General features: G+C 41.0%; 3 protein-coding genes, 1 long non-coding RNA gene and 1 pseudogene across 6 annotated transcripts in view; 2 read left to right on the top strand and 3 right to left on the bottom strand.

Annotated features, from left to right (window-relative positions):
* ZNF366 (zinc finger protein 366) overlaps positions 1-55,007 on the top strand; it is a 67,266-nt gene extending 12,259 nt beyond the window's left edge. The window contains exons 2-5 of the mRNA XM_002815636.5: positions 33,384-34,729; positions 38,293-38,484; positions 47,522-47,696; positions 50,654-55,007. Of these exons, the coding sequence (XP_002815682.4) occupies positions 33,398-34,729; positions 38,293-38,484; positions 47,522-47,696; positions 50,654-51,189 (2,235 nt within the window). The 5' untranslated portion in view covers positions 33,384-33,397 and the 3' untranslated portion in view covers positions 51,190-55,007. The remainder of the gene's footprint in view (positions 1-33,383; positions 34,730-38,292; positions 38,485-47,521; positions 47,697-50,653) is intronic.
* LOC129059283 (uncharacterized) overlaps positions 1-92,346 on the bottom strand; it is a 93,613-nt gene extending 1,267 nt beyond the window's left edge. The window contains exons 1-6 of one of the 2 annotated variants that reach the window (XR_010140160.1): positions 91,611-91,691; positions 88,140-88,354; positions 46,575-46,649; positions 11,683-11,898; positions 10,502-10,615; positions 1-199 (exon numbers count right to left, since the gene is read on the bottom strand). The exon at positions 1-199 is cut by the window's left edge and continues 1,267 nt beyond it. This is a non-coding gene — a long non-coding RNA (uncharacterized LOC129059283). Of the gene's footprint in view, positions 200-10,501; positions 10,616-11,682; positions 11,899-46,574; positions 46,650-60,420; positions 61,678-88,139; positions 88,355-91,610 lie in introns of those variants that run through there. The other variant, XR_008525076.2, reaches the window with a different exon arrangement.
* A 20,357-nt stretch (positions 92,347-112,703) lies between these two features.
* Positions 112,704-127,757, bottom strand: LOC100462203 (large ribosomal subunit protein uL1-like; annotated as a pseudogene).
* Positions 127,758-139,341: 11,584 nt separating this feature from the next.
* On the bottom strand, positions 139,342-177,989 carry PTCD2 (pentatricopeptide repeat domain 2; the record flags this gene model as incomplete). Its single annotated transcript, NM_001133394.1, is given in 10 exon segments — positions 139,342-140,433; positions 145,922-146,035; positions 155,640-155,714; positions 159,919-160,032; positions 162,782-162,873; positions 163,278-163,356; positions 166,993-167,110; positions 171,619-171,748; positions 176,099-176,191; positions 177,847-177,989. Coding segments are annotated over 10 exon segments (1,152 nt in total). The 3' UTR covers positions 139,342-140,208.
* Positions 177,990-178,127: 138 nt separating this feature from the next.
* Positions 178,128-278,792, top strand: MRPS27 (mitochondrial ribosomal protein S27). Of its 2 annotated transcripts, NM_001134110.1 has the most exon segments (11): positions 178,128-178,207; positions 184,230-184,307; positions 200,420-200,490; positions 202,565-202,623; positions 260,120-260,234; positions 264,090-264,168; positions 265,743-265,858; positions 269,940-270,042; positions 272,131-272,273; positions 274,479-274,646; positions 277,172-278,792. In NM_001134110.1, coding segments are annotated over 11 exon segments (1,245 nt in total). In that variant the 5' UTR covers positions 178,128-178,134; the 3' UTR covers positions 277,412-278,792.
* Positions 278,793-288,358: the final 9,566 nt, after the last annotated feature.

Genomic DNA, 288,358 nt, shown 5'->3' with positions numbered 1-288,358 from the left:
GGCATGTAAGTTAACAAGTTGTATATTCTTTACCACTGTGAACTGGGAGCCCTGGCAGTGATGAAATGGCTTATTTTTTCATGCAACAACCCAAAGGGAGAGGCTGGAGTAAATTCTGCTCCCCACAAGCCAACATCAATGAGGGAAACTTCTTCAAGAAACTTCTTCCAAGATTCCATCCCCTGGAGTCAATTTCATCCTGAAAATGTGAAGGCAAGCTGTAAAACTACAAGATTGTGACATGCGGGGGGTTGAGCCAGTTAAGTTACAGTGAGTTTCAGTTTACATGATAAATGTGCCTTAAATTACATTTGGATTAAAATATTATTAAATATTAATATGGGGACAATTGCATAACCTCCTTGCCACAGCAGTCATTCGACAAATTGAGTTTTTTTGGTCTTCAATGAGTTTTGATTTGGCTTCAAATCAAAAGAAACCAAACCAAACACCTCTAATTACCATGATATGTGCACGCCCCTGTTTCCCAACTTCAGTCTCAGTGCAGAAGCAAGGGTTTTATCTAAATCCAGACAATTATCTGTGAATCCCTGTAACTTCAAGTGTCTCAGTCATGGATAGTAGCCCTCCTGACACCAAAAAAAAAAAAAGAAAAGAAAAAAAAAATCTCTGACAGCTTTTAAAGGAGCTGAATTTCCCCTGTGTGTATAAGGTGATAGCAGACTCCTTTTCATGATCAGATCACATTTTAGAACTGGATTCTAGAAGGCACAGTTCAGTTTAGTGGTTGCTCTGCTTAATAATTCTTTCATGTCTGTCTGCTCTTCTTAACTACATCAAAACTGTATTTGTCAGGAACTGTATTTTAAATGATGTTTGTACTTTCTAGGACAGGAGGCCCTCCAAATTCTTGCTGGTCTCACATTAATTCTCTCAGATCCTTTGAAGAAATAACAGCTTTTATTATCCCTGCTTTAGAGATGAGGAAACTACAGCTCAGACAGAGTAAAGGATTTGGCTGAAGTCATATAGCTCCACGGATCTTCAGGGTAATGTAGAGTTATTGCAAAGAGTCTGTATGTAGATGTCAAGTGCTTAATGTTTTTGGACTGACTAAATAATGGTTTAGAAGTATATGGACCTCTGTTTATGTTATAGTATATGTTATGTTATGGTTATGTTACAGTAATTAACTCATTCATTGATTAAATATAAATTTTAAGGCAGGGTGTAGTGGCTCACTCCTGTAATCCCAGCACTTTGGGAGGCAGAGGTGGGCAGATCACAAGGTCAGAAGTTCGAGACTGGCCTGGCCAATATGGTGAAACCCCACCTCTACTAAAAATACAAAAAAAAAAAAAAGCTGGGTGTGGTGGCTCACACCTGTAAGCCCAGCTACTTGGGAGGCTGAGACAGAGGAATTGCTTGAACCCAGGAGGTGGAGGTTGCAATGAGCCGAGATCATGCCACTGAACTCCAGCATGGGCAACAAAGCAAGACTCTGCCTCAAGAAAAAAAGAAAAAAAATTTTAATGTTACTGAATTCAAAATAGCTTTTGTTTTGTATTTTTCTAACTTATTAGTAATGTGCAAAATGTGTTTATTTTTTAAACTTACAAGAGGTCCTTGATCTGAGAAGTCTGGAATCCGCTGGAGTAGACCAAAGCTAGGGCTCACTAACAAGTTGCAGAAGGTGTGTTTTGAAGAATCTAGGTCTTCTGATAGCAAAGAACATTTCTATTCTTCAATTGCTACCTATAATAGGTTTGCATACTTGATCAAAGTCTAGAAAATGCTTGGAAGTATTGATCATCGTTGTTTAATTTCTTCCTTCATCTAACAACTATCTCCCAAAAAACTTCTAATTCTTTCCTTTATTATCTGTGTGACCTTGGAAAATTTGCTTAACTTATTTGTGTCCAAGTTTCCTCATTGACAAGATAAGGAGAATAGCAGTACCTACCTCAGAGGGTGCTGTGATGGTCGCATGAGTTAATGCCTATGATGTCTTTAGCACATTCTTGTCACATAGGAAATACTCAGCAAATGTTACTGTTGCTGAATACTTGAGACTGTTTTTGACACATAGTTGGGGCTCAATAGACATTTTTGGAATGCATTAGTGAGTAAATGAAAATGTGAAGTAGGAATAAGGGCAGTTCTGTATATGTAATTTTCTAATTACATTTCCTTGGTCACAGGCAGGCAATTAGGACAGTTGCTTTTGTGCAGAGGCTACATTTGGGGAATATTCATTTTGGTGAGCTCAAGCTAGAGAGCTGATGATGTTTCTATATTTTCTGGCCCAGCAGACTTTACAGGTTTATCAGCTTTATCTGCTAGATGTATCACAACATGCATTTAAGGGATCGGGTGGGAAGAATTTGGGCTTGGAACTGTTGTGAAGTAAAGGCTTTATTCCTCATTAAAAACCATAAGAGGAAACAAGGCCGTTAGACCCTCTAAATGGGAGAAGAGAAGCGATGCTTTCTTGCCACAAACCAGAATGCTGAGGACCACAGCTGTAAGAAGGTCAAAGGAAGTTAGAATGACCTTTCATAGCAGGCTCAATGTTTAGCTAGCTTAAAATTTTACTTTCAGATCATCCCAGGGATAGCTATTTAGTTTACTACATAAACAACCTTCTAGCCTTATAGCAACAGTTGTTTTTGCTTTTGTTTTGTTTTTGTGAGGTTTTGAAGATGGGAGAAAAGAACCTATTGCTTGACTTTAAAAGATGAGCTGTCCTGAGTTTCAGCACTGGCTGACATGGTTGGTTTTTGTTGTCGTTGTTGTTGTTTGTTTGTTTGTTGTTTAACAGAGGTATTTGGCAAATGGGCCAATGAAGAAAAACATAGTTTCTCAGACTCCACTGCTTTTTCCAAGACTAGGCAGTAATCAGATGACAGGTCATAGTGATGATAGCAGCTAGTGCTCCTTGGCATTTCATGTTGGGGAGGCCCTGTGCTGATGCTACAGACACTAAAGTAAGACCCATTTTCTGCCTTACAGAACTTTCTAGACATAGTTACAATAAGGGACATTAATATGCTTCCCTGTCACCTATATTCACTGGCCCCATGTCTACCCACTGGGATCAAATGAAACAAATCAAGTTCTTTCAAGTGTCAGCTCTTTGAAGTATTTAAACATAAGCTATCAAGAACCCAGGTCTCCAACACACTTCCTTATTAACATACTAGGGAACTCCAGCCATCTAAGTAAGGTATGGTTTTATGTCTCCTCACCAGTAGGTCACGTTGCTTTGCACATTCTCTAATTTGTTCCTGTCCCTAATGTTTGACCTAGAACACTCCTCCACCACCACCATCCCAGTGGTTTTGGCCAGTACAGAGTAGAGCTGGGCTCTCCAGGGCCAATATTCAATATTCAGAGTCATAGCAACTGCTGGAATTCTTCCTCAAAAAGCCCAGGTGAAGGGACCTGGAGTAAATAAATAAGAAACTTGAAATAAAATGATTGATTTTCTTTATCATATTTTTAGATCCCCAGCCCTAATCTTGTCTCAGGTCTTCTTCCTTTCTCTGTAGAACCATGAGAATATCTTCTTACAACTATTGTTAGGAAAACCAAATACTAGTATAATTGCCATTTATTAAGTGTCTTTTTCTGGTATCAGGTGCTTTAATTTATTATTTTATGAAATCTTATAATAACCAGGCAAGTTGGGTTATTGGTGTTTTTTATCCCCATTTTCCATAGGAGGAAATTGTAGCTTAGAGATTAAGTACCTTGCCACAGTTCTAGAATTCAAACCCGGGGCTGCCTGACTCCCAAGCTTCTGCTCCTTCTCACAAATCACTCAGTGTATCTGTGATATATTAATAATATACTTGGACATACTTAGTACTTTGGCTGGCCATGCTAGGTGCTCAATAATTGTTAGTTTCCCTTTTTCTCATCATCCTTCTTCTTCTCCCAAATAATCACATGCAACCTAAAAATGAGGAAGAGGGCTTAGAGTGGACAAAACTGTGTGCCAGGTTCCCAAGTCAGATAACATGAATTCTGCAATGACATGTCTTGGCCACGTACACCCCTTTCGTGGGGCTGTGGGCCAGCTCTACATCTATTAACATGTACTAGGCCAACTTGCTTACTATCAAGGAATGTCTGGGAGTTCTTTCTAACCAATCCCTACCCCATATAGTTTCTCCTTATTTCTTCAAATAATTATATGCACTCCCCAAACCACTCCGTTAAATCCAGTGACTTTTGAGAGCTCCACAGCAGCTCAGAGCTGACCCTGTCTTCTTCGGACTCAGAGTCCACAGGTCAGGGAAAGATGTAGACAGCACATGCCATCAGGGAGAAGAGGGTCTCAGGGCAGGCTTCTCTTTGGCTCCTCCTACCATTGCTGGGGTTCTTTGCACTCCTCTGAGAGCTATGTACTATGTTACTTACAGCAACTATCATGCTCAAGTTCAGTAGTTCTCAACTGGGGTCAGTCTAATGCCTACAGAGGCATTTGGAAATAGGGAGGGTCTTTCTGGTTATCACAATTACTAAGGGGCACTTTTGGCATCTGGTGGCTGGGGGTGGGCAGGGATGTTAAAATTCTGCAATGCACAGAACAGTCTGGCATGACAAAAAATGGACCCCAAATAGCAATGCCATTGCCCCCATTGAGAAGGCCAGGGCCACCACTGTCTTCTTGCCATTGTCCCTCCATGCCCAGCACAGTGCCCATGCCTCCACGAAAGCTAAGTACAAATCTCATGAATGAATGCTCTCCTTGGTACCTTGCCATCTTTCAGCATGTCTACTCTTCCAGGGGAGCTGTCCTGCTTGCCTCTCATTTCTGGAACTGACTTCAAAAGTGGAGGCTTTATTCAGCTCTGTCTCATCTGTTTTCCATTCCTTTTTCCTTCCCTTATTCTCAAAATTTTCAAAATTTACCTTCTAAATTGATCAGTTATGATTTACCCTTTGAGTAAAAACTCAAAGACGTGGTTTTATAGAGTAATTTTAGGTAGGAGCTTTTATCTCCACAGTAGATGTAAACACTCCAAAAAGGTATTATGTTGATGGCCTAATTGACTAGGTTATTAAATGATTAAGTGATTTGGCCAAAGCAGCAACATTGGCCCTGTTGACTTCCCTCCTCTGACCCTTGAAGCTACTCTTGAAGCCTGGAACTTGTGGAGGAAGGGAAGGGAGTCTTAAGGAGTCAGCAAGGAAGAAGCTCAAGCTGAAGCTCTAACCTCTTCATCATTCCTGCTGAAATGTCAGAAAAGCTGGTACTAAGCAGTTCAAGGACTGCAGCTCTCTCCAGACAGATGACCTGCTAGAAGAGTTAGAAAGGTGTCCCCATGAGATGCCTGTATCCTGATTCCAGTTAAGTGATAGCAGCATGATGCTGCTGCATTGTGGAGCTTTATCTGTGGTTGGAAATTTTCAGAGGTCATGGGTTTTACTTTCTGGCTGATTCCCTTGAGAAGACCCTTAGCTCTTTTTTTCTTGTAAATTTCAGAGAGAAGGTTCTCTTCCCATGGTGGGAACTCCCAACCCTGCTCCATTCAGGGGCTCTCCCATTTTCTTAAAGGGTATTAGGGAATACTTTTAAAGGTCTTAAAACAAAGTTCATTCTCATTCTTCTCAAACTGAAAACAACTTTCTGAAGGGTAGCAAAGCTCAGGGCTGGTAAGCGTGGGCTGGGAAAAATCATGGAGTGGAGAAATTTGGTAAGAGGGGAAAGAACAAACATTTACTTAGCACTTGCCATGTGCCATGCACATTACCTATTAGGTACATTATTTAATCTTCCTCCAGTTCCATGAAGAAATATATTAGTCAGGATGGACGAGGTTATGCTCCAATAACAAACAACCCCTAAATCTCCCGGCTTTAAAAAAAAAAGAAAGAAAACAAGAATATATGTCTTACTTGTATTACATATCCACTATATAAATCCAGGTCATCTTACCTTTAGGCCCTAGACTGACAGAGTAACTGTTATCTGAAATGTTTCAGGTTGCTGTGGCAGAGAAACAGAAAATAATATGAAATTGTGGACTATTTCTTTTTTTTTCTTAATTTCTTTTTTGAGATGGGGTCTTGTTGTGTTGCTTAGGCTGGTCTTGAGCTCCTGCGCTCAAGTGATCCACCCACCTTGGCCTCCCAAAGGGCTGGGATTACAGGCATGAGCCACCACATCTGGCCAGAATTGTGGGCTATTTCTTAAAGATTCAAGGAAATGACACATGTCATTTGTGCTCATGTGCTCACATTTTATTATCCAAAGCAAGTCATGTGCCATGCCCGCCTATAAAGGGATAGGAAAATGCAATACAACCATGTGCCCAAAAGAAGTGCTAGAAATATTTCATGAATAAAGTATTATTGTCTCCGTTTTATAGCTGAGGAACTGAGGCTTAGGGAAGTTAGGAAGTGATGGAGCTGGCTTTCAAGGCCAGGTTTTGTGATGTCAGCTTCTGAGCTCTTTGCTCTCCTATAGTGGGTGCATTTCACAAGCATGTTCCATACACAGTACCCAACCTCTTCTCCAAATGCGGTTGCAGGGCTAAAGTGTTCTTGGGGCTTAAGGGGGTATGCACATGCCCCAGATGTGGACAGGTTAAAGCAAAATCTAAATCACTGTGGCTCAGCTATTATTTCATTTTACCCACTTCAGTTCTCCTTCAAGGGATTCAACACATTCGATTTGAAATCATATGAAAAGAAGTGGTATCTTTGAACACATGCTAGATTTTTCTTTTAATCCTAGTCTCTAGTGTCATAGATTTCCTTGCTTATTACTTTTATTTGTTAAATAATAAGAGAAGAGTTGCTCTGCTCTTACTTTGGTAAGGCTGCTGCCTGGTGGATGTTCATAATCCAGGGAAAAGAATGTTCCCAAATTCCCTCTATTTCTTTCACCCAAAACAGTCTCCAGGAAAAAAAAAAAAAAAAATCTTTGTTCAAAGGAGCAATAAAATAACAATATTGAAAGACTGATTCCACCAGCCCTTAGAAAATCAATTCCAGCATTTCTTCCTCCTGGAACCCAGAGGAAGCACCCTGTTATGTAAGTTCTTTTTTTTCTTTTTTTTTCTTTCAGATGGGGTCTCACTCCGTTGTTACCCAGGCTGGAGTGCAATGGCGCAATCTTGGCTCACTTCAACCTCTGCCTCCTGGGTTCAGGCGATTCTCTCCCCTCAGCCTCCCCAGTAGCTGGGACTATAGGCGTGCATGACCACGCCTGGCTAATTTTTTTGTATTTTTAGTAGAGAAGGGATTTCACCATGTTGGCCAGGCTGGTCTCGAACTCCTGACCTCAAGTGATCCAGCCACCTCAGCTTCCCCAAGCACTGGGATTACAGCTGTGAGCCACCACACCCAGTACCCTGTTATGTCAGTTCTTCTCAGACTTTCCTATTTCTAATGGGGGAGAAAAATATGAAGAAGAAATCCTAAGCAGTCTGCCACAGGTAGAATTTCAGACTTTAACCTGTCCTGGTATTTTGCATTTTGCAAAATACCCATATTTGTCCATTACTACATAGGCCAAAAGATACACTAACTTATTCTGTGGTTTCCACCACACCTAGGAACTTGAGCTTACGCCTTCGCCATCTTTTAACAGCAATATGCTTATCATCTGAAAGTGGGTCCCTGAGGGAGAGGGACAAGGGTTGCTGTCAGGCTACGGGCATGGTAGTTGCCCCTTGGCAGCTAGAGTATCCCAGAGGACAAAGAGGATGAAGGAAAAGAGGAGGAGGGAGAGAGAGGGGGAGAAGAAGGACTGTGAAATGATATCAGAAGACTAGGAAGAACCCCAAATATGGCCTAAAAAAGCACATGGAAACGACTTGGAATCAAATTACTGAAAACATAGTTGTTAGGGAACTACATTTTTTATTCATTATATTTTTCTGATTCATTAAAAAAGACAAAGTACTTTGTTCAGAGCAAAGCAGGTTTTAGCCTGAGGCAAATTGTTTAACCTTGCTGGGGTCCAATCCATAAAGCTCGAGCTCAAGCACTGCTCAGCCTAATGAGGTGTAAAGTTTGCAAAACTCTTTGAAGACAGAGAGCTCAATTTGAGTATTATGCATTATTGAATAAAATGCCAGTTTAGGAAGGAAACTCTCCGGTAGCATTATATATGCCTTAACTGGTAGCCAACCAGAAGAGCTGGTTGTTGAAGCTTCATGACAGAAAGAACCTAACTATTGATCACTTAAAATGGAAAATAAGAATCCGGGCGTAATGGCTCATGCCTGTAATCCCAGCACTTTGGGAGGCCAAGGCAGGTGGATCACGAGGTCAGGAGTTCAAGACCAGTCTGGCCAACATGGTGAAACCCCATCACTACCAAAATACAAAAAGTAGCCAGGCGTGGTGACAGGCGCCTGTAATCCCAGCTACTCAGGAGGCTGAGGCAGGAAAATCACTTGAACCCGGGATGCAGAGGTTGCAGTGAGCCCAGATCAGAGGCCATTGCACTCCAGCCTGGGTGACAGAGCGACTCCATCTAAAAAAAAAAAAAAAAAAAAAGGAAAATAAAAGAACAAAGAAATAAGCCAGGCAGTAGCAAATGGCATGCACCATTACAGCATTGGCTTGATTCAGAGACAGATTCCTGAGCTAAAGAAGGCCTCATTTACTGGAATGGAAAAATATAAGGCCAGGAAATTGCTCAGAGGTCTCCTGTCTTTTCCTGTACACATGGGATGCACTATGTGTTGGCTACTGTTTTGGATCAGAATCTCAGTTTTAGAAATAGCCCAAGTCTGTCCTTGGGAAGGGAGAGAATGTTGTGGTATGTTTGTGTGTGGTGGTGTAGGACAGAGGAGGTACAGAGGATGTTGGGAGGAGCCAGTTAGACCCTCCCTGAATCCAGACTGTTCCCTTGGGCCTCACAGTCATCAGAACTGAGCTGTAAGATTGGGCAGCCAATCTGAGTGCAAGGAGCCTCCAAGTCTCCTGAACTAGCACCAAGGTAGAGCTGAGTTGGTCTCACTGACAGCACAGGCCAGTTCTGCATGTTCAAGCCCCATGGCTGGTCTCAAGTCTGCCTATTTTTCAGGTGCATAGGCTAAGCTTTAGTCTCACAGTCAACAGATATTTACCAGGCAACAACCTCCCACGAAACATTATTTTAGGCAGTAGGAATATATAAGGAAACAAAAGACAAACATTCCTGTGTACACAGAGTTGCATTCTAGTGGAGGAAAATGAACAACGAATAAAGTAAGGTACACAGTGTGTTAGAAGATATGGAGAAAAATTAAGTCAGGAAGGAGAGAGAATACGGAGTGCTTGGCAGCCAGAGTTCGGGTGGCCTCACTTCAGACACGGTATTGAGCAAAAACTTGAAGGAAGCAAAAAAGACATGTGGGTATCTGGGGGAAGAGCTGTCCAGGCAGAAAGAACAGCAAGTGAAAGGCCCTGGGGTGAGAGAATGCCTGGTGTGTGCCAGGAACAACCAGCGGCTGGAGAGCAGGAGTGGAAGAAGCAAGTGAGCGGGTGGTAGGGCATAAGGTCATAGGAGTAACAGGGAGAAACTTCATGTAGAGACTTGTAGGCCACGGCGTGGACTGTGGCTTTTACTCTGAAATAGATGGAAAATCACTAGAGAGTTTTGAGCAGGGGAATGACAAGATCTGATTTACATTTTAATAGAACCTGCCTGACTATTGTGTTGAGCAGACAGGAGCCCAAGGGAGAAGACAGGAGAAGAGTCAGGAGGCTGTTACAATGATCCTGGAACGAACCTCTGGCGGCCTGACCAGGATAGAGGCAGTGGAAGTGGTGAGAAGTGCTTGGATTCTGGACAGACATTGAAAATGGAGCCCATAGGATTTGCTAATTCATATACCAGTTTACTCAGGTGGCCTGTCCAAGAACACATTAGTGAACTGGGAAGAGGTAATAAAGAAGGAAGAGACACAGCGAGAGCAGGCGGGATTCCAGTTGTTCTTCCTTTGTTCCTTTCTTTAACTGAGGGTCTGTTATGGGGCAGGCACAATAGTGACTGTGAACTAACAGGATCCCTGACCTCATGGAGCAAACAGTATGGAGAGAGTCAGACATTAAGTGAATAATCACACAAATCTATGTAAAATGACCACTCTAACATATGCTGAGTGTCGATGTTGAAAAATATTTTTTCCACATTTAATCAAGAGAATACAATAATTACTAAATATTTTTTAATTTTTTTTACTAAATTTTTGAAATCTAGTGTGCATTTTACATGTACAGCATACCTCTATCCAGGTTAACTGAATTTGATGTCCTCAAAAGCCACATGTGGCTAATGAGTACTGAATTATACAGCACAGCTCTAAACCGTCAAGCCACACACATTTTAAAGTCATGAACAAAGCACTGGAAATATAGGTCCTTCTATGGTAATTTAAAAAGTAGGTAAGACCTTAAACAGAGCCTCCTGCATTTTAAAATTGAATACTTTGTCATTAATTAGCCATGTGCATTTGGGGACATCAGCTTACTATCCTGTGCCTCAGTCTACAATAAGGACGTGTGATGGGGCTGGGTAATGGGTACTTACCCTTTCAGTCTTAGTGATCATTGACTCTGGATAAGGAAGTCCAAATAGTTTTTCCTTCTCTTGTCGTCGCTCCTGAAGAGATCTTTCCTTTCAACCTTAACTCTTCTGTGATATCTGAAAGGTGGAATTTGACTAGTTCAATAGTGAACTGACAAAACTCCAAAATGGCCTTCATTCCAAAGCAAAAAAGTTGAATTTTTCTAAAGAAATTTGAATACTGACTATTTAAATGATTAATGAAACTATTGAGTTTTAGGTATAATATACTATTGCGGCTAAGTTTTAAGAAAAAGTCCCCATGTTTAAGAGATACATTCTGAAATATTTATAGATGAAATAATATGATGTCATGGATCTGCTTCAAAAGCATCCCAATCAGAAGGTGGGGAAGTGAGTGAGGTATAGATGAAATGAGATTGGTCATGAATTGAAACTAAGTATAAGGACAGATATTATTCTGTCTACTTTCATAGTTTGAACTTTTCCATAATAAAAAGTTTTTTTTTAATTAGATCTTCAGACTTTCTTAGATTTTAAACTTGCCCCTTAAATGCTGTGTATCCCTCATGGTACAGATGAAAAAACCTGCTTGAGGGCTGGGAGCACATGATTCTTACTTAATACTCCAGTGGGATGAAGCCCCGGGCCCATCACTCCCATCACAGTTTAAATATCTCTGGCAGTTTTAGTGGTAACACAACTTTGTTCTCTCATCCTTCCCCTTGGTACAGTTTAGGATCAATATTTAGAAGTGAAAGGCTGTCTCCCCTGTGATTCAAGGAGAGCCCCAAACTCTGCCAGAGCCACACAGGTGTCCAGGGAGCATGGCGATATATCACTGGTTTGTACAAAATACACTGAAAATCTAGAAAGGTGCAGATGCTTGGCTCACAGGCACAAAGAATGTTGCTTCTTCTCATATTGTGGAAGCCACATGCCACAGAGACAGGTAGGGGCTATCTGAGGAAGGATCTCAGAGGGAATGTGACCTCAAAGGCCAGGAAGCCAGCATCTGGGACCCACCACAGGGGTGGGTATAGGTCTCTTGTTACCCTGGGTTGCCTGGGCATTATCTAAATGTCTGGCATAATGCTCTAAGTTCAGTGTGAGCTTTCTTGTCTCCACCTGTTCACTTTACCCTCTCAAACATCATGATAGAGGATGAAGAAGCTGGACCTCACCTCTGAGTCACTATCCAAGACATTGTGAGGGGCTGAATGGTAAATGGAGAGCACAGGACAACCTTGCAGGATTGACACCTTCAGGTACCTTTGCCTGACCAGCATGGATCTTCTAGCTTTGACACCACTGGATGCCTGACTTCTCACCATGAATTACAGCAGGCACTCATTTTTACTTCCAAAGGAAGACTACTGCTAATTTCTTTAAAACAGCATCTACAAAGAAAGAGAACAGGACTCAGTCTGGGAATGTTTTCCTTTTGCATTTTCATCAGCCAAAAAAGTATTGAGTTTAGGGTACTAACATACGGTGCAAATGTTAATTTTAAGGGAAATTTGGCACACTCAGCATGCTAAGCTTGTGCTACTTTCTACACATGTGATACTTGGCTTCAGTGGTGGCAATACAGTGCCAGATTTTCTTAAATGTCAGGCATTTTAAGATATGGTTTCTCAGAATTTAAAATCACACACACACACACACACACACACACACACACACACACACAAAATAGAAATGCGACTGTGATGTTTCTAAATAAAATAAATTTCACTCCCATCGGGAAACAAGGCAACAGCTCTCCGGAGCCTGTGGTGGACCATGGGTTGACTCTCAAACACCTGCACAGTGCTGTTTTAAGCTCTAAGCAATATATTGTAATCCCATAATACATTAACATGATGATAATCTGCAACATAGAATATTCAATCTTTAGGGCGCATAGATGGTTTCCCTTGAAGGTGTCCCCTGTCTGTTGAAAGAACTCACTTATGCTACCTAAATCAGAGAAGCAGGTGAGAATTATCCAGAGGAGTCCCAGAAAATGTCAGCATTTGGTAGTCCTTATTGTCAGAATAGTCTGATACTGAAATACATTGAGCCTGGAACCCTACACTTCTTCTTACTAAACTTCCCCTTGACTACTTTGGTTTATCAAGTTCATCCTAAGCACAGATCTGACTCTCTCAACTTCATTGGCTCATTACATGATCTTGAGGGATCTTTTCTAGGTTTTCACCCACATCACAGGTAAAACATTCATTTCAAGACTGTTTTGTCTCTACTTATGAGTCCGAGTCCAGATTTCTAGTTATTTTCATACTCCTGGAAGAGCAAGAAACCTAATGGTGTACTTCCCAATGGACTGATGAAACAGTGCAGGGGAGGAGGAAATTGAGAATGATACAAACTTTACACGGACCAGGATAGAGTCAAAGTCATCCAGCGGGAAGGAATATATGAACTGAGATTCCTGACACTTGGACTCTAGAACTTTAAAACTCTCATATCTTGCCCATGCCTCTATCAGATGAATGAAACCTGAACTAGAGGATATCAGAAACCCTTTTCCTTGAGCTAAACATTCTATAAGTAATTCTCTTCACCTCAGGGATTTTGGGGGAACTAAATGTACTAATGGGTATGAACATTTTTGAAAGAATTGAGAGTTATCTCAGTGTAAGTTAGCACGACGTCATGAAATAATTATCTCAATAAACCTAGAATTGTTTCTTATTCTTATTATAATGTTGGGTCAAATGTAGGAGCTTACTTAATGTCAGGTGGAAAATAAAAGGAGTCATAGAAGACAAAAAGATACATTTATAGAAATGAGTAATATAAGTATAAATTAGGTTGACCTTTTGGGAAAACAATTTAGCAATATGTATTAAGACCTGAAAATTAATATACTTTCACTTTGTAATTCTATTTCTAGAGAATCTAATCTAAGGAAATGATAGAGATGTAACAAGGATTTATGAACAAAGTTGTCTACCGCAGTGCTATTTGTCTAGTGCATAGAGATATATAATAAGTAGTGCTGTAAAAGAAAATATATTCATGCATAGTAAAAGACTTGAAAGAAACAGACCAAAATATTAACACAGTAACGCTTGGTGGTAGTATTATTGATTATTTTAATTTTCTCTTAGATATTTCAGCCTTCTATTTACAATGGTAATAAATTATACTATTTAAAGGTCATTAAAAATAAATTACATAGAATTGTTCACCTTAATCTAATTCGGGTACTAACACATTTTGTCTTTTAATATATCTGATCAGTAGCCAGCTTATCTCAACAGCTTTCAGGACTTTCTTCTGTTCTTTGCTAACCATGAGGCTGCACGGGCTTTTTATTACGGCTATTATTTGCCAATAGCCCTCTAACACCCAGAGAGCTGAGTCACCTGTCCGTTTTAGGGTGTCCACACATGGTGTTCCTTCCGTCCTTCAATATTCCTTGCACTCTTTCTCCACATGAAGTTCACAAGCTGTGAATTGGCCCAGGGCTCACTTCTTCGGCAATACGATATACAGGGGCTCTTTAAGTGTGGCTCGCTTAATCCTCCCTACGAAGCAGTCTTCACTCACGTTGAATTTTCCATTAATTTCTACACAACAGCTATTTACTCTGAGAACTCAAAGGTTTTAGAAACTATAGGCGATTCTGCAAACTCTAGATTGAATTTGCTTGTATTTTGTTGTTATTAAAAAGACTCAAATGAATTATCTCTTTCCAGGTGAGACCCTCAGTAGAAAGATGTTTTGTTATTTATTCACTCCATTATTTATTTATGCGTTCAAATTAGTTCTGTCTTCTTCAATCAGTATAACTGAAGATGAAAACTTGAAAGGTTCATTTCCCAAATGCCCATTAAATGTTATCTAATGTACTCCTTTTATAAGGAAGTTAGAGAAGGTTAGTGATAAAACAGAATCAACCTGTTACTCCACCAAGACAGGGGGATTGTGGGGAGGCATGGAGTACAGGAAGGGAGGGATATTGATTGAAATCCACCAGAACCAAGTCATTCCAAACCACTACAAGTCGAAAAGCTCCAAGGAACAGAAAATAAGTTATGGGAAAGCACTTAAAAGAACTCTTTCTTTTGCCAAACCTTCCAAGAAAATATTCTTTATGCAGAATCTTCTTCTAGATTCAGTCTGTGGCATCCAGTCTCTCAGAAGAGGCCCTTCAGTGCTTAATTGGCTTTCCCTCAGTACCTCAGCAATTTGTCACACAATTCTTATTCAATTTAGATCCAGCTATTTCTGCATACTTTCACGTTGATTTGGAAAATGTCCTTCACACTTTGGTTTTAGTCTCTACTCATGAAGTGTCATTTGCTTTAGGATGATTTAGTTTCATGAATGGATTTTTCTCATGCATGATTCTGCCGTAGATGAGCCTTGGACCGTGTATACCACATTCCAGCCATTGCTGCAAAACAAGACTTTGTGAGCCTGCTTGCATCTCCTCCTTAAATATATCTGTTTTTTCACCTTTTGTTCAAGTTCTCAGGTTGAAGTCTTGGTTATATTAGTATGTGTTGTTTTCACAAGTTTTAAACCTGAAATTCAGTCCAATCCCTGTCTCCAGTCTTATACCCTCCAGTCATCTAAGCTGTCTCAGGCAGGTGTGTGTTTATATAGAGATTACACATGCTTGTGCACACACACTCATGCAACTTAAATATGCCAGATATGATCCTGTATATTTTGTCTAAACATCTCTATTACTGGTGATTCTATGATAATTAGGAATCTGGTGTTACTTGAAACTAGCCCCCAAAAAAGTTTAAAAAAATTTGTCATTAGTATTGTTCTTCTACACTGCATTTTGGTGGTTGTTGACCAATTTTCCACTTTAAGTTGTCACTTTTGTGATTGATTTATAGAAGCTTTTAGACATTGGGTAACATTAATTATTTGTCATATGTTGAAAAAAAATTTTTTGGTTTGTCATTTCCTTTTAAATGTTATGTGATTTTTGACATACAGGATTTTTTTTATTTTTCTTTTTTTAATTTTTAATTTTTTAATTTTTTTAATAAATAGAAACAGTGTCTCCCTATGTTGCCCAGGCTGGTCTCAAACTTCTAGGCTCAAGCCATCCTCCTGCCTCGGACTCCCAAAGTGCTGGGATTACAGGTGTAAACCACCACACCAAGCCAGGATTTGTTTTCTTGTACAATCAGGCTATTCAACCTTCCTAGTTTCTGACTTTTAGCCAGAGGTTTAAAAAATCATAGGAGTAAGGCAGACTCACTAAAGCCATCTCTACCAATGAGTTGGAGCTTTGGACTTGGAATGAAGCTGGTACAATGTTTCCTGTTATAATGGTATTGTTGAAACAAATGGGCAAGGGCTAGGTCTGGGATAAAGGGCTGGATTTACACTCATCCTCAAGAGGAAGAGCCCATTTGAAACTAGAACAGAAGTAGGAGGAAAATCTCTTGGAGGAAAGCAGGGAGGGAGGCAGGGATGGTGATGAAACAAGTGTTTATAAGAGTCATTTATGTGAGTAGAAATTGAATGACTATTCTGTAACCTTTTCCAAGTTCCTGGGCTTTGGACTGATTTCAGGGGGTTTTTAGAGGCCAATGTCTTCCCAGACTTGAGCCGTCTGATGATTCAGTAGACAAAGTCCCCCTGGGGTGGGCAAACCCTTTCAATGGCCAGTTCCCTGGCAGGTACCACCACTTTACATTTGCAGAATATTTCCCCCCTTTGCAAAAATCTTTCACCTACTCTATCTTGCTTGATTATTACAGCAATCATGTAAAAAGAGTAGGATTACCAGGGTTTCCTTTTCTTTTCAAGGGGTAAAAATAAATAGAATCTCAAATTTAACTGACATTCCAAACTCAGTGATTGAGTTAAGCAAGGTGAGGTGTGCCATTCACTCTAAAGCAGCAGTGTGGACTAATGAAAGGTGTACAGGCAAAGAAATTGGGCACATTTGGGGTGGAATGCCAGCTCAGCCACTTACTCACTCCCTCACCTCAGGCAAGCCAGTTCCCTTCTATGCTTTGATTTCTCATCCATAAAATGGAATAATGGCACTGTGTTGCAGGATTGATGCAGGGATTAAATGATACAATACTCCCTTTCCTTCCATTATTCTATCTTTGTGGTTGTGTGTGTTTTTGTGTGCCAGCTTGAAACCTGCGTAGAAGGGGTGGTATATCAAGACACTGAAGAAATGGGTGAGTGTGAAAGGCCCCCACGCAGGGCCTGGCACAGAGCAGACATTGCATAAATCTAACTCCTCTTTCACTGCCCAGCTCACAAACTCCTGGGAGCCATGACACCCTTGGAGGCTTTCCCCTGAAGGTTTCTTATGTAGTCTTACAATCCTACTCACTGAAATGTCTTTTCCCACCAAAACATTGAGAGTGTTGCTTTAATTCAGAAATAGGATTCATTTAAAAAAAAAAACCCTCAATTATTTATCCAGAAGGCCATTATGTAAGTGGGCTCAACAACTGTTTGCAATAGTTCTTATGTCATGACTAAGAGCAGAAATTGGCAAACTATAGACCTCAGGTCAAATCCAGCCCACCACTTTTTTTTGTAAATAAAGTTTTATTAAAACACAGCCACTTCCATTTATTTATGTGGTGACTCTGGCTGCTTTCATTGCCACTGGCGGGATTGAGCAGTTGCAACAGAGACTGTGTGCCTCAGAAAGCTGAAAATATTTACTGTCTGATCCCTTACTTCCAGGTTATGTGACCTTAGATAAGTCATTTATATTCATTGTGCCTCAAATTCCTTACCTATGAAATAGGGATAATTGTACTAATTAAACCATAGAATCCATACAAAAGACTTGCATGTGGTGAGTCCTCAGTTAATAATAGCTATCATTATTATCACCAGAATTGTTGATTTGCAGCAAAGCTCTTTGTGTAAAACACTAACCCAGAAACAGAAACCTATTTGGTCACCCTCAGTTTTAAAGGTCCCTCCTGCAGATATCAATAGCAGCTAGAATAGTCATCCTTCCTTGTCACAATCATGTTTTCTTAAGATCAGCCATTTCGATGCCATTAGCTCAACTTCCAGGACATTAAAAGCATACCCTGCCATTCCTCCACACTTAATGTAGACACTTGGATCAGTGCCACTGGATATTTTCCAATATTCTGTGCACCCTCTCTGGGAAAGAAGGAATTGAATGAGGCATTTTGTTGAAATTAAATGTCAAGAGTACCAGCTGCTTCTTTCTAAAAATATGAGCTAGATATTCCAAAAGGTGTGAACCATCAATCAAAGTACAAGGGAAGATTTTGCATTTAGTTGTTTGTTGTTAGAAATTTTTTTTAATGTTGTAAAGAAAACCCACCTTTTGACAAATGGCATTGAAAGCCATTAAGGGAGTTGAAAAACCAGCAGTTCCACTTTGTCTCCTCTATATGGTGGGAAATGCTTTCTCAATGTAAAGAAATCGTATCCTGAAGTCCAACCAGCATATGGAGGTGATTTCCAAGACAGAAGTGAAAAAAAAAAATCCCACAGCCCAACCTTTCAGAAGTATCATAGTCATGCAGAGAGAAAGCATCCTGCCCTCTTCCTCATTGTTAAGCTTTGTGGGTTAGAAGAGCCATCTCTATGGGGGTAGCCATATCTCCAACCCAGCTTCTCACCAAGTGGCTGGGCAGGGTCTTGATGTGGGATGGAGAGAAGTCTTCTGCTCAGGACTCACATGCATACAAATGGTGCACCTGTGAGCACTCCCCACTACCGCCAGGGGAGAGCATAACCTGTTCAGGACCTTTCCTTTGTGATTACCTGGACCCCAGATGGCCATTGCCATGGCTGTGCCTCATCAACTCAATCTTGACATACAGAAAAATTTTCTCCACACCTCCAACACCCCATCATTAGTATCCTGGGTGGGTGGTGGAAAGGGAGGGATGACTGCAAGTCATAGGGCTTTTTCCAGCAGAATGTCTCTTCTGCCATGCTCACCCACTCACCATGCCCATTCACACTTCCCTTATTGTAGAGACTTCCATTTACATTGAACAGAGATTCACTGAGTACTCCCTACAGTGCTTTTCAGCCTAGGATGGCCATGAGAATCACCTACAATACAGAGCTCTTAAAAAACATCGATGCTTGACTCCCACCCAAGAGATCCTGAGGTGATTTTGGTCTAGGAAAGAGCCTAGGTTTGCATTTTTTAAGGGAGGGGGGCATTGTATGTTTAAAACTTCTCAAGTGATTCTCGTTTGCTGACCTACCATGTGCCAGCCATTCTTCGAGAGGCATACAACAGTGAACACAGGCTAGGTACCTGGTCTCAAGAAACTTAGGATCTAGTGGGGCAAGTCAGATGATAAACATATGAATGGCCAAGATATTTTTTTATGGTGCTACCAGGAAAATAAAACTTGAGGCTGTGAAAGAGAGAGCCAGGGATGCAGAGATTTGTAACTTTAGAGTGGTCAGGGCATCATTGTTATGGGGTCATACTTTGCTTCTTTACACGTGGTGAGCTCAGTGCTACAACAGGGCTGCAGTCAGACAGATCCTGCTCCTTGTGCATAACGGCATGGTGTCACCGTGTTCCCCGAGGCCGGATTTTACAGGCTGATGGACAATGAGAGCCTCTGATTGGGCAGATCAGCCCAAATCAACCACTGTTGCTGGAAGCCACCTTAGAGAGCATGCCTTACCCTCAGTGATTTGGTTCCAGAATGCTCCAGTCCTTTTTGTCTTTTACCTACTATTAAATCAATAGCAGAACTCCTTTGACTACCTCACTCCAACATGATATCCTGTTATCAGTATCATCTATTGAATACAGTTTTCTGACTTGTATGTTGATAGTACTAAAAGCAGATCAAAACTCACTTATTCTGTACAGGCCCTCTGCAAGATAATGGTCTCATTGAATGAATTGCTAAGGTAGGCATTACCAGCTGAGTTTCATAAATGTGGAAACCAAGCCTCTGAAAGTTTAAGAGAATTTAGTGTGGCTTACCTCTGTAGTCCTTTTAGGTTCCTTCCAGCTTAGACAATCTATGGTCCTATGATCTTTAGTGAGTTTCCTCCAATGAGGTAGCAAGCCTCTAAGAGAAGGCATTTCATCTTACACATCTTTGCAGAAGACCCCCTTCTCTCCCACCCACCATGGGCCTTGCTTGTGTTGGGCAGTAAATACATCAGAGACCAGTCTGTGAAGGCAGCTTTCTGCTCACTCTTGGGTCCCTGAGCCCTACAGGAAGGTCTTCAGGCTGCAGGCTTCAGGATTGCTGCTCATAAGCTCTTGTATGTCAGAGCAAAGATGGTAACTCTGGCCTTTCTTCTCAAGAATCCAGGGTGGAGTTCTCAGTAAGCAACATTGAGCCTCCTCAAAGAAGCTCCCAAAGTGCCTCGCAGACTTTTATAAAGGCTTCTGTGGGTGTTTGTCCCAAGATCTGTACCCTGGACAGAAAAATTCAAGAGAAACAATTCTTTTATGCTACCCCTCCTTTCTTTCTAATTAAACTTTTAAAAATTGAGATTAAAATGCCAAATAAAGAGTCATTGTAATTCCTAAATTAGGAATTATTATTCAATAAGGTAGACTTAGAATTCCAAATAGTAAGTGGATTCTGTGGTTAAAGATGTGGAGGATTCCATACAGAGAAGGAAATGCCAGTAAGCTTACTAAGGGAAATATACCTTTGAAGGGAACCCCCTATTTTGTTAATGTAATGCACACACAAAGAATTAGCAACTTGGATTACTTTACATGGCTTGTATGTGTGTCTGTGTGTGTGTGTGTGTGTGTGTGTGTGTGTGCGCGCACATGGGTGTACATTTGAGACAAAGAAAAAGAAAGCAAGGTTATGAATGTGATGAAATCTTATTTAAAAAATTAACATAGAAAACTGAAAAATTACAATAACCTTCCTTTCTGAATTTGGACTTTCCCTCCCTTACTCTGATGTCCTTTTTTATTTTCACAGTTTAAGTCCCAAAAGAGAGATACAAACCTGTCCAAGATATAAGTCCTGTGATTATTTCAATTTAGTTGAAGAATACTTAAACCCTCACAGATTTAATCAACAGTGGCACTTTCCCCCCTCTCCTGTCCTTTCTCCTTTGTGTGTAGTGGAGAACCACAGCCCTCCAAGGAGACTTTCAGGATGGCTTAGCTGCCCCAGCTCAGTGCAGGAGCCTGAGAGCTCTGAGCCTTTTAATTGTCCTTTGTGGTGCTTCTGAGACAGTGTCAGAAACTCCTGATCTCATCTTCTTGAGGCCAAAGACATAGATTTAAGGGTTTAAAGGTTCGTCTCCAGTACCAACAAATGCTCTTTAAACAATACGCAAATTCAACATAGTGCTCACAGCAATAAATAAGCCATAATGATAATGTTTGCTGCTGCAAATTTCTCCACATGGCAAATTAATTCATTGTGATTCTGAACTGGCAACCAATGGCAATATTAATTTGCCAGATGGAAATACAACCTAAATTCACATGTGCTCTTCAAGCCACAGAAAAACCTCTTTTCAAAGGCAGGTATAGCAATGCATAGTAAGAGGATCACAACCAAGCAAGGGCTATCTACTGAGTATCTTCATGGTGATCAGTACAGTTCAAGGTGCAATGACAGAAGAGAGTATAAATCCTAGGCTGCAGGGAGCTTAAGCACTGGTTAAGCACTAAACCTAAACACAAAATAATCAGAGTGCAATATAGGGGGAAAAACATACGTTTAACCCAGGGATCAGTGGGTTTAATGTCATAGGATTTGAAACAAGAGACAGATAACTGAGTAGGGAGCAAAGGTTTCTGCGAAGAAGCTGAACTTAAGTCCAGCCTGGAAGAATGGAATGGGTCAATGAAAAGAACATTCCTGGATGGCCAATCAGTCTAAACAAAGGCAACGAGGAAGGAATTATTATGCCCCTTGTAGATAATTGTGAAAGTCTGATCTGACTGCACTTGACAGGATTTTAGAGAGAAGGGGAACAGAGTTGGACTTGATTATGGAGAACTTTGACAGTCAGATAGAGGAATTGACATTTGATTTGCTCTATATATCAGACAAGGATTGTGTTTAGCAGCAAGCCATAGAACTATGAATACATTTGCTTTACCAAGTAAAGGATTCATTTTCTCAAATAACAAGAAGACCAGCACCAAGTGGGTACAGGAGCTCCACACTGACAATCTCCCTCTAGCTCTTGACCATACATGGTAGGAAGCATTGTTGCTTCATGGTTCCAATATGGCTGCTCCTCCTCCAGCCTCATATCTACATTCCAGGCAGTTTTATCTACTATTTATCTTAAAAGAACAGAACAAAATCCTCTTGAGACTGGCAAATTACAGCAATTTGAAAATCCATCACTTACAAATGTTAAGTACCAGTCATTGTATAAGATAGTGACGATGCAGAAAGGTTTAGGAAATGGTCCCTGGCTTCAAGGAGATCCCAGTGTTGTGGGAGGTTAGATTATGTAATACCCCATGAGGAAGCTCCCTTGAGGGTGTGGGCACAGCCTGTGGGAGCTGAGAGGAAGGGAGACTGATTCTGTCTGAGGGCTGGGGCATGCTTTGCACTTTGATATTGTGTGGTTCTACAGTGGTACAAATAGGATTGGACTTTTCATTTACCCTGATAGCAGCTTTTAAGCAACTCAAGTACATTAGGGCCCTGGGGAAGGACTTTACATTGCCAAAATCTAAAGGGCTCACCCTTGACACGCCAGAGTGCCCTCTCAGCACTGGGGAAGAAGCCAGGGAGAAACTCGGAGGGCTGGAATGGAGAAACTGGATTAAGCATATTTGCAGTGTGTAATTCTGTAATTACTGTGAATCTTTCTTACTGATTCTTCTTTATTTCAAGGTTAACTGCAGTTCACTTTTGGACTTATACTTACTGGCTTTCTTAATGCAGTTAATTGAAGGTCAGCCTAATTTTGCAAGTCCCCAAATTCTTCCTCTGTTCTACAGAATCCACTGGTAGGGAGGCCTGTGGCACTGGTTGGGAAAGGGGAAACTTTTTCTCCCATCTTTCACATCCAAAGATAGTCCTTCATCCTTTTCATGTTGTTGTAACTGACATTTTAATGATTAAATAAAAAAGCAAGAAAAAAGAAAATTTTGAAAGAAAATAGTTTCTGATGTTAGTCAAGGAAATGTAGTTCTGCTTTTTGTTCTCTCATGTTCAGTAAATCAACCAACCAGTTCAATATTCTTCTAGTAGCTCCTAAAACGTTTTGCACGACATCTGGTTGTCAGATTCTTCCACTAGATGATGAGTTCCTTGAACCTAGTTTTTGGTTTATGAGACACTGTCCTCCTGGCACCCAGCATAGTGCAGACACAGAAGAGACACTTGAAACAGTTTTCTGAGTGAATACCTGCAGGGCAGTTCCTCACAGTCTGAGTTTTTACTGTGGTTTGTATTTATTTTCCTGATGATACAAGCCTAGGTCATAAAGCTGTATGCCCAAAGTAAAAGCTAGGGTGAAGCCTGACAGGAGCATCCAAAGACCTTAGGCAGAGGCTGAGGCTGGAGGATCACTTGAAGACCAGCCTGGGCAACAAAGTGAGACCCCATCTCTTAAAAAAAAATTTTTTTTTAAGACCTTGGGCAGAAAAATCAAGGAGTCTATTAAAATGCCTCAAGGGAATTTTTCAGAGCTCAAAAGGAAGGGAATCCCAAGTCTAATTTTGTCTGAGTGTTTGCTGTTTGAAAGCCAATATGAATTTTTACATTTTTAATGCAAGTGTTTGAATAGCTAAGTCATCTACAGTGTATAGAAGTATAAGTTACAAAAGTATACCATTAAAAGTTTCCTTTCCACCCAGGCACTGAACAGCTGCAGAGGCACCCACCTATAGACTATGATGAGAACGGCCCCTCCATAAATTGGTAACTCAGCTGCTTCACTCCCAAGCCTTCCTCCTCCAGCCATACAGTCCTTTTCCCCAGAGACAGCAGATAATACCAGATTCTTCTATTTCCTTCTAGAGGTAGGCTATCTGCACATGTACACAAGGAGATAAGTGCATGTATTTTATAAGCATGTATATTTTATAAGAATGATTTTAGCGAGCAGAATCAATAGAAAAAAATCAATATGAAGCAGATGAATGAGAAGACTTGGAACAATAAAAATGTAAAGTGGGGAGAAAACGTATCCAGATGCAGAGTGATCATTCATCAGAAGGCAGAAATATAGCAAGAAATCTATCTACATAAAATAAAAAGAAACAGTGAACAGTGGGGTCACAGACCCATCTGCCCATGAGGATGGCCTTTTCCACAAAGCGAATGAGCATTTGCATGGAGAGTCGTGGGGAATCTGCAGCTATTGCGTCAGTGAGGGAAATCATGGTGGCCTGCTCCCCCAGGACACACTGTGTTTGCAGGAATGTGGGCGTGTTTTATTCTGTGGTTGCATACTCACTCAGAGACTCATTGGCATTTGCCCACTGTCACCTTGGGTATTTTCAGAACCTTCCCACATTCCTTTATGTTATTTCAGTGAAACAGGACATTCTATCTTTCATATCAAATGAACATGCCACTCATTGGCCAAGGAGCCTGAGCCAGGATGAAGCAGGGGCCATCCATTCTTAGGAGCACTACCCCAGTCCCTGCTATGCCATGGCTAAAGCATCTTCCTCATGGGAGATGTTCTTGGCAGTTAATCTACGTGAGGTTGGCTTGGGATAAACTGGGACAGTACAAGTCAACCAGTTAGTCCTGTCTTCTGGAAATGGAAACATTTTGCTTGGGATCAGGGAGCAAGAGAAACCTAGGACATGATTATTTGTCAAGTAAATTTCCAAGTAATGATTGGATTTGAACCATATATGAGGCACCAGGCAAGTTTCTGACTTTCTAACCAAATTATGTTAGAAATATAGGACATCCACCCACACAGAAAGGTGACTGGCAGCACAGGACGCTGCCAATGAGTGGAACATCCAACAATTGTGATAGGCTTCAGAGAAGCGAGGGGTTTGCTTCTGGCTCTTGTGGAAAGGAAGGTTTCACCTAGAAGTCTCCATAAAGACTCCACTAGGGAAGGTTCTCTCCTCCTCCTGCTCTGCAGAATCTTGCAGCAATATGGCGGATACAGCCAATGAAATGTCAAAGAAAGAAGGCAGTTGGCTGCTCAGGTAGGCTGCATGGGAGAGCAGCATCTGGTGGGGCCATGGCAACTTAGGATTTGGCCTGCAAGTGTGGAGATTATTATAATAAACAACTTCCATGTTGTCAGAGAACTCAGTTCATCAAGCTTAGGGGAAATGATGCCCAAGAGTGACCTATCAATACCAATCTTTTGATTTACAAGAGGTAGAAGTATATTTTCTAATGGCCAGAATGATCTTGTCCACTGATAGCAGACTACTTTATTATTATTATTATTTATTTTTTAAGTCGGGGTCTTGCTGTGTTTCCCAGGTTAGAATGGAGTGGCATGATCATGGCTCCCTGCAGCCTTGAAATCCCGGGCTCAAGCAATCTTCCCACCTCAGCCTCCTGAGTGGCTGGGAAGGCAGGCCCATACCACCATACCTGGCTAAGTTTTTTGTTGTTGTTATTGTTGTTGTTGTTTGCAGAGACAGTGATCTCAAACTCCTGGCTTCAAGCAATCCTCTGGCCTCAGCCTCCCTAGTTGCTGGGATTACAGGTGTGAGCCACTGTGCCAGGCTCCAGATGATTTTGCATTTCAAGGAATGTTAGGGCAATTATAGAAGATTGTTTACTGAACATGCAATCAAGGCAAAAGACTACCTTGAAGGATAACTTAATGCATCATCCCTGCCCCCACAATATTCTTGCTGAATAGACTATACACACACAAAAATGCTGGTATCTATGATATTTAAAGTCTCCCCTTTGGAAAGAGCAGGAATTAAGATCATCAAATTCTCATAACCCCATTCCCCTCTGTATATATCATATGAATATCATTGGACACATTCCACAAATATGAATTGATTATTGGGTGGGGTCTGGTCACCTTGACTATTGCTCGATGTTTTCTAAATATTCTCATATACACTTTTAATAACGATGGGCAGAATAGCATTTTTTGTATATTTCTTTTATATTTTTTAACTTATTTTTAATTTAAATTCAGTAAAATTAATTCCTTCGGTTCTTTAAATTTTGACAAATTACAGAGTTGTGTAATTACCACCACAAGCAAAATACAAAATATTTCTGTCAACCTCTCCCCAGCTAATATTTCCTTGCATTATACTTTTAAAATAGGCCCCTTCCACAGATGGCTAACCTCATCAATTATGCATTGATTCTCAGCACTTTTGCTTGCAGATCATCATATTTTCTGGTACTATCTACCAGACTGAATTCTGGAGCCCACCAGACTGAATATGCTGTCATTGCCAGAGGTAGACAAAATGAAGGTTTCTAACACGCATATGTATTTTTTGTGTAGCTAAGAGTAAGTTTATCAAATTTATTTGATCTATGAACATGAACAAACAACATATATTCTAAAGACATTCCCTCCAAAGAAAGTTGGAGAAAAATTCTAACATTCTAGTTAGAGCACCATCTATAAGAGATATACTAGCTCTGAGGGTTGGGGAAGAGAACTGCTAAGTCATATCTCCAATTCATTTCCTTCCTTTAAATGGGTCACGAGGACAGAGATAACCCCAACACACTAGCAGCTGTTCCAAGCTCAAATAATTATATTCACTCCTGCTTTCCAGAAACTAGGCCTAGGTATTCAGCACTTAAAAGAAAAACTTCTCTTTCCTAAATGAAACCCACATCCATTTTAACCTATGCAACTTAGTAGCTGAATCTGTTGTTGATCATTTTTTTCCTAAGGGCTTCTTATCAATATATACATTTAAGATACACAAATGGTAAATATGCATGTTCATTATGGACAATTTAAACAATACACAACTAAACTTGACTTTATATTATGTCTTGGTTGTATTTAGGAACTTTCAAAAATTGATTTTTTGAGTTCAATTGGTTATTTCACATGTGAACAAGTCTCATCACCAAATCATATTTTCTGGCCACCTAGAGGACTGGGCCCACATCATGGGCTGACAGATTATTTTTATAACAAAATGGGAGGAATTGGGGTTTATAAATTAAATGGGGGCCAGAAGGGCATCTGGAAGGGTCCTGGGGCCTGGCCCAGTATCGGGTTACCTCTTTTTGGTTCTACCACTGACCCAGAGAGTGACGAGGCAGAACATTCACTTTTTTGACCACATATTGCTCCATTTGCCAGCTATCTTTTGAGACCGTTCTATTCCTGCCAATCGCAGGAATGCCAGACTGAATCATTACTTGCCAAATATCTACAAATGAAGAACTCAGCAGTACAAGTTCATATATATTAAGACAATTATGTTGAAACGTTAGAACATTTCATTTTAAGACTTAAAAATCTCTCTTCAGAGGAGCCTCATTAGGAGATCCTTTGTATGAACAGAGAAGATAACCGCCAGTTCATGTCTATCCTCCTCTGCCTTCCTGTGGTCCTCCCCACCCACTACCCTTTGCTTCTCTTCACACTGCTGTTTATTCTCAGCATTTTCCCTGACTCTCACCTTTTCCCTGCTTCCACCTCTGTTGAGAACAGAGCTCTGGGGTACATCACATAAGTAAACTGCCACTCTCATATTACAAGGGAAGTCAGGGCCTCCAAGAGTAAAATGTAACATTTTCCAATGAAAATGAGAAAGCTTCAAGGAATAAAGAGTTCATTTTCTCTCTTTCATGGAAGAGTGAATATTCTTTTGTGAATTTCAGGACCAACAGAAGTCAGTGTGGTGGAGGAGAGATAGAGAGATTTGCCCCTGGCATGCTGGCTCACTGTGACTCTTTCAAGAATATTTACTGGAATGACCTTTGATTTGAATGCGAACCACAAAATACCAGTAATTTCGTCTGGGGAATATTTATATTTTGGGGCAGTAGGTGAATTCCCAATTAAAGACCATTATTAGCAGCATATTTCCCCCAAAACTAAATGTGGTTTTATCTTGGTCAGGCCTTGGATTTGTCTCATTGGTCCTTATGGGTCAAAGAGGAGGTTTTGGTTTTGGTTTTAAAATTCATTCATTCCCGATTTCCCTATTTCTATAACCAACTCTTATGGATAATAGCAGTTAAGGAAGCTATCTGAGTCCCAGATTCCTTTAACATAGATGAACCCAATATTTTCCTTTTCAAACTATTTGTTTTTTGATTTATAGCCTATTGGGTTTGGGTGATGCATTGTAGAAAGCCAGGGACCTTAGAACAATATCTGACCGTAACAATGAAAATGTGTGATTATTCTAAAGTCTTCTCCCTCTTATTAGTACAAAGAATGGGCTGCAACTAATTTCCCAAACATTTTTTTAGGTGGAAGAGTGCAGAGTGACCACCCATTCTTGGTTAACGTTTCCCTTTCTCAGTCCAGGAGTCTTTCTTTCTACCCATGAGTGCCCTTCGGCCTTTTCAGGAATCTGTTTTCTGGCTGGGTTGCAGAACTTGGTGGCACTTTGATAATGGCTCTCCAGCATTAGTGTAGCCAGGATTTAGGGCTTACCCTGAATCTGAGAGTTAGTTCAGAGAATAGTGCCCCTGGATGAGGAGGGTAAGCAACAACTCACACAAATCGTGTGTATCAAGTTCTTTTCATAATAACTACCTAATAACTTATAGATGTGCTGATGATTTCATTAGGGAAGTACCGAAAGTCATCCACTGTCTAAATAATGCAAGATAAAATTATACCTTTTAAAACTTCATGGGGAGACTTTAAAAACAAGAACCACCCATTTCTTCTCTCACCCCAAAGCAGTTGATTGGGCATCCACTTTGAGCCAGGCACCATCCCGGGAATTGAAACTGCAGCAGTGAATAAAACAGATCCAGTCCCTGTCTTCACAGTTTAGCAAGAATTGTAAGAGCTGGTTTGCTAATGCTGACCCAGCACTATTCTAGTGTCTGAGACTTTGGGTTTGACAAACAGGTCCTCCTGTCCCTAGGAAGGTGACCTCTGATGTTAGATTCGGGGCAATGTTTCAGTTTCTCACACACTGGCTGAAATAGCTCACGAGATCAGCATTTGCTTCAACTCCCCATTCATCAAAGCAGACTGTTATTAATATAAGCTTGAAAACATCTCCGTAACAGCAAAAACAGCCATAGAGAAGGGATAGGGAGGTATTCTTTAACTACATGGTTTGTCGCCACATGGTATGAATAAACTCACCCTAGCCTTATCCATAGCCTTTTTGAGCGTGGTTCACCTTCACTGCTGTGACAAGACCAACTCAGGATAAATGGGTAAAGTCTTGGTTAACTTGCAAGGCAGAGGCCCAGATGCCATCAGTCATGATCAAGAGCTTCAGCTTAGAAAACAGACATGATGTCAGGCAGCATCAAACCACTGAGAACAACCCAGTCCCCCTCTCCTGTCCACTCTTTCTCACTCCTTAAGGGCAGCATACTGTCTAGTGTTTAACATACTTTCTCATACACATTCTAAATTTCCAACAACCCTATGGGGATATCCTAACTCCCATTTCATGAATGAGAAAATCAAACCTCAAAAGTAACTTACTCAGTCTCCCACAGCCACTAGCACAAAGCCAACATTCAAACCTAGACCTTCAGGCTCCAAACCAACGCTCTTTCCATTATCCCATACGCAGTGGCTTTTACATTTTCAGTTCTTCTTTCTTTTTGCATGTTGTTTCAACTCTTCCTGGCAGGGAACTGTCTTACAGCCTGCTGGTTTTCTCCAGGGCCTCTGGAGGCAGCCATGGATCAATGACTCAGAGGAGGGCTTGCCCCACCTCCTCATGTTTTGGGTCTCCTAACCAGATTGCCATCCCCAAGCCTCTCCTGCCTCCTGCATAAGAATCCTGTCAGTTTTATGGGTGCCTGTGGATCTACTTTAAGAAATAGAGGGGAGCATGTGGGTGGTACACATTGAGGTTTTCTATGAATCTATTAATATTTTTGCTAAGGACACCCAGAATTTTAACTTGACTGATTTCAAGATAAATTACCTCCTCAGGGAGACATCCTTCCCCTGCTTTTCCCTTCAACACTCCCCTTCCCCAGGATGGTTTGTTTGCTAGATTTTGTTGTTGTTGTTGTTTCACCATCTCGGGCTTCTCCTTATCACCTGGTGCTGGTGCTCAAAGGCAGGGATATTAATAGCTACAAGCAGCCACAGCTGATCTCTCTTTCAAGCAGGCCAAGGGGAAATCAGATCTAGTTCTCCTTGACCTCTGTAGGGACCGGTGATGATCCTTAAGGTCTTTATGCAGAAAAACATCTGTATTCAGAAAGGGACTGCTGTTTTAAATGTCTGTAAAAATTTCCCTGGATAGATCCTACTTTTTTCTTTTCTTTTTTTTTTTTTTTTTGACAGAGTCTTGCTCTGTCACCCAGACTAGAGTGCAGTGGTGCAATCTCGGCTCACTGCAAACTCCGACTCCTGGGTTCAAGCAATCGTCCTGCCTCAGCCTCCCAAGTAGCTGGGATTACAGGCACCCACCACTACACCTGGATAATTTTTGAATTTTTAATAAAGACAGGTTTCACCATCTTGGCCAGGCTGGTCTCAAACTCCTGACCTCGTGATCCACCTTCCTCAGCCTCCCAAAGTGCTGGGGTTACAGGCATGAGCCATTGCGCCCGGCCGAGATCCTACTTTTTAAAAAACTTTCTGGGTTTCTGATTTTATTCTGGTGTGCACAGACTACTATTTTAAGGGTGGGAGAATCATTATATATACACACAGAAACTGGGGGAAATTAATATTATGACATTAAAATACGTAAAAAATTAAAATGTATGCACCTAAAGTCTCTGCATTTGGGGACATAATTGTGCCATTTATGTTTAAAGAAATAGCCACATCATCTCTGTTCAACATTTTTTTTTTTTTGCTTTACTAGGACAATGGTGACAAAAATTCAAATGCTGAAAATAAATATGCTTTTGAGATTAACTATATTAGGAGTATATTACAACTCCTAATGTATTAAAAGGAAGCAATTAGTTGGTTATGACATAACTAAATACAAAAATATTAAACAAAGGCAATAATAATGTGCATAGACTGAAATAACTTCCATTTCAAAATTAGTGATAACATTCCATTCCAAGTCAGTAGCTTTCCAGTATAAGCTACAGCACGTTGTATAAAGATACAACATGGCATTAGCCATGTACTTAAGAAGAAGTAACTTCTTAATAATAAAATACACAGGAAACTCAGTACGTTTTGGCCCAGGTTCTGACATGTTTCTTTTTCACTAATTCTTAACCCAAGCTCTCTAGCATGTATCAGGAATTACTGCCTCTTTTAATCAGAGGAAAATTTTAAAAAGAGAACCAATTTGCTTCTCGATGGGCTCTGCAGTGGTTTGCCATAGGTACTTGTAGTCTGGAAGAGACTTTTCCAATCTGAGCAGCCTTTCTACTAAAAGAAATTTATCTCTCAAGGGGTTATAAAACCAACTGTGTTCCAAATGAAATAATAGGGAAAGGATCTGCCATTTTCCCCTCCAATTCAGCAGGACACGTTTAGTCTTGTTGAAAGTCAATTATTTTTATAGATGCAACAAATTCTTGGGCCAGGGCCACACCCTCTATAACTCTATGTGAATCTAGAGATCAGGACCTGCTGGATTGCAAGCTAAGAGATGATTTAGTAAACAAGAAAAACCATCAAATAACCTCTGTTTCCCCATCCTCCTGCTGGTCCTTTCTGATAGCAGCAGCACGACTCTCATTTCACCCACCCACACCCCTCCGGGTCTCATAAAGCTAGACATTTCATTCTCCCACTGCCCTTGTTACTTCCTACAATTGCCTGGCCCTTGAGGCAGCAGTAGAAGAAGATCTAGCATTGCAATAAGAATTTTAGGAGGAAGCAAAGCTAAGACACAGGCTGGGCCTCCCATTTGCTGAACATACAAGAGCTTGCTCGTAATTACTAAGCCCCAAACCCACAGTAAGAAAGACAAGCCAGGGCTATCTTTCCACTCACATAAACACAAAGCAAATATTAAGCATTATTTTTTAGTTATCTGTCCAGCTTTAAATAATGCCCAGATAGTTATATAATAAGGCACATATTTTTTCCTCATTGGATTGTCTGTATATAGACTAGGTAACCAAACAAAAAAAGGCTCATTTTTGTTTTAATTGTACTGCAGCTCTCAAGCCTCCCAAAAAGACACACATGCTATTTAAGAATTTAAGAACAGCTGGATCATTGTAAAAGCTGTATCTGACTCGCCAAGGATCATAGAAAATCACTGAAAACTATTGGCCCTCTCAGCCCTGGGACCCTCACCCCATATTGCCTTGTTTGTAGACAATTCCAAGGGCTAGAGCCCTGAGTTAGTCTAAGACTCTATGTCAGCCCTGTCTCCAGTGGCCCTACATCAGACCTTACACCTGGCCAAGGCAGCTGGCTCCATGGGAGCATCTGATGAGCAAAAGGGATTGATCCCACTCAGACTCAGAGGACTTAGGTAGAACTGACCCTCACTGGAAACACGGAGTTAGCACTTGGTTCATTCTGTCAGTATCCATATGAAGAAGACAGAAAACTGGCAAGGATGGGCGCAGTGGCTCACTCCTGTAATCCCGCAACTGTGGGAGGCCAAGGCGGGTGGATCACTTGAGATGGGGAGTTCAAGACCAGCCTGGCCAACATGGTGAAACCCCATCTGTAATAAAAATACAAAAATTAACAGGGCGTGGTGGCACACACCTGTAATCTCAGCTACTCGGGAGGCTGAGGCACAAGGGTCACTTGAACCCAGGAGGCAGAGGTTGCAGTAAGCTGAGATTGTGCCACTGCACTGCACTTCAGCCTGGGCAACAGAGCCAGACTCCATCTCCAAAAAAAGAAAGAAAGAAAGAGAAAAAACTGGCAAGGAGATATGTGAATAACACTGCCCCTGGTTCAGACTCTAGTCCCACCACCAGCTCTTTCAGACATGCCTATGTCTCAGGACATAGTAACTGGCTGTGTCAGCAGGGGACATGTCAGGCACCACAGGAGTCACCAAGCCTGCCCTTTACTTTGACACCTGTCTGAGAGGAGAGACCCATGTGCGGCTTTATTTCACATAATAAAGGAATATTTCATTCCAGCTTGCTTCAGGTTTAAGACTGGAATGTGTACATTGCCAGGATGACTTTATAACATTAAGCTACTCAATATGCTTTTTAAAATCATGTTTATGTCATTCACTCCCTATGCCTTAGTAGCACACCTTACTCAGAGTGGATACTCAGAAACGATTAGATCTCAGTTAAGCATTAACATCCCTTCTCCTTTGAGGCTTTGAATACCCTCATTTTCCAGCAGCAAAGGCCCAAGCAAGGGAGTAGCCCTGAAAATTGGTTTCCTTACACACAAAAAAAGACCCTAAAAGTCACTTTCCAATCACCATTAGTAGATGTAATTACAACTCAGATTGAAAAGCTGCAGCAGAATGGGTCTAGTGCTCACTCCTTCAGTGAGTACCTGTGTAACTTGAGAATGTCATTTCATTTATCTGGACTTTGGTACCCTGATCTTAAATGGGGACAATGGCCAGATGAGTTCTCAGGTTTCTTCCCAAACCAGTCCACTTCCCTTCCTACCATCACCCCTTGTGGTTTTGTGGCTGGATTTACACTGGAGCCCAATTTGATTCAGCCCTAGGGTCACCCCAAGAGGCCAGTGTTATCCATATTGATAACTGGCTTTGCAAGGAGAAAGAAAAGTGATATTTTGAACAGCCCTAGGATAAATGAGGGTCCATATTAAGCAAGTATTACTCTTCATAAATTAGTACTGATAAATAGCCAGAATCCTTAAGGAAAAAGAGGATTTAAAACAAAACCAAACCAAAACACAAGTTTCTTTCTCTTTAAAGGAAAATTGCCAAGGATGCAGAAGGAAATGAAGATGATCAAAGATGAGGATGTGCATTTCAACTTGGCTGTGAAGAAGACCCCCTCCTTTCCCCACTGCCTGCAGCCAGTGGCTTCTCGGGGAAAGGCGCCCCAAAGACACCCCTTCCCAGAAGCTCTCCGAGGGCCATTTTCCCAGTTTCGGTATGAACCTCCTCCAGGAGACCTAGATGGGTTCCCCGGGGTCTTCGAAGGAGCGGGATCTAGGAAACGGAAGAGCATGCCCACAAAGATGCCCTATAACCACCCTGCAGAAGAAGCCACCCTCGCCCTCCACTCAGAGGAGAACAAAAACCACGGCCTTCCCAACCTCCCTTTGCTGTTCCCGCAGCCCCCGCGCCCCAAGTATGACTCTCAGATGATCGACCTGTGCAACGTGGGCTTCCAATTCTACCGCAGCCTGGAACACTTTGGGGGCAAGCCCGTCAAGCAGGAACCCATTAAGCCCAGCGCCGTGTGGCCCCAGCCAACGCCCACTCCATTCCTGCCCACGCCCTACCCCTACTACCCCAAAGTCCACCCGGGCCTCATGTTCCCCTTCTTCGTGCCCTCGTCCTCGCCCTTCCCCTTCAGCCGGCACACCTTCCTGCCCAAGCAGCCCCCGGAACCTCTGCTGCCCCGGAAAGCCGAGCCCCAGGAGAGTGAGGAGACCAAGCAGAAGGTGGAGAGGGTGGACGTGAACGTGCAGATCGATGACAGCTACTACGTGGACGTGGGCGGTGCGCAGAAGCGCTGGCAGTGCCCCACCTGCGAGAAGTCCTACACCTCCAAGTACAACCTGGTCACCCACATCCTGGGCCACAGTGGGATCAAGCCGCACGCGTGCACGCACTGTGGGAAGCTCTTCAAGCAGCTCAGCCACCTGCATACCCACATGCTGACCCACCAGGGCACGCGGCCCCACAAGTGCCAGGTGTGCCACAAGGCCTTCACCCAGACCAGCCACCTGAAGCGCCACATGATGCAGCACAGCGAGGTGAAGCCGCACAACTGCCGCGTGTGCAGCCGCGGCTTTGCCTACCCCAGCGAGCTCAAGGCCCACGAAGCCAAGCACGCCAGTGGGCGCGAGAACATCTGTGTGGAGTGCGGCCTCGACTTCCCCACCTTGGCCCAGCTAAAGAGACACCTCACCACGCACCGGGGCCCCATCCAGTACAACTGCTCCGAGTGCGACAAGACCTTCCAGTACCCGAGCCAGCTGCAGAACCACATGATGAAGCACAAGGACATCCGGCCCTACATCTGCTCAGAGTGCGGCATGGAGTTTGTGCAGCCGCACCACCTCAAGCAGCACTCCCTCACCCACAAGGTACTGCGGGACCCCTGGTGGGGCGGGCGGGGCCTTGGGAAGAGGAGCGGGACCCTGAGCAGAGCACTGGGCAGCAGGACGCCTGTGCCGCTCTGCACCTTACCCCGAGGAGCTGGGCAACCCCGGACAAGCGGTCCCTTGGCCGAGCCCTGAGGTCCTTCCTCACGTTTAAATAAGAGAGAACGATTCTCGACCAAGCCCTTTGCCCCAGCAGCCTTCTAGATTCTGAGGTAGGCCTAGAAATAAATAATGTAGACATTTGCAGAGGAGATGAGGAAGGATGCTCCCTAGCCTCCAAGAATCTTGCAGATTCAGTTTCTAGAAACTTCATCCAAGGCACTAGCATGAGTGTGTCATCAGACCCTAGATCCGCTCTGTGCCTGGGATGTGCCAGGGAGCACCTTCTGGATAATTCTCTTGGTCTTGTACTGTTGAAGCAGTGGAAAACTTTTTGGATTGTTTTCTCCCTCAACTGTGAGACCTGCTTCATATGCAAGCTCTCCAAGGGAAGCAGAGCTTGGCTGAGGCCGGCAGGGCATATGCCTCCCTGCGTTGGACCCGTGCCTAGCTGGGTGAAGTGCCCTGTGGTTTATATTGTAGGAGGCATGAGAAAGCATCCTTCTCTGTTTGGTTTTGTTTGATCTTCTCTGCGCTCAGGTCTTCAAGGAGAAATACAGGCCCAAGAGTCTAAGTTCAGCCCAGTTTGCAACCATAGCCCTGGAGTCATTCAGGCTGAACTAAAACAAGGCCCTAGTGGTGTCCCTGAAATCTTACCCCAGCTAAACTATGGAACCTGCTTTGAGCCTCCGAGAGGGAGTTTTGCCCCCACTGACTCCTACTCTCACACCCTTAACCTCAAGTGGTTTTCTTGGCAGGAAAGACTTCTAACAAGCCAGAGTTTCTAAAGCATTCTTTAATTCTGAAAGGTCAGGAGAGGACTTTGCCCAGCCAAGATAATGTTTCTGCTGTGCTATGATACATTTCACTTCTTAGGTTAGGACAAAGCACAGGGTATTTTCTGCCTCTGCAGCAGAGATAAAATGTGTGTCTGCCTTGTGGGCTCTGCACAAAACAGCTCCTGCCCTACAAAAGGCATCTGTAGATACGATCCAGAGGGGAGTCACCTGCCAAGTGCAGGAACCATCAACAAAGGACCCATACTGGGATTCAGCCATAAAGGGGACCATTCGCTAACTTCAGGGGCTCCTTTATATGTGGGAAAGGAATCAAAAGTGCATTTTAGAGCATATGAAGATCCTGTAAGATGGTAGAAAATGAAGTCAAAATGGGACAAACAGCCTGGTGTCTGAAATAAGTTTCATTTGAATTAGAAAACAAAATACATTTTAATGAGAGGTGTCAGCAAACAGTGAGAGGTAGTATTTGTTGAACACTTGCTATATGACAGGTGTTTCACTCTTCATTTAATCCTCATATACTTCTCAACAACTCTAAGAGCTACTTCCGATCTGCAGTTGAAGACGCTGAGGCATGGGAGGTCACTCAGGAATCTCTGACACAGGCACCTGTGCCTTGGCCAATCTACAGTGAACACTTCCTCTTTTCCACCTGCTTCCCTGTTTGCACCCCTGACCACCTGACAGGCTCTGACTCTGTGATTCCACTGATCCTGTCAGAGAGACAACAGCTTCCTTTGTTGCCTTAAAGTTGTGTCCAGGCTCCTGCTCATTTGCATTCTAGGCCAGCCGACAGGTGAATCTTACTTTGGACACAGAATTCTCTTTAAAGAATTCTGAAAACAGTGATAAGCAGAAACATCTCCTTGGTTTTGGGACAAATGGATCACAGCCAAGCCCAGAGAAAATCTTGAGAGAAGAAAGATGCTGGCTGGGCGCGGTGGCTCACTCCTGTAATCCCAGCACTTTGGGAGGCCGAGATGGGCGGATCACGAGGTCAGGAGATCGAGACCATCCTGGCTAACACGGTGAAACCCTGTCTCTACTAAAAATACAAAAAATTAGCCGGGCGTGGTGGCGGGCACCTGTAGTTCCAGCTACTCTGAAGGCTGAGGCTGGAGAATGGCATGATCCCAGGAGGCGGAGCTTGGAGTGAGCCGAGACCACGCCACTGCACTCCAGCCTGGACAACAGAGTGAGACTCCGTCTCGAAAAAAAAAAAAAAAAAAGAAAGATGCTAAAATAAAATTTAAAATCCATTAAGAAAATGTTTTTCATTAATTTTATAATCTTAAACTCAGTGTTTGAATATGCACTACATTTTAAAGATTCATCTCCATAGGCAGAATCAAAATTTAATTTCTAAAGGAGGTTGATTTCTAGGTCTCCTTATTAGTATAAATGCATACTCATGTACCATCATCTGGACTAGACAGTGCTTGAGTTAGAAAGAACCCCAGGGTTCTCATGACCCACCGCTTCATCTTGTGATGAGAAGCCTTCACTAAAAAAGGCCACACGACTCATCTAAGGTTTTATAGCCAGTAAACAGCTGGGCAGAGACCTGAATCCACCATTTAGTACCATGGGCCCACCAGAACTGCAGAGTGGTTCTTTCTTACCATGCCTCAAAGTAAAGAAATGGAAACAGAGACAGAGAGAGTCAGGGATGAGCTTGGAATCCCTCCTTCCCTCCTTCAGCCACTACGAATACCAAGCAATATGGATTTCATCAGGTACAGTTGTTAACTAAGTAACTTGTTCTAATCCTATGATAACCTTCAGTTTAGTGCCCTGGTTCTCTAAATTTTTGTTCCCAAAAGTCATTCAGGGTCAAGACCTCTTGCAAAGGCCTTTATGGGGAAGCAACGGATAGTCAGGATTAGTGAATGCCCAGCTCAAGCTGTGAGTCCCTGGAAATGCTCTCAATTAAGGGCCTTGGTTCAAACACACCTTCATGCCCAGCAAGGAAACAAGAAAGCCTCCTGTCCTGTTCCTTAATTCAGAAAGCTATCTCTTGCCAAATTTCTTTATAAGAAGGAGCTGGCTTAGGGGAGGCTCCATAACCATGTCATTGTGGAGGTCGGTGTGGCCTGTGGGAACCCAGGGGACCAACTTGAGAGGGTGATTATCAAGTTATAATTTAAGTTGTAATTTACTGCAGTGTGGATATAAGTTGTTCTGGGATTTTCAAGTCCATTAATGAGAACCCAAGAGAACATTGGTTTCCATAAGGGAAATGATAATATCATTTTGGAAGATTTTTTTTTCATTATCATGAAAGCTGGATTATGGAATCGTATTGCATATCAGCCCATAGTGCTCTTACTAAAAGCGTGTTAATCCTCAAGAACTATCACTGGAGACTTAACCCCAGCAGCAGCTGGAACAACAAAAGCAAGAGCTTTCTTTTCCTCTAATAGTCTGGCTAGTTTATGGTTTTCAGAAGGAAAAAAAAGATTATATAATCAACACTTTTCAGGAAAATAGTAATTTAACAAGGCTGAAGTTACACCATTTGAAACTCAACATCTATCACCAAGCTCTTTGTGGATTTATGTGGCAGAGAGGAAAATGAGGCCTATGATCCTGATGAAAGCATGTTACCTGTCAATCACCACTTTTCTGAATCTTGCCTCCCTGCAGGGTGTGAAAGAGCACAAGTGTGGGATTTGTGGGCGGGAGTTCACCCTGCTGGCCAACATGAAGCGACACGTGCTGATCCACACCAACATCCGCGCCTACCAGTGTCACCTCTGCTACAAGAGCTTTGTGCAGAAGCAGACCCTCAAGGCACATATGATCGTCCACTCTGACGTGAAGCCTTTCAAATGCAAGGTGGGCAGTGGGACTACAGAGGAACCAGAGGGTTGTGCAAATGCCTGATGGGAAAGGGTCCCCAGGGAGCCTTCTACTCTGTTTCATCAGCGGGGCTCTTGGGGCTCAGAGTAGGTCCATGGCCAACCCCAGGTCCCATCTGCCACTCTATCCCTATGCACACCCCACTTACATCATGCCAGGCTAGAGGTCCCTAAGGAGCCTGCCCTGTTTGTCTCACTGTGGCATCCATGCCCGGGGGAGAGCCAGGCACTAGGGAAAGGTCTGAGGGTGGAAGGCCCTTTTGGAGAGGGAGGCTGTTGAAGGATGCATGTAATGTGGAGAGCCTTTGTTCTACAGAGGAGAAAGCAAGTTTAGCCTTCTTCTCCTTACAAGGAAATAAGCAAGACATAGAAAAGAGTCAGAGAAGCTTCTAGCACAGCTTCCCCCCAACCCACCGCCACCTCCTCACCTCTCCTTGCCTCTTGACACTTGGGCTGAGCCATATGTATAGTTTGAGGGCAGGCCTCCCAGAGACAATGAGAGGGATTCCAAAGCTAGCCCCTCAGAGGCCCTCAGAAATGCTTGCTGGGGCTGTGGAATAACTGTGAGCACAGTCACTTCAAGTGCCTTTCACCTATTGCTAAGTGCCATGTAGCACAGGGATGGAGCATCTTTGTTAAAATATCTGTTGGACTAATTTGGTTGGGTTTGTATTTCATCAGCCGAGAAAATGTGTGAGCTGGAGATTTGTAAAGCCCAAGGCGCTGACGGGCATTACTCAGAAATGCTCCAGCTCCCCGAGGCTGTCCCCACCCCACAAGAGTGTTTCCTCTCTCTACTTCTAAAATGAGGAGAGAGCATTGGCCATGACTGGGTTTAATCCGAGTGATGTACTGGCCAAATGTCATCCGGTCATGAAGAAGGCTGAGGGGGAAGAAGAGGGAAATTACCACATTCAGATATCGTTACAGCCCTTCTGTTTGAAATGGAGGTTTTCTCTCTCTGCTACTGGGTGCCTAATAGGGTTCAAATGATACTCTGCTGATCTATATTCCTGAAGTGGGGTTCCCTGCTTCCAGGGGCTGTTTCTGCTTTAATACCTCTGCAGTGTGGCCCCACTTGAAGGAATCCCCTGTGAAGCTGACTTCTTTCCTGTGTTGGCAACTCTTGGAAGGGGTGAGGGGTCAGACACCAGAGCTTCCCTAGACCTGTGTGGGCATTGTCCAGAGGTGGGAGAGGGAGGCTTCTCCCTCCAGCCCTTTTCCTGCCACCCACTTCTGTTTCCCCTCCTTTTCTTCATATTCCCAGTGGTTTGAAAGTCAATTTACATCCGTCTAAAGTGAGAGTCAGCTTCATGCAGCACAGGCCACATATTTTTCAGGACTCAATGCAAAATGGAAATGTAAGGCTCCTTGTTCAAACATTACCAGGAGTTCAAGATGATGGAAGCAGAGCAGTAAGCCAAACTCAGGAGCTTTCTGACTATGGGACCCTGTGTCGTATGCCATGAAGTGAGGCCTTGGCTGCATGTGGCGATGGACTCCACGGCCTCCTCTTCTCTCTCTCTTTAGGGACTTTCATTTCCTTCCCACTTCACTGAGCCCCCAGAGCACTTCACATTTCACAGAGCTGTTTCTTCTTGCAAAGGGTTTACTGTCTCCTACAATGGAGATACAAGCAGATCTCTTTGCCATTCTTCATTCCTTGTGTTGAGTTTACTCTTGGGCTTCAAGCATTAACTGAATTTTTAATCTTATCAACTAATAGTGGTGGAGTCAAGTTGCTAAAGTATGAAGGGAGGCATTAACATAGTTTATAATCCCCTGAAAATTCACATCTGTCGAGTTCAGCCATCTCCTACCTCCACCTCATCAATTCTGGTCCAGTAGCAGTGGTAAAACCAGGCAGAAAATGTTCCTGAAATATAGGGTTAGGTCAGGGGGCAAAGCCAGTGTAGGCTGTGTGTGGTTTGAGGGTGCAAAGGCATTTCTGCTTCTCTACCCTCAGGGGCTTGGAGGACTTCTTGGACCGGGTAGTATCCGAGGATCTAGAGGGTTCTCTCTAGTATTAGTGCACAAGAGACTGCAAGGTGCTATGTAACCTGGGCCCTTGATGCAATGAGCAATCCCAGCTTGATGTTCAGTGCCTCCCTTCACGAACGATGGCTCCTTCCTGCTCCACTCCAATGATGGTGCATGTACATGGTCCAAAAGGTGTCGGACGCTCAGCTTTACAGTTCAGAAACTGTTTTACCCATTTCTTGAGGTTAGATTAGGCTCTATGTCTGGTCCACACCATCACAACCCATAAGAGAGTGGTTTATAAAGTAGAATGCCAGCTTTGAAACAATGCACAGCTCATATTTTACAATGGGAGAGATGGGCCTGGCACAGGAATTGGACGGTCATTTGCAAAGGTTGCTTCTTCCTGGTGGTAAGTCCTCTCAGGAGACCTCACTAGAGGTCAGGAGGCTCCCTAGAGAGTGTCATCTATCATCAGACAAAAAGAATTGGATGTGAAAGGGTGTTCTTGTCAAACAATGGAGAAGGTGGGCCTTCTCCATTCTTAGCCATTTGTGAAACAAGAATGAGTGTCAGCCACCCTGACTCATAGCCCTCTGTCTCTGAGACAGTACTCAAAGCATACAGTTAGGGTCTTCCTCTCCCTGTCCCCATCTCCCATCAGTGTCACCCTGCTGGGTGTGTACCATTGCCCTTCTTCATTTCAACAGATTTGCAGAGCGTGTCTGGGTTTACAGATTATGTCACAAGGCTCTTTGCATTTGTAAACTAGCTCCAGGTCACACTGTGGGGTGAGCCATCTCAAGATGCTGTCCTGTGGTTCTTGCTTCCCAACGATGCTGTGCTAGATTCTTGGAAATTCGGCCTTGGGTGAAGGTTGTTGGGGATTTGGGAGTTGAGAGAGGGATGGAGGGCCATTTGCCCATTGCAGTGCAATTCACAGCCATCTGAGAGACATGGCTGGCTCGCTGCTCCGTGGTGTTGGAGTACAAGCCCAAGCAACTGAACTTGTGTTTTGTTGCCGTAACAGGGAAGAGCCATCCACTTCATGTCTTGTGATTGACATGGCTGGGCAGAAGAGGCAGTCTTTGCTGTCTCTCCCTTACCCAAAAACTCACAGCAAGGAAGAGGCTTTTAGTAACAGATTCTAATTTTTGGGGATTCTCACCATTAAAATTCCTTCTTAAAATACATCCTTCCTCCTGTCTCAATATGAACTGATCTTCTCCAGCCCTGTGCTCAGTGGAAACAGCTGTCCCTAGCAAGCAGAAATGTTCACTCACTGTGGGATTAGGCATTAACAATAGGATGGAAAATTAGAGGAGAGGAAAGGTTTCCATTCCATGTTTCTTTTCTTTTTTTCCTTATAAAAAAGTTACTGCCCTTCTGGGCTCTTTTGCTATTGGATGGACTTCTGGACTCGTGCTTCTTGGAGCCAGCTGGAGTTTTTCCAGAGACCTGTGCCTGTAGACTTAAGCCACTTTTCAGAAATATGCTTCCCAGATTCTGGGTAAGCACACAGGGGTTGATTTGGAGCCTATCCTTGTAGTGGCCAAACTCCATAACAGCAAAGAACCAGCTGCCGTCTTCGGGAAACCTGTCCAGGAAAAGCAGCCATCCAGAATTTCCGGGACAAATTCTCTTTTGAGATGGGTGAAGCCGGGAGCTGCCTAAGTTATGAATCACCAGGTCATCTGAAACCTTGTCTGTAGCAGAAGGCTGAAGGCCAGAGGGCAGAGCTGTCAGAATAGGGATGAGGTCTCCCTGCAGAGGGGTTCCACCACTGTTGTCAAACTGGCTTCATTTTCCCCTCACTTTCTTTGATGCTCCAAGAAGGAAGAAACCAGATGGGGGGCTTTGAGGGGCCCAGTGCTTGGGGTCAGAGTTTTCAGGCTGGCGTGGAGGGGGTTAAGGCAGTGACCAGATAGCAGCCTTTTGGCAGCAAAGCCCTCCTCAGCAGAAGGAAGGATATAGCCCTATGAACTGCCTGCTTAACAATGCCTCACATGTCCCCAGGGGCCTGCCTGCAAATAGATTTCATCTTGCTTTCTCTTGTACTTTTCAAAGCTTCCTGTTTTCTCACGGTCCTTTTGGACAGTTTACAGTCTCTCTCTCCCTCCCTCCCTCTCTCTCCCTTTGAGGAAAGGAACACCCTTCTTATTAAAAGAGAGAGAGGGAGAAGAATGTGCGGGAAGGGCAGTTTCACGGAGGCCATTCTCCTCAGCTGCAGGCCGCAGCTCTCTGACCTCTTCTCTCTGAATAGGAAAACACAGGCTTCCTGGTGCATCTCATTTCTAAAGCTCACACCAGGCTGGCTGGGGTGAGGTGGTGTGCTGCTTCTGGCCCCAGCCCAGTGGCTGCCCACTGCTATCACCCTGTCTCTGGCCACAGCCGACTTCTCCATGGCTGTCAGCATGGCCACTGGGGTTCATGGCAAGTGCCCGAGGTGCCTCCAGGCCCTGGACCAGGGAGGAGAAGGGTGCCAGGAGGCCGCGATGAGGAGGCCCGGAGCACACAGGCATCCGTCAGCTGTTCAAAGGGCAGACTAAGGATGGGGGAGCCAAATAACTCGGCCCTCTCCCAGCCCTGAACCTTGGATGAAGCCTCTTTTTCCATCCTCATTTCCTAGACCTGGGGCAGGCACAACCGCTTGCATTTCTACTACACTTCAAGTACCCTGGTGGGTATTTACTCAGTAGATTCCTCATTTGGTTCTTCCTTTAATATTCCCCTCATCTTCAAAGAGCTTTCCATTTCTGGAATGTAAAAGAATCTACTATATACACAATAATAACAGTAAAAAGAGCTAATATTTATTGAGCTCTTACTATTTGCCAAGTCCTTCTTGTGAATTATGTCACTTGATCCTCATAACAACCTTCATAGGAAACAATGATTATTATCAACATTATACAGAAGAGAAAATGGAGCAAGTTCTCTGTCCTTCTGTGTCTGCACCTCCTCTCTCTACTCTGACATCTCAAAGCCTAGTAACCCATGCAACTCATGTTTAAAGGGCACTTTAAAATATTTGTTTCCATTTTTTATTAAATTTTGAAGTCCACCTCCATCTTAAAAAGCAGGTGGATGGAGAAGCTCAGATTTCATGTCGAGACACACTGACGGAGCTCCTTGGAGTGACTGAGGGGTCAAGCGGGGGCACGCTGGTGGAGATGCGCACCTTTGCAATGAGATCAGAGTCCTCACCACTCCAGCGGCTTCCTGAACAAACATCCACTCCTATTTTCATCTCCACAGACCTTGGCAGAGATGATTCAGCAGGTCCTGCTTGGGCACACTCTTAGCTTCACATCACATGATTTAAGGAGGCCTTGACTTCAATGGCTGCTTTTCTCTGGAGAAGAACCTAGAGATTTGGTGATCCCTCCCATCCATTCCTCCTCCCTCTCGTCTAACTCCCCTCCCCTACTGTGACAATTCTGCTTGGGGCTCACATCTCAAGCTCCAGCCAAAAGCACCGTGATTTACTGGCCCCATCCTCTTTCTCTGGCCTGTCTTTACTAACAGTGTCTGAGAGGTTTCTCTCTTGAGTTTCACAGACATAAAATATCTCCATACACTTGGGTGTTTTCAGATGAGGACAATCTTCTGAGAAAGATGAGAAGTCCAAGTTCTGGATAAGAGCCTAAAGCCTTGGTGGAAAGTCAGGGGCTGAGAGGAAGAAGCTAAGTACCTACCACCCAGGTGTGAATGGAGCCCTAGTATCTCAGGTCCTGCGTTAATTGGCTCTACCCTTCTGCCACTGAGGAGTTTAGTTTGAAAACTAATAGGTTTTGTGGGAAAAGGATGAGAGCTGGTGATGGCTGCTTTTTAGAATTTTGCATGAAGTAATGATATTTCCCTGACTTGTTTATTTCCCCAACCAAGGACTTAGGCATTCAGAAGTGTACTATATGTGTAGTCTTGTGCTTGATACTGAGTTGGCTACAAAAAAAAGGAAGTCAGCTCATTGGAGACTACCTGGGATGCTGTTTACAGCCCAGACACCATTTTACTAGGCGCACACCTCTGTGCATGGAGTTGGGGAAGGGAGATAGATGGGACCTTGGGGCAGGTGAATTGCAAGGTCTACAGTACCCCAATGTCCCAGAAGGTGTGGCAGCAACAAGAATTTGATCATTGTCACAATAGTAGTTACCTTACTTGTGGTGTAAGGTTGACTAAAGTGTCTGAAAATATCTTATGAAGAGTCTTTATCTTTGTGTACAACAAAGTGCACTCTACACATTTTTCACAGTTAGGCTAAAATTCCATCCCCTTTACAAAACCTTCTCAGACCAGTTCAGTTTCTAAGGCTTCAGCAACCACAGATAATAAATGAAAGAAGTTCTCTCATCATGCGAGCCAAGTGCAGAAGGTGCTTGTCACTTCTTTTCAATGACCTCTTTCTGGCCTATAAGACCACGAGACCCCGTTCATGCCTGGACTAGTGCAGTAGCCTAATTGATCTTCTGGCCTTCAGCTTCTCTCCCCCTACATGCCTTGTCCTTAACCACTCATGGCTTTTCCTTTGATCAATTCTTCCGTGGCTATGTTTCCCACCCCTTTCCTCACTCAGCAGATGCTTACTGAGGAACTATGATGTGTCATGCCAATACTAGGCAGATAATAAATAAAAAAGCAGGCAAAGCTTTAATGCATGTTGCAGTCTCCTGAGTGAGAACATATCTGAACCAAATACTGGTTATACTCAGCAATTGTAACAGCAGCTTCACTCCAAATAACCAGGAACCATCCCACAATCCAAATAAGGAAAGCTTTTTCTAAAAATGACCCATGACTGGAAATCCCTAATGTAGAATATCTAGGTTCAAAGCTTCTTTTTGGCCTGGCATGGTGGCTTACCCCTGTAATCCCAGCACTTTGGGAGGCTGAGGCAGATGGATCACTTGAGGTCAGGAGTTTGGGACCGGCCTGGCCAACATGGCCAGAGATCCCCATCTCTACTAAAAACACAAAAATTAGCCAGGCACCTGTAGTCCCAGCTACTTGGCAGGCTGAGGCATGAGAATCACTTGAACCTGGGAGGTGGAGGCTGCAGTGAGCCAAGACGGCACCACTGCACTCCAGCCTGCAACAAAGCGAGACTCCGTCTCAAAAAAAAAAAAGCTTTTAGCCATGATGGTGGAGAAGTGGGCAAATTAAGCTAATAAATATAACTCTAATAGAACTTTTATACATGTGCATGCTGAGCCACAGATTGATACATCTTAATAAATTATCTCAATTGAGAATAAAAGAGTCATCTATCTTACATATTGCTTCTCTTGAGAAAGTTGGAATTAGACCAATTCTGTCATCCTTTTCCCCTCTTAAGTCACCATTTTCAAATGAATGTGGTGTGCAGGTGCTCTGTCTGGATGCTGAGCTTGGAACCCCATCAACTAGGCCAAATTCATTCATGCTAGTAAGAGAGAGCAAAAGTGGGGAAAGTACTTACAATTCTCAAACATGAATCATTCAAGAATACAGAACCAGCCATTCATTATCCATACATGGACCCAGCATTCTTCTAGGCTAAACTCCCCAAATCATCATTTGAGCAGTCTATCTACTCTTTCAAGATGAGCTCAACACTCATCTCCCATAGCCAACTAATGAAATTATTGCCTTCATTAATAAAAATTTAATCCAGAATCCCCAACATTGGCCCTAAAAACATATCTCAGTGAGAAAGGAAAACTGGTCTACGGCCATACCACCCTGAACGCGCCCAATCTCGTCTGATCTCGGAAGCTAAGCAGGGTCGGGCCTGGTTAGTACTTGGATGGGAGAAAGGAAAACTGGTGTAAGCCTCAGAGGATGCCTCACCCTGAGTGTCTCTGTGGCCTGTCTCACTACATGGTGCAGCCTCAGCTCCACTGGCCTCTGAGGTTGGGGAGGTAAGGAGAATTCTCCTCCCTTAACATTCTTGTCCAGTCACAGACACAAAATCACTGTTTGCATTCCTCCTACCACAGCCAAGGAAGGGCTGAAATTTTCCTGTTCCAGTAAGGCTTGGGGACAACAAAAGCACCCCCAAAGCAGTCTGTTTCTGGGTTACACTTTCTGCGTATACAAAATCACCTGTGAGAAGAAAGTTCTGCTCTTCTTCCAAAAGCAGTTGGAGAACCAGTTGTCCTTCATGTATTTGCACTTCGACTGAAATAGAGAGAATGATGAGAAAGAAAGAAAGAAAGAAAGAGTAAAACATGTTTACTTCTTGTACACCTGAGATACTACTCTCACTACTTCAAATTTCTACCCAGAGAAAAGACACACTCCTTCCTTAGATGATTTTTCTTTTTTTTAACTTTGAAATCCATGCCAGTAATTAGAAAATAAAGCAATTTAAAAAGCATTGTCTGATACATTGTATATAATAATACAGTGTATTATTTTATTCTCTTCTGCCTGATACAGAAGAGTTGTGTTGGGAGACACACAGTATGGTCTGGTGGTTGACCATGTGTTCTCTGGCATCTGATGGCCTGAGTTCATTAACCCAGCTTCAGCACCCACTACTTGTATGCCTTGACCAAGTGACATAAGTCCTCAGATTGTGCATCTGTAAAATGGGGGTGGTAATAGCAACCATCTCATATGATTGGTGTGAGAATTAAATAAGATATTCCATGGTAGACTTAGAACAATGCCTTCCATATTGCAAATGCTGCATAAATATTAAACACATAATCACATTCTTATTATTAAAGGAGGAACACTTGTAGCCACTGCTTTTTAGATCAGCTCTTCTCCTTTTCCAAAGCTTTTATTCAAAAGAAGCTTTACAAGCTTAGATATTTTTACTTTGAATTTAAAGATCTCTGAACTCCAGGAACAAATCTCATGAATCTACCCCTACTTGCTCCACCTCTGAGGCTCCTTCCTGATTTCCTTATGGACATTTTTCCTTGCAAGCAGATTAAAATGTCAATGTCCAAACAAAGTAGAAGTGGTATCTGTGCTCCAGGGGCCTGGATGGGGCTTCACTCGGGCAGAGTAACCTGTACTCTCATCCCCATCTTCAACAGCTTTGTGGGAAGGAATTCAACCGGATGCACAACCTGATGGGCCACATGCACCTGCACTCAGACAGCAAACCCTTCAAGTGCCTCTATTGCCCAAGCAAATTCACCCTGAAGGGGAACCTGACACGCCACATGAAAGTCAAGCATGGAGTCATGGAGCGGGGCCTTCATTCCCAAGGTAATCACTCTTCTGGGAAGCCCTACAAGTCAGTCTAGTGGACAACAAATGGGAGCTGAATTCGTTTTATTGGGCATTACCTTGAGGGTTATTCTTGTCAAGACCACAGCAGAGTAGCAGGAGTAGCCTTATGATGTTACTAGAAAAAATCTGATGCTAATTTCTGAAATAGTAAGTACAAGTGAATTAGAGTAAATTGGACTATCATCATGATGCCAGTTGGTACCATTATTTGTTCCTTTGTTCCAGACACTACATCAGGTGCCTTGTCGCTAATATTCATGGCAACTCCAGGCTGGAAGAACTTCTATTATTTCTATTTTACAGCGGGGGGAATGAAGGCTTCAAGAGATCAGTTTGCCCAAAGTTGCTCTGCTGAAAACTGGCAGAGTCAAGATTTGAACCTAGACCTTTCTGACTGTGCAGCCTTTATTGTATCCTCTTCATGGCTTTGCTGTGAATGGGCACTAAATTTTTCTTTCCTTTTTAGAAAACAGATGTGTAAGCCTTACTGTTAGCAGAAGTATGTTGGTAGCAGGCTAGGTCTTTCCTACTTGTTCACGACCAGACACACCCAAGGACAATTTTCCTGCTTGGTAGGTAGGGATGATTGGCCCATATGCAGAGCAGGGGTTTATACCTCCTCCACTGAGTCCTCACTGAACTAATGAAAAGTTCTCACTGCCTTTACCTTCTCAGTCTCAGAGCCCTAGGCGGTGAAGAGTTTATGTTCCAGATCTACTCAATTTAGCAGGGTTGCTCCTTAATCGTCTAATCAACCAGTCCTTCAATAAACAGGCAATAAATGCACTTGTGTCCAAAGCAGTGAACTACACGCAGCGGCAGATACTAGGGGAAGCAGACCATCTGCCCTCTAGGATGCCTGTGTTTACAAAATCATATTAACAGCTTTTCGGTCACTAGTATGATCAAAGCACAGGGTGAGACACCTTACGGACATCATTGCTTGGCCCTACAATGCTGTGAAAGAGACTGTGTTATTCTCATTTTATATAAGAGGAGGCCAAGGGCTAGAGGTGTTAGATAAACTGCTCAAGGTCAAACAGCAAGTCTGAAGACAGAACTGGGATTCCAACTCAATTTCTGAATCAAGCCAGTGCTCACTACCCTAGGCAGAAACATGGGGTGATTTGTTTGTGTGCTGTTTCACTCACCTCCTTACAAAAGAGATGGTCGAGTGGGCGAGCATATTCATAAATAGATAGACATATGCACACACAGTGTGAAACAAAATGATGGTAGCTTTCAGGTTTTTCACAGTACCCACTGAGTTTCTAGTGACTCCTGGATAACAGGGAGCTGTGGTCACAAAAAAAAGGGCTGGAGTTTGTGCAAAAGCCCTGAAAAAAATTGTAGTTAAAACAAAAACAATTTTATGTTTCCTGCAAACGTTTTTCCCCTGAATTATTCACTGAATCTCTAGTTGCCTAAGCCACTTCCCCAAGCTAGACCTGGATTTTTCCAGAAGCGGTGAGGTTTGCTCTGTCATCAGGACAGGAGACATACAAGTCAGTGGGGAGACCACACTCCAACTGAAAGCATGACCTGGTCACCATGATTTACCCCACACTGCCGCTCAAATCCTAAAAGACACCTAACAGCTCTGTTGTTCTGGAAAAATAACTATCAGAGGGTTGCTTTGAAAAATTTTAAGAGACTTTCAACAATCTTAGTGTTTTCATCTACAAAGGGTATTAGCTTTTATTTTTCACTCTAGCTTTTGAAATGGCTCAAAAATCATTAAAAAGATCTTTCCTGTCCCCTGACAAGATTAAAGATACAGACAGCCTCATTGCCTGACAGCATCAAAAAAGTGAACAAAATTGGACATCATCGCCCCTACCCTTCTTTTTTGCACCCCCCTTCCCAGAAGCCTGGTCTGGCTGCACCCCGGGACCCCTCCCTTCCTGTTGCTCCTCCTCAGTGTCCAGCCCGTCCCTGGAGGCCTGACTATTGGATCATCAAAGGTCAAAGCCTTAAAGATAGGATCAAATGAAATTGCCATGCTGAAAAGCCCATCCCTACAGCCCTGCAAACTGAAGCCAAAAGTGAGGACTCCTTGAATCACTGTGCCCAACAGCAGGGACACTGGAGGTCAGACACAGGGGCTGTGTGAGCTCCTCAGAGGACCTCTTCATGCCATCTCTACCCTGTCTATGAGTAGGCTGTTGGCAAAGGGGCCACAGTCGTGGGGTGGTGTCTGCTGCCCCAAATAGGATCTCTTTGTTTTGTTCAAGATGAAAATGGCTTTATTATTGATTTACTTTTTTTAACGATAAAACGTATGCTCATGGTAAAAAATAAAACAACAATACATTACAAGTGAAAAGAGAATGTTAGTTAATTTTAAGATTTTGACATCCCTCCTTCCAGACATTTTTTAATAGAGATGGCTAGCTAGATAAAATCAGGTCTGCACTATAAATAAATACACACACACATACTTACATATATAGTTTGCTTTTACTTAAAATACATTGCAAATATCTTTATGTGCTCGTTAGTAGGTCTCTACATCCCCTATGCATAATTCGCTATATGGATATATCATTATTTATTTAACAAAACCCCTATTATTAAATGCAAAATTTTTTCACTGTTATACTGTAATAAAAAAAAAAGGTGATATGCATCCACACAGTGTTTCGTGCACCTGCCTGCCTATTTTTTCAGTTTAAATTCTCAGTAGCATAATTGCTAAGTCAAAGCTTATTTTTAAAGCTTTTGGTGCATGTTGCCAAATTCACCTTAAAGGGATTAAACCAATTCGGACGCTGTCTGTGACAAGCCTCCCATGACCACATCCTTACTGGGAATGATCTATTTTTAAAATACGCATCAGAATACATTAAACGGCCCCGGGCTGCTCCCCTTCCTCAAGGTCCCATTTCCACAGCATTTCCTCAGGTGCATGAATTCTTACTCTGCTCTCCTAGGTCTGGGAAGGGGGAGAATCACCCTGGCACAGACAGCCGGTGTCCTGAGGAGTCTGGAGCAGGAGGAGCCCTTTGACCTCTCTCAGAAGCGCCGGGCCAAGGTGCCCGTGTTCCACTCAGACGGGGAGAGTGCCCAGGGCAGCCACTGCCACGAGGAGGAAGAGGAGGATAACTGCTACGAGGTGGAGCCCTACAGCCCTGGCCTGGCCCCCCAGAGCCAGCAGCTCTGCACACCCGAAGATCTGTCCACCAAGCCGGAGCATGCCCCCAAGGTGCTGGAGGAAGCCTGTAAGGAGGAGAAGGAGGATGCATCCAAGGGAGAATGGGAGAAGAGGAGCAGGGGCGACCTTGGGGCAGAGGGTGGCCAGGAGAGAGACTGTGCCGGCAGAGATGAGTGTCTCAGTCTCAGGGCTTTTCAGAGTACCCGGCGGGGCCCCTCTTTTTCTGATTACTTATACTTCAAGCACAGAGATGAGAGTTTGAAAGAATTACTGGAGAGGAAAATGGAAAAACAGGCAGTGCTTTTAGGTATCTAAGTGGACAGTTTTAAAATTGCATTTGGAAAATGAGAACAAGGCAGTTCAAATATAGCTTTCTGCATGAACTGTCATTTTCTGGAGACTGGCAAATAGTACCAATCTCTACAAATGGCTTAGACTAAATGAGCAGGGATGTAGGTAATGGAAAGCCTTCTCAGGTCATTCACGGGGCCCTTGATACCCTTCACACATGTGCAGGGTCTTCGTCAGTGGCGTTTTATGCATTGCCAGTATAATAAACTGTGAGTATTCTTCCAGATATCTAATTGTAAGCTGATACTGAGGTGCTTTTAGAAATTCTACTTTCCTTTGATTCATATGCAATACATGGTAAATTTCTAATTGCAAAAATATGGTGCTTGAGGTGTCACTTTCTTAATAACTATTTAGGTGAATTTGTGAAGGTTATAATATTTTCCAGATAGATGAAAATATTAGTTGTCATATATATAAAAATAGCCTTTATTCTATAACCAAAAATGTCAGAAATGGCACAGGAGGATGAGCTATTGAAGAGAATGCTCTCGAGTAGTTGCTGCAGATATAAGGTAAAATTTCAGGAGAAGAATAATTTTGACTAAGGGAAATTGGTGACCTAGAATACTTAGATTCTCTCATTCTGTGTCAGCTGTCTTCTTCAGGTTGAGCATTTGGAGCATTATTTTTCAGATGACATGATGATGTTCGGGGCCCTGGCTCCTCAGACAAACCCTCACTTCTCGAGCACAGCTCCCTCCTGGAGACCATTGCTGTCTTGCTCTGAGGCCTCATGCCCCATAAGACAGATGCAGGGGCCGGGCATAGAGGCTCACGCCTGTAATCCCAGCACTTTGGGAGGCCGAGGCAGGCAGATCACTTGAGGTCAGGAGTTTGAGACCAACCTGGCCAACGTGGCGAAACCCCTTCTCTACTAAAAATACAAAAATTAGCCAGGCATGATAGCGGGAGCCTGTAGTTCCAGCTACCTGGGAGGCTAAGGCAGGAGAATCGTTGAACCCAGGAGGTGGAGGTTGCAGTGAACTGAGATCACGCCACCGCACTACAGCCTGGGTGACAGAGTGAGACTCTGCCTCAAAAAAAAAAAAAAGGACAGATGCAGGAAGAGTTGTCACCAGGGGGCTTTCTCCTCAGAGCTAGAGCTTGGGGGGTGACCTCAGAGAATTCTCCCAGAAATCTAAGCTCTGACTTATTTGGGGTACTAGAATAGTTGACAGCTAATCATTAGTAAAGAAGACTCTGGACTGTGTTCTCAGTGCTGACTGTACATTGGAAGCATCTGGGGTGATCTTTAAAAAAAACCACCAAACCAAGGCCTCACCCATTAAGATTCTGATTTAATTGATCTGGAGTGGAGCCCCAGGACTGGAATTTTCCAAATTGCTCCAGGCGATTCTTATGTGCAGCCAAGATTGAGAAGATTGAGGGACTAAAATAGAACTCACCATTTCTGTGGTTCCAGAACACTTCCCAGAGACTTCATAAGTATTTCTGTTCCTAGCCTCAGACTCTTTAAGGTTGAGAATAGGAGACCTCACAATCATACTGCTGACTTAGGCCTTCTTACCTGTCTGTAAGAGCCTTATGAGTGGACACACACACTCTATATATAGATACACACTTTTTACATTATACTAGAAGATGATGCCTGTGATGTTTATGGTCACTTACTATGTTGAAAAATGCGTGGCTGGCCTATGGTGACTCATTATTCCTTCCCAGATGCTTGAACCATGATGCAGTGAGTGGAAATGACTCTATTGGGTGGGATGGGCCCAGCAGGTCGGACTTACTTAGGCGCTGGCACTGAGAAAAGCAATACTGATCGGGTGTCATGTACATGTGACGGCCCAAAGCAATAACCCTCTGGTACTGTGTCTGTTTATGTAAAAACTTCTTGTTTGGTAGTTTTGACTCTTATTTGTAGAGCTAGGTACTTGTTATTATTGTGCTTCATCCTATCCCAGATTTCCCAGTACATTCCTTTAGAAGACATGTCCATCTCCAACTGCTGGGGGCTGGCCTTTTCTGTAGGCCAAGGTGCTGCCCCATTAGCCCCACCTGGTTGTCATCACTCACCCATGTGTTGTGTCCATCTCTGACCCATTTCCCCTGCCACCTTGCCTAAAGCTTCTCCTGTCAGCCTCCCCACCACCATGAAGTGCTAAGAGTACTATGTCCTGAGGTAAGGGCACCTGCAATGGAGATGGTGAAGAGAAGACTGTGGGTTTCTGTGGTTACAAGCACAACTCTGGGTCAAAAACCCATTCCAAGTCCTCAGAGGGGCAAGTCCCTTCCATCCACTATTAATATAGCTCATCAGTGCCTCTGATGAAATTGCCCAGGAGGCTGGCAGAGTGGCCTGGGAGACTTCCAGCTCTTAGGGTCTGGTTACACATTTATTCACACTGCAGCCATGTGTTGAGGACCTACTATGTGCTGTGTTTGACCACACGTCCTGTAGAATGCTGTTTGGTTCTGAGTATGCCTGGCTGGAATGGAAACCAGGAAATTCTAGAGTAACAGGCTCTAGTCCTATCCAACCAAAACAAACCTCATGGGAATGTTTGAGGGACCAGTTAATGTTGAGACAGAGAGAGTATGGTCTAGAATGGTGGTTTTCAGATTGTGTTTTGAGAAGCCAGAGGCCATCTTTAGGCCTCTGATGAGTGGTAAGGGGAGGAGAACCTCTCAACTCCCACACCCACCTCACTCCAAGCAGCTCAAGTTCCATCTGATTTATACGTTAGCATTCTAAGTAAAATTTTATTTGGAGGCAGTAAAAAGGTCTAGGAGAAATAAAAACAATTTGTTATGGAGTGTATTCCAGGGCCTGTTTTTAGTTGTTGACTCTGGGCATAAGACACTTAATTAGATCTAACCTGATGGTTAATACAGCATTAACCTGAGCACCAAGGCTAAAGCATTGGTTTTGTATGCTGTTGAGTGACCAGCATCCTGGTTTGCCTGGGATGATCCTGGTTTAGACCTGTTGTCCCAGGATAATTATTCAAGTGTCACCTTAATTCTCAAAAGTATTCCAGTTTGGGTGAGAAATTACATGGACACTTTATGCATGAGCACAGAGTTAAGGGAAGGGTTGGCCAACCTTGCCTGATGAGCTGATGAACCAGAAGGCAAGCCTTGTAGAAGAGTCCATGTGGGCCATCTCAGAGAACTAAGGGATGAAGCCTTCCAAGATTACCAACATTCCGAAACCAGAATATCATATTTTGAGACTCTGAAAATAGGTCACTACCAAATGCTTTCCAGCCTTTTGACCACTGTCACTTTGAACCAATCAATGGACCAGCCAAGTGGCATATTTTTCTTTTATTCTTTCCTATGATTACTCCTCATGTTACCTTTCAATTCCTCTTTCTGTCTCTCTTTTTAAAAATTTGACTCCCCACTGGCCATGAGACTAAGGCTGACCTTTCATAAACCCACAAGAGTAACTGGTATATTTGTATATGAGTAGTTGCATGAGAAAGCTCAATGTGCATACTGTATTTATTAAGCCCTGAAGGCATTTAATAAAATATTAACATGGCGTTTTGAATTATGATCTTTGTCTGCTTTGCTGGAACAAAATATAACAGAGCTAACATTTGAAATCCTTCGCATATTTGGACAACATTACACCAAATGTTGATTTTGTACAGAACTCTGGCTTGCTATTTAAAAACTAAAACTCTAAGTATATAGCAGCCCGAGTTGTGAATATTGCTTTCTGCTTCACTGAAAAAGCAGTTTACCTGAAAAGAGCATGTAACCTATATTTTGTTAATTTAAGCAAATAAAGACATGTTGAAAAAGCTGAGTTAATTATTTGCAGATACCTGAAATTTTGCAAGGAAGCTGCCATTGTCAACATCTCACTCCTGCCATTATACCCTCAGCCAGGGTGGTTCCCAGTGCTTGGCTCCTCAGCCCCAGGGATACAAGTGTGTTGGATTCTCCCTCCCTCAGGGCTTCAGAAAGAGAAGAATGAATTCCAATCCATCTGCAGGAAGGTGACATCTTCCTCATCCTGTTGCCCTTTCCTATTCAGAAAAAAATTATTCTGGAAGGATGTCACAGGCAAGTGGGAGGTGAAGGCAGGATTGTCTCATTCTGCCTCACATTCTTTGTAAAATAAAGTTCAACAAACAGGCAGTAGACGCTATAAGCAAAGGCTCAAATTCTGCTGCTAGGTGGCCTGTGTTCAAAGCCCAGCTCTCCCACTTCAATCTTTGGGACCTGAGACCAGTTCATGAACCACTTTGCGCCTCATTTCCTTATCTGTGAGATGGAACTAGGAACTCTACCTTTTTTACTGGGTTGTTGAAATGACTTAAAACATGCAAGACACTTGGAATGTGCTGGGCTCACAGTGATGCTGTGTTAAGAATTAGGCACTGCAAGGCCAGGCACAGTGGCTCACGCCTGTAATCCCAGCACTCTGGGAGGCCTATGTAGGTGGATCACAAGGTCGAGAGATCGAGACCATCCTGGCCAACATGGTGAAACCTTGTCTCTACTAAAAATACAAAAATTAGCTGGGCGTAGTGGTGCGTGCCTGCAGTCCCAACTACTCGGGAGGCTGAGGCAGGAGAATCGCTTGAACCTGGGAGGCAGAGGTTGCAGTGAGCTGAGATCGCGTCACTGCACTCCAGCCTAGCTACAGAGCGAGACTCTGTTAAAAAAAAAAAAAAAAAAAAAAAAGAATTAGGCACTGCAGTTGTCAACAATGTGGCCAGAAGACTGAGCACTCAGCTTCTTGTCCTCAGCAGAAACCTCACAAAGTTGTGTCAGCATGGGGGACTGTCCATTCTTGGGGAGCTTCCCTTTAAAACAGCAAAACTGCAGCACATATTGAACACTGTGATATGCCAAGCACTGTGCCAGGTGGTTTACATAGTCGCATATGTATGTACATGCCCCAAATTACCTAGTTAGCAAGTTTCTCCTTTGTCTGTAGCAGGCAAAGCATACAGCCTATAGCATGTTGGGTTCTCTGGAAGCAGATGCTGAGACAAATTTGGATGGAAGCTACTTATTAAGGATGAACACCAGTAAAAAGAGGGAAGAGGAAAGAAAGATTGAGCAGAGGAAGAAAGCAACCTGCAGTGCAGCCCTGACAAAGCCTCAGCCAGCATGGTGGGCAGCTCTGGGGCAAATGTTGCCCATCAGAGTTGTGCCAATTTGAACAGAAATGTCCATTCCTCTACACCCCTGCCTGGCTCAGTCACCAGATGTGGGCTTCCCCAGGAAAGGTGTGACTCTCTGCAACTGGGGCAGACCCCGAAGGAGCTGGCAGCTGGAGGCTGTCTGCCAACTGCACTCTCATAGCTCGGGTGCAAGTGCTTCCTTGAAGAGAGACTAGGTGACTCATCTCTGCCTCACCCCAGTCCACTTATTCATGCATATTCATGAAGCATCTCCTGCAGGTTCCAGTGGGCTTCTCTTCCTGATTGAAAACTTAGAAGAGAAGGTGAGCACAAATTTCAGCCCCCACAGCTGCAATGAGTCTAGGGACCAAAACTGATACTCATTTTCTCTTTCTCCATTACCCAGTCTAGACTCCCCTCACCATCAGATATCACCTCTGGCAGTCTTGGTGGCTTTCATCCAGGTTCTCATCTGCAAAAAGTCTGAGCCCTTGTCACCATGCTACTATGGACTGAATATTTGTGTCCCTCCAAAATTCATGTCTTGAAACCATAATCCCCAATGTGATGGTGTTTGGAGGTAGGGTCTTTGGGAGGCAATTAGGTTTGGATTAAGTTATGTATGGGGCCCCCATGATGTGATTAGTGCCCTTAGATGAAGAGGAGGAGACTAGGCCTTCTCTCTCTCTCCCATGTGAGGGTGTAGCAAGGCAACTGTCTGCAAACCAGGAACAGCGCCCTCGCCAGACATTGAATCTGCCTGCACCTTGATGTGCACTTCCCAGCCTCCAGAATTGTGAGAAATAGATGTTTGTTGTTTTAGCCACCCAGTCTATGGTGTTTCGTTACAGCAGCTCATATGCTATATGACATATGCCCTTTGCAAAATAAGGTTGCTGTGCCTGTTCATTTAACATCACAAGTGGGCCAGGAAGTATCAAAATGAGCCTAAGTAGGTCATTGGGTTCCATACTATACTTTCTGACCCACTCTGTAACAACAGCCCTACTTCCTCCTGATGATCAGCTCAATTACCTCTGCCAAGATGGTGACTCCTCTCCTTGTCTTCTGCACCCTGGAGGCAAGGAACAAAAGTGTCCAGGTGGCAGCTGTGGCTTATAATTTAATGATACTCTTGCTATGTTCCAAGGTGAAAGTGTACCATCTTTGAGAATGGGAGTTTCTAACCTTGCAGAGCCCAGAGTTACGTGATAAGAAGTACAACTCCACCATCCCCCACAACCCGCCAATCACCCCAGAGTGTTATTGGGAGTGATGGCAAGGGGGGCCACTCCAACTTCCACTCCTGGTCCCTGGACCTATGCGGTCTTTCTATTAAGACATAACAGCATATAAAATCTTTGATTCAATTATATACCAGAGGGTGGCACCCCATCCTTCCAGAGTATTGCTTCCAAGAAGCACTGTAGGGAGCTAGCCACTTCTGGGTGGTGCATATTTGATATGATCAGTAGATCCTGTGGCCAGGGCTCATTTCTAACCTCAGTTACTATAAGCTGAAGGCCATGGCTTGATGCAATGTTATATGGGATTCTATGCCAACATAGCAAGCATTCCATAACCCCATCCCTTGCATAGTGGTGCTGGCTAAGTTCCCATGAGCAGAAAAGCAAGCATATACCCAGAGTATGTGTCTATGCCGGTAATGAGGAACCACTGGCCCCTCAGGATGAAAGGAGCTCATTAGAATCAACATCTTACCAAGTGACTGATTGGTTTTCTTGAGCAATGGTGTCATACTGGAAGCCCATCACCAGTCCTCACGGTTGGCATGTTGGATATCCAGCAGTGGTAGTAGCTAGATCAGCCTTTGTAAATGCAGTTCTTGCTGTTGGACCCGTGTGTAATGTCTGCCAATGTGGCTACTTTGTTCACGTGTTCTTTGCTCCAGCACTGGGGTGGGTGAAGTCAACTGGTGAGGTCATTTTTGTCTGCCAGGTTATTTAATGTCTACTCCGTGGTAGATACTATCTAATGATGTGTATTAACATGTGATATAAAGATTTTCATACTCTGTGTTCACTATCATATGTCTATCCACATGCTCTACCCTAGACAGAGAATAATAGTGAATCCCTACTTTAAGTAAAATGGTGAAGAATTGCCTTTCTGAGGAAGTGAAATTTAATTTGAGAACTGAAGTATAGAAGGAACAGGCCAGGGAAAGAGAGAAGAGCATTCCAGATAGAGCAGACAGCAGACACAAAGGTCCTGTGAGATTATATATATATATAAATATAAATATATATATATTTCATATATATATAATATATATATATTTCATATATATATTTCATATATATATTTCATATATATATTTCATATATATATCATATATATTTCATATATATATCATATATATATTTCATATATATATCATATATATATTTCATATATATATCATATATATTTCATATATATATATCATATATATATTTCATATATATTTCATATATATATTTCATATATGTATTTCATATATGTATTTCATATATGTATTTCATATATATATTCATATATATTTCATATATATATTCATATATATATATATATATAAAGTATGGCCAGTTTAACAATTCATTATATTAAGCATTCTGGCAAATAATTTTGTTTCTTCTTGTAGGAAACTGGTATCAACCTTGTGTCAAATGAGGGGATAGATAAGGTATTCATCATCTTCCACCTGCACAGACTGTTGTTGTGTCATTTATCATTGCTGAAGGACAGCTTCCCTTCCAACCTGTGGCAAGTCTAGCGAAGAAAACAGTTTCACTTGGAATGGCAGGTTATCCAAGTCAGGACAATATTTAAAATCCTCAGCAGTGGTTTTGCAAGAGTGTATACATACAAGATTGAGTCAATTCCCTCTCTTCACCCCTTAAGGCGGTGTGGTAGAGCACAGCAGGAGAGGGTGTGTGCCACAAGGTGAGGCTAACATGGAAAGCCATTGAGCAAGGAGGTGAAATAATGAGATTCAGTTTTTGAAAGCTCATTCTGACTATAGTGGATAGGGTTGGAGGAAAGCCAGGATGATGCTAGAAGACCATCAAAAGGCAGTTTCCATAATCTCTGAGAGATAATACTGGCCTGGATTAAGGAGGTAGCAAATAATTTAGAAATGAATGGTTCAAAATCTGATGTGGAGGTCCAATGGACTTGTTATACTGAAGGTAAATTGTAATAAGATGCATATTTTTCTAAGTTCAAAATAAAATGCCACTTGATATAAAGTCCATCTCCTCACATAATGACTGAAGGGATCAATTAGATTTTTATGCTGTCGTAAAAACCGTGCTCTTCACTTAGTTGGCAGGAGGGAAGATTTACTAAGTAATGTATGTAAAACTAAGTCCATCTGGTTTCTCTCAGTTTTGCCTATGTTACAACTGGTGAAGAAGTAAATAGTCAAGACTGAGGAAGGCAATGAGGTTTCTCAGACACAGATTCTGGGAAGAAATGACAGAATAACAATGCCAAATGAACACTGAGTTAGAAGATCAGAAAACTAATGGAAAGGCTAGAATTTCAAGACCATCATGTGAGGCTGCAGAGTCCTTTTCACCTGCATAGAACTTGAGGACATCTTTGATACAGCCAATAAAATAATACACCCATGAACATGAACTTGCACAAAGAGTTAACCATCTCTATTGTTTTTATTCACTAAATGGAGTCCAAATACATTTCCATTTTTAAAATACAGTTCTCAAAGGATGACAGTCCAGTTATCTGGAAAATTTTATCTCATGATCATCTTATTTAGCAACGGTGTAGAATAAATGAGATATCGTCACCTTTTAAGTCCCAAAATTAATTGGCCCATGGCACCACTGATAGCACCTTAAGAAGAAACAAAAACACAAAAACATGTGGAAGGAATTTGTTCCTGCCCTTAAGGAACACACTGTTCTTAGCTGGCCTGCTGAGGCTGGCAGGAACATGGCTAATGATTTCTGAAATCTCCTTTCTCCAAATCTGCAAAGCCTTAAAGCTAAAAATCTCTGTCCTGTGAAAACCCAGGTGTGAACACAGCCTGGTTCCCTGAAGCACTGTGGCATTTCTTTTTCTTTCTTTTTTTTTTTTCTTTTTCTTTTTTCTTTTTTTTTTTTTGAACATTAGAGCTGAGCCAAGAGTAACTTCCATTCCCGTTAAAAACTCACTCTGCAAGTGGAGGAAGACATGCTCATTTGATAGCTGGGGAGTGACCCTTATGGGGTCCCTGGGGACCCAGTATCAGTGGCGCTCACTGTTTCCTCTTCCCTGGATGCAACAATATATTAAGGGAGAAAACAAAAAAGAGGAGGTTGGCTCTTTTCATGATTTTCCTTTTTAATTTTTGTTGAAAATGGAACAGTGTTCTCTTGATCCTTCAAACAAATGGAGGGGAAGTGGAAGCCCAAAAGTTTCTCTTACGTTCCCCAGAGAGGGTGGCTGTGTTTGTAGTGTGATGTGGGAAAGTCCTTGTGTATCTACTGCATTGTCATGGTGTACCAATGTGATTTGCAGTAGGAAGTATGGGATGAATAGAATTTTTATGTAAGAGAGAAAGTGATGGAGCCGCATTCTTTGAATCAAAGATCTCCATTTGCCCTTCATCTCTAAGACATGCTTCCCCTGATGCCACCCCTTATCTTTATTAGCTGATGAGAAAAAACATAAGAGCTCTCTCTGAGCCTGACCCAAACAATGAGTCCAAGCAGAAGTCCTTGCTACTCAGAATGCACTTGGGCAACGAAAGTGAGAGAGTGAGGGTACTTGGCAGGACACACCAGAGATCACACAGGCAACGTGAAGGGGAGGCGGAGGGCTATTAAAACTTCTGGCATCATACCTGAAGAATCATTTTAAACGGACGTTTGAAATACACCATGTGACTCTTTTCACAGAATGGATCTTAATAAACAAATGGTCCTTGTAAGGAAAATGGATAGATGTATTAAGAGACATCAAAAAGATTACAAGGATAGTGCTTTCAGCTTAGAAATTCATCATTAAGCATGCTGGCAAATGGTTTTGTTTCTTCTTCTAGAATGTAGCAATAATGAAATTGGTTTCTCCTTATGTCAAAGCTTTTGGAAATAAAGCTTTGGATGAGGCAAGATCTATTCATCATTCTGGACTTGCAGAAACAATTGCTGTGTCATTTATCATTGCTGAAGGACAGCTTCCCTTCCAAACTGCGGCAAGTCTAGCGAAGAAAACAGCTTCACTTGGAGTGGCAAGTTATTCAAGTCAGAATAATATTTCAAATCTTCAGCAGTGGTTTTACAAGACTGTGTACATACAGCATGGAGTCAATTGCCTCTTCTCCCTCCTTAAAAACCAATTGAAAATAAAAGAAATATGAAATCCCAAGTAACGGCAAAGTCCTTACAGAAAAAAAAAAAAAAGCAAAAATCAAAGCAAAGTTATGCAGAGCCTCAGAAACAGATAATTACAATGTCAGCCTCCCCAGGGACATTCAATAAACATTTGTCAGGTATATTGATGCATCTCTCTGAAGCACACTGTTAACAGGGTCTAATCCCCTTAGAAGTCACTCTAAGCCCCTCTCTGAAGACACAGGTGATTTTGTGGATTTCAAATGGCTCTATTTCCAAAAGCTCCATATGCCTCCATGCTATTAATCTCCTTACCTTCCTGCAGGGATACTTTACTTTTGATCTCAGGTTTATCTACTCAAATGCTTTGCCTTATTCAGACTGTTAGCTCTCAGAGCGAAGGGCCTGGCTACTACTACACCGTCTTCAGCAAGGTTTTAAATATACTTGCAATTGGATACAGCCACTATCTCTTCTTCTCCTTAGAATTCCATCAGACCAAGGTTGATACATGAATTTATCAGGAGAAGCCTTCAAGAGGACTTCTACAAAATGCTGCTGTTTTAAAAGATGCATTTTCCACTATGGTTAATTAAAACTCTATAAGGAAGAGAGGAGCTTCCAGAATGATAAGGTAATGATGCCAGTGAAACTTCTCCCCCAGGGAGACATCTATTAAACAGGTAAAAGACAATCATTCAAAAATCTCTGGTGATTGGCCAAAGGGCTTACAACAATTTAAGGAATATTTATTCAACAAATCTACAAAAACTCAGTAGTAACAGTGAGAGGCCATGGCAATCAAGCTAGGATCTTCACCCTTCCCCCTCCCCAGCTCCAGGTGGCTTGTCCAGTGGGCTTGGCAGCCAGGTGGCAACCCCACCTCCCCAGCCTATACAGACGGAAGATCTCTCCTGGGTGGGCATCCAGGCCACAGTTTCCCCCACCCTCAGCTGCTGCTCAGTGGGGAGCAGCTGAGTGGAGAAGCTGGTGAGGAGTGCAGCCCCCCTTTCCCCGCAATTCTGTGTTGTGGTGGAGCCGTTCTAGTGGGTTCGGCAGCCAACTGGCATTCCCATCTCCCCGTTTCCTGGTGTAGGAAAGCTATTCTAGGCCAACTGAGCAGCCAGTGAACACCAACAGGTTCCATTTCCCCTGGCTGTGCGCTGTGGCAGACCTACACTGAGGGAGGTAGCAGAGCATGGTGGTGATGGTTGTACAACATTGTGAATATAATTAATCTATTCTTAGGTTTTACAATATCATCTTTATTGTTGTAGAAATACAGGCCAGGTGCGGTGGCTCTGGCCTGTAATCCTAGCACTTTGGGAGGCCAAGGCGGGCAGATTGCCTGAGCTCAGGAGTTCGGGACCAGCCTGGGCAACACAGTGAAACCCTGTCTCTACTAAAAATACAAAAAAAAAAAAAAAAATTAGCCAGGCGTGAGTGTGTTCTCCTGTAGTCCCAGCTACTCGGGAGGCTGAGGCAGGAGAATTGCTTGAACCTGGGAAGTTGCAATGAGCCAAGATCGCGCCGCTGCACTCCAGCCTGGGTGACAGAGCGAGATGCTGTCTCCAAAAAAAAAAGAGAAAGAAATATATACATAACATAAAATTTATCATTTTAAGTGTATAATTCAGTGGCAGTAAGTATATTCTCAGTGTTGTGCAATCATCCCCACTATTACCAGAAAATTTCCATTATCCCAAACAGAAACTCTGCACCCATTAAACAATGATTCCCACTATCTCTTTTCCCCAGCCCGTGGTAATCTCTATTCTACTTTCTGACTCTGAATTTGACTACTCAGGTACCCTATATAAGTGGAATTACACAATATTTGTCCTTTATCTTAGGCTTATTTTACTAGCATAATGTTTTCAAAGTTGATGCATGTTATAGCACATGTCAGAATTTCCTTCATTTTTAAGGCTGAATAATATTTCATTATATATATTTATACTACATTTTGTTTACCCATCTATCCATCAATGAATGCTTGGGTTGTTTCTACATTTTGTCTGTTGTGAATAATGCTCCTATGAACATTGGGGTACAAATATTTATTTGAGTCTCAGTTTTCAGTTCTTTCCATTTTGATTTTGAGTATATACTGTCTTGATTCATTTTCTGCTGCTATGAAAGAATACCACAGACTGAGTAATTTATAAACAGTAGAAGTTTGCTTGGCTCATGGTTCTGGAGACTGGGAAGTCCAAGATTGAGGGACTAGCATCTGGTGAGGGCTTTGTTGCTGCATCATACCATGGCAGAAGGCATCACATGAGTGAGAGAGAGAAAGGGGCCAAACTCATCCTTTTATCAGGAACCCACTCCCAAGATAATGGCATTAATCCATTTATGAGGGCAGAGTCTTCAGGACCTGACCACCTCCTAAAGGTTGCACCTCTGAACAATGTGGCAGTGGGGATTAAGTTTCCAACACATGAACTTTGAGGGACACATTCAAACCATAGCTTATAGCTAGAAGTGAGATTGCTGGGTCATATGGTAATATTCTATGTTTAATTATTTGTGGTACTGCCAAACTGTTTTGCACAGAAATTGCACCATTTTAAATTCCTGCCAGCAATGCACGAGGGTTCCATTATCCCCACATCCTCATTCAACACTTGTTATTTTCCATGTTTTAATAATAGCCATCCCAATGGGTGTGAAGTGTATCTCACTGTGGTCATAATTTTTTCATTAAAGCACTTGAATTCCTTTATATATTCAGCTGTTAATGCTGGGATCCATATTTACTTTCATAATCTCCCTTCTTTTCTCATGAATATAAAAATAGAAAATGAAAGATGAACTGTACCTGCTCCCCGTAAATAGAAACTGGATGCCCAGTGAATTATATGGGGTTTATTCCTATAGCTGTGCTGTTGTTCTGTACCTCTTATCCTTCAGACAACAAGGACCCTATCTGGGTTTTGAATAGAAGCTTTGTCTTAGTCCATTTTGTGCTGCTATAAAGGAATATCTGAGGCTAGGTAATTTATAAAGAAAAGAGGTTTATTTGGCTCATGGTTCTGCCGGTTGTTCAAGAAGCATGGTGCCAGCATCTGCTTCTAGTGAAGGTCACAAGCTGCTTCCACTCATGGTGGAAGGTGAAGGGGAGCCAGCATGTGCAGACACCCCATGGCAAGAGAGAAGGCAAGAGAGAAAGGAGGTGCAGACTCTTTTCAATAACCAGCTCTCTCAGGAACTAACAGAGGGAGAATTCACACCCCTCTGCCCAGGGTGGGTGGGCACTAGTCTATTCATGAGGGAGCCCCACCTCTGCCATGGCCCAAACACCTACCATTAGGCCCTACCTCCAACAGTGGGAATCAATTTCAACATGAGAATTCAAGGGGATGAACATCCAAAGTATATCAAGTCTTTACTCCAGTTAAGGCATTTTCTTCTGTTTTACCATTCCATTTTCTGTTTCCACCCTGGATCCTATTTTCTCTTTATCCTGCATTGCAAGTTGACCTAATAGCTAACTGTGCCCTTGGTTGACCTCTATAAAACTTGCATCACAAATATTGTGGGTTAATCTTTCCTAGGACTTGTCTGTGTATAGCAGACAAGCACTGCATCTTCCCTTTGGGTGGGTGGAGGTGGTGATGTGCATGCACAGGGAAGTAGCGGAACATGTATCCAGCCAGGATTCAAGTTACTGGGTCTACCCCTTTGTCGAAGTCTGCACATTTTAAACTGTAAAAACTTCAGAAATCAAGCAAGCAAAAACCCCAAAAAAACCTTTATGGGGTTTTTGTTTGTTTAGAGAGAAAGAACCAATGTGGCTAAGTATTCACATGAGGCATTTAGCGATAAAAGCCTATACTTAGCCACTGAAGATAAGCTATAGTCATCATATGCAAAGCCTTGATACTTTGTCTCAAAGTTAAAAATTTGTCTGTAGTATTTGCCAACCAAGACTTTCTCCTTTGAAATCAAAACAAGAGGACCCACAGCTTCATTTACTCATTCAATGAATGTTCATTGAGCACCTGCTACATGACAGGCACTGTGTTGGCGAGGCTCTGGAGACCCCAGAATAAGCATTACAGACGCATTCACTGTCCTAAATGAACTTAACAGTTTTGTGAGGCCATTATCATTCCATCAATCTGACTACCCTAATAAACAACAATACATAAGCTATGTAGAAAGCTCCCAAATTATAAGCAGAATGATTAAATTCCTTTCGAGGCAATGATCTAGAATTCTACTTATATAAATGAACTAGGTATAATATTAACAACTATTACAATTATTACTTAAATGTGTACAATAGGTTGAGGTTGTCAATCTAGACACCTCTCCCCTACCCCAAATTTTAAATGTCTTCCCTGGCAGTAGAAATTCCTTTTCCGATGCTTTCCAAGGTAACAGTGGAGAAGGACTTGAGTGCTAAGTATTGTAAGAACCATGAAACATGGTTCCTGACCACAAGCAGTTTATTTCTATTCATCTAAGCAATAAAGTATAACATTTCTCTTAGCATAAGGTACATAGTTTAAGAAGGAATTTTAAAAGTCAAGTCTTACATTTATATTCAACTTTAAAATGTCCAAATCCCTCACACCTTTAGCTTTGATCCTTAGGGAGCTCATAAAAACCCATTGGCTTGCACGGTCATTTGTCTGAAGACACAGAATGATTTATTTGAGACCTCGTCCCCTGGCCCTTCACCCCCCGGCAAGCTTATGGAGAGTCAACACTAGAACACATGTTTCTCAATAGCAGCCCTAGATCTTTCCATCCTACCATGTTCAAACTTGCATTCCAGAAAGAATCACATTTCCCCTTAAATTTCTCCTGGCCACCATGGGCCCAGGAAGCAGCAGAGTTGAAGGGTTCTAGTGAAAGAACCTGGCTTTCACGTCAAGACAGACTGTTTGTGAATCCTGGCTCTGCCACTTGTTAGCTGTGGAACCAGGTTTACATACCCTTTACTTACTCTTTTTGAGCTAGTTCCCTCCCCTACAATAATTCAGGGTGGTGGTGACGAGCACAGGCTGTGGACTAGGGAATACCTGGGCTCTAGTCCTGGTTCTGTCTTACACTAGCTGTGAAGCCCTGGGGAAATTATTCCTTCCATCTAAGCTTCAGTTTCTTCATCTGAAAAATTGGGAGTCATATAGTACGAACCTCATAGAATTGTGAGATGTAAATGGGATAATGCTTGTAGATACCTAAAGAAAAATAAGCACCCAATACATGTTAGCTCTTATTACACCTACTCCAGTGACTACACAGGTATGTGCCTAGAGTAAGGCCTGACACACAGCTGACCTACAAACCATCACATCAGTTTCCCTCCTCTGTGTCCCTAGGCTGACCAAACACAAATGTGAGATCATTAATATTACTTCGGATGTGATGGCATAATGTTAGGGAGAATTCTTTTACATCTGCCTTCTCATTTTACTCTATTCCCCAGGATTCCCGATACAGCAGATCACTCTTCCTAGTGACAGACACACACGCCTCTCCCCACCACGTAACCCAATCAGCTGCAGGGAGACAGATTCTTGGCCTGGGCAGACTAGCATTTGCATTCTTTTCCTGTGAACTCCATCAGAGGGCATCTGGAGGGAAAGTACCTCTCCAGCTGTGACAGACAGTCAAGAAGAATGACAGAACCAGGTGCACTTACTGATATTCCCAACACCAGCCCCAAATAAGAGCACATTCATGCCGACTTATGAGAAAGTCTTGGATTTATGTTACTTCCAGCACATTTAGCAGGGATAACTTCTAACTTTTAAAGGAAGAACAAATCTAATAAGCAGGGCTCAAAGGCTTTTAAGGTTTTTATTACACAAGGCAAACACTTGGATTTTACTCCAGGCCTGTAGTGTGGCATAGAGAGTGGTGTTTTTAAAACTGCAGGTCATGACCTATTAGTAGGTTGTGAAATTAAGTGGGTTGAGACCAGCATTTTTACAAAATGAAATAGACTAGAATAGAAACTATCAGAAAATATTATGCATAATAAGGCTAAGTGCTTTTGGTGATGCTTTTCAAAAAGATACACACAGATGGGTGGACGGTTGGATGGATTGTATTGTCAATGTGTTTCGTACTGTTAGCCATGGTCAAAATAGACTAGAAGTCACTGAAACACTAGATGTACATAAAAACATATGTGCATTTTATCAAAACAAAGAAAACCACTCTGGATTAAAGAAGTACATGAAGATAGTGGAAAACTCACATCAATTCAGCCAATGCCCTCTATTCATAATGGTATAATTTTACTTCATCACAAAAAAAATTGTGTGTCTATGCGTGAGAGAAAAATGAAAAGATAGAGGGAGTCCACCCAAGAGTGTATTTCTATCCTCAGTGACCTCAGGGCAATTTCTCCCCTGGCAATAGGAGCTGTGTCATTGAGGGAGAAAAACCAACTGATTGAATTTAGCTCTTCTGAGTCCCAACTGGTGGGGAGAGTTGATTTCCAGCTTCTGAAGGGTGAAGACCAAGTCTTTCACTTCTTTTTGGCTCTCACACTATGTTTTATCACATTAGGTGTTTGAGAACTTTTTATTGACCTAAGAGTCTATGCAGGACACAGTAATGGACTTGTTGAAATAGTCCTGTTTTAATGTTTTTAATAACTCACCCATAAAGTTTTCAGCTATTTTCTCTGAGTTTACATAAAGTGCTCCTTATCTGATGAGTACAGTAGGGTCTCCAGGCAGCTTACAGTAAGTAGAGGTTCCAGTACCTGAGTGAGAACTAGGAGTAGGTAGATGATGAATAAAGGATCAGGCAACTCCTGTAGATACTGAGTGAGAAGCCTGCACAGCAACAATTCCAATTATAGGGATTTGTTCTGTGTTTTTATATGTATGTGTACAAAAAGGTGATGGTACACGTAGGTACCTTGAAGCATGCTTTGAAATACTAAAATAATCTAAATGTCCATCTGTAGGGGATTGTCTAAATAAATTGTTGTACCTACCACCATGCAGTGGAATACTATATAGCTGTGAAAAAGAATAAGGAAGCCCTTTATGTACTGATATGGGACAGTTTCTAATAGGGTTAAAAATAAAATGGCTATAGTTTAAAAAAGTAATAACTGTGATTCTTTCTCTTCTGTTCCACAGGTCCAGAGGCAAAAGGAATCACCCCAAAACTTAGTTGCTTAAGGAATCACCCCAAAACTTAGTTGCTGAAAACAACAATATGCATTAAAATCTCATGGGTCAGGAATTGGACAGTGGCTTATCTGGGTTGATCCAGCATGTGGTCTCTCATGAGGTTATGGTCGAGATGTCAGCTGGGTCTGTTTCCCCAACCCCAGGCAGAAACTGGTGGGAAGTGCCCTTAGTTAAGCTGAGAGTGCTTATCATGCCTGAGGGATAGATAGGTAGTGAGAACATCAGTGAAGCTGCAACTAAGCCATATTAGAAAAAGAGCATGTCTTCAGTTCTAACAGCCTGTAGAGGAGGAAATTCTATTACCCAGATCAATCTCCACTCTGGCCATGGCTTCAGCCTGCTTTCTTTCATTATGTCTACCTTGGGCGTGGAGAATATGTGCTCATCATTATTTCCCCATTATCCTTTGTGGACTTAGACAGTGATGAACTCCTCTCTCTTTTCTCTAATAAGGTGAAATTATCTCATTCCTATTATATCTCTTTCCCTCACCATTCTTTTCATTATTTTTTCTATTTGCACGGGTAAAAATGGAAATATAGCCTGGAAATCTGAGTTGTACTCCCTTCAAATAATTTTTTTATATTGTATTATTGGGGTCGGGGTGTGTGTCCTGTCCTCCTCACAAACACCTTTTTCACAGTTCTCTGCATCTTTTTCAGCACAACTTAATCATCAGGGGAGTAAACTAATCTGATTGTGAGGAGGTGGGTTGAGGATTCTTGCCTCTCTATAGCCATTAGACCACATCTCCTTCAACCTTGAAGCTACCCCAAAATAAATACAAAATCTAACTCAATCTGCTTTAATTAAGCCCCCAGTCCCTTCTCCCAACAACATTGTCATCCCTGAGACCGTCCAAATAGATGCTTAGGAGTGGCTGCTGGTCTTGGTATACTGCATGATAAGCCATACCTTTGACTTCCCAGCTTCTACTCATTAAGGGGAACAGCTCCTGATGATAAGATTCTAGAGCTCTTCATTTTTACTTTGCTTCAGGTTAAGAGAATAGAAGATGTTTCTTTTTGGGGGAATGGTTGTTCTTATTGAGTCTGCCCAGTGCTTTTAACACAGGTGTCATACCACAGAGAGTCACTTATATAAAAGAGAAAGCTCTCATCTCCCAGCCCCAATTAATGGTAAAATGGTCTTTCTTTAGTCCTGGCTTTTCTACTGTCTTCTTGGGCTGTTATTGAATTCCTGGAACATGGATCTGGCCTCCCTCATTTTGACTCTTAGATATACTCTCTTAAATGTTTCACCTTCAGCTTTCTTTATGTCTAAGTACCCCAGAAAGTGACCTTACCTAGTAAATGCCAGAGCCTGGGATCCACTCTATGGCTGCTTGCTTGGCCATTGTCAGATTTTATGACTTCATTAAAGGCAGTTGAAAGGAAAGGAAAACTGGGTCATGAGCAAGTTTCACATTTCCAGATTAGCTGTCTCGAAAACTAAAAGGGCATCCTGATGACAGATTCCAGAACAATCTCCTCATGGGAATCACCACTTATCTTAGCAGCTGTGGTTTCTCAAAAGTGACCAAAGTCCAAATCTTTCTGGGGTTGATGACACCTGTGTATGACATTTAGGACTTCTTTTGTTCCCTGCCTCAGTCTCAAATACAGTGCCTAAAGGTCAGAAGGCTTTACAAAATAATCTTCCAGTTCAACTGTAATTCTAATTTGCTGGGCAGGAGAGAGCTCCAGGATGGCATGAGAAAACTCACTAACAGGAAAATTTATCAAAGAATCTTGCTTTTCCTATTACCATGTTACTCCCTTAATCTCATTCTTCCAACCCCTATTATCACCTCTTAGGATTTTGTCTTTGAATCAATGATTTTAAGAATTACTTTTACTCTTCCAATATCTATGTGCCCACTAATTTTCCAGGTGGAAGATGTGTTTTGTGGAGCTTATCCATAGTGAGAATAAGGAGATGACTGTAGTTTTCCTGACCCAGTCAATTCAGAACTGTGTCACCTGTTTGAAGATATCTGAAAAGGAGAGCCCAGCCTAAGCCTACTACCACTCATCTATGTGCTCACATGGGAACAAATGACAAAGTCAGGAGAAATTTACATATGTCTCTATTCTAGATAGGAAATTTAAGAACTAGGCGCCACAATAATATTTTTATCCTTCTTGTTGAAGATTCTGTCTTTAAAAGAAGGCAGTTGTGAGATGTGAGTGGTAGCTACATGGCTGGCATACCATGGCTTGGGATAAGTTCCTGGCAAAGATTGAGAGCTACTTACGAAGGCTTGAAGGAATTCATTTAAAAAGAAAAAGAAATGGAAATCCTGAAATGATGAGGAAGAAAAAAAGTCTAAGAAAAACTACAAAAATATGAAAGGAAGATGAAACAGAATATTGAGTGCTAGATGGTCAGCATCTATATGGGAGAGGTTATTAATGTTATTGAGGGGGCAATTAACAATTTTCAAGAAGAAATAGTGGCAAAGCTTCAGGAATAATATTTGTGATTCCCAATGGCTATACAATAAGCCCCAAATGTGATTGATTGCTAAAGTAATTTAGCAGGTTAATATGAGGCAAATGCTTTTGTTGATACTCCTTTCTAAAAGATTTGGGGCTACAAGGTAATAGAATTTTAGTAGTATTGTTAAAACTGGCACAGATATTACCAATATTCCTGGGACTTCCACTACTTGGATACCTGTGGGAAGTCTCATCCTGCTGAAGGCAGAATATCTCATAAATTTCTAATATTGTTTACTAATAACATCTTTTTTCAGAAGCAGATGGATCAATAAAGGAAATACAGCCAACTCTTAACTCTGAGTTAAAAGGTAGAACCCATTAGTAAAGTGGAAATGAGGTGAACCTTGGGAGACAGTAGCTACAGTGGACATCAGTTGTTCTTCAGCATTCCATCATGTATTCACCCTACTACAGGTAATTGCACCCCAATTTCCTCTGGGAGCATTACCACCTCCCCATTGCCTGTAGCCTTATTGGACATGTAAATCAGAGTTCCCTAGCCTCCCCTAGCCAAGGGATAGGCATCTGACCTAGGCTGGGCCAATCAGACTCACTGCTTCTCTTGAGATTTTTAATCCAAAGTATATGAAGAGTCTTCAAATTGTTCATGGAAGTGCATATTATGAAAAAACTGAGTGAATTTCAATTTTGTGTACCAAAATAATCTTGTACTAACTTGTTATAACGTATCTGAATAGGGTCTAGTTTGAGGCATGTGAAGAAGGATAAGACTTCAGTTTGAAAAGAGGCCATATCAGAGCAACATGAAATCTGCTAAAAATGAAGAAAGAACAAATATCAAATTTATGATGGAGCTTGGGTGGAAGAATGGTGAAATCATTGATGCTTTACAAAAAGTTTATGGACACAATGATGCTTTCTAAAATATTTGAGGCCACAAAATACACAAAAAGTTTATGGTCTCAAATAAATCAGCAGTTTACAAATGGATAACTCATTTTAAGAAGGGATGGGACAGTGTTGAAGATGAAGCCAGCAGTGGCAGACCATCCACATCAATTTGCAAAAAAAAAAAAATCATCTTGCTCTTGCCATAATTGATGAGGGCCAACAATTAAGTGCCCTAATTGAAGAGGGCTGATAATTAACAGCTGAAATAATGGCCAACACCACAAACATCTCAATTGGTTCAGCTTATACATGTGACTGAAGAATTAAAATTGAACAAACTTTCCATTCAATGAGTGCCAAAACTGTTGTGCTCAGATCAGCTGAAACAAGAGCAGAGCTTTCAATGGATATTTTAAACAAGTGAGATCAAGATCCTGAAGCATTTCTTTGAAGAACTGTAACAGAAAATGAAACATGGCTTTACCAGTACAATCCTGAAGACAAAGCCCAATCAGAACAATGGCTACCAAGAGTGGCCCAGTCAAGAGCAAAGGCCATGGCAACAGTGTTTTGGGATGCTCAACTCACTTAGCTGTTGACTTTCTGGAGAGCCAAATAACAACAGCGTCTGTTTATTATGAGAGTGTTCGAGAAAGCCAAAGCTTTAGCAGAAACACACACACACAAACACACGCCTGGGAAAGCTTCACTGGAGAGTCCTTCTTTACCACAACAATGCTCCTGCTCATTCATCTCAACAAACATGGGCAATTTTGTAAAAGTTTTGATGGAAAATCTTTAAGCATCCACTTTACAGTCCTGATTTGGCTCTTTCTGACTTCTCTTTGATTCCTAATCTTAAAAAAAAAATTTTAAAGGGCACCCATTTTTATTCTGTTAAATATATAAATTAGGCTTCATTGACATGGTTACATTTCCAGGGCCCTCAGTTCTTTAGGGATGGACTAAATGGCTGGTATCATGGCTTACAAAAGTGTCTTGACCTTGATGGAGCTTATGTTGAGACATAAAGTTTATATTTTGTAATTTTTATCTTTTAATTTTGTTTTTCCATGAACTTTTGAAATCCTCTTTTATTAGCACCAGGACAGATTAATTCTTGCTGAATAAACTCCTGGAGCCACCCTGGGTCTGACTGTTGTATAGCCTGATTCTGACCATGAACTTTAAGCTTCTTGATAATCCCTCCAACAAATTCCACTTTGTTTACCGTAGCCATAGTCTGTTTCTGCTGCTACTAACCTAAGAACCTTATTGAATGATATCCATACACTCTCCATTGGGTCCAGAAGAAAACAGAAAGCAGAATGAGGCATCTGAGATTTCAAATATTTAAGAGACAGATAGGTATTTTAATACAGCTAGAGCCTTTATATAAAAGGAGAAGTGGCCTAAGAGTCTACAAAAAAAACTGAAGATATTATATTTAAAAAATGATCTTGGGGTAAAGGAAAACAGACAGGAAAGTAAGGAAGCAAATGAGTAGCTAAGGCCACTTCAGTGGAATCAGATTGTAAAAGATCACACACACACAAGATCAAAGAATAGTACCTGACTAGGAGAAAAAAGAAAGATTGGTGGAGAGGAGTCAAAATTATAGCCAGAAGGCTGAAGCCAAGAAAAAAAATTAATCAAAGCTTATGAAAAATCTAGAGGCATCAAAATGGCTTTTGTTGGATACAACCAGAGTGAAAATGGCCAGAACTGTGTAATGAGGCTCAAGTTCTAAAGCTAATGGAAGATGGTGAGTAGAACTTCTTTACAGCTTCTATTTTGCTTCTATCTTCTCTATGAAAATGAGAAGGCTTCAAAACCTGAAGGTGTAGAACAAACGTGGTTGCACTGAAGTCCAAGACACGGGCCAAGATAGTAAGAGAACAAGGAGCCTTTGTGAAAGACTTTGATTCTTCAGACTTGGATACATTCTAGCTCAAGACGTAAGAACTAATAAAAATAATTGTAGAATCGCTGCCATTAATTTTTGGAAAATCAAAAAGAATAGAAAAAGTGCCTGAAAATTGGAGATGGACAAATGACTATTCCTGAAAGCCAGTAAGGTAATACAATTTTTAAAAATTATATATAATAGAGACAGGGTCTTACTATGTTGCCCAGGCTGGTCTTGAACTCCTGGGCAGAAGTGATCCTCCTGCCTCAGCCTCCCAAAGTGCTGGAATTACAGACATGAGCCACCACGCCTGGCCAGTAGTACAATATTGAAGTTTGGAATCTACAAATAGTCAATTTAATATGAAGCCCGGTTATTTGGGAATTACAAGAGTTAGATTACCATATCTGTAGGCTGCATATTATCGTAACTTAAACAGATAAAGCCCCTCACACTATCCATCTAAATAACATAGAAAACTGGACTAAGAGTGCAAGTACATGAATTTCTTTTCTTTTTTTTTTTTTTTTTTTTTTTTTTGAGACGTAGTCTTGCTTTGTCGCCGAGGCTGGAGTGCAGTGGCGCGATCTCGGCTGGGCTGACTGCAGGCTCCACCTCCCAGGTTCACGCCATTCTCCTGCCTCAGCCTCCCGAGTAGCTAGGACTACAGGCACCCGCCACTACGCCTGGCAAATATTTTGTATTTTTTAGTAGAGACGGGGTTTCACTGTGTTAGCCCGGATGGTCTCGATATCCTGACCTCGTGATCTGCCCGCCTCGGCTTCCCAGAGTGCTGGGATTACAGGCGTGAGCCACCGCGCCCGGCCCATGAATTTCTAACTGATTGAAAACTGCTACACGAGAAGGGCTGAATTGTGAATCAGTAGTCTTCCGGAGGGAAAAATATTGGGCTATGAGGCGGGATTCTCTTTTTGTTTATACCATACAATATTTTATCAACAACATGCACAAAAACACAGAAGCCACTTTGTGGCTGACTCAGAGCTAGAAGAAACAGTAAATACTCTAGATGTAAGACTGAATCTAAAAATTACTGCTGTGGGTCATTTATGTGTGGAAATTTGTTTATGGATAATTTAGAAAGATATTTATTAAAATTCTAGAAAGATATACACCGAAGTATTCACAATGATTAAACTATGGGTGGGTGGCATAATAAAATTTTAATGTTATTTTTTGTTTATCTGCACTTCATAATATTTTTGTAAAGAGCAAATATTCCTTTCATTAAAAAACAATAAAAAAGATTTATTTCATAAAGAAAAACATTACGTTGGCTGATGCAATATAAAAACAAACCAGATGAAAGCAGGATAACTATAAAGTCCTGCTTCAAGGTGGGAAAAAAAAGTACTCACGTAAGCATAAGATGGAGGCAAGAAGGGTCTGAAAACAGTTTATTTGAAAAATATTTGGAAATCTTGGACAAAAAGTGAATACATACCAAAAGGATAAACTAATGCAATCACAGGCAGTATTAATAGAATATCAAATTCCGGAAGAAGGAAAATGATGAACCCAATGAATTGTCAGATTCCATGTGGAGCACTATGCCAGTTCTGAGCCTCCATGGCCTAGAGAAAGGTCAGAGGAAGGGCTTCTGGATAGTCACAGGTTTGAAGTCACTGTTCATTAAGACTTCTCTGGCCTAGGACAATTAACCTAGATCACAGGTTCTTAGAAGCCTTTTAAAAAAAAAATTATTTAAGACTTTAATTAACAGGTCCTTGCAGTTTGTTGACTTTTTTGAAAAAATCAAGTCATAAACTTTTATTACAAATTAAAAATGAAGTTCTTAAAAATCTCAAATTGACCAGATATGAAACAATTTAAAAACCTTTAAAAGTATATTGAAAAAAGGGGGAGGGGGCCTAAAAAATGTTTGTTATTACCAAAAAGAGACGTCTTTAGGTAAAAATAATTTTTTAAAAACTGGAGGCGAGCGGATTGCTTGAACTCAGGAGTTCGAGACCAGCCTGGGCAACACTGCGAGACTCCCCCGTCCCGGTATAAAAATTAACCTGTATAACCAGTATATAAAAATTAACCTGGCATGGGCCGGGCACGGTGGCTCATACCTGTAATCCCAGCACTTTGGGAGGCCGAGGCGGGCAGATCACAATGTCAGGAGATCAAGACCATCCTGGCTAACACGGTGAAACCCCGTCTCTACTAAAAATACAAAAAATTAGCCGGGTGTGGTGGGTGGGCGCCTGTAGTCCCAGCTACAGGGGAGGCTAAGGCAGAAGAATGGCGTGAACCCGGGAGACGCAGCTTGCAGTGGGCGGAGATCTCGCCACTGCACTCCAGCCTGGGCGAAAAAGCGAGACTCCGTCTCAATAAAAGCAAAACAAAACAAAACGAAAACAAAAAATTAACCTGGCATGATGTGCGCGTCTGTTGGCCCAGTTACTCGAGAGGCTGAGGCGGGAGGATCTCTTGAGCCCAGGAGGAGGTTGCAGGGAGCGAGACTGCACCACTGCACTCCAGCCTGGGTGACATCATGAGTCCCTATCTCAAAAGCAAAACAAAATACCATGCTGCATAGACAACGCAGATAGTTCTAGTTGTCTGGTCAACGGACAAAAAACAAGCACGTAAGATCTTCAGCTCCAATCTTTTGTTCATTTCTTGTTGCTGGAATTTCGCATTCCTTTCTTCTTGTTGGATGATAACCAGGATGGTGGTAGAGATGGTAAGCCCGCATTTACTCAGCCTTGGGAGCCGGATTCTCAGCTGATGGATTGCTTTTGTCTCTTTACCATCTTGTGGTTTAGTGTTTTCTGGGTGTCTGTGTCGGTAGTTGACGTTGAGGCGGCTGCTCACCTTGGGTCTTAGCCCCTTGATTTTCTTTATCGTCTTGGTCGGTGTCCACTGCTGGCTGTCTCTGGCGAGGAGAATCGGGGTGTGAGTCCCGGCTGCACATCCTGCCTCTCTGGTCTACCCGGTCCTCCTGCGCCTGACTGCGGGCACCCCTATCCCTACTCCTGCAGGAGGGCTGGAGTGGTGGTCCGCGCCCGCGGGTCTCCGCAGGTGGTAAGTGGCGCCCTGCGCCTGCAGCGGGCGCGTGGTTGGGTCTGGCCCTTGGGCGCGCTCCCATCCCTTGTTTTTCACCCACGCCCACTATTCTGTTGATCCTGCTGCTAAGTGCGCGAGGCGCCTGCAGCGCGGATGGCGTCTCGAAGGGTTGCGGTCGCTGCATGTACTGCCTCGGACTGGACCGCCACCAGGGCCCGTGGCATTTGCCGCCTCCGCACCCTTTGCTCCTTCAACACCAAACTCCACAGCTCTCCATGACCACGCTGCGAAGGTGCTTCCTGAGCTGCTGCTGCTTTATGGAAGTCTGCTGTACAAAATACATCCTTGGTGTCATTCCCGCTGATGAAACCCCATCCTTCGTGTCCTCGCGAGCAGGCGCAGCCGATGTGAGGCCCCCTGGCCACCGATCCCTGCGCGCTGCCCCTGGTGCTGGGCTTGGTGTCGCGGTGGCGGCTCGGCCTGGGCCTCTTTGCTCATGGGTGCGTGGATGGCGAGTGGCACCCGCTGCGCACTTGCGACTCCTCCCAGGGCTGGGCGTGAGATTAACCGGGCCGGGACGGCGGTGGGGCTGCTCAGGGTCTCTGGAGTCTATTCCCCGCACCCATACCATCTAACTCAGAAGTTTTAAGGTACATGTGACATCTGTCATGGCTACAACTCAGTTTGTGGAGGGATAGGACACAGTATAATCCACACGCCAGATTAACCCCCGACGAAGTGGCTATGATGGAGGAAGTTTCTAGCACCTGGAAGGCCAGGAAGGCAGATGGAGAACAGACACATCTTGCAGATGACAGTAGGTAAAGCCCCAGGAAAGCAGGTGGTATGGGGCGTCTTAGAGCAGAGAGTGGGGACCCAGCAATGTTCTGGTAGACTTAGAGGGAAAAGGGAGCCAGTCCCTGAGGAGTCAGGGTACCAGACAGGCAACAAAGGAAGCCACTCAAAAATGGGAATCAAGAGCTGGATTCAGTGAGCACACAGTAGTGGTTCTGAAAATGTCCTTCTCAGACTGGCGGCAGCAGCACCTAGGAACTAGTCAGAAATGCAAATCCTCACTCCTCCTCCCGCAAGACGTCTGAATCACAAACATCTAGCAGTCTATATTTGAGCAGGCCCTCTGAGATTCTAAGGAATGCTCACGTTTGAGAACCACTGGCTTAGAGATTAAGCTCATAGACTCTAGAGCCATCCCAGTTGTGCCAGTAACTAGCTATGTGATCTCAGTTTCCTCACCTGTAAAATGGGGATAAAAATGGTACCTACCTCAGGGTAGTTGCAAGGAGTAAGTGGTACACACACACACACACACACACACACACACACACACACACACAAAGTACTTAGAACAGTGACTCCAGCACATGTAATTGTCAGCTAATGTTGCTCTTATCGTTAGTCATCAGAACTAGGGTATTCAGGTGAAGTAGAACCACCCATAACACTGCTTGATGTGGAAGCAAAGAGGTTTGCATTCAAGGTCCTTTCATCTTGGTCCCTCACTGGCCTGTACTGAGAGGTAAGGGGCTCCAGCTGTAAAAACTGGGGAACTCAGGGATCCAGGAAGTGGAATGTAACAACTGGCTTTAAATGTTTCAACACTGGGCTTCCCTTACTCCACATTATTCCTGAAAAGCAAAACTAATTCCAAAAGTGGCCATTAGGATGTTTTTAATTCAAGATCAGAAGAATATTAAAAACTGTTCTGTCCAGCCATGGAATGAGCTGTCTCCTGAAGTCAGCTCTTTCTTACCATACACACATAGTCTGAGACAAAGTACTCATTTGCAAAGCATGTCAGACACAGATCTCTAAGTGGGGAGGGAAGTTCGAGTCTCAATGATTCCTTCCACATTTTAGAATCTGGGAGTCTAGACCTTAGTGTTTAGACATGCAATAGGCCCCAAGCCTTTCACCTTTATAAATGCCCTCTCCAATCTGCACAAATGCTTCCCTCCCCACTGCCACCCCGTGATTTTCTTTTGGCTCACATCTATGTCAGCTTTGGAATCCAGATGTGACCTGATTTTGAGTCTGGAATGAATTCATATTTAACAAGATGAGTTACTGTAATATTAATTGTTGCATTTTTGTTTTTGTTCCTTCTTAGTCTAGACTTTTCTAAAGGAACAAAGATGATTATACTCCCTTCTCCCACAAATAAAAGTTAGGCAATTAGGGTTTTACTCTTATCTTTGAGAGGGAATTAACAGTGGTTTCATATGCTTCAGTGATGCTATACACACACACACACACACACACACACAGAAACACCAGGGAGACAACCCCAAAGAGGCCTTATTTTTAAACGCCTGGGGATTGCTTCTGCATAGAGAAACTCTTATATTTTGAAGGTAAAAGAAGGGACTGTTATGGTGTTGTTGATTTCCAAGATACTAGGAAAGAGATAGGGTTTGTGAGTTCCTCATGGGGCAAGGTCCAACTTTTACAACCTGTGTGCTGCCTACAGAGGTCAGATGTCAAACAACTCTGCTGCCCTTCAGGGCAGAGCTAGGTCCCTCTGTCCAGACTCTAGGAAAGGCGGAGCTCTGTGAAACCTGTCTAGAGTGGTCTTACCAATGAACAGGGGGCCAGCTCTCCACCCCAGCAGCATGCAGCAAAAGGAGCTATGATGTTGAGGGTGACCAGTGTGATCTGATAGGCAGATTCCTTTCCTGTTCTCTCCAAATAGACACACACACACACAGATGTGTGTATGCACACATAATTGGAGACACATTGATAAGGAGCCACTGTCCAAGTGCAATCCAAAAGAAAGGGTGAACATGAAAAATGACAAATATTAGACTGATACTGACTCCCCCTAATTGGGGTCTTCGGGTCACAATTTGTTTTAGAAAAATAAAGACATCTGTCACTCCTTAAAGCTGACATGATCTGATGCAACTGATACATGTTATAAATCAATAGCTCTTTATTGAGTGCCTGTGAAGTGACCAGCAACAGAAGCTCCCAGGCTTTTACATACTTTTTAAATGGAAATGAACACCTTTGGGACAGGTATTATCTCCATTTTGCAGATCTCACAGTCAAATTAGCAGAACCAGGACATGAAGATTTTCTACTAAACCATGCTACTTTGCTCAGTGCCAGATGATTTAAAAAAAAAAAAAAGGCCTTTGTGATGTCAGACAAAAAGTCAAGAATCTACCATAACTGATACAGAGGGGGAAATCTTATTTCCAGGAGAATTAGAACAAGTTTTATACTTGTTCCTGTTTTTATTAAAACAAGATTAATTATGTGCAGGTATAGATAATGGGTTAAAAGTTACACGGTTGGCAAATAAATTGAAATTCAGTTTCCTTTAACAAAAATGCAACGTCAATAAAATTTCCTACAAAAACAAACAAGCAAGCATCATCCTCTCAAGACAAGGTTATACAACAGTATGCAATGGTAGCATCTCACTGGAAAGCTTCTCACAAACAAACAAGCCCAGACTGGATTTCATGACGACAAGATACAGAATAAGCATATATTTGACAATTTAAAACAAAACTTTCCTCAAATTGTTTTGTTTCCTTAGTCTTCAAAATATCTGATTTGAATGTATTCTTTTACCTTCATTTGTATAAAAGATTTATTCTTAAAGCCTTGTGCCAACAAATCAATGTTTCTCCCTTCCTGAATGATTCTGCTATTTAAAACCTAGGGACCTTTGGCTTCACTTTGATTTCTGAATTTGAAAGCTTGGAGACTTTAAATTTTCCATTCTACAGCAGCCATGGAAAACATATCACATTGCTGTTTATGCTTTTGTAATATGTTAAACGTCTTTTTAAAAATATGCTAAACATCTCATCTCTTTTAAAAAAATGTTAAACATCTTTTTAAAATGTGCATAGATTCACAGTTCTACTTCTAAATTCATCCTAAGAAAATCACTGGACAGGTACACAAAAATATAGGTACAAAGGAATGTTTTTAATAGGTAAAAGAAGAAACAATTTAAATATTTAATAATTGACTAAGCAAATCCAGGTATATTCAAATACATGAGATATTATGCAGCTATTTAATAAAGATGACATAAATGCATGTTGACATAAGAGATATTGAAATTATACTGTTCCGTTTAAAAAGGAGATGACTAAACAGCTTGCACAGCATGGAAAAAAGTCCGAAAGGTTGCCTACCAAGATGTTGACAGAGTTCATGTGTCTTCACGGTACGATTAAAGGTTTCTTCAATAAATTTCTTCTTCCTGTTTTCTTATCTGTATATTTTCTAATGTGGCTACAAGAAACCTATCTCCCTTGTGTCATAAAGAAAGAAATGAACACTACATAGGAGAAAAAAATAACACTTACTTCTCATCATGAAGAAAACACTCCTTTGACCCCATGTCTTCCAGCTTCTGCCCGTTTTCTGCTCCCATTTATAGCAAATCTTTTCCCACTGTTTCTGTTTCCTTCCTCCCCTTTCTCTCAAGCCATCTCCCTACACTCCACCAGAGGTACTCTGTTAATGTCACCATTCACCTCCACGTTGCCCCATCTTCTGGCCTCAGCTTACTTGTTCCTCAGCATTGGACAGAGCTAATCACAATTTCCTTCTTGAAACATTTCCTCACCTGGCTTTGGGACACTTCTCCCTTCTCTTTCCCCCTTCTTCATTAACAACTCCTTCTCAGTCTCTTCTGCTGACCCTTTCTCATCTTCCTGACCTCTTGTTGGAGTGCCTAGAGCTCAGTCCTTGGGCCTCCTCTCTCTGCACTCCCAATACCATCTGCATAGACTCCACCAATACCCACATTAGTGTCTCCTCTGCATTCCAGACCTTGATAACCAACTCTCTTTCCTACATTACCATTTGGATGTTTAAAAGATGTCTTTCTCCAACCTACCGATCGTCTACCCTTTCATATCTATTAGCAAATCTTGAAATCTCTACCTTCAAAATCGATCATAAATATGACAATGTCTCAACTACCTTTACCACTGCTACCTGAGTCCAAGCTAGCGCCATCCTCCTCCGGGTAGAGCTCTGCAAAAGTCTCCCATGCTCCTCATTTCCTCGCTACCATATTCTTCTTGCTGCTCCTTGGACAGGACATCACGCATTCTGGACTCAGGCCTTTGTGCTTGCTATTTCCTCTCCCTAGCATTTCCTTTCCTCAGCTATGCCATTGCTCATTCTCTTAACTGTCTTTTGGACTCTGGTCAAATGCATTTATCAGAGTGGTCTTTCCTGCCCAACCTATTTAAAATATTACAGTCCATCCCAGCTTCACCTCCATTGTCTTGCCTTAGTTTACCCACAGTACTTACTGCTTTCTAACATACCATACATTTATTTGCTATTGTCAGTCTCTCTCAACTAGATTATAAGTCTCATGTGTGCAGGGAATTTTTTTATTGTTCACTGCTGCACTGCCAGCTCCTAGAACAAAACCTGAGACAGGATAAGAACTCAACAAATATTTGTGGAATGAATGACTTGCCAGTCTAAGACTTTTCTTAGACTTAGAGGGAACTCTTCTCACATTCTCATAATTCTTAACATCTTGGGGTGGTGAGATGAGATTAGTAGTGATGTACCAGTGGGGCAGAGCGAGGAATAGGAGCTGTAGCCCCTTCTTCTGGAAGTCTCAGTCAACTACAGGATACTAATATGACAAGAAGAGCAAGGAACAGCAGAAACTAGCTGGGAAATAGCCCAGTACCTCCAGTCTATGTTTGGGGGTGGGGTCTCTTAGCATAGGTGTTGATCACTGAGGTTTCCCATTGAACAGTTTGGCCTTCAAATGAGCGAAAAGAAAAAACACTCTTAAACAGCAAGCTCCAGACCACGCCAGGAAGATCAGTTCAATTTCATGAAAACTCTAGACAAGAACAGCCAGAGGTGTCTGCATTACAAATGACCCTTTCTCCTCACTCCTGCTTAGGGGAAGCCACACTTCTGCAATCACAGTGTCTTGGCCCTAGTTCCCTTTACCCAGCTTTGTTTTCCTAGGTGCCCTCTGAAATACCTGGTTTAGATCTAATATCAGAAAAGATTCTTCTCTCACCTTCCTTCATGACTTCTGTTATCTGACATCCTTCACAACTTGCATGTCATCTGACATGACAGCAAGCATTATGGTGGATTATGTCTGTCTCTTTTGGAAAACAAATGTCTGACAATCACTTTAAAAGGCTCAACAAAGTTGTGGAATGCGTCCTACCCCTTATAGTGACCATGAGCCCTTTCTGTCATCACCTTCTTAATGTAGGAAAGTAAAATACAAATCAGGAGTCCCAATAAATTAAGTTCCCTGGATGGGAACTTAAAGGTAGTCTGTGCCTTTGATTTGCCTGAGCCTCTGATATCTCGCCTAGAGCGGGCCTGAGGGTGAGCAGCCAGCAAGCTGCTGTCTCTGCCTGAACTGTCTGCAAATGGTTATAAGCAAACTTCTTCTACGGCTTGCCTTTCTGCAGGCTCCTGGAGGCTTTTATTTACTTAAGGAGACTTGTCTTCTGGTCTGAATACTGGATGTGTTAATGGATTGATTTCTTTGACATCTATTTAGACACAGACCTAGGGGGGTTCCCTTGTCCTGGGAGAGCAAACTGTAGCACCTATGGAATATTTCAGATCTTAGGACAAGTCTCTGTTTCTGAGACTATTACCAAGGGGCAGTAATTTCATTATGCTATTCTGGGAGAAAATTATTCCTATCTTATTTTTGCATTTATATAACACTGGTTGTGTTGATGTGGTTAATTTCAAAGATACTGTTCATTCTCATGTTATTCATTCTCTCATCACTAAATACTAACAATGCACACACATTGAACACCTACTATGAGTCTTGAACAGGGCTAACCTTGAGGGTACAAGCTAAGAAGAAAGGATCTTCCAAGGGCTTGTGCTCCAGCAAGCTGAATCACTAAGTCAGGGACCTGAAGGCAGAGTCTGTGGGATTCCTTGCTGGATTTTTGAGTTGCATCATGATGTATATTTTAACAGTGATGTAAGTTCAAGAGTTCAGGAGAGCAAATATTAAGTCCCAGTGAAATTTCAACATTCAGAAATAAAATGAGCCACTTGTGAATGGCAACTCTCACTTTGCATGTAACAGGGCAATTAATACATAATTCCATTCCAAGTCTGGAATATTTATTGAGCACCCACAGAGGTGCTCAATGTGTATGAGGCACATGGCAGGGCTGCAGTATTTCTCAGACTTTCCCAAGGAAGTGCTCTGAAGGGCACAAGGAAATGAACTGCAGACCCACAAATTTGGGAGTTAGGGGTCTCAGTGGCCAGTGTCTGCTGCAAGCTTGACATTTCTCTGAGTTTCTGTGTTTTGTTTTAAATATTCATATGAATTTTCTTCTTTCTGTTCAATAATACATCAGAGTCTGTTTTAATATAAAATATTGTTTTCTCCCAAAACCTTCAATAAAATGGGTGTTCCAAATAGGTGCTTATACTGTGGCTTTGAATAGCGCTGACACAAAACAGTGACTACAAACACTCCAATTTGACCAGCACAGCTCTAGGGGCTACCATGTGGAACTTGGTAAAGCACCCACCCTCAGGCGTGCTCCAGCCAGGCTCAAGCTTCAGATGTCACCCTTCTTGACCTTCCCTAACTCCTAGGTCTACAGTAGTCTCCCTTTCCCCCAAACACCATGTTTTTGTTTTCACAGCATTTATCACCATCTGAAATTATCATCTTCTTTATTTTTAAGATTTTAAACAACCAGAAAGTTTAGTAACAGGAGACAGGTTAAAACTGTAATATACCCATATTATAGAATGCTATCAAACGATTTAATATTTAAAATGTTTTATTATTTTCTCAATACATTGTTAAGACTAAAAGTGAAGCTGCCAAATAGCATGTATAGAATACTATAACTTCATAAAAGAAATATATATACACATATATGTTAACAGTGGTTGCCTCTGAGTGGTAATATCAGAGAGGACTTTAATGTTTTTCTGGTTGCTTCTCTAGTTTCCAGATTTCCCACAGCAGTATCTATTGCCTTTGAAATTAGGGGAAAATATTATTTATTACAGTGGCATGGGGACACTGGTATGGAGCTGGGAGATGGGAGGAAAGGAGAAGGTGGGTCCCCACGTCTGAAAGTCACTGCTGAGGATCCAGCTCGTGGCCACAGGTCTTGTCATGGTTCTAGATCCCATCTGATGCTCCCGACTCCTGATGCTCACAGGAATGGCAGCGGCTTCACTCCTAAACTCTGGATTGCCTCGCCTTCCCTGTTGGCTCTGCAGCGAATTCTAGCACCTGTGTAATCTTTCTTTTTTTCTTTTTTTTTTTTTTTTGGCATTAATCCCCACACTGTTACAAAAATTTAAAGGGAGTTTTCTGTTTTCCTGGTTGGACTTGAATTGATATTCTATCTGACTCATCACTCATTTCCGGTAATCTATCATAGAGAAATAGAGAGGGTAACATCAAAGAGTTATGTAAAACATTTCGGCATTGTCATTTGGAAAAAATAGAAATAAACATAAATGTTCAACAGGAAGTGTTGTGAGTTAAATTGTGTCCCACCAAAAAGATATGTTCAGTTCCCAACTCCCATACCTGTGAATGTAACCTTATTTGGAAATAGTGTCTTTGCAGATATAATCAAGCTTAGATGAGGTCATACTGGATTAGAGTGGCCCTTAATCCAATGACTGGTCCTTATAAGAAGAGAGAAATAGGGACACAGACACACAAGGAGAACAATACATGACAATGGAGGCAGAGATTGAAGTGATGTAGCTGCAAGACAAAGAATGCTCGGGCTGCTGGCAAACACCAGAAACTAAAAGGGACAAGAAAAGATTCTCCTTAGAGCCCTCAGAGGGAGCATGTGCCTACTAACACCTGGATTTCAGACTTCTAGCCTCTGAAACTGTGAGAGAATACATTTCTGTCCTTTCAAGCCACCTAGTTTATGTTAACTTGTTTAGACAACACTGGGAAACTAATATAGTAAGCTAATAATAAATGTTTTAGAAGAACTGGAATTTATCCTAACATTGCTGTTAAATATATATGCACATATACACCCACTTATATAAATAAAATCTAAATAATAACACAAAACTTAATGAGAGAGCTTGTTTACAATGTTGCAATGCAGTTTTCTGGGCCTCACTGTAGGTATTCTGATGCAATAAGCTTGATTTAGCAGCCAGTAATGTGTTCTGGAAATCTCAGCCATTATCACGTGATAGGCTTCTCAGCCACCCTGGCTGGAGTCAGTCACAGACCTTAATCTTGTTTCCTGAGATATGATTTAAATGATTTAAGAAGGAGAGAGAGAGAAAACCCACTTTTCTTGGTTTCTACTGTCAAATAGTCTCAGACTTCAATGGAGCCTTAATTTCCAGTGAAATGACCTGTCAGTCTTACTTAGAAGAAATTTGTTTACTTCAATCAGCATTGGGAAGATGTCATTGAAGCCTGAAGAGACATTTTCCAGCTTTCTCACTGTCTTAGATAACATTCTCCTAGTCCCAAATTACAAAAACCAACCCTAGCTAACTTAAACATAAGTAAATAAGTAGCTAAGTAAGCAAATAAATAAGAAAATCAAAGGAGAATCTGAACAGTCAGCCTGGGAGAGGACTGGGCCCAGGACAGATCCAATCATCAGCATCAGCATCAGTTGCAGGCCATTAACCTCCCTCGACCGCATGGACTCCTGAAACCACTCAGTTCAAATCTCCAGATTCCTCAGAGACAATCTAATTGGTTCCACTTAGGTCAGGGGTCCCCTGAACCAATCAGTTATGGTTAAGAAAGAATAGGTTCAAGTGATTCAGATGCAGCAGTTGGGGTCCATTTATGTGAGTGAGGGCCAGTTCTCAGAAAACGGGAAATAAGAGAGCAGCAACATCTCCAAGAGGCCTCTAACTCTCCCAACTCCCTTCCCTAACTCCTAACTCTTAGTCTATGCTCTGAGAACAGATCTTAAACTTTCTCCTAGAATAAGCCATTCCTGTCTTCCCTTCCCAGTTCTCCACATTCCATTCCAACTCAAGGCATTTCCAAAATGCCTCCCAGGTCCCCTTTCCCTACAGGATTTGTTCATCTTGCTTATTTATGCACTTTGGTGAAATTCCCTCTCTAGAGGGAACTCCTTTAAGATCAATTTAGATGATATTGCTCTTTGGATAAATGACACAAGAAAGTCAGAGCCAGTAGTTCTGGTTTGGGTTATTTTTTCTAGTGGCAGTGATGGGTCGTGTTGAGTCACCCATACTAGTTTCCCTATTGACTGCTATTGCACAATGAAGAGCAACCTGGGTGACTGGGGGAGATAGTCTACGGCTAACCACAAAACATGGCTTTTCCCAGTGGAAAGGATGGCTGGCCACTGTAGGAGAAGGGAAGTTAATTCAGGCACAACAGCATGTCACCTTAAATTGAATGAGTTATCAATTTTGAAAACAACTTATGTCTATGTCAACATCAAGTCAACTCTCCTGTCCCCATTCTCTCCTTCAAGGATGAGCTGACTACATTGTTAAAAAAAAAAATCAAAGTTTCCTTGGGTACCTTTCTACTTTATTCTGTCTTCACAATACTATCTTAGCTATCATATCATCGAACATCATTAATTATAATGACACAGTTATCTCTTAAGAGTCATGAAAAGGTGCCATGAAACTCAGACATGACCTCTGAACTGAGCTAAGAAAAACACATATTGGAAGTGCTTAGGTCACACTAACTGTGTGTCATTGGGGCCAGTTACATAACCTCTCCACAACTGTTTTCTCACCAGTGAGATGTCATAATAATAATCCCTCCCTCAGGGGATTGTTGGGAAAATTAAATAAGTGTCAAAAAATTAGAGCAGCTCCTGTTTTGAGTCAAGTGCTTAATAAATGTTAACTGTTATAACCATTTCCTATCCCTCGGGTAATGTCTGATACACCTTCTCTCTATGAAACATCCTGCATTGTAAATATCAACTTACTTGTCTTTCTTCACTGCTAGACCAGGGCAGTAGGTGGGAGCTTCTTCATCTGGTATCTCTAGCACCCAGGTAGCCACAGTGATGCTGGCTGCATGTATGGACAGTGTCACAAGAGCTGAGTGTGGGTCATCAGGACTGGGATGTAATCAAGAGAACTGTCACCGCCCCTGACAAGGCTTTTTAGCCTATGTGAAGGCATTCATTGAAGGATTTTCCTGAAAATCATAAAGAGGGAGTGGAGATGATAGTTAGGAGTTTTGTGTGAATTTGGGAAAGCTGTTTCACCATTTTTAGCCTCAGTTTCTTCATCTGTAACATGTAGGTAAGAAGACTTGCCTTACATCATTGTGTGAGAATTGAATGCAATAACAGGAGTACCGTGCCTGGCCCATAATCAGCATAAATAATAACTATACACGTAAGAGTCTTCTTACCAAAAGATATAATGATAAACGCTGTTAACACCACCAACTATGCCTCTGGCTTTAACTCTACTTTTACCAAGGACGTTCTAGAGAGTAATTTTGTTTCTTCTACAGACTTATCTAGAGGAGAGAGGGGACTTATCAGCCAAAGGGAGTCCACTTGACTCTTGTGTCTTGTTTAAACTCGGCAGGCATTTATAAATTTTCTTTGAGAGCCTCACTGAGTTGGAACAGCTCTCGGTGACAAAAAGGGGTGTTTCTGGACCTGCAAAGTCAAGACCTGATACTGGTGCAGAGCACCCCATCTTATTGGCCACTCAGTCAAAGTGTATTTACCAGAGGTACCAGCTCATCTCCTGCTTCTCTTTAACAGCAAAAACCACTATTAGATGACGGAATCAGATAGAATGAAGCTTAGAAAGTCAGCATTACTTCACAGAGGAGCAATTCATATGGGAATACTCTCATTCTTGGAATACACTTTTGGAAGGCACACTGATAATTCTGGCCCATATTTTTGTGTGAAATATCTTATTTTTAATAGTTTGAAAGATACATTATTAGCTTTTTTAAAGTGAGATGCAGAAGACTGTATAGTTGCTGAAACTCACCTAAAAATGTTTAAATGTGTAGACCATGTCTAGAAAGATTTATGATAAACTGATGGTCTTGGTAGCCTTTGGGGAGGGAGCTGGGTGATTAAGGGTTAGGGATAAGAGGAAGACTTCCTATGTGTGCCTTTTTGAACCTTTGAAAATTTTGAACAACGTGAACATAATTGCTTGTCAAAAACTACAATTTTTAAATGTTAAAAAATTAAATGAAAGAATCCATTTCTGACACATTTAGTAATTTACTAGTCTCTTGCCTATGCCTATATGCCTGTGGTTAATTACATTTACATTCATGACCTAATTAGTTCAAAAACTGCAGTTTCGTCATTTCATTCTGAAGGATATTTATTTATTTATTTTAGGGATGGGGTCTCATTATGCTGCCCAGGCTGGTCTCAATCTCCTGGGCTCAAACAATGGATATTTATTTTTAAATACTCTTTCAAGCTTTTTGTCTTTGGTTATTGAAGCCCACATTCACATTTTTTTAAATCTCGATAAACTTTTGAGGAGAGAATTCTCGAATTTGAAAGACTGCAAGATAGTTCCCATGATGGCTAGATAGTATTTTCTGGGTAGGTGGTAGGGGAGGAGAGTTAATGTGTCCAGAGCCGGTTCCTTCTGGTGGGTTAGTGGCCTCGCTGACTTCAAGAATGGAGCTGCACACCTGCGGGTGAGTGTTACAGCTCTTAAAGATGGCACAGACCTAACAAGTGCACAGCAGCAAGATTTATTGTGAAGAGTGAAAGAACAAAGCATCCACAGCACGGGAGAGGACCCTAGTGGGTAGCTGCTGCTGGCTGGGGTGGCCAGCTTTTATTCCCTTATTTGTCCCTTCCCATGTCCTGTTTCTTCCTATCAGAATGCCCTTTTCTCAATCCTCCCTGCAATTGCTTGCTTTTAGAATCCTGCTGATTGGCCCATTTTACAGAGTGCTGATTGGTCCACTTTACAGAGTGCTGATTGGTCCATTTTACAGAGCACTGATTGGTCCATTTTACAAACCTTTTGCTGGCTACAGAGCACTGATTGGTGTGTTTTTACAAAGTGCTGATTGGTGCATTTTACAAACCTCTTGCTAGCTACAGAGTGCTGACTGGTGCATTTTACAATCCCCTTGTAAGACAGAAAAGTTCTCCAAGTCCCTACTTAACCCAGGAAGTCCAGCTGGCTTCACCTCTCAGTAAGGCAAAAATATAAAGAAAAGGGGAACTTTTTTAGTGAATATTTTCCTGTTTCCCTTCACTATGAGATCATTCTGATATTTGATTAAACTTTTCTTGTTGAGCTTGCCCTAAATCTTCAGTCACTGAAATTAATGAATGACTAGTTCCAATGTTTAGCAGATTCTTCATGGTATAGAGGACTCTTTACTGGGACTATGCCATTCCTTGGCATGGAGCTTGTGGGCCCCATCCTTCCTGGGGCCTCACAGTAAGACTGGACTGAGAACAACAGAGCAAGAGTGGGAGCGATGGTGGATGCTGTGAGGTTGCCATCCTCTGCCTTCAATCACCTTCCTCCTTCTCATGGTGCCTCCTGCCTCATGCTGCCCTGAGCCTCCGCCCTTTCCAGACCCCTCCACAACACACTCACACTCACACTCTTCCTCACGTCTATAGCAGCAGATGTCAGATGGGAGTGTGCATTGAGTCACCTGGAGGGCTTGTTAAAACCCAGATTTATGGGCCCCACTTCCAGATTTTCTGATCTAGAAGGTCTGGAGTGGGGTCCAAGAATTTGCATTTCTAACAAGTTCCCAGGGAATGCTAAAGCTTCTGACCTGGGAATCGCACTTCGAGAACTTTTTACTCATCTTTCTCTTTCCTCTTCTAAAAGTGTGGGTTTTACATTTGGTTACTTAGAAAGGATCTAATCAATGAATTAATTCTAGTATAACGGAAAGAGCTTGAAGTTGGAGGCAAGTAAAGCCAGATTCACAGATAGACCCCATCATTTGTTAGCCATGTGATGCTGAGCAAGAATCTTAACTTCTCGCAGCCTCAATTTCCTCATCTGTGAAATGGGAATACTAACACCTACCTCATATAATGAAATAATCTGTGAAATGGGTCTAGACCACATTAGATATTCAATGAACATCAGCTTCTTTAACCCCAATCCCTTTCTTGATATACAATGGGCTGGTTACCACTCAAGGTATTAACCCATGCAGGAATTCCCAGGATGCTATGAGCAATTACTTATATACATGCAACTCTTTACATTTACAAAATAAATTAATATACTTTATCTTCTGAAGGAAATTTGAGAATATACATTTTTAACAAACATCCAAGATAATTTTCATATGTGCCAAAGTTTGAAACCAACAAATATCTCATTTAATCCTCACAGCAACCCAAAAGATGGCATTATTAATCAGATTTTACAGATGAGAAACTAAGACTCAAAGAAGTTAAGTGACTCACCACAACAACAGAGCTAGATCCCAGACCTCTGGCTTGTGAATTCAGCTCTTCAGTATGAAGATAAAAATCTTTAATGGTGGTATTTTAGGCATCAGAGACAGGAAAATGGGAGATATTTTTGCCTAGATGACCACAGTTGGCGCCACCTGATGTCCGACGGGTGAGTTGCATGGGAATCTGGGAGGCTGATTCGTTAGTTCTAATATGATAGGGTCTGATTCTGTGGCTCCTGTACAGTTAACTTACAAAAGGATGCACCTGATCCAGGTGTCTTGCGGCCTTTCAACTCTGAGTGGCTGACCAAGTGCCAGTTGGCTTTCTGGAATGGAATATTTAGTGACCCTGCTGACGGGCAAGCTTCCACCTTTTCCATTCCTTCTTTTATAGCTCAAGCCTTAATAAGGGAAGGATGCAGTTTTTCCTAAATGTGGCTCTGGAAAAATCTTAACCCAGGAAAGAACAAATATTGGCTGGGAGCTTTACAAGTGGGGATGGCCACCAGCCAACAAACTACCCGTTAGGTTATTTATACTGCAAAAGGAAATGATGTACTTGCAAGCTACTTCTTTTCAGCTCATGCCTAATCCAAAATATTGTTCCAGAAATCAAAACCTGGGGTTGAAATTAACAAAAATATTTAGTGGACATCACATGGCTTCCTATTATAAATTCACAATTCCATTTAGTTACCTATGACAGATGCTCACGGTTTAAGTGGCGATTTTTAATCAAGACTGACTTGATTCTCTATCTATCTGACCTTCCCATCCTAGAACCTTATTTGCTTCTTGGAAACTCCCTGTGAGCACATGTGTAAGGAATGCCCCTCAGGCTTCCATGGAGAATTTTTTTTGTACTTATTTATTTTAAGTAAAAGATATTTGAGAGGAACATAACTTTGGACAAGGGCACTGAAACTAGCCAAGGGAGAAATTAATCCACAACTTGGTACAAAGAGTTCAACAACTGGAAATGGGATTCTTATACTTAAGGACACTCAGACCAACGTGGGTGTGGTAGCAAAATCATGTAAGCCAAAAATTTCCCCATGAGCTCTGGGAGGGAAATTCCACTTTCTCATCAAAGAAATGAAGCTTACCCCCTCTACTTCCAGCTGGAGACAAAGCATGATTTTCCTTGATGTTGGTATCCCAAGAATTCATCATAAGCCCCACTGGGAAAATGATGCCTGAACTCAAAAGTCAGATCTGGTGCTGCTGGCAAAGAGCTTGAATAGGTTTGCCTATACTAGACTGCAAAATACTTCAGGGCTCAAAACCACCTCTTCACCCTCCTTTTGCAGGTGAGCATGAGCCTGGATTGAAGTGGATGGTAATGAACTCTTGAAGGAAGCAGTAACTGTGAAATAGATCATTTTCGCATTGTGGACATGGTGAATTTGTGGTGTTCACAGACCATGGTGAAATCAAATAAGAAACATTAGAATCAATTTCTCAACTCTAGCTGAGGATGCAAAGCAAGAGTTTATAAGCCTGGTGAGAGAATGAACACATTTTCTTTACATTATAAATTTCTCCAGTTGAGGGTGAAAGTTTTTAGGAGGAATACCAAGTAGTTCAGTCATTTGACATCTAAAGCAAAGCTTGTCTCCTGCATATGAACAAAACCACTCATCATGAGCTATTTCCTTAAAGGTGGGCTACTTCTTAGCCAGCTGAGATACATCAGCTACTGAAATTCTCAATCAAGGAATCCAAGACAAGAAATGACTCAGGGTCCTTCTTTATTGGTATCAGTCCAATTTTACTTAATGCTAGACCTGTACTAATTTGCACCATAGAATTCTTTTTAAAAAATAATTTTTATTTTTGAGACAGGGTTTTGCTGAGTTGCCAAGGCTGAGATGTGGTGACATGATCTTTGCTCACGGTAACCTCCACCTACCAGGCTCAAATGATTCTCCCACATCAGCCTCCTGAGTAGCTGGGACTACAGGTGTATGCCACCATGCCTGGCTAGTTTTTTGTATTTTTTGTGGAGATGGGGCCTTGCCATGTTGCCCAGGCTGGTCTTGAACTCTTGGACTCAAGCAATTTGCCTGCCTTGGCCTCCCAAAGTGCTGGGATTACAGGCATGAGCCACCATGCCTGGTCTGCACTATAGAATTCTGAAATTAAACTCTAGAATTAAGCAAATCTGATGCATACCATGATGATGAAGACAAATACAGAAGACTAGGTATTGTGACAATACAATTTCTGTGTAATTCAGAAATGTGAGTGATAGATTTATTTATTCACTCATTCATTTATTCAATAAATATCCAATGAGCTTCTGGTCAGGGGGTCACTATACAACTGTAGGGCATACCATTTATAGATATCTCCATGCTGGGGAAACAAGGGATACTTCCTGTAATAGCCCAACAGGTTTTCCTTGCCTGCTGCCCAGATAAAGCCAATTTGTCAAGACAGGGGAATTGCAATAGAGAAAGAGTTTAATTCACACAGAGCTAGCTGACTGGGAGACAGGAGTTTTATTACTCAAATCAGTATCTCCAAAAATTCGGAGGCTAGCGTTTTACAAGGATAATTTGGTGGGTAGGGGAATTGGTGCTGCTGATTGTTTGGGGATGCAATCATAAGAGTGTGGAAAACAGTCCTTGCACACTGAGTCCACTTCTGGATGGGGGCCATAGGACCAGTTGAGTCAAGAGTTGTGGGTCTGGGTGGGGACATTTGCAGAAATGCAAAGCCTGAAAAGACATCTCAAAAGGCCAGTCTTAGATTCTATAATAGTGATGTTATCTGCAGGAATAATTGGGGGAAGTTGCAAACCTTGTGACCTCCAGAATAATGGCCGGTAATCATTTATGCCTACATTTTAGCAGATTTCAGGCTCTTCTCATCTTCCTAACCTGGTAGTCTTCCATTAGTTTTGCAAATGCAGTTTAGTTTGGGGAAGGGCAGTTATTATTTAAACTATAAACTAAATTTCTCCTAAAGTTAGTTTGGGCCAAGCCCAGGAATGACCAAGGGCAGTTTGGAGGTTAAAGGCAAGATGGAGATTGGTTAGATCAGATCTCTTTCACTGTCATACTTTTCTCACTGCTATAATTTTTGCAAGGTGGTTTCATCCCTGCCTTCAAGGGCCTCATGGTGCAGTGTGGGAAGGGACAAGCAGTCAGGCCATGCAATACAGAGTGGAAGGACTCAAGATGGCATGGTTAATAACTGTGATCCTGGGATCTCACAGGTGGGACACTTATCTCAGCCTTAGGGGATCAACAGAAGCTACCTGGGAGAGGCTGTACCTGAGAAGACTCTGAGAGAACAGACAGGACCTAGTCAGGCTAAGAAGAGGGAGAACAGTCCAGGGTGAGGATGCAGCCTATGTAAATTCAAGGAAAAGAGGGAGACAAGGTGGGATAGCTAGAGGAAGCCATTTTAGACCAGCTCAGTAGACAGAGGAAAGGAGATTTGCCAAGAAAGAAGAGGAGAGAAGGGGAAGGGAGGGGTAGGAAGGAAACGGGAGGGAAAGGAAGGAGAGAGAGCAAGGGGTCAGAGAAGAGGATTTAGCCAGAGCCCAAGGCTGCCCTGGTTCTCACCCTCCGCACAGCCTAGTGATCAGATTCCCCTGAGTTTTCAGCCTGTGAGTCCTTTTCCTGCATTAACATGAGACCACACTGTTCCTTACAATCAAAAGAATCGTAATCCTAACAGTGGCTCTTGATATTCAACAGACTGAAATGTAAGTAGGCCTTTTCATCTTTTAGCATGTAGTAAATAAGCATGTGGTTTTGAACAGAGTAATTCCAACTTTGCCATTTTGATAGTCTGAGTACAAACCACTCCTGAGGATTGGAGGTGCAAACAGCTTGTTTTAACACATTATTTCCCATCGCTTTACATTAAGCGATGTAAATCCCCTTTGCTACTTTTCCTTACATCTGCCCACTTGAAAAAAATGCTTGCTCTGAATTCCTCCCTTCTAAGTCTTTGCTGCTTAACAGTTGAGCACCCAACCAGTATTTTCTCTAGTCATCTCATAGTTGTTATCCCATAGATAACTAGAGAAAATACTAGTTGTGGATTTTTCAACAGATTTTAACCAGATTTCAACTTAACAATGCAACATATTCTAGTGGGAAAAGTGCCACAAAAGAAGTTTTAAAATGACAAAGCAAGCCTTATATTTTCCCAAATATCATTTCCTTTATCTTCATAATTCCTATACTTTAAAAATCAAAATATGAAAACCTAGTTCAGTGAATAATAACTGCCTAACAACAATAACAAAAATAGCTTAACCCCATTTTGAAGAATTCATTCTTTTCTCTCCATTTTAGCACTTCCTCGTCAATCATCATCTATTAATTTTTTTCACACCACATTCAGAAACCGATAACACAGTTAGTGAACGTAAACATCTGTAGTCTACCTCTTTTACAGTTTTGTTCCTCATTTTTCTTCCCACTTCCCCTTAAGGAGGATTTTTCTGTCTTTCCTAAATGGGCTCAAACTCCTAATTCGTCCTTTAAAAGCTTTTGCAGGATCTTATTTTCTCATGTACAATGCCTTTAGGGCTTTAATCCCAACACAAAGATCTTCAAAAATGCAGTGGCTATTTCTGAAAGAAAAAAAGAAATTCTAAGAAGTCTGGTTGCAATTGTTAGACTGTTCTGCAAACAGTTACAACCATAAAGTAAAACAGAATAAATTTCACAGATGGTACTACTTCGTAAACATCAATGGTTCTCATTTTCTTAGCCAGACCCTCTAAATATCATCATCTTCTTCAATTATTAAAAAAAAAGACAATGTACCATTGGGGTCATTCATGTCCCTTTTCTCACATCATGCCTTCTATTGTCTGCTTAATCTTTTCTTATTACCAGTGGGTTTCAGTCCATCCCACCATTCCTTTGCCTTTACACTAAACAGGTCATGACTGAGGGCTTAACATTCAGCACCCAGCAATCAAGGCCACCTCTCTTCATTCCCACTGTCAGCCATGGGTGACACTTGTCACCCTCTGGCTGAAGCCCTCCCTTCACATTCCCGTGGTGTGTGAACCACATTCTGTCTCTACTTCTCCCTGGAAGTTTCAATTCTTAAAACTTGGTAATACTGAATCTTTTCTTAGTTTCCCCCCAAGTTGAATTCCTCTCTTTGGGTACATTTTTCTCTCAGAATTTAAAAAAAAAAAAAGAAAACAGAAAAAACTTTTCTCGTTCTTTTTGCTACCCATTCTATAAGCATATTTCTAGCTTTGAATCCATTTTATGTAGGTATGATTCCCTTCTGCCAATTTAAAATGGGCAAGACTAAAGCTAATTGTTTTTCTCCAACCTTCTTTTTGTATCTGTGAGAGGAAGAAAAAAAAAGAAGTCGGGACCCCAGTTCACTATGCCAAAGGCAAAAAATTAAGCTGAAAGCTGAGTCATACAAGAAACTGCCTTTCCTTCTCTTCCTAAGCAGATAGCTATAGATAAAAGGTTCCATATCTCCACAGGTAGCTACTCTGCCTTCATCCTATCTTATGTAAGGTGCCAATTTTCTGAGCACCAGAGGAATACGTAGTTGACCGTTCCCCTACCTGCTCCTTTTCTCTTGCAACATGTGGATTAGCATACCCTCCCTCTTTCCCCTCCAGCCTGCTTTTCCACTTTAAATCTCGAAGCCCTCAAATTCATCTTTGGAGAAAGGCACAGACCACCGACAGTTTCTGTGATTCTGGGTTTTTTTTTTTCTTCTGGGCATGTCCTTAACCTTGGCAAAATAAACTTCTAAACTGATTGAGATCTGTCTCAGATACTTTTTGGTTTACATATCTTAAAAACATCTGAAGAAAATTTGTCCTGTTTATTCAATTGAGAATTAGGTGGTTTTAGATAAGAATTGACAGGGGAAAGGCATGCTTTTGCACTTCATTTTGTATCTATTTTTCTATTACTTGAAGTTTTTATAACAATAACATTATTTTTACAATGAAAAATCTTTCTTTTTCTGCATTTTTTTACTTGAAATAGGGTATTACCCTGTCGCCCAGGCTGAAGAGCAGTAGCATGATCATGGCTCACTGGCAGCCTCAACTTCTCTGGGCTCAGGTGGTCCTCCCACCTCAGCTTCCAGGGTACCTGGGACTAGAGGCACATGCCACCACACCCAACTGATTTTTTTTTCTTTTTTGTAGCGACGAGGGTCTCACCATGTTGTCCAGGCTGGTCATGAACTCCTGAACTCAGCAGATCCACCCATCTTGGCCTGCCAAAGTGCTAGGATTACAGGTGTGAGCCACCGTGCCCAGTCCTTTCTTTTCCTTAAAAACACCTTTAAGTTATTCAGAAGGAAAAAAAAATTCTATCTAATGCTTTTTAAAACTCCTCTAAGATTATGGTTATTAAGCTTTTTATCACTAAATAATTACTCGTTGAAAAGAAGAGGAGAACAGAGCTAGTGGGAAACTAAAGCTGGGGAAATTTCAGAGAATTGTACCAAGCTGGTGTCCCTTGACTTGTTTTCAAGCTGTGAATGTATAACCACATTCTGTGAGCATCATGCTTTGAAGGCTGAGTATGGAGAAAGTTTATGTTATTTTGAAATAAAAAATATTTAAATAACTTTGATGCCCCTTTAGGAGCTTCTGATTCAAAACAAAAATCTGACTCAATTTTTTTTCTCTATACAATTTGATATATTCAGGGTTTTTTCAAAATCAGCACATGTTGCTGTAGTAATTAAACACACAAATATACACACGCAAATAAATACATGGAGAAGTGGAGAAAAGAGAAAGTCTCAAAGGATATACTGTAAAGTGTCAGCTTTGGCTAATGGAATTATAAGTAGTTTTTACTATGTAAAAACACTGTATAACTTGCTATTGTGTGGGCTTTTTGCAGTTAGTATGGATTACAGAGATATACAATAAAACTCTTACTATCTCACACACAAAAAGACCTGCAGGCAAAGAGCCCTGCATCCATAACACAAGGGGATTTCTGACAGGGGTGTCATTGCCTAGAATCAGGGTTCATTTATCTATTTTCTCCTTCCTTCTTTCCCTTAAGTTTGGCCTTGAGGAGGCACAAATGTTATTTACAGAAATACACTTTCATACAAAAACACACCACACACACACATCCCAAACAAAACTCCCATTCTTATTCTCCTGAGGTTGATAAATGTGATCAGGGTTCTTTTCGAATGCCTAACACTAAGGTGTGGTGGTGTTCATCAGGGTCCCACAGGAAGCCAGAGAGCAAAAGCCCTGATTGATGCAATCCATACAGGACAAGCCTCCCAGGGCCAAGAGCAGCGCAGTCTTGGAGAGGAAGAACAGAAAAATACCCAGCACGAGTGTGAATGTTGAAGTTACTTTAGTAGTTTTTATACAACATCGTATTCAACTATCGAAGCATATATTTTAGAACTCAGTCACAGCCGTTTTATATGCCACAAATAAGTCGGCTTGGTGGGTCTAAGCTGGGGCTAACCACCAGATTTGCAAGCCCAGAGAATGAGGGGAAAACTTCCAATCCCTGAAAATATTCTTTTCCATGACAATCTACTTAATTGTAATATTTGTGGTTAACATGATTTCTCCAAGCCCAGGTGTACAGGTCCAGATCTATTTGCAAATATCCAGGGCTTTCCAAATTTAATTGTTATGTCTAACATTGCGATCTGAAAGCTACCCACCCCCAGTAGCACATTCCAAATTATCGGCTTTTTCTGGATTCCTATTTAAACGAGATTCTATCTGCAGAATTAAAACTTGTCCTCAGCATTTTTCACATGTGAGTTTTTTGTTTGTTTGTTTGTTTGTTTTTGAGACAGAGGTTTTCTCTTTATTGCCCAGGCTGGAACCTCCACCTCCCAGGTTCAAGCGATTCTCCTGTCTCAGTCTCCTGAGTAGCTGGGATTACAGGCCCACCACCACACTCAGATAAGTTTTGTATTTTTAGTAGAGATGGGGTTTCACCATGTTGGCCAGGCTGATCTCAAACTCCTGACCTCAGGTGGTCCACCTACCTTGGCCTCCCAAAGTGCTGGGATTACAGGCATGAGCCACCATGCCCAGCCCACATGTGAATTTTTAAATACTGGTATGTGTCTTAAGGCAGGAATTCTTTATTTTATTTTCTTACTTCATTCAAAATACTTTCCCTCTTAAAGAAATTTTTTGGGCAACTCTGTCTTATCAACCACCTTAAAATTTCTTCTGGAAAAACTCTTTCTGGCACGTAAAGTCTTACTTCTATGAAGAGTTCTTCCTTGCGGTGGAATCATAAACAAGAAATAGTCTCAGAGGTTATCTCAACCAACGTCTTCAATTGGCTGATAAGAAAAATTCTTCATGCTTTTTTCTTTTTTTAATGATAGTGCTTAGATTTCAACAAAACTCTTCTGCTCTCATTTGTTCTCTGGTATCATTTATCTTTCAATTATTGTTTAAGATCTCCCACACCATTAATAACTTAAGATAAAAACAGAAATCTACGGAGTTTCTTTCTCTCAGAGAGCTTTTCCTGTATTCCACTCCATGTATTAGATGACTGATGAGCCTGGGATTCTTCCTCTTAATGTCTGGTTAGGTTTTCAGAGGAAATGTTGACTTTTGCCACGAATGGTGGCAATCTCTAATCTTCTGGGACCTCATGCTAGCACACTCTTGCGCCACCTAGAGGTGCTTTGGCCCAGAACTTTTCTGGATCTTTGTGGTAGAGACCTCTGGGTTCCTACAGTGCAGTGGGCACATTCACAAGCAACTCCCCCAACCTCACCCCCACCTGATTCTGCTATAAAGAGGAATTATTGTTTGCATGTTAAAGGGGAAGAAACAATGACTGTGAGATCAAGTGTCCTGACAGAATTTCGCTAGTTGGGGCTATAGCTGGGATATAAGCCTGGGTTTTCTGACTCCAATTTATCTACATCGCTATTTTCTTTACCTATTACTAGGCTTTTTTCTCCTCTCTTTTACACTCTACCAACCAGCCCCATCCTGTGCCACCAGAAAAGAGATGAGTGAATAACAGAGAAGAAAGCACTGTCAGTCCCTCCTTGGCCCATCTGGAGTTAAGAACCCCCCTCCTTAAACAGTTAAGGCCTCTGTTTTTTCACTTATTGTCCCCAGAAAGAATCAATAATGTCATGTTGTTTGTTTTTTGAGACGGGTCCAACTGTTCTTCGAGACAGGGTCCAACTATGTTGCCCAGGGTGGTCTTGAACTCCTGAGCTCAAGCAATAACAACGTTAAGTTTTAACCACTTCTTCCCTTCCTGCTCGTCTGGATTGCTAATAACTGTTAATATTAATTTAATGTTAGGTTTAATGCAACATTTATCTCAGAATAACTTTCTTGCTGTGTTTTAGGGTTTTTTTCTCCCCTTTATTCAAATCAAGGTCATTTTTCTCCAATCTCAAAGCAATGTTAGAGACTGTGCCTATCTGAAACTCCCTTATCACTATTTTTCTTCAGTAGAATACTTTTGAGCTGCTTTAGGGATATAGCAAAACAGAAAGAGGAGAATATATGTTCCCATGCACCCATTTATGGTAGAATCATTATTTAAAAAAAAAAGTCAGTCACAACGAAAGCATAATCCATAAAATATGAATATTGATAAATTGGACTTCATCACAATCAAAAACTTTTGCACTTCAAAAGACCCCACTAAGTCAACAAAAAGACAAGTCACAGGCTAGAAGAAAGTACTTGCAAATCATGTATCTAACAAAGGACCTGAATTTAGAACATATAAAGAACTCTTATAACTCAATATACAAGAAAACAAACAACGCAATTTAAAAATGGACTAAACAAATATTTCACCAAGAAGATATAGGATTGTTTAACAAGCATATGAAAAGATGTTGGATGTCATTGCTCACTAGAGAAATGCAAAGTAAAACCACAATGAGTTACTACTCGATACACTAGGGTGGCTAAAATAGAAAAGATGGACAATAAAGAGTGTTGGAGAGAATATGAAGCAATTGGAAAATTGCTGATGGGGATGGAAAATGGTACAGCTACTTTGGAAAATAGTTTGGTAGTTTCTGAAAAAAATAAACATAAACTCACCATACAAACCAGTAATTCCACTCTGAAGTGTCTATCCAAGAGAAATAAAATCAAATATCTATACAAAGACTTGTAGGCAAATGTTCATTGCATGATTATTCATAAAAGCCAAACTTTATACTAACTGAAAGGAGCCAGATGTACACATGAATACATATTGTATCTCATTTATATGAAATCTATAGAGACAGATATTAGATTAGTGGTTGCCTGGGGCTGAGGGTGGAGTAAAGATTCACTGCAAATGGGCATGAGGCAATTCTTTGAGGCAATGAAAAAGTTGTAAAACTGGGTGGTGGTGATGGTTGCACAATTCTGCAAAAATAATCCAATTGAAAACTTGAAACAGACAAAATTTATGGTGTGGAAATTAATCTCAGTTAGACAATTTCCTTACTTCAACATTGCTAAGTGCTTATCTTTAGCTTTATTGATTGGCGTTTGAACCTATGAGCCCACCTTAATTTGCTAGCCATTTACTCATTTCTGGGCAAACTAGCATCAGAGGAGAGGGTCAAAACACAGTACATTATCACCTGGTGCTGTTTACTCTTGCATGAAAACTGAGCAACTTATATTCCATACAGACTTTTAAAAGTGTATGTTGATTTCCTTTAGCGGTGTACCAAATTTTGACAATGTTAGTCAATGTCTTCAAACTCTAATATCAAATAAACAAATACATTTGAAATGCTAACTCTTAAACTTTACCAGACTGGTCTTCTTGCCACTAAGAGGGCATTAACCTACTCTGGTTTCATGTTGATAGAAGGTCAAGAATGTTTGCCATCTGCCCTAACTCCATTCAAACATCATGTGGCCTGCCTTAGAGCTGTACTATTTTAGTAACGAGAATTATCCACCTGGGAAAGAGGCCAGAGTAGCTGAAGAAACCAAACCAGAAGTGGCTAACAGACAGAATCTCCTTGTTTGGCTTTAAGTACTTGTAATGAAATTCAACTTTCTTGTCAGACTATTTACACAAATGCCAGTTCCACACAGGTTGTAACTGGACTCTGTGCTGCACAGCTTAGGCAGTTTACTCATCACCTACCAAATATGCTCTGCCATGTTAAGGTAAGAAGTTATATAACCCTTTTCTTGGCAAACATTTTAAGCAACAACAAAATAGCCATGAGCAACAGAGGAAATTAGGCTGTGATTCATTAAACAACTCCAACTTAAATGTTATGGTTTGCATGGGCTCAAGTCCTCACAAATATGAATTCCCCCTAAGTCTTGAGAGGTCATTTGTGCATTTGGAAATGGAAAGAAATCTGACAATAGGTGTCTCCAAAAGTGCACCCAGTCAGCTGGCTTTTCCATTTTCCTTTGTTTTCATGATGGGCCAACCTGATTCCAGTTGGCATGCTCTGCCAGGTATAGTCATTTCTAAGGGGCCTGGAGTCACTCTATCTCCTTTAGGATATCTGAGTGTCTCTAGTATAAAACAAGATGTATTGATTTGGAAGGCTAATTTATAATCAGTATGCTGAACAAGAACAATTCTTAGGATGTAATCATCAAGCAATTTTATTTTCTGCCCCCATTGACTCTAAATTAACTCTTCAGATTAGTTCTTCTCCAGCTCCTGGAAGAAGTCTCAAACAATCTCATGCTACTTCTGGTCACTCTCTGGGAATAAAATATAACAAGTTATGATCTCAATTCAGTAAGCAAAATTATTTGGCTTTATATAATCATTGAAACTCTAAACTCGGTTTAAGGCTAAAACACTTTCTCCCTCCCATTTGCAAGTTACCAGCAGACAGAGGAAGCGACTTAGCTTCTCACAGTCTGCTTTTGCTATCTTTATAAAATACCATAGCCTGGGGGGCTTAAACAACAGAAATATATTTCTCACAATTCTAGAGGCTGGGAAGTCCAAGATCAAGATGCTGGCCAATTTGGATCCCGGTAAGGGCCCTCTTCCTGGCTTACAGACGGCCACCTTCTTTCTGTGTCCTCATATGGTAGAGAGAACAAGCAAGCTCTCTGCTGTCTTTTCTTATAAGTACACTAATCCTATTAGATAAGGGCTTATGATATAATTTAACCTTAATTATTTCCATAAAAGCCTTATCTTTTAGAGATAACTCATTAGGAGTTGAGGCTTCAACATATAAATTCGGGGGGACACAATTAAGTCCATAACACTCATTTTCATCACCTTTCATCTCTTCCTTCATTCTGTCTTGTACCCATAGTATCTGACCTTTGAAGTATGGGGAAAGAGGAGATTAAAGAAGGCAGGACCATTGATACTGTCTGGAGCTGGTGTGAGCCTTCAGCATCCTCCCCAGGCCTGGCAGGCAATAAACCCAATTCCTTTTCTTAGGGGAAATGTTTGGAAATGCTGTACTCTCCTCCTGTTCCATGCCACACCTCTTTCCTCACCCCTAAGAATTTCATGGCTGACCTCCAGCCTCTTCCTGGTGAAGCCCCTTCTCCTCTTCAGACAACCCACATGGACAGACATGAATCAATTCCACATCAGCTCTCTTTGGAATGTGGGCCGTCAAGTCCATCAGAAACCTTCATGCTTCCTTTTACTTTCTTCCTCTTGAATCTGAAGCTCTAGAAGAACAGGCCAATCATGAGGCAGTGCCAAATTGCTTTGCTTCTGTAGTCAGAGTGTCTCTCATTTTCACATTCCCCAGGCAGGAGTCAGAATACATCCCACCCTAACGCCCAAACTGCAGAGGACACACTTCTAGCTTTCTGAGTAGTGTCCCTGAAGCTCTTCTTTTTTGACCTGAGGGAAGGAGAGGCTCATTCCACTAAAATCATCCCCCCAGTTCTCTCTTCTGTAACAGATGTGACGAATTGGTCCTCAGCACCAATTCCAACCTATTTTCTTGGGTGCTTTCCTTTATTGCAAAATTGAAAACAATATTTTCAGATTATTTTGAATTTGGGATTCTAAATGCAAATTACGTTCTGCCAATTGAAGGTACTTGACGCCAGGCATGGTGGCTCATGCCTGTAATCCCAGCACTTTGGGAGGCCGAGCGGGTGCATCACCTGAGGTCAGGAGTTAGAGATCAGCCTGGCCAACGTGATGAAACTTCGTTCCTACTAAAAATACAAAAAATTAGCTGGCCATGGTGGCGGGCGCCTATAATCCTAGCTACTCAGTAGGCTGAGGCAGGAGAATTGCTTGAACCCGGGAGGCGGGGATTGCAGTGAGCCAAGATAGCACCACTGCACTCCAGCCTGGGCAACAAGAGTGAAACTCCGTCTCGAGGAAAAAAAAAAGGTGGGGGGGTACTTGAACAAGATTTGAAAGGCAGACAGGGTTGGAGTTGGGGAAGGGGGCAGTCTTCCCACTGCATGCAACCCAGGGGAGAAAAGAGTATTTTTCCGCATCTATGATCCAGGGTCCAGCTTTTGTTCTACCCTCAAGTAGCAGCCCCGCTTCCTTCTAACTTCTCCCCACCTCAAACATCTCAGTTACCTAAACAAAATGGATTTCCACTCCCAAATCCTAGTAAGCCACAGATTTCAGGACCTTGAGAGAAAAAATACAGTTAAATGGAGGTCTTGAGTTTTCTTTTCCTTTACTGTGTTCAAACCAAATTACACTGTTTTGTATAATTAATTCATTACCTAGAGAACAGGCCTAAATTATGCCTCATAGACTATAGCTTTTGTAGACTGATTTTACCAAGTTATTTATTTCAAATCTGTTATAGTTGCTGCCAAGGAATTTTGATGTCATATGAAGTATACTATGGAGAGGTTTTATACTTATGTCAATAAGTGAAGCCATTTCTCTCTGACCCTTTTTATTAATGGAGTTTCTATGAACTTGTTCCGTTTATAGCTGGCTATGGTGATGCATAAGCTATTAAAGCAGCAAGTCACACTAGCACGCTCACACACACACATGCACACACATCATCTTCATTCACTACATCTTCCCAAGGTAACCTGGGAGGGCTACCTACATCTTCCCAATATACCTTTAATAATAGACACCTCCCACACAGACCCAATATTGCAGCCAATTTTAAGACAGTTGTGCATAGACAGACCTGTTGCCCACATGGCAGCCTCTGCCAATCACGAAGAACAGGAGTTTGCTTGGCAGGAGAATCAGTCACCATCTCCGAGTTCCTGTGCTTATGGCTGGTATGAGTGTTCTCTTCTGCTCAGATGTGAGGATTCAATGAAAAGTACCCGTCAAATCTATGCATTTATGTGGAAATGAGACATTGTTCTCTAATGTCAGTGTGTGTTTTGAGGACGACATTGCCTGTAAGACACTCAATTCTCATTATTTTAAGAAAGCAGTGATTTAACTAGGAGATATTTTTATGTATGCATCTTTAGATTTACACCACCTTTCTTCCTAAGGCCCACGACCACCAGCCTTATAGAAGCCACTGTCGTCTCTCACTGGACTACCGCTTTGTTTCCTAACTGGTCTCCCTGCTTCCATGTGGGCCCCATTACAATGTTCTCCACATCAAATATAGAACAGTCACTTAAAAATGCAAATCAGTTCCAGTCCCGACCTGGTTTATGAACCCCTCAGTGGCTTTCCACTGCACTTTAAATAAAATAGAACTTGGCGCTGGGTATTGTCCTCCCTGTACCCCAGCCAGCCCGGCTGAGCCACGCTTCTGAGACTGCGCCAAGTTCATCCTGTGCAGCCTCTGCCTTGCTCTCCTCTGCCTGAGGTATCACCCCTCCAGGTCCTCCCTAAACTGACTCCTTCTCTTTCTTCAATTCAGTCTCCTCAGCGGGGCCTCCCCTGACCAACTACCAAAGCTAACTTCTGCTTATTCTCCTTGCAGCTTCCTATTCACTTTTCTTTTAACACATATTATCTATCTATAATTATGTGTTCATTGTCTACCTCCCCTACTTGACTGAAAATTACATATGGGTGTGGACCATTACCACTTGTATCCCAAATACCTTGTTCGAGCATCCACTGACACCCCAAGAGGTCTGGGATCCCAGGTTCCCAACTCCTACCATACCATTGGTGTGTTATCACCTGCAAAATTTGCTTTAACATTCTTGTTAACACCATCAACATAATTTTACTGAACAATTTGCCAATACCCTAAAATTTGTTAACTTTTCCAATAAAAATCTAATAAGAAAAGCTTTTAAGTCAACAACAAGGAAGCCAGGATGTAGAAAACAGCCAGCTTTGACAAAACAATGTGGCTTAGGTGAGCGTTTCATCAGTTTGAAGGTACTATAGCCGATTTTTGTGCTAAGCTGAAGATCAGAGTGCAGTTCCACAGGACAGGATGCGAAAGCATGACTCTGCTGTCTCAACTCAGATGTTTTTACAATGACCTCATCATTTTATTTGAAACAATGAGAATTCCAGGATCATTGGAACATCCGTACTCAAAAATCATAAAGAAAATATGTTAACCTTTTCTTCAACTCTTCGTGTCAATGTCTCCTTCCATTCATATACATAACCAGTATGATTTATTGTAACACATAAATAAACTATTAAAATAACCAATTTAAATTCTCTTAGTTTTTAACAATAAAATTATTTATACATTAGTGAAGATTTAGTCAAAGTCACAGCTAAGAATTATTGTTATTTTATGGAGACATATTTGAAATATAGAAAATTAGGCATGAAGCTATTAAAAGACATATTTTACAATGGCTACATAGTTACATAGCTTTGGGGGAAAAAACCAGCTATGTTTATCACCAATAAAAAAATAGAAAGCTAATTAAGACAAAAGCCTATTGTGAATCTCATTTAACTAACCAGTTGAATTGACACATTTATTGAGCTTCTACTATGACCTTAGGAAGTGTAACACATGGTTCCAGCCACAAGAAGCTTACGTTGAGGGGGGAAAGGGAGCACAGGGGCTATTATATTGTACATTTATTACATTAGTAAGTGTCTTCTTACATTTATGAGGTGCTTACCAGTTCCAAGTTCTCTGCTAAGACTTTATGCATGCACTATTTCATTTTATTCTCACAACAACCATCATGTACTTTAACTACATAGCAATTTAACTTTTAAGACAACTAAGCCTCAGAGAAATTCACTGGCTGTCTACTGACATACAGCTAGTGAGTGGCTGAGTTAGAATTCCACCCAGATCTGCCTGATTCAAAGGTTCAGAGCTCTTTCTACCATCAAAAATGTGCTGTGGTCAGGCTTTCCCCAGGAAGGAATGCAAAAATAAGACCAGATAATAAAATGAAAACGTGAACTTCATGAGGGCTAGACCATGTTCATTTTGTTTCTCATTTTATTTCCCAAACCCAGGACAGTACCTGCACTGATTAGTATTTTTTGAATGAATGGCATCTGACAATTAAGTTTTGAAAGCAACAGATTTTAACTCAGAGCTGAGAGGCACTGGGGGGAGCTTAAAAAGACAACTCCCAGGTATATAAAATCTGGGAGAGCTGACTGAACATATTGTCATATTAGAATAAAGATTTAAAGCAGTCTTCAGAGAGGCTGGTTAGCCTTGAAAACAGAAAAGGAGAGTGAAACTATAGAGGTGAAAGCTGATCTTTGTACATCCATTTTATTTTTCCCAAATTTACCAAGGAGAGAAGCTACTCCATCTTCCTGGGGGCTGAAAGAGAAGAATTGAGTGAAAGGGGAAGAAGAAGAAAGGCCAGGCCATTATAGCAACTGAACTTCACCCACGAAGAGAGAAGCAGCAGGCAGGAAAGAAGCACCCCCACGTAAACTAGGCAATAAAGCCCCATGAGTGTGACAGGACAATCTGAGAGTTGGGACACCCAAGAGATCAACCAAGGAGAACTCAAGGCAATGGGCTGGAATGTTATAGGACTTTAGTTGGAGAGATGCATGAACAGAATAGCACAGACTAGAACATAGAAAAATGAAGTCGTGTGTGTGTGTGTGTGTGACAGAGAGAGAGAGAGATCTGTTAGGATGACCTAAGCATTGACACTGTGGAGCCAATTTCCCTTGGTTTGTACCTCTAATAAATTGTCTCACCCTACCCCCACCACTGCCCACCCCCTCACCAGTAATTGTATATTTTTCATCATACATGAAAAGAATCAGCATTCTGGTTTGTATATATCGGTCTCTGTAGCCTTGGTTAACATACATAATCCCCAAAAGGAGAGACCCTTCATCTGTATATAGGACAAATAAAGTCCTATGTCTGGATGGCTGACACAATACCTTGAACCCTTGTGAATTCCTACAGGATAAATGCCACTTGGAATGGCCTCCTGACAGCCAACCAGTGCTCTCCTGTGCTACAGTGTACCCCCCCGTACTACAGTGGGGCCAATGTTTCCTTCTGAACTGACATTATCAAAGAGTACATAAGTGCAAGAAAATACATTTCAGTCCTAAGAGGAGATCATCAACTGCACAAATACAACACAGAGGTTATGGTACAGTGTATGATGGGGAGTGGGGAGGGAGGAAAGAGAGGAGAAGAACTGATATGCATTCGGCTTCTAGCTTGTTTTTAAGAAGTCTTACACAGACAATAACCAGAGAACTAGAGGCTTGGCGAGGGTAAGTCAATTGACCAGAAGTCACTCAACTAGTAACTCTCAGGGATTTCAAACCCAACTAGTAACTCTCAGGGATTTTTAAACTCTTAGGTATTCAAATGCAGGCCTGTCTAGTTCAAGGGTAATAATAACAATGAGTACATAATTAGTATAAAAATAAATAGAAAAGACCCTTGTAGTGAGACTTATAAATTAGAATGCACAGTTATCTAAGAGACACTGCTCTCTCTCAAGTTCTTTTTAAAATATTCAATAGAAGACCAGGTGCAGTGGCTCACACCTGTAATCCCAGCACTTTGGGAGGCTGAGGCAGGTGGATCATCTGAGGTCAGGAGTTCAAAACCAAACTGACCAATATGGTGAAACCCTGTCTCTACTAAAAATACAAAAATTAGCCAAGCAAGGTGGCACGTGCCTGTAATCCCAGCTCCCTGGGAGGCTGAGGTAAGAGAATCACTTGAACCTGGGAGGCGGAAGTTGCAGTGAGCCAAGATTGCGCCACTGCAATCCAGCCTGGGCCACAGAGTGAGACTCCATCTCAAAAAAATAAACAAACAAAAAATAGAAGAATACTCAATAGAAGTATGCTGTTTGGACTTCATTTTTGTGAAGGCAAAGAAAAATAAGTGAAATGAGAAACTATAAAAACAAGCTGTGGCGTCTAATTCCTCCCCCTGCCCCTGTTCCATCCACAGAGTGTGTTTGCACAACCAGTATATAGGAATGTTTGGAGAAGTGATGGAAACTTCATAGGAATTTATATGAATTGGTTTTTCCCTTGTGGATTTTATAAGCAGATTAAATTCCACATTCAAATTGCTGCACTGCAACTTATTAAATATTCACTTTTCAAAATAAGTTGATGCATTATTTACAGCAGAGCAGATTCAATATTTAAACTGTTTTCTCAAAGAGTTCCTGACTAGAGCATGTAACCAGCACCTTCCTCCTGGACCAGACAATGAGATGAAATGAGTCTTATTTGGTGCAAATCCTAAGAACAAAGGCCTAACCTGAACTAGAAAGCCAGCTTTAGTTAATGCCAAACTCCAGGCTGCATCCACTTCTGGACCTCTGACTTGCCTTCTTCTTGGCCTCACACAGCATCTTGTCCCTCATCAGCATTTCTCACACTAAAGGCATCTGGCTACTTGGGGTGGAATCATCTGCGATGAGTTTTCAAAATGCATTGGCATTAAAAACAATTGTTTTTAAACCTCAGGATTGAGAATCACTGCTCTAACCAAGGTAGTGCCTAATAAGAAAGCCTTCTTAAGCCTTATCCTAGACTCAGAGTTCAGACTTTGTCTTGTGAGCTCTGGGAGACACCAAAAGGGTTAAAGCAGAGAAAGGACATGTTCACATTTTGCACTTTAAGAGTAGTGTAGCTGCAATGTGGAGAATAGAACATTCGGGAAAAGGAGCCCAGGTGAGGCAGTGGTCTAGGCGAGAGAGGACGTGGACCCAAGGTAGAGCAGTGGACATGGAAGGATTTGAGGGGCACTTAGGAAAGATAATCGATGGAGCCCAGAGCCTCATTGCATGGAGGGTGGGGAGGTCAGCAGGTGACAGAGAGGAAGAAAATAAAGAAGAACTTGCTGTGTTTAGGGTGGAATGTGCTAACATGAATGCTACTTGTCACTGCAAGACTCAGATTATAACCTCAATGTTCTGATACCTAAGGTTTTACAAATATACTCTGTTTTCCTAAAATCAATTAAGTGGTTGAGTTTTGATTTATTTTATAGTTAACAAAAGGACATTCTTTGAAGTTCTTTTTGGTATGGGGTGCTAAATAATATAGAGTAAATTAAAACAATGTATCTAGGATCCTAGTGAGGTTATTTCTCTTTAGCTTCTCTGAGAAGCTGGGCAATGAACCAAAGCCTGGGCTTTCATTCTGCAGTACTGAAAATATTCAAGTCTCCTAACCTCAAATTTGGAAGTTAGCTCTGTCTTTTTAAATCACTGGCAAGTCATCTCCTCCTTTTCCTCTCTATCTCACTCCCTCTATCCTAGATTTTTCAGGCTTTATTTGGAGATTGTGAGTCCACAGATGGGTGGTGTCTAGCTGGAACTGGAGAAATTTACAGAGGACAGAATGTAGCCATAGTTGTAGGACAAGAGGCAAAAATCTGATCTTCTGATCTCTTTATTTTTCAGTTGTAGTCTGTATAGTTGCAGTGTTCTTTTTTCCTAATCATAAAATAATTACAATGTATTATTATTAGGAATTCAAACAATTCAGGAAAGTATGATACAGAAAGTGAAAATACCCTGACACCTCAACCTCAGGAACATCCACGTTAACAGTTTGGTGTATACACTTCCAGATTCTTGCAGTAACATAGGATTAAGGTGAGGAATTAGGCAGGCACCGAGTAGGAGGTCAGGGGTCCAGGCAGATGGAGAGCACGTGTTCTTAAGAGAATGCATGACACATCAGGGAAGCTGGAGGTTCCCTATGGCGCTGGTATCTGAAGTGTGAGGTGGGCGTGGCAAGATGCAAAGAATGGAGGTTGGCAAGGACCCTTTAGAATGTGTGTGCACACGTGTACACCTTTTAAGAATATCAGATCATACTATGCATTGTCTTCTAAAACTTGTTTTTCTACACGGAAATCTTCCCACATCAGTGCATTTAGGTATAATTCATCCTTTAAAAAAGGGATATATAATACTCTTTTATTTGGATGGACAAAGTTTGTTTAACCAACCCACTACCAATGTGAGTAGCTTCTAGTTTTTGCTATTAAGAGCAAATCAACATTATTAAGTAAATACCCACAGAAGAATATCTCAAGGCTGAACTTCCAGGATTCATATTGCTAGGTCAATGGCTATGCCTATTTAAAATTTTATATTACCTACTGTATATAGGATTGGCTAATAACTTACACCCTTACCAGCACTGGATGCCATTTATTTATTTGTTGTCACTCTTATGGGCAAAAAACAAAAGGTCATTTTAAATGTTATTTTAATGACCATTACAGTCGAACACCTTTTCATATCTTTCTTGCCTACAGGTATTTATTCTGTGAATTACTAGTTCATGCCTTTTGTATCTGATTATTTTATTTTATTTATTTATTTAATTCATTTTGGGACAGAGCCTCGCTCTGTCACCCAGGCTAGAGTGCAGTGGCACAATCTTGGCTCACTGCAACCTCCGCCTCCCGGGTTCAAGTGATTCTCCAGCTCAGCCTCCCAAGTAGCTGGGATTACGGGCACAGGCCACCACACCTGGCTAATTTTTGTATTTTTGTAGAGATGGGGTTTCACCATGTTGGCCAGGCTGGTCTCGAACTCCTGACCTCAAGTGATCTGCCCGCCTCTGCTTCCCAAAGTGCTGGGATTACAGGCGTGGGCCACCGCGCCCAGCCTGTATCTGATTATTTTAGATCAGCCATGCAGAGAGGTGGTTGATCTAAAGTAATCAGATATAATAGGCTACTGTAGAGTTGATTAGTTTTAGTTTTTGTTTTTTGGTGACGCTAGGACTTACCAGGCCATGCCTTAGTCCAGGTGCTGGGGCTTGCCCATGGTGCTCTTGATGTATAAAGCCTGGGCATTCTGCCAATTCACCTTGGGCAGTGACACCAGGAAGCTAACATCTAGAAGGATGTTGTACACAAGCTCATCGTCTGTCATCTTCACATGGCAATGGTCATGGCCAGACACAGCACCTCCATCTGGAACTTGATTGTGGACTTCACCTCATCAACTCTGGCCACGATGTTTTCATTGTGCATAAACAGGGAAGGGAATTTGCTGGCTTTATTCAGGCTGGGGCTGAGGATGTGTTTGATCAGAGTCATCATACTTTATGGCCAACTTTTTGATGAGCTTCTTATTCTGGTTGAGTTTCTTCAGCACCCCAAAACTCACATGGTGATAGCCGCAGCCTTAGCTTCATCAAAGTGTTGTTTGTCCCCAGCATACACACAGAGAGCTTGGGGCGGGGAGTGGACTCAAGTCTGCAGGGGAAGCACTTGTCCTTCTGAGTTCATCGTTCTTCAAGGTGATCTTCGGCTATACCCAAAAGTGTCCAGTGCTTGCCCTGGTTCCTCTGTGGGATGCCTAGTACAGAGTATCTCGAGAGGCTTTGATGCTCTTGGTGTCTCATGCCACAGAAACAAGAAACGAGCATTACTATAGAGTCTTGCACCTTCATTTAACTAACTGGTGAAACAATGAAAGTCACTGACCTTCAGTATCTTGGAGTCATGTGTGCCTTTAGGTTTTTACTGAAATTGCAGGACATTAAACTTCTTTTATAACTAGCTGTGTTTGTTCTTGGCTTTTTCTATTAGCCTCTACCACTGTGTCTATGGACCCCAAAACTTCTGATTTCTACCAATAAATTTAATATTTTTGAGAAGGACATTAAAATGCTTCTCAAGATCACTTTGGGAATCACACCTTCACTTTCCATTTATGGATTTATAGTTTTCTGGGAAGAGGACACATCTTTTCCTTTGAATACGGCCTGGTCTGTCTTCCTATTTAGATTCACAGTTCTCCATCAGCAACCAGCCTTGATCTTGTGCCGTTAGGAATCCAAATTAGTCCACATGTCTGTTCCAACTAGTGCTGGAGTGAAACTCACACCAGATTTTCCCCCAACATTCTTTATACTTAGTCTGTAACTGGACAAGTTGAAATAAATAAGTTCTCCTAGAAATTGTGGCACAGACTTCTTTCTACACAGTCAAGGGTGGGGAAAAAACACAGCAAAGAATTTTAAATACAGATGTCAAGAGCCATTGGAATCACAGATTGAGGAATGTTTAGGTCTTACAATCACAGAATTTGGAGTGAAAATGCCCTTTTGATCAGACACAAATCAACTTCCTCATTTTGTGGGTGAGACCAAGACAAGTCAGACAGCTGCTCGGCTTGCCCAGCCAGCAAGTGACAGGGCCGAAATGCAGCTTTCCTAACTCCTGGGCCACAGTCTTTCTTCTTCTAGGCTGCCCCCTTTCCTAATCTAGTTGAAAGAAGACATTTACTTAGAAGATTCATATCCCAGAAGTCTCTTTGCTGGTCACCTATCACAAAGGAGGAACTGAGTCTCAAGGAGATGAAGTGACTCACTGAGGGTCACAGGGCTAGCAGGCGCACGCCCATCCCAGGGCACAGGTTGCACTGCTTCTCATTGCCAAGGAGGGCTCTACCAAGTAACTCTAGCTACATTTTCTGCTAGGGATGGTCAGAGTCCTCGGAGCAGGTGGAAACATTCCTAAAGTCTCACACTCTAGTGGCTGCTCTCAGAAATCCTAAGAGGCCCCCTTCTTTCAATACTCTGAGAAAACAGTCTGTCCTTTAAGACAGTCTAACCCTGCACCTTGTATCTTATTGAAAATAAATCCTCATGATTCTCCTGGGTTTGCGACTTGTGTAATAGTGCATGTGTTCAGAGTAGTTGTATTTTATTTTCTTGCAGTAAAATGTGTCACTGTTTTCCTCCTAAGTTGGGTTCTTTTGTTTTTAAGGAATACTGCTGTAGGTGAGCTTGAGACCAGGGGGTTTTACTGTAGGAACTGAGACAGTATTAGGGACTGAGGTCACCTGAGAAACTGGTCAGCTCTGGGGACCCAGTGCTGTCTCCATCGCTTTCTCACGGCTTCTTCTTCCTCATACTTCTGCTCAGATCTCCTCTCTATCACCTGGCTTATCCTGCTTATTAGAGGTTTCTGAACCTCCCTAACTGTGAGTTACTCATAGGTTTTGCTTGCTATGTCCCTGACTTTCCCTCAGGGCACCTCTAAGGATACAGGAAAAAAACAAACTCTGTTTCTCCCACTATGCTCTCACAACATACAATGCTTCTGCGACCAAATGTGTGGGTGTATTGTCTCAACACCAAGCAAGCAATAAGTTCTGCAGCAGACACCAGCTGGGCGTCCTCTAAATCAATTCAGTTCTGACACTGTCTACCTGGAGATGGCGTCAGGTACCACAGGTCGAGGGCTCAGTCCCACAACACTGTCCCCCACTTCCAATGACAATCACAAGCTCCAGGTTGTTTTACCTGTGCTCTGACCAGTCAGCTATAAATCAGGGATCCCATGGCCCCCTCCTTAGGTTTGATTAATTTGCTAGAGTGGCTCACAGAACTCAGGGAAACACTTAGGTTTACTGGTTTATCATGAAAGGTGTTACAAAAGATATAGATAAAAGCCAGATGAAAGAGAGGCATAGGGCGAAGTATGTGGGAAGAGGCAAGGAGTTTCCATGCCCTCCCCAGGCGAGCCACCCTCCAGGAACCTCCCCCTGTTCAGCTGTCTGGAAGTTCCATGAACCCAGTACTTTTGGGTTTTAGGAAAACTTCATTTAGGCATGATTGACTAAATCACTGGCCATTGATGATCAACTTAACCTTCAGCCTCCCACACGGTTAGAGAATGGGGCTGAACGTTCCAACCCTATAATGCCCCCTTGGTCTTTTATGGGATCACCCCCCATCCTGAAGCAATCTAGGGCTGCCAGCCACCAGTCATCTCATTTGCATACAAAAGATACTCTTATCACTTTGGAGATTTCAAGGATTTTAGGAGCTGTATGACAGAAAATGAGACAAAGACCAAATATATACTTTATAATATCACAGCATCCTTGCAGTTTCTGTTCTTGTTGCTGTGGGCTCATTCCTTCTGTGCTTCCTAGTTTTAGGAAAGACAGAGAACATGATTGGCTCAGCTCATCTTTTTTGCACTAGGACATAGCTCATAGTTACTGTCCAGCCTATGGGAATGGCTGCCCTTTGGTCAGGTGACTACCCTTGCACCAATCAGATATGGGCAAGGAGGGGTTTCATCACATGGCAAATTATCTGGCAAATTAAGCATCTGTTGGTGGGGCAATTTTTTTAGAAGGGGAGAGGAATTGTAAGCATGCCTAATGCTTCTGCTTTTTTTTTTTTTCTATTAAGCTTCAAGTGCCATGGAACTGAATCTGCTAATTGGCGTCTTTTGTAAATTTCTTGGGAATTACAAAAAAAAAAGTGTTATTCAAGAACTCCTTCAACTGTCTAACAGTGAGTCATGGCAATGCTATAATTTCCCTTCCGTGAACTGCTTGGCTATTTTCCAAGTACTCCTATTGGGTTCCACTCCCCTGAGGCTGAAATTTCAGTGTGCCATTGGCAAAGAATGAACCCACATGCCTCGGCCTCTGAGCTTTGTCCTGAGAAGGTCTTATGATCTCTATATTCCTGACCTGGCCCATTCCTTTAATGAATAGAGGTGAATCTGCAACACTGAACATAAACCTCATGCTCACATGCAAACCCTATGCTATGGCCCATATGATAGAAATTAGTTGATTTAGGAGCTTGGGAGGATGCATGGGAGCTGGGTAGACAGGCAGGAAAAAAGAGTCAACCTTTAGTGAGCACCTACTATGAACCTGATGTGTATAGAGAATCTGGTGTATAGATGAGGAACCTGAGGTTCAGAGAAGGTGAGACACCTGCCCAGCAACACACAGCAAGCAGGTAATAGAGCTAGAATTTAACCCAGATCTCTCTAATTCCAAATCACACTCTTTGCATCATATGTTGAAGTTGGTGGTTGAGAAGGGGTTAGAGGGAGATATTCCAGATGAAGAAAATGGAGACCATTACAGGTAAATATGTGAAGGTGGGTAAACAGAAAGTGGTGTGGGCACTGGAGTGACAGATTTCTGTTGGAATAGAGGGAGATTAAATGTCAGAGGCAGCCAGATTCTTGCACAATATAAAGGCCAGGCCAGGGCGTAACTGACATTTTTGGAGGCCTTGGGGAGTCACTGAAGGCAAGGCAAGGCATGACGTCTCCAAGGCAGCTGTTCGGATTAGAAGGATTAGCCTGGAGACAGGTGTCAGATGGATTGGAATAGGAAGAGACTCGAGGTGATTTAGGCACGCATAACTGTGGAGGGCCCCTGTAATCTCAGGGAATGTTTCACAGCTGGCTTCATTTTCTTAAGCAAGGACCCTTTTTAGTCCCTCTCCCTCCTCATCTCTGTAATAGTCATGAGCTTAAAATTGCCTGTCCTCCACAGAAACTAAGTTTGCCATACAGCATCACGTTTGATGAAGAGAAATGCTGTCAATTTTTTTGTAATAATTTCTATCTGAAGCCTCCGAATGCTGTATTTTTGATTTTTAAAAACAGAACTACTCCAAAGGGTAGCGAGTACTGGGAAGCCGAGGCTGTGGTCTAAATTTCCCCTGAAAGTCTTAACCACGGGTGAGATCTTGTATGTGTATCAATCATACCATTTCCATCCTCATTCTCTGTTCCTGTCACTCCAAGTGTGAGAAGAGATAGATGATTAAGATAAAGTCCAGTTCCTAGGACTTTACCTTCTATTTCTTTTTCTTTTCCCAAGTAAAATCACCATGAAATTATAAGACGTTGTAGGCAATTTGGCTAAGGTACTTGTGGATTTGCTTTGGGAAGAGTAAAAATCAGCAAATGCTTTCTTCCCCGCATTTTGCAGCTGTTGAGGGTATTTACATAATTTGGGCATGGCTAACATAAAGAGTATTGGTGCTGAAACATACCTTTCCTTTACCAGAAATTAAGTATCAAGTTTGGCTGTGAATTAGTTTGTCAGTTTTATTGGTGAGAAAACTGAAGTGGAGTTTAACCCCTGGACTCTGCAGGGCTCAGTAATCATGTAGGTGGAAATCCAGTGGATAAAAATGGCAGCAGGATTGTGGCACACCTGTAGTCCCACCTACTTGGGAGGCTGAGGAGGAAGAATTGTTTGAGGCCAGGAGTTTGAGACCAGCCTGGGCAACGTAGCAAGACCCCACCTCTACAAAAAATTTAAAAAAAAAATCAGCCAGACATGGTGGCAGGTGCCTGTAGTCCCAGCTACACAGGCAGCTGAGGCGGGTGGGCAGATCTCTTGAGCCCAGGAGTTTGAGTACAGCCTGGGCAACAGAGTACTTCTCTCTAACAAGAAAGAAAAATGGCAACAGGTTGATCTGCATTTTCCTTTTGCCCTAGGCTAAATTTGGAGCCCCTCTTCCTTGACACACTTGAGGTAATAAAATTCACAGCTTTGACAAAACCACTGGAAGAGGTCCTTCAAGCAAAAGTTAAACTTGTGGTCCCCCCCACCCAAGGAAACAGCAATACAACCAAAGCAGAAACCTTAATTGGCTGCCCTCAATGTGGAGGGTATTGTGCTAGGAGAGAACTTAAATAACTTTTCCTTAAGAGTGTAGTGTCAGAGAAATTGTTTGCTATAATAGCGACAATCTTCACTGAAGCAGAGGTGAGTTGTTCTATTTAATAATTCCAAGAGCACACTCTTTACCCAGTGCTTTCTCTGCTGAGTCTGAAAAATCAACTCACTGCATTCTTTAGTGTTTAAAGCACAGGTCATTAGACTCACTACACCCAGGGACTCAATGAAATGGCAAACATTTTCAGGGGACTGTGAAGATGTCAAGATGTGAAAGCAACCTCTGGCTACCAAGTCACGGGACTTTGCTGTCAGGCCTGGGTCAGGCCAGATGCTGGGTGATTCTCAAATCAACACCTTCGAATGGTCTGCTGGTTAGGATCACCATGTCCCCTCATGGTCCCATCACAGCTGGATTGGGTGGACCTATGGGGTACTAGAGTTGTAGGTAGGAACGGTGAGAAATCGTTCAACAGAATTGAATTGGTCAAGGCCAGATTTGTGCACAGTCCTATTTGGTATCCAGTTCAAATCCAAGGAGGTCATCATGGTGGGGTCTCATCTATATATTTGCACCTCTGGGAATCTGGGGGAGCCAAGGCAGACTGTCCATAATAGAACTAATGACTATTGGTGTTTAAAGTCCTTGGGAAAAAATAGTGGGAACTTTGGGATTCTTGAACAAAGAAAGGAGGCTTGGCTTGTGTCAACCACTCAGAAGGAAGGAGTGCCCCAAGCAGGCAGAGAATTCATCTTCTGAGGTGAAGGAGGGACATAGTTCATATTCCCCATATTGAGACACCTTTTTTCCTAGTCAAGGGATGCTTTTGTGTATGACAAAGAGCTGTCTTTCTGCCCAGGGCACTTGGGCCTCCTACATTGAGGTTGTCTCAAGGGGCCTTAAAAGTCTGTGGTCACTTAAGGGTCAGACAATTCAAGTTTACCTGAAGGAATTGTATTTGCTTGAGGTGGGGCTGAGATCCAATACCTTTAGTTTTGACAGGAACAGAGCAGATCAGGGACTGCAGGAGAACTGAGGACAGGAGGAAAGAATGACAGCAATTGTTGAGAAATGGAACACCCCAGAAGCAGCGGCCAAAACTCTAGGGAGATAGCAAGGATTGCTGGGGAATGCAGGGAACTGGGGGTTTGGAGTTACAGTAACACAACCGTGTGAGAACTTGAAGCCAAATGTCTCTGTGCCCATCACCCAAGCTGTGAATATCGCCAAGGCATGTGTAGCCTGAAAAACCAAGGGTTTCTCTCAGAACTTTGTCAAATATTGGCTACTTTAAAAATGTTACCATTTCCATAAGTTTTGTGGTGTGAAAGGCTTGGGAAGGTGGACTCATGCCAGGGATTCATGTGGACAGTTTGCCAGCTGCTGGGGGTGGGGAACAGAGAAGGGACCCCAAGATTAGCTCTTGGGGCAAGACTTGTCTCTCTATGTTAAGAGATGACCTACATACAGGACACAAGTAAGAGGAGATTATCTGACTTGGTGTCCTGTGATATTCTCTGAAAGTTTGTCTGATGTGGCAGATAGCACCAAGATGAGAGACATTCTCACCTTCCTCAGGTCAGGTGAGGATCTGAAAATACTAAGTTGCTGAGAATGTCCTCTTTAGTTACCTCTTCAGATCTGGGGAAGGGGAAGTCCTGATTTGGTTAAACCAGTCATCTTGCCCTGTAGCCCCTGTGAACAGAGATCAGTCAAGACCAGAACTGACCATGTAGGAGGTGTCTCCATTGATATTTGTACAGCCGTTTACAATAAGCATGTATTAATTACGTATTTCTCTGTAACAAGTTACCCCAAAATTTTGCAGCTTAAATCCACAATAAACATTTATCTCATATAGTTCCTATAAGTCAAGACTTCAGGAGTGGCTTAACTGGCTCTCTTGAAGTTGCAGTCAAGAAGTCGCCAGGACTGCAGTCATCTGAAAGCTTGACTGGGGCTGGAGAATCAGTCTACAAGATGGCTCACTTGGATGATAACCTCATGCTGGCAGGAAGCCCAGCTCCTCACCATCTGGACTTCTCCATAGTGCTGCTGAAGTGACCTCACAACATGGTGTCTGGTGTCTGCCTCCCCCCAGATCAAGTGATCCAAAAGAGAGCAAGACAGAAGCCTCAGTAATTTTTGCAACCTAGTCTCAGAAGTCACACTCAGGCAATTCTCCAATATCTTATTGGTCACATAGATCAGTCCTATTCAGTGTAGGAGGGGACTACATACAAGGGCATGAATACCAGGAAGTCAGAGTCACTGGGCCCACCTCGGAGACTGGCCACCAAAAATAGCCTATCTCCTATCAAGAGCTTCCTGTGAGACGGGCACCTTGCCAATAACCTTACATACAGTAATCCTTCAGAGTTATTGTTTTCTTACTCTCCTCATTTCTACAGATGAGGACACTGAAGCCTAGAGAGGGTACATGACTTCCCAAGGATTTTCCATGCTGAGCTTGCCTTTGGTTTGCACCTCTAAGAAATAAAGTTCAGGTCATGTTTTCATTCAGCACACAGACATTGAGTGTCTACTATGAGACAAGCACTGTGTTAGGCTCGAGAATATGAGTAATAGCCAAACCCAAGCCCTGAGGTATGTGAAAAAGTTACAGGCACAAAAATGGCCCTGTGTTTAAGGTATAATCTGGCTCTACAGAGGAAGTCGTCAATTATTTGAGGATAGGAATAGGTCAGAAAAGTCTTATTGTATGGGTGGTGCTTGAGGTAAGCCTTAAGGGGTCAAGAACATTCTCAAGTGGGAATGTGCCAGATCTTCAGGCCTGGAGTGGGAGCAAGGAGTTCCGAGTGATTCCTACAGAGCACGTGGGAATGTCCCATCTTCATCTTCTAGCTTTTGGTCTGTGTTTGGTGAAGCCAGATGACACTTTATCATACGGCCAGCCTAATGGAGCTGGGGGTGGGTGTGGGTGGGGCTAGAACCAGGAGACTCAGGTTTTATGTGCTGTTTTCCCACCCACCCCCTGTATGATCTCTGGCAAATTCTTAGCTTACATATGCTTTGGTTCTGGCTTCTGTTAAATGAGAATAAAACAATCTTTCCTCACATTGTAGAGGGGGAGGAGCTGGAAGTATGGTTGTGACAATGTCAAATGCAACTGAAAAACTTAAAGCTCTCCTTTCTACATGATCTGAAGTCAGAGCTACTTCTACTGCAACATACTTCTTCTCTGCCACCCCACTCTACCTGCACCATACAGACACAGAAGGGCTATAACTTAAAATTTTGTTTTCAGTTACTTTTAGCCAAGGGAAAACAGTCAACAGCTCCTGAGGATGTTTGGTACACTAGGCTCCCTCTGAAAAAATGTGCAAGCACTTCAGTTGTCCATCTAAAATTGTTACTGAAAACGTTGGGTGATGGGAGAAGAGAAAGAAGTCTACTGTTTGCAACTGTGCTGTCGTCATCTGTGCTTTGTGCAGCTCTTTCAGGACAACTATCAGGTGGATGACACTATGATTCTTACAGTTGCCATGCATTTCGTTCTCTGAGAAGTCAAGCACATTCTTTTTTTATGCAATAATGCTGCAACTTATTATTTTTATTGCAGAAGCAACTAAGCAATATTTTTCCTGTGAACAGCACCCTCATGTATATGTAAACCACAGTCTGCAGTTCCTCAAAAAAAAAAAAGAGAGGGATGCTGAATATTCTTACTCTCAACTGGATGCATATAGGGTACAATTCAATGTAGAGGTCACCACTGCCTTCCCACGCATACCCTGGGCCCCCATCCTCACCATCATCAGCATAGGTGAGCAACTAGATATTTTGGCCAAGTAAAAAAATCTCCCGGAAGTAATGATCATTTCATATATGTGTGAATCTGTTGATACTATTCATATGAATAATACACACAGAATATTGATCTCCCAAGAGTCATTTTCATTTCATTTTGCTCTTTTCCTTCTCTCGCCTGAAGCCTTGGAAAGCTAACCCCACACACTCCTTTAGGCTCTCCCTTATCACTTCCCTGAGCCCCTTTCATCCACACAAGAGCATCAGGCACAATATTGTGACCTGTGCACAACCTCAAAGTGTACTGGCACATCTGTTCCAGTATCTATTGATTTCTAAAATCATTTTCTCTCTTCTCGTCAAGAAAACTCAGACAATTCTGGGGTGGAATTTGGTAATCCTGGATTGAGAAGTGAAGATCACCTTGTTCTATGGAAAGTGAAAGAGGAATTGAAGCAAGGAAGCTAAAGTTCTTCATGTAGTTCCAGAATATTGACTTTCTCCTCTCCTCTTGAGCTTTTCAATTGCCACGAATAGTCAAGGCCTTGTTGCCTGGTGCATTTTTTAAATTATGGCTTTCGATACTTTATTGTGGTTAGAAGAAGATGGGCAAGTATTAAAAGCCCATCGTATTCTTCAAAGACTACTTGTTTTGCTCTTTAATTAACAAACAGTAAAATCATTTTCTTGGGGTACAGTTTTATGAGTTTTAATCCACGTATGGATTCATGTAACCACCACCACAATCAGGATACGTAACAGTTTCATCATCCCCAAAACTCTCATGCTGCCCCCTGTAGTCACACTCTCCCCCACCCAAACCTTATAACCACTGATCTGTTCTCTTTATTGTTTTGCCTTTTCCAGAAAGTCATGTAAATGACACTTGCCAGTTATGTATTGGCATCAGCCAGTATGCGGCTTCTGAGATGGCCTTATTTTCCTCAGCATCACACCTTTCAGATTCATCCATGTTGTTGCATTTATCAATAACTAGTTCTTTTTTATTGATTACTAGGATTCAATTGTTCTCATGCATATTGAACTCAGCAGCGGTTTTCAGTATAATACAGACCCCATGGGTCCCAGGAAGAAAGGCCGGTTGGGTAACCAAGCGAGGAAGTAGCTAAAGTTCATTCTTCAAATTCTATGGTTACTTGTCATAATCATGTTGGGTGATCACCTGGAGATGAAGAGGCACAGCGGTTTTTACTCAAGAGCAAAAGAAGCCAAGGGAAAGCCAAGGCCCAATCACCTCAGGCTTTCAATAGCCCCCTTCCCCCGTGCAGCATCTGCGAGTTCTTTTTTTATTTTGTTTTGTTTTGTTTTTGAGACGGAGTCTCAGACTGTCGCCCAGGATGGAGTGCAATGGTGTGATCTCAGCTCACTGCAACCTCCGCTTCCCAGGTTCAAGTGATTCCCCCGCCTCAGCCTCCTGAGTAGCCGGGATTACAGGTGCACACCACCACACCCAGCTAATTTTTTGTATTTTTAGTAGAGATGGGGTATCACTATGTTGGCCAGACTGGTTGATCACTGGTGTCCTGTCCTCGTGATCCGCCCGCCTTGGCCTCCCAAAGTGCTGGGATTACAGGAGTGAGCCACTGCGCCCGGCCGCGAGTTCTTAACATACTTCACTTTCAAGCTGCCCAGCATCTTCCTGACTCAGGCTAATGTAGCAGTTCTCCACAGCGGGTGATATTGCCCCTCACAAAGCATTTGACAAAGTTGGGAGACATTTTTGGTTGTCAGGACCCGGGGACTGCTACTGGCATCCAGTGGATATTGAGTACCTACTAAGTGATAGGCAATATTCTGTGCTGGGGATACAGGTGTGGACACAAAAGGCAGAGTCCCTGCCCTCATGGGGCTTACAGGCTAGAGCAGGGGTTGGCAAACTTTTTCTGTAAAAGGCCAGATGATCAATATTTTCAGCTTTGTGGACCATGTAGTCTCTATTGTAGTGTGAAGGCCGACAAAGACAATGTGCAAACAGATGATAGTGTCCGTGCCCCAGTGCAACTTGACTTACAAAAGTAGGCAGCTTGTATGATGTAGCCCTCAGGCTGTAATTTGCCAACTCTTCGTCTAGAGAGAAGACAAATCATTGACAAACAAATATAAAATTCAAGTAGTAAGTGCTATATATTTTTTTAAAGGCAAGATAAGAGATAGAGAGGAGGAAAGGTGCAATTTAGACTAGGTGGTCAGGGAAGGCCTCTCTGAGGAGGTGACATTTGATCAGGCACCTGAATGACATGCAGGACTGAGCCAGAGGGAAGAGCAAGTGCAAACGCCCTGAAGCAGGAATGTGCTGGTGTCTTCAAGGAACAGAAAGAAGACCAGGGTGGCAGGAATAACACACGGAAGGTGTGGGGAAGCTGAGGTTAGAGAGGTCAGTGGGGCCAGGACATGTTAGCACTTGGACTTTGGAGTTGATGCTCAGGGTGCTGAGAAGCCTTGGGGGCTTTGGGAGAGGGATACCATGTTCCACATTCTCACCATCAAGCGGAAGCGTTCAGGTGACTTTTCATGGCCTCCATTCATCCACACGTGGGTTTGGGTGAATTAGTGAAAGGTGCCTCTCCCTACTGCCAGCAGCAGCCTTGGATCCTGGCCTCCACTCCCCACCTCTGCCACATGCCCTTAGTTGGGGTACAACTTGCACAGCTGTACATTCCAGTCCTTGGTCTTAAGTGCTGTTGAGGTTACTTGAACTTTAAGCAAATGGTATTCTTCAGACTTTCTAGGACTTTGATATATTTGGTATGCAAATTATTGTTATTAGGCAGTGGTTTCTGGGGCTCCAGCTCAGTGTTCTAGGGCAGACTGGAGAACATCTAATCTGAGGGTGCTCTTCCTTTTCCCTTGAAAGGAATCTCGACCCATTCCTGAGACCTCTCACCACTGGGACCAGCAGTCCCCCTTCTTCGCTTTGAGGTAATGCAAAGTGGTATGAATGAGGGAAACAAAGAGTAAGCAGCAAAGGCATCTCTCTAAGTTATGGAAACTTGCATAAAAGGAACCTTGTGGCAATAGTGAGGCCTTTCATTTCCTATTCTTCATTAAATGACAGGTTGCCAGGAAAGCACTGTCACACATTTGCATGCAGGTTAAATTTCTCAAAATCTGAGCCCCTACAGCGAGTGACAGTGGGCAGTGTGAAAGAAAGGCTCGAGATTCGCTGCTGTGCTGTTGTTATTGTCAATGGGTAAATTTCTTTAGCAACTTGTGGTTCTATTGGAACTGACTGGAACAAATCCAGCCATGAGATATTTGTTAGTTGGTTTTCTTTTCTATTTATTATTTTGAATGGAAAGCATGATAACCAGGGATAAATAATGAAAGGCACTTTTGTTATCATCATTAAATACCAAACATAGGTGACTACAGAAATCCTAAAATAACTAGATGAGCTCATCATGGACCAACATCTTTCACTTTTCTAATGTGCTTTTGGAGGTTTTGACACCAGGAATGCAGCAGTGCTTTCCAAATAGTGTGGACTTTACCTAGAAGTATTATCAACTGAGTCATAATGAACATCATGGTTCACTCTTTTCCCATGGTTGTCTTAATTAGCTGCACAATTTTCCCTGATATCACCTGAAACAATCTTCAAATTCTTACCCAGAGGTTTGATTGAGCATTTTCTATTCATTTGTCAATTCTAAGAACTAGTTACTGGGATTAACTTACAAATGAATATTCCTTTCCTAATTGCTGCAGACAAATGGTTTGGCTGCTTCAACTTAAAACAATAAAGATGAAAGTAGTATTGCTTCAACTTAAAACAATAAAGATGAAAACAATAAAGATTAATTTAATTTTGTGATAGTAAGCATCTTCTAAGCTATAAGTAGAGGATGAGACATGTAGTTCCAGAGTTGGGCTTTAAACCTACATCTAAAGTTCATTGTTATTAGGAGGTATCTGAATATTAGGCCTGGAAATATTGAATTGGCAAACATTTTTCTGTTTTTAATCTTTCCTCTATGTTTTCCAGGGGAAAAAAACTGATATTTGTTAATATTCTCCTTCAAAAAAACTGGGAAAGTTAAAATGTACCTTGGGTTGCAGTAAAAGATGGTTGTAGTAGGTTGATCTTTCCCATGGCTTACCTTGAGGGACTTCACTCATGTCAAAGGCTGCATAAGATGCTGGGCATTGGGAGACACATTTGGGGAGCAAATGGGCAGCTCCAAGTGGCCTTGTCACCCTTCTACAGGATGTAGCCCAAGGGCAGCTGGTGAGGAAAAGGATTTTTAGGCTTGTTGCTTGCTTTTCTCAACTTGGCCTACACATCTTCTCCCTTGAAATAAGAGTTTTAGGCTCAGGAGAAAACAGGACTAAAAGCAAACCTCTGGCTTCTCCTAAGTTCCAGTAAAGCAGCCTCTACTCTGAGTCAGTGAGTGAAAGAGTGAGAACACAGGAAGCCAAGCTCTGTCACAAAAGAACCCAAAAAAGGGACCTAAAATATTTTTTTTTCAAAGGGAGAAGCATTGACAAAATGATGGGGAAGACACAAAATAGAAGAACAGAGAAAGAAAAAAGAGGAAGTAAAATTCAAGGAGAAAAAAAATCATAACACATTAGTTTATTTGAAATGTGAACAGATGGCAAAATTGCACACGGCCCATTCTAGTCCAGCTTGCTTGCCAACTCTTCTACTCAAAGACAGGGGGACCTATTCCACCTATTTGTCTCAGAACCTTTAAAATGGGGTCAGGAAATTTGCTACTTGGGCTTAGCAATGTGCTGGTTGTCTTTGTCCCACACTCTGCATCTATCTAGGTGTTCTGCACATAAGAACATTTCAATAGCATTAAATCATCAACAACCTAAAAGTCATGTCTACACCTGCAAAGTGAAATGTGGAATTGAGATAGTTTAGAGAAGAAAAAGGGATTTTTGAAAACAGACCCAAATAGTCCATATGAAAAAAAGATTTATACTTTTGGGCAAGACTCATGGCCCACTGAATTTGATATTTTGACTCTAAGAGTGTATCACAGGCTGTGGAATGAAAGGGGTATAGGGGCCCAGAGCCACTCAATTGGTTCACTGGTTAACCGCCCAGCTCTCCACTTTATCATGGTGGGTCCTGCAGAAGTGAGCTTCATGCTACTGATTATTTACTTGCAAAGTGGGCGTCGTGCCTGGGTGATACCCTGCCTCCCTATGCAGTGCAGTAGAACACAGCCTAACTGTGTTCCTCCCTCCACCTCTAACACCTGAATGAGATAAAAGCCTGCTTAACACAGCATGTAAAGAAAGACTGAGTTCTGGCCACTCAACTCCAGACTCCTAGAGGTGTTTGACCAAATGGCCACCAACCAGGTGTTTTGGGTTTTTTTCATTTGATAAGTGAGGTAAATCACAGACATTACATTATGTAAGGAATATGTACAATAGGATTTTCCCCAAGATTTTTTCTAGTACCTTTATCCCTGAGCTGGTGTGGCCAAACCATACCAACTCTGCGGGCCACATTGTTTAGAGTCATTAACAGTTTGTTTCTTTTACCTCATCAGTTGTTGTACAATGCACAGTTGCACCAGGGTCTCCTCCAGGTACTTTGGGTGGTTTTCAAGAATGTATCTATCGATGCCCATGAAGAAGTCATCTTGAACAAGGGCATCTTGAACAAGGGCATCTGTCCTTTCTTCCTCCTGAGCTCTGGTCTCTGTCAGGGATATCTCTCATCAGAATCCCCATCCCAGCCCCAGTATAGTTAGTGCTCTGTGAAGTCTCAATATACATTAAAGGTTCATGATAATGGGAATTTCATCTTTGACCTATTCTTAGAGATGGGCAGTGATAAATACACCGGGAAGCCAACATTTTCCTCACTTAAATGGAGAACGCTCCAAGATTTAGTCATTCCTGATGATGGCAGGAAGAGACAGTCAGGTTGACTATCATTTGATGAATTTGGAAGGGTAGGGAGACAATCAAAATAACCAAGATCCTAATTCCTTTTTACTTCTTTCACACAAAAATGTGATTTTAGTTAATAAAAGCAAACAGTTAATTGGGGGGATTTTCCTTCTCAATTTGGGAGGAAACCCTTTCCCAAGTGAGACAAATGACCATCCTTTTTCTTTCATAAGAAACTGACTGCCTCTCCCTCTCCCTCTCCCTCTCCCTCTCCCTCTCCCTCTCCCTCTCCCTCTCCCTCTCCCTCTCCCTCTCCCTCTCCCTCTCCCTCTCCCCTTTTTTCGGTCTCCCTCTGTTATCGAAGCTGGACTGTACTGCCGTGATCTCGGCTCGCTGCAACCTCCCTGCCTCGGGCTCCTGTGATTCTCCTGCCTCGGCCTGCCGAGTGCCTGGGATTGCAGGCGCGCGCCGCCACGCCTGAATGGTTTTTGTATTTTTGGTGGAGACGGGGTTTCGCCGTGTTGACCGGGCTGGTCTCCAGCTCCTGGCCTCTAGTGATCTGCCCGCCTCAGCCTCCCGAGGTGCTGGGATTGCAGACGGAGTCTCGCTAACTCAACGCTCAATGGTGCTCAGGCTGGAGTGCAGTGGTGTGATCTCGGCTCAGTGCAACCTCCACCTACCAGCCTCCTGCCTTGGCCTCTTAAAGTGCTAAGATTACAGCCTCTGCCCCGCCGCCACCCCGTCTAGGAAGTGAGGAGCGTCTCTGCCTGGCCGCCCATCGTCTGGGATATGAGGAGCCCCTCTGCCCGGCCGCCCTATCTGGGAAGTGAGGAGCGCCTCTGCCCGGCCGCCCATCGTCTGGGAGGAAGTGAGGAGCGCCTCTGCCCGGCTGCCCCGTCTGGGAGATGAGGAGCACCTCTGCCCGGCCGCCCCGTCTGGGAGGTGAGGAGCGCCTCTGCCCGGCCGCCACCCCGTCTGGGAGGAAGTGAGGAGCGCCTCTGCCCGGCTGCCCCGTCTGGGAGATGAGGAGCACCTCTGCCCGGCCGCCCCGCCTGGGAGGTGAGGAGCGCCTCTGCCCGGCCGCCACCCCGTCTGGGAGGAAGTGAGGAGCGCCTCTGCCCGGCCGCCCCGTCTGGGAAGTGAGGAGCGCCTCTGCCTGGCCTCCACCCCGTCTGGGAGGAAGTGAGGAGCGCCTCTGCCCGGTTGCCCCATCTGGGAAGTGAGGAGCGCCTCTGCCTGGCCGCCACCCCGTCTGGGAAGTGAGGAGCGCCTCTGCCCGGCTGCCACCCCATGTGGGAAGTGAGGAGCGCCTCTGCCCAGCCACCCCTTCTGGGAGGTGAGGAGCGCCTCTGCCCGGCCGCCCCGCCTGGGAGGTGAGGAGCGCCTCTGCCTGGCCACCACCCCGTCTGGGAGGAAGTGAGGAGCACCTCTGCCCAGCTGCCCCATCTGGGAAGTGAGGAGCGCCTCTGCCCGGCTGCCACCCCCTATGGGAAGTGATGAGCGCCTCTGCCCGGCCGCCCACTCTGGGAAGTGAGGAGCGCCTCTGCCCGGCCGCCCACTCTGGGAGGTGAGGAGTGCCTCTGCCCGGCCGCCCCGTCAGGGAGGTGAGGAGCGCCTCTGCCTGGCCGCCACCCCATCTGGGAGGAAGTGAGGAGCATCTCTGCCCAGCTGCCCCATCTGGGAAGTGAGGAGCGCCTCTGCCCGGCCGCCCACTCTGGGAGGTGAGGAGTGCCTCTGCCCGGCCGCCCCGTCTGGGAGGTGAGGAGCGCCTCTGCCTGGCCGCCACCCCGTCTGGGAGGAAGTGAGGAGCGCCTCTGCCCGGCCGCCCACTCTGGGAAGTGAGGAGCGCCTCTGCCCGGCCGCCCACTCTGGGAGGTGAGGAGCGCCTCTGCCTGGCCACTCCGTCTGGGAAGGGAGGAGCGCCTCTGCCTGGCCGCCCCGTCTGGGAGGTGAGGAGCACCTCTGCCCGGCCGCCACCCCGTCTGGGAGGAAGTGAGGAGCACCTCTGCCCGGCCGCCCCGTCTGGGAAGTGAGGAGCGCCTCTGCCTGGCCGCCACCCCGTCTGGGAGGAAGTGAGGAGCGCCTCTGCCCGGCTGCCCCATCTGGGAAGTGAGGAGCGCCTCTGCCCGGCCGCCACCCCATATGGGAAGTGAGGAGCGCCTCTGCCTGACCACTCCGTCTGGGAGGTGAGGAGCGCCTCTGCCCGGCCGCCCCGTCTGGGAGGTGAGGAGTGCCTCTGCCCGGCCGTCACCCCGTCTGGGAGGAAGTGTGGAGCACCTCTGCCCGGCTGCCCCGTCTGGGAGATGAGGAGCACCTCTGCCCGGCCGCCCCGTCTGGGAGATGAGGAGCACCTCTGCCCGGCCGCCCCTTCTGGGAGATGAGGAACACCTCTGCCCGGCTGCCCCGTCTGGGAGGTGAGGAGTGCCTCTGCCCGGCTGCCACCCCGTCTGGGAGGAAGTGAGGAGCACCTCTGCCCGGCCGCCCCCTCTGGGAAGTGAGGAGCGCCTCTGCCTGGCCGCCACCCCGTCTGGGAGGAAGTGGGGAGCGCCTCTGCCTGGCTGCCCCATCTGGGAAGGGAGGAGCGCCTCTGCCCAGCCGCCACACCGTCTGGGAAGTGAGGAGCGCCTCTGCCCGGCCGCCCCCTCTGGGAGGTGAGGAGCGCCTCTGCCCGGCCGCCCCGTCTGGGAGGTGAGGAGCACCTCTGCCCGGCTGCCACCCGGTCTGGGAGGAAGTGAGGAGCGCCTCTGCCCGGGCGGCCCCGTCTGGGAAGTGAGGAGCACCTCTGCCCGGGCAGCCCCGTCTGGGAAGCGAGGAGCGCCTCTGCCCCGGCGGCCCCTTCTGGGAAGCGAGGAGCGCCTCTGCCCGGGCGGCCCCGTCGGGGAAGTGAGGAGCGCCTCTGCCCGGCTGCCCATCGTCTGGGATGTGAGGAGCGCCTCTGCCCGGCCGCCCCGTCTGGGAAGTGAGGAGCGCCTCTACCCGGCTGCCCATCGTCTGGGATGTGAGGAGAGCCTCTGCCCGGCCGCCCCGTCTGGGAGGAGAGGAGCGCCTCTGCCCGGGCGGCCCCGTCTGGGAAGCGAGGAGCGCCTCTGCCCGGCCGCCCTGTCTGGGACGTGAGGAGCGCCTCTGCCTGGCTGCCCTGTCTGGGAGGTGTACCCAACAGCTCCAAAGAGACAGCGACCATCGGGAGCGGGCCATGAGGACGATGGCGGTTTTGTTGAAGAGAAGGGGAGGAAGTGTGGGGAAAGGAAGGAGAGATCAGATTGTTGCTGTGTCTGTGTAGAAAGGGGTGGGCATAGGAGACTCCATTTTGTTCTGACTAGGAGAAATTCTTCTGCCTTGGGGTGCTGTTGATCTATGGCCTTTCCCCCAGCCCCGTGCTCTCTGAAACATATGCTGTGTCAACTTAGGGTTAAATGGATTAAGGGCGGTGCAAGATGTGCTTTGTTAAACAGATGCTTGAAGGCAGCATGCCCTTTAAGAGTCATCACCACTCCCTAATCTCAAGTACCCAGGGGCACAAACACTGCAGAAGGCCGCAGGGACCTCTGCCTAGGAAAACCAGAGACCTTTGTTCATGTGTTTATCTCCTGACCTTCTCTCCACTATTATCCTATGACCCTCCCATATCCCCCTCTCCGAGAAACACCCAAGAACGATCAATAAATACTTCATAAATTTAAAAAAAAAAAAAAAAAAAAAAAAGAAAATTAAAAAAAAAAAAAAAAAAAAGAAACTGAGTGTATGTTTTCTCACAAAACATCTAATATGTGTGTGCATGTGTGCTCGCGTGTACACGCACATGGACACATTGCATGATACTTACATTGGTCTACTTTCTGCAGAGGATCAACTTTACTGCTTTCTCTCTTTTAAAAGTATCCTTTCAACACTAAATATTTCTTAACCTGCATGAAGGCAATATTCTATATATTCCCTAAAGTCTATCTACAACTACCTTTTCTGTCTAGCCTGCTATGTGGACCTCTGTTCTCTCTGAATTCCAGAAATGCTTTTGAAAGCTAGCACCTTTTAAAAATAGTGACTCTGGACGCCCTCTGCCGTCTATTGTAAGTTCTTCAGCTCTGCTACTGACAGCAAAGCAGGAAGTCGGCCAGGGATTATTGAGAATACAGGCACACAGCCAGCACTTGGGCAGGCAATACAGAGATGGGGTTAAAAACATGACCTCCAGCATCAGACCTCCTGGGTTCAAATACTGTGCTCTCCCGCTCTCTAGTGTTATATCCACAGGCAAGCAACTAAACGTCTCTGAGCTTCAGTTTCTTTATCTGTGAAATGGGATAATAGTACTTTATGGGGTTTCCTAGGGATTAAATGAGATAAAGTGCTTTGCACAGGACATGGCAAATGGTAAGTCTTATTGTTATTTGAAACGTAGTTTCGCTCTTGTCGCCCAGGCTAGAGTGCAATGGCACAGTCTGGGCTCACTGTAACCTCCGTCTCCCGGGTTCAAGTAATTCTCCTGTCTCAACCTCCTGAGTAGCTGAAATTACAGATGCCCGCCACCAAGGCTGGCTAATTTTTTTGTATTTTTAGTAGAGATGGGGTTTCACCATGCTGGCCAGGCTGGTCTAGAACTCCTGACCTCAGGTGATCTGCCTGCCTCGGCCTCCCAAAGTGCTGGGATTACAAGCTTGAGCTACCCTGCCCAGCTGGTAAGTCTTGTATGTTATCTATTTTTGTCTATAATCTTTGTAATTTTATGAACCCTGGCTTTTTATAAGCCCCGTTTTTGTTGAATTCTGTATCACCTAAGGACCAATGTGTTAAAGATCGATTATGCTCTTCTAAATTGGAAATGACATTTCCTCTGCTCTCTATAGCTTTTTTATATAATGACAAGCTTTTTAGGCCAAAGCCTCATGATGCATGCAGCCATCTTGCTACCAGCTATAACCAGAACATACTCCTCACCCTACCTGACATCAACCCAGTAATTTCCAGCTATAAAACGGAAGGTTAACTTAATCCTTTTCAATCTTCATGGCTACATGAGTCTCCCTGGGATGCAGTAGAATACATCAGCAGGTTGTTACTATTAGTTACCAGGAATGAGACTTGCACTTGTGGATTCAAAATCAAATTGAGTTGTAGGGCAGTTCCTTTGCAGGGGTTATGCCTTCCTTCGTGCTGTCAATTGTAACAGATGATGTTGCTGTCTAGGGGTAAGGGCTACTTTGGGGATTGAAAGACAGGGTGATGCTGTGCTCTTCTAGGTGAGCATCTTGGCCTGACTTCAGTCAGGAAAAAGGAATCAGGGAAGACAAGGGATTTACAAAGCATCACTCTACTCTGACAATGCATTTCCAGGCAGGCCCGCAGTTCACAGACCGTGATGCCTTGCAGGCCATCTCAGAGGCCCCTGGTTCTCTTTCTTCTCCTGATTAAATGAGGCCTTCCTCTCCTATCCCAGAGCAGCCAGCTCTGCAGTGTTTCAGCTGCAGGGCAGTGATTAGCAGGTAAGCATGTGGTTCCCTTTCCCTCTGGGCCTTCTTTCCCCATCCCCATCTTTAATGGCTGTGGTAATGCTGCCTCTGAGGCCCTTGGAAGAAAGTCAGCTGGGCAAGGCAGGCCAAGTGGGGAGGTGAGCAGTTGAGCAGCACATTGATCCTCTTTCATTAGCAACTTGAAAGTCACCTGGAACCATTGTGCCCACCGCCTAATCCCCCAACCCCTCGCCAAATCACTTCTTTCTCAGATTAGCTGTGTGCTTGGAATGTCTGGGGGGAATCTCCCATGGATACATTACTGCAAGATACAGGGGCTCTGGTCCAGTACATGAATGCACTGGCCAACCCAGGACCCCCGCACAGGCAAGTCATTCTACTTGTCTGTGTCTTGGCTCTGTCATATGTAAAACCAGGACAGAAACAGCAACCAGTTTATGAGAAAACTGTGAAGTGCCTAAAGTATATTGTGGCAGACTGTACATATTAACTAAAATCTGCCATTAATTAATGAAATCACTCTTTCAAAAAATATTAAGACCTCATTAAATGTATAAATAATATGCTACATAAGCACCTTGGGGTCATATAAAACAAATGTAGAATACTCTGTTCTTCAGGAGAGACCGGATATGGAGAAAAAGATCTGTAACAATACAAGGCAGTGTACTTTACGTGTTAAAATAAATGACACAGACAACTGGTTTTACAAAACACCAGCAAAAGGTCTTCCTTTATACATGCCACAGGGTGATATGAAGATTCCCCTAGACTTAGCACTTATCCCAACTGCAATCATGTGGTCATTTGCCCAGTTATCTTTTTGATGTCTGTTGCTCTTGCAGAATGCAAGCTCCATGGGAACAGAGGACATTTAAAAAATCTTCTTGTTTTGACTCCATGTTATTGAATAAAACATATCTCAATCAGAATACACCAATTTCCATTAATTTTTGAGAACACTTTTTTGAGCTAATGCCATTTAAGCCAGTGTAATTCCTTGATTCATTTTCTATGCAATACAGTTGAACCACTTCCTTTTAAAAAATATCATTTCACTTTTATTTTTGTGCAATCATTTCCTTAGAATCAATTTTACCATGATTTGGTTCCTCACAGTTTCTTATGCATATCAAATGTTACTGATGATAGCTTTTGCTGCTGTCATCTTTTTTATGGCTAGTTTATCTATGAAGTGTAATTTCTCTGAATCAAATTTATAGGTAGAAATGTTATGAAGGAAATTTGAATTGTGGGTTATTTTAGTCAAGTCTCATGTAGTTTTGCCACAATTGGCCTTAGTTTGTATGGATTTCTTCATGTATATTTGAAAAAAAAAATGGATATATTTTTCATTGTCTTTAAATCCTAATACCTTGGAACTCTTGATTCAATTAATTCATTGGTGGGCTTGGGGTCAGCATGAAAGAACAACAGAGGAAGGGTACTTATTATGTGTAGGGCAGATGGTAGAGACTACGGACCTCAGCAGTGGGTGCTGGCATGACCCTCTAAAAGGCCTGTTGGGCCCAACACTGCCTCAGCACATTATTTACTCAGGAGTCCAGAGACAAGGCCAGACTTCCCACTCTTCCCCCTCCTCACAACTGAGACCAGAGGACAGAGAGGATGAATCTGAAGCCCACAACTCCTGTCCACATAGACACACAAGCTTTCTGTTATACCAACTATTCTTAAAGTGTGTTGCCCAGACTAGCAACAGCATCATCTGAGAATGCATTTGTAATGCAAATTCTTGGGCCCTGACTCATATGTATGGAATCAGATATTCTGGGGGTGGGGCCCATCAATGTGTATTTTAATAAGCTCTCCAAGTGATTCTGATGCCTGTTCAGGTTTAAGAGCCACAGCCTTATACTCAGCTATCATCTTGGCTATGAAAAGGTAGGAAGAAGATACGCAAAAACATTGAACATTTACCTGAAAGAAATCAAAGACTAAAATATCCTTTAAGCAAGATCAAGTCTCCCATGACTCTTGTTTTCAGTATAACCAGAGTTCATAAGAAGTTTTAGTTCACTGCAAAGAAATAGAGAAGCCTACATTTTTGCCTACCCGAATTGTAGCAGGTAAATCCTTACCTCCTCATTATAATATCCCAACAATATTCATTATGAGTAGTTAAAAGTTTGTATTTACTTCCTGAATCATCCTCAACAAAACTATCAACAAATATTGCCCAGGATTGTTTTATTTCACAACCAAGTCCATTCTTCAGTAGGAATTTGACCACTCTGTAATGAGCACCTCCTACAGAAACAAAAAGGTCCCTGGGAGTCAATGTGGCAGGCTAAAATTTTCTGTGTTGGGACAGAGATCTTGTCTGTCTTTTCCCTGTGGCATGTAAAGAGTCTTTCGTAGTGCTTTGTCCTTTGTAGATTCTAAAAATAGATATGGTGAATGAATGGAGAATCCTTGAGGATTTAAAGAGCTTGCGAATGCCTCATTGAAAAAGTGACACAAGTTAGACCTTGAATAATAGGCAGAACAGGATACAGAAAGAGTGGGGACACTTTGGTTGGGAGGAGGAAGGGATACACAGTGGGCTGAGCAAAACTTGGAGTCAGGTCTAAATGTGGAAGGTTGGGACTGGCTGTCTTAGTCTCTTCAGGCTGCTATAACAAAATACCAAAAACTGGGTGGCTTATAAATAACAGAAATATATCTCTCACAGTTCTGAAGGCTGGGAAATCCAAGAACAAGACGCTGGCATTTGGTGTCTAGTGAGAGCCCACTTTCTGGTTCATAGACAGTGCCTTTTTGCCATGTCCTCGCTTAAAGGAAGGGGCGACCAAATTTCTTTGGGCTTGTTTTATAATGGCACAAATCCCATTCATGAGGGCACCACCCTAATTCCCTCCCAAAGGCTACATCATCTAATACCAACACCTTGGGGATTTGGATTTCAACATATGAGTTTGGGGGGACATTCAGACCCTGCACTGAGTATATGGTATTAGAGAGGAAAAGCTGTCCATGGGGGACCAATATGACCACCACCATTGTTATACAATATAGTTAAATGAGCTGGTGAGTTAAATAAGTACTAATCCTCTGATACATTCCCTACCATGCTAGGCACCCAGCAAACAGAGCAGAAAGGACAGACATGGCACCTGAGTCTAGTGAAGAAAACAGACAGTGTCAGGCATATGATAAGCACTTTGATAAATGAGGTACATGGGGCACATGGGGAGTTCACCTAACCAGGTGAGCTAGACCAGAAAGCCTTCTCAGATGAAAAGATGTCTAAGCTGAGACCTGAATGATGAGTAGGAATTAGCCATTCCACAAGAGGGGAAGAGGGGTGTAGAGTAGCAAGAGTTGGAGCTGGATGGACAAATGTGAGCCAGATTAGGAAGGACCTTCTAAACCATGTTGAAGAGCCTGAGCTTTATCCAGAAGCATGTGAGGTCCTCAGGAGGTTTTAAACAGGGGAGAAAACAGACTATCTACTACAGTTTCACAAAATTTATTCTTTGAAATTCCTACCACAGAGATGGGATATATGCTCCCTCCATTTGAATCTGTGGGGGCTTGGTACTTTAGTGGAAGTGATGTTATGCGACTTCTGAGACTAGGTCATAAAATGTAACTGCTTCTGCCTGGTCCTCTTGGGACAGTCACTCCTAGTACCTAGCCACCATGCTGTGGGGAAGCTATGTGTAGACATGTTCCAGCCCCAGCACTAGCTGAGGTCCTAGCATCAACTGCCAGAAATACTAAGGAAGCCTTTGAGATTATTCTAGTCCCAGTCACAATCTGATGATGACTATAACTGCATGAGAACCCGAATAAGAACTGTCTGGCTGAGCCCAGTCAGTACTCAGGATAATGAGAAATAACTCAATGACTGGTGTTGTTTAAAGTCACTGAGTTTTGGAGTGTTTTCCACACAGCAATCAATAACCAGAACTATCCTTGATATCACCTAATTAAGAAGATATCTTTTTGTCTCCTTCTAGTTAACTGTGCTGAACTTACCATACTGATTTCTGGGACTCTGGAGCAACAGACATCTACAGTAAGTAAAAACAATCTACAAAAGCACATAACAGAGTTAAGGAATAAGATGTTCTGTCCAATCAAATATTTTCATTAACGAGATAAGTAGGCCAGATGCAGTGGCTCATGCCTGTAATCCCAGCACTTTGGGAGGCCAAGGCAGGCAGATCACTTGAGGATAAGAGTTAGAGACCAGCCTGGCCAACATGGTGAAACCCCATCTCTACTAAAAAAATACAAAAAATAAGCCAGTGTGGTGGCACACAACTGTATTCCCAGCTACTTGGGAGGCTGGAGCATGAGAATTGCTTGAACCCAGGAGGCAGAAGTTGCAGTGAGCTGAGATCACACCACTGCACTCCAGCCTGGGCGACAGAGTGAAATTGTGTCTCAAAAAAAAAAAACCCCAAAGCAGAAAAAAACAAGTAAATGATGTAGGCAAACTACTACTTATAAAGAAACACCATTTTTTCAAAGGAATTACTGAGTTTTAAAGAATGAAATGCCCATCATAACCTATACTGAACACTTTTTTATTGGATTTTTAAGACTTTAAAATCATTTATTACTTTGGGGTGAACATTATGCATATAGCTACCTCTGTACTAAGGTTTCTGGGAACAGGTGGAATGGGCCAGTTTTTCCAGTCGGCTGAGCAGCAGCCACCTGCTGCTCAGGGCAGCAGGGATTGGGAAGCTTGTTGCTATTTACTGCTCACAAAATTTGGTTATTTCGCTAATGAATGGTTGTTAGCTAACAACCAAGGCCACACTCACCCACAGCACTGGAGCCATTTGAACTGTGAGAGCTGGAGAAGATGAAAAGTAAGTTGGGGGGACAGGAAGCATGCCCTATTATTCCCTAAGACTGAAAGTGGAGAAATCTAAGCACTTTTTTTTTTTTGCATGTGCAAAACACCAGACACATACAGAAACAATTAGGATTCTATGAGGGCAGAGAATTTGTTTCTCTAAATGGGGCTGTTCAATGTTTCACAGAGAACAAGGACAAGAAATTCAATATTTTTGAGCAGAAGGAAGAACTCATTTGTTTTTATAACTCCTTAACTAGTTTCAAACATATTGCATGTACTATGTGCCAGCCACTATCTGCTTGCTTTATATTCCCTATCTCATTTCATCCTCACACCAAGCCTAAGAGGTCGGTACTATTATCCCCATTTACCAAATGAGGAAACTGAGGATGCCCAGGGCCACACAGTCATGGGGGCCCTTAGTATTCTGTTTCTTAAGAGCTGCTCCTTTTTCCCCTCTGAAAAGAGATCATGTGGTACAGTGGGAAGGATACTAGACTAGGAATCTGGATTCTAATCTCAGCTCTACCACAAATCAATTATGCCAATGTGCGACTCTCATATGTGGATCCTGTCCTCAGGTGGGATTGTGATCTCAGACCTGGATTCAGCAAACACCTGAAGCTATGACTCTCTTACTGGGACACAGTCTACAGTTGAGATTGGGCCTCTCTTGCATGGATCATTTCTTTAACCTGAAAGATGAAGGAATTAATTAGGAGACTCAGAAGACTTCTCCTAGTCTACAATTTCTGACTCTATAATCCTTGCCTCAGAACAACCACCAAGTGAACAGTCTTAGTTTTGGAGGTGGCAATGAAGAGTCTGCAGCAATCTTGGCAGACAGCTCCTGAGGTCTGAGCAACCCTCTGGGCTTTCTGAAACAAAAGGAGCAAGTGAGGTGGGGTCACTGTGTATCTTCTGCTCACTGGTGACCAGATACAGTAAAATTCAACACATACTATATTTCAGACCATCATAAGTATGAAGCAGCTTTGAACTGCTCTCATGGCACATTTTTTTTTTTTTAATATGAGGCATTCAAGAGAGAAAAATCATTAACAAATAAGATAAACTACAGGACTAAATATTTGTTATCCACATAGAAACCTAAGCATTATGTGGTTTTTAGTGGCACTTATTTTGAAAAGCACATGGCTTACCCATGAACAAATCAGTAATCATTTAAATTTGGCTTACTCAGCAGTCCTAAGGGCTAAATTCTGGTTTTGTTTGTGCTGCTAAGAAAACAAAACAACCACAATCTCATCAAGTTTGCTTATGAACCTTATTTCTCTTATTTTTGAGAAAATCTGATCCTACTAAACCTTGAATGAAGATTTCAAATCTACATGCAAATACACATAGGCACTATTGTTTTGCAGATGGAAAAATAAGGGCTCAAGTCATAGACATGTATGATGGCAGAGCAATGAGAAAATCCTGGGCTGTTTTCTAACATGGTAAAATAGGGTTTCACACCTACTGAATTCAGCAAGGACGTAATCTGCCAGTAACTACTCCTTTGAAAATCAGAGTTATCCACACTTGTAGTGAAATTCATTCCTGATGGTGCTTACTGGGTTCCACTCTGGTGCTGGAAGCTGAACTGGAGACTGACCATGCTCCTTCAAGGATCCTCAGCCATGCAAAAGGGAAGCGCCTTTCTGAGGCAGCCAAGCTTGCATCTAGACCTTCACAGTGGTGCAACATAACGTCTCAGAGATCTGCATGGTACCATTCAGTGAATTTGGGAATTTCAGGAGAAGACCAAGTGTCAGCACACTGTCTGCTGAAGTGCGATGCCTGGCTTCTTAGGAAAGGCAATAACTCACTAGAAGCAGGCCCCTCAGATCCATAGGTGGACTGAAACCAGGGTTACTCAGCCAACAGGGACTGGCTGAGTGGCTGGGAGGTGCGACGGCTGAACATCCTCTTGTTTAATAGCAACATGTGGGATTTCCTGTCCTTGGGGGTGTGGCAGAGCACAGCATCCAAAGAATCAGTGGTGACCTGGCCAGTGATGTGCAGTATCCCATAGATCTCATCAAATTTGGCCACAAGGGCAGGCACATCCTTCACTTTTTCCCTCACTTTGGCCAGCTGGAAAAAAGCAAGAACACATCATTACATCTCTGCAAGATTTCTTCCTTGTTCTTACTATAACCCTAAGAAAAAGAAATGGACATGAACAAAAATGTATGGTAGGCCAGGCGAGGTAGCCCATGCTTTAATCTCAGCAATTTTGGAGGCTGAGACAGAAGGATTGCTTGAGCACAGGATTTCTAGGCCAGCCTAGGCAACACAGTAAGACTTTGTCTGTAAAAAATTTTTTTAAAAATTAGTTGGTGTAGTGGGAGGATCACTTAAGCCCAGGAGACAGAGGCTGCAGTGAGCTGTGATTGTGCCACTGTACTCCAGCCTTGGCGACAGAGTGAGTCTTAAAAAAAAAAAAAAGTATGGTATACACCTAAAATGGTGAAAACCAGGGTACTGGGGCACACAGACAGCAGTATTACTATGAGGGATTCCAAAAGCTTCACACAAAATTCAAAATTAGTACTTGAAAATCATACCTAATATAAAAAAAGGGGGGTCCAAATAACACATCATATATAATGAAACACACCAAGTAAAGGAGGTCATATACCAGTGGAATCAACTTTGTTCAATGTAATGATTAGAGCAGGAGGAGGCAGGGCCAAATTACATAGGGCTTTATATATATTCCACAATAAGTTTTTTGAAATTTATTCTAAAAAAGCCATCAGAGTATCTAAAGTGGGAAATGATCTCATTTCTGTTTAAAAAGTTGCAGAGAAGGAACTGGAGTGTACAGAAATGTGGAGACTATTCTGGAGGCCCACACCATAGCCCAGATAAGAAAGGATGGTAGTTGAGATTGGGAAAGGTACAGAAAAGAAGGAGAAGTACACTTATGTGAGGTATATTTTGGAGTTTACGCTGAAAGGACTTATTTTTGAATGGGTGAAGGAAAGGGAGGAGTCAAAGCTATCTTCTCATTTGGGGCTTTAATAGCTGGATGATGGGTGCTATCATTTCCTGATAGAGAAGACAGGGAGGCGAGATTTGGAAGGGAAAATCAAGAGCTCTGTTTGGACCTGATTGAGATGGCTGTGAACCATCTAAATGGGTATGTCTAGAAGGTTGTTGGATATACAAGTCTGGGGCATGAAGGAGAGGTCTAGGCTAGAGGCATACATAGTAGAGTCATAAGTATATGATGGTATTTAACCCCAAAAATGGGTGAACTAGAATGGAGAATGTGAAGCTGCTTTCTGAATAAAATCAGTATTTTACTTAGTTTAATCCTTATCAAGGGTACAATCTCAACACATTTCTTGATGGAATTTAATTGGGATCAAGCTTCCTAACAAATCTTTTGCCCCTCTTCCACCTCTTCCAAATATATAACACTGTTTGCACCTGCACATCTTCCTTTGAGACAAGGGCTCCCAACCATGCCTGCAGACAAGCAGCTTAAGCACTTCTTAATGTTCTTAAAAAAGAATAGCTTGTTTAGTCCTCATGTTCAAGGTGAAAATGACTTAATGTGCAGCATATGGCTTCTAAAAGCAGCAGAGCAAACATGCCAAGCTGGAGGTAATTTTGATCTAAAAACTGTAACAGTTCTGTTACATAACTACAGAAATAAATCAGCAATTCTTTTCAATAGTCCTGTGGTGGTATAATAGCACCTATGATAGTTTATAGTCTTATCTCCCTACATAACACTTTTTAAATAACTGCTGGCATAAACATTAAATGCACCATTTGTAAAATGCAGACTTTTACAATATAGGACTCCACTTGCAATCTCACACATATATATTTAGAACTAGCTCAAAAGCTACTGGAGTTATATGAATCAATCCATTTCTCATCAAGCTGTTCCTTGAGTGGTCCCACAGTAACCAGAGGGAAGACACTGAACTAGAGGGTTCATTTTCTAAGTACAAGAGTCTTATATGAGTATTTTTCAATATGAAGTTTGTTTGGGTGCTTTAGCCATAAAAATGGGTGACAATGTATTGATGGATCAGGTCTAAGGAATGGTTGTTAACATCAATGCTGCTGAGAAAATGGAAGTTGGATTTCACATGTACACATACACACGTGAATATGCACTTTAAAATCTGTTCATGCTTCTACTTTCCCTACTTTTCTAAACTTACTCCAAAAGGGTTGGGTGGATCACAGCCTACAAAGAGCTAAGACTGCAAATAGAAAGAAGCGTTAAATCAACCATATCCAGTTAGTCATTTTCCTGACAAGCTCCCTTTTATCAGCAGGAAGAAGCCTTTGGGTGGAAGTGAGGAAATGGAACAGGGCTGGGAAGGCGACAGTGTGGCAGGAGGAGGAAGCAGCCACTGCCCTCTAGTGCCAATCCTGCTGTCTCAGCCATCAGCCTGGACCAAACTATAAAAGAGAGAGGCAGGAGAAATGAGGGAGGAAGGAAGGACCAACCAACAGGTCGCTTGGTTGGTCAAAATGACAATATCAGTATTATTACTAACAATATGATCACTGCCAATAATGTACAATTTCTTTACACTTCTTTTTTTCACCTTAAGTTACATGCTATGAGAGATGTACAAATTACTATATTTCAAATGACCTACAAGAATTCCAATTTGTGTACTTAAGCCATCAATGTGACACATGGGTTCATTTGTTTCATTTCACTTTCAATTTTTAGGAACTGCTTGTTCTCTTCATTTTTATTTAACTCTGCTTTACAGTTCTGCAAAGCATTTACATGGTTCCTAAGTTAAATACATAAACAAGGTACATTCAGAGAAGTCATGCTTCCGTCCCTCACTTTCACTTTCAAAACTTTTATTTCTTAATTTTTTAAAATTAAATTTAAAAAATAATTTGTCAGTTATTTTAATTGTCACATAATTATGTATATTTATAAAGTTCAATGTGATGTTTCAATCTATGTGTATACTGTAGAAAGATTAAGTCAAGCTAACAAAACTATCCATCACCTACCAATGTGTTTTTTTCTGTGGTGAAACATTAAAAATATACTTCTTTGGCATTTCTGAAATATGCATAATAATTAACTGTGGTTCCTAAAGACTCAATCAAAAAAACCTTTAGAACTGATAAAGTCAGTAAAGCTGCAGGTTACAAAATTTACATACAAAAATCAGCAGTATTTCTATAAAAAAGATCTGAAAAAGAAATCAACATAACCACTTAAGTTTTGTTTTTTCCATCGTAGTGTTTTTCAAAAACATAATACATAAAAATAACTATATGGTCTCGCCTTCTTAAGGCATGCTACACATACCCATTTGCATCTTGCTTTTGTCACTTAAAAACATATTTAAGTGATCCATATAAATGGTAATCCATAGCAGTATATGATGTAGCTGTTCCTCATTTCCTGTGAGTTACATAGCAGTCCTTTGTACGAACAGACCCTAATTTGTACAACTAGTCCTTTAGTGATGGAAATTTGGGCTTTTTTCCAGTCTGCTGTTATTACAAATTGGCTTGCAACAAATAGCCTTGTACATACAACTTCTTTGTTTGTTGTATTTGCCAGTATATTTTTACTGGCAAATACTATATTTGCCAGTATATTTTTAGAATATACTCCAAGAAGTGGGAGGATTGAGTCAAAGGGTGAAATTATTTGTAGTGTACCAATCTGTATTCCCTCTAGCAGCATCAGATGATAGCGCCCATTTCCTCAGAGCCTCACCAACCAAGTAGGCTGGCAAACTTGCAGATTTCTATTCAAGAGAAATATCATAGGGTAGTTTTATTTAGCATTTTCTTGATATGGGCAAGAGAATCTTTTCGAAAGTTTAAAGGCCATTCACAATTCATTTTTAGTAAATTCTGTCCATATCTCTTACCCATTTTTTTTCAGGGTTGTTGGTTCTTTTCTCAGAATTTTCAAAAAGAGTTCTTTTTTTTTTTTTAGATGGAGTCTCATTCTGTCGCCAGGCTGGAGTGCAGTGGCGCAATCTTGACTCCCTAGTTCAAATGATTCTCCTGCCTCAGCCTCCTGAGTACCTGGGACTACAGGCATGCACCACCACGCCCAGCTAATTTTTATATTTTTAGTAGAGACGGGGTTACATTTTGGCCAGGATGGTCTCGATCTCCTGACCTCATGATCCACCTGCCTCAGCCTCCCAAAGTGCTGGGATTATAGGCATGAGCCACCGCACCTGGCCTCAAAAAGAGCTCTTGAAATATTAGGGCTAGTTAGCCTTTTGTCAGTATGATTAAAAATTGATTACTTACCTCTTGACTTTGCTTGTGGACTTTTTGCCACACGAAAAAACAGGTTTTAACTTTTTTATTTAGTCAAATTTATCACTTCTTTTACTGATTTGGATTTTGACTGAAAGCTAAGTTTTTCCACTCCCAGGATATTAAAGAATATACTAATGTTTATATCTAGTACTTGTGTGTTTCAATTTAAAAATTTAAATTCTCATCCATTTGGAATGTATCCTGGTTTGTGGTACAAGAATATATACAACTGTAACTTTTCTATTGGCTCTCTACTTATCCTAGTACTACTTCTTACTAGTCTATCCACTTAGATTGATTTGAGATGCTTGTCTTTATGTTATGCTAAATTTGTATCTGCAATTTGGTCTGCATCTGGACTTTCTATTCTGTCCCATTAGCTGCCCTATTCATGTCCTAAGCCACAGTTTGAATTATAGAAAGTTTAACATGCTTTGATATCTGCTAGACCTAGCAACTCTTTACTGCCCCTCTTTCACAGGGTTTTTCTAGCTAGTCTTGTTTGTTCTTTCAACTAACCTTTAAAGAAAAAACAAAGTGATATTTTTATTGGAGTCATATTACATTATCACAGTAACTTGAAAAAAAAACTGAGTTTTTATGAGGCTAGGTCTTCTTATCTAAACACATGGTCTGTCTTTTCATTTGTACAGAAGACTCTTTTTCTTTTTTAAGATGAGAGATACTATATCCTACTGTTTGCTGACAAGAATGACCTACAGGCAAGGGGATACTGATGATGCCCAAAAGAGTGAGTCAACTTCTGGACTGATGCTGTGGAGTGGGTCAGAGGGGATGGGATCCAGTGCGCGACTGAAGAGGCTGGCGTGAGAGGTGTACCCAGTCATCATGGGTATATAGGACAAGGGGCCAGAGGCTGTCTATGTAGCAGTCATGCTTTTCTGATTACTTCTATTTTCTCCATGAAACAAGAAATACGGTGATCAACTGAGAATGAAAAGTGAGGAGAAGGTATTGAAGGCTTGAGGGAAAAGGAAAAAGGTGTAAAATTGTCATCTAGAAGAAAAAGAGAGCCAGGGCCCATGAATACAATGTGGAGAAAAGAATAGGTAAAAGGAAAAAGTTTCCTAGAATTTCAGAGGATATATTCTGTCGGAAGAAAAAAAAATCTTTGCACATATACATGGAAGTCTTAAAACAGAAACAACAGAGAAGCTGCCATATTTGGCAATTTCTTTAAGGTAAGCTTTAGAATTGAGAAATTAGTGGACATTTTTAAGAGTGTCCTTTCACTTTTAAATGATTTCCGCAGCACTTGCATACTCACCACTTCCTCCGAGAACACATTTCTTTTCACAAATTTTGATAAATTTCCTTCTGCAGCATTGTTTAGAGTCTTTATCAGGTTTTCCAACATATTTGACTGGATATGGATTATAATCTGAATATTAAGAAGACACAAGCAAAACCAAGACTGAGTGAGTGTCTCAATGCTGAGAAATGTACCTGGTTAGACAAGCCTTCATTTATAGGCACCTACCCTGCTTTGATCCTATTTCCTAATTTATTTGCGTACACAAGTTCAAAAAAGTGCTTTAAATGTACACTTAATGGCCAAAATGTGCTTTCCAATAGTTAATCAAAATACTACAACTTTGCCTGTAATCCCAGCACTTTGGGAGGCCGAGGCGGGCAGATCACGAGGTCAAGAGATAGAAACCATTCTGGCCAACATGGTGAAACCCCATCTCTACTAAAAATACAAAAATTAGCCGAGAGTGGTGACATGCCCCTGTAGTCCCAGCTATTTGGGAGGCTGAGGCAGGAGAATCACTTGAACCTGAGAGACAGAGGTTGCAGTGAGACGAGATTGCGGCACTGCACTGCAGCCTGGCAACAGAGCAAGACTCCATCTCAAAAAAATAAAATAAAATACTACAACTTCAAAACTTGTTTACGGGTAACACTGGAGAGAGCAGAGATTTTGGTGTCTGGATACTCGGGCTGAAATCTAGACATTGGCAAGTACCAGCTAAGTGACTCTGGACTGGTACTTAATCTTTCAATTTAAATGCCCTCATTTGTAAAATGGGGAAAATAGATTTACATCTCACATTTTGGGTTTTATGAACATTAAATAAAATACCAGTATACAGAAGATACTCAATGAACAAAAATACTGGTTTCCTCCTTTCTACATCCTCTAGATTCAGAGGATATGACAATCAATCTCATAAGACTAGTGATATGGTTTGGCTTTGTGTCCCCACCCAAATTTCATATCAAATGGTAATCCCCAGTGTCGGGGGAGGGACATGGTGGGAGGTGATTGGATCATGGGGGCGGTTTCCCCCATGCTGTTCTCATGATAGTGAGTGTGTTCTCATGAGATCTGATGGTTTTATAAGTGGCAGTTGCCCCTGCTCTCTCCCTTTCCTGCTGCCTTGTGAAGAAGATACTTGCTTCTCCTTCGCCTTCCCCCATGACTGTATTTGCTGAGGCCTCCCCAGCCATGTGATACTCTGAGTCAATTAAACCTCTTTCCTTTATAAATTACCCAATCTCTGGCAATTCTTTATAGCAGTGTGAAAACGGAAAACAGGAACCGGCTAGGGGCAAATGGTACCTTTAGCATTTTCTGTTGTTAGGAAGTTGCAGGCACACAGATTACTGCAGGCATAGAGTGGAAGCTGGCTGGAATGTTAATGAGGCACTCCTATTTACGCTATCTATTACTGAACTTCCAAAACTGGGTACTGTAGTGTGCTTTCGGAATGACACTACCACCTATATTCCACCAGACAGGTGCAACTAACACAAGAAAAAAGAACACATTTCCCCCCTAATTACCAATATTTACTAATATAATTCAAGAAAAAGTTTAAAGAAAGTGAGAATAACTGAGAACTCACCAACCAATGTTACAACCACTGTTTATAATTTGATGTATAAATCTTCCAAATATATTAACTCATCCCCAAAATTTGATTCTACTTTTGGTCAATTACTGCACAACAGACATTTATTTCCTCACAGCATTAATATTAGAAAAAAGAAACCTCATTTTTAACACATACATAGCAATTTATCATGGAAATATACCATACTTTATTATACTGAACAATGTGTACATATGTACTTTTAAAAACTGGTAATGTCTTAGACTTGATTCCCAGAAGTAAAATTACCAAGTCAAAGCACAGAGACATTTTTAAGGCTCTTGATCCTTACAAAGATAGTTTTCCTGGAAGAGATTTACCTTTTTTATATTAAACCAGCTATGTTTTCTTACCAGTCTACTTGGCAACACTTTGTATTTGTTGAGTAACTTATCAGGATGAGGGGTTGTCTTTGGTTCTGAAGAACAGAATGAAATGACCCAGGTAAACTAAATACAAAGAACCCAATTTAAATTCAGTGTTCTAAAGCCCAGGCAAAATCACGAGCACACCCTTTTTGGGAGACAACTTTCCGTGGGTCTCTCAAATTTCTGCATGCCTTGAGAGCAAAAGCACTGACTGCTTTTATTCCAGACTATCTTTTCAAAGATGTTTGTGGACAACAAACACAGTGTTGCATCCAAAGCAAAGAACAGGCATGCTTACTGGCCATTATAAGAGATTTGGGTTTCCTAAGCTTAGGGTTCCTCTCTTGAAAGCAACTTCCTATGTGTGCAAGAGGCACACAGAGCTTTTCATGTCTCCCCACAGGAAATGGGGCTCAGGAAACTGATGCAAAGATGCTAATATTCTGGCTACTGCTACATAATAAATTGTCCTTTATTTCTCTGTGTCTTGTATACTCCACTAGCATCCATGAAACTGGGGCAGGCTAACTCATTAGCTTCCAAGTGGGATAAAATCTCTGACTCTTCACAGTTCTTAACACCTTTGTTAATAAAAACCAATCCCAGTTTGGTTGATGGTGGTGTCCTCTCAAAGGCAAAGACAAGTCTACCTTGTTCAGTGCAGTGCTATGTAGTACAAGGCACCTGGCCAACCCTCAATAGCAATAAACAAGAACAGGAGCTTGGTTCCCCCAACAATTTACAAAAATAAACCATCTAGAGCCCTCTGCTAGAAATGACATGCTCCCTGGGAGATTTCAATATTTATTCCTAAGTTTTCCCAACTTATCTTCCTCCCTCCAGCAACTATCTCTGAATCAGTAGGGATTTCAAAATTAAGGCTCATTACCTTAAAATACACTGATGAAGGGCAATGCCCATAAGGCAGTCACTGATAAAAGGCAAAGAGAAAGTTTAAAGCTAGGGGCTTATCTCAAACCAGTCTCAGCATTCAGCTACAGAAAACGAAAGTAGGGTACAGCACATTGCCTTAATCTTACAGATTTCAAACAAAAGACTAGGGAAACTCAGTTGGTAAGGAACAGGGGAAATTTTGGTAAGAAAAACTATTTAAAGAACACGTGCTTCCTGCCTCTTTGATTTTCTGAGGCATCAGGAAATACGTTACTAGATACCTCTGAACAAAAAAGGGAACAGAAGCCCTGAGGATGCAGAAATTTACATTTCTTGTTTCTTTTATTTTTGTTTTAGGTTTGCTATATTTGAAGTAGGATATCATAGTGTGGTAGAGGCTACCAGTTTTCTAACCAGTATCCATTGTCTCCTCCTTTTTTGATAACAGAACTCCCTAACCTTAATAGATGCTTTCATGTATGTATGAAACTCAAAGACTATTTCTCAGTATTCTTTGCAATTAGGTGTGGTCATGGGATTAAGTTCTGGCCAGTAACACCATCAGTACAAGTTGTTAGATGAGACATTTGAGAAAGCGTCTTTAAAAGGGATGAACTTCTTTGTCCATTCCCATTTTTCCTACTTCTTGCTGGACCAGGGATGTAATGAATGGAAGTCACGTGTTAGAGATGGTAGAGTAGAAACATAGAGGCTGGGTTCCTGATGACATCATGGAATGCCACACAAGGCGTGGACTGACCAGACTCGTTTTCTACATGGAAGAAAAAGAAAGGCTCTAATTTGTACAGGTTTTATTTTTATTTTTGGAGTCTACATTGCTCCCAAACAAATGCAATTCTTAACTCACACATATGAGTAAGATGCTGCCACGAAGGAATTTGTGAGAAATGAGTCCTGTCTCCTTTCCTCCCTGTGCACCCTAGACTTCCCAGCATAAGCTAGAACTTTAGGGTGACCTAAGTGGGTAGGAGAAAGGGGCATTAAGACATTCACCTGTATTAACAAATGAATGATAAAAGCAGCAAAACCACTTGTCAATTCCCTTTCAAGGTAAATTCAATTCCAAAATGGATCTCCAATTGGAGACATGCCAGGTTTATACATAAATGATTAGAATTCAAATATGATCAGTGGAAAGTTACCCTGCATTGGTCTCTGCTACTTTCAGACATATTTGGAAGTGGAAATTAATTCTTTGATGTGAAGCAGCATTGCTAAAGAGGGTCTATGTTTGAGATTGAGAAGTTTAAATTCAGACTGAAAAGGCAGAGTCAACATACATGTGTTTTGATGAGATCTGTTAAATCATTGCAGTATGTATTACGTATTAGCTGGGAAAATAGGAAACTGGGCCCTCTGGGTCACACTGGCAACAGGAGCAATTTAATAAAACAATCAAGTTAGGGAGAAAATTTGTAAGTTCAAATTTCAATTGACAGTAGCAAAAGATTTTAGCATAAAGCATTAATTTTTAAAGTATTATCAGAAAAAAGTTTCATTTATTTCTGTGAATACTGACTAAACAGACTCTACTCAGCCTATCTGTCAGTTTCCATCTCTCAATAATTAACAAGCTGCCTTTAAGGATTTCAAGTAGATGAGTCAGCCTTGGAGAAGCTAAGGTCCATGCAGTCATTTTTTAAAATGTGCTCTACTAACAGAGACCTAGATTCTAAAAGATTACTAAACTTGAGAATGGCAACCATATCTTTTTCATCATCCCCGAGGAAGATGACATAGGCTTATATTGCAACATGAGAAATTTGGGTTGAACATTTGAAAGAATTTCCTGAGAATTTTTAGACACTGAAACTATCTTTAAGTTTCCCGACAGTGGGTAATTCTGTGACGCAGTTCAGAGAGGATGATTCATACTCAGTATCACTTCAAGGTTCCTTATGGAGTCCTTGCCTGAAACACGCCCATCCCACTGCGTCCATAGGCTGACTTTGCTTTCCAGCCCTCAGAGGAAAGGAGCTGTTCCTGCTGCCTGGTGGGCAAGCACACACTTTTTTCATCATGCCCTGCATTGCTCCTCCTACTGGGAATGGACAGCCTCATGCTCAGCAGGCTCATGTTTAACTCCACCAAAGCACCTTCTCATTTGGGAAAAAAAAAAAAATCAAATCATTACTAGATTCTTTTTGTTGTTGTTGGAGACAGAGTCTCGCTCTGTTGCCCAGGCTGGAGTGCAATGGTGTGATCTCCACTCACAGCAGCCTCCGCCTCCCAGGTTCAAGCAATCCTCCTGCCTTAGCCTCCCAAGTAAGCCAGGATTACAGGCACGCACCACCACGTTCAGCTAATTTTTGTATTTTCAGTAGAGATAGGGTTTCACTGTGTTGGCCAGGCTGGTCTTGAACTCCTGACTTCAAATAATCCACCCACCTCAGCCTTCGGAAGTGCTGAGATTACAGGCATGAGCCACCGCACCCAGCCCATTACCAGATTCTTATAACTGTGAGAGATAGGCCAGGATGGAAGGAGATGAGAAATCTAAATCCAGAGGTGGATTACATGCACTAGTGGGATCATGGTTTTTGACATCCAGTCTTGTGTTCTTTTTATTATTCAAGAGGAGCCACTAATCCCAGTCCTGGATAAAAGAGACGCACCTTTTTCATCTCTGTAGGTCTGGAGTGGCGGGGAAACCCTAGGCTTCGCAGTCAAACAGAGTTGTTGGTGTTAAAACCCTGACTCTGCTATTTAATTAGTTGGGAGAACTAAGGTAATTTACTTACCCTTGAATCTTCATTTTCCACATCGATAATGTGGAGGAAAAATGTTTTGATAGAGTTGTATAACAAATCTAAAGTACCAAGCATGATACCTTAGATAAATTAAAACCCTGCTTACCTCACTGTTTGATTTCTTATCACCAATTCTTACTGAAACCCTCAACCTTGCTTCAACTCTAGGAAAAGTGATCAATGTTCCAAGTAAAACACTTCTCCCCCTTTTCTCCTTTCTTTCCTACCTGATGTTATCAGAGACTTGGCTAGCTTTAGCTTTAGTGGAAGAGTATCTTGCTAATCCCAGCAGTTCTATTCTGTCCCATCATGATAGATGGGACATCTGAAGGCCACTCTCTCTCTCAGAAGCAATTATATACCGGAATACCAGAGCTGTCCATATCCAGTAGGAAGCAGATAAGTCAGAGACATAGTGTGCCTGCTGGAAGACCAGGCTTCCCAGTCTGTTTAGCTTACTGGTATCACTTGTTCAAATGACCTGACCTTCTGGACTCTGGACCTTTGCCAACCTTGGCCTCCCAGACCTGCTTTAGCACGTGAGCTTCTCAGGCTGACCCACCTGCTCAGACCCGTAGTTTCTGCTTCAGCCCCCAAGATGAACAGGAGCTACCTGCAGCAGACTAAGACAGGGAGGGCTCTCAGCCACTTGGATTTCCACACAGCTGTAAGTCCTTCCCTCTCTTTTCTGGTGCTTCCTCTGCCTCACCATTAATGCCTTATAAACTCATTTCTGAGCCCTCATACTTCCCTGCTTTCTTATGGCATTCATCAGTTTACATCAAATCCATTACCAGGTGTATATAGTTGAGTTCATGCCCTCCAAGTTTATGCCCTTTGAAACTAAAATGTCTCTTTTTAGACACTATTTAGATACTAATTTTCTAGTATTTTGTTTCTTCCATTACAAACCCATTTCATTTTTTCAAGTTCTCTGTTATTACTGTCTCCATCTTTCTGGTTCCTTGGGCTCACCTTTCTCTCATGTAAAAGCATTTTGAAAAGTAAAATTGAGGTCCAATATGAGGAATTCTTATTGCACACTTCTCGCCGGACCTTGTTCTCCAAAATTTACCATAAATACTCATCTAGTCATTCTCTGAAAAGTCACCTGGGCACTGGTGTGGGATGACATTTGAGGATAACTACTATGGGCAGAACTGAAAAGCATTATTATCTTTAAGTATGACTCTTTCAGAAGTTTGGAGTTATGCATAATTCCTATTCACTAGGTTCTAGGATTCGGTACAAATGAATATTCCTTTTAATTTAACTCATGTCAAAAAAATACTATTAGTATTAGCAAATATTCATTGAACACTGACTACCTGCCAGGCACTATGCTAACTGTCTGATATGCATAATTTATTTTAATCCCCACAACAAAAAGATAGCAACTATTTGTTGCGGGAAGTCAGGAACCCTGAATGGAGGGACTGGCTGAAGCCATGGCAGAAGAAAATAAATTGTGAAGGTTTCATGGACATTTATTAGTTCCCCAAATTAATACTTTTATAATTTCTTATGCCTGTCTTTACTGCAATCTCTGAACATAAATTGTTTAGATTTCATGGACACTTATCACTTCCCCAATCAATACCCTTGTGATTTCCTATGCCTGTCTTTAATCTCTTAATCCCGTCATCTTCTTAAACTGAGGAGGATGTATGTCACCTCAGGACCCTGTGATGATTGCGTTAACTGCACAAATTGTTTGTAGAGCATGTGTGTTTGAACAATATGAAATGTAGGCACCTTGAAAAAAGAACAGGATAACAGCAACGTTCAGGGAACAAGAGAGATAACCTTAAACTCTGACTGCTGGTGAGCTGGGCGGAACAGAGCCATATTTCTCTTCTTTCAAAAGGAAATGGGAGAAATATCACTGAATTCTTTTTCTCAGCAAGGAACATCCCTGAGAACAAGAATGCATCCCTGAGGGTAGGCCTCTGAAATGGCTGCTTCAGGGGGCGGCCTTCTTTTACGGTCGAAGGTGTAGGGATGAAATAAGCCCCAGTCTCCCGTAGCGCTCCCAGGCTTATTAGGATGAGGAAATTCCCGCCTAATAAATTTTGGTCAGACCGGTTGTCTGCTCTCAAACCCTGTCTCCTGATAAGATGTTATCAATGACAATGCGTGCCCGAAACTTCATTAGCAATTTTAATTTCGCCCTGGTCCTGTGGTCCTGTGGTCTCGCCCTGCCTCCATTTGCCTTGTGATATTCTATTACCTTGTGAAGCACGTGATCTCTGTCACCCATACGCTATTCGTACACTCCCTCCCCTTTTGAAAATCGCTAATAAAAACTTGCTGGTTTTACGGCTCGGGGGCATCATGGAACCTGCCGACATGTGATGTCTCCCCCGGACACCCAGCTTTAAAATTTCTCTCTTTTGTACTCTGTCCCTTTATTTCTCAGACTGGCCGACACTTAGGGAAAATAGAAAAGAACCTACGTGACTATCGGGGGCAGGTTCCCCCGATAACTATTACTGTTTCAGATCAAAGGAAATTGGGGGGTTTCCAGGGGCAAATTAACCTAAGGACTCAGAGCTAGTAAGAGGTGGTTACAATTCACAGTTCATATTCTTTTTTTTGAGATGGAGTCTTGCTCTGTCGCCAAGGCTGGAGTGCAGTGGCGTGATTTTGGCTCACTGCAACCTCCGCCTCCCAGGTTCAAGCAATTCCCCTGCCTCAGCCTCCCGAGTAGCTGGGACCTACAGGCAAGCACCACCATGCCTGGCTAATTTTTTGTATTTTAGTAGAGATGGGGTTTCGCCATGTTGGCCAAGATGATCTCAATCTCCTGACATCATGATCCACCTGCCTCAGCCTCCCGAAGTGCTGGGATTACAGGTGTGAGCCACTGTGCCCAGCCACAGTTCATATTCTTTTAAACAGATGTTCCACCAAAACCGATATCCCAACAAATAACACCCTCCACCTCATTCCCTCCAACCCCACAGTCTTGTCCTCCTCCAGAGCACTGCTCAGTAGGTTCCCGCCCTAAGGGCCCCTCACGTTGCTCCTGCCGGCCAACCCGACCCCCTTCACCTACTCATCTTGGAATACTCCATTGATTGTGACTTGTTTTCCTAGTTTGTGTCATGCTAATGCTTACATATTTCCATTTTTCTGAAAATGTTTTCTTCATCTCAACCCTTTGACTGTTTCAGGAGACTATAAGCTCCTGAAAGTTTTTTTCTTTTGCAACTCCCCCCACACAAGTAGACGCAGTATACAAGGAGTCTCAATACGGGCAGGCTGAATGGGGGCTATGGTGTCCTTAATGACAAGATAGTCTTTTATCATTGGTCCAGGAAGGTTTTGTGACTCACTGCTCAAACTCTGGGAGTAGTAATATGCCTCAAACTTTATTATTAGCATGAATCTGGTGAATCTGAGATAATTTTTTTTCCTGTGCTTTTGGTTTTAGGGATTAAGGTTTTGCATGTCTTGGTGATATGTGTGCAGCCACTTGCTGACCCAGACCACAAGGTCCCAAATAAGTGACCCAGGTGGCCCAGGTAAGTTAATGGGGAAGAGGACCATAGGCATACTGGCAACATAATAAGAATGACAATAGATAACATTTACTGAATGCTTACCACATGTCAGGCACTATTTTGTGTACCATAAGTATATAAGCTCATTAACTGCAACAATGCCATGGGTTAGGTACCACCAATAAGACGCAGTTAGCACATGGGTTTCTCTCAAGGCTTGGTAAAGGGCCTGGAGGATCTGTCTCCATCCCCTCCTCCTCCCTACATCTACAGCTTTCTTAGCTACATCTCATTTCTTCAGCATCTAGCCATGTCTTATATATGAGCATATCTACCCCTCTCCAACCTGTTTACAAACTCCTGGAAGTGACAGCTGTGTTGACCCTTCTTACAAGGGTGATACTGTAATTTTCAGAGAGGAATTCAATAAATGACTGTTGATTTGAATGAAAACCTTGGGAGAGCAAGTCATTGTATACAGCTAAAAAATTTAGGCATAATTTTATTATAATACATTTATTATAATACATTTGAAGGCTTACCTTAAACCATAAAGAAATCACTTACATTTAAATTAACGCAGGCTATGCTTTCTGGATTCATGATTTGAGAAAAAATGGACATAGCTTTTGCCACCTCATTCTAGAAGGAAGAGAAACAAATCATATTCCATATCATAGGAACTAATGTTATTGTAAAAGATCACTTAGAGAGGGCAGTATACTCCTATTAAGGTGAACTCAGGGTTTTGAAGTCCACAAAGAAAAAATGTTTCAGAAATCAAAACTAAACATTCCATAAAATGCTCCATCCAGTCGCATATTGTTGAATGTTTTAACAACCTGCCTGAGTCCAGTTTTTAAGATGCAGGCAAAAAGTTGGCATTTCCCCTTCTCCTATTGGAATCAGATTCTAAAAAAATAGGAATGAGGAACAAAATGCAAAGCCTGTCTTTGAAATACATAATTAGAACATAGAAACCTCAAGCCACAGCACAGCTGGAAACACTGCCAGAAACATTGGAAATGGAGGCTGGCAGGGTTCAGGAGAAAGCAGTCAGAGGCAGACAGTGCTCTGTATCTCACAAAGAAGCTACAACAGTACAGCTCTCAAAGGTAAGGGCACAACCTGAAGTACAAAACCTGAATTCCTATTTACAATGATGAGAACAGAGCACAGGACTAGTAAAGAGAACTTCCGTGGATCCTGTGGTGGCAGAGATGAGGCTAGTCAAGCGTTTCCATAGACAAGACATACTCATAGGAAACAGTATGTTCCTAAGACAGCAGCAGCAGAGAAGAGACTGCATACCAAAAACCACCTCAGTGCCTACTTCTGTTGACTTAAAAGAAATGAGGCCTGTGCATACTTGTAGATAAAACTCTGGGTTATATGAAGAAAAATTCTGCTAGTCTAGAACAGTGCTCTGGTGTCCCGCTCTGTTCTCTCTTTCTCTGACATGAATCTACAAATGACTGGTCTAAAAGAAACAAGTTTTTCTTTTATTTTTGAATTTTTATTTTTATTTATTTATTTTATTTTATTTTATTATTTTTTTTGAGATGGAGTCTTGCTCTGTTGTCCAGGCTGGAGTGCAGTGGCACAATCTCGGCTCACTGCAAGCTCTGCCTCCCAGGTTCATGCCATTCTCCTGCCTCAGCCTCCAGAGTAGCTGGGACTACAGGCGCCCGCCACCACGCCCGGATAATTTTTTTTGTATTTTCAGTAGAGACGGGGTTTTACTGTGTTAGCCAGGATGGTCTCGATCTCCTGACCTCATGATCTGCCCGCCTCAGCCTCCCAAAGTGCTGGGATTACAGGTGTTAGCCACTGTGCCTGGCCAGAATTTTTATTTTTTAGAGACAGAGTCTTGCTCTGTCACCCAGGCTGGAGGGTAGTGGTGGAATCATGGCTCACTGCAGCCTCAAACTCCTGGGCACAAGCTATTTTCCTGCCTCAGTCTCCTGAGCAGCAAGGACTACAGGCATGTACTATGTACTACTGCACCTGTTTTATTTATTTATTTATTTTTTTGTAGAGACAGGGTCTCCCTATGTTGTCTTGGCTGGTCTCAAACTCCTGGCCTCAAGTGATCCTCCCCCTTCCCAAAGTGCTGGGATTACAGGCAGGAGCCACTGTGCTAGGCCTGAAACTTACACTTTTCAATGATGAATAGTCAAAAAAGAACCACCACATGACACTCATAACGATGATATTTTTAAAAAGAGGAAAGGAACACAGTAGGACAAAATTAAGAAAATAACTGGTACAGTGGCTCACGTCTGTAATCCCGGCACTTTGGGAGGCTATGGCAGGCAGATCACTTGAGGTCAGGAGTTCAAGACCAGCCTGGCCAATATGGTGAAACCCTGTCTCTACTGAAATACAAAAATCAGCTGGGCATGGCCAACATGGTGAAACCCTGTCTCTACTAAAATACAAAAATTTAGCTGTGCACACGCCTACTAAAATACAAAAATTTGGCTGGGCGCATGCCTGTAATCCCAGCTACTCAGGAAGCTGAGGCAAGAGAATCACTTTAACCCAGGAGGCGGAGGTTGCAGTGAGCCGAAATCACGCCACTGCATTCCAGCTTGGGAGACAGAGTGAGACTCTGTCTCAAAAAAAGAAAGAAAAGAAAAGAACTGGCCAATGAAGAAACCCTAATTGAAAAATATTTCCATGGATATAGAAGATAGAAATGAGAAAAATGAACAAGATCACGTCAATCAAGTGGAAAAAAATCAGGCAGGCCTTAGATTTCTCCACAGCAATATTTCATACTAGAAGACAGAAAAGCAATGCCTAAAAGTACCTCAAGAAAAGCAAATGTCACCTTGAAATTGTAAATCTGGCCAAACTGTAGTTCAAGTACAAAAACAACAGGCAAATAAAATAATTTAAAATACCAATAACTCAGGGGATATCGTTCCTCCAAAGAATTTACTAAAATACTCACTTCAGCCAACAAAGAGAAAACTGGAAAAACAACTAGCACCAAACAACCTACTTAACTATACAAAGGACTCAAAAGTGGGGAATATGGCTATAGTACAGAGTGTAAATATTATATGCCTGGACAATGAAGCAATGTTAATACTAATGAAAGAAAGAAAAGGGAAAGAGATGAAAGGTAGAAAAGGCATTCCCATTTCCTTATCTTTATTATCAGCAGGCCAAAAAATATCACTTCAAACTGACAAACCAAGTACATTTAAGAGTAAAGTGAACACTATCAAAGTAAAATACCAGCTAAAATTGAGTATTGCATGGGGGAGGAAGAAAATAAGATGAAAAACAGAGGAAATATAGTAATTTCACCATTACTTATATTAGGGAATTAACAGGTCTTGTCAAAAGAATTAAATAATTAAGAAAATCAAAACTATGGTTTTAAAGTCACCACTAGAGCAAAAATACCAACTAGAGAAAATAACCACATGGCATAAGAGAGTAGAAAAAGTTATAGAAAGAGAAAGCATCAAACGAGACCCAAGATCAAATATATATCACATTAATATAAATGGATTATATTAAAAGATTAGCATCATATTATAAAGCAACACAGAAATTTATGCAGTATATAAGAGATAAAGCTAAAACAAAACAATTCAGAAAGATTGCAAAAATAAAGGATAGGAAAAGCTGTATATCGGTCAAATGCAAACCTGATCAAAACAAAGAGAGAAACAAGCAAAAAGAGGGGTGGAGATATTAATACTAGATAAGGTTGAATTCAGGGCAAAAGCAGTCAACATGACCTAGATAGGCACTTTATAATGCTAAAGTGAGGGATTCACAATGATGATGTAACAGTGATGATATATCTGTGCACCAAACAGTATAACTTAGACGTAAATAAAGAAAAACTACAGGAGCTGTACAAAGAAAGAAAAACACATGCCTTCAAAGAGACTTTAATTCACCTCACTCACCTCATGACAGACTAAGAAGACAAAATAATTCCCCTGGACAGCAAGAGAAGCTTAGAAAGTTAAAGAAATGATCTTGGCCCAGCAGAAGCCTGGAAAGTGTATAACCTCTTAAGTCTTGTCCTTCAATGACTCTCCCCAGCAGTATACGGAAATGGATCACCCTCACGTTTTGATTTCTAATTAATAATAAGAGTTCTCCAGCTATATTTTACCAGCCAGGAAAATAACCTGGCTTGGTTACTATTTTTCTGCTGTAAAATTTCCTTTTACTACATAGGAAACATGTAAAGCACTTCATATTTTTTAGGCTCTGGAATAGGAAATCTCAGGAGAGGCTCTTCCAGAGAGATGGTGTTCCAGGGTTCCAGCTCTAACTCTGTCCATCACTGAGGCATGACCTCAGGGAGGTCCCCTCTTATGTCTGGGTCTCTGCTACCTCCACCTGTCCAGTCAGGGGAATAAGGCTAAATGATCACTAAGGTCTCATCCAAATAACAGTAGTAGTTGGATGTAACTATGAAATATGTGATGGATCCCACTTCTACAATGGGCTGACACAGCAGTCCTCATTCATCTGAGGCTAATTCAACTTTGGAGAGCATTAAATTAAACTGTTCTCTGAGAACATTACAATGTAATCTGATGACTTGCAATTTTCATTTTAATTACTTGAGAAATTTCTCTACCCTTCTATTTAGAAATGCATGTTAGGTCTCCAACTGTAAATAAAATCATTGTTTTGCCAGTGTAGGTATAGATATAGGTTGCCATGGCAACAAAGGCATTGGTCTCTTTATGGTGACTACTTCTTTACGACGCAGTCAGAAGGAAAAAAAGGAAAAGCAAGGACAAATAAAAGTAATGAAGTCCTGGCCACTTCCAATTTACTTATGTACACCACAAGGCTTTACCTGATTCAAAGCTAATGCCACAGCGAAACAGGATGCTCTCCTGGAGAGAATTTCTCCTTTGAGTAGAGCTTCTTCTCCTAATATAGTACAGATTTTGAAAGACTCAGGGCTATTCTGTGAGGAGACAGGATTGTTCGATTAATGTTATGAACCTTTAAGTTCAATAAAATGATTAATAGCGCTCAGTATTTACAGTTCCTTTTGTAAGGATTTCCTAGAGCTTCCCTCAAGCCACTTAAAAGATTAAGCCCCATATAAAGACTATTTGCAAATACACCAGGCTACTGATAGGTTAGCAGGTCAAATCTAAATTAACTTTATTTTTAAAGCTCATTTTCAATTTTCTGAATTGAGGCAGTTTTAACCAGAAAACATACACATCTCTTTGCATCTGCGCAGGCTAGTTTCTAGACACAGACCCCATAATTTACGAGTATAAAGGTTCTGCCTGCTACTATATGAAATAGCTGATTAAGGCTCAACAACACCAGGAAACTTTTTCTGGGGGATTTCCAATCTGAAAATATTCATATGTCAAATATTTGAAAACACGAACACTAATTTGAACATAAATTATAAAAGAATCCCATGAAAACAGAAACCTTTAAAAAAAAATCCAAGAATGTCAGTGATATAAAAACAGCAGCGGTAAAACCAAATCCTCTTCCTTTGTGCATGCTGCGGGGGATTAGGTTTATGAGAGCAGCCTGGCTGTGCAACTATGTCATCTGTCATAACGGGAGTTGCAACTCCTGTCAAAATAGAGTTCAAATGGGATGAGAGAGGACAGTTCCCAGAATTGATGTGGAATTTGTACTGGCTGACCAGATCACTTTTTCAACTCATCTCCACTGGGTGAAATAAGTTATTCTTGGACGCGACACAGGGGAGAAAAGTCCTCTGGCCTTTCCTAAGCAGAATTTATTTATTTATTTTATTTTTTGAGACAGAGTCTCGCTCTGTTGCCGAGGCTGCAGCGCAATGGCGCGATTTCAGCTCACTGCAACGTCTGCCTCCCCAGTTCAAATGATTCTCCTGCCTCAGCCTCCAAAGTAGCTGGGATTACAGGTATCTGCCACCACTGGCTAATTTTTGTATTTTTAGTAGAGACAGGGTTTCACCATGTTAGCCAGGCTGGTCTCGAACTCCTGACCTCAGGTGATCTGCCTGCCTCGGCCTCCCAAAGTGCTGGGATTACAGGTGTGAGCCACTGCGCATGGCCTCTAAGTAGAATTGAAATTCTCGTCATTGCAGTGTACACTCAGGGAGGCATCCCTAAGTAGAGGACAAGAAGGCTGGGAATTACAATGCTGAATAAGTGATGCTCTAGTGCTATGTGGTTTGTTTGTTTTTTTTTTTTTTTTTGGCCTCCTAGAATCATAGAATGGTATGAATGGAAAGAATTATTGAATCCAGAGGTCAGCAAACTATGACCCTTGGGCTAAATGTAGCCTACAGCTAAGAATGACTTTAACATTTTTAAAGGCCTGTAAAAACAAAAACAAAGAATACGGGGCAGAGATCATATGAGGCAGAGACATATGTGGCCCCCAAAGCCTAAAATATTTACTATCTAGCTTTTCATAAAAAAAGTTTGCTGACTCCCAAATCTAACCATCTCATTTGTAAAATGAGATAGGTGGTCAGTTCACAGCTATATAAGTCATATATATAAGCTATATAATACAAAAGTTGAGACTAGACTCCAAGTTTCTCAATTTCCACTTGGTTTTCTTTCCACTATAACCCAGCTATCCCCTTGTTTTGGAAAACTGGTATTGCTACACTCTTCAGGGGAGTTTTTCAACAGCCCATGTTCTACTTCGCTTTGTGTTCCTTTGTTTTCAGTATAAAGAGGTTTTGTGTGCCAGGTTTCCAAAGTTTAAATGACACGAATGACAACAGTAATACATTAAACATTGATCATTTCACTATTTCAATGATCATTCACTAAACATTGAAGAAAGAGTTTCTATGGACAAGAAATAATCCTGGTACAGTAATAATAAAATAACTTTTTTTTTTTTTTTTTTTTGAGACAGAGTCTCACTCTGTCACCCAGGCTGGAGTGCAGTGGCACAACCTTGGCTCACTGCAACCTCTGCCTCCTGGGTTTAAGCAATTCTCCTGCCTCAGCCTCCAGAGTAGCTGGGATTACAAGGTGCATGCCACCACACCTGGCTAATTTTTTGTATTGATAAAAGAACGTATAAGTCATGGTCTCTGTCTTCAGACTTCATTTTCATGTCACATACGTTTATTAAAGAACTACTGGATACCAGGCACTGTGTTAGGTGGTGGGATACAAAGAAACCTCAAGGAGCTCACACTCAAATGGAGAGAATGGAACATGCATCTGCTAAGTACAACATTAAGCTGTGTCAGAAGTACCAGGGAGGTGATACAAATAGAGCACAATTAAGGGATATCTGGAGGTGACAAACATCACTTCCAGTTTCGGTGATTACAAAAGCCTTCACATATGAGGACAAAGTAGTCCTTGAGCTTACCAATGAAGGAAGCTAAGATTTCCATAGACAAGGACAACAGGGAAGATGGATCTAGCAGAGTCCAGCATGCGAGATGACTTTAAAGCAGAGCCTGAACCCAACACATTGCCTCTTGTTCTCACTATCTACACAATCACCAGAGAAGAGTGAAAGATGAAAAAATTACTTTTCCCATAAAACTGTCTGATATGGCTAACTTGAGTTTTCTAAAAATAAAAACATTTAAAATTAAAACATTTGCACCAGATGGAAAACAGATTTCAGAGGAACTGAATTTTATTTGTAAAGAGAAAAAAAATCCTCTCTCAAAGACTACACACAATGCTCTCAAAGTTAAGAGGAAAGAGTCTTACCAGTTTGTAGCAAATTGCAAAAGCAAGAACATAGGTATCTGTGGTGAACTTCACATTTTGGTTTTTCATCTCTATCAATACTTCCAAAGCACCTGCCAAAAGTGAAGAGTGGATCGCAGTGTTAGAGTTCCTCTACTGTTGGCCCCCAAAGCTCTTATCTGTTCAGCACTATCTACAGAAAAGTGTATTTCAACAAAATAAAAGCTATTCCTCAAAGTCATTTAGCAACTAACTAAATGTCGAAATAAACTATCAGGTCAAACAGGAAGAACTAATGTTTTAAAGGCTGCTTCACAATTTTAGCATAAGTAAAATCTGGGATATTTAGTTTAAGGGATGACATGCAATGCGATGTTTTCAAACTTCCTAAGGTCTCCAGAATTCAGCCACTTATCAGGGATATAAGAATCATTTTTGCATGACTCATTTTTCCCCCTAATTCCTATGCCAGCAAACATGGCAGAATTTTTCAGCAAATAGAAATTGCAGTACTTACTTTTATATTTGCCTTTGATAAATAACATATCCATCAAAATATTGAATGATGTGGAGTCTGAGAAGAAACCTCGTAAATGCTAATGAAGAAGAACAATACAGTTTGGTTAAAAGTTAAAACTATTTATTGAGGAGGTACTTTTACTGTCTCTTATCTAGCCAGGTCTTATTTTTCTGCATACTTTACTGATTTGGCCTTCTGAATTCTCTAATATATTTTATATACCCAGGTTTTATTTTTGAAAAGTTGGCCAGGCGTGGTGGCTCATGCCTATAACCCCAGCACTTTCGGAGCCCAAGGCAGGTGGATCACGATGTCAGAAGTTCAAGACCAGCCTGGCCAACATGGTGAAACCCCGTCTCTACTAAAAATACAAAAATTAGCTGGGCATGGTGGTGGGCACCTGTAATCCCAGCTACTCAGGAGGCTGAGGCAGAGAATTGCTTGAACCCAGGAGGTGGAGGTTGCAGTAAGCCGAGATCATGCCACTGCACTCCAGCCTGGGTGACAGGGCGAGACTCCGTCTCAAAAAGAAAAAAAAAAAAGAAAAAAGTTAAAATGCTGTCCACTCTCTTGGCTGTCATGCTGAGAGGTACAGCAAGAGATCTCTGGGTTTCATAATCACCATGAAAGACGTCTTTAAGGAACCATCACCTGTCATGCTTAGGAGAAAAGAAACTAGACAATTAACCCTGGCAGAGTGGTCCTGGAAACTAGGTGCCAGCTATTAACATGAAATGGCAGCTATAAATATACTTGAGGACTAAGGCAGGAGGGTCTCACACAACTATGGTCTTTTTTTGGCAACGGATAATACAGAATTGATTACTCGCCTTTTGAAATAATTCTCCAAAACAGTGGTTCTCAACATTTTTTTCCAACTTGTCTGTATGTATTTATTTAATTGACAAATAAAAATTGTACACATTTGGCCAGGTGTGGTGGCTCATGCCTGTAATCCCAGTACTTTGGGAGGGAGAGGCGGGATCGCTTGAGGCCAAGAGTTCAGGACCAGCCTGGGCAATACAGCAAGACCTCATCTCTTAAAAAAAATAATAAAAATTTAAAAAATTAGCTGGGTGTGGTGGCACAAGGCTGGAATCCTAGCTACTTGGGAGACTGAGGTGGGACGATCACTTGAACCCAAGAGTTATGAGACTGCAATGAGCTATGATAATAGTGCCACTGTATTCCTGCTTAGGTGACGGAGCAAGACCCTGTATCCAAAAAAAAAAAACCCAAAAAACAGTATGTTGTTTTGAAATATGTATATATTACAGAATGGCTAAGCCAAGCTAATTAACATACGCATTACTTCACATACTCATTTTGTGTGGTGAAAGTACATAAAACCTATTCTTTAGGCAATTTTGAAGAATACGATACATTGTCATTAACTATAGTCACTATGTTGTACAGAGAAATCCCTTGAACTTATTCCATCTTACTGAAATTTTGTATCCTTTGACCAACATCTTGCTAACATCTCAACATTTTGTGTGCCATGATAATGGGACACACGGTATTCAAATGTGTCATTAAATGCCTTGCTCAAGTTCACTCTTTTCTGATCACCTACTATGCAGACCCTGTTCTAGGTGCTGAGAATAAAGAAATGATAAACAGGATATACACCCTGCTCAAAACCCTACTAGGGTTTGTAATCTAGTAGAGCTTAAATTCTGGTGGAGAAGACAGTGAATAAGACAAGTGAAAAAATATTAATTTCAGCTATTAGTAAGGTCTATGAAGAGCAAGTAGAGAAGATGGATGGAAGGTAGTCAGGGAAGGCACTGTGAGAAGAGACCTCAGTGAGGTCAAGGAGGGAGCCTCAAGGATAAGAATGCAGAATGTTCCAGTTAGAGGCTGTGAGCTCACCATGGCTGAGGAAGAACACCAGGTCCAGAGTGAAGTCAGCAAGGGAGAAAGGGGAGATGGCACAACGGGCCCCCTAGGTCAGAGTCAAGGGTCTGGGTTTTCTTCTAAGTGTGAGGGAAAGCCACCAGAGCAGCCCCAGCCAATGGAAAAGCATTTTGAGTCACCAAGGATATTTTAGAATCACAATGTATGTGACTCTAAATTTTCAATTAGCCTCATTTAAAAAAGTAAACAGAAATAGACTAAATTATTTAACCCACTATATCCAAGATGTAATTTCAACATGTAATCAATATAAAAATTAACATACATTGCAGTCTTTTTATAATAAGTAATTAAAATCCATCATATATTTTATACTTACAGCACATGTAAATCTGAGTTAGCCACAGTTCAATGACGCCATGTGGCTACCGTGCTGGCAACACTACAGGGTTGTAAGTAGGGAACAAGAGAAGTTCGGGTAGGAGCAGGATTAGGTCCTATGTCACTTACTCGAATTTGTCCATTCTACTCCAGAAAATTTACCTATACGTGACTTTTTCATATACAAGCAGGATTAAAAAAACCCCTTTGCTTTCATCTTTTTTATTTTTGTTTTTATCACCATACTCATAGCTATGACTTATTACAGTGGGAAGCTTTTGTTTTCCTTTCACTGAAACACTAACATATGTTTATTAAAAAGTCAAATAATACAAAAATGTATAAAGTAAAAAGTGAGAATGTTTAATAATTCTACCTCCTAAAGATAAAGTGATTTAGTGTATATCTTTCCAGTATATATGTATTTATATTTTGTTAAAATGTTAATGTTAATGTGTCTTTTTTTATGGAACAAAAAAAACAGGATCAAACTATCTGTACTGTTCTGAAACAACCTTTTCTCTGCTTACTAATATATTATGGTCATCTTTCTAATACACAGGTGTCATTAAATAGGGGCAAGCCTAGAGTTAACATGCCTACCATGTACAGAGAAAATTTTGTATAAAAAAAGAGTAAGAGGCAGAAGAACAACTCAGCTTGTTATGTAAGTTCCTAAATATACAAAAAGGTACCTGGTGGCCAGCCGTGGCCCCAAAATTTAGCAAATGTTTCTGATTATGGGAAACACAGCCTCATGAAAAGCAGTCTAAGCTTACACTCCCCCAAAGTGATGTTTCTGTTCTCTACATGGCATTTGGTAATCAAAATGACTTTATAATGAATGAATGAATTTATAATGTCTCTAGGTCCTAGTTTCTTTATCTACAAAATGGAAATCTACCTTATCAGGGCTATTGTGAGAAACAAATAAAATGAAACATTTAAAGTACTTAAAAACAATGTTGAAGAGATAGTAAATATTCAATGAGTAGCTGTAAAAATAATTATTTACTTTTGTTTTTAGGAACAGAAAGTCAGAATATGTGATGGAAAGTATTTTGAAAATAGAAAAGCACTTCCCAAATGTAGTCTTCAACCAGAAAAATACAAATACAAAATCGAGAGGGAATACAGGTAAAGGACAGGAATGTCAGTCTTTAAATGGAGACTGTCTTAAGCTCTTCTCTATTGAAAGCCCCTAAAAGAGCAGGTGTACAACCCACATTGATACACATCCAAGGTAGGATCATCTGTACCTATACCTCTTCCACACTTGTTCTACATTACTCCATCCCCCTTCACACAAACTGACTGCAAGGAAACTTAAAAATGCAGAGATGTACTCATTCAGCCCCAGCAGCCTTTCTTTGAAAATCTAACTCAGGAATAATGTATATAGAAGAGATGCCTTTTCCAGTATCACCAAAAACACACACACTGGCAGAGAAAACAATTAGGAAACAATAACCTGGTCTTTCACGAGCTCCACTGCAGATTCCTCGAGATTCAACTCGTAACACAACCTCATAAAAAGCGGTCCAAATTTATACTCCCCCAAAGTGAAATTTTTGTTCTCTGCATGGTACCTGGTAATGAAAATGATTCAATGAGCCAAAAGGTAGGACACAAGAAAAAGGACAGACACAGACTACGGCATGTACTGTGCCAGGTGCTGGGACACAACAGAGAACGAAGTTCTCTCACAGTCTGGAGGGGGAGAAGTGGAGATTTCAGACAATCAGGAATCCCGGAGTGCAGAAGTATACCAATCATTTAAACAAGTAAACAGAATTTACAGCAGACTGACATAAAATAAAAGAAACAGAAGAAAAATATATGTTGTAATCATTCTCTAAATTTAGAAACAACCCCGAGACTGAGTGTGAGCACACCTTAGGAAACAGCAGGAGTCTAGTAGCATCTGTAAGTGCATTAGAATGGGCCCCACCCAGAGGAGAACAAGGGAAAGAAGTGAGGGTGATGCTCTGTGCTCCTGGAGGCTGGTTTCATCCTCATGTAGGATGGCAGACAACCAACAGTCACATTTACAATTTACAGCAACTCTCTGCTTTTCTAAGCTTGGGAAAGGTACACCCGGGCTACGATCACCTGGCTAAACAAATTAAATGTGGTTTTGAACATTTAAGTTTTAGGAAAAGGCTAATCTCAAAGACAATGATGTCTTCTATGTGGCTGGAGATTTCTACAGGCAGCCAGTCTGCCAGTCAGAACTGCATATCACTACTGTAAATTTACTTTCAATAACCAACTCTTTTTGCTTTAGACACCAAGAGGACAATATGTGACAAAATCAACACCTCATGATTACATGTAAATCAGATTTTAGAAAGACTTATTCATTAAGAATCTTCATATTCATATTTCTTTTAGATTTAGATTCATATAATGAGTGAATCTAAAATACCTTGGGGAGAAGCGCTGATGACAAAACAGGATACTTTTTACCTTCTGCTTAAAATCATCGAGGAGTCAGAGTAGTATTATGCTAGTCTATTCTAAATGCATATACTACAATGATACCATAATAGAATGATGAGGTGTACTTTGATACATTTCATTATCCACTTATAGAAGTTACAAATAGGCCGGGCACAGTGGCTCACACCTGTAATCCCAGCACTTTGGGAGGCCGAGGCGGGCGGATTACAAGGTGAGGAGATCGAGACCATCCTGGCTAACATGGTGAAACCCCGTCTCTACCGAAAATACAAAAAAAAAAAAATTAGCCGGGCGTGGTGGTGGGCGCCTGTAATCCCAGCTACTTGGGAGGCTGAGGCAGGAGAATGGCATGAACCCAGGAGGCGGAGCTTGCAGTGAGCCGAGATCGCACCCCTGCACTCCAGCCTGGACGACAGAGCGAGACTCCATCTCAAAAAAAAAAAAGAAGTTATAAATAATATTCATTGCTTCATTACAACACTTATAAATTAAGTTTTTGGAAGGCAATATAGGATAGTGGTTAAGGGTTTTCAGGCTCTGAATCCAAACTGATCATTCAAATCCTAGCTCTTCTACTTGTGTGACGATGAGCAAATTAATTAACTACTCTGTGCTTCCGTCTCCTCATCTGTAAAATGGAAGGAAGAAGAGAACCCAACTCAGTTTTTTTGTGAAGATTAAATGAGATGATGTGCCTGGCACACAAGTCTTCAACATATAAATCTTTATAAAACGTAAGGCATGCTAAGGAAAACATCTTCAAAAATCAACATATTTCAGTAAATATTCTCATGAGAAACCTGTGCCAGATTAAAAGCAAAAGAAAGCAAAAACAAGTTTCTGATTTGACATTAACATGCTAAATGACATTCACATTAATAAAAGTGCTAGAAAGTCACTCAGATAATGAACTGCCTTCTGGACAAGAAATGTTCAAGAGGATCTAAAATTCCTCAATAAACCAAACAGCATTTGGTCAACATAATGAGGGTATTAAGATGCTCCCCATTTTTGGCTCAATAAAAAGCTTATGTTTCAGCTCATGACTCTCCTTTCCCAGCCACAGGCTGCGTGACTCAGGGAGAAAGAGAACATGTTGGTTGAGCCTTGGATCTACCCATCTTTCCACTTGTCCAGCTGTCTACAAATAGAGGGGGAAAAGGTCAGCAACTGGGTAGAGATTTATTAGCATCAGTAAAGGAATTGAGTCATACTTTGAATATTTATGATAAAAATAAGAGTAGAAAGAGTGTTCAGAGTATTTATCTCATTTTACTACTCTTATAAACATTGAATAGCTTTGTGTAGTAAAATGAGAGGAAAACATGCCAAAGGGAAATGATTTAACTTTGTGAAACTGAAATACAGAATTAAGTTTGTAGATACAGTGTGACTTTAAATTAGCATAACACTTTTGGAAAATAATCTGACAGTTATATATTGATAAACTTTACAAAGTTCATACCCCCTGATCCCCAAAAGGAAACAAACAGTAAGTTTTATGCAGCGAGTTTCTCATCATGACATTATTTATACTGGTGAAATATTAGAAAAAACTTCAATGTCCAACAATATGGGCATAGTTGATGAAAATACCTAACATATAATAAATAATGTATTGCCATTAAACTATGATTCCTAAGGATATGATTAACATGAAAATATTTATATTTAGAAAATTATTATACAGCAATAACTAACAATGTAAAGCAAAATCTACCAAAATAACGAAATCTTTACATCTGTGGAAAAAAAAAACGCAAAAATATTAACAGTGGTTTCTTAGATGGGAGCAACAGGCCCCAAAGATGGCTGCCATCAATTTCTTCCTTCTCTGTATGCGCATATGGTTCCATCCATCCAGAGGTAGAATCCTTTTCCCCTCCCCTTGACTTTGGTCTGGCCAGGCAACTTGCCTTAACCAAGAGAAGCCACGCCAATTCTGGGCAGCTCTATCATGCCTGGCAGCTCCCATCTGGGCTGTGGGCCAGTGCAGCTCAAACTCACAAATGAATAATGAGGCACTCCAGAAAGACAGGGAAAGGCCACATGGAAGAGCAATGAGGCATCACAAACTCAAGAGAGGCCTTCTTGGACCGTGTAGTACAGCCCAGCTACCAGCTGACTGCAGATGAGTGAGTGGCTTCATCTGACACCAACCAAGAACTGCTCAGTGGAGATGGGCCTGAATTCCTGATCCCAGGATTATGAGAAATAATAAATAGTCACTGTGTTAAGCCATTAAGTTCTGGTGTGGTTTGTTATACAGCAACACACAACTGAAACAGCAGAATTTGTGATATATTACTTCTCTCTACTTTTTGGTGTTTTTCAATTTTTCAATGAATTTTTTAATTTTTACTTAAAAAAAGACTTTTTTTAATGTTATAAAATTAATGTCCACTGTAGACAAGTTTGAGAAATCAGAAAAATATACATTTAGATAAACAAAAAATACATAATCCATAATTCCCAGAGAACCAGTTAACTTTTGGTAGAGAATCTTCCAGTATTCTTTATATGATTATCTTGTATTTCTCTCTATAAATGTACATATAAACGCAGGTTCATATATAGAAACAGATCTTTTAAAAATGGAAAGGAGGGCTGGGCGTGGTGGCTCATGCCTGTAATCCCAGCCTTTGGGAGGCTGAGGTGGGTGGATCACTTGAGTCCAGGAGTTCGAGACCAGCCTGGCCAACATGGCAAAATCCACTCTCTACTAAAAATACAAAAATTAGCCGGGTGTGGTGGCAGGCACCTGTAACCCCAGCTACTTGGGAGACTGAGGCAGGAGAATTGCTTGAACCTGGAGGTGGAGGTTGCATTGAGCTGAAAGATCACGCCACTGTACTCCAGCCTGGGCAACAGATCAAGACTTCATCTCAAAAAAAAAAAAAGGAAAATAGTTAAAAAAAAAAAAAAGGAAAAGAGCAATGAACTTAATTTCAGAAATGAAGTCTGTTGATTTGATGTCATACTGCTCCCTGATAAGCAAGGCCTTTGCTGGCTTTCCCAGTGGCAGGCTATGCTTACATGTGAGTTCTTTCTGACATGGGAAACTTTAATAATGGATCAGAAAGGTATAGCAGGACTGGAGGAGGGAAAATAGGAGTCCACTGAAAGGATTTAGGTGAGAGACATTAAAGCCTGAACTAAGACACTGCTAACGGAGAGAGAGGGAGGAAGGCTGGAGCTGAGGGAGATACCAAGGAAGTGGAACCAAGAGGATTTCTTACCCTATCAGGAAAGAGAGGCAAATGACATGAGAGTAAAGAGGCTCAAAAATATCTGTCCTGAGTGACTAGCCAGTGAGAAGGAAAACAGAAGAGGAGTGAATTTGTACATAATGAATTTGAAGACCTAGGTGATAAGTCAGTGATAGGCTGGTAACTTCTTTAGACATAAAATATCTGCTTTTCTATCCTTAGCACCCAGCATATAGTAGGAACCCAGTAAGTGTGTGCTCATTAAGTGAATGTAAGTGTCTGGAGTTCAAGGTAGGCATCTGAACAAGAGATCTGGAAGTCACCGGTATAGAGGTGGCAACAACTTCAAAGTGGATCAGACTGCTCATAGAAAGGAACAGAGTAAGAAGGGAGAAGGGTGGCAACATTCCAAGGAAATGCCTTACCTGTAAATAACATTTTTAGCCAGTTCCACATGGTCCCGGGACTCACACAAATGTAGTAAGGTTATCAACTCCCCCTTCAAGATGAGCTTGTTCTGGGTCAGTTTCTCTTTCAAGTTTCTAAAATACATTTCTGGAAGAAAGCACAGTATGGTGACCATCACTCAGGCTGACTGGGAGTATAAGGAGTCTGACCTCAGGAAGACGGGGAAGCCCAACCCCGGCTCACTGCAGAGGGACACTGAGAGGGGTTCAGGAACACACAGCTGCCATCACTGGCCAATCTCCTCTAGAACAGTGTCAGCAGATGGCATCTGTCACAGGAGGCAGAGACATGGGCACAGGGCCAGGCCCACTCAAGACTCTCTCAAATAAAATCTGTGGGGTAAGAGCTCAAGAATTGGCATTTTTGATTCCCTAGGTGATCCTCTGGTATACTAAAGTTTGAGAATTACTGTTCCAGAGGCTTAGCTCAAATAACTGAATCTCTAGGTGACTCATGAGAAAAAGAAAGAAAATGTAGCCAGACACCCAAACCGTCAACTGGCAGAGAACCAAATGGGAAAACTAAAAAGAAAATGTGAGTTGAAGGTAGGTTTGTCCACAATGGTGGACCCACATGACTCATGTTTCTTTCATTTGATTCAACCTCACCTCTTTTTCATTCCTCTTGGTCTCTTTTTACTCAGCTGTTAGAAGGCATGCCAAAGTAATATGTAATGGGCAGGAGGGAAAACAGTCCTCCAAACAGCAGCAGTTTTTCAGTGACAGAATCATTTCAATGTCATCACAGTCTATCATTCTCCCATGTCTTTGTATCTGATCAACTGTGGGGACAAAAACCAAAAGGAGGCACCTCTTCTTGGCATCAATAAGGGGCTTTATTCCCACCAAAATGTGGGGTGAAAAGCAAAGCAGGCACCAACCAAGTGTCTGCTTTCCAGAAGGCAGAACTGTTGTCAGTATCAGAAGCTGCCAGGAAATAGCTATAGGATTTGTTCCAAGGCCCAGAGCTTTGAAGGAATGCTGCTGAAAGGAGAGGCACAAATACATCTAAAACACAAGAACTAGAAGCAGAGGCACTGTTCTCAATTTAAAAGAAAAGACCTACTAGGTTTGAGATAACACAGTGGCTCTTCCAATTTTTATTTGCAGAACCACGTAACAGTTAAAGGCTCTAGAGATGGAAGGACCTAGGCTGAAATCTAAGCTCGGCCACTTGCATTCTGATGGAGACCCTTGCTCTGAGACTTGACTCCTCATGTGTAAAGTAAGGATCGTGGTACCTTCTTCACAGGGTTACCTGAGATGATATATGTAAAGCATTTGCCATAAGGTAACTTCCAGTAAATAGAAACATTATTGTTCTCATTTTCATTCCTTGTGTCACCTGTTAGATCTAAGAGGATTTAGTCTATTAAATATTTCTAAGCAACTTCCAGTCTAAAAAGTCTCAAGTCATCAAAGAGATGACGTTACATCTTGTACTTCTTAATCTTCCTTAATAAACCTTAAGAGGCCGGGTGCAGTGGCTCAGGCCTGTAATCCCAGCACTTTGGGAGGCCGAGGTGGGTGGATCACTTGAGGTCAGTAGTTTGAAACCAGCCTCGCCACCATGGTGAAACCCCGTCTCTACCAAAAATACAAAAAGTAGCCAGGTGTGGTGGTGCACGCCTGTAATCCCAGCTACTAGGGAGGCTGAGGCACAAGAATTGCTTGAACCTGGGAGGCAGAGGTTGCAATGAGTCGAGATCATGCCACTGCACTCCAGCCTGGGTGACAGAGCGAGACTTCGTCTCAGAAAAAAAAAAAAAAAACACCTTAAGAATCCAGTATTTCAACAGATAAAACTTGTGTTTTAAAACAAATCAATCAACATTTGTTTATCATATAATCATACTCAGAAGTATCCTTCTTTGTGTGAGACACCAAGAAGGGTAAGGAATAGTTCCTGCACTCAAAGAACTTAAGTGTTTTGGAGAGGGCAAGCTAAATTTATACAAAGCTACCTGAAAACAATGATGGAGGAGGTGACACATGAATACTATAAACATAATAAGACTCTTCTGTCCTGTTACAACACCTATTACAACTCAGAGTGGACAGAATAGTCCTGTTACAACCTTTATTATTATGACTCAGAACAGACCAGGTTGGTGAAAGTGGAGGGGTACCAGTGAGAAAGGAAAGGGCTGAATCAGGTTGGAGAAATGGAGGAGGGGGGTATTCTAGGTAAGGGAATCAGCATGAGCAACAGAACAGAACTGGGAATGACAGGTGTGGAGGGAAAAGTCATGACTAGATCAACCAGAAACCGCCCTAGAAAAGGCGGAGTCCATCACGGGAGAGCCAGGATGCCAGAGAAATGAGTATGTTAATAGTGTGGTATAGAAAAGAGTACCACTGTGGGCTCTCAAAATGATAAAAGGTTGACAGGACTTTAAACATATCAGTCTGACAACAGAGCAGATTGGCACTGATTATATTAATTGCCTTTGAGAACATGTATACAACTGCCACAGCCTTATGAAGACTATGACAACTGGAAATCACAACTGGATGACATGAAGCCCTAACTGCAAACCTCACATAGATCTAAAATACCTGGGGTAGAAAGAAAAGACTGAAGTGAAATCTAGATTGAGCCTACTCAACTGGGGATAAATATATTCCCCCCATTCCAAAGGTTTATTTTTTTTTTGCCCCCTATATGGTATTATATAACAGTATGATTAGTGGAGCAGTGAGAGAACATTGATTTCTGGAGGACTGAATTGTGAGGGAATGGAGGCAGAAAGTATCAGGATGGGTGCAGTGGCTCAGGCTTATACTTTAGGAGACTGAGGCGGGATACTAGCTAGAGCCTGAGAGTTCAAGACCAGCCTAGGCAACACAGTGAGACTGTCTCTACAAAAAAAAATTAAAAATTAAAAATTAGGCGGCATGGTGGCACTGTAGTCCTAGTTACTCAGGAGGCTAAAGCAGAAGGATTGCTTAAATCCAAGAGTTTGAGGCTGCAGTGAGCTATGATGGTGCCAACTGCACTCCAGCCTAGGTGACAGAGCGAGACTGTCTCTTAAAAAACAAACCAAAACAAAGAGAATGTTAATGTGTTAATCAGGAGCTCACAAACATCTGGCAGTGAGAGGAAGGAGAGCTGGGTCTATGGTTGAAAAAGTCAGTAGGGACACCAAGAGTTATTAAAAAAAAAAAGGAAAGTCTTAGATGTGTTCATAAAGGAGGATCAAGGAGGTATATCCACAACCCCCAGGGACCACTGCTGCATCCACACACAATAAAAGGTATGAAATGCTGGGAAGAACTCTATGTGCAGGAGGGAGAGAATGAATGCAACAAGATTTCTCAGGTGCTGAAAGGGAAAAAGACCTAGGGTGGTGTTCTTGTTTTTAGCTTTTTATAACAAAAATTTTCAAACATACCCAAGAAATGAAAGAACAGGATAGTAATCCCCCTCACTAAGTGCCATTACACAGCCTCAATCATTATCAATATTTTGCTAATTATGTTTCCTCTACACTACAATCCTCAAACACACTGGATTTTTTTTCAAAGCAAATCCCAGATTTATCTTTTTTTTGAGACAGGGTCTCACTCTGTCACCCAGGTTGGAGTACAGTGATGTGATCATGGCTTACTGCACCTTAGACCTCCCAGGCTCAAGCAATCCTCCCACCTCAGTCCCTGGAGTAGCTGTGACTACAGGCACGCACCACCACGCCCAACTAACTTTAAAAAAATTTGTAGAGATGAGGTCTATGTTGCTCAGGCTGATCTCAAACTCCCTGGCTCAAGCAATCCTCCTGCCTTGGCCTCCCAAAGTACTGGAGTTACAGGCATGAGCCATCATGCCCGGCCAAATCCTAGGTTTGGTAGTCAGGTTTCTCTTGTTTTTTAAGAAATTTTTGATCCTACTGACTTTTCTAGCACAGAGTGAAAAATACCAAATGTATCATCACACACAGTACTGTTTTGTTTCATTTGATTTCATTTATATATAGATATGTTTGTGTGTACTGAGATGCAACATAAAATGCATTTTTCACTGAAGGTTACATCAAAAAGTTTGAAAGCTAATCATCTGAAGTTCTTAAACTTTATTGTGCGTATGAATGATCTGGGGCCTTTCTAACTGCATTTCTATCAACCACCCAATAGATGCTGATGCCACTGGTCCTCAAACCACACTTTTAGTGGCACAGATCTAGACAAGACCAACCGCAGCACTAGCTTTAATATTTCTCTGGGATCGTAAGAGAAGGAATGAGAGGACAGCTGTAGACGTTGTAGCAGCAAAGTATAAGATGCAAGATAAATATAAGAGTTCACTATGAAACTAACAATAAATGGTCTCAACTTTTTCTAAGGGATAATAAAGTCACTGAAGGAGACACTGAATAGGGATAAAGACAGAGAAACTTAAATGACAGATAAATGACAGAATTAACAAAATAGATTCTATTACCTTTAGTGCCAGAAAGATTACATGCAATAGCCACTTTCTTTTGTTGAAATTCTTTTAATTTCACCACATTATCTGTAAGTAGGTATCTTTTAGCTAAAAATCAGAGAAAGAAAAAAGTAAAGTCATTTTGACTGTTTTAGAAGTTAGCAAATAACACGAATAGAGCTTGATTGCCTCTAACATCTATTATAAATAATCCATTAGACAGGTACAAATATGACTGTACAAATTGTACAAATATAAATCCTGGAAAAACCATTTCTGAACTACCAGAGAATGCAAATCCTCAGCAAAACAGGTTTTATTTTTGTGTGTGAAAGAAGCTAGTGATTAACCGTAGCTAGTGATAAACCTGTGTGGGGACTGGTTGACAGGAAGTTGGGATTTGAAGTACAAATGGGCATTTGCCATCGGTTAAAGGTATCAAGGGCATTTAAAAAAAAAACTAATAACATTTAAATGCAAAACAGGCATATTTAGTTTTGGTTTATCCAGGGAGAAGCACAGTGTAGTGGAAAAAGCTGCAGCGTGACCACTGGAACTCCCAGTTTTGTCCTCTGTGAAATGAGGGGGTTAAGGCCTCTCAGATGTGGACTCAAAATACATTTGAGATACATGGAAATCACTGATCCCAGCTTAGTAGATTTGCGAAACATCATCCATTCTTTAGGATCCTTGGCTGTGCATGACATAAAACGGATGAAGCGTGGTGGAAGAATCACGCACTAACAGAGTTCTGTGAGCTGCAGTAACAAGGTAACAATAAAAGTTGCTATTTATTTACAGAAAGGCAGTCCAGTGAAGTGGTTAGGAGCAGGTTTCTATTGTTGGGTGTGTTCAAATCCCACCTCTAACAGTTCCCTCTGACCTTGGGCAAATTACTTAACCTTGTTCCTCCTCTGTAAATGGAGAAAAGAATGGTACTTCTCTTGCTGGGTGTTGTCTAGAGAAAAGGAATTAATGTATGTAAAATACATTAATGCCTGACAAACATTTTTACTATCACTCACTAGCATCTTCAGATTTAACTCTCTTCATAGAGATGTTAGAGGATAGTTTTGAAAAATGAAGAAACGTGCCGTAAGTCTTTTAGACTGTTAGCAGAACTGAGACTCCATAAGACCTCTGCTTCCAAACTCTGCAGAAAAGAAAAAGGCCGGGCGCGGTGGCTCACTCCTATAATCCCAGCACTTTGGGAGGCCGAGGCGAGGCGGGTGGACCACGAGGTCAGGAGTTCGAAACCAGCCTGGCCAACATAGTGAAACCCGTCTCTACTAAAAATACAAAAAATTACCCGGGCGTGGTGGCGCACGCCTGTAGTCCCAACTACTCGGGAAGCTGAGGCAGGAGAATCGTTTGAACCCGGGAGACGGAGGCTGCAGTGAGCCGAGATCGCGCCACCGCACTCCAGCTTGGAAGACAGAGCAAGACTTCGTCTCAAAAACAAAACAAAACAAAAAGTCACCCAAGGCGGGAGGGATGTTCCTGAAGACCAACGTCGCCCCATCTGAGGGAGCACTACAGCCCCAAGGTCAAGACCCCAGCAGTCCTTCGATTTGCAGGCACTGGGGGTATCCACGACCCCCAGGGGTCACCACTGCACCCAAGTGCAACTAGAGGGCGAGGGTGCGCTCCAGGCCAGTGAGTGACTTAGGAGCTGTGGCTGCTCCACCGAGATGCTAGCTGGGGTCTAACACTCTTTCCTCTCCCATCCCTCCCCTCCTTCCCTAGGCTAAGGCCGCGGATACCTCCGAGAGGGCAGCGGCAGCTGACAGAGCCGGAGCCTCCCACCCCAGGATACACCAAAGTCTGCAGCGCCTGCAGGAGAACTCGATTCGAAGGCCGAAGTGCAGCAGCCATACTGTCTCGGACCGTACCAACTACTGGAACCGGGGCGAGGAGGCGGAGCGTCGGTCCTGTTGTCGAGGGCGACAAACAGGATTCGTCCAATTCTGGGCGCCCCTAGAGGTCGAGCTGTAACCCCGCCCCTTCCTCTGTCCGTAACCGGTTGGCTGTTCCTTTTGGTACGCTCCAAGATGGCTGCCTCCATAGTGCGGCGCGGGATGCTCCTGGCGCGGCAAGTGGTTCTTCCTCAGCTCTCTCCTGCAGGTTGGCGGGACAGCTTCATTAGGCCCCTGATTATTCTGTTCTTTGGGTGAAGGGAGCGGTGGGCTTTCAAGAGGAGAGGAAATGTTTCTTGAATCTGATTGCTAGGGACGCCATTTGGGGTGTTTGGTAGTGCAGAAGAAGGAGACAAGGTATCTGATCTGTTTCCTTCCCTAAAATAGCAATATGTTCCTGTCCAAAGGTACGAAGAGCAATGGAAGGTTATATAGCATGAGGGAATTTGCGTATGATTCGCCAGATTTATGTGTTGGGGTGGTCGTGCTTTTGCTGACCACGAAAAACCCAAATGTGCGCCGGGCGCGGTGGCCCACGCCTGTGGTCCCAGCACTTTGGGAACGCGAGGCGGGCGGATCGCCAGGAGTTCGAGACCAGGAGTTGAGACCAGGAGTTGAGGCCAGGAGTTCGAGACCAGCCTGGCCAACAGGGCGAAACCCCATCTCTACTAAAAAAATACAAAGACATTATCTGGGCATGGTGGCGCGCGCCTGTAATCCCAGCTACTGGGGGAGCTGAGGCAGGATAATCGCTTGAACTCAGGAGGCGGAGGTTGCAGTGAGCAGAGATCGCGCCACTACACTCCAGCCTGGGCAACAGAGCGAGACCCTGTCTCAAAAAAAAAAAAAGAAAAAGCAAAAACCTAAATGTGTCCATTCCTGGGGCTGGGACATTTTTCTCCCATCTGAGGTTTCTTTAGAGGGACGTCAGATAAACATTTTTCCCACCACCACACATTTAGCTGGACCCCTGGTCTTCGTGGAAGAATTTTTCAGTATTAATGTCATTTTATCTGATGACCTTGAGCACAACTTTTGATTGACCTTTCTTTGCTATAGTTTTCCACGTGTAGATAATAAATGCTAATAGTTACTTGCAAAGTACTTTGATATCTGAACTAAATGGCAGCCCACTCAAAGCCTGCATAGTGGATCTGATAATGAAAACATTGGAAAAGTTTTAAAGTATTTATAGAAGCCAAATTTGCAGTGATTCTAACCACATAATCCAGACAGACATATTTGGTAAAAATGCAATAATCACACTCGATTTTTCCAATGCCGCTTATCTTCTCTTTCCAACCTACCTCCCATCCTCTATTTTTTAAAAAAGCACGCACTTCTTTAGGAACAGCCATTAAACGTCAATGTGAAACCTCATAGTTGGCCACCAGTTTTCTGAAGATTAAGTGGCTGACCTGGTGAAAACGTTTAATGTCACACATTAGGCAGTGTTATGCACAATGCTTGACACCTTAGTAAGAATTAGCTGTTGTAGCTATTTTCTGTTCATGTGGTTTCCGTGAACAACTACACACAGAGGGCATTCTGGGAGTCCTGTCTTTCCCCACCATCACCTCCCCAGCCTTTTTTTTTTTTTTTCGGGTTTTGTTCTTGTTGCCCAGGTTGGAGTGCAATGGCACGATCTCGGCTCACTGCAACCTCTGCCTCCCGGGTTCAAGTGATTCTCCTGCCTCAGCCTCCCGAGTAGCTGGGATTACAGGCATGCGCCACCGCTCCCGGCTAATTTTGTATTTTCAGTAGAGACGGGGTTTCTCCATGTTGGTCAGGCTGGTCTCGAACTCCTGACCTCAGGTGATCCACCTGCCTCTGCTTCCCAAAGTGCTGGGATTACAGGCGTGAGCCACTGTGCCCAGCTGGCCCAGCTTTTTAATCTCCCAGTTCAGAACTCTTGAGCAATGATCTAGATATTGTCCTTTCTGACTCCAGAATGTAGAAAGGTGATTACTTATGCTAGAATGAAGCATATGCTAGAATGAAGGCATAGAGAATAACAGATAATAAGTAGAGAGTAAGCAAGTCACTGGTATCCGGGAGTACAGTTGGCTTCCTTATCCGAGCATTCTGCATCTGCAGAGTCAACCAACAGCTGATCAAGATACTACAAAACAAAACAAAAACTAACAATAAAAAATAATACAACAGTAAAATAATACAAAGAAAATATGACAACGACTTACATTGCATTTACATTGTATTAGGTATTATAAGTAATCTAGAGATGACTTAAAGCAGCTTGTCCAACCCTCAGCCCAGGACAGTTTTGAATGTGGCCCAACACAAATTTGTAGACTTACCTAAAATATTAGGAGATTTTTAGCATTTTTTGTTTTGTTTGTTTGCCCATCAGCTATCATTAGTGTTAGTGTAGTTTATGTATGTGTGGCCCAAGACAATTGTTCTTCTTCCAATGTGACCAGGGAAGCCAAAAAAATGGACACCCCAGACTTAAAGTAATGCAGGAGGATGTTTGTGGGTTATTTGCAAATACTATGCAATTTTATGTAAGAGACTTCTGCATTCTCAGATTTTGGTATTCGAGGGGGTATTCTAGAACCATCCCCCTGGGGCAGGAGAATTGCTTGAAGCCTGGAGGCAAAGGTTGCAGTGAGCCAAGATCATGCCACTACACTCCAGCCTGGGCAACAGAGAGATACTCCATCTCAAAAATAATAATAATAATAAATAAAATTAGGCCGGGTGTGGTGGCTCACACCTGTAATCCCAGCACTTTGGGAGGCTGAGGTGGGCAGATCACCTGAGGTCGGGAGTTTGAGACCAGCCTGGCCAACATGGAGAAACCCCGTCTCTACTAAAAACACAAAATTAGGCATGGTGGCGCATGCCTGTAATCTCAGCTACTCAGGAGGCTGAGGCAGGAGAATCGCTTGAACCCGGAAGGCCTCCGCCTTCTGGTTGCAGTGAGCCAAGATCATGCCATTGCACTCCAGCCTGGGCAACAAGAGCGAAACTCCATTTCCAAAACAAAAAAAAAATGGAAATTAATTTAAATAATTATAGTCTTTTCTTAGTTCTCCTTTTGAAACCGTCTTTGGAAACCTTATTGTTGCCTAATTATTTAATTTGTAGAACTCAAATTTAGATATATTATTCTAGTAAAGGTCTGTGCTCACAGTAAGAGAATGAACTGTGTATAAATTCACACAGATGTGTTTGTATTTGTTTATTTGTTTGAGCTGGAAAGTAGGTAGAGAATAAAAACAGCATTCCAATATTGTGTTTAATCAGCCCCCATGCTATCTAGTTGTGTTGGGCTTTTGGTCTGCTGTGACCTCAGCATAATTATCTGTCATTTTTTCTGTTTTTTTTTTTTTTGAGACAGAGTTTGGCTCTTATTGCCCAGGTTGGAATGCAATGGCGTGATCTTGGCTCACCACAACCTCCGCCTCCTGGCTTCAAGCGATTCTCCTGCCTCAGCCTCCCAAGTACCTGGGATTACAGGCATGCACCACCACGCCTGGCTAATTTTGTATTTTTAGTAGAGGCAAGGTTTCTTCATGTTGGTCAGGCTCGCCTCGAACTCCCGACCTCAGGTGATCCGCCCACCTCAGCCTCCCAAAGTGCTGGGATTACAGGCATGAGCCACTGCACCTGGCTGTTTTTCTATTTTTTTAAACAGAGTTATTGAGGTATAATTCACATGCCATACAATTCATTCATTTAAAATACACAATTCAGGCCAGGCATGGTGGCTCATGCCTGTAATCCCAGCACTTCGGGAGGCCAAGGCTGGGGGATCTCCTAAGGTCAGGAGTTTGAGACCAGCCTGGCTATCATGGTGAAACCCTGTCTCTACTAAAAATACAAAAAATTATCCAGGCATGGTGGCAGGAGCCTGTAATCCCAGCTACTCGGGAGGCTGAGGCAGGAGAATCACCTGAACCTGGGAGGTGGAAATTGCAGTGAGCCGAGATCACACCATTGCACTCCACCCTGGGCAACGAGCAAAACTCCATCTCAAAAACAAACAAAGAAACAACAAATGAAGTATATAATTCAAAGGTTTTAGTATAAACACAGAGTTCTGGAGCCATTGTCGCAAGCTATTTTAGGACATTTTCATTATCCCAAAAAGAAATTCCATGCCCATTTGCAATTGCTCCCCATTTCTCCGCTAGCTTTCCTGATCCTCACCTTTAGCCCTTAGCAACCATGAATCTACTTTCTATCTCTACAGACTTACCTATTCTGGATCGCTCATATAATGGAATCATATAATATGTGGTCTTTTGTGACTGGCATCTTTTTTGCTTAACATGTTTTCAGGGTTCATCCATGTAGTATGTATCAGTACTTCATTTTTTATTGCCAAATACTATTCCATTGTAAGGATAGACCACATTTTGTTTATTCATCAATTGATGGATATTTGGGTTGTTTCCACTTTTTGTCCATTATGAATACTACTATGAACATTTGTGTACAAATTTTCTGTGGACACAAGTTTTCATTTTTCTTGGTTGTAAACCTAGGAGTGGAATTGCTGGGTGATAGAGTAACTCCATGTTAACATTTTGAGGAGCTACCAAATTCTTTAAAAAGCAGCTGCACTGTTTTATATTCTCTCCAGTAAGGTATGAGTTTCTGGTTTCTCTGCATCCTCCCCAGCAGCTGTCATTATCTGTTTTTTGATGGTGGTCATTTGTAGTGAGTATCATTCGTTTCTCCAGGTGATTTTGTTTTGCATTTCTCTAATGGCAAATTATGTTAAGCATCTGTCCTTATGATTATTGGCTATTTGTGTGTGTATACATATATATTTTACTTTTTCTTTTCTTTTTTTTTTTCGAAACAGTGTCTCACTCTTGCTCAGGCTGGAGTGCAGTGGCATGATCTTGACTCACTGCAACCTCCGCCTCCCGGGCTCAGTCGATTCTCCCACCTCAGCCTCCTGAGTAGTTGGGACTACAGGTGCATGCCACCATGGCTGGCTAATATTTGTGTTTTTTTGTAGAAACAGGGTTGCACAATGTTTCCCAGGCTGGTCTTGAACTCCTGAGCTTAAGTGATCCACCAACCTCAGTGTATATATGTTTTTAAAGGTATACCTGTTTAAATCCTTTACCCATCATTCATTTGGGTTGTCTTTTTTTTAATTTTTGAGTTGTAAGATTTATTGAAATATTTTGGATACAAGTCTTGTACTGGATAAATGTTTTGCAAATATTTTCTCCTGTTCTTTGGGTTGTACTTTCACTTTCCTGAGATTGTACTTCGAAGCACAAAAGTTTTAAATTTTGACGAACTTGCCATTCATTCTTTCTCATTCACTCCTTGAGCTCATGTTTGTTAAACAGTGCCAAAGGCTAGGCATTGTGCCAGGAGCTAGGAATAGTAGTATGCTCTCTTGTATGTTACCTCAGCTTTGGCTTAGTGAGTTTCTTTAATTTACCACTAGGGTGCTGGCTCATTGGGTAAGAAACTACTCTTTGCTTTATGTGAAATGATTGAAACCTGTGGATCTACGATGAAAATGTTTTTAGGCATAATAATTATAAGGCATTTAATTAATGAGTTAAGCAACAGTCAGCAGGTGTTTTTGGTTCTAAGAAGGTGTTCTAGGGCTTGCCTGGATTATAATTTACTAGCAACAAGTGGCTCCTAGTCTTAAAGTTATAGGAACAAAATTATCAACAGTTTTATCCATAAAATTATGGGCATAGCGCAGTGGTATGTGTCTGTAATCCTAACTACTTGGGAGGCTGAGGCAGGAGGATCACCCAGGAGTTCTGGGCTGTAGTGCACAATACCGATCAAGTGTCCACACTAAGTTTGGCATCGATATGATAATTGACGTTCCAGGAGCAGGGAACTACCAGGTTGCTTCAGGAAGGGTGAACCAGGTTGGAAACTGAGCACATCAAAATTCCTGTGCTGATCAGTGGTGGGATTGTGCCTGTGAATAGCTACTGCATTGCAGCCTGGGCATTATAGCAAGACTCTGTTTATTTTATTAAAAAAATTATTGTGAAAATTCTGTTTTTCTGCATCTTCCACTTGTTAGGGGTTGAATGCATTTTGTTCTTCACTGAATTGTCAACTATGCGATATTGGTTGCTGTACTGTATTAGATTATTTAAAATATATAATCTAGTAGTTGAAAGGATAGCAAAGATATATTTAATAAAACATATAAAATGAACCTCTTGTAAAACCATGTGTGTTGAAATAATTGCCTATTTTCTCAGGTAAAAGATACCTGCTTTCTGCAGCCTATGTAGACAGCCACAAATGGGAAGCAAGAGAAAAAGAACATTACTGTCTTGGTAGGTACCTATTGGACTATTACATGTGTCATTTTCGGTCACTCCGTATGTCTTCCATCATTTATTCATATAACGTATATATGAAATTATGCTTTTATGATGTTTCAATTCAGATAAGCATGTTTTAAGTCTTAAAGAGTTAGACTTTTATACATGGCAAAATCAGTTTTATCCTGTTCATTTATAATATTTCATTTTTGCCTCCATGATTAGTCTCCTTAGAATATGTAAACAGTTCCTTCTGTTTTTTGTCCATTTTTACCATATGGTTTTCATGCAGCCTGTCTGTTTTACAGAATTTCGTATTTTATATTTCGTCCTGTCTTATTGTCAATCTCTTTATTTTCTTAACTCCTCTTGTGGTCTTCAGAGCCCTTTTTGACTCTTCTCTATTTCATTACCAGGTGACAGGTTTGAAGGCAATGTTACAATCTTATGTAAGCTGTTTAGAGAAATAGTTGGTTAACATCTTCCCAGGCTTTGGGCTTGTAATTATACTTTCTTTTCTCCTGTTCCCTATGTCATATTACACAGACAACAGCCTTTCTTTTGTAAAATACCAAGCCCCAAAAGAAATCACTGACTCAATGAGCAGTTTTTAAAAATGTGCATACTTTAGACTTTTGGTACTGCCTGCCCTTTGGTATATATAACATCATCGGAACATTAATGAAGTAAATAGATTGGTGATAGTTTTATGAGACTGATGTAATTTTTGGATCAGTTCCTATGCTGATCTAATATATTCCCCCAGATTTCTTTCGCTGTGTTTTGGCCTTATGTCAGTTAAGAATAAAGTCCCCTGTGTTTATGGATTTTTCCCATAAGTGCAGGAGACATTGCTGTCTGTAATGGCTACCTTATTGGGATTTTCAAAGATCTCATCCTTTTCTTTTCTGATGATGAGATTGCACAAGCAGAGTTGGCTGTGAGCTCTGAGATGGGTGTATGTGCACAGGCCAGCTGAAGCAGAGCTGTGGAAGATCTGAAGATAAGTAATCGCAGCTTCTCCATGCGAAACTTACAGTCTCATTCTCTCTATAAGAGGCCCAAGGTAGCCTTCTTATAACAAGTACTTTATCATACTCTTCTTTTACCATCTTGAAACTAAATTCATAGTTAATATAATCTATCTATACTTAGTCTTTTAAAAACCATTATATGGCTGGGTGTGGTGGCTCACACCTGTAATCCCAGCACTTTGGGAGGCTGAGGCTGGTGGATTACGAGGTCAGGAGTTTGAGACCAACCTGGCCAAGATGATGAAACCCCGTCTCTACTAAAAAATACAAAAATTAGCTGGGCGCAGTGGCAGGCACCTGTAATCCCAGCTACTCTGGAGGCTGAGGCAGGAGAATTGCTTGAACCCGGGAGGCAGAGGTTGCAGTGAGCCGAGATCTTGCCACTACACTCTAGCCTGGGCAACAGAGCAAGACTCCATCTCAAAAAAAAAAAAAAAAATCAGTATGATTCCTTCGCCATGATACAGAGGAGAAACAAAGGGGAAGTAACTTAAACAATATGTATTTCAATTTGTAAACAAATGTCCAGGCAAAACTACAGTAAGAAACAGTGAAGCAGGTAAATATTGCATATAAATGTGGAATAATTATAGACATGGAAGAAGTGTAGATGGGTACAGATGCGGTATACTGGCAAATTCAAATACCAGGAGTGGCACTATCATAATGACATAATTTTATTTATAGAATGAACAACTCTTGGTAAAGTTCTGATTGATTCAAAGGTATGTCTTCCCTCAATATAGAGTTGCAAAATTCACCTTGTTTTCCATAAAAAAAACTTTGCTTATATGAAAAATGGAGTTAGTTCCATTAATGATAAACAGGTTGTTTTTGGTGGTATAATTGTTCTGTCACAAATGGCATGGCAAATTTTTTTAATCTTTTAATTTGGAAATAATTTTGTTGTTGTTATTGTCATTGTTATTGAGACAGAGTCTGTACTGTCGCCCAGGCTGGAGTGCAGTGGTGTTATCTCGGCTCACTGCAACCTCCACCTCCTGGGTTCAAGCGATTCTCCTGCCTCCACCTCCTGAGTAGCTGGAGTTACAGGTGCATGCCACCACGCCCAGCTAATTTTTGCATTTTTAATAGAGACAGGGTTTTGCCTACTGGCCAGGCTGGTCTTGAACTCCTGGCGTCAGGTGATCTGCCCACCTCAGCCTCCCAAAGTGCTGGGATTACAGGCTTGAGCCACCGCGCCCAGCGGGAAATAATTTTAAACTTATAAAAACTGCAAAGAACTCCTCTATATCTGTCTTAGTTTGTTTTCTGTTGTTTATAACAATACCTGAAACTGGATCATTTATCAAGAAAACGAATTTATTTCTTACAGTTAGAGAGGCTGAGGCGGCCAGCGTTGAGGGTTGGCATCTGGTGAGAGCCTTCCTGCTGGTGAGGACTCTTCAGAGTCCTGAGGTGGCTCAGAGCATCACATGGCGAAGGGGCTGAGCATGCTAGCTCAGGTCTCTTTTCCTCTTACGAAGCCACCAGTCCCACTTCCATGATAACCCATCAATCCATTAACCCATTAGTCCATAAATGGATTAATTCATTCATCAGGGGAGAGCCCTTATGATCCACTGGCCTCTCAAAACTGTTACACTGGGGATTAAATTTCAACATGAGTTTCAGACGAGACAAATATTTAAACCACAGCACTACTTCTACTCATGTTCACCTGTTGTTACCATTTTGATTCATTTGTTTTTGCTTTCTCTCTCCTCCTTCCCCCTGTATACACACTTTCTTTAATCATTTGGGAGTTTGTTTCATATATTATAGCTCTTTATCCTGAATACTTCAATGTACATTACCTGAGATAAGGATATTCTATTGTATAATCATAGCACAGCTACCAACTTCAGAAATTTTGACATTAATATAATACTTTACTATTCGTATCCCAGTTTTGGAAATTGACCCAATAATAGGCTCTCTCATAGCATTTTTCCTCTTCCAGTACAGGATGCTGTCTAGAATCATAGTTCCTTATCCTTTCTTTGTTTCTTACGACATTGTCCTATATATTTTTAAAGAACCCAATCTCTTTTTTTAAATAGAATATTCCTCTTTTTTGGATTTTTCTGCTATTTTCTCATTGTTATGCTTCCCCAGCCAGAATACTCTCAGTGATGTTGTGCCCCTGCCAGGGTATCACGTGTGGACATACCTGATACCATATGCCTTCACTGGTGATGTCAATTTTGATCACCTAGTCAACTGTGTCTGATTTCTCCACTGTAGAGTTACTGTTTTTCTCCCTTCTGATTAATAGGCTATTCTCGTAGAGAGACTTTAATACAATGAAAATAGGTTGTTTATCAAAAGTTTGCTCTTAGATTTAGCATCCATTCATGGCTTTAGCCTGAATCAATCTTTACTATAATGGTTGCAAAGTAATGATTTTCCAACTCTAAAAATTTCTCCAGATTTACTAGCTAACACAGTATTCTACTGTAAGCAAGAACTTCCTTTTCTCTCATTTTTTTCTGATTTATCTGTTTATTATCATGCATTATGTTTAAATCATCAATTTGTGAATTTTTTAAATGATTCATTACCCTCCTCAATTATTTTGGTGGTCTAAATATCCCAGACCTGGCTGATAGAAGCCCTTTCAAGCTGGATTCCATTTCCCCCCACCCCCCTCTTTTTTGATAACTTACTTTCTCTCATATAACAAGGTGTTTCAGGCTCACTATGTACCTTTCCTGACCTAGCCCTGGAATCAACCATTTCTCCAAGGAGCTCTGGTTACTTTTGGTGAGGAATGGCATTAGAAACCAAGATCTAGGTGCTAGGTGTCCTTTTGCTACTGTGAAATTTTTGCTTCTTGGCCCATTCAGTGAACAGTTCTGGAAAAAAAAATGAATGGACATACACATAAACATACATGTACACATATGCATGTACATATACTATATATATTTTGCAGATAATGAGTTCACACCAATCCCAAGTTCATCCCCATGGAATTCTTCTTGCCTTGCTCCAGTCCATATTTGTATCTCCCGTCTTCCATACTGAGAGCCCTGGCTCCCACTAGAGACAGTGTTTTGATGTACGGGACAGTCTCAGCATTGCAGGTCATCTGAATTCCCTGTTTTCTGTCCATTTAGTGCCAGTAATGCCTTTCAATCATTGTGACAATCAAGAACAACTTCCACATATCCTAAAATGCTCTGTAGGGCCAATACTATACTGTTCTAGTGATCAGACCAGTATGGACTCATAGTTATACAGCAAGGCGTGTTCGAACGTGCCATATGTGAATTATAAGCAAAGTGCAGTGAAGTACAGATAAGCTTTCCAGGAAAGCTTATTAACACTTTCCTAGGTATGTAGGGAAGATTAGGAAATGAGGCCACTAGGTTTGGTGTCTTGGTGTTGGGTATAGTCAGTCACACAAATCCAGGGAACATTGTCATGGATACCTGAGTAAGCAGTGACTGTTTGCCAAATAATGAGTATAATAATCTGCAACGGGGCTGCACGCAGTGGCACACGCCTATAATCTCAGCACTTTGGGAGGCTGAGGTAGGCAGATCACTTCAAGTCAGGAATTCAAGACCAGCCTGGCCAACATGGTGAAACCCTGTCTCTACTAAAATTACAAAAATTAGCCGGGCATGGTGGCGCACACCTGTAATCCCAGCTACTACGGAGGCTGAAGCAGGAGAATCGCTTGAACCCGGGAGGCAGAGGTTGCAGTGAGCCAGAGATCACGCCACTGCACTACAGCCTGGGCGACAGAGCTGACTCTGTCTCAAAAAAATAAAAGTCTGCAATGAGTAAATATCACGTAGAGACATTTGTTCCCTTTTCTCAGTTAAAACTAGTTTTCTTGGAAAAGCAGTACTAGCCACCATTTACTGAATTCTTTCTTGTCACCCAGACAGCTGTCCCCTCTGCCTAGAATATCTTTGTACATCCTGAATCTCCAGTCAGAATCGATGTTTCCTGCCCTATGTTCTTTCAGCACTTTGTGCCTTCCTTGTGTATGATGTGATGAAGTCTGCACTTGGGAGGCCGACTTCTGGGTGTCAGTCCCAGTTCTGCGGCTTTCAGCTGTCACACTCGGTTTCTGTGCCTATAAGAGATGATGGTAATGCCTGCCTCTCCGTCTGACATGCAGGTGCTTCAGAAATATGTGCACTGAGGAGTCCCTAAGCCCCTTGTTTTTAGCCCTATATAAAACGTGTGAGGTGAAATAATGTTTTGGAACTCATGCTGCTTGGAAGAAAGAAAGCTTTTGAGACTTTTTCCTACTGTGTACTGGAAGGTAATTATTGCCGCTTTTTTCAAAATGGACATTGTTTTCGGTTTTACTCGACATCACTACTTGCTTTCCCTCATTTTTATTTGAGCGTTTGGGTTGAGCTACTACTACTGGCACTTAGCAGGGAGGCCGCATGGTAGGGAGAGCGCCCGTGGCTCCAGCTCTGGAGACGGGACAGTAGGTGGCAGTGTGGCTCCTGCGGGAATCCGCCGCCCCGCGGGTGGAACGCGGCGAGTGGGCGCGGTGCTGTCGGGCAGCGTGGGCGCCCAGGGCCGCACCCAGCATGTGGAGCGCTGTGATTGGGCGCCGCCAGCTGGAGTGCGGCCGTGAGGTGCTCGGAGCGGGCTCGCTGATTGGGGGACGAAGGAGGGCCGATATGAGGTTTTCGCCGCTCCCATCCACATTGGAGAGAGAGGCAGCAAGGGACACTGCGGCGTGTGGGTGTGGGCTTCATCTGCCAGAGAGCCGTCTCCCCTGAGCCGTGCCCTGCCGGGGAGGACGCCGAGAGAGACGTTCTGGCCTCTCGGAGTGGGCGTGCGGTTCCGGCTCCCCCTCTCTTAGTCCTCGTGGCTGATTGTGCCAGAGAGCTCCTCGGGGAGGGCCCTAGCGTGAGGGCAGTTTCCCAGCGCCGGGGCCGCGGTGGACGCCAATGCCGCTGTCTAGGACCTGCGCCCTGCTGCGTCCCGAGGGCCCCGGCGCGAACGTCAGAACGCCGCCCCGTTCCGCGCTCTCAACAGCCAGCCAGGGCCGCTGCCAGTTCCACCGTGGAGAGGAGGAAACCGGGCGAGAGCCTCACTTTCCTTTCCGCCCAAAAAGCTTTCTCCGTGATTGCTGTAGTACCTGAGATTCTACCATAGGATCTTCCGCCTACATTAGTTGATTTCTTCTTTAAAATACTTTTTTATTGGAGTATAATATACATACTGAAAAGTGTGCAAGTCGTAATATAAACATTGATGAATTATCACAAAGCGAGTAAACCTGTGTAGGAAGCAAGAGCATTCCTACCGCTCCAGAAGCCCTTATTGCGGCCCCCACTTAGTCTCTCCAAAGGTAACCGGTATTCTGACTTCTAACGCCACAGATTTTTTTTTTAATGTTTTAACATTTGAAGGTGTAGACACCTTGGTATAAGGAGCCCCCTTTACCCATCACCTGGCTTCAGCAATTATCAGCTCTTAGTTATTTTATCTTTATTACTGTTTCCCCATCCCGATGCTTTGGATAATTTTGAAGGAGATCCCAGCAGTAAGTCATTTCATAAATATTTTGATATAGATCTCCAAAAGACAAGGGTGCTTTTCAATACCGTTATCACACCTAAAATATTAATAGGGTTGTAAATATCACGAAATATCCAGTTAGTGTTGAGGTATCCCTGATACTCTCTTTCTTATTTTATTTATTTATTTTTTTTCTTAGAGTCTTGCTCTTGTCGCCCAGGTTGGAGTGCAATGGCACGATCTCAGCTCGCTTAAACCTCCTCCTCCCGGGTTCAAGCGATTCTCCTACCTCAGCCTCCCGAGAAGCTGGGATTACAGGCGCCCGCCACCATGCCCAGCTAATTTTTGTGTTTTTAGCAGAGATGGGGTCTCGCCTTTTTGGTCATGCTGGTCTCGAACTCCTGAGCTCGCGATCCGCCCACCTCGGCCTCCCCAAGTGCTGGGATTACAGGCATGAGCCACTGCTCCTGGCTCAGGTATCCCTGATACTCTCAAAATTTTTTTTTATGATTTGGTTGAATCAGGATCCAAATAAAGGCTCGTATAATACAATTGGTTGCTATGTGCCCCCGTTAACTCTTTCTGAATCTTTTTAATAGAAACATACAGAAGTAGAGAGAGTAGAATAAACCCCTATGTACTGTCACCCAGCTCCAGCAATTATCAATTCCCTACCAGCGTTGTTTCATCAACTCCCCACCTGTTCACCAGATTACTTTTTAACACACTTAATTATCGGGTTATTTTATATGTATTTTGATATGTACCTCTAAAAGATAAGGATTTTTTAAAACCTAACTAATCATACTATTCTAAAAAACTAGTACTTCTGTAATATTAAATATTCCATTAATGTTCACATTTTCCCAAATGCCTTATAAATTTCTTTTTAATTTAGTTTGTTGAAATGTGATCTAGATAAGGTCCATACCTTGCAATGTGTTGAGTAGTTGTAAGTTTCTTGCAATTTATTTATTGAACAAAACAGGTCTTTTTTGGAGTTTCCCACATTCTAGATTTGCTGATTTCATCCTTATTGTGGTGTTTGCGTGCTCCTCTGCCTTCCATATGTCCTATGAAACTGGTAGTTGGAGAAAGGGGCTTGATCAGATTCAGGACTTTTTATTTTCTTCTTCTTTTGGTATAAATACTTCATAGTAAGTGTTTACTTTTGTCAGTAAGCACACAGCATTTGGTTGCCCCTCTGCGAAGTTAAAGGCCATTCATGATCTTTACTTAGATTTGTTATTTCATTTGAAGCTGCATACTATTACTGTTTAAATTCTATCATTTCTTTTCACTTATTACCTAGGAAATTTTTATGACAGAACTTCCATTCATCAACAGTTTACTTACCCTGAAATAGTTTGCATATGAGTTAGCTTTCAAAATAACTTGCAAAAATGATGAATGAGGACTTTTTAAAATGTCATTAAGAACTCACGGATTTAAATAATTGAGACATTTTAATCCATTGCTGTTTTGATAGGGCCATACTTTTATTGATACTTTTATTGATAGGGCCATAGTTCAACTGTGCTCTGTAGAGCCCTGGGCTTTCCTACTTCAATCAGATTTCAACTTTTGTTTGTTTCTGTACTGGGCTTCCGTTTGGCTAAAATAAACACTGAGTTAAAGCATTGTCTCTGAAATTCTTCCACTAACTTGCTGATTTGTTGGGGAGGTACAGGGTAAAAGTTATCAACATTTACTAGTTAACAGAATAGGATCCACTGTGAACAGGACTCAGGAGAAAACCACTGGGGAACTGGGTAGGGTGTTGGTAGGAGGGCAGGCCTCATGGGGAAGCTCCCTGAGTTCCATGAGAGGAAGTTTTCTTGAGTCTTTCTGACAAGGAGTGAGCACTCAGGTGACTTGAGCTGAATTGGATTCATGAGCCCTACTGGATTAAATATTTTATTTCTGATTTTTCAAATCACAAAGTATGGGACACGTTTTGGTTTGGGTTACTGTTTTGCTTGTTTGTGTTGGTTTCTCTTGGTTTGTTGGTTTGTTTTCTGTTGGTTTGTTTTTGGAGAACCTCCTTTTTGAATCCAAAGAGTATTTCCTTGACACATCTGCATTCAGGTCTGTCTCTTACAGACACTTCTTCCATTTTAGCTGAGATTTAGTTTTGCTGTGTCATTTCAGCTGTAGAGGCCTTTGGCTTTTTGCATGAATATTTCACATCCTGCCCTTGAGGCCCGATGGAGATTTTCTGAAGTCTGCTTTCTTAACTTTTGTCAGTTCTGTATTTGCATCTCTGTGGCATCTATTCATTTTCCAGTTTTCATATTTGCCAAGTTCTAGAGATGGGTCTGACTTGTGCACATCACCGTTCTTTAGTCTCATTAGTATATATGTACACAAAGCTTGCTTTCATGTTTTTCCTTTATTGGATTTATTTATGTTAAAGCTTCTGGTGACAGACAAATAGAAGGAAGTCTAAAAATCTATGTCCAAATTGGTTGCTAGGCTAGTTTTCCATGCTTCCTTCTGTATATTCAATGCATGATATATGTCATGTGTCCTCGTTTTTCTTTTAAAATGTGGGAAACAAAAACAGTTTCAGCCTGTGTTTTTCAAGATCAGTTCTTCTAGGAAGGACAATAATAATCTGTACCTGTTTCTTTATTATATAAATTAGGTAAGGTATGCAGATGACTATAAGCCCAGAAAGTTTAGTGTTGCCTGAAAGGTTAACAGTAATGTGCAGTTATGTAGAAAAGAAAAACTGAAACCATTTCTCACCTGAAGCTACAAGGATTCAATAAAGGATTCATATTTTTCTTCAGTGACGTTCATTATCACAACTTTGCCACAGAGACCACACTCTTTTTTAAGAGGCTTGTTTTTCAACACATCTCTACTACAGATTTTGTGGTTATGTACTGTGAAGCTGTGTTACTTTGGTGTGCACCAGGTTAAAATTATCTTGGCAAAATGAATTTTTGGTCATTATGTAGTGACCCACATAATCTATAAAACTGCTTTTTGCCTGTAATCTGTTGTGTCTGATATTAATACAACTGTACCAGCTTTATTTTGGCTTCCTAGTGTGTTTTTAATAATTTTCAACTCTTCTGTGTTTATATGACTTATATAGCTAGCTTTTATATTTTTAACCAATCTGACAATCATTATCTTTTAACTAGAAAATTTCGTCTATTTACATTGTCATTTCATGATTACCAATATAATTGGATTTATTTCTGTCACATTTTGTGATTGGTTTCATCTTTCTTTTTTTTCTTTCTTTTTTATTTTTGGATTGATTTTTACTTTTGGATTGTTTTTGTTTTTTACATTTTTGCCCCTCCACTGGTCTGGAGATTATATCCTCTACTTTTTTAGAGATTGTTGCCCTTTAACTTCTAAAATGCATATTTAGCTTAAATTGTAATGCTCATCACACTCTACTATCCTTTAGGACACCTTAGGTCCACACACACACATCTAACCATATGCTCCTGTCTAATAATAAAGTTTTATCCTTTAAAACACATATAACATTATTTTAAATAGTCAGTTCCCCCCCAATTTAACCAATTATATTGAGTTCTAAAAATTTCCTTTAGTGAGTATTTGTTGCTAATACATTTTCTGTTTTTGTTTGTCCAAAAATGTCTTCATTTTGCCCTTACCTTTTTTTTTTTTTTTTTTTGAGATGAGGTCTTGCTGTGTTGCCCAGACTGGCCTCCAACTCCTGGGCTTAAGTGATCCTCCCACCTCAGCCTCCTGAGTAGCTGGGTCTACAAGCGCATGCCAGCATACCCGTATTTTGCCCTTATTTTTTAAAGATAGTCTTGCTAGATATGCAATTTTACGTTGATAGTTTATACTTGCAACATTTTGAACATTTTATTCTATTTTCTGGATTTTGTCATTCCTGTTGAGAAAACATCTGTTAGTATAGTTGTTTCTTTCTTTGTAATTTCTCTTTTCTTTCTGGCCACTTTTGAGATCCTCTCATTCATCATTTTCGAAATAATAATTTTACTTTTTTGACTTGAGATTGTATACATATTCTGAATCTAGAGACCTATATTTTTTATCAATTCTAAAAAATTCTCATCATTGTCTCGTCATACATTCTTATTCATTTTTCTATATCTTTGCTCTTTTATAGTTCTCATTTTTATCTTTGCAACATTCTGTGTAATTTATCTGCCTTTCAGTTCACTCTCACTTCACCTGTGTCTAACCTGCTTTTTAACTTATTCATTGTTTACTTTTTACAGCTTTGATGAGGTATTCTTCACATAAAATAAACTATGCATATTTAAATGTACAATTTGATCTGTTTTGACCAATGTACAGGTGTATATGTCCATAAAGTCATCTCCACAATCAAGATAATAAGCATATCTGTCACCTGCCAAAGTTTTCTCTTATTCTTTAACCCTTTTCTCCTTCCGCTTCTGGCCCTATACCCCAAATTCCCGGGCAACCGTGGATATGCTTTTTTGTCTCTATAGAATAGTTCACATTTTTTAGAATTTTATATAGTAAAGTCAACTCTTTAAACAAAATTCTCAGCTTGGTATATTTTGGATCACAAAGGAAGAGTGGATTAAATCCCCAAAGAGGCATGAGGGCTGACTTTGTAGTTTATAATCTTCAGGGGACAAGCGTCCCAGTTGTTTACTTTTTAGGGTACATTATTGTAGTGATAAATAAGTTTTACCTTTTCACTTCAGGTGTAGTTCCCTTAGGTGGTCCTGGCTTTACCTGAGGATCTCTGAACGAGCTTCTCATCTTACAAGTATTGGTTTTATCCTCTGTTCCCCATAAGTCACTGAAACTAAAGCTCTCCATCACTGTAGATCATCACATGCTCTCAAAAGTACTGCTCCCCTCAAAGGGACTGCTCCCCTAAACACTCCAAGTTTATGTTTCCATCTTGCCTTTGGCCTCTGACAGTTACATCTACCTTCTTGAAAGCTCAGTCATATATTTGGGGGAAAATTGATATTTTGTTTTATTTTTATAGTAGGAGGAATTTTTTAAGATATTTAATTCATTTTATTCCAGCAATGGAATTCCTATTCAGTATCTTCTTTGAGCTTAGGAGCAACATCTAAGACTTCTTTTGTGTTCCCTCCCATGTTTGTTCCCAAACATAACTGACATGCTTGATTGGCTACAATCTTCTGGGGCTATTGTTTAAGTCTTTCGCGCTACCTCAAACCCAGAGAATTAGAGTCTCCCTCTGGGTGAAAAGAATCCTAGGAATCTGAAGTTTTAAAGCCCCTCAGGCGATCTGAATCCTCACCCAGGCTTGTGGGCCATTGCACTCTTACTGGGAATAGTGCAGGGTTCTCAATACAATCTCGTATATTCTGAGATCGTTAATAGTATTGCTTTCTTCAAATGGGAAGGGCATTTTTAGTATACGTTTTATTTTCTGGACATACTTCCACACTGTCTGGCTAGCTTTAAGTTTTGTTAAATGAAGAATTCAAATTTCAGATCCATTTTCGCATATAGTCTGTTGTCCACAACCATCAGCCACAGTATGTATTCCTGAGGAGCTGAATAGCAAGCAAAAAAATATCTTCTTTGGCACATCTCTTTGAACAAAACCTGGGCATCTGCTGGCCCCTCACTGAAACATGAGGTGGGATTTTGACTGTGGAAGCCCACAGTCCAGAAGCCTGTGGCTCTGGCCCTCTGCACGCCACAGCTGTCCCAGCTTTCCTGGCCGTCCCTGCTCTGTGCAGTTTTCTGCCTCATTCATCATGGCAGTGCTATACTGTGAGGTGATTGGCCATATAATATATTTAGCAGCAAACCTTTCTCTGACTTGGAAAATGCAAATGTTATTCATTAGATGCTGGCTCTGCAGCTGTTACCTTTTCTGAGGCTCCAGCCAGTTTGACTTGACTAAAGATGCCTTGGTGCGAAGGATTCACATGCAATCTTGAGTTACCACACTACAGAGTGATCAGTGAAGCCACCTCATTCCAGAGTTTGGTTATACATTGTGCATGATGTGAAACCCACAAAGAAATGAAGGGTTTTTCATTTTAATTAGGCCATAGATCCTGATCTTGCTATTTTAAGTTAAATTGTAAATTTTGGGTAGAGGGAGGTAATTTCTCATATTGCTTCTCATCTTAACACAGGAGCCTTCATTATGAAATGATCAAAAGATTTGCTATGATGAGAGAGACGTTTAACATCTGTAAGCAAGTAGATTTAATGCTATTAAGTTGCCTTAGTGTGAAGGGGGTCTAAGGACTTTTTTGTTTTTATTTTGCTTTAATCACTTGGCTTCAATCCCTTTAAGATAGCCATAAGGAAAGCTAATTGCTTTCATATCATATCAAGTTCTAAAGTTGTTTTTCCCCAGTAGGTACTGAGTCATTGAGATCAATCCCTCAGGGAAAAAAGAGAAGAAAAAATGGTTAAATGCACAACAATAGGTTTTCAACAAATACTTATTACTTGATCATTTCTGGTGTGTCCTTATTACTTGATACCAATTTCTCCCACCAGGGAGTAAACAAACCTTGGAAACCCAATTGCTTTTTTCTTTCTTCCTTTTCTTCCTTTGATTCATTTCTTTAGGTATTTACTAGGTGCCTTTTATGGAACTGTTCTAGGGACTGAGAATGTGTATATTAGTAATTATATGGATTTTATTTTTAGTGTAAGAGACAGAAAAACCAACACAGATTAGCATTTATTGGTTTTTATCCTGATTGGCTGATTTATCTTTTAAAAGGCTCACTCAGACTGCTGGGTGGAGATTAGATAATAGGGGTGGGGACAGTAGTTAAAACAAGGTCAGGAGATGAGAGATACTGGTAGCTTAGCAGTAGTGGTGATGAGAAATATATAGTTATTTTTCAAATCTGGAGCCTATAGCATTTATTAACAAATTGGTTATAAAGTGTGGAAAGAATGGGGTCAAGGATGATGCCTACATTTTTGGCCTCAGTAAACCAGCCAATGTGGTGGTCATTTACTGAGACAGGAAAAGCAGATTGAGAGTGGAAGGTTGAGGAAATAAGAGAACATGTGATGTTTAGATACCTATTAGACACCCAAATGGAAATATCACCTATGTAATTGGAAATGCAAGTCTGGAGTTAAAGGGAGAAGTCAGGGTAGGTATGTACATGTGGAGCCAACCATCTGTAGGTGATGATTAAAGGCGTGGCAGAGAATGAGATCACCTAGGGACCGAGCATAGATGCAGAAGGGAAGTCTGCAGTCTACTACTGAGTCCTAGAGGCACTCCAATGTTTAGAAGTCAAGAAGAGGAGATCCTGCAAAGGAACACAAGAAGGAGAGAAAAAAGAGAATATTTTGTGAAGGATAGAATGGCCAGCTGTATCAAATGATAGAAGTCAAGTAAGATGAGAACAGAAAATTAGCCACTGGATTTTAACAATGTGGCAGTGGTTATTGGTGTCAGTGGAATGTGTTGAAGACTGGGAGCTCAGGAGGTAGTAACAGCTGTATCTAAGATGACTCTTTTTAGCAGTCTTGCTGTTAAGAGGAGCAGAGAAAAGGAGCCATAACGGTAGGAAATATGAGGGCAAGGGAGGGCTTTTTTGTTTAACACCGTTCAACCTGTATAACAGAATAGAGGACACAGAATATGGGCACAGATGCTAGTAACCTGGTAGACATGATGCTAGGATAAAGTTCTCTTTGGATTGCTTCTGTTTCCTCAGTGAAATGAGACACAAAATCATGAGCTGAGAGTGAGGAGAAGGGGAGAGAGGACATTGTAAATTTGAAAAGCAATGACAAGATGTGAAGTAAACATTTTGGAGAGCATGCTGCCTAGGATTTCAGATATTTTCAGACTCTGAGATAAAAGTGTGATCTCAGAAATACCAAGTATTCCTATGGATGTTCTGCTAAAAGGAACCAAAATAGGAATCATTCAGGCCAAAAATCATTAAGGATAACCAGAGTGCTGCTCTGATTTGTTCAGGGTAGGTATAAAAGTCACTTGATAAATTTCAATTTTTAAATGTTTTGAATAGCTAATATACACCTATAACCTGATATATAGTTAATATATTTCAAAATACAAAAGGAATAAATGTGTAAGCAATGAAGAGTCTTATTCCCTGGATCTCCCGTCATCTAATTTCTTTTTTTTTGGGGGGGAACGTATCAGGAAATACACTTGCTTGTGTCTCCTTCCAGAAATATTTTATTGATCCTTTCCCCACCCCTCCCCATCCTAGTTCTTTTTTTTTTCCTTTTTTTTTTTCTTTCATGAGCTAATTATATTGGACTTCTTTATTTCCACTTTTATTTTAGATTCAGGGAGTACATGTGCAGGTTTGTTACATGGGTATATTGCATGGCACTGAGGTTTGGGGTATAAGTGATTCCATCATCCAGGTACTAAGCATAGGTAGTTTGTCAGCCCTTGCCCCCTTCCCTCTCTCCTGCCTCTAGGAGTCCCCAGTGTCTGCTGTTCCCATATTTATGTCAGTGTATACCCAGTGCTTACCACCCAGTGGTAAATGAGAACATGTGGTATTTGGTTTTCTGTTCCTGCGTTAATTTACTTAGGATAATGGCCTCCAGCTGCATCCATGTTGCTGCAGAGGACATGGTTTCATTTTTTTTTTATGGCTGTGTAGTATTTCATGGTGTCTGTGTACCATATTTTCTGTATCCAATTCACCATTGTTAGGTTGATTCCATGTCTTTGCTATGGTGAGTAGTGCTGCAGTGAACATTGAGTGCATATGTCTTTTTGGTAGAATATTTTATTTTATTTTCGGCATGTACCTAATAATGGGATTGCCAAATCAAATGGTAGCTCTGTTTTAAGTTATTTGAGAGATCTCCAAACTGCTTTCCACAGTGGCTGAATTAATTTACATTCTTACCAACAGTGTATAAGCATTTCCTTATCTCTGCAGCCTTGCCAGCATCTGTTATTGTTTGACTTTTTAATAATAGCCATTCTGACTGGTGTGAGATGGTATCTCATTGTGGTTTTTATTTGCATTTCTCTGATGATTACGGATGTTGAGCATTTTTTCCTATATTGGTTGACTGCTTGTATGTCTTTTGAGAAGTATCTGTTCATGTCTTTTGCTCATTTTTTAGTGGGGGTATTTGGTTTTCGCTTGTTGAATTAAGTTCCGTACAGATTTTGGGTGTTAGACCTTTGTCCGATGCGTAGTTTGTGAATATTTTCTCCCATTCTGTAGATTGTCTGTTTACCCTGTTGATGGTTTTTAGTTTAATTAGGGTCTCACTTGTCAATTTTTGGTTTTGTTGCAACTGCTTTTGAGGACTTAGTCATAAATTCTGAAGGCCGATGTCCAGAATAGCATCTCCTAGGTTTTCAAATTGATCCATTTTTTAAAAGCTAAATACATGCTAAGAAGTTTTTTAAAAATAATTAGCAACCCAATTAAATCATTTTTTAGATGTTTTAAAGAATATTCTTTTTTCCTCTTTAATTTATATAAAAATAATTTCTAAAAAGCAAGAAAGAACGTCTCTTTTAATACTTCATGTTGGCAGCCATCTGGCAAGAATTGTAAAAAAATATGTATCTTTAACAAGGTTTTTTTTCTTTTTTTGTCTTCACAGCTGATCTTGCATCTTTAATGGATAAAACATTTGAGAGAAAGTTGCCTGTTAGTTCTTTAACAATATCACGGGTAAGAAAATTTTAACATATATATTTTCCAAGAACAAGGAAGAAAGCCAGAAAGGCCCTTCATGTAGATGAGGCTGTGTAAATAAAAAATAGTTTGCCTAGGAAATATTTTTTGAGAGTATGGTATGTTTTTATAGTTACTAATAGATATTTTATAGTGTAATAGCAAATTTCCTTGGCTGAAATAAAAGGTAATACATTTACCAGATTCTGATATCAGTAATCAGTTTTGTGTATCTGATTTATTTTTTCCAGGATATGACATTCTGCTGTATGATACCATCAGTTTTTTTAAGTTGATACATCCTTCAAAGTAATGATATTTACCCGTTAGTATTGGAAATGTTTTTGGTAGCCAAGAAAGTCTGTAAAGGAATGGATATTAATGTTAAAGTTAAACTGCAGCAGAGTGATGGGTGGAAGAATAATGTTAGGTTAGGAATCAGGAATAGTAACCATTACTGAGCACCTTCTATGCCAGTTTTGAATGTATTAGTTCCTTAACATACATTATTTTTTTAATTCTCACTGCTCCCTATGCAATAAGCAGTCTATGTAAGACATGGTTTAGTAACTTTCCCAAGTTTACACAGCTTGTAAGCATGGAAAAACTGAGATTCAAACCCAGATATCTAGGTTCTCTTCTGTTGCCTGCTTCGAATATATCTGGGCTTGTCTTTATCATGAATTCACTTTATGACATTGGGCAATGAGACCCCTCTCAATTTTCTCATTTTCAGCATGGGTACGGTTGCATCTTCCTCCCAGGGAATAATGGGATGCTAAAATGAGATTTTAGCTGTGAAAACTTTTTACAGAAATTAATGGTACCATAAAATTTAAAATATTGTTAAATATGGAAGAGAGAGAGGAAAGAAATTACCTTTCTTTTGAATCCTGGTCCTTTCTTTCTGCCTTTTAGTTGAGAAATAATTTTACTGGTCATAAGTTACATTTAATAGACTCATAATTGGTCATAAGTTACATTTAATAGACTCATAATTGGCATATTGGAGGAGAATGGAAAGGCCATTTTTCATCCCTTACATGATGGGTAAAACTTCTGTATGCCATGATACCTGGTATTTATTTAGGTAGTACTTCAAGGTTTACAGTTTTTATGTACGTTTTCTCATTGGTGCCTTATACTCTTCGAGGCCAGTGCCTTTATCCTATTTATGCAGATGGAGCAACCAAGTCCCAGAGGGGCTATGCCATCTGTTTATGCCATACAGCAAACAATCAGAGCTGTTTCTCAAGCTCAGGTTCCGTGTTTGAACCACATTTTATATGCCCTTAATGGATTTCTAAGTCAAGTCCAGAAGTGCTAGGCATTTTTAGAAAGTCTCCCTCTTTTTACTCTCCTCTCTTTCTTTTATGAGGTTTTCGTTATATTCACAACATGCATTGTCTTCTACACTTTTTTTTCTTTTTTGCCTCTGAGTCTCTATTTTAGAATAGAATCTCTGTTTGGAATAATCCTTTTTATTTGTTTATTTGGACCATAGTTAATGAGCATACTCAGAGATTTTATGGTTTGAAGGGAGAGTTTGTTGGTAAAGGAATCATAGGTTTACTGTTGCATAGCAGAGCTTAAATCAAAGTAGGAAAAATGGTTGCAAGACTGAGTTCTCTAAATTTAGATGTTTATATTCTGGGCAATAGTTTTTTAGCCATCAGAGTCTTCATTTTTTCAGCCATATGTTCCCATGTTGGAACATAAAAAAAATAATATCAGGGTTTAAAGATAAAGGAAAAAATAGGTAACTAGTTATAATCAGTGGAACACTCTCCTTGTTCTGAGCAAGGTTCATGTTTGGCTTTCAATCCATTTTCTGATCAAGGTTATTCTACACATAGAAAAAGAGAAGCCATTGTATATTCTTTGTTTGCATTAGCATAAAGGGGTTTCAAGGATGGAGCTATACCATTTGAACATTGTTCCACTAAGCATCACCATCGTTCCAATAAAATGGGTGTCCGGTGTTTTCTAAGGTCAATATGTGATCTAGGCCCTAGGCCAAATATATGACATAATTTATGTTCAACCAAAGGTTTCTTTTTCTGTCTTTTAGCTTATAGACAACATTTCCTCTCGGGAAGAGATAGATCATGCAGAGTATTACCTTTACAAGTAAGTTTTACATTTGATTTGGCTATGTACTCTGTGATTTCACACCCCTTTTTTACATAAAAGTTGGTATATGTTATGTATAATTTTGACACCTTCTAAGTTTATATTTTAAAGATCTTTTCATATGAGTATAGAGAGAGTTTCCAATTTTTTATAACTGCATTTTATTCCATACTGTGAGATTATTATTTAAACCAGTTCCCTTCTTATGGACCTCTAGGTTGTTCTCTTTTTTGAATTGTATACAATGTTATAATTGATAACCTTGTACATATGTAATTTTTCACCTAATTTTCATGAGTATATATATTTATAGTTTTAATCGCTATTGACAAATTGCTTTCTGTTGAAGTTTTTACATTCCCACTAGCAAGGTATGAGAGACATGTATTTTTACAGCTTGGCCAATAGTTAGGTGTTTTCACATGTTTGCATTTTTTTGCCAATCTGATAGGTGAAAATTTATACACACACACACACAAGTTGAGTATCTCTTATCTAAGATGCTTGAAACCAGAGTGTTTCAGATTTTGGATTTTTTTAGATTTTTGAATATTTGCATTATACTTACTGTTTGAGTACCTCTAATTCGAAAATCCACAATGCTCCAATGAGCATTTCCTTTGAACATCATGTTGGTGGTCAAAAAATTGTGGATTTTGGAACTTTTCAAATTAGAGATACTCAATCTGTATGTATATCTCTTCTCTCCTTTTTTTTTTTTTTTTACAGGTGGAATTTTACCTGATGTGAACTGTTATGTACCTGTTTTCATTTAACACTGTTTTAAAACCTTTTCTACATTACCACATTTACTTCATTCTTTCTCACAGCTGCTAACAATTCCATTGTGAACTACCCACAAAACTCAGCCATGTGTACAAAAAGTACAACATCATTTATGGTAGCAAAAGACTGAAACAACCTAATGCACATTAAATAAAGAACTGGTCAAACAAGTATCTGTCAGAATTGTACCTTACAACTAAATTTTTATTGTGATTTCAGTTTTAAAAATCTGATTTGTGATTTGTTCCAGTTCCTATGTTCCAAAAATAGACTCAGATTGAAATTTTAAATGTTTCCAGTAAGCATTGCATTAGAGTTTCCCGTTTGATCTTGCTTGTTTTGATCAAGAGAATTTATAATTATTTCTGTCTAGATGCATTTTTATTTTTTTGTTGTTGTTGTTGTTTTGGGGGGTTTTTTGGGGAGTAGTTTTTTTCTAGATGCATTTTTTAAAGCTTACTGTATTTTAGTGAAAATGTGTTCATTTTTCTCTGATTTTGCTAAATAATAATGAGGCTTCTTTTTTTTTTTAATTTCTGAATTGGGTAGATGCTACCACTTTTTGGGTATTTTCTATTTAAATGTAAACCGCAAGTAGGCTAGATTCCACACCTTTAAAAAACATTTATTTTAAATCTCAGATTGGCTTTAACAATGTCCTAAGTTGAAATTTTAGGTCCTAACTTAGTTGCAAGTCATCTTAGTTGTGAGTGCCCTCTTGTACTTCATTAGGATAAAGATAAACGAACCCCTTGATGAGAGGTGGCCCTGCCTTCCTTTAGTGGCTCTTTGGGACTGTAGGGCTGCTTTGGTAGTTACTTTTTGTCTGTGGTGAAGGGTGTATTTGGGCTGGCATCTGGCCAGTTCTCATATTTTTATTTATAGCAAAATGCAGAATATAGTTTCAATTTCTAAATATAAACTGTTTTTTAGAATTTCATCCTGTGAGATACAGTGCCATAGTGTTGGGAGAAGTATGTTCCAAATTCATAAGTACTTCTGCAGCATATAATTGATTTCAGTGACTCAGCATTTCAACAAGTATTTACTGAGAACCTATTATGTGCGCAGGCCCTTTCCTGGGTGCTGGATATCTAAGTTGAATAAGTGAGACATTCTCCAAGTATTACTGAAAAGTTGAAATTCTGTTTTTAAGACCTGCTATGATTAATTCTTCACATGATGTTCAGTTTTGTGTGGCCTGGGGTATAACTGAAAGTTTCGAAAGATCACTACATCCTATTTCCATATAGATCAAATAAAAGACTCTTGTCCATCATAAATCTGAGCCACTGTTTAATTGGACATCCCATTTTTTGCTTTAATCAAAACTAGTTCTTTAGCTGTGATTTATCATTTATCTTAGTTCTTTCTCCTCCCTTCCATTACCAAGAAAATTGACTCTCTTTTTATCAGCTTTTTTTTTTTTTTTAAGACAGAAATGTTTGTATGACTTCATGTGCTTGTATATATATGAGACTAGGTAGAACTCTACAAAGCTGCGTCGGAACAGTGGAGATTGGCTGGGTTCTTTCATTAGCTAAGTGCCTCACTCTTGCTTTCCACCCTTAGAGAATATACAGAACATACTTATGCCTTAGCAAAATTAAAAATTACAAGTTATAAACTCTTGGGGTTTATCTCAAGTAATCAAAATCAGGGATGTTAATCCTGAAGACACCAAGGACTTACTGCTGTGTAATATTTCTACCAGTTAGGCCTTCAATCGTTATGATGCCTAACATCTCCTCATGGGATGACTTTAGACATCTCGGAGAAAACTTACAATTCCAGGTCTAAGGTGAGGAAATGAAAAAGGAACTTCTTAATTTTAGACAACTCACAGCTTGCAGGCCTGGGGTTAGGATTTCTCAGTCCTTAAGCAGTACCGTCTTTAACAGTGAAGCCCACAGGAGAACTTTTGCATTGGTTCACCTCTTTCTCTGACATAACCTGTGAACACCAGGCTCTACTAGCAGGAGTATAGCTGCCACATCTTCTCCTCTTCTAATGATCAGATTTCCGCAATCATTATGTAAAGTCTAGAGCCAAAGAAGTTTAGAAACCTTGAATGATCAGTGAAGAGCTGTTTGAGCTTCTGCCATTGCATCAGGCACACAAGTAAACAGTTCCAAGTTCCAGCAGCTCAGGGTGCTGCTGGTACCTGCCAGCTTATTGTCACCCTATCATCCCAGCAGAAGATTTCAAGTTTTGAGTCTCCGAAAGTACATAGGCTTAAATGTTTAGGGACTTCAACATTAAAGGGACCTTTTAAGGAGAGATAGAAAGGCTGCTATTCAGACAGCAGGCAGGAGAACAAATTTCTAAGTACTTTTATTTGGGCTGTGGTCTATTCTCTGGGAGCTGACAATCCTATGATCAACTTTTGCCTTCTATTTATAAATAAAAAAATGAAAACACCAAGGAAAGGGTGAAGCTCTAACCAAAGAATAGTGTGAACTAAAAATGATTAAGGCAATACCAGCAACTATATTCATTGGCAAAAAAAAAAAAAAAAGAAAAAAAAAACTGGTAATAACTATATAAAAGGAAAATAAACCAAAAACCAAGAGTAAAAGTGATTAAAATAGCAACAAGGTTAAAACAAAACAAAATAAACAAAATAAGGAAACAAGGCATACTGTTGGGCTGTGACAAATAAAGAAAACTTAAATAAGATAATAAAAAATAAATACAGTAAAATGAAATAAGGATTTGAGCCAGGGACTTTATACGATATGTATAGTTTAAGCTGGGAGGTTGGGAAAATCTCTTGCACAGATATTACTAGCAGGCTAAATGGTAAACCTCTTTATGAGTGGTTTTCAAGCTGTCTTCTGAGAAGCCCTGGAGCTAGTTTCTTATAGGCCCTCTAGGGTGTGGCTTGGGGGAAGAATAGGTCTGGAGAGAGGCCAGACCATGCTGCCACAGGCCATTTGCTTTTGCTTCGGTTTCTGCCAGAGAAACTGTGCCTCCAGCTGCCTTATCGGAGTCTACAGAGAAAATTCAGAGAGGACTGTGAACTTGCATAAGAATAAAATTATATTTTTATTTTCACTAACCTCAATAATATTTAGCATTTCTTTCACTTATGAATGTAGGCAGCAGATGACTATAATATTAACAGCATCTGTGTCTTTCTTGCCAATAAAAATCATTGACTTTTTCATATCACATTACATTTGTTACAGATATCATCACTGCTTAGAAATTATGTTAGTAATTAAACCTACCGCTAGCTAGTGTTATTTCATGCATTAATAAAGCAGCACATATGTTACCATATCCCAAGGATTTCTTAATATCTTGATAAATGTATTTCAATATAATTGGTTTCTGTTGTAAGAAACTAATTCTGAGAAGCCTTCATCAGACTGCCAGAGGGTTCAAGACAAAAAATTGTTAGGAACCCTGCTGTGAGATCTTGTTTGAAAAATAGATTCTTTTGCTTAGACTTATTTTTATTTCTTCCCTCAGGTTTTTTGGGTTTTAAGTACTCTAGGTCTTTGTTTTCTCTTCTTTACAAAGAAGACTTTCTTAGTTTAGACCTTACCAAGTAAGACAAGCATATAATTGATAGGTTTTCTGTCTTCACAATGAAAATTTAGATACAGCCAGTCTCCCAAGTTTCCCTACAACACCGGAAAAAAGGTGTGGTGAGGAGTGAGAAGATTTGGACAGGCCCTGAGATGCTACCTGTCAGAAGACCAGCGCTGGCAGGGGTCTAGGCAGGAACATTTCCGCTTTATTTTGGTATCACCATCACCCAGTCCTTGGTGAGGTGAGAAGTCATGCTGTTTCCCAGCGGTAGCAGCAAAGGTTCTGTGACGCAGAAAAGAGAGGTGAGAGAACAGCTCAGCTAACAGCTGCTAACAGGAAATGTCTGTTCAGTGGGCATAAAAAGACTGCATTTATTTTTTATATTTGTTTAAAAGAATTTTTATATCCCATGTTAATTTTAAAAACAGTTGAGCAAAATACTTTCTTTTTCTGGGCAAAGGATTAATTTCTACTTCCTATCCACATGCCCTCTCGTTAATATTTGGAAGAGAAAAGGGTTCCTACCTTTGCTTTACTGTAAACTTAGAGCATTCCTAAGAATTAGGTTTGCATCTTTATTTTACTGATGCAGAGACTAAAACATAGAGATTGGCTGAGCACACGCAACATAGAGACTGAGTATAAGCCACTGCCTGTCCTGAAAGAGAAACCACAAGGATCAGATGTGAGCAGTTGGGCAGTGCTATAAAAACAATGCAGTGCTGTCTCAGTGCAAGGTTTTATTGTTAAGGATCCCAGATGGGGCTACAATTTCTTTATAGGAAACTAAGGCAGAAGAAATTCCAGAGAGACCAGGCTTAGCTGTTCCTCTGCAAGAGATCCCCTTTTAAAAGGGATCTGTCTGCCTGGAGTCAGTTATGGTGAGTGTATGTAGAGTTTTATACAATGGGAACTTTTTCCTTTTTCATCTTGTAGAGAGCATCTTTCCTGGGCCACCTAGTCTGTAGTTCTGAGCTTTCCCCCCATAACCTCCAAGTCCACATGCCCAGTGTATACTGCCCAAATGCAGACAAGTGAACCTTGGGGCGGGCTTTATGTCTCCATTTTCAGGAGATAAAACAGCATGTTACTGGTAAAATTGAGCCATTGGCAAAAACCATTATTTTCATGGTTATGACAAGCTTTAACCATTCTTGTGTTAGTATTTGATTACTGCATTGCTAAAATGCAAACTCAAGCCATAAAAATTTCTTCTTTCCACTTAGTGTCCTCATCTTCCCTGAGGATATTTGCAAATTGCATTTTTAAAGGCTTACATAGGCCTTCGAATCATGTTGGGACCATGGTAGTTTAGAGATGTATGAAATTAAACTTGCTCCTTCTACTATCAGGGTGTCAATAATCAGAACTGATAATTTGATCTGCAACGTAACAGTCATTCCTGAAGGATAAGTCATAGAAATTTCTAACATATATAACATATACTCTTTATATAAAGAATGTAAATTTTTTTTTAGGCCAGGCACAGCGTCTCATGCCAGTAATCCCAGCACTTGGGGCAGACGGATGGCTTGAGCACAGGGGTTTAATACCAGCCTGGGCAACATAACAAACCTTATCTCTATAAAAAGATACGAAAAATTAGCCGGGTGTGGTGGCGCATACCTGTAGTCCAAACTACCTGGGAGACTGAGGTGGGAAGATCACCTGAGCTTGGGAGGTCGAGGCCGCAGTGAACCGAGATCACACCACTGTACTCCAGCCTAGGTGACAGAGTGAGACCCCTGTCTCAAAAAAAAAAAAAAAAAAAGAATATAGCATTCTTTTAAAGCAGCCTTTTGGTTTTTAGCAAACATGTAGGGAATGCTGAATCGTTATACAATAAGAAAAGACTGTTGGAAAGCTCAGTGGAAGGTGAGTTTTTCTCAGAATACAGCTGTCAATGTTGCTATGGAGAGTGGCATGCCACCCAGTAAGAAAGGAAGTTCAGGTTGCGTGGCAAGCTGTGTACTGCCAACACATTCATCCATGCTGTACGTGGGTCTCAAGCATCTTTCACTATTTGCTTAGCCAACCTGGCAGATACCAGGTATCCCTGGTTGGAGATGGATAGCAGGTCAGGAACAGCTGGGGCAAGGCAGATGGCAGCCTGCATGTCTCCAGGTCCTGTGTTGGCAGCCAGCCTAAAAAGGAAGGACCAAAATAGCTTCATTTTTCATGAAGCAAAAATACTCAATGGTTCCTTGGAAGGCTATAGCACCACCCCAGGTCTATGTTGTAAAAATCCATTTCTGCCTGTAGGAAAAGGGGAAGATGGGAGTTTATGAAGAGGGATTATTAAGAGGGAACAGCATGCATTCGTTTACACAGCAGTAATTTTCCTTTGAGGGCATAGAGACTGTTTGTGTTTCACAGCAATAAAAGGGAATCTTAAATTTTTCTGTTAGCATATTGCCAGGTCACATTATGCCTGAACATTAAGAAAAGAGTAAGAACCCAAGGGGAGAGAAATGAGTCTGAGAGCATTTTTTAGTAGCACTTCTATACTTTAATATTGCCTAGTTCTTTATTTAGTTCTTATTTGCTGATCCTTACCACAGGCCTGGGAGATTGCTTATTATTGTTAATAGCTCTGTACTGGAAAATAGCAGATCGTTGGTCATAGTGCATGCCTTGCCAGAGATCATGGGAGCTTTGTGATAAGGATTAGAATTCTTGGCCTCCACGGCCGGGTGCGGTGGCTCACGCCTGTAATCCCAGCACTTTGGGAGCTGAGGCGGGCAGATCACAAGGTCAGGAGATGGAGACCATCCTGGCTAACACAGTGAAACCCCGTCTTTGCTAAAAATACAAAAACAAAATTAGCCGGGCATGGTGGTGGGCGCCTGTAGACCCAGCTACATGGGAGGCTGAGGCGGGAGAATGGCATGAACCCAGGAGGCAGAGCTTGCAGTGAGCTGAGATCATGACATTGTACTCCAGCCTGGGCGACAGAGCAAGACTCCATCTCAAAAAAAAAAAACAAGAATTCTTGCCCTCCACTGCTTCAGACTCTACTTCTCTTCCCACTGGTCTTGTTATTTCATCTGGAGCCTCATCATAGGAGGAGTGAACCTTCAAGGTATTTTTTTGGCTTTGGCTTAAGCATTCCACCTAGCTTTCCCAGAATGATCTCATACCTTAGATGGTTATTCCATTTTATTCCTCTGGTATGCTAACTATATACCTCTGCAGGCCCCAGTCCTGAGTTCCTAGGAGTATGTGTTGCTGCAGACATCCATGCACAAGTCTTTGTATAGATGGGTGCTTTCATTTCTGTGGGGTAAATAGCTAGGGGTAGAATGATTGGAGCATATGGTAAGTAAATGTTTAACTTTTTAAGAAACTACCAAATTGTTTTCTGAAGTGATTATACCATTTATAGTCCCAACAGCAGTTCTGCTTCCTCCACATTTGTGCCAACACGTTTAGCCATACCAACATGTGTTTAGTGATATCTTATTGTGGCTTTAATTATTTGCCCAATGAGTAATGATATTTCCTTTGGTAAAGTGTTCGAATCTTTTGTCCATTTTTTGTTTGTTTGTTTGTTTTTTATTGAGATGGAGTCTCTGTCATGCAGGCTGGAGTGCAGTGGCATGATCTTGGCTCACTGCAGCCTCCACCTCCCATGTTCAAGCAATTCTCCGGCCTCAGCCTCCCAAGTAGCTGGGATTACAGGTGCTTGCCACCACGCCTGGCTAATTTTTGTGTTTTTGTAGAGATAAGGTTTCACCATGTTGGCAAGGCCGGTCTTGAACTCCTGACCTCAGGTGATCCACCCACCTCGGCCTCCCAAAGTGCTGGGATTACAGGCATGAGCCACCATACCCAACCTGTTTTTATTTTTTATGTAAGTCCAATTTATCAACTTTTTTTTTTTTAATGGATTGTGCTTTTGGTGTTCTCTAAGGTAGGGGTTACCAACCTTTTTGGCACCAGGGACCGGTTTTGTGGAAAACAGTTTTTCCACAGCTGGGGGTTGGTGTTGGGGATGGTTTGGGGATGAAACTGTTCCATCTCAGATCATCAGGCATTAGTTGGATTCTCATAAGGAGCATGCAACCTAGATCCCTTGCAAAGGGAGGGTTCCTGCTCCTATGAGAATCTAATACCACCACTGATCTGACAGGAGGTGGAGCTCAGGCGGTAATGCTCACCCACCCACCGCTCACCTCCTACTGTGCCGCCCAGTTCCTAACAGACTGGTACCAGTCCATAGCCTGGGGGTTGGGTACCCCAGATCTAAGGAATCTGCTTAACCCAGCACTACACTGATTCTTCTTCTAGATTTTGTTTTAGAAGTTTTGTAGTTTTAGGTTTTATAATTAGGTCTGTGATCGGCTTTATTTTGGTATCACCATCACCCAGTGCTTGGTGAGGTGAAAAGCCATACTATTTCCCAGCAGTAGCAGCAAAGGTTCTGTGACACAGAAAAGAGAGGTAAGAGGACAGCTCAGCTAACAGCAGCTGACAGGAAAGGTCTGTTCAGTGGGCATAAAAAGACTGCATTTATTTTTTATATTTGTTTAAAAGAATTTTTATATCCCATGTTAATTTTAAAAACGGTTGAGCAAAATACTTTCTTTCCCTACAGATTTATGATTTTGAATTTTTTTGTGTGTGTATGTTATAAGGTAAAGATCAAAGCTAATTTTTTGGCATAAGAATGCCTAATTGTGTCAGCACCACTTGTTGAAAAGGCTATTTTTAAATTGCCTTTGTACCTTTGTTGACAATTAGTTTATATTTGTGTGAGTCTATTTCTGGACTTCTTTGTTCCATTGATCTCTATTCTATTATCTGTTTTAATGCCAATACTACTCTGTCTTGATGACTGTAGTTTTTAAATAAGTCTTAAAATTAGGTAGTGTAGGCCTTTCAACTTTTGCATGTTCTTTTTCAAAATTATTTTGGCTAGTGTAGGTCCTTTCCATTCCGTATCAATTTTAGAATCACCTCTTGTATATGTGTGTGTGTATACACACATACATATTTAGGTATATACACACACTCACATGCATTATTAATGTAGAGACATTAGGAACAATATCAATTCAAGAAATACATATTGAATGTATAGTATATATTTAGGAACTAACAAAGAAGATTATAAGGAATATGAGGGAAAAGACTGATTTTGCAAAAGTCATTGTTTTTCCATCACGGGGGAATTTAAACTGCCCTAACAGGATTTGAGATGGAAATAAATGAGGATGGATTCGTGTCTGTAAGACAAACGATTTTCAGCTCTGTTTATAAGGGAAATTTTAAAGCCAGTAGATGCTTTGAGAGTATTTTTTAATGCACTAAAACTGTGGTATATTCAAAGGAAGGATATTATATAATCCCAACAATAAAAAAAATTACAACTAGGTGCAGTGGCTCATAGCTGTAATCTCAACACTGGTTGACTGAGGTGGAAAGATCCCTTGAGGTCGGGAGTTTGAGATCAGCCTGAGCAACAAAGTGAGACTCCGTTTCTACAAAAACGTTTTTAAAGATTAGCTGGGCATGGTGGTGTGTGCCTATAATCCTAGCAACTCAGGAAGCTAAGGCTGGGCCTTGTTGTCCTAGCTACTTAGGAGGCTGATTCCAGAAGTTCAAGGCTACAGTGAGCTATGATCGAGCCACTGCACTCCAGCCTGAGTACTAGAGCAAGACCCTGTCCCCTTCCCAAAAAAGATTATTAGATGGTTGAAGATCATTAGATACGTGAAACAATTCAAAATCAACACAAATCCAGGATATGATAAGTAGATAAATTTACTGAATTTATGTAACAAAATGTAAGTTTTAGAGAAAACATGTTTGGAGCAGGCTAGAAGAAGGATTGATGTTGTTATCAGCAAACATTCATAAAAGAGCTTAAGATAGCCTTGAAGGTTAGATGAGTAGAGGAAACAGGAGCAAGTGTTCAAGATGGAACAAATCGTACAGCTGGAGTTAGAAGGAGGGAGTGAGAACTAGCTTTATGGAAACTGCCTTAACCAGAGAGATTAGGGTTTGTTGAGGAATAATGAGAAATAAGGAAGGCAGATTAGAGAGGGAATAGAATGTTGGCAGGAGAGAAGGGATGGTTCAAAATCTGTCATTATCATACATTGCTAGTGGATATATAAATCAGTACAACTTGTATAGATAGAACTTTGGCAGCATCTGTCAAAATTATAAGTACAATACCCTCTGGCCCAATAAGTCCACCTCTGGGAATTTAACCTCCTGATATACTCATATTCATGCCAAAAATGTCCGTTGCAAAAAGTAAGAGATTATGTCCATCAATAGAAGCCTGTTTAAATTAATTATTCTACAGCTGTACAGCGGAATACTGTGCAGTGATTGAAAAGAATGAGGAAGCATTATTTGTATTTCCTATTGAATAAATTGTGAAATGTATTAAGTGAAAAAAACAAGAGTAGGATGTAGTGTGTGATGTAGCCACTGTGGTTTATGTGTAATATGTATACATGTGCTTTGATGCTTATGTGTATATATGTATGTGTGTGCATAAAATGTCTCTGGAATGATACACACAAAAACTGGTAACATTGGTTTCTTTTAAGGAAGAAACCTGGATGACTTCTCATTGAATTGTCTCTTGTAACTTTTGAATTTTATATCATGGGTGTGTATTACTTATTCAAAAAATACATATTTTTCGTTTCTTCCCTTCCCTTCCCTCCCCCCTTCTCTTTTTCCATATCTCACACACACACACACACACACACACACACACACACACACACAGAAGGAAATTAACCAAATTTTTTTTTTTTTTTTTTTAATTTAAAGACAGGGTCTCACTCTGTTGCCCAGGCTGGCATGCAGTGGCAGGATCTTAGCTCACTGTACCTTCAACTTCCCAGGCTCAGGCAATTGTCCTGCCTCAGCCTCCCAGGTAGCTAGGACTTTAGGCGTATGCCACCATGCCTGGCCCTTTTTTTTTTATTTTTTTAGAGATGGGGTCTCACCATGTTGCCCAGGCTGGTCTTGAACTCCTGAACTCAAGCAGTCCACCTGCCTCAGCCTCCCAAAGTGCTGGGATTATAGGCATGAGCCACCACACCTAGCCTGAAAAAACATTTTTTAAAAGATCCTCAAGATAGTCATCTGGAGATTCTTAAGAAGTATGTATCATAATAAAAGTATTTCAGAAAGATTAGTAACAGGGTAAATTTTTTATTAAAATTGGTAAATGTTATAAGGAAATTGTCTATGCATATAGAGAAAAAAGACCTGTCCTATGGTAGTAGACAGTGGAAATAAAGAGAGAAATGTACATAGGAGGGGAAAAATTGGATCAGCAGGATTAATGGCAGGTTGAATGTAGAGACAGAAAACAAGGAGAGTCAAAAATGAACTGAAAATTGAACCTCAGTGGGGAAGTGGCTTGTACATGATAGAAGTATTGAATTGGAAACAGATTTAGAAGGCAGCAAGAGGGTGAGTTTTTCTTTTGCCTTTTTTTTTTTGTACGTACACATTTCTTTCTAAGCTTGCTGGATCATATCTTGCCTACTGACCATACTTGGACTGTTTGACAGGAACTGGCCACAGACCTTTGGAGAAAGAACCATTGCCAAAACATACCCATTGGGTCTTCCTGGTGTATTGGCACTAGCTGGAAAATTTTGGACCAGATGACCTCTGAAGTCCTGCCAACTTTCGGAATCTGAAATTGCAACCTGGATAGACTAAGTGATTCCCTTGGAGCCATGTGACAAGTCCAAGCTCCAGCTGTGGATGAGGCCTGGCTTCAAGTTCAGAGGCTCATCAGCTAGCCCAGTGTATCTCTTTGTGTCAGTTTTTTTTCCTAAGCAGTTTCAGTAATATACCAAAAGATACAGACTCAATGAATATTTTAAAACCTCCTAACAGTGTGACATAGAATTAATTAAACCTAGAAAAAAACTAACATAAAAAGAAATTCAACAATGAAAATGTATTATCTTGTGGGGAAGGTACTAAAAAGACCCTGAAGGAGTCAAGATGGGAGGAAAGAGGTGATTGGGGTCTTAGGACCGGTTTAGTCCCCACTTCAATCTGTAGCTTCGAACTAGTTAGTGAACTCTCTGGACATCAGCTTTCTAGATGAGCAGATCATCTTGGATGCCTCCCAAGGCACTTTCCATAGCTAAAACATAGTATTTCTTAATGTCACTGATAAGATTTTATCACCAGATGCCTCAGACTTTGAAAGCATGAAGCTCTGGCTTTTTGTTTAGTTTCTCACACAGAATTTTATTCACTTTAAAATTGAAATTCTAGCCACCTTAACCATGAATATCAAGAGAAAAACTAATAGATGTAAAAGTAAACAACAGAAAGGGTAGAAGGTCTCTTATTCTCTTCTGGATTTAGGTGACAGACTTCATTAACTATCTTGTTTGTGAATATATTTAGTAAATTTTGTGGTATGAGAAGTTGGGTATCCACTCTTACTTATCCTCTAGGTAACTAATTTTTATACCATATGTACTTGCCTTTTTCCTGCAAGGCCCACAAACTGCATGTTTTTGATGCCTTGTATATACATGAGATTTAAAAGGAGAAGGCTGAAGTAAATCTGTTCTAATAGCTACAGAACCATTTGTAAATTAAACCTTAAACTTGTAAAATTTCATATAAGAATATGTATCCAAGTTCTTTTTTTCTACAGTATAAACCCCTTTTATTGAAAAATACTTCTCCTGGCTATTTTTATAATTGTAAAGTCAGATTAGGATACCAGGAATTATAGCTATAGGGCAATGAGAAAGGCATAATTAAAATATAGTCTTATATTTATTATATAAACCCTACTTCAGTAGGGTTTTAAGTGTAAGGCAGTTCGATTTGAAGATAATTAAGAGATCGTTTCAGAAACTGGTATAATATTTAAGGGAGAGCTGAGTAGATAAACAGAAGCTTCAAGGAGAGATTTATGGGAACAGAAGTTTCAGTTGATTGCATCATGGTTTTTGAGGCCAAAGGCAAATAAATTCCTGAATATTTCCAGATGCTGTGTGTCTAGGCAAGAGGACATCTGAGGAGCTAGAAGTATTTGATGTGAATTCTGTTTAGTGGTCTAGGCTGCTTTCATTTTCATGATAGATTTCTAGGTATGTTTGTTTTGAACAGGCAGATTTTACATTTTGAGGTCTATTCTGTTTTTTTAATAGCAATGCTGATTTTAAGACAAATAGTATCACCATTTTATACCTAATAGGTATAAATACCTAATAGTAATAGGCAAAGCTGGGACTCGAAACTAGGTCTTCCACACCAGATCATTAAAGCACATGAACAGTGTATTCATTATGCACTGGCTGTTACATAGTTCAGTGATGGACACTACCAAGAGGTGAAACTCAATCATTAGTCTTCACTGGTAAAAATCTTGGCAGAGTTTTGATAAGTCAAACACTGAAATTATTTGTTCAAGTGAGAACTTTGTGCATCTCATACGTATAGCTTAGGATAGTCTTCCATTTGCTGAATAATAGCAGGTAATAACAGACTTACACACTTACACAGTGCTTTCAGACTCCAGTTGGAATGGTCTACTGTTCTCTGAATGTGCCTTCTACTTTCATATCTTGCCTATGCTCTTCCCTCCCCACTGTCTCTTTCTAACAGAATACAGCCTGTGTTTTAAGGCCTGCCCCAAATTCTGCTACACTCATAAACTCACCCTGATTTTCACGATTGAATGTGATCTCTCTGACCCATCTATAAAATTGTGTTTTACCTATTCAGGGGTGCTTACTTATTTTGTTTTGTCTTTTGTCTAATCAAAAATATTTATTTCTTTCTCTTTACTTGAGACACAGTATAGTATAGTAGACAAGAGTATGGACTTGAGCCAGAGTGCCTGGATTTGAATGTCGAATGTGCCATCCATTTCCTCTCTCATAAAATGAGTGTTAAAATAGTGCCTGTGCTTTAGGGTATTTATGAGACTCCAAGAAATTTATACGTTATAATGCCCTTAGAACAGTCTTGGGACAAAGAAGATCAGTGCTCAATAAAATTTAGCTCTAATGTTGACTATACTAGATTGTAACATCGTGAGAAGCAAGGAGTATTTATTTCCCATACTTCTCTCTTATGGGAAAATGTATTTGATTTCTGGTTTAGGTTTCCCTAACCATTCGCACCACCCCCGTCCCAAGGGCATCAAGGTGTAAGGGCCATCAAGGCTCAGGAATATGGAGAAGTAGATGCTTAGGAACACTAGTAGTTCAACACACATTTAGAAAGGATATCACATTTTGGGGGAAGCTTCCTGACCCTAAAAGACAGTAAATCAAAGCTGTCATACATGGACCCGTATTGCTAAGCTTAACAGCCACAAACCAGAAGGGGGCAGCAGATCTGCTTACTATCTGTGAAGAAGGGAGAAGAAGCCTCAAGAAAATGATTCCCAGTTAGGAAAAAACTGCACCGTAACTGATCTCTGATAAGATGTTATTGAATCAATAATCAAAATACAGATTAGACACAAAAAGAGAGGTCTGTTCTGTGGGCTGGGAGCATGTAAGCAATTGAAATAGAAATTGAGGAACTGCTTCCAGAGATTTTAGTTTTGATATCTGGCGTGCACAAGAGCAGCTCAGAATGGCTAAAGTTGTTTAATGTCAGCATTCCCCACTTTTATTTTATTGGTTTTTTTAGAAGCTGTGCAAGAGTTTCTATTTGTAGAACTGATTCTTATATAGAAAACTGGGCTGCTGTGCAGCCTTACAGGTTAGAATGAAATATACTTTTTTTTCATATTTTTAAAATCATTTCCTGTTTATGGAAAAAGTAATTACATATTCTTTTTTTAAAAAAATACTTATAAAGGAAAAGTCACTTGTTTTTAGTGTGTTTCTTGCCAGTCTTTTAAGTATATCTTTCCATTTTATTTGTTTTAAACTATTAAACAGTAACTGTCACATTTCATCTATAAATTCAGTGCAATTCCAACCAAAATCTCAGCAGAAATTTTTGGGGAACCTGAGAAGATGACCCTGAAATTCAAGTGAAAGAATAAAACCAAGAATAGCTAAGACGGTTTTAAGAAGACTAACATAAAATGATTGGTCCACAAGATAGACAACAAGACTTATTAGAAAGCTATGAAAAATACAAATGAAGATATTGGCTTAGATGTAGACAAATAGACTAGTAGAGCAGAATAGAGAGAACCCAGAAATGTATCTACATATCTGGAAACCTGAGATATTTTTTACATCAAAGGGTGAAGAATGGATTAGTTAATAAATGCTACTTAGACAATCAATAATCTAACAATTATATGGGAAAGTTCTTCATTCTTCAAAATATATGAACATACCCACACACATTTTTTTTTAGGTAGATTAAAAACCGAAATGGAAAAAGCAAAACTTTTAGAAGGAAATATAGGAGAATATTAATAGTAGTATAACACTGGGACACTGAAGGATTTGTGTTTTTTGAACAAGACACAAAAAACATAACAAAAGATTGAGAAATTTTTTTGTTTTATTACTAAATGATAATTGTTTTGGGGGTTTTGTTTTTGTTTTATTTTGTTTTGTTTTGTTGTCTTCCATGATTCAGAGTGATTTTTGTTGTTGTTGTTGTTATTTAATGCTTGTTGTGGGTTTTTTAAGAGACAGGGTCTCGCTGTGTTACTCAGGCTGGTCTCGAACTCCTATCCTCAAGCAATCCTCCCATCTTCACCTCCTAAATGGCTAGGATTATAGGCGTTAGCCACTGCACCTGCTCTGATAAGGTTTAATGCATTAAAATTTTGAAGTTCTATTCTACAAAAATTTTGTTACCACCAGTAACAAAATTAAAAGACCAGGGAAGATTTGCAATGCATGTAGCTAACAAAGATTAGTATCTAGATTACATCTGTAGGCCAATAAGATAAGAATTTTAGAAAAGTGGATAGAGAATATGAACCAGCAGTTCACAGAATAAAAAACCTGAATGGCAGTTAACATATTTAACATATGAATAGATGCTCACTCTCAATAATCAGATAAATTACAGATTAAAATGATACATTTTCACATTTATTAGATGCAAAAATAAGACTTCCATAATAATTGTGACAAAGAGGAGCAACAGGAAGTCTGATTCACTACTAGTGGGAGTTTAAAATTATATAGTCACCTTGAAGAGTAGTTTGGCAATATGAAGTAAAAGAGGATGGGCATGTTCATCTTCTACTCAGCCTTCTGCTCTGGGGTATATACCTTAAAGGAACTCTGGCTTGTTATAAGGATTAAGTTATAAGACTGTTCATTTTAACATTGTTCATAATATGAAAAACTGAAAGCAATTTAAATATCCTCCAATAGAAAAAGAAGAAAAATGTGATAAACTTTTTTTTACAATGGAATACCATACAACAATGAGAAAGAATAAGCCAACGCTATCTATAGATGCATACATATCTATACACACATACACGTATATATCAGGGTGATTATCTCAAAACATAATGAGTAAAAAAAGGTGAAATATCGTACTATAATATGGTACCGTTTATGTAGCTTGAAAATATGCAAAGCAATATCATCACTTACATGGATACATGTTATAAAGTGAAGGGTATAAAAAACATGCCCAAAAATGGTAAACAACAAATTCAAAGTATTATCTACCTATGAAGAAGGAGGATGGAGTTGGAGTAGGATCCAGAGATATACATGAGGGAGCATCAACTGTATCTATAATGCTTTATTGGTTTAAAAAGAAAATCTCAAGTATGACAGACTTTAATTTTTTTTTTTTTTTTTTGAGACGGAGTCTCGCTCTGTCACCCTGGCTGGAGTGCAGTGGCGCGATCTTGGCTCACTGCAATCTCTGCCTCCTGGGTTCACACCATTCTCCTGCCTCAGCCTCCCAAGTAGCTGGGACTAGAGGTGCTCGCCACCACACCCAGCTAATTTTTTTTTTGTATTTTTAGTAGAGACAGGGTTTCACCCTGGTAACCAGGATGGTCTTGATCTTCTGACCTCGTGATCCGCCTGCCTTGGCCTCCCAAAGTGCTGGGATTACAGGCATGAGCCACCGCGCCTGGCCAGATTTTAAAATTTGATGAAGATAGGTGGTTGAGTATGTGGGTGTTATGTTCTGCTTGTTTTTGTTTTTGTTTTTGTTTTTTAATTTAAGTTTCAGGATACATGTGCAGATTTGTTACATAAATAAACGTGTGCCATGATGGTTTGCTGCAGCTATCAACATGTCACCTAAGTATTAAGCCTAGCATGCATTAGCTATTTTTTCTGGTGCTCTCCCTCCCCGACCCCGTCATCTCACAGGCTCCAGTATGTGTTATTCCCCTCCCTGTGTCCAAGTGTTCTCATTGTTCAGCTCCCACTTATGAGTGAGAGCATGCGGTGTTTGATTTTCTGTTCCTGGGTTAGTTTGCTGAGGATAATGGCTTCCAGCTCCATCCCTTTCCCTGCAAAGGACATGATCTCGTTCCTTTTTTATGGCTGCACAGTACTCCATGGTGTATTGTACCACATTTTCTTTATCCAATATATCATTGATGGGCATTTAGTTGAATCCATGCCTTTGCTATTGTGAATAGTGCTGCGATGAACATACACGTGCATGTATCTTTTTTTTTCTTTTCTTTTTTTTTTGAGACGGAGTCTCGCTCTGTGGCCAGGCTGGAGTGCAGTGGCGCGATCTCGGCTCACTGCAACCTCCGACTCCCTGGTTCAAGCGATTCTCCTGCCTCAACCTCCCGAGTAACTGGGATTACAGACATGCACCACCATGCCCAGCTAATTTTTGTATTTTTAGTAGAGACGGGGTTTCACCATGTTGGCCAGGATGTGTATCTTTATAATAGAATGATTTATATTCCTTTGGGTATATACCCAGTAATAGGATTGCTGGGTCAAATGGTATTTCTGGTTCTAGGTCTTTGAGGAATTGCCACACCGTCTTCCACAATGGTTGAACTAATTTATATTCCCATCAACAGTGTAAAAACATTCCTATCTCTCCTCAGACTCACCAGCATTTGTTGTTCTTCACTTTTTAATAATTGCTGTTTTTACTGGTATGAGATGGTATCTCATTGTGGTTTTTATTTGCATTTCTGTAATGATCAATGATGTTGACCTTTTTTTCATATGTTTGTTGGCTGCATAAATTTCTTTTGAGAGGTGTCGGTTCATGTCCTTTGCTCACTTTTTTTTCCCCCCCTTTGGAGTTGGAGTTTCATTCTGTTGCCCAGGCTAGAATGCAGTGGCGTGATCTCAGCTCACTGCAACCTCCGCCTCCTGGGTTCAAGCAATTCTTCTGCCTCAGCCTCCCAAGTAGCTGGGACTACAGGTGCCCATCACCACGCCTGGCTAATTTTTTGTATTTTTAGTAGAGATGGGGTTTCACTGTGTTAGCCAGGATGGTCTCGATCTCCTGACCTCGTGATCCACCCGCCTCGGCCTCACAGAGTGCTGAGATTACAAGCGTGAGCCACCGCACCTGGCGCTTTGCTCACTTTTTAGTGGCATTTTTTTTTCTAGTAAATTTAAGTTCCTTGCAGACTCTGGATATTAGACCTTTGTCAGATGGATAGGTTGCACAAATTTCCTCCCGTTCTATAGCTTGTCTGTTCACTCTGATGATATTTTCTTTGGTTGTGCAGAAGCTCTTCAGTTTAATTAGATCCCATTTGTCATTTTCTGTTTATGTTGCAATTGCTTTTGACATTTTCATCATGAGATCTTTGCCTGTGCCTATGTCCTGAATGATATTGCCTAGATTTTCTTCTAGGGTTTCTATAGTTTTAGATTTTACGTTTGAATCTTTAATCCATTTTGACTTAATTTTTGTGTAAGGGTTAAGGAAGGGGTCCAGTTTCAATTTTCTGCATGTGGTTAGCCAGTTCTCCCAGCACCGTTTATTAAATAGGGAATCTTTTCCCCATTACTTGTTTTCGTCAGGTTTGTCAAAGATCAGATGGTTGTAGATGTGTGGTCTTATTTCTGAGTTCTCTAGCCTGTTCCATTGGTCTATGTGTCTGTTTTTGTACCAGTACTATGCTGTTTTGGTTATCGTAGCCTTGTAGTATGGTTTGAAGTTGGGTAGCATGATGCCTCCAGCTTTTTGTTTTGTTTTGTTTTTTACTTAATGTGGGATGTGATGAGGTTTCTCTTCAAATAATCTATTCAATCTTTTATTCTTTAATTCATAGTACACCCTCCCCCCATTTGTTTTCTTTTTTCTCCTTTTTTCCTTTTTGCCTTTGTTAAATGCCCAGGCACGCCACAGTACCAAGTGTTATCAGTACCAGCTCACGTTCCTTTCCTTATTTGGAAAGAGGACTAACTTTCTGGCTCACTATAGGCACCCCTTCCCTTTTCCCTCCACTTGCTTTACATGCCCACCCTATCTAAAAAAAAAAATCAAATGTTTAGCCAACCGGGATTAGTTTAGATTGTACGACCCAACCCCGGCCAGTAGCGAAAGGGTACAGGGGCAGGACTTGCATTAGGAATAAAGGCTTTCATGCCCCTTTGTTCAGGTATGCTCTCATGGCAACTGGCCAAGGAGGCACCCCTCTGCGCAGAAGTAAAATTGCTTTGCTAGGAATCCTTTGTTTGAGTGTTCAATTTCTTTAGGATTTTGAGCGTTATTCCTAACACTTAGGATTGTCTTGGCTATATGGGCTCTTTTTGGGTTCCATATGAATTTTAAAATAGTTTTTTTCTAATGCTGTAAAGAATGTCAATGGTAGTTTGATGGGAATAGCATTGAATCTATAAATTACTTTGGGCAGTATGGCCATGTTCACGATATTGATTCTTCCTATCCATGAGCATGGAATGTTTTTTCATTTGTTTGTGTCCTCTCTCACTTCCTTGAGCAGTGGTTTGTAGTTCTCCTTGAAGAGGTCGTACACTTTGCTTGTTAGTGTATTCCTAGGTATTTTATTCTCTTTGTAGCAGTTGTGAATGGGAGTTCACTCATGATTTGGCTCTCTGCTTGTGTGTTGTTGGTACATAGGAATGCTTGTGATTTTTGCGCATTGATTTTTGTATCCTGAGACTTTCATGAAGTTGCTTATCAGCTTAAGAAGCTTTTGAGCTGAGACAGTGGGCTTTTCTAAATATAGGATCGTGTCATCTGCAAACAAAGACAATTTGATTTCCTCTCTTCCTATTTGAATACCTTTATTTCTTTCTCTTGCCTGATTCCCCTGGGCAGAACTTCCAATGCTATGTTGAATAGGAGTGGTAAGAGAGGCCATCCTTGTCTTGTGCTGGTTTTCAAGGGGGATGCTTCCATGTTCTGCTTACTTTCTGGATGTTTGGAATAGTCTTGTGCTGCATAACAACGTTTCAGTTAGCCACCCACTGCATACACAACAGTAGTCCCATGAGACTATAATGAAGCTGAAAAATTCCTATTACTTAATGACATTGTAGCATTCATAATTCCATTATAACATCATAGCAAACTGCATTACTTGTGTGTTTGTGGTGATGCTCGTGTAAACAGTCCTACTCTGCTGCCAGTCATATAAAAGCATAGCGCAATTATGTACAGTACATAATAATAAAAATTGTTAATGAACTATACTACTGGTTTATGTATTTACTATATTATACATTTTATCATTATTTTAGAGTGTACTCCTACTTATGAAAAAGAAAGTTAACTTTCAACAGCCTCAGGCAGGTCCTTCAGGAGGTATCCGGAAGAAGGCATTGTTATCATAGGAGATGTCAGCTCCATGTCTGTTATTGCCCTGATAAACTTTCAGTGACACAAGATGTGGAGGTGGAAGACAGTGATCCTGACCCTGTGCAGGCCTAAGCTAAGGTCTGTGTTTGTGTATTAAGTTTTTAGTTATTGTTTTTGTTTTTTGAGACAGAGTCTCACTCTGTCGCCCAGGCTGGAGTGCAGTGGAGCGATCTCTGCTCACTGCAACCTCTGCCTCCTGGGTTCAAGCGATTCTCCTGCCTCAGCCTCCTGAATAGCTGGGATTATAGGCGTGAGCCACCATGCCCAGCTAATATTTGTGTTTTTAGTAGAGACAGGGTTTCACCATATTGACCAGACTGGTCTCGAACTCCTGACCTCTGGTGATCTGCCCATCTCAGCCTCCCAAAGTGCTGGGATTATAGGCGTGAGCCACTGTGCCTGGCCTGTGTCTTAGTTTTTAACTAAATTTTAACTAAGAATTTTAAAAAGTTAAAAAAAATTAAAAATAGAAAAATGCTTATAGAATAAGATCATAAGGAATTTTTGTGCAACTGTACAGTATGTTTGTGTTTTAACCTAAGTGTTATTACAGAAATGTCAAAAGTTTCTAAAAAATTAAGTTTTTAAAGTAAAACAGTTACAGGAAGCTAAGGTTAGTTTATTAGCGAGAAATTTTTTTTCCATAAATTTGGTGTAGCCTAAATGTTGTGTTTATAAAGTCTACAGTAGCGTAATGTCCTAGATCTTCATGTTTACTCACTGCTTGCTTATTGACTCACCCAGAGCTACTTGTAGTGCTACAAGCTCTATTCATGGTAAGTGCCCTATATAGATGTACCATTTTATATCTTTTATCCTGTATTTTTGTTGTACGTTTTCTATGTTTAGATACGTTTAGACACAAATACTTACCATTGTGTTACAGTTGCCTACAGTATTCTGTGTAGTCCCATGCGGTACAGGTTTGTAGCCTAGGAGCAACAGGCTATAGCGTATAGCCTAGGTGTATAGTAGGCTACACCATTTAGGTTTGTGTAAGTAAACTCTGTGATGTTCACACAACAAAATCACCTAACAACACATTTCTCAGAAAGTGAGGACGTATCCTGTTGTTAAGCAATGGATGACTGTACTTTATAGGGTTTTATTATCTTCTCTTACCACACAGAAAATAATCACTTTTCACATTTGTTAAAAAACAAAATTACTTGAACATATTTGAGGCTAATTTTTTCTCACTTTCTCGAAAAATCCTGGACCAGTGACCCAGCTTGAGTGATGGTCCACTTTGGTAAGAAGGATAGGCTTATATATTTGCTTGGGCCAGGTAACTACCCCTAGATCAATCCACTGAGAGGTGTGATCATGTAAGAACAGGGTAGCTTCCAGGGATGAGATAAGACATGAATTTCTCAGGAGAAAGGGGAGTAAAATGCTGGATAATCTTATAAGATCCTAGTTGACTAGAAATCTAATATGTAAATAATAAATTTATTACTATCACAAGATACACAGCTTTAGAATGAGTTTGCCTTATTTTTATTATAGAAAATTTTAAACATATATAAAACTAGACAAAATAGTATATATACTCATGTATTCATTACCCAGCCTCAACACCTACCTTCAACCCTTAGCCCATCTTTGTTTCATTTATACCAGGGGTTGACAAACTTTCTGTAAAGGACCAAATAGTAAATAACGTGGGCTTTTCAGGCCACACAGTTTCTGTTGTAGTCATTGCTATCATTTTTCTTCACCCATTCTGTGTCAGGAGTCTTCAGTACCATCTTCAGGTTCCATGGCAGACTCACAGGACACAGCCTATACTCGTACTTGCAGCTAAGCCATACTCACAGCCAAGTGAAATCAGCAAAGGGGAAAGGTTAGGGGCAGTCTGGAGGAAACCAAGCAAAAATTTGCAGAATTCCTCTGCCAGTGAAATCACACAGGATGTCCTTAATTTATCCAGTATTGAATTGTGACAACACACATGAAATGTGTCTACCTGGGAAGCTCATTAGAGACTCAGTGTCCAAGGTTTTTACTGAGAGCTGGTCATGTAGGCATCCTCTGCCTAGCACATAACAAAATTCCATACTCCCAGAAGGAAAGAAGTGTTCAGCATAAACCACATTATTCACACAGTTTATGCACAATGAGCTACTCTTACCAGTTTTAAGGAATGGTGGGAATATCCTCAAAATTCAAATTTCCAGACATCAGTGAAGGGCCAACCTTGCAAGTAGACCTTTCTAAGGATAACGGTATCAGGCCTGATATGGCTCTTGCCCTTTAAAAATGTAAAAACGATTCTTGGCTCACAGGCTGTAGAGACAGACCGCAGACCTAAAGTATCCCATAGGCCTTAGTTTGCCAGCCCTTGATCTATACCCTCACTTCTTGATCTTTAAAATGTGGCAGGAGATGGGGGGGAATCCCAATGTTTCATTGCAACCATCCTTACTTTGTTTGTTTGTTTGTTTAGAGGGGAAAAATGTAAAAACTAGAGCTTAAAATAACTCCTGAGCTATTTGATTGTGCACTTTGGAGCTTGAGGAGAAATAATTCGTTGGATGGCTATTTTGTGGCCCAGCGTGAGCCTATATATAATTTTTATGAGCCCTGCAACAGATGCTGGATATCAGCAGATGGGTGGCATGTGCTTCTTTTTTAACAGTTTCAGAAGCAGAAAGATGACTTTATTAACTGATAGACAGCTAACTTGCATGGGTATTATTTATTAATACTGATTGAACTTTACGGATTTTGCCCATGTAACTACTATATAATGATTAAAATCAGAACATTTAACAGAATTACAATACTATAATACAGTCCATATTCAAATTTTGTCAGTTGTCTCATTAATCCTCTTTATGAACATAGTTTCTTCTTAGTCTAAGATCCAAACCAGGATCACACATTATATTTACCTGTCATATCTCATTAGTCTCTTTTAATCTAGAGCAATTCCTAGGCCATTTGTGAGTGTTTCTTGACATGAACAGGGTTTAACTCTTTTTTTTTTTAAGATTGCCTTTGTTTTTTCTCGGCAATATTTTATAAATTTCAGTGTAGGCATTTGCAAGTCTTGTTAAATGTATTTTAAAGTATGTTATGTTATATTGATGTTATTATTTGTGAAATTATTTTCCTAAATTCCACTTTCTAATTGCTTGCTGCTAGAGAGTTGATTTTTGTATCTTGACCCAGATTCTGAGAGCTTGATTAACTCACTTATTCATGCTAGTAATTGTTTGTAGATTCCTTCTTGTTTCCTACATATCCAACCATATTATCTGTGACGAGAAATACATTTACTCTTCCTTTCCAAATTTCAAGCCCTTTAATTTTTCTTGCCTTGTTGCACTAGCTAGGACTTCCAATACAATGTTGAATAGAAGTAGTGGGAGCAGACATGTCTTTGCTTGGTTCCCAGTCTTAGAGAGAAAGTATTTAATATTTCACCATTAACAAAGATGTTAGCTGTAGGTTTTTCATAGATGCCCTTTATTGGGTTGAGGAAGTTCCCTTTCATTCCTGGTTTTCTAAGAGTTTTCAATCAAACATGGGCATTGAATTTTGTTAAATGTTTTTTCAACAAATATAGACAATTACGTGAGTTTTCTTTTTCACTTTCTTAATATAATGTATTACTTAGATCAATTTTCAAAAGTTAATCCAGACTTGCATTCTTGGGATGAATTCCCAAGAGTGTATTGTCCTGATGTAGTATTAATTTGTTAAATTTTTTAAGTTGTCAGTAACACTATGTTGTCAGTAAGACTGGACTCCAAATTTCTTTGCTTATGTTGCCTTGTGTGGTTTTGGCATCAGGATTGTATAATGTCACAAAATGTATTGGGAAATGTTCCCTTCTTTATCTTCTGAAAGTTTGTTTAAGAGTTTCTTCGGTGCTTGGTAGCATTCACCGAAGGTATTATCTGGGCCTGGAGTTTTCTTAAGAAGATGTTAAATTATAAATTAATATTTTAAAGTAGATATGACTTCTCAATGTAGTTTTATTTTATATTGTTATTACTGAGGTTGGCATGTTCTTTTTTTAACTCAACTAATTCATAAATTCACAAGCATATTCTTATGTGCTTAAGAGTCATTTGTACTTCCATGGACTTTCTTTTGCCTTATCCTGTCTTTCTGCTAGGTTATTGGTCTTGTCTTACTGATTTAAGTAATAGCCTTTAATTAATGAGTATTTTTTCTTTTTTTTATTACTTTGCTTTATGGTAGTTTTTGCTATGTAGGCATTTTAATATTATTATTATTATTATTATTATTATTATTATTATTATTGAGATGGAGTTTCACTCTTGTCACCCAGGCTGGAGCGTAATGGTGCAATCTCAGCTCACTGTAACCTCCGCCTCCTGGGTTCAAGAGATTCTCCTGCCTCAGCTTCCTGAGTAGCTGGGATTACAGGCTTGCGACGCCATGCCTGGCTAATTTTTGTATTAGTAGAGATGGGATTTCACCATGTTGGCCAGGCTGGTCTCAAACTCCAGACCTTAGGTGATCTGCCCACCTCAGCCTCCCAAAGTGCTGTGATTACAGGCGTGAGCCACCGCACGTGGCCACATTTTTATTTTTTATGTAATTGAATTTATCAATCTTTTTTTATGGCTTTTATATTAGACTAAGAAAGACGTTATCCATCCCAGGAAATTTTTCTGTGTTTTCCTCCAGTAAATGTATGCTTTTGTTTTTAACACCTAGATATTCATCTGGAGTTCGATTTGATTTGTGTGAGGTACAAATCCATGCATACACATACGCCCCACACATGTGTAAAACAAATGGCTGCCCAGCTATCCTAATGCCATTTATTGAATAATCCATCCTTTGCCTGATGATATAATATGCTATCTTTATTTTACTAATTTCTTATTTGTGTTTGAGTCTGTCTCTGAATTTTCTCTGCTCTTCCACTGATCTGCCTTTCATTCAATAGCATCATACCTGTTTTCATTATTATAGCTTGCTAGTATATTTTAATATTTAGGAAAAAGTTTACAATTCTTTGCTCAGCCTCCATTATCCTCCTTTCTCAAACTATGTTTAACAGCCTCATTAATTGTTAGAAATATTAGTCAGATACCTGTTTGAATATACATTTCCTCCTCCCTTTCTCCAGCAGGGGGCGAGATGGTGGCTGAAAGTCTCAGATGTGTGACCAGGACCTCAAGTAGCCTTAGGGCATCTTTGTGCAAGCAAGAAAAACACTGCCTCTTCTAGACAGATAATCAGGGAAAAGTACCTTTTTCGGAAAGATGCAGCCTTGTACCTTAGTACACAGTGGCTACGGCCAGTTTTAGTTCCTGTTCACACCTTTTGGCAGTGCTGAAAATAAACCACTTTACAAGGAAAACTCGTATGCAGCAATCCTGAATTATACTGCACCCTGCAAATAATGTAATCAGAACAAGCATACAGGAAAACCAGATGCATATTCCCTCCCTTCCCTCCTCCTCCCCATCTGAGCTGCTAGCCACAGAACTGACTAGTTTACATCATTCAGTAATGGGCTTCCTTAAGTGGATGTACAAGTAGCTGTTTACGCTAACCCCCTGCCTTCAGAGATACTTAGTCAAATTGAAGTGAGAATAAATAAACTTCTCTAAAGTTCAGTTGACCCCCTATCAATTAGAATGACATTGTGGATCACATCAAGATAAAGGTGAAATAATAATTACTTGTATCTGTATAAGAGTACATTGTCATCTCATTTTTATCATCCTCATATAAGACCTGCAAGATTCCAAGGGCAGATATTATTTTTGCTCCTCTTTTGTAGAAGAAAGTAAATCAAAGAGGAAACACTTCCAAAATCAAACAGTTAATGAATGACAGAAAACCTTGATCCATAATTTTTTGAAGTTTGGGGTTCTTCTCTAAGCCTGAAGGAGTACTTATTTCCCATTATCACTCAATTTCTTAAAAACATTGTTTGTCAGCTCCACAGACCTCCAAGCAGGTTAAATTTAAATTATCACAGAATTATACTGATATGTTTCATCCTCCTGAAAGTACACTCTGATATTTCTGGCATGTTCATATCGCCTTCCCCAGTGGTGCCAAAACACTTTACTTCCTATTCAGAAACATTTGTGAAGCAAAGAGAAAAATAAGGATAAATGCAAACATTGCCGAGTATTTGTTTTTACTTGTTTGTAGAAGTCTATAAAGCCTCTGGACTTTTAGAAGATTGTAGGAAAGATAATGATTTTGAGGGTAAGATTGTATTCTCATATAGTGCAAATGATAAGTTTGTTGTATTTATAATTCTTATGTTTTAAGGATTTGACTTATAATTTTTTTTTTCTTTTTAGGGTGCTCTTTCCCCACCTAAGAAATAAAGTTAGCTTTCAACTCTGGACAGAATTTAGGTTTGACACCAAGGAGGGGAATTGTTGAGGCTGATCTTGGTGCACATGTTTGTTGGGTTTGGGAGTCACTGTGAGAGGAGTTTTTAATGCCTCTAAAAATCATTCTTCTTTCTATTTTCATTTCTAAGTATTACCTTTCTTTGCAAATAGTAATCGTTTGGGCTCTACTTGCAGATCTTTTTGGCCAAGTATTCTGCAGTGATTCACATAAGTTCCCTGAACATTTATTTGGAAGGCAGCATCTGAGAGCATACTTTTTTTTTTCTTAATGATCTCAATATCTTATTACTGCAAGGCAGCACAGATTCTTTTTAATTTGTTTTGATATCCGAATCTTTGGCAGTCATAAATTTGATTTTGACTGCAGGCATTTTTTGCTTTGGACAAAATGTATTTCTGGAGAACCACCAACTAAGGTGGACTTTTTGAGGGTAATGGTTATATCTTATTTGATTTTATATTCCCAGAACTTAGCTGTGCTTGGAACATAGCTGAGCCTCAATAAATATTTGTTGAATGAATGATGGAATGAAGTCTATAAGCAAATTAATGCCATTTAAAATCCTGACTGTGTATACATTGTCTTTCTCTGTTTATACGTTGTTTGAACTTACTTAATGAGCAAATAAGGATAAATTTTTAGGTGGTTTCAAATTAATTACATAGTTGAACTTAGAGTATCGTATTTGTTGAATGAACAATGGGCTGAAGTCTATAAGCAAATTAATACCATTTAAAATCCTGACTGTGTATACATTGTCTTTCTCTGTTCATACGTTATTTGAACTTATTTAATGAGCAAATAAGGATAAATTTTTAGGTGGTTTCAAATTAATTACATGGTTGAACTTAGAATATCAGTCCAGAGAAGTCGTGTGGTTAGCAGTAAGCACTAGATTGGAATTGGAAGACTCCGTGTAGTTATGCCAAAATGAATATAGTCTGATTCTTGTCAGATTCTTTAGCATTGCTGACCTCAGTTTTCTTATCTTTAAAATAAACATATAAAGTTGTGTAGGAATCACTCACCTCATACATGTAGAAGTGCTCTGGAAAAGTTGAAGCACTTTAGATACAAAGGGACACTGCTCTGTAGATAGCCATCTCTGAAGCCGTGAGCCTCACTTTGGGAAGATTTAGGGACTCTGCAGCCATAAAATTCAGCATATTTTCTACTGTGAGAAAAGATTCATGAACCTAGTGGTAACCACATTTCAGGCTTCATCTTCTTTGCTGCTTCTCCTGTAGTTCAATAACATTTTCCTTGTTATTTCTCTACGTGTAGCTAGGAACTGGGCCAGCAGCCAGTAGATACGTAGAGCATGAAAAAGCACACAGTGCCAGTTTGGCAGCCTTCACTTAGATTCCTATCCTAGAAAGATTGCTGTTTAACTCCTTTACTCAGGCTAGGAGTTGGGGCAGTCATGTATTTACTACATCTAGCAATCCTTGGGGGAGGTGGAGAAAGATACCCACTTCACCACATTACAGATGGTTCAGCTAAGGAACGTGTGGGTCTTAAAAGTCAGAGAAGGAGGCCTTTGAGAATGTCTTTTCAATTCTGTGAAAATAAAGGGACTGCTGCATATCTGGATATGTGTGTTCTTTCAAATTATCATGCCTCACTGTTATTCTTCTTGATTAACTTCTAATATCCCATCATGCTTGGTTCATTTTTTTGTCTACTCCACCAAGACCTATTGTTTCTCCTTCCACTTTCTTATATCTTCCCCTCCTCTGTCCTATGAGATACTATCTTAGGTGAAGCTTTGTTTTCTAGCATCTATATTCAAATTTCGAATACACCACCTTCATAGGAGGAAAAAATCATTAACAAATTTCAAGTCAAAATCTTGCTTTCATTTTAGTGAACTAATCATTCACTTAAAATAAGGTGTTCTGCCTTAAATTTATTAATGTCATAGGTCTACCTGAAGTCATTTTCCTTGTTTTCATAACAGAGCCAGGCTCCTTTTTCAGTTAAGACACTCAACATTCCTTGTGTTTTACAAGTTATATTAATGGCTTCTTGGATTTGCAATTCCCAGTTGTAAAACAGAGATGTGAACATCATCATCCACTTAGTTTATAGCTCTGTGAGACATCTGTCCAAACTTTCTTTATTGAGATGATAAAGAAAAATCCACTATCATTTACTGGCTTAGAAGTTAGTAAAGAACGCTCCCACCACCCCAAGGCTCAGTCCTGTTCTTGATGTCACGTATTTTGAGAACAGCCCAGACTGTTTGTATAATTTGATTCCAGCCTACTTTTCCAGCCAGATATCACTAATCTCTAATATAAATCCTACATTTATGGAATTATCTTTTCTGGATCATTCAGTGTTGCCCAACAAATATTAATTGTATTTCCTTTGTAAACTGGGCACTGCTCTTGCTGTGAGGAATCATTCCCTTACTTCTAAAAGTCTGCCAAATCTTAAGTGCCCAGACCCTGTGATGCCATTTTAGATCACTTCAGCCAGCAAACAGCCTTAGTTTGTATCACTCAGGTTACATTGCACACTGGTAGCACTTAGTTTGTATTACTCAGGTTACATTGGTCATATGTGGCCTAGATTTGTGCCATTATCAAATGGCGAGCTTATCAGCATTTTAAGGAAACCTTGTCTAATAAAAACTCATAATTAGCAAAAGTCCTTAAAAAGACAATAAATGTTCAGTAATTGCCTATTACACAAATAAATAGCTACAACTCTTCTTTCTTGAAACCTTGTTGCTGCCTTAAGCTGCAAGGTTAGAATAATTTTCTCAAGTTCTTCCCATAGAAGTACTCTGAAGTTCCTATCTGAGCTCCCCTCACAGTCCAGTTGCTCCACATACCTCTCATACTTAACTTGCTTCTCTAAGCCTACTTCCTCCGTTGTTTTTTCCATTATTTTTTAGTTTCCTAGGGCTGCTGTAACAAAGTACCATAAACTGGGTGGCTTAAAACAGCAGAATTTATTCTTTCATAGTTCTGGCTAGAAGTCTGGAATCAGAGATGTCAGTAGAGCCATCCTTTCCCTGAAGGCTGTACAGGAGAGTCTGTTCCATGTCTTCCTCTTAGTTTCTGGTGTTGCTAGCAATCCTTGGCGTTTCTTGGCTTATAGATGCACCCACTCCAGTCTCTGCCTTTGCCATCACAGGGCACTCTCCCTCTGTGTGCACGTGTGTGTGCCTCTTCTCTTCCTCTAAGGATGTCAATTGTATTGGATTAAGCCCCCTACACCCCCTCCAAAGACCTCATCTTAACTTGATTACATCTGCAAAAGACCCTATTTCCAAATAAGATCACATTCACAGGTTCTGGAGGTTAGAACTTCAACCTATATTTTTGGGAAACACAATTCAATTTGTAAGTCTCTCTCTCTTTTTTTTTTTTAAATGAAATTCAGATAATGTAAAATTAACCACTTTAAAATGAACAATTCAGTGTCATTAAGTATATTCACATGTTATGCAATAACTATCTCTGTTTCTAAAGTATTTTTATTACCCCAAAAGGAAAGCTCATATTCATTAATCAGTTATTCTTCATTACCTGCTTCTCCGGCTGCTGGCAACCTAGTCTACTTTTTGTTTCTATGAATTTCCCTATTCTGGATATTTTATGTAAATGGAATCATACAGTATAGACCTTTGTGTCTGGCTTCTTTCACTTAGCATGTTTTCAAGGTTCATTCACATTTTAACATGTATTAGTACTTTATTTCTTTTTATGGTGGAATAATATTCCTTTGTGTGTATATACTACATTTTATTTATTCACTCATCTGTTGATGGATGCTTGGGTTGTTTCTATCTTTGGGCTATTGTGTATAGTGCTGCTACAAACGTGCATGTATATGTACTTGAGAACCTATTTTTAGTTCTTTTGGGTATCTACCTAGGAGTAGAATTTTTGGGTCCTACAGTAATTCTGTCTTTAGCTGTTTTAGGAACTGCCAAACTATTTTCCATAGCGGCCAGCTGCACCATTTTACTTTTGCTCCAGCAGTGTACAAGTCTTTCTACATTCTCAACCAATACTTTTCCATTTTTCTAGTCATAGCTCTCCTAATTGGTATGAAGTAATATCTCACCGTGGTTTTCATTTGCATTTTCCTAATGACTAATGATGTCGAGCACCTTTTCAGGTGCCTGTTTTGGCCATTTGTTTATCTTCTTTGGAGAAATATCTCTTAAAGTGCTTCGCCATTTATTAATTGAGTTGTCTTTTTGTTGTTAAGAGTTCCTTACATATTCTGCATACTAGATTTTTATCAAAGAAATTGTAAATATTTCACTCTGTAAGTTGTCTTTTTGCTTTTTTTTTGACAATACGCACAAAAGTTTTTAATTTGATGAATTCCAGTTTCTCTATTTTTTCTTTTGTTGTTCATGCTTTTGGTGTCATATCTAAAAATCCATTGCTAAATTCAGTGTCATGAAAATTTACCCCGTGTTTTCTTCTGAGGGTTTTATGGCTTTAAGTTTTATGGTCATTGATTCATTTGAGTTCATGTTACTACTATGCACAATAGTGGATAATATTCACAAATTCTGAAAGTGCCTAGCCTCAAAGGTCTTATGGTCTAATGTTCTTTAATTCACTGTGTTACTGATGAAGGAAATCCCTAAGAAATAATCAAGGGGAAATGCTTCGTTTTACTAGACGTTGCAAACCAGAGTTTGCCTTTCATAACCATGAAAACTGGTGCCTTGTGACCAAACGAGAAAACCTTTATTTTTGCTTTTTTTTCGGATGTATGGTTAACCCAGTTGTGCAAATAATTGTACTAAATAGAGGATCCATTCAGTACTTACAGGATATCAAAGGCAAGCATAAAGATCTCTCACTTTGGGCTGGGCATGGGATACATGCCTGTAATCACAGGACTTTGGGAGGCCAAGGCGGGAAGATCGTTTGAGCCCAGGAGTTCAAGGGTGCAGTGAGCTATGATCCTGCCACTGCATTCTAGCCTCAGGGACAGAGCAAGACCCTATCTCTAAAATAAAATAAATTAAAAATATATTTAATAATTAAAAAAAAAGACCTCACTTTGTTCCAGGAAGAAGTTTCACGGTACACATTCTCCCATCAGTCTACAAGATGGAACTCTCTCCCCCTTTTTTTCTGTCCACTTGGTTTCATCACCCCTCTTCATTTTGGAGAGTTGGTTTATTACTATTGATTGTAGTGTAGATGTTTTCATATAGCCCTTGCTTTTCCTTTAATGGGGTGTCCAACAGCAGTCTAAAAGTGGTCCTGCCATATTTACCTTTGTATCTAGCATTCAGCAGTATTCAATATATACTGAGTATTTATTGTTTGCTGAATTCTGTTTGCTGAGCTTTGGGATGCTTTTTCTGGGTTTGTTTGGGTTTTTTATGGGTGTTTTTCTGGGGGAGGGGATGCTGTAAGACAACGGGCCTCACAAAAAACCTCAGTATAGAAATAATAGCAGCAGCAGCACCTTTCGTGGAGTGCTAACCACATGATCATATGTTACTGATTGAGTCCCCACACAGCCCTTTCAGTGAATACTCTTATTCTCATTTTATAGATAAGAACCAAGAATCAGAAACTATTAAGTAGCTTGCCTCAAAATACACACAGCTAGCTAGCAAATAGCTCGCTAGAGAGTTAAAGGCCAAATTTTTCACTAGTATGCCATACTGTTTTTCCCTAATAGAGGTTAGGGAATGTCACGTGCATAGGTGTATGTGTTTGAACTTGCTGACTAGAAAGGGTTTAGGGGCAGAACAGATTGGTGTTTTTATAGATATGGCATGTAACTTGCATTTATCCTGCCACAGTTGATACCTGCTCTTGGCAGACATCACCCTTTGGTCCTGGGACTCATTTCAGCAGTCGTGACTCAGCCTCAGAATCCTGCTCAATATAGCAATGTGGCAGCCACTACCAAGAGACTGGAATTGACCTACAAATGAAATCTCTATGTTGTATTTGCCTTACGGCCATGCTGGAGTGTGGGATAATGGGCAATTGACAGGAAATAAGTTATGGATAATGATGACTTCCCTTGTTCTCTTTTATGGTACAGACATAACATTACGTGGTACAGACTTTAATCATTACATCAGCAATTATCTCATAATACTCATAAATACCCTGATAAGTATCAGCCATTGCTTCTGAAAGTATGAATATTTATTTCAGTTTTCTACTCCTATTTTATTCTACTCTCATAATCTAGTACAAAAGTGCAGGATAGCATCCAAGTACAGTAACAGTTTTTTGTTGTTTTTTTTTTCCTATGAGTCTATAGCAACTGGGGTTTTTTAAAAATCAGTTTCCTGGAGATCAGCCCGGCCAACATGGTAAAACCCCATCTCTACTAAAAATACAAAGATTACCCAGGCATGTGGTGGCGTCTGTAATCCCAGCCACTCAGGAGGCTGAGGCAAGAGAATTGCTTGAACCCAGGAGGCAGAGGTTGCAGTGAGCCGAGATCGTGCCACTGCACTCCAGCCTGGGCAACAAAACGAGACTCCGTCTCAACATACATACGTACATATGTTTCCGGATCAGCATTATAATCACACCAATGTAGCAACTTTCAAGAGAATGTAAAAGGTTCCATTTAAATGTAAGCGATTGGCCAGTTGCAGTGGCTCACACCTGTAATCCCAGCACTTTGGAGGCCAAGGCGGGTGGATCACTTGAGGCCAGGAGTTCGAGACCAGCCTGGGCAACATGGCGAAACCCTGTCTCTACTAAAAATACAAAAATTAGTCTGGCATGGTGACACACGCCTGTAATCCCAGCTACTTGGGAGACTGAGGCATGAGAATCACTTGAACCCGGGAGGCGGAGGTTGCAGTGAGCTGAGATCACACCACTGCACTCCAGCCTGGGCTAAAGAGCAAGACTCTGTCTCAAAAACAATTAATTAATGTAAATGATTTAGTTAATTACTGCAGAAAGTAATATGAAACTTGGCATTTTGTTGACCCAGAAACAACTCAGCATTCCATGTATATTTTGAACCACCTAATTACTTGTGACATTTTGACTGTTTGACCATTTCATTGTTAGACTAGTTTTTTTTGTACCTGATACATATTTTGTTATGTTGTAATTTTACCTTCTGTGTCAATCAATGGCCACTTGTCTCTACTGTTTTTAGCACAAAAAGAAAAACAGAATTGGTAGGATAAGGAACAAGTGATACCCTCTTCCTTTTCCGATCACATTGTAGTAAACTTTTCTATGTTATATGTTGTAAGTGTAGCTTTGTTTGACTTAGACCATAGCAGCTGAAAAGTAAATGTGATTTTTTTGAAATTAGGAGTCTGTAGGTTGAAAGATTAAATAAAACAGTAGGAAAAACAAAGATCAACGCCTGGAAGACAGAAAATATAACCTAGGAAATACATAATGCAAAGGGACTTTTAGGGCAGTGTTATGTCCCTTCATCAGAATAAATTCCAGGTGGACAAAAGATTTAAATTTAAAAAGTGAAGTCATCTATGTGAAAATTCAATAAGGAAATATTTGTGTACTTTTGAAGCATAGAGGCCTTGTTAAGCATGGCATAAATGTCAGAAAGCATTTTAATAAAGCATATTTATCCATATGAAAATTTAAAATGACAAATATAGTAAAATGCCTTAATCTAAGGAAAATGATATGAAAAATGAGAAATAGTAATTATAGCATTGGTTGTTTATTAAACTGATTAAACAATGATTTTTTAGTCATCAATAATAGAAATAAAAACATTGCAATAGAAAAAGCAGGAAAGGCAGTTCTAGTAAGAAGAAAGGCAAATAGCCAATAAGCACTATGAATGATGTCCATCCACCCTAACTACTAAAGAAATTATGCAAATAAATAACATAATGAAATACTTTTTACCTGTCATATTGGTAAAAATTTAAAATTAAACAATACCTATTTTCATGGAAACACATACTCAAAAAACAGTGGTAGTAACTTAAATTGGCACATTTTTTAAGGAATTTATTCTAAGGAGAAATTTATATATAAGTCAAGAAAATTAACTGTAGCTTTGTCTATAATCATAAAAATAAATAGAAGCATCTTATTGAACAAATGTTTATCATTAGGGAATTAGTCAAATAAACACCAGAATACCAGCACTGGATGGTGAGAATCCAAGTGATTTTTATTTCTCTGTATGTTTCTATAATCATTAAATTTATATGAAAATTACCATATTTGTATCAGAAAAGATAGTTTCTTGCAATTTAAAAAAGATTTTCAAATGGAAGCTTGTGAAGAAGCCACTAAGGGAATTGGATTTTTTTTTTTTTTTTTTTTTGAGACAAAGTTTTGCTTTTGTTGCCCAGGCTGGAGTGTAGTGGCATGATCTTGGCTCACTGCAACCTCTGCTTCCCGGGTTCAAGCAATTCTCCTACCTCAGCCTCCCAAGTAGCTGGTATTACAAGCATGCACCACCATGCTTGGCTAATTTTGTATTTTTAGTAGAGACAGGGTTTCACCATGTTGGTCAGGCTGGTCTCAAACTCCCGACCTCAGGTGATCCACCTTCCTCGGCCTCCCAAAGTGCTGGGATTACAGGCTGAGCCCCCATGCCTAGCTGGGAATCGGATTTTTAAACCAAGTGGAACATAGGCTAACAGATATTTAGGAGGTCTGGTAGTAGAATTTAGACCATGGAGTTTTCTGGATGGGGGGGGATCTTAAGTGATCTTGAACCAATAGAGATCAAATACACAGAACAAAGAACCATGGTTGGGGGAGGGAGAGAGAGAAAGTAGATATAATATGCTCAGTTCTGGCTATGATGTATTCAAAGAGCCTGTGTGAGGTCCAAATGGAGATGTCCAGGAGGCCATAGTACATACGGATTTGCAGCTGGGAGAGATGTTTAAGCTGGAGACCGAGATTTAGTAGTCAACTATAGCTAAGCTATTTTATTATCTACTGTCATAGTCTATTTTGTGCTGCTATAACAGAATGCCTGAGACTGAGTAGTTTATCAATAACAGAGATTTATTTCTCACAGTTTTGGAGGCTGGGAGGTCCAAAATCAAGGCATACACACAGGTTTGCTATCTGGTGAGGGCAGTTCTCTGTTTCCAAGATGGCACCTTGATTGCCATGTTCTATTGAGGGGAGGAGCACTCTTCTTCACATGGCAGAAGAGAGTGGAAGAGAAAGCAAACCCACTTCCATAAGCCCTTTTTCTAGTGGCATTAGTCCGTTCATGAGGACTCAACCCTCATGACCTAAATACCTCCCATTAGCCCACACCTCCCAGCAGTGTTGTCCTGGGGGTTAAGTTTCAACTTGAGTTTTGGAGAGAACAAAAACATTCAAATCATAGTGCCTATATTTCTTCCAAGGTCTTTGGTCATTGAAATCATGAAAACAAGGTGATTCATATTCAGTCCAGATCATAGAAAACCCAAAATTTGTTGTCTCTCTTTGCTTGATAAGCTTCTAAAAACAAAAATCAGAGAACATGGTAGACTTCTTTATATCACACATTAGATGTTAGTGTGCGTTGGAACAGTAGGCCCTTCTGCTGTATGTGTGGGTTTTCCCAGCAGCTTTCCTGGGCAGAGTGTTTGTTTGTTTTAATATCATCTCTTTGTTTTGAACTTCTTAATCTTTATAGATGCTCTGGTGCCTCGGACTTTTTAAGCTTCCCGGTCATTCTCCAATTCTGTTTTTTTTTTTTTGAGACGGAGTCTCGCTCTGTTGTCCAGGCTGGAGTGCAGTGGCCCTGTCGTGGCTCACTACAACCTCCGCCTCCCAGGTTCAAGCAATTCTCATGGCTCAGCCTCCCAAGTAGCTGGGATTACAGGTACCTGCCACCACACCCCGCTAATTTTTTGTATTTTTAGTAGATACGGGGTTTCACCGTGTTGGCCAGGCTGTTCTCAAACTCCTGACCTCATGATCTGCCCACCTCAGCCTTCCAAAGTGCTGGGATTACAGGCGTGAGCCATCGCACCCAGCCTCCAATTCTTTAATCTTGTAGATCAAGTCCTTGGGTAGATAAATAGTACATCCTGCTGCTCACATAATCCCATCTCAACTGAGATAGCCGTTTTTAAAATCCCTGCTCTTTTTACCACCACATCTCCAATCCACCCTAAATAAATAATAACAACAGTAAAATACTAGTACATTTGGAGTGTCATAAAAATCCTATTCTTATTCTTTCTTCCCACCACAGCCAAGAATATGAAATTCTGGTCTTCTGAAACAATTTTCATGAAACCCATGCACATGAATCTTCATGGGAGCAATGGAACCACCAGATTCAACTGATGGAGGATTATGGATGAACGTAGCAGCCATAGCGGTCAATTTTTCACTAGCAGCCCTCTGAGAGAGAAGAAACAGAAAACTTACCAGCTAGGGAGGAAGGAATCTGTAATGATTTTAGTATAGGGAGGAAAAAATAATCTGAGCACTTGTGGTCCCTCCAAAGGCAGGATTATATTATTGATTTTTAGTCTGTTCAAGCTGTTCAAGATCTTCTCATTTAACCCCCTCATTTTACAGAGCTGGAAACGATAACAGAGAAGGAACATAAGACTTTCCCAAAAGCACATAGCTATTTGTAATAAGGCTGGCATGTGTACAGTTATATGAAAATTCTACTAAAAATCATTACAATTATAAATAAAATTGGGCGGAGGGTGGAGAATCAAAGTTGAGGGTTCAGGTACCTGGGATACCTTAGGTTTGATTCTCCTTCCTGTCAGTGGTATATATGTGACATGATTGTACATCTCCTATACTTACTCTCCCATTTGCATTTTTTCAAGAAATCATCTTAGGGACTACCTCAAATCCTGTGCTTACTAAGAATGGCATGTCTAGTTCTGTACAGGATCATATCACGGCATCTTACAAGAATAGTGATATATCTTCTGATGATCAGTGGATCAATATATAAGTCTATAAAGAGTCTCCTAATGTTTTCCTCTTACTTTGGAGATCTGATAGCATAACATGAGTCAGCATAGAGGCTCTGAGAAAATGAGAAAATAACAGACCTATTGTTTTGTTTTGAGGATCACTTAAGCAAATATGTAAAATCAGATCACATAGAATAATTCCCTGACCTCAGTGAGTCTTCTTTTTAAACTGCTTCATGTCTGCCTCACCCATCTAATTCTGCAGTTCCACCCACTGCAGTTTTAAAGTGACTTTGGATAGCTGGGTGAAAAGGAAGAGGGCAATACATTAAGGCTCAGTTAATATAATTTGCATAATGAAATTGTCAAAGTGTTCTTGGCCCAAAAAACTTGTTTATAAATGAAAGTGAAAGGGTTGAATGGATAATTTGAAGAGAGTGCCTTTTCAGCTCTATATATTCAGTCATAGGATGTCTTGCCACTGAGTCAGCAAAGGTTTTTCTCCAACCTACTCCATTAAATTTTATTTTACTCATTCTTTTTTTAATACCTGTAAGTATTTAAAATTTTGAAATGTCTTAGTTGTGCTTCTTAAATGTAAAGTGCATGCTATCCCATTTGATAGCAATTTCTGCATAAGCCTGTAGGTGAACAAAACATAGAACTTCATAATACGTGGAATACATCGGATATACACATTTGTGGTAACCTTAGATATTATAGTCATTTAAGGAATATAATAGCAAATGGTGACATTTGACTATCAAAATAGTAGTGGAAATTCTAGGGCTGAGGTGGCTTGCCAAATCTACTTATTTCATTCCAGGATCAAGAGAGAAACAAGACAATGGCTTTCATTCAGTATGATTGAAACCAAATGATTTTATCTTTAACATTTGAAATAACAGAGTTTTCTAGACAAACACTCCTTCTTCCAGAGGTTAATCTTAATTGAGATAGCACTCCCTGGTTTAGTGATTCCTTGCTTGGGTCGTGAAGAAGCCCCAGTTGTTGGTTCAAAGTTGATAGAGACTTTGCTCCCTAGATCACTTATTTTAGTGTCAGGCGGGACAGCTTCGTAGTCAAGAGCTCTGGAGTCAGACTGTCTGAGTTTGAATTTTGGCCTTGTTCAGTATTAACTGTGGGACCTTGAGAAAGTTACTTAACCTTTTGATGTTCAGTTTCCTTATCTGTAAAGTGTGGATAATATACTTACCTTATATAGGGTTGTTTCGATAAGTAAATGAAATAATCTTTAAAAAGCAATTCGCATAGTTACTAAAATAATGTAAGAGTTCAAAAAATGATGAAGCGCTTATTTTATTATTGAATATGTCATCCATATGTTGTCAGCTTGGACTAAAGAGGAAAGAATTGTGTGAGGCATGGGCATTGAACAATGGTAAAGTAGTATTTCCTGATGAGTGTTTACTCAGGAAAAGGTTGGTACTGACTTAATAGGCTCTTAGCCCTATATCCACTTCTGCTATTCTTATCTCAGATGTATTTGTTTATATTGAATGTATATCAAGAAATGTGTTACAGGCCAGGCGCAGTGGCTCACGCCTGTAATCCTAGCACTTAGGGAGGCCGAGGCGGGTGGATCACCTGAGGTCAGGAGTTCAAGACCAACCTGGCCATCATGGAGAAACCCTGTCTCTACTAAAAATGTAAACATTAGCAGGACATGGTGGCACACGCCTGTAATCCCAGTTACTCAGGAGACTGAGGCAGGAGAATCTCTTGATTCTCCACCTGCACCTGGGAGGTGGAGGTTGCAGTGAGCTGAGACCATGCCACTGCACTCCAGCCTGGGCAACAGAGTAAGACTCTATCTCAAAAAAAAAAAAAAAGAAAGAAAAAGAAAAAGAAAGAAATGTGTTACATTTTAGATGTGGTAGGGTAAGCTCTGCTATATAGAGCTACTAAATTCTGCATTTTACTTAGATATGATATTCAGATTTCTTGGCAGCAGACACTTCTCTGAAGAAAAGAACAGTGGTAACCAGAAAGCAAAAGACCGTTAAACATTTCAGACAACAGAACTGATTCTTGAATGACCTGAATTCTCTCAAATCGAATTTTTAACTCAACTTTTTGTTTTTTTTAATCCTTTGAATTGGTACAAAATAAAATGTACCTAATGATGTGGCTTCTGTAATGTTACATCCCATGTGGCATTTGCAAGGAAGGAAAAGTTCACTCATATTTGCTAGAGGAAGTAGGTGCTATTATGTGCTGTATTGCTATGGGAATAAAGAAGAGATCTTTGTTCCTGTTGTAATGTGGTACTGAATTCACTAAATTCTACCGTTTTTCTCTTTCTAGGCTATGACTTTCCCCTCCATGTAAAGCAAAGGCTCCACATATATAATTCCAAGAGGAGGAAATAGTGTTTAGTTTAGTGTTTAGTGTGAATTCCCAAGGATAATAAGGGGATAGCTATTGTATTTTCCTTTCCTGTCTTTTTTCTCCCTTGGTCTCTTTTTTCTTCCATCCCTTCTATACATATTAATATATGTGTGTGTGTGCACACCACCACACACCAGGAAGCTAGGCTATGGCATGATGTATGCTCCCTAGTTTCCTAGATTTTGTGTGAACCGGCTATGAGAAGTTGCCTCATTAAGTGCCTTGGTTCTCTGCTAGGCTTCAACTTAGGTTAGGTATTCCTTCGTGCTGGTTTTATAATCTTGTGGGAGCCATTCCTCTAGCTTCTTGGCCCTTCAAATATAGACAAAACTTAGCTTTTTGAAAAATCATCAGAGCAAAGAAGATTCTATGAGTATTATTGGAGTTTCACTCTCAGGAAAAATTAAGCCAGATGCAGGGTCACCTGCCTGTAGTCCTCGCTACTTGGGAGGCTGAGGCAGGAGGACTGCTTGAGCCCAGGAGTTCAAGACCAGCCTAGACAGCATAGTGAGATTTAACCTCTAAAAAGAAAGAAAGAGGGAGAGAGGGAAGAAGGAAATTGCTGCAACATTACATAATTTTCTATCTTCTTAAAAGAGAATTTCCCAAGCTTGATTTAAGTATCTTTCACTACTCAGTGTAATCCTGAATAGTGACTTTTCCAGGAAAAAAAGATGCATTACAGTTTAAAGACTATATCTTAACAATATTTCTTGTTAACACTGAGCACACCATCCATATACAGGGACCTTAATATATGCATTTTGTGGTTTAAAATAATTTTGGCTTATCCTTTATTTAATTTCTGTCCCTATACAAATATTTTCAGTAAAATATTTTAGATTGAACAGAGAATTCAAAATATAGTGCAGTGATTTATTTTTGGCCTTTGTGGTGGAAGGATGTTAGAGGTGAAAGGGTTGTTAAAGATCTCTTCTCACCTTTTGTCTTATAATTTCTTTAATTTGAAATCCAGATGAGTTAAGTGTCTTACACAAGAAATTTTATTTTTCCTTTTTAAGCAGAGGGCTATTACTGCTGAAATATATTTGAATGTTTTATTTTCTTTATCATTACTTTTAGATGATTATATAATCCATTGACTAGTTTATAGATCAAACTGCCTTTGGAAGTCTTGTGATTAAACATGATAGATTGATCATATGTGCTTATCTCTATTTCCTACAGAAACTTCCACAGATATGACAGTAAAGGGTGGAAGAGGCAAAAATTGACAAAATAAGAGACTAGGAGAGGAGACAACAGCAAAGCTTGGAAGTTAGAATACAAAAGTAATGGAGTAAGCTACAACCTAAGCTGGCAGGAGAGGTAGTCCAGAAGCAAGGCAGTTGAACCATAGGACCCCAGAAAGCCTCGTAAATGAGAAGCAGCATGATTCCCAAAGTAGAAATGTGAATGGAGCTGAGACAGGAGGATCGACGGGAAGTCTTCATACAAGTTAGTGAAATACCCAACTCTAGCAGAAGAGTGGTCGTTTTCTTTCTGGAGAGAGTGAGCCAGAAGGACTCTGGACCTGGGTATTCAGGGCTTATTTTACCTCTCAGTGAGGAAATTGGATGAGCCCTCTCTAGGTACTCTGACTGTCCAAAGAGAAAAGACCTATGGGGATTTTGGCGGTCCCCCAACAAAATGGCACCACCAGGGTACCCTGGCAAAGACATGAGGTGAAAGATGAGAACATGTTGTTTTCATTTCTACATTCCTCTCATAATATGAATTTCCTGCTATGCCAAATGCAATTCCATTATTCAGAGTGACACATTTTCTATAAAGCAGGCCATCTGAATGCAAGCCACCTACTTCTGGTGCTCAACAACAACCAAAAGTGTGTTTCAAACGCTATAGGGAAAACCACCTGTGTTAGGTTCACTGTGGGCTCTTAGGCTAGGATTTTAATCCCCTTCAATTTCACTTTCCTACTTTGTAAAAAGGGGAAAATGTATATAAAGTACTTAGGATAATGCTTGGCACATGGTAAGTGCTCAGCACATTTTAGTTAATATTTATCATCATCATCCTCATTTTCAGTCACAGTTAAAGATTTTTCACAAACTGATCACGGCAAAAGAAGCCTTCCTTCAGTATGATTTTTCTTTAAAAGTTCTAAATGCTCAGAAAAAAAAAGCGAGTTCTTTAGTATGCTACATTTTTTATAAGTATTCATTCATTCACAGAAATATACTTATGATACAAGTATTGCTGATAAATTAGACTTTCCTGTGGTTGCATGGGAATATGAAAAACCCTTGAGATAATCAAATGCTGTGGTCACTATAGCAACAGCTCACCCTTGTCTTTCCTTTTTTGAGCCTGTCTTAAATCAGAATCCTAAAACAGAGTTATTATTGGTTATTTGTACCCATAATTTTTTTTCAACATGAGAAAAACCATTGTATATTTGTTTTTCATAGATATTCTCTTAGGTTAGTGGCCTTTGTTTTCATGTGACTGCTGTCAGCTGCTCTTTCCAAGTTGTCTGAAAGAGCTGATGGTTCCATTTAGGTTGGGAGCAGGAACAGGTGCTTTCAGCCTTAAACTCCTTTCAGGTTGCCAGTGGTGGGTACGTGATGGAAAAGGGGGTTCTTAGGAACAAAGCTGGGTCAGTGGCTTGCTGAGCAGCAAATGCTTTGCTTTAGTTGCTGTTTTCCTTTATTTCCCAGCCTTGGATGGGTGGCATGTTCTACACAAATAACTACTTTCTTCTTCTGAGCTCTTGCCCCAACCACAGATCCAAGCCATGAGCAGCACTTAGCAGCTTCTCTTTTGAGTAGTTCAGTTTATCCTCCATAGGCATCCACACTCCTTAGCTGTCTACCTCAACCAGAGGCTAGTGGGCACTGAGCTGACACAAAGTTCAAGGTATAAACCCCATTGTATTATAACAGTGCTTTGCCAAGCTTGTGGAAACCAGTATAATCCCCATTGTATTATAACAGTGCCTTGCCAAGCATGTGGAAAGCAGTCCAAGAGCAAAACATGATAGGTAAATTGACTCCTCTTTAGGTCATCCCCTTGCTTCTCTTTCCTAGAACTTTTTCTGTCGTAAATAAGATCAGAAACCCTGCCACCAGTCATCAGCCTGACTGGCAGACCTTTGCTCGTTGGCTTTGGGCCTCTGTGATTGTAAAAAGCCTCTCTGTTGTCCCCTTTCCTTCACCTTCCAGCTCCTCATTTGAGACTGTCTTGAGAGGAATGAGAGGGCGAAGGACTCTTTACCCTCTTACTGACCCTGTTCTTCCTACTGTATTCCATCCCCTCTGGCTAATGGCAGTCAGGTCTTTGCTGCACACAGGTACCCAGCGCTCTGCAAGTCACCTGCCGTGTGGATGCTAATAGTCGTAAGAGTTCATATTTAACTCAGTGGCCCTTAGAACGAGGCTGTTGCTGACTGCTCTGTCCAAGTTGTCTGAAAGCACCATGTGCCAGGCATTTTAATTTTACATGTTTTATCTCTTTAATCTTCATATCAATCTAGAGTTTTACCAGATAAACTGGATATAACTTTTACCAGTTAGAATTCTGAATCCATTTTAGAATCAGTTTCCTGAGGTTCTAACATAGGAGAAGTTCTGTCTGATGCTGATATCTTAACTACCTCTCTACTACCAAAGACAATTATACCACAAGCCTTAGCCTTAGAAAGGATGCACATAAGCAGTACCAGGCAGAATGTCATCAAGTGCTAAATCAAGTAGATTATAATAACAATAATAGGCTGGATGCGGTGGCTCATGCCTGTAATCCCAGCACTTTGGGAGGCCAAGGTGGGAGGATTGCTTGAGCCCAAGAGTTTGAGACCAGCCTGGGCAACATAATGAGACCTCCTCTCTACAAAAAAAAAATTAGCCAGGCGTGGTGGCACATCTGTGGTCCCAGCTACTGGGGAGGCTGAGGTGGGAGTATCCCTTGAGCCCAGGAGGTCAAGGCTGCAGTGAGCTATGATCTCGCCACTGCACTCCAGCCTGGGTGACAGAGTGAGACCTTGTCTTTAAAAATATATATTTTAATATTGCTTGTATGTGTGCATATTTTTACTGGGTTTGGTTCCAAAAAGAATTATAAGCTGGCAAAATGCCTAAATAGCTCCTATGTGATTTTCCTAATAACCCAGTGATTAAGGTATTATCATCTCTATTTTAAAAATGATAAAACTGATTCTTAGGTTAAATGACTCAGTGAGTCAGGGCTGGGTTCTAATCAAACACAGAGCAGCACTTTGTCAGAGATTTCCCTGGTGGCAGTGCAATTAGTTTTCACAGTGAAAGTGGCATCGAGTCCTCTCTCATGTCTGTGATAACAGTAATTTTGTCACTTCTGTCCCTACTCTTCTGCCCCTGGAGAAGCAGCATTACTGTGGTTTGGTTCAGTTCTCTATCAGACAGGCCCTTGAATGCAGAGTCAAAAAGTCATGCACCTTGAAAAACTCAACACAGAACATATCCCTAAGTAGTAAAAGTATAACATGAGAATGATGGACACCAACTTTCTTGTTCTAGGAAGTAAGAGAAGCAGGGTACAGCATTATCTCTAACATTTTTATTTCTTAAATATACCCGAGGAAACAAAAAAGACAGACTATTGGGAAGAAGAGAGAAAAGTTGGATTTATTTTCCTATTGAGAGCCAGTTTTTCAAAATTTATTATCAGGGTGTTATGAAATAATCAGTGTTATATACATAGGAAATTACCTATGATGCTTATAAATTAACCTTCTAAACTTGTTATCAATGCTCAAAAAATACTTGGAGTTTTTTTGTTATTTTTGTTTGTTTGTTTTTTGTTTTTGAGATGGAGTCTCGTTCTGTCACCCAGGCTGGAGTGCAGTGGCGTGATCTCAGCTTACCGCAAGCTCCGCCTCCCGGGTTCACTCCATTCTCCTGCCTCAGCCTCCCAAGTAGCTGGGACTACAGGCAGCCGCCACCACCACACCCAGCTGCCGCCACCACACCCAGCTAATTTCTTTGTATTGTTTTAGTAGAGACGGGGTTTCACCGTGTTAGCCAGGATGGTCTCTGTCTCCTGACCTCGTGATCCACCCACCTCGGCCTCCCAAAGTGCTGGGATTACAGGCGTGAGCCACTGCGCCCAGCCTGTTTTTGCTTTTTTGAGATGGCCTCTTGCTCTGTCACCCAGGCTGGAGTGCAGTGGCACCATCTCGGCTCACTGCAACCTCTGCCTCCCGGGTTCAAGTGATTCTCCTGCCTCAGCCTCCCAAGTAGCTGGGATTACAGGCATGCGCTGCTGCGCCAGGCTAATTTTTGTATTTTTTAGTAGAGATGGGGTTTCACCATTTTGGCCAGGCTGGTCTTGAACTCCTGACCTCAAGTGACCTGCGTGCCTCGGCCTCCCACAGTGCCGGGATTACAGGCGTGAGCCACCACACAGGGCTGAAAATACTTGTTTTTGATCATCCCAATCTAACCTCATTGAAGGCAAGGAGATGTCTATTCATCTTTGTCTCTTAGTGCCCAGCATAATATCCTGATTCATAGTAGGTTGATAAATGATCAAATGCAGAAGAGAGGAGCTTTGACCTCATCAAATGCTCCATTCTGTTGTAATAAGTAATTACTTATAGGTATAGAAGTAGAACTATTCTCTCTGCAGTTTAACATTCAGTTTTGCCTTATCCGTGCTTAAAAAATCCCAACTTCCTTACTTTTTTGCCTAAGATTATTGAAGGAAAAAAAGTATCTGTTCACTAAAGGCTGCATTCATTGTAGCAGCCATGTATACATGGACAGCCTACTTTTTTGCTACCACACTTGAAATTCTGCTTAATGTGCACTCATAAAGGACAAGCTTGCACCCCTTCGAACTCAGTGTAATTGTTTAGTATATGAGCTTGTGGTGTTTAAGAAACTAGGGAGACAGAGGTATTTTCATAGCTTGTTATCCTCTTCTCTCCCACAAAGTGCAGCCATGATCTGACACATGATCAACGGGCCGAGCCCTTTTTAGGATGCAGAAGATGCTCCCTGTGTCTGTGGATCACAATGGCGAACAATAGCAACTTCTGCAATGATATTTTGCCTCCCTGGTGTTCAAACTTCTTCAGTTAAGCCTGTCTGGAATCTATTTAACTATTATACATCAAAGCTTTTTTTTTTTTTTTTTTTTTTAATGAAAATTGTGGGGGTGGAACCAGAGAGGAAAACCTATATCTTTGCCAAGGAGCTCTCTCTCCTTCCCCTATGACTCATACTTAGGAAAGCTGAGGGACTTTGGAAAGCTGCCTGAGTCACATTGAGGCAGGTCTCCTGGCACTTTCAGACACTTTTTAAATTTTCTCAGGCAATAAAAGATGTTTTTCAAATTGTTCATTCCCTCTTTCTGGGCCAGCCTAAAAGCTTTTGTTTAGCTAAAGTATGGCTTTTTTATGCAAGATTTGCCAGCCAGCACAGATGAACCCGGAACTTTGTATTTGGTTTATTACTAAAGAAACAGCTCTTTCATATTCAGAATTGTAACTGTTCCTCCTTATGATTGTCATCCTATTAAAAGGAATTGCCTCTGGTACTTAACCTTCCTATGACGTGAAGTTTGCATTTGGTCATTGTTAAGAATTTTCTTAGCATATTTTGTTTGTACAATTTCAAATATTCAGTTTTTAAAAATTTGGTTTTTGGTATGAGAGACTAGCTTGAGCTAAATAGAGGAGCTGCCTATTAAACGTATTATAGTCATACTGATTTTTACTATTTGGCAGCAGAAGAAAGAAAGGTCACCTTAATTTTTCTGTCTTTACATGTAAACAACTAAGGGTTTTTGTTTGTTTGGTGAGTGGTAAAGTAAACCTTTCTAAAAACCAATTGGACTCACAAATATAAATCTCAATTTTTAAATATCTTTCCTTTTTAAAGTACAAATAGTCATTATGTTCCAAAAACTGTCAAGTAATTTCTGAATATCTCTATGCCCACCCCACCCTACTCCCCTTTTTCTAGAGTTCAACCGTTTCTGCTGCAGGAATTGCCAGATAACAGAGGCTTGATAAAGTAACAGTATATAAAACAATAATTTATATTATGTAGGAAAATTACTTTGGATGACTCTCTTAGATATAAGTTGAATTGCACTGAAATATTTGAGTAGAAAATAAAATGCTTTACTAATGGAGTGATCAATTGCTGAAAATTTTATTTTCTATAAAACTTGATCTTCAGTTGTAATGTACTTTAGGGACCTTAAATTTAACTTTAGCTGATTTTATCATTTCACCTTGAAATTTTAGATGCCAACTTGCAGGGCCCACCATTCCCATAATAATAATCTCTGTTGCCTGCCCAAAGTGGGTACCCCATATGGTGGGTAAATGGAGGCTAGTGGAATAAAGTAAAATCAGCTGTGGACTGAATGGTTGCTCATTTATCTTTGAGTCTTTATTCACTTGTTTGTATCATTGCCATTTTTCTGGTTTAATAGAAACTTGTATATGACTGATGTTTTAATGAGTAGATATAGGCTTATTGTCTTTTAGAGTCATTAAACTTAAGTGCTGGAAGGAGTTCCGGGAGTCTGGTCTAGTCCAGAGTTCAAGTGTATTTTGTTTGGCCCATAAGCTGTGTTTTTATAAACAGTATAATGAAATCACTTTGCTTGATCGTAATACAAGCAGCTTTGTACCTATTGTCTTACATGATTCATGCATTTATATTAACTGACTGGCTCCTATAGACATTTGAGTTTGTGATCCAGATAACCGTACCTCTTCATTTTACAGTTGCAGGAACTGAAACCCTGAAGGATCAAGTGACTCTCCAAAGTTAAACAGCTAGTTCAGGGCAATTCCAGAACTGTTTTACACTGAGTTTATTTTTCTGTTGATTCTGCTCCTAAATTTAGAGGAGATGTTTATTTTTCACTGTTAGAGACCTTTGTGAAACCACAAAAATGTTTTTTAAAGATGTCCTACAAATAAAAGAAGTTAAGAGGCAATGGTGGAATAATGAGAGTGAGGGGTCTAATTTAGGTCCTATTGCTAACTGTCTGGGGTAAATCGTTTTATCTCACTATATAAATCAAGATTCCTCGTCTATAAAGTAAAGGAATTAGATAGACTACATAATTTTACGTCACCTAGAACAGGGCTAGTAAATTCTTAATAAATAGTCCAGTATACAATAGATAATTGAAAGTCCCTACCAGCACTAAATTAAAGATTCTCTAATTCAGTATTAACTTTCTTTTCTCTCCCCTATCCCCAGTTTACTTGGCCTAGGTTGCTTTCAAAGCCTCTTCCAGGGTTGAAAGGAGTCTGTTTTTTTATTGAGTTCCTGTTAGGGAAATTCTTTGAACCCATGTACTCTGGCTTCTGTCCTCAACTTAATGGCTTCACTCTCCTAGCAGCTTGTCTGTTCCCTCAACTTGCATTAAAGAATCCATGTATCATCCTTGATGTATTGTGAGAAGGAACAGTAGGGGAAATAAGTGAGGACTAGGTGGCTTTCCACAATGACCACATACTACTCCACTTCCTCTGCCATCTTTCATCTCCTCCTGCCTTGTACAAAAAAGGCAGCATTTCTTCTTGGCTTCAACTTTATTTTAGCCAGGATGATACTTCACAGCCAGAAGTGAATTACTGTTTCAAATATAAATAATACTCATGAATTTCAGCATGCATGATGGGTATTTATACAGTCTTAGCAGGCCTAGTCACTGTTGCCAAATTATCAGGCACCTACTTGAGTCCTTATTCACTTGTTTGTAGGACGCAAAATGATAGATAACTTGTCCCCTGCCTTTTAAGAGCTTAAAAGCTTAATAGAGGAGTCAGTAGAGTTACAGAAATAGAAACTAGCTATGAATTGGATTGTATCACTGGAAATATGTCCAACCTTCCTTTTGCTACAAACAAAGAATGCCTAGGGATTCAACTTTTTCACGTGTTAGAGAATCAGAATGTTTAAAATACTGAGATGCTTTTCTTCTTTAATAAAAATCTAATTCTTAAGAAATCCTGATTAGTACTGAGCTTGTCTTCCCTCAGAAATACCCCTAAAGAAATCCGTAATCTCACATACAAACACATATAAGTCTGCTCAACACTGGCTTAATTCTTTTCTGCTTTTACCCTGGTGTGCTTCATCTCCTGGGCCAGGCTCTTTGCCTGCTCATTTCTTTTGTGGCAGACTTAATCCTGACAACTTCACTAAGCCTAGCATACTCCAGAAATTCTGGTTTTTATTTCTATTCTATTCCTTTGTTTTCCTCCTTTTTTTTTCTTTCTCACCTTTCATTTTCCCAGAATTATTCAAAACCAGTGTTTAATTAATATATGTGATTTTCCTATCTTAGTCATTGTATTATTTATGATTTTGCAGAAATTTTATCTGCAGTTCCTAGCCAAAGCTTTAGGAGACATCAGGAAATGTTTACATGTATTTAAAACTGGCTCATTTATTGCTCATAAATTTCCTACTCAAAAACCAAAATATTTCTCTTATCTCTGTCCAAACCAAGCCAGTTTCCACACCTTTATATGCTTTTATAAAGAGGACTGGTTCTGGGATCCAGTTTTTCTCAACTTCCTGCTGTTCCTAGGTAAAGGCCCTCTGTAGCCTAACCTTGGCCTTCAGCAACTGCCTCTCAGTCATGAAGCTGACCTGTGAGCCAGTGTGTGTATAGCTTTAGAGAGGCTGGAGAAGTTTTACCAGCTGCTTCTGGGTGCAGTTTCACTGATAGGTCAGGTGGTGGCCACAAAGCCATTTTCTGCTTTTAGGACCATCTCCAGATGGGCACCTCAGTGATCACTGTAAATACTTGTTTCTTCTCCCGTTCTCCCCACAAGTAATGCTCCCTGGTTATCTACACACATTGCTCTTTGGAGGCTGATAAAATAGTGTTCCAGGCTTTAGACAAAGAACACAACTGGCTTCATTCTGACTGCCTCCCTTATGTACCATGAAAGTAAGAGAGAGAGAGAGAGAGAGCAGCAGAGCTTACAGTCTGTCTATAGGTATTTTTTCTGTATCAGAAAGGGAGAGATGTCATCTTTAAGATAGGAGTTAGGGCTAGGCATGATGGGAGGCCAAGGCAGGAAGATCACTTGAGGCCAGCTGTTTGAGATTAGCCTGGTCAACATAGCAACACTCCCGTCTCAAAAAAAAAAAAAAAAATTGGAATGAAAGGAAATTAGTTGATCAGTGGGTAAAGAATATAGATCACCATGCCTGAGCAAAAGGTAGCTACTCAGTAAATACTTAAATGAAGCAGAAATATGTCTCCTAGACTGAGAGTTAGATCTGGCAAAACAGCAGGCAGATCAGAGAGCAGGGAGAAAGAATAATGTGGTGACATGTGTCCTACTTTTGATTGCTTTCTGTTTCATGAGAGGATGTGGATAATAAGAATAACTCTTCTGGAGTAGTTTCTAGTATGTCATATTTATACCAGTGTGTTTCCAGGTGAAATGCTAAGGGCCTCTTTTTTAAGCCCTTGGTCTGACAAATTCAGACTTTGATATCTAACAAGTCCCTCTGTTATCTATCTTCATTTCAGAAAATGTGTTGTTATGCTGCATTTATTTAGCACTCCACATTTGCACAATTCTGTGCCCCTGTTATTCTCTACGAAAAATCTGCTTACTCATCAGCCTTTTTAGACTAGCAGGCAGGGGGTCCAGAAGGCCTAATGACTATATGTAGGGCTCAGAAAAAATAACTGCTCACAAGCTGAGTTTTAATTTTTTCCAATTCTTCTGGGAAATTGACAGAATATACATTATAAACCAACCAGTAGATATTGTGGTGGTTTTATTACCTTATTTGCTTTTCCTCTTATAAAATTAATAACTCTAGATATGGAAAGGGACCCAAGGAGGTTTACCTGTATAAAATTTGCTTAAATTGACCAGCAAACCCTGGAGAGGTTGACTACAAAGGGGGCTTATCTCGATTGTGGTCATGATTATGCAAGTGGATGCATTTGTCAAAATTCATAGAACTATAAACTGAATGTATGAATTTTTTTGTTTGTACATTGTATCTGTAAACTTGACTTTAATTTTTTAAAAATTGGAACTTTTAAAGAAAGACATTCGTATCTGCATTGTGAAGGTAGATAGTGAATTCGTTGGAAATATTCAAGCCCAAACTGGTTGACTTTTGTTGGCAGGGTGGGAGAGGTGTTTTGGAGGGGACTCTTGCACTTGGTGCTTTTATTTTGTGCAGGCTAAGTGTGTGTATGTGGAAAGTTAAAATTACCTTAAATTCTTTGAGTAAGAATCTGAGATCCCAAGCAGGAAATTTTAACGTATAATACTGATGTTTTTATTATCGATTTCTGTATTAAACCCTGCCATCTTTTTTTTAAGTACTTGACAAAAAGATAATAGTCATTAGAAAATTATCTCATCAAAATTTGATTTTATTTGTGGTAGTTGGGGGCAACTAATAATTGCTAGTTTTGAAATTAACAATTCTGAAAGCAGAATTTCCAGCAGGATGAAAAAGAAAATAATGAGAAAGTGAGCAGCAGTGATTGAATCAGATTCTGATTTAAATAGTCACATGACACTCTTGGTCTTTGGTTCTAATTCAAGGAAGCGCTCATTCCTTTTGATAGTTGCTAACTTTCCTTCATTGATAAGATCCTCAGTCCACACTGCAGGCTTTGAAGCCAGCCATATTTTCTTCTTGGCTTTCTTTCTTTCCTCCCTTTACCCTGACCCCGTCTCCCATCTCTATGTCTCCCCAGCTCCGTGGCTGAGGTTCCCATCTGTAAAGCCTGTTGCCACAGGATACAGAATTCACTGGGGCGGAGGGAAAGTTGCATGTGTGTGTTTAGGGCTGGTGGCTCTCGGAATCGGATAAACATTGTGGAAAGCTTGCTCAGTCATGTGGAAGAACCAGTGTGTTATAGCTAAATGGTGGAGCTGTGAGCTGCTGGGCTCCAGGCTCTGGCATCTGTGCGTTGGGCCTGCCCAGCCTGGAGCATTTTTATTTGTGAGACGAAAAGAGCTGATGAGCATTGCCACTTTAGCCATTCAACAATAACAAAACCTTTATTTCAACCCCATGGAAGAAAGGCTGTATTTTACTCTTTTTTTTTTGCCTATTTTTGGTGTGTATGTGTGCTATGAGTGCCGTGTGTGTGTGTGTGTGTGTGTGTGTGTGTGTGTGTGTGTGTGTGTGTGTGTGTGTGTGTGTGTGTGTGTGTGTGTGTGTGTGTGTGTGTGTGTGTGTGTGTGTGTGTGTGTGTGTGTGTGTGTGTGTGTGTGTGTGTACGGGGTCTCGCTGTGTTGCCTAGACTGGTCTCAAACTCCTGGCCTCAAGACATCCTTCTACTTTACCCACCAAAAGTGCTGGGATTACAGGCATGAGCTACTGTGCCTAGGCCACTTTTTTTTTTTGTAATTAAATGACGAAATTGGTCAAACAGGAAATCCCATGCGACTTTTACACACTAAATAGAGTACCTCTTGTATAATCACAGTCAATCTCTGGTGTTTTTTTTTTCACTCTTGATCTCCTTTATATAAACTCTCTTCCCTTCTAAGAAATCTCTGTGATATCCAAGACTTTCACTCCCATGTCAGTTTGGCAGCCTGTGATTCTGCTCTCCTTCTTTCCTGGTAACATCAGTCTTGAATGAGCAGCAGTGCAGGCAGATGCCCTTAAGAGTTCTGAGTATGGCCTGAGTTTTGAGAAGAGGAAGCTTCTCAGTTCCTGCTATTTTATTGGCCATGGTTTGGCTTCCTAGGCGAGCTCTGTCTTCACCTGAATATCCGACTCAACACTGGGGACAGAGATCTCTTTAGCTGTGGGATACCAACTTTTAGAACTAGAGCTAGAACTTGAGAGTACACTTTGTCACTCTTTCTTATGCTCCTCCAAGAAATACACATTTCCTTAGAATTGTTGTAGGTGTAATCACATTTTATAAGCTGAAATCTCAGAGTACCTTTAGCCTTCATGAGCACAACCTTGTTGGGGATATTTGGGTTGTATTGTTTCTCTTTTCTACACTCACATGTTTGCCTATCTTGACAGCCTGCTGACCTAGGCAATAATAAAGCTTCTGTCGAGGTGAGCAAACAGCTGATGGCATAGGCGCACAGAGGGGACTCCTACAGTGGCTGTCTGTAATCTGCCAGGCTGGTGGTCAGAGCAGGCGAGAACAAAAGCCAGTCTGTTTGCAGGCAAATTGGAAAATCAATGTGTTAGTTCTATTCTTTTCTCTTTGCCTTTCTTCTGACAGAAAGGGAGAATGCTCATCCAGCAGTCCACAGAATCATTCCAGGCAAGTGCCCATTCCAGAGACTCACTCACCTGACATATTACTACTGGAAGTTGAAAAGTCCCCACATTTATTTGTCTGAACTGCTTAAAAAGTCACCAACAGGAATTCTTCTCAAACTTGCCATCCAAAATTGAACCCCGCTGGCCCAGTGTTTTGACTTGTTTATATTCCAGATAGCCACTCACGTAAGTTTTATCTTTTTAATGCTGATGGGGGCCAAGAAAGGAGTTCATTTGCTGCCTGGCTGGGAAATTCAGGAATTGCATTTTGGGCAGCATATTTTATAGTATGTGTAAGTATTTCACTGCTTTTCCTCAGTTTATTTTTTGTGAGAGTTCATTGAAAATGTCCAAGGCTGGGCACAGTGGCTTATGCCTATAATCCCAGCTCTTTAGGAAGCCGAGGTGGGAGGATCACTTGAGGCCAGGAGTTTGAGACCAGCCTGAACAACATAGCAAGACCCTGTCTCTACAGAAATAAAGAAGGAGGTAAAGGCAGGAGGATCACTTGAGTCCAAGAGTTCAAGGCTGCAGTGAGCTGTGATCTTGCAGTTGCACTCCAGCCTGGGTGACAGAATGAGACTTTGTCTCTCAAAATGTATATACAATAAAAAAGAAAGAAAATGCCCTAGACGTAATTGAGTCTAAGATGGTTAGGGCTTAGAGAGCAGAGCTCATACCAAGTAGCCTTGTCCCAGGATAGGAGAGGGAGTAGACTTATTAAAGATTTCTCTGAGCGTCTTGACAAATATCTCAAAGGGCTGCTGTGCAGAGATGATTATATTCGATGTGCGAAGTCTTGAGTAACTTTCCCTTTAGGCTTCTAAGAGAGAAAGTCTGTGAAGGAAGGGCTTTTGAGAAGAAAAGACTTTCTTGCTCTTCCTTGTGTTGAAGTTAGCCTTAGAAGCTTAGCAAATGGCTTTAAATATGTTTTAATTTGAGCTTTGAAGGTCTGAAACTAGGCTCTCATTATCAGTCTGTTATTTTTTCAAAGCCTAAAAGTGGTCTGCTGATCATGAATAAGATAAAGGTGTTTGGTTGGATATGGTCATGGTGTTCTTATTGTAAAGTTCATCATCAAAAAAAAGTTACAACTTCAGTGGTCATTGGAGACATCCTGAGCTAGAACCTTAGATTTAAAATGAGGGATTAGGTTTAAAATAATCTTAGTGAGGGTAGTAATTGGCATTTGATATATTTTTTTCCCAAAGTCATTACCAAAAAAAGTTATATTTTGTTTTGTTTCTTTTTAAAGGAAAAATTGACTAAACCCAACAACTGCTACTACCAAAAACCCTTTAGCCTCTAGCAATCCCTTTTGTCTTTAGCACTTATCATGCTCCACCTCGTATTATTATTAAATTATGTGTGCATCTTTTTTGTAATGAGACTCTAAATGCCCCGAAAAGGAAATTTACATATCTTCACATATACCATAGACATTAACAAAATGATCGGGACATAACAGCATTTAATACCAGTGTTGATTAAAGCTCTTTTTTTAATTAGCTGAAAAACCTATGGGCCAAAAATTGTGTCAGTACAGGAATCAGTGTTGAGCAAGTCAGTCGCTGTCTCTGCTGACACAGGAACTTACAGGCTGATGAGGAAGCGTCACCATCGTTGAAGCAGTACACCTGATACTTCACTTGACTTTTTTCTTTAAAAAATAAAACTCATTTTTAATTGGTCATTTCATGTTAAATCTCAGATTGTTCAGAGAAACAAGAATCAAGTAGCTAAACTATTGATTTGAAAATGTTGCCTGGGCAACACAGCAAGATCCTGTTTCTACAAAAAATAAGCTGAGCATAGTGGCATGCACCTATACTCCCAGCTACTCAGGAGGCTTAGGAGGAAGGATCGCTTGGGCCTAGGAGTTAGTTTGAGGTTATAGTGAGCTAGGATTGCACCACTGCACTCCATCCTGGGCAACAGTGAGACCCTGTCTCAAAAAATAAAAATAAAAAAATAAAAACAAATATGAGGGAAAACATGGAATACTAAAGGTGTATTTTGTTTCATTTCTGTGCAGAAGATGTTATAAGATTGAATATCTAGGTCCCCTATACTATGCCTTTCTCTGGCCACGTCACTCTTATTCTAAACCTAATTTGACATATTTCTCTATTTCTGATTTTAAAGGGGCTAATTTGTAGAGAAAAATAGAGTGAGAGAGACATTTTCTAGCAAAATCTAAAATATTGAAGAGAATCAGGCTGCCTAGAAGACCCTAAATCCATAAAACATCTTTGGATCTTATTTTTGCCAAATCTCTCACCAGAGCACTAATAGATATCCTAAATTAAATACTATGTCTCACTTCCTCTCCTTTTCTTAACTATTACTTTGGCAGAGAACCTGTTCAGAGGAAACTGTGCTAATAGCAGATGGCAGGAAATAGCAGGAGGCAGACTGAATAATCAGCCTCTAAAAGCCACTAGTATTCATCTGTACCCTTGACTCTCAAATATGGCATGGAATCCTTTAGCACTAGGTTTTTGTCTCACCTTTTTCTTTTTAAGAAAAAGAGTTTGATTTTTGTGGGGCCCAGCGATTGACCTGCTTCCTGAATGATTAAGGAAAACATGGGGATTTCAGCTAACATGATATAGTGTAGTATATGAGGGTCCATCCTAATCAAAGTAGATAAATAAAAAGAGGGACTACAGAGCCCTTTCTACCCCCATCTCACAGCCCAATCTCCAGTCAGTCTTTTGTCATGAACCCCAGGAACTAGGAGTAGCAACTTCCATCCCAGGTGTTAGCAATGTGCATGAACTAAGGCAAAAGCAGCATTTGGAATTCCTTTCCAAGCACTGTTCCTTTGTAGGTATACTATTACTGTATATAACTCATCCTGGGCTGCTTCAGACTTTTAAGACCCTGTAGGGAGCTATAGGAAGTAAGGGATAAACTGACGAGCTACAATGGAACTGTGAAGAAGGCAGTGTGGGATTGTGAATCTTGGAGGACATGAATGTTAAATTTTACTCAACTTTTATTTCTTTTCCTCTGTTTTCCTTCGACTCAGTGAAGAGTGTCCCAGTCTCTCCTAAGAGCCACAGGAAATATCACTGTTACTCAAAGCTGATTCTCTTCTACAGAGTTGCTGTGCTATCCTATTTTTCATTTTCTTCATTTGTTTTAAACTTCCAAAGTTTCAGCTTAAGCTTCACGTCTCTTCTAATGAAGTATCTGTTTACATAATGCCATGATTAGTAGAGTATTTTCCCCAAATCATTTTTCATAAATCTATTAAAATGAGATGTCGAAGTAAGGGGTATAAGGAATACAATTTTTGTAAAATTTTTTGTGTTATTAGTTTGCCTTCTCTTTACCATTTCAGACTTTGTGGTTAATAAGTTTCATTCTCGAGTTTTTATCAACTGTTGACTTTTATGAATTTCTGTCACATTGCACTCTGTAAGTATCTAAGAGAAGGACCTATCGATGGAAGATGTGTTTTAACATATAAGAGTTAACACCAGTTTTCTCTCTTCTTGTGCTTATTTAGATTTCGACACAGCCCCAACTGCTGGTACCTGAGAAACTGGACTATCCACACCTGGATTAGGCAGTGTCTAAAATATGATGCACAAGACAAAGCCTTATATACCCTTGTAAATAAGGTGAGTGGTTCCGTGGATCTGCAGCCTGTTTTCCTGAGTTTAGGTGATATGGTGTTTGTACCTATTGTAGTACAGCAAAGAATAACACCAGAAATAACTTTAAAAAATTATTTGGCCTCAAATATTCTTATTAACAGAATGGAGCTGGGTATAAGTTCATTAATAAATTTAAAAAAAAAAAAAATCCTGTAGCTGCTCCTTTTCCAAATATAGTGACTCAGAAAAGGACAGGTAAAAGCAAAAGGAAGAACTCTGCAGTGGTGGTCATTTCATTCTTGGTTGCTAAGCCTTAGATTTCTTGCCTGTTTCCTTCTGGTGAAGTATAGGGGAAAAACATGACCATGTTTGCTCCTATGTCTTTTGAGTTCCCTGACTCCTCCCATCAAGCCTGAGAGCCCTCTAGGATTGGGATCTTTCTGACTGTTACACCACCCAAGAGTTGAGTCTTACTTACATTCCACTGTATGCAGTAAATACAAAATGAACAGAGGTTTAGAATGTTATTATTGTGAGTCTGAAGCTAAACACTAGTTTGAACTATAAAGATATTTTAAGTCTTTTTATGAAAAGGTATTACGTCTATAATGTCACTGGACCCTGAAAGTTAGCACTGAAAAGGAATACTGATTTTGTTTTTGAGTCCCCTTCTGTGCAGAATGTTTTATTTCCATGACTTGGGCCCAGTTCAACTTAATATATATTATATACAGTTTGTTTGTGAGACATTGGATTGGTTATTGATAGTGGATACAAAAATGAGCAATATTCTGTCCTTGCCCTTGGGAAGTTTACAATTTAATAAGGCAGATAAGCAGGATTACTTATAAATCTAATATTAGGCAAATGTAGGTGCCACACAAGAATATTTGTAAAGGCCAGGCACCGTGGCTCATGCCTGTAATCCTAGCACTTTGAGATGCCAAGACAGGAGAATCACATGAGCCCAGGAGTTCGAGACCTATAGTTCCAGCTACTCTAGAGGCTCAAGTAGGAGGATCACCTGAGCCTAGGAGGTGGAGAATGCACTGAGCTGTGATGATGCCACTGCACTACAGCCTAGGCAACAGAATGAGACCTTGTCTCAAAAAAAAAAAGGAAAAAAGAAAAGAAAAACAGTAAAAACAACTTGGAGAATTAAGATGAGGGAATCTGATTGGAAGGAAATAATTAAAAGAGACATGAGGTACCATTTAAGATGGTCACCAAAAGATGCATGCTTGCACATGGAGGTGGGCTGGCAGAAACAGTATTACCAGAGATATATCTGGGTGAAAACAAAGACTCAGTCTGAACAGTAATACATTGCCTTTTTCCCGGGGTATAAGGTATGTTAAGGGAGGAACCAGGTAAGGAAGCGAGTAAAAGATTGAGCTAGGTACCTGGATAAGTCCAATCAAGATGACAGCCTTGAATCTCAAGAGGAGGAAATGGAAGGCCCAGAGGAAGGAATGGATTAAATCTTGTTTTCTTCAGTTCAGAGTGTAATGTCACAGATTACACTCAAAGATTCCTATGATAACAAAACTAGGAGGGTCTAGAATTTTCGCTGCTTCTTGAGTCTTTTAGTGGAAAGGACATCAAACTAGAAATCAGAAGATCCAGGCTGTAGCCCCACAGGCTCCACTGGTTGCTGGTAACTTTAGGCAAATAACTATTCTTCTAGCTCTTAGTTTTTTCAACTCTAAGTCAAGTGGGTTGTAGTAAATCAGTGATTTCTAACTCTGGCTGCCCATTAGGGTCACCCAAGAAGCTTTTTAAAAATTGTAGATGTTTGCCTCTACTCCTGAAATTCTAGTTTAATTGGATCTGTCTGGGGCCCAGGCATTGGAATTTTAAAAAATGTTTTAATAAGTTTAAATTTTTCTGTCAGTTTTGGGTTCACTGTATAGGGGAGAAAACATAATTTAGTTTCTTTCCCTTTTAGGTTCTTAGTTGAGACACTCTGCTGAAAACAAAAGTCAGATTAACAAAAGAAAAACAAGTAGAAGTTTATTAACACATGCTGTACTCATCACACAGGAAAGGCCTCAGTTCAAAAGCATTTCTATCTCAAGGCAGTGGCTTATGGCCTTGCTGAATAGTATTTCAACCAGGGACCATAAATCCTATACAGTGACAAGACAAAGGAAGGAAAAGTTCCAGTCTTTAAAAGGTGGGAAAATGTGGGAAGATAGTAAAATCTGTTCTCAGATTCCTCTGGTGCCTGCTGATGCCTTCTGTGGGCTCAGAAGCAAGTGCTGTTCTAGGAAGGAAGGATTTATGTGCTGCCATCAGGCAATTGGAGGCTATGGCAGAGTCTTCCCCTGCATTTTCAGTGTCTTTAACTTAACATCCTCAATTATTTTGGGGAGAAATATTTTTGTTTCCTTCAACAGCAAAACTGAGTGGAAAGTACATAGATTTTCTATGTACTCCCTGCCCCAACACATGCATAGCCTTCCTCATAATCAACATCCTGCCCCAGCGTGGTACATTTATTACAATTGATGAACTTATGTTGACAAACCTTTGTCACCCAAAGGTCCTAGTTTACATTAGGGTTCACTCTTGATGTTGTACATCCTATGGGTTTGGACAAATGTATAATGACATGTATCCACCATTGTAGTATCATCCCTCATCCCTGCCTATTCATCCCTCATTGGGTTTGCTTATTTGTTTGTTTGTTTGTTTGTTTGTTTGTTTGTTTGTTTGTTTGTTTTTTAAAGCTCTCAGTTGATTCTCATTTACAGCCTGGGTTGAGAATCACTGACCAGTTAATTTCTAAAATCCCTTTCAGCTTGAATGATTTGTCATCCTAAAATATTTTGGTTCTTAGCCTGCCCTAGGGATTAATACTGATTTGGATGACTGCTTTGAGAAATATAGACACTGGCCATGAGCTACAACCTTTAAAACAGTGGTTTTTAGACATTTTTCCATTTCGGCACACCTGAGGCTACTATATATAACTCCTGGAAACAGTGAGTCAGCTCAGTGGTGATTCACAGTTGGGGGTTAGGACTGCATCAAAATCTCTCAAGGGGATATGGATATAGTTTGGAAAAATTCCTCAGCTGTTTCTACTGGTTGCAAGAGGGAAGAATGGAGCCCTGTGGGGAATGGTAGTTAACATTACTGAAGAATTTGAAACAAATAAAAATGCAGCCACAATCTGGATCATTGGTAGTAAAATGAGTATGCAAGAAAATCACAAGAAGCTCACTAAAAATTCAGGTTTTTGTGCCCAATTCCCAGAGATTCTGGTTCTGTAGGTCTGAGACGTAGGAATCTATATTGTTAAAAACACTCTGAGAAAGTTGACATCCTGCAGGTGCTAAAGGGCCCACATTTTAAGAAATCTGAATTCTCAAGTATTCAGTTGTATGACAACATCCTAGAAACTTAGTGGCAAATATTTGTTGGCATATTTCTTGGGACCTTAAAAGCCAGGCTAAGAACCAGAAAATGCTGTGTAATGTCTGCTTTCTCATGAGAGTCTGTTTTTGCATTGTTATTCGTACTTTATAAAAAGAGTCACTGAACCAGTTAGGGGGGGTTGTGTGGGTTTCTTTTTTTCTTTTCTTTTTTTTTTTAAGCTATGATGAGGTGTTAGAATTGGAGCCTTAGTTTTTACATATCAGTTGTCTTATATCAGACACCCACTCACAACTTTCTCACCCTGACCAACAGTTCTGGTTACCAAACCTCATGAGTCATGGCTTCTGTTTCACTGTCACAGATGCTGTAAAATGATAGTCAAATATTTTAAAGCTAATGGTGGCAAATTTTATTCTGAATAATACATAGGCGTATATTACAGACTAAATTAGATAATTTTCTCTTTTTTTCCTGTTATGTTCATTTTCATTATAGGTTCAATATGGAATTTTTCCAGATAACTTTACATTCAATTTACTGATGGATTCTTTCATAAAGAAAGAAAATTACAAAGGTAAGAAACTAAGCCCAGATTCAGTGTTTATAGGGCTTCCAGCTCCCAAAGGGAGGTGTACAAATGTAGGAACTTCCCCTTTTTTATTTCTTAATAACATCTCTTCATTACTCTTTTAGTCAGAAAAGTTTTGATGATTATCATTTATGCAAAATTTTTAAAAACATTATTTTTATTTTTGTTAAGATAGAAAATATCAAAGTACATAAATGATTATGGAGGAAAAGTAAGTTAATTAAATAGGCTAATCTAATTTCACTTCCCAAACTGACTGAAATGCAGAATATAAATAAAGGATAAAGTAAATTTATTTTTCAAGTATAATTTTGGATTCAGTAATGAACAGTTGGCAGAAATGAGATTTTTTTTTTTCAACTGAATTTTTAGCCTATGCTCTTTTAAAATTTTACTGGCTTGTTTGTTTATGTAAAAGAAAATCCCTTCCAGGTTCTTATTTTTCTACTGACTTATTAGATGACTACCTGGTCTGCCTATCTCAGTTTCCCCATTTGCAAAAAGAACATAGACATTCATGCCTATGGCCTCATTCAGAACCATGACATGTGCAAAACCAGCTGGCTAGGAACAGCTGCAAATCAGTGCTATTTTATAGTTATGAATATATGTAAAAATTGGTTAAAAAAATAGTAAGTAAAAAACATTTGTTGGCTTGTGATATGAACAGGCACTATATTTTAAGCCATCGTTAATATTCTCTGCTTTACCACCAAATAAGTACAGAAAGGAAATTGTTTGACTTGATTTTCTTGGCCTCCATCTATGTTGTAGAATATCAAGGGAAAATAAAAATTGCTTAAAGCCTGCTCTCCAGGCTTTAATGACCAGCATTAATGTGCAAACAAATATTTTATGTTACATGTTTTACTCAGAGGCTTATAATTTATGAATGAGCATTTCCCATTCCCTTCCAACAAGTATTTTAAACTGAGCCTTATTGTCCTTTTTATAGTCGTTATTTTGCTGTCTTTGAAATAACACCTGAGATTTAGGGTTTCCTTTAGCATTTTGTCCTCTTCTGCCTTAACAGTGAGAAGGTACCAGAGCAGAGAATAGGGCAGTCAGACCAGCCTCTCTGCTCTGCCTGTCAGGGTGACCTTGAGAATATATGTGTCTCCTTTATGCCTTAGCTCTTCTAGCTGATAGACATCATGCCTTAAATTTGCATCACAGTTTGAGCTGTTTTCATATGTATTATCTGGTTGAACTGTCCAAAATTCTCTTGAAGTAAGTGAAGCACATAGTATTTTATCATTATGACGATGATACTGGGAGCCAAGAGAAATGAGTGGTTTATTTAACGTCCTTCAGGACGTTAGTGCAGTAGCACCTGATTTAGTTCGTTCTGGTATGTAAAATAGAAGCTAAAGGCTGAGGAAAAACCTTGTTTGTGGAAGAACTAGGGCCAGAGCCTGAGCCCACATATTTTACTTCTTAATTCTGCATTTTTTTTTTTACCATGCCCCACGTTTTGAGAGTGTTTATAGTTAAATAGAGATTTAGTAATATTACCTACAACTAATTTCCTCTCATTTTTACTTTCATCTTCTTGCTAGATGCTTTATCTGTGGTTTTTGAGGTCATGATGCAAGAAGCCTTTGAAGTGCCTTCCACCCAACTTCTCTCCCTCTATGTTTTATTTCATTGCCTGGCAAAGAAGACAGACTTCAGTGTAAGTGATCTTCCCTAAAGCAGTATTAAGAACTTTAGAAAAGGCAAGCAGGGGCTTGCTCTCAAAAGCTAGAAAAAGGTGTCTGCAGCTCTGTGGCCAGGCACAACCAGGAATATGTGCTTATTGTATACATTTTGGTTACTGGTTTCTGACAAATGGAATTGGAGGTTCTTCCACTTGAGAGAATCTCAAAAGAAAGTCCTCGTGCATATTTTGAAACTTGAGCTACGCTGAGTGCACCTCAGACATTCAGAAATGGGTCATTGGTAGTCATTGAGAGCTGGACGTGGCATGTCAAAGAGGCAGTGAGGCAGCTAACGTTGACCATTACCTGGGACATTAAATACTAATTATTTCATTTGTATCAGTATTTTCCTAAGGTTTCTCTAGGGCAGTTCCGTTTTGAAAAGTCTAGAATATCAAGTTTTGGTTTCAGATCTTAGGTTCGCATATTTAATCATTGCTTATTGTTGTCCTAAGAATAACAATAGCAATAACTGATATTTTAAGTGGCACTTACTTTACACCAGGCTATGTTTTTGTTTTAAATGTATTAATGCATTTAATTCTCACAACAACCCTAGGGAGATAAGGAGACTGGGGCCTAGAGATGTTACAAAGTAACCTCCCAGCTAGTAGGTAACGAAGCCACCTGGTAAAGCCAGTCAGTCTGCCTCTGCCATCTGCCCTTAACCTCAATTGTAAACATCAAAAAATCCCAATTTGGGTAGGAACTGAAGAGGTCATTTAGTCCAGCCCACATTCTAAAGAATAGATGGCATGTTATGCCTTTCTAAGATGAGTGTCATAGTCTTATGATATACCCCACATTCATTATTAATTCATTAAATATACTGTATTGAACACATACAAATTCCATACATTGGCAAGTGCTAGTTATATGATGGTGAGCAAACATTTTCTGCTTACAATTTAGGAAGAACACAGATGTTTAAACAAAACAATCACACAGATATAAAACTATGACTATCATGGACACTGCAAAGGAGAAATCTATGAAAAGACTATATTATAGGGAGTTTTCTCTGTATTTTAAACTTAAATTGGTTAGGAAGGGCTTCCTTAAGGAAATATTTCTTAGGTTACTATTGAAGGATGACTGGTAATTAACTGGCGAAGGAGGGGAAGAACAGTCCAAAAAGAGGAAATTACATGTCCAAATGCCCTGTGGCAGAAAACTTAGTGAGCAGAAATGGGCTGGAAGAAGATAGTCAATGTAGTTACAACAGAAAATGGTCGGGAGGACGTGGGGTAAGAGGGTTGGAGAATGTAGGCCATACTAAGCCATTTTGTGTTCATTCTAAAAATAGTGAGAAGCCCTTGAAAAGTTAGAAGCAGAGAGCATATAATAATCAAATCTGTGTTTTGATAAGGTCCTTCTGGCTGTACTGTGGATAAGCTATCAGAGCAGGGCAAGGATGGCTATGGTTAGACCATCTGAGAGACTACCATGAATCTGAGCAAGGGATAATGGTAGCATAGAGACCAGGATGTGATGCAGTTAGAGAGTAGCCAATGGGCATATTTGGAAGGTAAATAACAAGATGAGGCAGGGAAGCAGGGGTCACATATTCTCTGCTCAGTTTCTGACTCATATGTCTGGATGGAAGGGGTTCCATGTGTTGTTTGCAAAAGGGAACTTTGGGAAAAGACTGGATGTTATGAGAAAAATAATAATGTGACTCTGAACATGTTGCATTTTGAAATTGAGACAGTCACGAGTTTTCACCAAGGAACTGGGGGCTTAATGGAAAGATCTGGACTGGAGATACAATTTTGGAGACTTATACATCCATGTGTAAATGTTTGCAAATGAGCTAGAAAGCAAAAAGAAGGGAAATCAGGAATGTGTTGGACCACAGAATCCACAGGAAGAGATGGTCTACTATGTAGAATGCTTCCAAAGGGGTAGGGTAAGATGAGGAATAAAAAAAGTCCATTAAATGCATTAGTGGCACAGGAGGCACTAAATCGTAACCTTTGTTTCCATATGAGTAATGGAGCAGGAAACCAAATTGGAATGGATTGTAGAATGATTAGAGGTAATGACAACTCTTTTAAGATGCCTAGCTATGAAGTGGAGAATAAAGCGGGGAAGTTGGGAGAATGAGGATTTGCTTTGTATTAATGGAAGAGGCAAAGCATAAAATGGAAAAACTTTGAGGGCATTGATGAAACAACACCTGAATTTGTCCATTATAGTGTCTACAATAGAAATTAAAGGCTTGGGCCAGGAGCAGTGGCTCATGCCTGTAATCTTAGTACTTTGAGAGGCCAAGGCAAGAGGATTGCTTAAGGCCAGGAGTTTGAGACCAGGCTAGGCAACATAGCAAGACCTCATCTCTACAAAAGTTGAAAATAAAAAAATATTAACCAGGCATGGTGGCACATGCCTATAGTCCTAGCTACTCAGGAGGCTGAGTTGGGAGGATCCCTTGATCCCATAAGTTTGAGGTTACAGTGAACTGTGATCCCACCACTGCATTCCAGCCTGGGCAATAGGGCAAGACCCTGTCTCCAAAGAGAAAAAAAGAAAAGAAACTAAAGGCTTGGAGGATATCTGTTAATTGATGTTGACACATGAATAGCTTCATATAAGCAGAAGTAGTTCCAGCAGTCCCAGACAATGATCAGAAAATTTCTGAGACAGTCATTGGTTTGTTTTCATTCATCTTTTTTGAAGTCCTTTAGAAGTATCACCATCCCAGTCACTGTCACCACCCTTGCTCGACTCCTAACACATCAAAGGTATCTAGTGCTTAGATATTTTAGTGTTCATTTGGCTTTAACCCCTACTACAGCCTGATACTGTAGCTCATGTTTTTCCCTACAGGGGGAAAAAAATGTTTGTAAGGCTCCTTATTTGTTATTTGTCGGCCCCACTTTTCATGCAGTTTTAGGTGGGGAAAATCAAACTTCTTAGAGTGGTTTCCTTTTGAAAGTAAAATGACCTGGTTTTTAATTACCAGCTCTTTTATTTACCTGTGCTGCAGAAGTGCTTGGGGGGTGGTTTGTTTTTCTTCTGAGGTCTTTGCTTTTCTCAAAGACTGGGGAGCAGCCTCAAGAAATGACACTTGTATTGCACAAAGCCTACTCACAGTAAAGAGGTTTGGGTGCCTATGAACATCTGGGGTGCCACACTTGCCCGTGGTTGTAACTGCAGCCTGCAGACATTATTCATTCTCTGCTTCCTCCCTAATCTCGGTGCAGAGACCAGGGCAGGGCAACCTGAGCTTAGTGTTCTATGTTTTGAAGCCAGAGTTAGGGCTCCAGCTCTGTCCAGTGTGCACTCATGTGGCACCAAGAAGATCACAGATCCCACTGGGGAGTTGCCAAGGCTCTCCCCTGGCCGCATTGCCAGGAAGTCCTCCAGTCATCATTGTTACTAGTCTGCAGCAGGTTTAGCAATGCTTGTGTTTTTGCCCTTTGTTTCCCCCATGCCTCTAAAGACTTCATTTTCTTAAAGTGTAATTTTGCACCCTGGGCTGAAAGAAATGATCACTGTTTCTGATTGCCTAATTTGTTTTTGAGAGGCACAAATCTATCTAAAAGCAATTTAATAGTGGTATTTATTCTAACACTCTGAAGAAGTCTTATCATTGCTAAATTGTTTAAAATTCAAAAGCTTGTTCCATCAGGCCACAGCAGTATGAGTGATTGTGGGGCTGACAGCATGTTGAATCTTTATTGATTGTCTCGAGTGTTGGTTTAAAGTGTACTCTTTATTTTTGTTTTGTTTTGCTTTTCTGATTGTAAAAGAAATGCTTATTCATTGCCAAATTTTTGGAAAATAATAAGATATACCGGGAATAAAACCAAAATTGCTTATAATTTCACTGCCCCAAAATCCATTAACATATAGGGTATTTCTTTCCTATATTTCTCTTTGACATAAGTACCTTCTAATCCCAAAATTAGGATTATAATGTATATATAGCTTTGTTCTTCTTTGTTTACTTAATGCTATAACATGTTCTTTTCCTCGTGTCATTAAAAGTCACATTTTTGTATAAAGTACTCATTGCTTAGATGGATCATGATCCGGTATATTCTGTTGCAGTGGGAAGAGGAGAGGAACTTTGGTGCATCCCTATTGCTTCCAGGCCTAAAACAAAAGAACTCAGTGGGTTTCAGTTCCCAGTTGTATGGCTATGCACTTCTTGGTAAGCTAAATGATCCTTACAAATACTGTTCTTCATGGTTAGAATTGTTGTATTCTTCCAGTTCATAATAAAATTGTAATTTGATTTAAATTTACCAGTGAAATCCAATTAGCCTTCGTTTTTAGACATAAAAATAGACCTTGATGGCCTTACAGTTACTCCATAAGAGAGTAAAGAGGGTTCTTAAAACCTGCCATCACTGGCAAAGCAAGAACTAGTTCTGGTGGATATAGGTAATAATATTCAGTGGTAATCAGTCTGAAGAAGGGATAAAGAAAGGGATGTTCTGGCCCTGTTTAGGGAGACTAGCTAGTAGAATCTTTTCCAGTATTAACAAAGATCTTTCTGTCTCTTTAGATCTAAAGTCCAGAAGGTAAGAAATTAAGAGTTAGAGTTGAACTTGTATCTTTGGTATTGTTTTCAGGTAAGGGAAGATAAACTAAGAGCAGAAGTAGTAGCACTTCAGGAAAAGCGGAGTGGTTCATGGGTACCATGTGATTGTACCAGGAGGTGCAATGGTGGCTTTCCTCTTGTGCCCTGATTGCATTGAAAATCAGACAGGTTAAGAGGACAAAGCCTTCTGAAGAGTGGCCTTGGAACCTGGGTTGTGTGGAATCTGGGCAAATAAGATTCAACCTAAATGTAACGTTGTCCTGATTTACAGAGGTTTATTAAAGTTATGTTATTTCATTACTCTCCCATCGTCTCTTAAGTAGTTAGGCGTCTATCAATTATACATTGCTTCTGCTTACCTTTGTTTTTTAAAAATCATAAAGTTATAGCAGTTTGACTGCTTTTGAAGTTGATCTTTGCCAACAGAATGTAGTGTGTTATTCTTGGTGCTGACTCTGATATAATAACTCAGAGGAACTTCAGAGTTTATTGACTGTCTATCAGACTAACAAAGGAGTTGACCACTCTTTTTAAAAATCATTTTTTCCTTATTTGTCACCTACTTTTGATGTTGATTTACATGTATTTTCCTTTGCTTTCAGATTAGCATTCAGGACTGTCATACAGCCTGAATTGGTCAGAAGTGACAGGGCAAAGAATATGTACTTTGTTGTGGTTTGTGAGCAGAGGCCCTGGTTCTTTGTGATAGCAGCCATCAGATCAGAAGCTCTTTGCTCTCATTGTGTCATTTGCCATGCAGCCTCACTCAACCCTGATGGAAGCAGCTGCCCAGAATGTAACTACAGTCCAGCCCCAAGCACCTTAAAGGTCTAAAATTAGCTGTCGCCTGATAAGCTTTGTCTGTTTGTGTCCTACTCTGGCTTTCCCAAATCCTCCTTCCCAGGAAAGATAAAAGAAGGTGGATTTAAGACTGGGCAGCTCAAGGTGACTTTGGTCATCAGTGCAGACAGGTTCTGTGCCACAGGAATACAGACAGCCGTCTCCCTACCAGAAGACCCTGCTGTCTAGCGTCCACATCTTGAATTCCAGGTGTGATGGCTTGAGGTACCCAGAGAAACATTCATGTCCAGAAATCCAAAAAGATCATGAGAACTCTGTGATTTTAAAACTGATGAAACTCAAAGGAAAGAAGGGAAAGATGAGGGTTGTTTTTTTTTTTCATAAGGATTGGGTGTTTTGAAGATTTTCAAAAAATGACAAACATTTCCTAGCAGGGAAAGTTGTCGGATGTTGACAAAATTTTCATAGTAGGAAAGTTGTGAGATTTCTTTTTCTGGGGAAGATTTTGTTCTTGAAACAAAAATTATATCTCAGTTGACTTGTTTTTTAAGGGTATCCTTACCTAGAGCCATATATGTCAGCCTCTCAGTTGCCCTCAGCCCAGTGGTTTATATATACATCCTCATGAAAATATCCACCAGCCCAAATGAGAAAGAAGAAAAGCAAGTTCATGTAATTTTGCATTACAAAATGGATACAGTGAATTTTACCACATTCGTCATTATCCATCTGAAGTGTCACCGAATGAGATGAGTCTCTTGGTACAGATTTAAAATAATCCTTCTCTATTTCTAGAGCTGCCAGGTGAACATTCACTTGGGCCTTCAGGTCCTCACTCTTAGAAATGGTGGGAAGACATGGCTGAGCATTCTTTATTGTTCTTTTTGGCCACAGGGAAGGTGGAGTTGCAGCAAGGGCTACGGGCTGTGTACCACAACATGCCTCTGATATGGAAACCAGGCTACCTTGACAGAGCCCTTCAAGTGATGGAGAAAGTGGCTGCCTCCCCAGAAGACATAAAGCTGTGTAGAGAAGCGGTATGTTTTTCAGCTCTAAGGCAGTGAGATTTAGCCATCTGTTTCCCATAACCTGAGCTTTAAATTTGTTTTCATTGTGTTTCCACTACCCCTACTTTCTATATTTCTATAGAATAGGTATTTATCCAGTTGAAAAAATGCAAAACCACAAACATTTTCAATGCTCCTGACCAAAGGCACTAGAAAATATGATTAACATTGATTTACAGTTCATTGTCCAGGAAAAAAAACTATTCCACTGCTTCGTCCCTCACCTCCTTACCAAAAAAAAAAAAAATCTCAGTGGGAACTCAAGAGAGGGTAAAATTTCATTTTAAATATGTTTGGTGTTTCTGTAACCCCATGTAGTCCTGAAAGGCTACATAGCATTTTTCCCCGTAAAAGTCCTCAAGAAATGAATCTGGGGACCAGAGATGGAACCATCTTAAACCATTCTGTGTGAATGTGTGATGCTGATGAGATCTCGGTCAGATGTTTCTTTCAAAGTTCTAAGGTGTTCACTTTACCAGGATGAGAACACTACTCTCCCACCAGCCCCAAAGCTCATGCCTCTTGGTCACCTAGGACCCTTGATGGTATGGGGTTGCTCGAACTCCAGGAGACATGATGTGCGTTACATCCCACAGGCAGCTACAGTGTCTGCTCCTGTCCAAACAGCTTTTACAGCCAGTGTGAGGCCTGAGAAGGACATTGGTTGTCTTGTTACCATGGTGTAAAGGTCACCGTAGAGCCGCGTATTTGTTTTTCCTTGACTCTGGTTGCTAGGGCTCATCCCTTGGCTTTCATTTCTGTCCTGAGGTGGTCAGGTCTGGTGTCTGTCCTGTCACCTTATACTTATGTCTAGTGAATCATTATGCTCTTTGCCAGACGTTTATAACAAAGGATATACATTTCTCACAATACTTGTTTTAACCCTGCTATAGTCAGTACTGGTGACTGAAAACACAAAATTATACATAAATCCTTTGCCAGGGAAATATTCCTTCCAATCTCAGCCAGATTTGCATTCTTTGCATTCTAACAGTAGAAAATGAGTTCACATGTAAGCAAGAATGTGCTATGTGTCCGGTTTGGATGTGATGTATTAGTGGTATTAAAAGGCCTTGGAGTATTTTTAGGATTTCTGTTCTGATATGACATGGACAGGATGAATTGGTTTCAGGTAGGTGTTTCTACTGGCCTTGCTGCTGTTAATATCCCATTTCTGATGATTAGGCCCTCTGTGGGTCAAGGGAGATATACCTCAAAGTGAAAGTAGAGGGGAGAGGGGTCAAAACAAAAATGCTCTATTTTTAAATTTACTTCCTAAGTCACAGAAATCACCTCATTCAAATGAATTTCATGTATGCATCTCTGGTCTTTGCCAGCAGCTTATGTGAATTACACTGATCCTTAATTTACAGATACCATGTGAGCTAAAAATCTTCCTGATGGGGACCCTTGCCTGTATCCAGAGGCTTTAACATACACTTAAAATGGCCTTTGGTTGGTTGTGTTCTGTAATTGTCTATCCCTTTGTCCCAAATCCAAACTGATTGAGGAAGAAAGACATGGAAGTGGGAGGTACTTTAGTGCCCATCAAGCGTAATTCTGGATTCCTGTCTGGCTAACTAAAAGCGAACTTAGCTGCCATTGTGCGGATTCACTTATACAAATAATTCATAGCTCGCTTATTTGGCATTTTGTTGTTTTGTCTTTGAGACAGGGTCTCACTATGTCACCCAGGCTGGAGTGCAGTGGTGTGATCATGGCTCACTATAGCCTCCACCTCCCAGGCTCAAGTAATCTCCCTGCCTCAGCCTCCTGAGTAGCTGAGACCACAGGGGTGCACCACCATGCTTGGCTTTTTTTTTTTTTAAGTGATGGAGTCTCCCTATGTTGCCCAGGCTGGTCTCAGACTCCTGGGCTCAAGCAGTTCTTCCACGTCATCCTCCCAAAGTGCTGAAATTACAGGCATGAGCCACCATACCCAGGCTAGCTTGCTTATTTCTACTGTTTGTTTTGTACTGTTTTCCATGCCATCTGATAGGGTGTTTATAATGTGAAAAAATATAACCATATATATTTCCTACAATTTTCTAAGAAAAATCTTTTCACAGTCTTTTAGAGCTCATTATTCCTTTCTTTCGCCTTCTCCAGCCTTTCTTCACCATGTGCTTTTGGGCCATAAAACATTTGGTTGCTGACCCTCTTTCTGCTCCACAGCTCGATGTGCTGGATGCAGTGCTGAAGGCTCTGACTTCGGCTGATGGGGCTTCAGAGGAGCAGTCCCAAAATGATGAAGACGACCAGGGGTCAGAAAAACTGGTGGAGCAGTTAGACATCGAGGAAACAGAGCAGTCCAAGCTTCCTCAATACCTGGAACGATTTAAGGTGAATCATAGCAGAATGTGTCTCTCTTAGCAGTGCATAAAACACACTTCTCTCCTGTGGTGATGGACAAGCATTCTTTCTGCATCAATGTCACACAAAGAGGCTTTAAAAACTGACATCAAAAATTACATTTTTATTGCTTTGCACAGGAAGTGGTCTTAAAAGAAACCAATGGAATTTTTATGCTCCTTTTTGTACTTGAGCTAATCGGTCACAGTTTTGTTCACTAAGGTAGCATGTCATTACCCACTCATTCCTGATATGCACCTGTCGGCTGGATAATTGCCTCCTCATAGCAATAACCTGACTCCCACCCCAGGTGGAAAGTATCTGGCCATTTCTCCATCTTGCACTAAATGTGCTTGATAACCTAAAAACCCAGTTAGACACTATAATGCCACATTTGAGTATGTAGAGATAAGACGTGGGCGTCTTTCTTTGCTCATCTTTGGCAGCTTTGTGTTGTTCTCTTGTGCTGCATAGAAGCTGTAAACAGTTTGCACTGTTTCTTTCCAGAACAGCCCTGAGCACTCAAGCTACCTTTGGTAGCTCCTAACTGTACATCCCAAAATGCTCTGTGATCAGTGTCAGGAAAGAACCGTGTTCAGTGTTTGAACTCTTAGCTTCTTAGCTGTTTTGATTCTTGTCTAGTGCAAAGGGGGAAAAATGCTGTCAGAATGGGAATTCTTTGTACAGCAAAAAACTTTCTCACTTATTTTGTGTGACTTGTGTCATTTTGGTACTGATAGGATGTAAACTTTGCTAGATTATTATGTTTAAATATTTTCAGTAATTAGAACCTAATTCCCAGTGTTGTAAGGGGGAGCCTGTTGTATTTTTAGCAGCAATTTCTCCCAGTACTTCTATAAAGTCATTGCTCAACTTCCCTCTTATAATTTGAAACTGAGAAGGAAAGGTTAATCGATATTCCCAAGGTACCCAGAGAATTGGCAGTATAGCTGGGATGAGAATTTGCATGCCTGCCCCTTCAGGCTCTTTGCTTAATCTTGTGTATTTAGAAAGGCTAAAGAAAAAAATCTCCTTAGCCCCATATATTATGATTCATTGCATTCACGTTGACCAAGGTTGCCACACCATTCTTAAAAATTAAAACTTCCTTCTCTTGTTTCTTATATACTTTGCCTCAGAGAATAGAAACCTGTGCCTGCATTAAGTTCTCAGCCCTCATTCCTCTACAAATGTATTTTTATGAAAATTTTAAAAAGGCAAGTATTTATTGACTACTAACTGCGTGTTGGGCACCAGTGCATTTCTCCTCGCGAGAGCTCTGGATGCTAGAGACTACCTTTCTCATGTTAGATGACAGCAAAGCTGAGAAAAACTAGCCCAGAGTGACTGACTTTAGATTTGAACAAAGGTTTGCTAGCTCGTAGTTTAGTCCTCATTCTGGTGTCCCAAGCTGTCTTGTTGGCCTCAAACCCCACATGGAGAGTGTTATCAGAGAGAGATCATTTTCATTTTACATTTCCTTTTCTTCCTGTTGCCTGATTTTTATTAGTCAGAGGTCATTTGTTTGGGAGCCATTTTTATATGATTGACTCTCACACTAGGCCTCTGGCCCCTCCTGGAGCCTAGGCACCCTGCCCACCCCCAACCCTGTTAAGCAAGCCTCCTTTCCTGTGCCAATGAGTGGCATTTGTTTGTGGAACATGGGGATGTGTGGTATAAGCTACAGCTGGCCCCATAAGTGGCCCTCTCTCTAATGAGAGAGTACATCTTAAAGTACTTAAATAGATTAATGTTTTTAATACTTACTTCTCCAGGAACACAACACCAACCAAACCAAGCTGCCATTTCAGATGGAGCTGTAAGCAGGCAATACATAAAGACTGACCTGCAGTCTTAGAGTTCCTGAGACCCAATGCAGTGGAGCACAGCAGGTGGACGCTTCTAATGGTGCAGGCACTCAGGGAAGCTATTCCTTGAACTGATTTCCATCTGTTGAGGAACGTCAGAAAGGCAAATACTTGTTGCAGTTATTCTGTAGGCATGTGTATGGTTGGGCTTGCTCCAGTTACCAGATGCCTCTGCCATTTTGTTTGCATATTAGAATTCTTATTATTGGAGTTTGCTGCTTGGTTTGGTTAGGTCGGGGTGGAAACATAGATTTGTTAGAGGCTGGCCGTCTTTGTGGTTTAAAACAAGAAATTACACAGGGAGACCCAGCATATGGAGTTCCATTTACTGTTTGTGAGTGAAAGGGGAGAAATCACATGTGGTGCAGCTTAGCAAAATTGCCGAGCTGAAAAAAATAACAACAGCTAACAGCACCTGGATGAAAGGCAGCATGACCATTTCCCAACAAAATGGTTTTTTTCTACCAGCAAAATGTGTGGTTATTTTGCAGGTGACTTCATTCTGGGACACTAGAATGAGGACTAAACTATGAGTCAGCAAACTTTTGTTCAAATCTAAAGTCAGTCACTCAGGGCTAGTTTTTCCTCTTTGTATCTTTCTCTCACTTCCCTACCTTTCTTCTCATTTTTCCCATTTGTTTCCAACAGGCCTTACATTCTAAGCTTCAGGCTCTGGGCAAAATTGAGTCAGAAAGTCTTTTAAGTCTGACCACCCAGCTTGTCAAGGAAAAACTCTCCACCTGTGAAGCAGAGGACATCGCCACCTATGAGCAGAATCTGCAGCAGTGGCATCTAGACCGTGTACAGTTGATCCAGAGAGAACAGCAACAGAGGGAGCAAGCGAAGCAGGAGTACCAGGCTCAGAAAGCAGCAAAGGCATCTGCCTAATAGGGTCCCCCAGGGCCCCACCTCTCTCACAAGAACTTCACTCAACCCCATGCCAGGACTCAGCAGTGGCCTGGACAACAGCCTCAGCTTCCTCTACCCATCTTCTTTTCTTAACGCAGGCTGTGTACCCTACATGGCAAGGCACCATGACTGCCCATAGAGATGCCAAGAAGGGCTGTGGAACTATGCAGGTGGCTAGTGATCAGACTGAAGTCACCAGCTGAATACCTTAAGGAGGACTCTTGAGGCTCATAATGGAGTTCCTGGGGCACAGGGATTAGTTATGAGCATTAAAGTTCTTAAGACCCAATGACGGTACTGGGAGAAACGAAGGCTAAAGAGTCAGGTTGAAGCACAGGCCTTTGTTTTTTGTTGTTTTTGTTTTTTGAGACAGAGTCTCATTCTGTCACCCAGGCTGCAGTGCAGTGGCGCGATCTTGGCTCACTGCAACCTCCGACTCCCAGGTTCAAGCAATTCTCCTGCTTCAGCCTCCTGAGTAGGTGGGATTACAGGTGCATACCACCACACCTGGCTAATTTTTGTATTTTTAGTAGAGATGGGGTTTCACCATGTTGGTCAGGCTGGTCTCAACCTCCTGACCTCAAGGGATCTGCCCGCCTCAGCCTCCCAAAGTGCGGGGATGATAGGCGTGAGCCACCGCGCCCGGCCAAGCACAGGCTTTTGATTGGTCTCCCTCTCCCCAACCCAGGTACATGAGGCCAAGGTGAACTGTGCATCCTGAGACCTTGTGTCCCTGAGTCTCCTCTCTGAGTGCAAGCTGCCCTGTGAGCTGGCTGTGGGATACTCACACATTCCCACATTCTCTTTTCTGCCACATCTCGCCCTTCTGGACCTGCACTGGGAGAAATTCAGGACAGGAGTGAACTCAAGGCCATGAACTCACTGGATTTCCATTTTTAGGCACCCGTAGGGACGTTTTTAGGATGTAAGTTTTTGAGGGGAAAGCTAGCTCTAGCATGAAGCCTCTTTGGATTGGCTTCTCCATCGTGTTGGGGTAACATTTTTTTTTCCAATTTTTTTTTTTCCAAAACATCGTCTCAGCTCATTTATCAAGTAGGTAAAATGAGCCTTTTGTGTACACACAGAGGAACATGTGCGTGCACACACAACTTGTGAACACACATTTCTGTTAAAGAAGTTAGAAAATGAGAGATGGATTGGGGCTTGAAGTGCATCAGAGGTATGAATGTTGTAAAACTGTCAGGAGATGTAAAATTCCTTTCTGAAGTTTCTCTTCTGTGAAAGGGTTCAGGGCAGATTTTGCTTACTATGTAGTGTTGCCCTTAAGTACAGTAGTGTAATTTTATTCAAGATTGTGCTCTTCTATCAAAAGCCTCTGGAAATAAATGTTCTGGGATCATGTTAGTGTACTCTTTATCTTGGGAAAGGGAGGAGGGAGAGGGACTCATTATTGTTACTATGATTTTGAGGAGCGTACTTTAAACCCTCCCCCATTAAACTATGGGATTTATTGTAATAATGGTAACTGCCACCACTAATATTTATTAGGGACTTAACTGTAGGCTGAAAACCCAAGCAGCCCTATGAGGGAGGTACCAGTGTCCCCATTTTATGAAACAAAGCAGCTCTCCTGCTGCTCCTCTCCCTGCCTGTGGCCTCCATGTAGAACTGCAGTCAGGATCCAACACAGGGCCCTTTAGACTAGCAAAGCTGCTGAATCTTACTTAGGTAGAGGGCCGTGACCAAAAGTCAGTTCCAACATTTTGGTTTACCAACGACAGGAGTTTTTCAGTCACTCTTTTATTACATTAAGAGGAACATTCAACACAAACAAAAGGGCAACTTTTGCCCAGTAAATTAATGACTGTCACAACATGAAGTATCTGGTTAAGGCTTTGGCTCATCGTTTTGCCTTCATTTTTCCTCCCTCTCCAGCCCCAATGTACTTTACTTCTCTTCTTCACCAAAAGAGACCACTTCTGCCACTGTACTGTGGTCCCACAGGAATTTCCAGGTTCCCTCCTCCTCAGGATTCCTTCCACGCTTGTGCCCCATTTCTCAGGACTCTTGGAGTCTTTCCCCTCCAAATATTCTGCCCTTTCCCCATGTCCTTATCTCCTGAGCTACAGGATACTCTCCTGCCTTCCTTCACAATTGGCTCTTCCCAATACAGTTGTCCTTTGTCCCTTTCCCTGATGTCATCTTCCATATTTCTTCCATGTGGATGGAGAAACTGCTCTTGGTGCCCTGGCCTCTGAAGGTGACCTCAACTGGATCATCTCCCAGTAACAGATTACCTTCTGCAGCTGACCTGCCATAGTCAGAGCCAAACCTCCAGCCTCATCACGAATCCGAGATCTTAGATCCTGAAGTCCCCACTCTCCCAGGTTTGTGTCGTACCATGACTGCTGCTGAACTAACTTGCTCTGTAATTTCCCGCCTGCTAATCCTTAGCCTTTACCCCATCACCCCAACTCTTGGTCTCCAGAATCTGCTTCTCTTCCAGTGTGGGCCCCATGGTCAGCCATCCCCATGTTCTCATTAGCATCTTCATTTTTTCTCACTCCCTTTATCCAGGCTCACTTGCCAGCCTTCGACCTACATCCTTGCACCCATCTATTATGGGTAGAATTGTGTTCCCTAAAAAAGGTAAGTTGTATCCCTAATCCCCAGTCCCTTAGAATCTGACCTTAGTTGGAAATAAGTTTGTATTGAGGTAATCAAATTTAGAATGAGATCATCAGGGTCAGCCTGATCCAATTTGGTGTTTTTTTAAAAGGGGAAATTTGCACACACAGACTCACAGAGGGAAGATGAGCATGTGACCGTACAGGCCCAGGAACATCAAGGCTTGCCAGCAAACACCAGAAGTTAGAAGGGGTAAGGACACTTCTCCCCTAGAGCCATCAGAGAAAGCTTGGCCCTGCAGACACCTTGATTTCTGAGTTCTAGCCTTCAGAACTGTTATTTTAAGCCACACCATTTTTGGTACTTTGTTACTACAGCCCTAGGAAACTGATAACACCACCGTTCATTTTCTCTTTGGTTCTGACTTACTAAGTGTAGATATATAAAGTCATAATATTAGGCTGATTAGATTCTTCTACAAAATTATGGCTGTTCTCTTCAACTCAATAGTCCTTCCTTTAATTGACTCTCATTTTTGCTTCCATAGCTTTTCTGTTCTGCGTTAGCTTGAAGCCCTGCCCTCAGAACTACAAGCAGATGTTCTCTCCATCATCCTTCCCACTTTCAAATAATAGGTATCCCCTCCCTCCTTTCAAAAGTTAGGCTCTTCATTTGTGACCTTGGCCCATAGCTGCCCACCTGTTCTACACATTCAAGCATTCCCTTTCCATCTTATAGCATTTCTGTTGATTTCTTCTTCTAAGTCTACAGTCTTATTCAAGACCTTATTCAACACTTTTTAACAACAAAAAATCCTTTACCCTGCCATCGGTCAAGCTGTTATGCTATGTCTCCTTCCTTATGTCTCCAAACTTCTTGAAAGGGTATCTACACTTACTGGCTCATTGTTCATTCATTAGAGGCTGAGAATTTGGCTTACAGCTTTACCACTCTGCTGCACAGCATGGTCATCAACTACAGTGATCTTTTTTTTTTTTCCTTTTAAATGCTCTGCTCCATTTGGTACCACTGACCACCCCTTATAAGCTTGCTGTCTGCAGCAGACTTACTGTCTGTTCCAGCGCTGCTTTTGCAGGCTCTCAAGTGTTTGGTGTATACTGTGTACAAGGCACTATACAAGTGCTATGGAGTTTACAAGGATGAATAAACTATAGATTTTACCCTCAAATAACTTAGATTCTAGTGAGGCTGGCACATCCACACCCGTCAACACACAGCTGAAAGGTGTCATTAGACAAACAGTTAATATATGTGGGAGTTCACGGGAAGATCACTTTAAGCCCAGCGATGGGAAGAACTCTAATGAAGGGAATTAATTGCCTGCTTTGTGCATTAATTGGTCACATATGAGTGCCTCAAGCTGCCCTGGGGTCCTCTTTCCACAGAGGCTTGTGTGATGTGTTCATGAGAAAATACTTTAAATTAAGCTAAAATGAACAATTCAGATTAAACTTGTTTTGGCCCACATCCCATACTTACCTTGGCCATAAAAAGGAAGAAAAAGCAAGGCGATGGAAAGAAGAGAAGAAAGAAAAATGATAAGGTACTATCCTCCCCTTGGTGCTGTGTTGCCTTGGCACCCAGCCTTGCATCCTGTTTTCTGACCTTCTTGTTGGCTGTGGAATCAGGTAGGTGTGTGAGAAGATTGGTTTAGATTCTATAAGAAGTAGTCAGAGGCTTTGAAAATAAGTTGATTATACCACAGTGGCTCACACCTGAAATCCCAGTACTTTGGGAGGCCGGGCCGGAGGATCACTTGAGGTCAGGAGCTCGAGACCAGCCTGGCTAACATAGCAAAACCCCGTCTCTACTAAAAAATACAAAAATTAGCTGGATGTGGTGGTTGGCACCTGTAATCCCAGCTATTCAGGAGGCTGAGGCAGGAGAATCGATTGAACCTGGGAGGGCAGAGGTTGCAGTGAGCCGAGATTGAACCAATGCACTCCAGCCTGGGCAACAGAGCAAGACCAAAAAAGTTGATTAAAACCTTTTTTTCACACTGAAAACAATTAGTTTGACATTCTTTGTTGTCTTTACTTTGTGCATCTTCCCTGAAAATATACTGCAGCATTCTGCTTTTTTCTTTTTGCTGCAGGTATCTGATGAACTTTGGGAAACTCTTATTTTAACCACTGAGGAAAGGAAAAACAGCTGCTGTGGTGGAACAAAGAACTTAGAATTAGGTATGAAAAACATTTCTAGAAGCTCATTGTGTCACTTAGGCCCCCCAGGAAGCAGATCAGAATCAGAGTCAGAGGTTAACAGTGAAAGCAGTTTTGGGGGGATAAAGCCTGTGAAAAATGAAAGGAGGTGGAATTGGGATTGGGTGAGGAAAGCCTTTAGGTGGAGGTCCTTCATCTGCAAAAGGAAAGGAGGGAGGAAGCACCACCGCCTAGCCTCTATTGCTTGAGAGGGGGGAGACTTTCAACACCCATCATCCCTATTGCCAACAACACCAAGCATAACCTCCTTTCCTACTGTGAGTTCTAGTCTACTACCAAACCTGGTGACACAGGTGCCTGCTCACCACTGCCCTTCCCCAGTGCATTCCCGATGGCCTTGATGAGCGACGTGCCACCTGGCCCTCGAGGGAACATAGTTCTCGGCTGGGTCTTCTGGCTTCCTGTGATATATGTATCCACTCCAGGAGGCCGCCCTGAGACTTGTAATCCTTTTCTCCTGGGTCTGCCAGGTCAATTCGGGTATTCAGTGGTTCTCAGTTCAGGCTATCCCTTTCTCCAGGCTTTTTTTATGAGCCATCGTTGCAGCAAGTCTGCAACACCCCCTGGAGTGTTAAACCCCTTAAGCGTTTTATGGATTCTGAATTAATTATTTAGAACTAATTGGTGAGATTGGCCCGAGACTTTAAACTCCATGAAGACAGGCACTCTGTGTGTCTTGTTCATGGTTGTGGCCCAACACAGAGAACAGGCATAACCATGAGGAAGGGGCTTATAAACATTTATTGAATGAATTATTTTTTATTAGGTTAAAAGGAAAGTCCTCCAACTGAGGTATAATTCCCAGCAGAAATACTGAGATGCTAGAAGCCGTATGTCCTAAGCTGAGGTAGTTTAATGCCAAAGAAAGCCTCTTTGGATTTCTATAAAGTGTAGTGTAAGCCAAAATTGACACCAGGAGGAAGGTTTTGGGGGAAAAAATAGGGGGGTGAGCATGGTGTATCATATCAGAATTCTCTTCTACGTATGTGTATCACACTTACCTGCCTCAAAGCAGGGAGTTAGGAAGTGATGAAGCTATAACACAGATCTTATCATTTATAGACCAATAATAAAAGCCAATGTTTATTGACCATCTATAGCCATATTAAATTTTTGTATGCATGATCTTATTTAACCCACAAGAATATGACCATTATTACAGCTCTTTCTATATACAAGATAACAAAGACTTAGAGAAGTGATTAAATGCCAGGGTTTCCCTCTGTGAATTGGAGAGCCAGGATCAAACCCATACCTGACTCTGAAAGTGCAGTCCCAAACTCAGAAGATCACTGTCTCAGTTTAGGTTCCCCCTAAAGCAAGACAGGAGACAGAAATTTGAGTGCCGGTGCATCAGTTGGAGGTGATCTTACTAAAGCAAGTGAGGGAAGGAGAAGTTGAGACAGGATAGAAAGGAGAGCCAACAAAGGATGCATAATTGAGTGGATTGTGGAAACCAGCTCATTCTTGCTGTGGACCCTCTGAGAGACTGTGAAGAGCACACCTCAGCAGTTTCCTCTGAAAGGCAAGGAAGCAGCTAAGTATTTGCCCATTCAGTCTATTCCCTCATGAGTTGGGAGCACTACAGCCTACTCCTAGTGCAGCGCCATCACACTCCCATGACCAGGAAACACCCTTGGGCAGAGACCAGGAAGAACTTGGATTCTAGTGAGGCTGGCACATTCGCACCTGTCAACACACAGTTGAAAGGTGTTGTTAGAGAAACACCATCCACTGGTGGAGAACTGTCTGCAGATGACCAGGAGTAAGCCCAGGGCAGTGGTTCTCAACCAAGAGTGATTTTGTTTCCAGGGGACGTTTGGTAATGCCAATGTATTTTTGATTAGGCTGCTATTAGCATCTGACATTTGATAATGTCAAGGTATTTTGAGGGGCTGCTATTAGCATCTCATTCGTAGAGGTCAGGGATGCTGCTAAACATCTTACAGTGCACAGGACAGTCCCTCACAACAAGGAGCTGTCTGGTCCAAGATGTTAGTAGTGCCGACATTAGAAACCCTGGCCTAGGGTTTACGGATGGGGCATTCACAGGACTTTTTCAGGGAATGTAGATGAGACCCAACAATGATATTTGTAGCAAATAGCTCATTCACAAATGATATTTCAGGCTAGAAGAATAATTAATAGTAGCTGTTTCTTGTCTAACTCTGAATATAAATATAAAATATGCAATGATGCAGAGTAGGCCATTATTCTTCCTAAGTAAGATCCATTAGGGAAAAGAGTAAATGGTGATTTGTATGGTTTTGCTGTCTGGTTGTAACTGGAGCAAGACTTTTGAGTTCCAAAATGTAGATGCTGTGAAGTGACCTTGCGTGAGTCAGTGGAAGGTGATTCCACTGGCACCCTGGGCATAGGTGAGAAAGAGATGAAGTAGAAAAAGGTCTCAGAGAGCTTTGACTTTAGTGAGTCATCAAAGCAGAAAATGTGGTGTGGTTGTATTTTCATGAGCTTTTCGAATTCTGAAAATGATCAATTTTTAAAATTTTGCTTTAGGAAATGGTTGGAAAGGAGTGCTTTTCAACAAAGGAAAATTGCCTTTTATTCTAAATAACAGTGTCTTAGCTTGAAAATAACCTCTTATTCCCCATTGATTTGGCCTTTTTGCTGATACTGCATACTGCTTTGAGGATGTTATTACCTGTGTGGTAACAGAGAAATCCAAACAAACAATGGTGGCAATGCTGCTGAGGTTGTGGCAGTAACCACTGGGATCTTTGTTTAAAACAAAATCATTGCTTGAGCTGTGTGATTATTATGTACGAAAGAGATTCCAGATCTAAGCTGGACATATTCAGAAAACAAGAAGTTTATTCTTGTAAAAAGCATCTGAAAATAAATTTCATCACGGATTTTAAATGCTGGATCAAGGACTATGATGAAGATTTATGAAAGGGGTATCATATCCTCTGATGCCCTCAGTGGTAGAATTGTTTGGTTTTTTGGCTTTTGTTTCCCATGATGCTTCATCTCTGCAGAGTTCAAACTTCTAATCCTTAAAACACCCTCCAAAGTGAATATGCATATGGTAGTAGGTAGAATAGACCATTAATGCCCATTACAAATGTCCTCCATTGATAGCATGCTGGGCCACTGCTGGGTATGAGTGTTTCCCAGGCTCTGGCTCATTAGCTCCCACCTTCTTTTTTTTTTTTTTTTTTTTTTTTTTGAGACAGAGTCTTACTCTGTTACCCAGGCTGGATTCTCCTGTCTCAGCCTCCTGAGTGGCTGGGATTACAGGTATGCACCACCACGCCTGGCTAATTTTTGTATTTTCACTAGAGACGGGGTTTCATTATGTTGGTGAGGCTGGTCTCAAACTCCTGACCTCAAGTGATCCACCCGCCTTGGCCTCCCAAAGTGCTGGGATTACAGGCGTGAGCCACCACACCGGGCTTTGCCCCAAACTTGATCACAAAAATAATATGCCATATGGATACCAGGAAGGTAGAAAAAAAGAGAGTGCTAGGTAAATGGTGGAGATTGCAACTTAAGGTGGTTTAGGGAAGGCCTTCCTGAGAAAATGACATTTGAAAAAAAACCCACATGGGTGAGATCGAAAACCATGGAATCACCTGGAGAAAATGCATGTCGAGCAAAGGAAATAGCATACAGGCCTTGAGATGAAAGGCTGAATGCCTGAGGAATAGCAAGGAGGCCAGTATGGCTGGAGCAGAATGTGTAAGGTGGAGAGAAGTGGGAAATGAAGTCGGAGAGAAGGGGTAGAGGAGGAATGGATTGTGTAAGCCTTCTTAGCCCATCAGTAAAGACATTGGCTTTTACTCTAAGATGAGAACTTCCTCAAGAGCTTTGAGCATGGGTGGCATGATCTGACTTAACATTTTTAGAGGATTACTCTACTGTAGCTGCAACATGGAGAATAAGCTAGGAGGGCAAAGATAGGAAACAGGAAGGTCAATTAGGATGCTCCTGCAATAAACCAGGAGAGAAATGATTGACTTGGACAAGGGTAGTAACCGTGAATGTGAGGAGAAGGTATCAGACTGATATATTTTGAAGGTCAAGCCAGCAGTACTTGCCAGCCAGTTGATTTGCTGATGGGCCAAAATTTTTGGCCTGAACAACAAGAATATGTATTTGCCATTTACTGAAGTAGAAAAGCCTAGGGGAGAAGCAGTTTGCAAAGGGAGATCAGGGGTTTGTTTGGGGACATGTTACATTTGGTTTAGGGTATTTTAAAGACTCCTATTGGATATCCACATGGAGATTTTAATGGGCACTGGATATATGAATTTGGAGGTAAGGGATGATGTACAGGCTGCAGATATGACTATAAAAATCATCAGTTTACACATGGCATTTAAATTCCTGAGACTGCATTAAAGCAGCGTGCATTTCTGGTTTTAGTGGGGACAATCTGAGCCATGAAACAGAGCTGTGTCTGTTGGTGTACGGAGAGATCTCCCTGTGAATCAAGCAGACCTCAGAAGCCCTGCTCCACCATCTGTGAAAACATTGCCAGTAACCCCTGGAGAAGTATCCAGAAGAACTGCTCATATTAAACGAACTGGGTGTGACTAAAACTGCATATATGGCTCTGGTGAATTTCCAAGACATACAATACAAGATCAAAGAGGAAATAGTTCTGGAATTATGCAAGGGACCGAGAATTCATGAGTCAGGAGTGTGTTAAAAAAAGCATTGTAGGGATATAGAAAATCATCCAGAATGAGCGGTACAATTAAGAAGAGAGAGAAAATATGATCACAGGACCTCAACAGACCTTTGTTGATTTTCTCAGAAGATAGGAAAAAAGAAACTGAAGGAAAGCTGCCGCCAACTTCTCCCCCTCCATTGAGCCTAGATGGGGGGAGAAGGGGATGTAAACAGCAGGGCAGGGTTCAGGTAGGGTGACTAGCCCTCACTGGTTCCCAGGGACTGAGGGGTTTTCTGGGACACAGGACTTTCAGTGCTGAAATCAGGGCAGTCCTGAGCAAACCAAGATAGTTGGCCACCCTGGCTTCAGGCCAGAAGGAAGGCTTCCTGGAACTGAACAATTTGGCAGTGGAATAGAAAACAACTTATTTACTATTTAATTTGAGTCTGATAGATGAAATTAAAATCTGTAAGTGATGATTTCCCACCCTGAGTGCTCACATGCTTAACCCTTTAATTTCTGGAGGGATTTCAGAATCCCTGTTAGCAAGCAGTGATTTCTGATAGGACCATTCAATGTAGCCCCATGGTTTGGAGGGGAAATGTTAAGATCAAAAGGAGTGGATATGACACACAGAGGGATATCATAATAACTCAGGACAGGCTGCTGGGGTCTTTTGAGGCTAAAGGACCATCTCTGCAGACAGGCAGGGACCACTCCTGGAGGTCTCTATTGAGAACCTTATGGGCATGTTTTTTGTGGCCACATGGCGGGAAACTGAAGTGCCAGGGCCTCCCCCATTTACACACTGCCATTGTGAGCATTCTGTGCTCCTTAACATATGCTGATCCTGCTCTCTGCTGAGACCCTGTGTGAGCTCTTGTCTCTGCCTGGAATTTACTTTTGGTCCAACCAATGCACGCGCGCGCACACACACACACACACACACACACACACACACACACACTCCAGAGCTCAGCCGAGTCATCATTTGTGGTGCTTTTCCTATGGTCACCTAAGCTCGCTCTTGAATTTTAGGAGCCCCCGTCACAATGTGGTATCATTGCCTCTGCTGGTCTGTCTTCCCCCAATCAGTTAGGGCAGCAGTTAGCTTATATCTTGTAATATAACCTACTGCCAGGTACAGGGTAAATGTGTAATAATCATTTGAATGACAGGGAGGAAATCCTCCTCTTGTTAGGTATTCTTTGCTACATATATAATCACTTTTTCCCAACAACTGCTAGTTCCTGGGTGTGAGTCAAATCCACAACATATTAGGTTAGTTAGATAGAGGATATTCTGTAACAGTGAGCAAGGAACTAAGAGAAAGATAGGTACTGAGCACAATTGCTGAATATGACAGGTTCTGGTCTGGTCTATTTTTTCTTTTTTTCAGAGACAGAGTCTCTCTCTCTGTTGCTCAGGCTGGAGTGCAGCGGCACAATCATGGTT

The sequence above is a fragment of the Pongo abelii genome, chromosome 4 (assembly GCF_028885655.2).
Source record: "Pongo abelii isolate AG06213 chromosome 4, NHGRI_mPonAbe1-v2.0_pri, whole genome shotgun sequence".
Classification (NCBI taxonomy): Eukaryota; Metazoa; Chordata; class Mammalia; order Primates; family Hominidae; genus Pongo; species Pongo abelii.
This window is presented reverse-complemented; position numbering and strand designations above follow the sequence as displayed.

Excerpts from the sequence above, each read along its gene's own strand:
- MRPS27 (XM_054555212.2), top strand. The coding sequence starts at position 189,560 with ATGCTGCTTGGAAGAAAGAAAGCTTTTGAGACTTTTTCCTACTGTGTA. Across the intron at positions 265,859-269,939 it reads CAAAGAAGACAGACTTCAGT|TGGGAAGAGGAGAGGAACTT; the intron begins GTAAGTGATCTT and ends ATTCTGTTGCAG. Across the intron at positions 274,647-277,171 it reads AATACCTGGAACGATTTAAG|GCCTTACATTCTAAGCTTCA; the intron begins GTGAATCATAGC and ends TGTTTCCAACAG.